Genomic DNA, 288,358 nt, shown 5'->3' with positions numbered 1-288,358 from the left:
TACAACATTCAATTTAAACCCTTTCAGACCCGGAATCCATTACAATGGACATCACATATTTTCTTTATTTTTAAATGTTTTGTTGCACATCACCTCATTTGAGAGCTGTTGTCTGTTAGAATAGACCATGAACCAGCTGAACAAGTTTATAAATCAATGAAACAATATGTTTTAAAAGAAACAGTAGACCTAGAGCCATTGAGGGAAAATAACATCTATTTTTTACTAATTTATTGTGATTTAGAACACTTTTTAATGACTTTTTTACTGTTTAGGGATGGTTTATGAAATATAAAGGTCAATATGAAATAAAATATTACACACACATGCTTCCAATGCAGTTAAAATAAATAAATAAAAAAAGATTTAATATTGCAGTTAATTGGATTTTTTTTCTATATAGATTTTAAAATAGAATATTACCTTTTCTGTGCATTACAGACAGCATTTGTACCTAAATGCTTTACAGTCAGGTCAAAAGGGTTAAGTTGATGTAACTTCGCAGTATATATCCAGTATAGATCTCAGTTATTCTCGCACAGCTGTACTTACTATCCTTACTGAAAGGAAAAAAATGACTGAGTGAATAACTGCTCACTCCCATCTTTCTGCACGTCATGTTCCTGTTTCCTATCTTGATACTTGTGGGATTTCTGTGTTGCTCTGTCAGAGTTAATAATTATAGCATGATAAAATGTTCAGATTGAGATACAATATCTTATTTCCCATTAAGAGGGCACATTGCTGCCAGTTGTAAAAAAAAAAAAAAAAAAAAAAGAAAATCTGATTTTCTCCTTTTTCTGAGCCTGTCCAAATTCCTTCTTCACTTAGTAAGACGTTGCCTCATCTTTTTTCTGTCTGATGTGGTCAGAGAATGGTGGTGAAATATGATTGGTGTGTATTAGCTTAAGCTAGCATTACTCTCTGTCTCTAAAGCTCTCTGCTTTAATCTTCATCATGTTGACAGTGGTAAAGTGATAAATGCGACTCGTTTGTACCTCATTAGACACTATGGCATTGTGCCATTCTGTCTGGCCTGAATGTCAAATTGTTGTAGTGAGGGATATGAGATTTAGCAACACAATACAGACACTGTAACTTGCCCTGGTCCTGTGAAAAGCTGCTGAAATAATATTACAGAATCTAACCATTTCCTCCCTGCGTTTTCAACCTCAATTGCCTACAGTCTTCTGAGGGAGAGGAATTTTATGGGGACAGAGCGGCCATTGAGGGCGTAAAGATCGCTATGAATAAATGTTTACCCAGAATAGTTGGAGAGGGTTAGCAAAACAGTCTTTTGGAGCAGTGAATGGGAAATTTGTACGATTGGGGACTGACAAGATGCTGAGCGTCAGGACGCCTCAGTTTAACACCTACAGTATCTTTATTTTGTGGGCGAGGCAAGAAGCCCATTTACAGATTCCTCTGTGCTCTTCTGCCCACTAGCAATTACTTTGGAAATGAAAGCTGATGAGGCATGCATCTCGTCAGCAGACCGTTACCATTATTACCCCCACACCAGTCTAAAGTTCTCAGAAAAAAACTAGTAAATCAGGGCTTTAAAATAAACAGCTTCCCATATGTGATGAAGTCTTCCACACTTGGCTTGGGTGTTTCTGCAGTTTTCTGTTTTCAGCAGTGAAAGATTCCTTCATTGTGTGAGTTTTTCCTTTAACTCATGAAGAGGTCATCCTGAGCTGCTTTTGTTTAATGGAATGACGCTTGCAGAGTCTCATGCTTTATGTTATTGTATTGCTCTTTTGCCCCTAAATGCTTTAGGTAAAGGTCTATTAAAGTCCCCGGAGCCATTAGTAAAGGCTATGGAGACACTGCAGACAGCTATTGACAGTCTGCTGGCGCACACATGCAACATTTAGGGTTTTCTGGAGTTTCCTGTTATGTGAGATGTTCCCCACACGTGACTGTCTGTCCCAGACATCCCACCCTGCAAAAACTCATTTCAGGGTTGTAGTACCAAGCAAGTACTTTTATACTTTTTGCCTATAAAGAGATGCATTTCTATGATGTTTTTTGGGTTTTTTTTGAGGGGGGGGGGGGTGCAGGGAACAGGGAACCCCACATTACCACCCTCTAAAGCAGGAACCAACAATCGGGCAAATGGACGACTATAATGCAGCACAAACTGACAGAGTTGCTTTCCAATGTGGCTGATCATAAAACCTTTTTTTTATTCTAAAAGTAATGCCACTTTTAAAACATCTGCAAACAGCATGGCATCGCTGTCCTATGAAAAACACTTGAATACATTTTTGTCAATTTATTTTAGTACGTAATTTGAACAGACAAACTCTCCCTTACACTGTGGCAAATTTTCTTGATGAACGGACCAATAGAAACTGTTCAAAATGACCAGAAATAAACTCTTTTTACATTGACTTCCTTTGAAAGTTTACAAGATTTTTTCTCTCTCCTGTAAAGTTGCTGTTTTGGAGATAAGTGTTTTTCATTGTACAGTGACGATATGTTATTTAGAATAAAAGTAATTAATAATAAAAAAAAAACACACCCTAGTCAGGTGAACAAGTTTCACCTTGGAGAAACATACCAACCGAAACATGCACATGAATGCATGAGTTCACAAGGACAGACCAATCAGGATGTAAATCCTGCCTACAAAGCACACTGATTGGTCTAAGCTTAAGGAGCAACCAATTAGGCAGCTCTCTGTTTCACACAGTTGCTCTGTTTCACTTAATTGTTCTCAAAATTTGTGCAAATGATAGGGATAATACGATTTCTTGATTTTCGGGATATTTAATCAATATGCGTTAGACTCACTGAAGTCACAGGAGAAGTGAGATGTCTGCTGTCCATTAATTGATATATTATGCTGCCCTTTCTATCAGAAAGTAAACACATCATGATTTTCTGTAGAACATTTTGAAGCTCAAGAGGAAGTTTTTTTGTAAACCTGGCATAGATATCCAACAGCACACCAAATTATTTGAATTACCGGTGTTGTGTTCTCAAAATGGATTGTGAAACTCATTGCCTGCGGGCCTTGATTAACCCTTCCATGGACAGTGAGTGGAGATATGTTTTTCTTGCTGGGCTCCACCTCATTCTCCAACATGCTCTTCATGAACACCACATTCCAATAGGACTTGAAGAGTAATTTCTTCTGATTGGTGCCGATGCAAACCTGCAGTGTGTCACGCTTGTGAAATTACACTAATGATCGCCAGGAGCATGAAAAAAAACTTGGACACGTTATCCTCACGGAGAACACACAATTACAGCACAGCAAAAGGGTGGAACAAACATCTGACAGGGTAACAAACACTTAAAGCAATTTTGAAACGCCTCAGAAAGAACTGCAGCAGACTGATACTATTAAAATGCGCAGGCCTCCTGCAAACACTGCCTGCTGACCTGCCAGCTTTTTATTAACCAACTGTAAATATGTGGTTCTTGTTAAAGCTTGTGCATAGTGCACACTGTGGAAAATAGAGAGATGCCATTTGGATGAGTATTCATCTTTTTCATATGGTTAACACTGCTGAGGGAGTCAGCAAAGAGCTATAATCTTTTATTTCACGTTGTTTTGGGGTGTGGTAGGGTAGTTTTTTCTTTATAGCTAGCTCTCCATTTGTTTCGTGGTTTGTTTTTGTTCACTTCTGAACATCAGTCAGGCTCTGGATTTAACTATTAGAGTATTTTCTGCTGTTGCAACTAATGCTGCCTTTAAGTCATGTTGATAAGATAAGAGCACATGAATGCCACCACAAACCCATATTTACCAGTGGAAAACATGGGGTTTTCAATAAGCTCTGACTTTATGAGTTGGGGGCGTGTCCATGAAACCTGCAGTCTATCTGTAATGGTTTACTCCCATCACCTAATGATAATATATTGCTCTTTGTTAGTTTGTGTTGTTTGCAGTTACTGCATATACAGCTCTGGAAGAAAAAAAAGAGACCACAATGATGTTTTCCTTGATTTTACCAAATTGAAAACCTCTGGAATATAATCAAGAGAAATATGGATGATCAAAAGTCATCAAACCAAGCTGAACTGCTTGATTTTTTGCACCAGGAGTAAAGGCATGAAGTTATCCAAAAGCAGTGTGTAAGACTGGTGGAGGAGAACATGCCAAGATACATTAAAACTGTGATTAAAAAACAGGGTTATTCCACCAAATATTAATTTCTGAATTCTTTAAACTTTATAAATATGAACTTGTTTTCTTTGCAGTATTTGAGGTCTGAATTTTTTTTTTTGTTATTTCAGCAATTTCTTATTTTATGCAAATAAATTCTCTAAATGACAATATTTTATTTGGAATTTGGGAGAAATATTTATAGTAATTCATAGAATAAAACAACAATGTTTATTTTACTCAAAAACGTACCTAGTGGTCTCTTAATCCTTCCCAGAGCTATATATAGAGAGAGCTATATATATATATATATATATATATATATATATATATATACAATGTTAGCAACAGAAAATCAGAAAGAACCAGGAAAAACTATTTTTTTTCATGGGTGTTTGTTTGGTTTCTGCCCAGAACCGCTTGAACAGAAATCATGTCATCATATGAGCTCCAAAAATGTAAGTATGAGGTTTCGAGGTGGAATTGAAGGCAGCATAAGTATGTAACCTATGTATACTGACCACAAAAATCTACATCTGTGTACATTTGGAGCGTTTGAGCAAGTTCCTTTGATTCTGCACTTGATTTGTTATCTGTCTTTTTGTTGTTGTTGCTGTTGTTGTTTCTGATGTGAGTAGCTTATCACTTTCTGTTTTCCATTGCATTGTTGTACAATAGTGTCCATTGAAACGTGACTGATTACGTATAGACTGTGGATATATGAGTGTACTGTGTAACAGCTCAAAATGAGTTAACATTAGTCATTTGTTTGCAGTTTAGGCACACCCTGCATCGTTGGTTTCTGAATCTGCATCTTTATGTTGTTTCTGCAACCAGTTCTTTGAAACCAATCACTTTGCCTTGTGCTGCTTGGAAGCTCAATCACACCAGTTGGTTTCTTTCCACACAGATAAGCTTTTTTGACTTAATTATTTAAAATAAGCAAGAGCTCTGTTAGGCACAACTACAGCTAGCTAGACTTAGGTCTTTGGCTATAAAGCTCAGTTAATAAATGTCCTCAGTACTTAAGTTCATTGCATATTTTAAAGCTGCATCTCTTTTAAAATGTAGGAATGTCACGTCTGGTGCTGTTAGCTCCTCTGTCCCTTCCACACCCAGCTCTAACGGAGGTTCTCAGGTCAACAACTACACTACCCAGAATGCACCACCCGCTGACATCACGCACTCACCTGATCACGTGACACCTCACCTGCTTCCTCCAGGAAGTCCCGAATACTGATTACTGGCACTATAAAAGAGCACTCCACACAAACACCCACGCCGCGTATTGTAGGTTCTCCTCAGTACAAAGTGTTTCTATATCTCTTGTCTCAGTTTATCTCGTGTATGACCTTGCCTTTGTTTTCTCGACGCCGATTATTGCCTTGCCTCTGATATTGGATTGCCTGTGTATTACCTGGACTGTGTTTTCACTACTGCCTCTTGGATTACCTCTGACATTGGATATCTCGTGTATGAACTCTGGACTGTCTCTCGTTTATGGTATGGTTTTGTCTACATTGCTCTGGTTATTGGTGATTACCCATTTTTCTGTATCGACCACGTCTTACATCTGTTTATTTTATAGTAAACAAACTTTTATCAGTATCTGCACGTGTCTGTATTCTGTGCTAGCCATGACAAGGAAAGTAAATGAGCTAATGTTAGGTAAATGGGCGAATCAGTTTACTAAGAGCATCATTTTATCATAACACAGATTAAAAATCTACAATATTAACAGTAAAAACCAAGATACATCCAGGTCAAATGTGGCAATACTGGATTAAATGATGAAATAATCTAAAAGTCAAATTCTCTTTTTTAATATATATTTCATATATTTTGTACTTTCACATAGACACAGTATTCCTGCATACTGTATGTCGGTGTATTCACACTCACATAGCCAATAAAATCTGCAGCACTCTACCAACTGCTGGACTTCAAAAGTCACATACTGCCAGACCAGTACAGACCCTGCCAAGCTCTTCATCAATATGCAGAACTGCATCTCCGGTGCTGATTTTAAAGTCTGAGCTCCCAGGCAAAGTTAACTGGGGCTTCCAGCACAGCTGCCAATGACCTACAGCACTCTATAGCGCCTTTCAGATCTAAAACTCAGCCTACTGCCAGATTTCCGCTTTACTGTAAATCTGACAAATTCTGCTTTTCACACTTGCAGCCTGTTGCAGGAACATTACTGAGTTCAATATTTCCATACATGTCAAGAAAACTTAGGAACTGTAATACCTGACATAGTAAGTAGATTATGGGGGTTTGAATAAAAAAGAGGGTTATCAGAACCTATTTAGTGTTGATCTGTGGATCATGATATACATTTATAAGCTGTTTTTATAGATAACTGATGCTCTTGCATTCAAAATTCAGCCATTACATATGTATGTAACATGATGTATGTTTGATGAAGACAGTAGCAACTATTTTACTATCTAACCCAACATGTCAGCTCCAGTTCATATTCAATTTTTAGATAATTCCAAACTTCAACAATTTACTATTGACTTTTGCAATTTCCAGTTGGAATAGGCACATTTTTTGCGGTTCTTTGGATATCTGATATGTGTGAGACATTGGAGAGAGAAAGACAGAAAGAAAGAGAGAGAGCAGACATCCTATTTCTCTCATAAGTTGTGTAATTTTCACCCATATTGATATTGGCTCTCTGACCCCCACAAATCATATAAAATCCTGGAAATCAGGTTAGCTTGCACGCTTGTTTAAGGTGCAAGCAAAAATAAGAGATCATTTAAAATGATGGGTTTCTTTGATTTTACCAAATTTAAAAACCTGGAATATAAAAAGGAGGAAGATGGATGATCACAAACCATCAAACCAAGCTGAACTGCTTGAAGTTTTGTACCAAGTGTGTAAGACTGGTGGAGGAGAACATGCCAAGAAGCATGAAAACTGTGATTAAAAACCAGGGTTATTCCACCAAATTGATTTCTGAACTCTTAAAACTTTATGAATATGAACTTGTTTTCTTTGCATTATTTGAGGTCTGAAAGCTCTACATATTTTTTTTATTTCAGCCATTTCTCATTTTCTGCTAATAAATGCTCTAAATGACAATATTTTTATTAGGAATTTGGGAGAAAAGTTGTCCGCAATTTATAGAACATAACAACAATGTTCATTTTTACTCAAACATATACCTATAAATAGTAAAATCAGACAAACTGGTTCAGAAACTCCATTGGGAGTGGTGGACCTGTTTCTTCCACAATGAACATCAGTTCAGCCCAAATCATTTAACCTCACCATAATTAAACTCCCTACAAGCCTGTGAAACAGTCTGTGAGACCTTAGCCTGTGCTGAGTCATCCACATCAGCTGAAAAGAAGCAAGACAGCACAGCTGGAAATTCCAGCCAACAACCACACCATAAAGACAGTCTTCTCCAGAAAAGAAAACACCACATTGGGGTGACTAAACCTGCAGATTGTCTGACACTCAGTAAAGTGTTGACTGTGATTGTGAAATAGGACTGTAGTTACAATGAGTGTCTTCTTTTATTGGGCAGAATTACCCCTGAACTTGCCTGAGGCAAAGGATGCTTTACCTCTTAATTCTAGATTAGTTTTATGCTTTATAATGTTACAATATTCTGTAGCATTGTGCTTTATAATAGCATATTTGAAATCAAGGTGATGCTCGGGATGCAAGACACTGCACTATGTAACTCTAGTAAAGCATAATTACACTTATAAGAATTGTGTGCTATTGCGTAATTATATTTGTCATATTTGTGTAACATCCTCTAATCTTACTCCACCACATCATATATGCTTCTGTCACTTCAGATCCTGGTTCTGTATCTTCCAACTTGTTCAGAAAAGCATGTAAGTAGAATTAGACTTCTTTAGTAAATGTAAGAAGTCTAATTCAAAGAAATGTGTGAGGAAATGTCAAAGAGCATACACTTGTTATGTTCGTAAAAGTTTAGACAGATGACCATACGTATTACAATATCAAAAGCATTTCATCAGTGTCTTTATTAGTCCAGATAAATTGACTGTGCATTACTTCAAAGACCAGTGCCAGTTCTTTTTCCTGAGCCAAGGGTTATTTTTTCATTCCTTGTTCTTAATTTTGTTCCAAAAGGCACTGGGTTTATTGGTCTTGCACTTTATTTATTTCCCAGAGTCTGTGATGCCCGAGGTGAGATTTGTAGATTATTCCTTTGCATGTTCACAGCTGTGGCATACTGAAGCTATTGGCCTAAGTGTTTTCCCTCTCTATTTCAGGCTCTAGTAGATGGGAGATCTCAATTCATCTGTGCAGTGGTGAGACTTGGCTGCGAGGAGAGATGCCAACACTTTTTCAAATTGCTCTAAGAAGATTTTGAAGAGGCATGCAATCCACAGTGGGTACCAACAACACAATGCATGGATTCCAACCTCTAGGTCAGACGTGCTTATGTACATGCTTGCTGCCAGAGATGGAAAATTTTTTGTGTTTTTTTTTTTGTGTTTTTAGGTATCCTGTTCAGTCCCATTGAAACAATCAAGACCCTGGCCATGCAGTTTGCCTTAACAGACATTAGTGAAAGAAGGCTGTATCAACAACATCAAATATTATCAGGCACCTGAAAAATCTCCCAGAGAGGTCTGTCACATTAGCACATGTCAACAGTTAGCAAACATGCTTACATCATTATCAACCATGTGAAGATAACTTAGTGTGCAACTAGCTTTGTAACTGAATATTTGAAAAGTTGAGTGAAATGTTAGTTTGCTTGTCTCACTTGTTTGCATTGAGTGGCATTGACATGACGTTAAAAAGTGTTGGACTTGGTGAGCAAAGACTTGAGACTTGACTTGGACTTATGACAAAACACTTAAGACTTGACCTGGATTCATGAGCAAAGACTTAAAACTTGGCCTTAAATTCATGACCAAAAACTTGACTTGGATGCATGAGCAAAGACTTGAAACTTGACTTGGACTCATTACAAAACACCTAAGACTTAACATGGAATCATGACCAAAGATTTGAGACTTGGCTTGGACTCGTGACCAAAGATTTGAAACTTGACATTGGACTTGCAATAAAAGACTTGTGAATATCTCTGATGAAAACTAGAAAACTCTAGAGTGGAAAGAGAATAAATAAACTGAAAATGGCTTTGGGACTTCTTGAAAGTGAGTTTGGTTATGTCACGTTGCCCGTGTAATGGTTTCTTAATATCGTGCAGCTGAAGATTCACAGTTCTCCTCAGTCTCCATAAGAGAGAAGACAGATGTCAGTGTGGTGTTCAGAGCAGCTGTCTAGGAATCAGTTGCAGTCCAGGTTCCATTCCTCTAGATTGAAATGATAAAACCCACTCCTCCCCAGTATAATCCTAGTAAAAGCTGCCCGGAGAATATCAGTGTAAGTAATGTACTTTTTTCATCTTCCTGAACATCATGAACTGCACTTGTGTTTTGGACCTGAGTGGAGTGACTGGATAAATACAGACAGACGTTCTTATGTGAAGGGATGTTCCTAACAGAGGCCCACTCTGTGGCTGGCTGTCGAACTGCAGCTCTTAGGGCTTTTCCACCGACACGCCGCGTGTGTCTCTACAGGTGCTCATCTGCGTATAAAATAAAGAATCGTCTGTGAGCTGCCTTCACCTCACACCCCCCACCCAACTCCCCTTAGCCCTCCCAAGCTTTTCATCATTAAGTCAGGTCTACGAAAAAATAAGCGACAGGGAAAATCTAGTGGGCTTCTAGGTTTACAAATTTTATGAAGCACCTTTCATAGGTAGAGGCCGCCTTCTTCTACTGTAACACTCAGCTGTCTGTTCACATCATGAACTGGCCATTTCTACATACAGGCTGTTTTCCCAGTGCCTTGGAGTCATCAGTTCAAGCTCATAATTCTATTTATGACCTTTTTATTGAAGATAGAAAGAAAAGACATTACTCTCTTCATGTTCTTTCTGAGAATTTTTTGGCCTTTTTTTCAATCCAGTGAAGTCAGTCATTTCCCACTCCTCGATCAATCTTTCTTCTACTGCACTCAAAAAAACAAACTACTGTCTGTTTGCCCTTCACATCCACATTCCTCTCAATTGGGTGGAGAAGAAAATATGCCCACCTTTTGACTTCATCTGAAGTGCTTCTGCAGTGTTTACATGCATGCCCACTGTCTCATACTTTCCATGGGTGTGGCCCGACCCTCCTCTGCACCCACAGAATGATGCTCTTGTATGAAAGACACACTTCCCCAAAGAAGGATAAACCTAAGACTGGGAGGTCTGAATCTGGGGGATGAGCAGGTATACAGTATACTTGGTATACTGGAATATTTTAAAATGGAATTAATGTATGAACATAAGCAGATACATTACTGGGAGGTTAGGTGTAGCTTAGATTAGAGAGCAAAAAATTTGGAATCTACATAATTATGTAATATGAATAAGTGGTATGTATTTCATTATTCATTACTTCAAGTATTGATTTTTTTTATTATTTCTGATTGAATCAAAATAGCAGGTGTGAATGGTGCCACAAACTATGACGTTCAAACTAAAGAGCCAAACTTTATCTCAGTCCAGATAAACTGAACCACTGTCTGGTTTGTTATAAGTTGTGAAAGCAGGTTTTTGGATGATTTGGACTTTAATTAGAGGGGGGGCTATAAAGAAAATTAATTTATAAATTTATACAAAAATTACGTTCTCTTCACATGCATGCACATTACACAGCAGTATGGGCACCAATGCTTAACTGTACATTAATCCTTATTAGGGCGCTCACAAGCTGGCAGGGAGACACCATTTTACATGGAAATGAAACACCATTCAAATTCAATACAGACACGTGGCCTAAAATACTCCCATGATATGTCACTATATATATATACAGATATTTACAAAACAGTCCAAATCACCTATATTAGAAAAGATTTACTGTATTTTTCTGGACTATAAGGCGCACCGGATTGTAAGGTGCTCTATCAGTATATGTCTATTTTCATACACAGGGGCGGATTTAGCCATTTTGGGGCCCTAGGCAAAATATAAACAAGGGGCCCTCATTCTTGAAACACACACATAAACCAAATAACTAGAGATGGAACGATCGATCAGCAGTGTATCGGTATCGGCCGATTTTCAGCCAAAATACGGTATCAGCGATCGGCAGATATTCTTCTGATTTTAGCCGATCTGATTCAGGAGTTTAGGGTTAAGCAAACTGGTGAAACTGCTCGCTTACAGGAAGCTGCAGTTCCTCATCCAACCACTAGTCGGAGCTGCAGCAGCAGCAGCACAAGCCCCGCCGTCTTTACTCAATCAGAGCTACAGGCTCAGCTGGAGCGTTTTTTTTATTTATTTATTTATTTATTTATTTTTTTATACAGTTTTCTGTGTAGAAAATAAATGTTTTAACCGGATAATACAGCTCTCTACAGTTCATCTTTCAGCCCAAGCAGCTAACAGCAGCAGTTTAGAGCATCCGTCACATAGTCACTGCTGGGATTACATTATAAACAGGTCAGTTAGCGCTGCTAACCTCAGCATGTTTATAACTACGGAGTTTAGTGGACACACCACGGCTGCAAGGTTAGACTGTTGAAGGCTACTGAAGACTACTAAAGGCTATTGGAGGTTATTGAAAGGGTTATTGGGGGCAGAAATCAGTAAAGGCTGGTTAGATAAGTGATTCACTTATTCATTATTCATTGTTTTGGTTTGAAGTCACGTTGTGTCGCACATTGCTTCATCATATTATGGACTAGTTCAATGCAAGCAACGGAGGGGGGTATGTGTGTTTGGACAATTAGTATTTAGACATTAATTTGTTATTCTACTGATATTTCTGTTGTTTTTTAATAGAAATATGTTTTTTCTTTACTTTACATAAGTAACACTTTAACATTTGTTTTTGGTGTATTTGCTGTAGCTGGGATGGTCAGATTTGGGGGCCCCTATGGAGGACAGATTTGGTCGAGGCCCTAGGCAAATGCCTAGGTTTGCTTAATTAAAGAACCGCCTCTGTTCATACATTAGGCGCACCAGATTAAAAGGCGCATTAATCGACACTAGTAAGGATGCCTACATCAAAGTGAATGTTAATCTAAACAGATTTCTCTCCTGAAAATTGTTATTTGAGTGAGTAAAGCGCTTCTGTTTATTTACAGTAAGCTTAGAATTCCAGTATTTTGTCCAAGGGTGAGCGCTAGCCGCGGTTAACAGTTTAGCCAGCAGCAGCTGTTCAGCAGCGCTACTCAGCCCCAGTTAGCAGTGCTAGCCAGCTCCGGTTATCAGTGCTAGCCAGTCCTGTTCAGCAGCGCTACCCAGCCCCAGTTAGCAGCAGTAGCCAGCCCTAGTTAGCAGTGCTACCCAGCCCCAGTTAGCAGCTGTACCCAGCCCCAGTTAGCAGCTGTACCCAGCCCTAGTTAGCAGCGCTACCCAGCCCCAGTTAGCAGCTGTAGCCAGCCCTAGTTAGCAGCGCTACCCAGCCCCAGTTAGCAGCAGTAGCCAGCCCTAGTTAGCAGTGCTACCCAGCCCCAGTTAGCAGCTGTAGCCAGCCCTAGTTAGCAGTGCTAGCCAGCTCTGGTTAGCAGCTGTAGCCAGCCCTGTTCAGCAGCGCTACCCAGCCCCAGTTAGCAGCAGTAGCCAGCCCTAGTTAGCAGTGCTACCCAGCCCCAGTTAGCAGCTGTAGCCAGCCCTAGTTAGCAGTGCTAGCCAGCTCTGGTTAGCAGCTGTAGCCAGCCCTGTTCAGCAGCGCTACCCAGCCCCAGTTAGCAGCAGTAGCCAGCCCTAGTTAGCAGTGCTACCCAGCCCCAGTTAGCAGCTGTACCCAGCCCCAATTAGCAGCGCTACCCAGCCCCAGTTAGCAGCTGTAGCCAGCCCTAGTTAGCAGTGCTAGCCAGCTCTGGTTAGCAGCTGTAGCCAGCCCTGTTCAGCAGCGCTACCCAGCCCCAGTTAGCAGCAGTAGCCAGCCCTAGTTAGCAGTGCTACCCAGCCCCAGTTAGCAGCTGTAGCCAGCCCTAGTTAGCAGTGCTAGCCAGCTCTGGTTAGCAGCTGTAGCCAGCCCTGTTCAGCAGCGCTACCCAGCCCCAGTTAGCAGCAGTAGCCAGCCCTAGTTAGCAGTGCTACCCAGCCCCAGTTAGCAGCTGTACCCAGCCCCAATTAGCAGCGCTACCCAGCCCCAGTTAGCAGCTGTAGCCAGCCCTAGTTAGCAGTGCTAGCCAGCTCTGGTTAGCAGCTGTAGCCAGCCCTGTTCAGCAGCGCTACCCAGCCCTGTTCAGCAGCGCTACCCAGCCCCAGTTAGCAGCAGTAGCCAGCCCTAGTTAGCAGTGCTACCCAGCCCCAGTTAGCAGCGGTAGCCAGCCCTAGTTAGCAGTGCTACCCAGCCCCAGTTAGCAGCGGTAGCCAGTCGTAGTTAGCAGCGCTAGCCAGCTCCAGTTAGCAGTGCTAGCCAGCCCTGTTCGGCAGTGCTACCCAGCCCCAGTTAGCAGCGGTTGCCAGCCCTGGTTAGTAGTGCTACTCAGCCGCGGTTAGCAGCATAGCCAGTCTTAGTTAGCAGCGCTAGCTAGCCTCGGTTAGCAGCGCTAGATAGCAGCGGTTAAAATGTAGTGTAACTAAAACCAACAGGACCGAATGTATACAATGTAACAAGTACATCAACCAAGGTTCAGACTCTGGTCCAGGTTTCGGGTGTGAAAACAGCCTTAGTTTTACACACTATGAAGGTGCAGAGATGACTTGTTGCAATCTAGTCTTTTAGGCTTTAGGCGCTGATAAACTTCTAAACGTCAAAAACCTTTTGATCTCATGTCATACAAATCTGTCTGAAACAACAGACAATCATCTGTTAACAAGGAATACCTCTTAAATAAGCTACAGCCATGGCTTTGCCTATTCTAGATCAAATTTCTAGAGTCGTCGAACTTAACTGAGTTATTGCAACTTTTCCTTTATTGCCTTTATTATAGTTTTATTTAAAGTGTTGTCAATCGGCACCACAGCTCGGTGCAGTAAAGTAAGTAATCTTATAGTTGGTAATACTAGTGGATTCTCTCTTGGAAACACAGTGGAATGTGTGCAGATGCAGTTAAGTCTAACTCCAGGGTCACAGCTGTGTGTTTATATGGTACACTCTGAGCCTCTTTCCTTACCTTAAGGGATGCCTGATGCCTCTTTAGTGATATATTGGGTCCAGATGCTAGTGCTCACTCCTTATGATCACAATACAGCAGTAGCATCCATGAGCTGTGGCAACTTCCAGGTAATTTCCTCACTACTTATAGAACATGTTACGCTTTCCTGAGATGTTACAGATGGTTGGGTGTTGGTTGGAGAGCCCTTCTGGTGGTCGTACAGGAAATTTGTAGGAAATCCAACTGTGTATTTACTATACATTACGCTTTGTTGTATAATCCTGTTGTTGTGGTTTGTAACATTTACCTTGACGAGAGAATGATAGGCTAGCCCTGAAGCAAAAGATGTGCTAGTAGCAGATCTGAGTGGTATGGAGACCATTTCGATGTTGTTGTTTGTTTACAAAGCCCATCTCACTCCAGTACTATTCAGCATCGCACAGAACACATGGCCTTGATTTGTAGCATCACTCTGAGCAGATAATAGGCATTTCTTCACCACTGCAAATGAGCACATCTTAGCGTTGGAACCGTTTGGGGAGATCTCTGTTGCATAACTCTGCCATCTCACCTGGTGGGCTTTCTGTTTGAGTCGTTAAATGTTATGAGTTCTAAAAAAGCTCCAGGGTAAAGCAGAGGTCTTGGGAGGCTTCACAGCCTCTGCCTGCTGGGCATGTTTTTACCACTAGCTGGAAGATGAGTCAGAGTTAGATAAGACACATGGTTAAATGAAGGAGGTTTCCAAAATAAGTCATGCACATTCTGGGCATGACTCCTATTGAAGGACGTCAGTGCTTTGAAGAAGAATTAGTGCGTTTTTATACTAGTCTTTTTCCAAGATCAAGGCTTGGTTGAACCTAGTACATTTTTCGCCGTTCCTTCCTTGTGAGTAAAGTCTTTACTTTGTCCTTAGTTAACATAAGTTAGTTTTAAACTATTTTGGTACGTCCGGTTGCATCACATGTCTGCATGTTGTGGCTTAACTAGAAATAACTAACTAGAGCAGATGTATGTATAACATTTCAATCAACATACTGCCACTGAACACAGTTGCCACCCAGCACAGATGTTTTTATAATTCACAAAAAAAATATTTAATAATAGTCACACCCTAACAGCAGCACCCTAACTTACTGTATAATTTATGGGTTTGATATATTACTATATCATATATACAGCTCTGTAAAAAAAGAGACCACTTAAAAAAATGATGAGCTTCTTTGATTTTACCAAATTGAAACCTCTGGAATATAATCATCTTATAATATAAGATGGATGATCACAAGTCATCAAACCAAACTGAACTGCCAGAGTTTTTGCACCAGGAGTGGCATAAAGTTATCCAAATGCAGTGTGTAAAAATGGTGGAGGAGATCATGCCAAGATGCAGGAAAACTGTGATTACAAACCAGGGTTATTCCACCAAATATTGATTTCTGAACTCTTAAAACTTTATGAATATGAACTTGTTTTCTTTGCATTATTTAAGGTCTGAAAGCTCTGCAACTTTTTTTTGTTATTTCAGACATTTCTCATTTTCTGCAAATAACTGCTCTAAATGACAATATTTTCATTTGGAATTTGGGAGAAATGTTGTCTGTAGTTTATAGAATAAAACAACAATGTTCATTTCACATATACCTATAAATAGCAAAATCAGAGAAACTGATTCAGAAACTGAAGTGGTCTCTTATTTTTTCCAGAGTTGTATACATGATATGTTTACATCAGTACTGGATCTGGGTTTTTCTGAGTAATTGGATATCAAGAAGCCACAATTTTCATAGGGGGGCCAAGTATTATTTCACCAGTCACACCATGTTCAAACATGTAATATCAAAAAGCTTACACAGTAAAAGCTATGGAGTTTATGTTGTTCCAACACAAAGAAATTTAAGAATTTTAAGAAAATGTGTATTTTGCAAATGAAAAACAGAAAAATCTATCATATATATATATATATATATATATATATATATATATATATATATATTTATTATTATTATTATTATTATTATTATTATTATTATTATTATTATTATTATTATTATTATTATTATTATTTTTATTATTATTATTATTATTTTTATTATTATTATTATTATAATTTTTTTTTTTAATATACTAGGTTACTTTATTATTCTCTGGAGTTATTAGAAAATTATTTAAAGGCAACGGTTGAATGTGAATATAATTAACTGTTACCCTGTTACACATAATATAACATGTAGTTTATCTACAAAATCTAACAAACCTGGTTCGAGCACACCCCAGTTCCTCAGAGCCTGGGAGAATTCAGTCACTCAGACACAGTTTTTTTTGTAAAAGATCTTCAGTTTAAAGATATATTACATGGGATTTCATATATCAAAGGTTTGTATAACTCATATCCTTTGCAAATTAGGTCAAATAAAGAAATCACTTTATTGATGTCATGAAAGCATTTCTGCTATGATCATTACATACTGGACAAAAAGCATCCAGATCTTTGTATTAGATAATTACAGAACTTTGACCCTCAGTTCTCAGTTATGTTAAAGGGCTTATAAGAACCATGGTGCTTTTCAGTGAACCAGTCCACGTTTCCTTCAAAACGTCACATCAAACATCATCAACAGAGGGCGTTGCACAATGGCGGAGCTTCTGTATAAACAGACTCGCCCATAGACGTTGTCATAGTTCATGCTAAAGAACCTAATATTATTCGGTTCCTGCTGCGAAACGAGCTTTCCTGGTTCTGGAACTTACTTTTGTTGTTGGAAACACAGCAAACCGGTTCAAAATTAGGTTTGCGAACCATAACGGTGCTGGTTCCCAGCGGGGGAAAAGCACTAACAGTAAATTTATGAAGGAAAAAAATTAAATAACTGACATGAGTAAGATTTCAATAATTAGAGTTTCTAACTACCAGTTTTGATAAATGTTTGATTAACTCCCCAGCTCTACAGTTTAGAAACCTTTAAGCTTCTTCCTAGAACATTTACATTACATGGATTTTTTTTTTTTTTTTTACTTCAAAAAGAGGTTCTTCACACTCAGGCATCCCATTTTCTCAAAGTTCACAACTTACAAACTGGCCATAGAGCAAAAATGTAAACTTGAGGAGCAGCTGTGGTATTGAGAAAAATATTCTTAGCTTTTTAGTAGGGCTGGACCCGAATATTCGGGTATTCGGATATTCGTTCGTTGAGTAGGTATTCGGTTTTTAATTTTGGTATTCGGATATTCGTTTTTTTTCTCCTTTCCAGAGTTCCACCTCACTCTAACCACTTCTGTTTTCGCGGGTCCCGTCAGAATATCTTGCGCGCGGGACAGAACTGAACTGTTATTGGCTGGAGCGGGAGTTTAATCCAGACGATGCGGGAGCAAATTAATAAATAGTTAAGAAAACTGTAATAATTGTAAAAAAAAAAAAAAACCTAAAGAAAACTCTCAACGCGCAGGATGGACCGACACACACACGCACACACCGATGGTGTTTGGACTGGGGTAAGGAACGGGACCGCACTATGTGGCGGGCGGGCGCGGGATTAAAAGAAGCAATTTTTTTGCGGAGCGGTAACGAGACAGAAACGCGGGAGCGTGGAAGAGTGGGTTTAAAAATCAGTCTCGCGCAGACCTCTATTATACATGAGAAAAAAAACGAAACTGATTTATATAATAAAACGTAAGGGGTAATGTGGCAACAGTAGGGGCTAAATCGGTTACAAAAGCCTGGCCTACAAAAATGATGTCTGAACGAATTTCCTCTTATCTAATATAATTTAAAATGGTTTAAAAATATAAAATAATTTCTAAGCAAACGAAATATTTAATATTGAGCTTATAGCCCAAGTGCAAAAATACAAAATCAGTAATACGGCTATGCCCTGCACAATCCTTAAACCGAAATAGACCAAGTACAATAACGTCATTAACAATGACTTTCCTCTACTCTAATATAATTTAACATGGTTTAAAATATAAAATAATTTCTAAACAAACGAAATATTTAATATTGAGCTTATAGCCCAAGTGCAAAAATACAAAATCAGTAATATGCCCTGCACAATCCTTTAACCGAAATAGACCAAGTACAGTTTACAATGACTGTCCTCTAATATAATTAAATATAAATATATAAATATAATGTTTAAGAATATAAAATACTTCCTGAACAAACGTTTTTTTTGTTTGTTTTTTTAAGCAAATAACCTAAGTGTGAAAACACAAACAGCAATTTACTGGGCTGGCTTGCGCAGCGGAGAAACCGTGCAGCAGCAGCCTCCTAGCCTGCTTACGCAGCGGATAAGCCGCGGTGTGGGGCAGCAGAAATTCCGGGATGAAAACACAAAGAAATCTGAGCTAAAAACACAGAAAAAATATGGGGGATAAAAACACCAAAAATCCGGGGTGAATATGTCTCGTCGGTCAGAGCAAATTGAACATTTTTCTTTTTTTTAATTTATTTTTTTTACCTCTTTTTTTAAAAACGAATATTCGAATATTCGCTTCGAATCAGTGCCGAATATCCGGAGCTCAAAAAACGCTATTCGGGCCAGCCCTACTTTTTAGGAGTGCCACAACTAATGCTGTGTTACATTTCCCTCGAATGCACGTAAACATGTCCACAGACAGAGGTGTTACTGTGTGTATGACTGAATTAATGAGACAAACAGATAAAAGTGATAATAAACTGTATAATAACAATTGCTTTAACTACTGTTGATGTGAGGGGCAGCCATCTTGGATTTTCTGTAGGAGCATTCCTGTTCAAATTTCCTACCAGGAACTTGAAAATTCCAAATTCCCTGTTCGAATGGAACACAGCATAAAGCCTGGAACACAGCAAACAAATATCAAACCAAGCTTTTTCAAGCTTTTAGTCTTTTTTTTTACATTTAATATGTTTTTCAAGATGGTCATCCAGGCCATTCGCACAGCAGCAGTGACTTGGTATATTGGTAGTGTTTTGGAATATCTCTGAGAGTAAACATGCCTTTGGACATTCTCCATGCCAACTCTCTCAGCCTGCAGCATAAGAGCTGGCGTCATTTGGTCAATCTCATCTTATTTTCAATCCACAAAAACACTTAAGCCTGTCTCAGATTTGATTAAGTTACTCCTTTCAAAACAGAGAAGTTAGCATTCCATTCTCACTGTTGTGTACACTGCAGTATTTCATGGAATGATAATATTTTAGTTAATGGAAAAATGCTTTCTTCATTAATTTTTGGTGCCTCAGTCTGGTTTTAAAATGGTTTACTTTGCTGTGGTGCCAGCTTGCCTGCCGAGTTATTTTGAGAAGAATATTAGTTCCTGTGATGCTAAAATAATTTGTTCAACCTGTTTTTACTCATCTATGGACCATAGTCTGCTTTTTTCATACATCCATGTGAGGCCTGTGTTTAAGCCCCAGTACAACACTTTAAGGGTTTTAATCCTACACTTTAAGTGGCTTCAAAGAGCGAATGTAGATATAGTTTTTGGTGTGTATGTTTGTCATTCCTGGTGTATTCCGCTGTATATTTGAACAGAACTTAAAAAGGAAGCCTGCGCTAAAAGGGTGGACAGTCCGATCAAAAGGTGTTTTTCTTTTGAAGGAACCAAACTGTTTTTCACACGTACGCTCCAGGGCCTGTTTATTCACTGTGGAGTTTCTTCCCTTTGCTTTCGCGTGGTGGGTTGGTGGTATGTCTACATACCTCAATTCCCCTGAACTCGCTGCCTCCGTACATAAAGGTATCTTTGTGATAGTGGGCAGCTGAAGGCATGCGAGGGGTTGATGCTTGCAGCCAGGTTCTTCTCCTGCGTGGCCTGTTTTTGCAGGTCCTCTGTGCACCCAGTGTTAACAGCGCAGTCAGCCCAGTTGTGCAAACATGCCTATCAAATCGTTCCACCACAGTAAAGAAGTCCACATTATATGCAGGCGAATGCCTCACTGTACGGATGCAGTAATACGAGGCTAAAAGTACCCTTCAGACATAAAGGGTCATAGAAGCAGTTTGGCAAATTATCAAATAATCCAATAAACCATAATCACCTCATAAATAAAAACTCCAAAAAACTGTGCTTTTTAATTTCTCCCAGATGAGGGCAATAAATGAAAACAGGTTTAGAGTCCGTTCATGCCTTTAATACATTTGAATTGGATTCAAAAGTTAATCAAAAAAGAACATAATAGCCTCCAGGTAGCATGCATAGTAGAAAATGACATCCTTTGTTTAGTAATAAAAGTTAATAATAAACACAGCAAAATAATGGCGAGATCTGATGTTTACAAGATTATTTTTTCCAGCCATGATAGCTATCTCGCTAAGCAAGTTTAATACAGGACAAATGTGCGATGCTTAATGGAATTATTAACATGCATGTTGAAAGTTGAAAGGCAACTTTCTAGATAAGTATTATGAAATGATTTTTGGACAAATAGGTTTTTTGTACTTACATTCATATCATGTAATATGAATAAAGTTCAATCCAATTTAGCTGTAAAGCAAGTAATATAAAACCTATGTAAGCTCTTTAAGAACATGTAATACATCATCATAAAAAAGAACAAAATAATGTAACAACACAAAAATGATGAAGTGAATTAAGCAATCGATCCACATGGAGTTCTTGTGTGTGAAAACAAACCAGCGATAATCAGCCCCTACCCCAAAGAAGTCCCGAATTAGCCATGTGTGCGACATAATTTATTCAAGACTAGTGTAAAAAAAAAAAAAAAAACCTTATTTAAAAGCAGCACCTTTCACAGCCTAAAGATATTCAGCTTACAGTTTAACCCATTGCATGCTGGTGTTCTCAGGCATATTCTAAGAGCTCAAAGCAGATGCTGCCTGAATTAAATTCAGTGAGTAACAACATACCTGAATCCCCTTTTTCTCTCAGCCTAACATTTCATAAATGACCAAATCTGTTTTCTTTGTCCCAAGGTTTTCACACCCAACAACCATCCTAGCTCCACCTAAATTTAATGCAGAAGGTAACACTCTTTCCACTTTCCTTCCACATTAACTAACAATCATATAGTCCAAATGAAATGTTAGTCTAGTGATCTAGATCCTTATTTTAGCGATTTATAGGCAAGCTGCCAAATATTCACCACACAGCTTGATTTAGGGCGTGTCAGTGTGTCTTAATTAATAATGGGTGTGTTTTGGACGTATCGTGCAATAAACTAATCAGCGTGTCACTAGCTATTAACTGCTTGTTGTTTATGCTGTGAAGGTGTGTGTGAGCAGGTCATTTAAGTATTTAAGTAATATAACAATTACCTATATTTTGTGTTCATGTAGAATAATGTTATTTTATTTTGTTTTGTGTTTATTATTGATGTAAAAGTTTAGATAGCTGCCAACAGGCACAAACTACGGGTGTCAAACTGAGCATGTGCAAAGTAGTTGGCTTGGCCCCAACTAGGGTTCAAATACAATTTGGAAATTTTGCCAACACAGATTATTTAGTTAATCTACTTTTAACAAGAAACTTAATAATGTTAGTTGAGATAATTACCTTACTTAAGTTTACAATGCAATTTAATATTTTTTGTTCAGCTGACCTAGTGCTGGGCGGTATACCGGTTCATACAGTATACCGGAGGAGAATTTTAAACCGGTATGCATTTTTCACATACTGCCATACCACTAGAGGTGCTGCAGAGCACTGTGCAGAACAGCACCACCAAAGAAGCTGATGCAGCTTGCTAGCCAGTTAGCATAACAAGCAAACACACTGGCTGTGACCGAAATGCCTCCCTATTTACTAGTTAGGGCACTATTGAGTATGTCAGCCATTTTTCTTTGAGTGTCCGAATCTTAAGGGGGGATTCGAACGTGATTTTGAGGGCACTAAAAACTCCCATAATGCATCATGATTTATAGTAAACTTCGCTGCTTACTAAGCGAGCTGAATGTGTCCCAAAATGCATTGCGGGTCTCGCTACTAAGCAACAGACAGCCGAAGAAACGGAGCGGACAGCGAGCGACCAGGGTGGCCAGATTGTTACAGAGGGATTCAGATAAAACCAATTTACAGGGTAAAACGTGTTTCAGATCCACAAATTTACTGAGAAAACCACCCAAACAGCTGATATTCGTCATATTAACAATATTACAGGGTTTATTCCAACATGATCTTAACTAATACCATAAATATCTTAAATATCACTGATTACAAAAAATGATATTTAAATGAGTTTATCTGCATATTTGTATTATGTGTTTTGTGCCTTGTATCATTGGACACACGAAACAAAAACGTAAAAACAGTACATAAAAACAACCTCGCAAGCAATGAAAGAAAGAAATAACTTACTCACATATAATCACAAACATAAACACAACTTCAAATTTCCATCAGCAGGACTAAAAAGCTCTGTCTCTGCAGGGTTAGATATCGAACTACAACACCGCCGAGTTAAATTTCCAAACTCTTTACACTTGGTAGTTTTGTTCACCTGTCAAATCACAGCGTTTCCTCCAGACAATTTCTGATTCAACTCGACTTGGCATGATACCACCCAATCTGGCAACAGTGCGAGCCGGTGTACGCTGCTATTTTTAAGAGTTTCTTCATGTAGTTCAGAAATGTGAGGATCATCTTTTAAACAGCGTAAATATAACAAACAGATAAATAACTTCATGACCAGCTCAGAGCTTCACTATCTTTAATTCAGAGGTCAGTTCAGTGTGTTTATGGAGTTTTAAACACGACTCAACCCCCCTTACCTGTGTGTGTTTATGCGACCGGTGCTGGCGCATGATAATGATGAGTTAGTGTCCGAATTCACTCCTGTTTCAACACTAATTAGTGAACTTATTAGTATCTCCCTACATAGCGCAACACTAATGAGGGAGTAGGGAGCCATTTCGGTCACAGCCACTGAAAGCTCAGCTCTGTGGAGCCAAACCCTCGTCTACTTCCTGCTGCTGTTCTTCACCAGAGTGTTTTTATCCAAGTAATTATAACCCTAAAAAGTAATAGCCCTTTTAAATATATTGATACTGTTGCTTAAAGGATAATATTAAAGCACACTGAACTAAATGTATTTGTTAACTGGAGAAAGAAGGGAATTGTGGCTGATTTTAATATTGTAATGCCTCTAATGGCTTCAATAATAACATTTAGTAAATGGATATTGAGTATTTTAGGTCTGTTTATAGTGTTTATAGAGCTATATAAAATATTTAGTTTTGTAAAGGAAGCCGTGTTAAAGATGTTGGCGTATCTCTTTTTTAAGTCTATTGTTTAAATTCGTCAGCTTTTTTTTTTTTTTTTTGATAATGAAGTCTGATTTCTTCATATATTGTGTTATTTTGTGGGACAAAATAAACCCAAGCCTTAATTTAAAGCCCTAGTGTTTTATAGTATATGTACTCCTAACAGTACAGTAAGTAACAAACCTATATAAAAGCCCATTTTAAATTTTTATTAAATATTTTTAAAAAAAACGGATAAACCGTAAAACCATCAGAATCTTGAAAAATACAGTGATACACATTTTTGGCCATACCGCCCAGCACTAAGCTGACCCAAAGATGACATTAACAAAAAAAAACTATTTTAAGTTTTGTTTTTTACAGTAAAGTTTTATTTAGCTTTCATTATTAAACTGACTACTCAATGGCACTTTTAAATAATTAGTTGACTACTGAACATTACTAGTCGTGCAACTTCTAATGTTTACACCCTGGCTGGAGCAGATTTGGCAGGAATGTTGCCTGGTCACATGAAGGTGTATGATCAGGATTGAGATGGCTCATGCTGTACTAGGATGCTCCTTTATGGTCCAGATTTGTTCCTGAAATGGAAGATGCAGGCTCTGCATGAGATTGCCCTTTGCTCTTCACACATGCTGTCACATTCCCAAGAGCTCTACATCCACACTCAGAAATACGGCCATGTTGTTAAACTGTCAGAAAGTGGAGGGATTTCCGGGTTCCTTAAAAGCTATGCGCTGTTATGCAGTGTACCAAACTGCCAGAGTCGTAAGCCATCTGTGGCCCCAGACTTGACATGTTAGAAATCTTTTAACAGCAGATATAAGTCTTTTTTTTCTGGACCTGCTGGAGCAGATATATTTTTATAGCCACCCCTGACATACCCCCCAACAAAGCTGGTAGAAATGGACCCTTAGCCTGTGTAAGAATATCTGCAGGACTGTTTTTAGTTTTAGCTTCTGAATCATGTTTCAAAAAGAAACCATATTACAGTTTGCCTCGCAAGATCAAACAGGTATTCTACCATATTCAAAGTAATGTTTAATAGGGTTGCTTAGACTAATACAAGAAATCCAGTAGGTGCTGCAGTGGGAAGTGTGTGTTGCCATTGGCTTTCATTAACTATGCCTTTAGTATTAGCATTGATAGAATTATTTGGATGCTGAATTGTCTAGTACATTGATTTAGATCCATAGGAAGCTATTATGAAGTAAACATAATTAGTAAGTACTTCTCCAGGAGATATATCTGTCTCTGGCAATGTTAAATTTTATTACCGAAAACGATGATGATAATTTTTAGTTAATGACCTATTTTTCATGACACAAATGAGACAAGATGTAAATAAAAAATAATACTTGAAAATAAAAACTATGACGAAATTGATTACACTTACATATACTATACAAAAATGTTAAAGACAATGGGGAAAGTGGGGAAGTGGTGACTTGTAGTGGGGGGGATGACGAATAGTGACTTTAAACACCAGCTAAACACTGTTGTTACAGTTTCAAAAATACAGCTGTTAAGTAATGGAAGGCTATGTTACAGAAAGCCAGTAATGTTAGTATAAATCTGTAGTGGAGTAGAAATGTATAATTTCAGATACTTGCTTTTTTTGTTAATTAATTAACAAAATAATTATCTTTATAGGCCAGTTGCTTTAAAACATTTTAATGTGACCATAATTTAAATATATGTAAACGTAAAGGCTATTGTTTTAATAATAATAATACTAATAATAATAATAATAATAATAATAATAATAATAATACACATCTAAATAATAATAATACACATCTAAAACAGTAAAAAGCATAAAAGTAAGTGATGCATACTTTTTATTTAACTAAAAGTTTTTCACACTAGTAGTTTGTTTCTCTGGTCCGAATAAAGTAATACGTTTGTTTACTTGGATTGTTTTCTCCCTTGGTTTGGTTTGGTTTCACACAGGCAAAAATCAAAATGCACCAAAATGTGCCCCAAAAAAACATGTCAGCACATTGTCTCTTTTGATTGGTCAGGGCCCCCTCTTGCCAGTCTCAGTAAAGTTGTTTTGGTCTGCACTTGAGTACAATTACTGTTTTCACACCTGCCCAAATGAAAAGCACCAAGAGTACAAGCGAATTAGAGTCCGTTTTAACCGGACCAAATAGTGCTGGTGTGAAACGCCCTAAAATTTATTTGACTAAAACTAGACTAAAATGTTGTCTGTTTTCTTCAACTAAACCTAGACTAAAGCTAATAATACCTACATAACTAAAATATGACTAAACTATTATACATTTTAGTCAAAAAACTAAAACTAAACCAAAAATCACCTCTTGAAATGAACAGTTCCCTAGTAGTTAATAGGTTGTATTTAAGAGTTAAAAGTTATAAAATGTTGGCAGAAAAACAGTAGAAAGGATGTAGACATACTGCAAACAATGCAGCCCTTCTGCATAGTCTGGAAATTATGAATGCATTTCTGTGAATTCAAATGTGAAACATCCGAAATCTTTTAGCAGCGGTTATAAATCTGTTTTCTGGACGTGTTAGACCCCCTGCTGGTCCCTCTTGTAGAAGTGCTTGTAGAAATGTTCCTTCACTTCTGTGTGTTTTCAGCTTTAGTTTCTGAATCACGTTTCACAGAGAAACCATATTATGCCTCGCAAGACCAAACAGTTGTTCCACCAGCACAGCTTTCTGTTATTTAAAGAAACATACAACCTGAAATAAAACCTCAAATCTCAAAGACATGCAGACACCGCATTCCTGCAAACATAGACACGACCGCACTAATTCATGTGAACATGTGAGCCTGTACCAGTGTGCTGCTGGAGCTGTTTTCACGTCTGCATCATGCGAGCCCTATGGCTGTTCTCTTATTGCTAGTATGTGGAATGCCTTTAATTTGCGACCTCTCCATGCACCTTGCAGAAAAGTTTTTTTCATCTCTCTCTTCCTTTCTGTCTGGGCACACTCCGACATGTCTCTGTGTGAATTTGAAGGTGAGAGCGCCGCAGCTGCTCTGCGGGCGAGAGGAGCGGATCCATGTTCACACATGCAGTAGCCAATGGATTCAAGATGAAGATGTAGAGTACTGTACTGGATTTGATAGCCCCACTGGGATGAATAAAATAAGGTGGGTAGACTCACTCTGCAGTCAGCCCCCTCTAACGCTTCCCACCATAATGATACAGCAGGGCCAGTCTGAGGCTTTGGTTAAACATGTCTGTAAAGGTCACTCTGAGTGCAAGAAAGAACATGGCACAGGTTCAGACAGTGAATCACACATCCAGGAAGAACAGTCAGTCATGAAAACTGATGTAAACTAACTAATGATGTCAAAGCAGTACTGACATGTAATGATGTTCCTGTTTGTGTAATTTTACAGCCTATTTTTCACACAGTCAGGCTCCCATCTCTTTCTTTGCTGTTTTGCATTCCCTGTTAACTGTGTTTCATATGGTTTAAAGTATTTAACTATTAATATCATTACTGATTCCTTATAGTACAGATCTTCAATATATACTTTATTAAATAAAGAACTATAAAGAGTTAAATGTGGCATAAACTAAAATTTTTGTGAATGTATTTAGTGGCTGAAAATGTATTGTACAGTATTTGACATTAATAGCATGAATGCAAAATATAAATTAGACAGCAAATTATCATATTATTATAGGTAGTCTTAAATTAAATACTGAACTGTTTTTAAAAATCTAATATTTTCTAACACCCCTATCTGGCAACAGATTCATTTTTGTGTGTATTTTACCTTTTTCAAATGTATTTCACTATAAAATGGGTTAAAATATGGGTTAAGATTCAATAGTCTGTGTTACATAGTGCACAGATTTTACTCATAATACAGTCTGTTCCCTTTTTAAGCAGCTAAAGAGTGCCAAATTCACAACAATGCACTTTACTGAGTGATTTTTTCCTTTATTGTAGTTTCTTTCTAAACCCTGGTACACACTACATAATTAAAAAAAAAGGTTTTAGAAAACTATACATTACGCTAGACATTATGCTGTCCATCTTTATATACAGTCACTGAGTTCAACAGATAATCAATAAACTTTCGCATATTGTCTCAGACTGGAACAGCTGCTGATCCACTAGAAATAGGTCCAATTGAGAACTATGCAACCAGTTTATGGAGGAGAGGAACGAAAGAGCCTAGAGTCATCACACCTGGGCCTTTGTGTGTTTTTTTTTTTAAGTGGTCCTTCATGTTCATGTCCTGCTTTTGTCTTTTCTCCAGCTTGTCTGTTTTCTTCCCAAGTGTTTAAAGCACATGGTCCTGTTTTGTTGTTGTCTTGTCTCCACCCTAGACCCATCCTGTCATTAGTGTTCCCACCTGTCTCGTTTGTAACCCCGCCCGCTTGTTACCTGTCCCAAGTGTTCCTAGTCACTCTGTGTATAGAGAGCCCATTTGTTTTAGTGTTGCTTGTCTGCTCTTTTGTATGCTTTGTATGTTTGTGTGTTTCTTGTGCTCCTATCATGGTTGTTCTTTTGTTTCTTGTTTTCTTAGTCTTGTTAATTTAGTCTAGTCCTGTCATCCTTGTCTTGTCTCTGTAGTTTAGTTTTCCTAAGTCTTCTTTTATTGTTTTGAGTTAACCCCACCCATGTTTGATTTCTGTTTTGCTTTTTGTTTGCTCCTTATTCTTAAAATAAATATAAAAAATAGCTAATTTTGTTTGCTTCTTATTGTTTGAATAAATATAAAAAATATCTAATTTTGTTTGCTCCTTATTGTTAAAATAAATATAAAAAATAAATAATTTTGTTTGTTCCTTATTGTAAAATAAATATATAACCGCATTTACATTCACCCACTTCAGCATCCGTGACAAGAGTAATCCTTACATGACAGGACAGTAGCTACATTGAGGTACCCAAATAAAATAAAAAAAGGGTATGCATCTTTTATTTGAAGATTTACATGCCAATATATTAATTAGCTTCACTGCCACTATTTTCTGTTTTATTCAACTATATGAATTGGTTAATATTCATACTTATCCTACTATCTTCTCACTATACTTTTTTCTCTAGATGTTTTGTACTTTTGTAAACTTTTACTGGGTTTTACACCAAAGTATCTGCTCCTTTTCCAGCCAAATCAGGATCCAGTTGTAAAAGTATCCGGTGAGATCCTCAGCTCCTGCCTCCTGCATACCAGTCACATTAACAGACGGTCAACAGGGCGGTTTTTCAAAGACATTCTGGACTCTCTGTGATTCCAGCTGATGCAGGCAGCTTCATGAAGCCAGTGATGGGTAGAGTAGAGTGATGGGGTGAATGCAGGGGCCTGACAGCATGCTTAGGAAAACCATTCAGGAGAGCGCAGCAGCAATCAAGTCTTGAGATGATAAGAGACTAGACAAGCACCTGGGTGGCCTCCCTGGACAGAAAGAATCCTTGAATCCCTCAGATGTTGTAGAGGAGAAACTTGCGTGGCCAAGAATGAGATGTTATTCTTGATGTTGGAAAAATTCCTTTGAGATTCTAGGTCATGTTGACATGATTATGTCATGCAATTCCTAAAAAAAAATTCAGGAGCACATTTATAATGTGACTCTCTCGTTCTACAACATTTTAAAGCTTCTCTACCAGATTCAGTTCTTCTGCTTTGTACGATGATGCCTTATCATTATCATGCTGCATGTAGCCAACAGAAGATCGGTTAAATTGTGGTCATGAAGGGATACGCATGGTCAGCAACAATACCTAAAAAATCTGTGAAATTCAAGTGCTGAATAATTGCTATCAATAAACACAAAGTGAACCAAGAAAACATTCTCCACACCATTACACCACTTCCAGCAGCCTGAACTATTGAAACAAGGAATGTTGACTCCATGTATTCATGCTGTTGGTGCCATATATTACAACATTTATTAGGCGAGACTACAATTTTTACAAATTAGTCTTTAACTGTCCAGTTTTGCCCATTGCATGGTCTTCTGTAGCAAATTTGCCTCAAGATTTGACATGAAATGTTCAGAACAGAATGTACAATTAAATAAGTTACTATAGTCTTTTTGTCAACTCGGACCAGTCTGACCAGCTGTCCATTGGATGTTTTTCTTTATCTAAAAGAAAATTTTAACTAGAGAGTGTTGATTAAATACGAATTTCTAGAAATAACAACATGACACCAACAATCATGCCATATGCAAAAAAAGACTAATATTCCTTAGTAACTTCTTTCAGATGGTTGATGTGATCATTTCCTGAAGTGGACTATTTAGCTAATCAGATAAGGTAAGTGTGCAGGTCTTTCTGCAAAAAAAATATACGATATAAACGATAAAGAAAAGTTTGACCTAAATTAGTACAGAATTATCAGCCTTTTTAGTGTACAAGACCACACAAGCCTTATAAATAGACTTCAGGGGATAATACAATTTAAAATAAAAAAAGTGTGACCCTTTAAAATAAAAATATGGACCCTTTAAAATAATCCAACAATTGCATGCAGTAAAAACGCAGTAAGACCTCAGTGATGTGAGCTTCAGGCTGGAGGTGGAGAATTCATTTTTGCCTGCCAAAATGAGCTTGTAAATTTCCAGCAATTACAATAATTGTGTTACGGTTGTTCATGAGCTGTTTTAAAAATCTGTCACTGATGAGCCTTTCCCTTAATACTGTTAAACAAATCTCAGCTAATGACTTGAATCCTAGGTTAAATGCAGTTGGAGCGCATCCAGTCAATTAATCGTACCACAGTTGCCTTTCATTAGCAGGGCGTTTCATGGTGGCCTATGTGTTCTCACAGAAGTTTTAGTTTTATGTAATTGGCTTTACCGGGCTGCAGCTGTTTTCTCTTTGTGTTAACTACATGATATTCCAAAGGTCTAACCTCCGTTTGCGTGCATCTCACTAACGTATAAAGTCAGTGAGCTTTTCTTCATTCTGTTGTCCAACTAGGTGCTCTGTGTCTGAGATGATTTGAGGTGGTATTTGTTTCACATAAAGTCCTCCTTGTTGAACCTTTGGCATTCTCTGGCTGCAGCTGAATGAGGTGTTAATGTAGCACTTGATTTGGTTGGACTCGGACTCCTGCTGCTGCTGCTGCTGGTGCAGCTCCATCAGCTGCTGTGTGTGGTGTTGACATTTTTACACGTGTGGAGTTTCATATGACATCCACTTCTGCAGTGCCTAGCAGTGTAATGTGCAGCGTGTGCTACTGTGCGTGGAGAATGCTCCACTTATTTCCATTCGGCCATAAACGTCTCGTTCATCCAATCATTTCATGTTTGTCAAAACTTAAGGAGCTTGTACGGTTGCAGCTGTATAAAGCACTGGGCTGTGCACTTCAGCGCAGTGTTTTTGTACCTTAGCGCACTGCATTGGTTGATGGCCATCTGTAATAACATGAAGCAACATGTATGAAACAGGTCTGAACCTACAGGTTGTTCTTTTCACTCGGTAATATATATGAGCTTTCACATATAACCAACATCAGCTATTAGAAAAAAAACAGTTAATGAAAAATATTTTGTATTATTGGTAGAGGAGAGGCTATCCTGTATTTCTACATCTCCCCAATAATCTTTCTCCTATGAACATGTTGACTAAGTCTCATTAGGTTCCTCTTGGGTGTTTGTGTGGGTTTATGCATAACAACAGTAGACTATGAAATTGTTATGGTTTTGTTACTTGACAAAAACAATGAAGACATTTTTGCACATTAGTTTCTACTGGATATGCAGCTCTGGAAAAAAATAAGACCACTTCAATTTGTAAATTAGTTTCTCTAAATTTGCTATTTATAGTTAAATGTTTCAGTAACATTTCAACATTTCTCCCAAATTTCAAATAAAAAAATATTGTCATTTAGAACATTTATTTGCAGAAAATGAGAAATGGCTGAAATAATAAAAAAGATGCAGAGCTCTCAGACATCAAATTATGCAAAGAAAACAAGTTCATACATTATGTCACCCCTGGTGCAAAAACTTGTGATCATACATCTTCCTCTTGATTATATTCCAGAATTTGTCAATTTGGTAAATTCAAAGAAACTCACAGTTTTTAAGTGCTCTCTTATTTTTTTTTCCCAGAGCTGTATATCACTGATGACACTCTGATATGATACTATGTTATACAGTATTTTGAACTATATGGTGTATAGTTCTACATATGTCATCTAATAATCTTAGGATTATGTTAACATTTTATTTCAGAAAAGCAAGAAGAATTCAACAATACACAATTATGTCTAACTGTATGGAGCAACACTTTAGCTCAATTAATTGAATCAACATTGAGTGTTATTATAATTTAAATTTCCTACAGATCAATATTTCTTTACTTCAAAAGCACCACGCCAGTTCTTCTTACTTAGCTGGAACATGCATATAACATTTATTTTGTTTTGTTCATGCCTTCAAAAGGAATCCCAGGCCATGTTAAATTAATTTTAATTTTATCAATAAAATCTTTGAGTGAAGCTTTGCCTCATTTACTTTAAGTAATAGCGTATTCACAAATTAATTAAAGTGGGGCTCTGAGTGGTCCAGCGGGCTAAGCGCTGACACTATGATCAGGAGATCCCCGGTTCAAATCCTGATCATGTAGTTTGCAATCAGCTACCGAAATCCAGAGAGAGCACAATTGGTCTTGCTCTCTCTGGATGGGTAGATGGCGCTCTCTCCCTACATCACTCTAAAGGGTGATGTTGATCAGCATGAGGCATCTGTGAGATGATGTACTGGAACCGAGTCGCAGCACTTTTCTCCAAGCGTGCAGCAATACTGCATCAGCAGCAGTTTGAAAAGAGACAGTGGCTGAATTCACATGTATTGGAGGAGGCATGTGCTAGTCTTTACCCTCCTGGTGTGTTGGGGCATCACTAGTGATAGGGGGAGTCCTAATGAGTGGGTTGGGTAATTGACTGTGTAAATTGGGAGAAAAAAAACAAAAAAAAAAACAATGGAAGTAATAAGTAAGTAAGTAAAGTGCACCGAGAAAGTCACTGTTGGTGATAAATTGTGCACATTATTTGAATTATCTCACTCATAGCAGTGGGTTTAGAAACAGGCTGATGAATATATGGACTAGTTGAATGAAGAGTTGGATTGAATTGTTGAAGCTGTCTCTAAAATAGCCATTAAATTAAGTTTAATGTATACATGAAAATTGTTACTGACATAAAAAGCCAGCTGACTTTTTTCTTTGCTCTCCATTCTCTCTTATGATGTTTCCCAATTGAGTACTATTAACTAATACTAATGCATTGTGGGACAACAGTGTCCCATACATTTGGTCTAAATTGTACCATTTGAAGTGTCTATTGCCACTGTTGTGTCTGATCTGTAGAGTATGTGTGTAAGCATTGAAATGTTCTTTACTCTTAATAAGGTTTCATGCTACATTATTTTAACTGCCCTTTATTTTAAACTCTGAAGTTGGTCAATTTGATCTGCAACACCATAGGTGAGTTAAAGAGCTTCATATTTCTGTAAAAAAAAAAAAAAAAAACTTTTTATTTTTGCCATAGTTGATTTTTTGTGACAAACTACACTTGATGTCGGTATCAAAGCTGAAGTTCTTGTAAAATGCCAGCTGCTGCCCAGAGACCTAAGCCAGTCTGCGGCTGATGTGAGATGCTTCTGTGTTAGCATCTAGGTCAGTGGTGTCTCCTATCTGCCGCAGTGTTTACCCGCTGGTAGTGTGCCAGCCCTTTTCAGTGCAGGTGTGTCCTCCGAGGTGCGGCGTGATGGTGGCTGGACGGCCCGTTGAGGGGAAGTAGTTACTTTCCCGCCGTTTATTCCTTTTACTCCTGGATACTCTCAATGACAGCCTGCCAAAAATCACCCAGCTCTGTTTGCAGCGCTTGTTATCGGAGAGGCCGCTGCTCGCTGGCCCTAAATGTGGCGTCTAACGGCAAATAAGTCCGATCCCAGACTAAAACCTTATGGCAGATTGCCTTAACTTGCTGCTGTATGACTGAACTACCTTATTCCTCTTCTCTTTCCTGTTTATTTTAACCACTTCAGACAGGCTGAGGTGCAGGGCTAGATCCTCACACTGCCTTTGACTGCTAGCTTCCATTTACAAATTTAAAATACATGAACACAGGGGGGCAGAGTGGGTGTGAGAATGCAGACAGGCCTAATCCTGATCGTCCTCAGACTCAATCCTGATATTAAGCCATCTCACTTTTATTAATGCAGCTTACAATGAACTTATAGTGAATATACTGTATTTCCATGCCATATGCTTTCAAGACACTGTGTCCTTTGTAGCTTAACATTCAGTTTGGGATGCATGTTTACTGTCAGGACTTTAACAGGTCCTGATGTACGTGACAGCACTGACATATCCAATTATAGAGAAATATTATCTTTATATTCAGGTACAAGACCATTTTTATGTGCGGGTGCACTGTGCACAGTATAGCCTTGTCAGTCTGCAGCCGGCTCAGACCAAAACCTAATTATATTTTACATAACTTGTGGCTGAAAGGATGCAAACTTTACAAATGCTTATACACTACCAGTCAAAAGTTTGGACACACCTTCTCATTCAAAGTTTTTCTTGATTTCTTCACAATTCCTTGACTGAAAACCCAACTGAGATTTTAGGTGATTTGGGATGAGCTGGAGATTCACAGAGTGAAGAAAAATCAGCAGCTGTTGTTCAGCACCTCCAGAAACTCCTTCAAGAGGCTACGAAAAGTATTCCAGGTGACGCTCCCTCATAAAGACACTGAGATTAAAATACCAAGAGTGTGCAGATCTGTCCTCAAAAATAAATTTGTCTATAAACGTAAAACATATTATGGTTTGTTTAGCAGTTTTAGCAAAACTAAGCAAAATAATTCCATGTGTTCCTGTATAAATGTAATGTCTTAAATAATAAATTTACACAGAAAAAAAATATGTAAAAAACACATTGAATAAGAAGAGTGGTTCCCAAAAATTTGGTACTATAAACATGAACTGGCTGGTTATATTTCTCTATCAAGTTTCCAGCATTTTTATGCAGCTCAATCAAGCTCCTGAGCTTGGTGTCAATGAAATCCATTTTTTCTATACCTTCAAGCTTTTCTTAGTGAAATTAAAACTAGTGCAACTATGGAAAACAAAACTGCTCATGTATTCATAAAGTGATGGTGATTTGCATTGAATCAATACAGTTATATTTTGTATAGTCCATTGTGAAGAGCCCTAATGAGTCAGCTGAGTGCAAGATTGTTTGACCTAAAAAAAAAAAAAAAAAAGCATAGGAAAGAAAACACTCAGTGGAACCAAGATGACACATGACACAAGATGAAAAGCAAAATTAATTGCAGCTTAAGTTACAAATAAAAACATTAAAATACAATTCTTATATGTTTTTAAGTATTTTGTATTAGCTACAATTAAAGAGCATTGTGTTGTTCAGTGTGTAACATCAGCAGTGGATCAGGATCCTGGCAGCTCTAGAGTCAAATACAGGCTACAATAATACCCCTTCTGGTCTTTCTTGCACCGAGGGGCCATCTGGACTGAGATTCACTCATCAGGCTGAAGAGACCCACCAGGCTGGCTGGGAATAGGAGATGTTTGGCTGGGGAGAAGATTATCAGGTAAGGTCAGTGGTATGTCTGTGGCCTGGTGCCATGGAGGGAAAGAGAAATATACAGTGTGTGTGGACTGTGGGCCCCGCTGCAGATCTTCTGGACAGGGCAGGTGTGGAGAGGGATTTGTTTTGAGCACAGCAGCCAACAGAGAGGGGCTTTGTACTGCAGACCCAGCCCTGCTAACCTTCAGGATCACCATTTCTCCACTACTAAACTGGGCTTTGCATTTACTGTTCATCAGTGTGTATATAAGACAACTGGGTCACATACAACTCTGGAAAAAATACCACTTAAAATTACGACTTTCTTTGACTTTACTAAATTGAAAACCTCTGCAATATAATTAAGAGGAACATGGATGATCACAAGCCATCAAACCAAACTGAACTGATTGAATTTTTGCACCAAGAGTGGCATAAAGTTATCCAAAAGCAGTGTGTAAGACTGGTGGAGAAGAACATGCCAACAAGCATGAAAAATAGGGTTATTCCAACAAATATTGATTTCTGAACTCTTAAAACTTTTTGAATATGAACTTGTTTTCTATTTGAGGTCTGAAAGCTCTGCATCTTTTTTGTTATTTCAGCCATTTCTCATTTTCTTCTAGTAAATGCTCTAAATGACAATATTTTAGTTGAAGTTTAGGAGAAATATTGTCCGTAGTTCAAACAAATACCTATAAATAGCAAAATCAGAAAAAACTGATTCAAAAACTGAAGGGGTTTCTTATTTTTTTCCAGAGCTGTGTATATATATATATATATATATATATATATATATATATATATATATATATATATATATATATATATATATATATATATATATATATATATATATATATACATATTTCTGGACATTTTTACTTGTATGTAATGAAACTTCATATATAATAATCTTGTCTGTTTTAAAAAAAATATACCAAAAATGGCAAAATACCAAGGAATGGCAAGAATTTTCAATATCTGACCATCAAAACACCTCTGTTCATTATTCTCATATCAAACATTTTCTGTCAAACATAATCTAGAGTGCCACTCTACTGCAGAGTTTAGCATTTAAATAAAACTATTTTTTGATTTAGTTAAAAAAATGCGATTCCAACATTTTAAACAGGGTCACCTTGATTTCTGTTGACCATTCATTAAAAGTTCACAAAATATATAGAACAACTAGTGTTTTCACAAGTGTAATTTCTTTTAGCAGTATGGCATTAATGCAATGGAAATATGTTTTCAGTAGATGTTGATTTCTTGAAGTCCTTTACTGGACTGGTTTCAGATTGAAAATCTATTCATTTTAGGGACAGCATGAAAAAATGCAAATGTTAAAACGTGCAGTGCTTTATTTAAGTTTGTCTTTTATATATATTTTATTCTGCTCAACTTCATTTAATTTATTAATAGACATCCAATTCCTGCGTTTCAAACCTGCAACACATTTCAAAAATATGAGATGGCAAAGCATTTACCATTATGTTGTTATTCCTTCTTAAACCCTGAGAGATGTGTATCAAATGATGAAGTGTTTCATGTGTTAATTTGCCCCATTCTTCCTCATAACCCTGTAAAAGATGTGGTGCTGAGGGAACCATATGTTGCTCTAAATGCTCAAAGCTTTTTTTTTTTTTTTTCCAGTATCACAGAAGTGCAATAACATAACTGTATGCAATGGGCCTGGATTTTGGACTGTTGCTGATAACAGTCTGGATGGGCCTTTTTGACTTTGGTCCGGAGACTATAGCATCTATTTCTTCCAAAAAAGATCTGTAATACTAATTTGTCTACCTATAATATATGTTTCCACTTTGTGATAGTCCAGCCCAGATGCCTTCAAGACCCTTCTGGACATGGTTATCCCATCCTTCTGTTTTTCTAAGTAAAGTTTTAATTGTTATTTGTGAATGTAGTACTGTACTGTCCATCTGGACAAAGGTGTGCCATGTAATGATAATGTGGTTCTATCAGTTATTGTTAAATGATGGATCTTAATGGAGTATCATCTGCTGAGCCATCAATTCCATCTGATTCCATGAACAGCTAAATTATATTATCACCTGTAGAGGGAGAAATGTGCAAATCTCTTCCAATCATAGTTTTTAAAGATTTCAATTATTTTCTCATACATGTTTTACAAACTGGAGATCCTCTGTCTATCTTTACTTGTCCTACACTCAGCTTTCGTGGTTACTGTTTTTGTAACAAATAAACAAATAATACTTTTTTTTAGCGTTTTTTTCCCATTCCAACCTGTTTTTAAATGTGTTGTAGGCCTGAAATACAGGAATGAAAGGTACTATATTAATAAATTACATTAAGTTGACCAAACAAAATGTGTTTTTTTGTCATGATTGTTTGGGGTTTATTCTGTCTGCAATAAAATAAGAGTCAAAAATAATAGAAGAAACACTTTTTTATTTTTTTATGTATTAGAATGTCAGAACCTTTTCTCATTTGAGATTGTAGATATTGGTTGTCATTAAATTCACAACAATAAAATTGAATTAAAATAGAACAAGCAGTATAAACATACAATGAGCATTTGATTTAGATTTATTTTGACATATTAGACTTTTTGTGAAATTCGTGAGCAGAGCTTGATGACTGTTTCAGGGTTATGAGAGTGGTCTCAGTTCAAAAGCTTCATGTCTTCTGTGATGCTCTTGTTTACTCCACATTCTGTAGTCCCCGCAGCCAGTGGGGCTTTATTAAAAGGATAACCCTGGAGCAAGGATTGCTGAGAACCTCCACGGACACCCGCAAGAACTCTTTGTAGTGGAATGAAGAAATGTCCCTCCCAGCACAGTAGCATTCAGAGAGAGGAGAGGAAGAGGGTGGCTGCATAGATTGATGGCATTCCAGCGCTGCACATCAAAGAGGACAATGATCGCATGCTACGCACAACTTCTCTCGCTGTGCTAACTCATTAAGACAGCCTGGCCTTCTCGGAAGCGCTAGTTTATGGGAGCCTGTTTGCTCTAAGATACACTGAGCTTGTGATACGTCTTTTCAGTGTGCAACATGCTTTGGTCAGCTCTCAGAGGATTTCCTTTTTTCCGCTGGTGAGAATTTGTTTGAGGAATCCAGTAGAGAATAAACATTGCAAATATATTCATTTCTCAATGACAAACCCATGGAATCTTGTTTTCATGTAGCACTCCAAGAATGTTTGTATGGAAGTGTTTATTTTTTCCCAGAAGAACTAAATGAATCTCCCTGCTGCATCTACACATATTCATTGTGTAGACTGTCATAAAGTGCCTGATTATAATCCACAAGATAGTTATCCATGCACGCCACCACATCACCACGTCACCATGTCATTCAGCTTCCTACTTAAAACCTATATTTCACGTGTCGTAATGTACTTTTGAATGAGAACAATGTCAAATTTGGGATCACTAACCTGATTAGAACAAACTGACTCAAAAATTAATAGTTGAGATACGCACTCACATTTGTTTGAGATCAACTCTCAGGCATATTTTAAGTTAAGGTGGATTCTGGTCAGGTTTTAAAATAAGATCATTTAATATAGATTCCAGTCCTGGACCCTGTTCTTGCTGTAAATTAAAGGAAGAGTTAATGTATTTGATTGGCCAGTTAGCACAATATCTACCAAATACTACAAGATTGTAGATTAAGAAAGGTCCAGGTGCAAAGAGATTTGTTTGAGTAACATCAACATAAATTAATTACAGTTAATTAAATTAATTAGTCTGTACTCAATTCAGTGTGTTATTTAAGCTCAAATCATTTAATCTGTTAATTTGGAAACTTTCAGAAATGTAGGTGGAGATGACTTAAAGTAACTGTGTTTACTAGTTAATTTGATTGAGAAAAATTTAACTGAATTATGTGTTAGCAACTAAAGTTTTTGTTTATTTCCTTTTTTTCAGTTTATTTAGTGGTCAGTGTATTTAATCTTTTCTGACCTAAGTAAGGAAAACTGTTATTCTTAAACCCTTTTCTACACAGATTTCTTGGGGCCACTGCCGACAAAATTATTTTTTTCCGTCCAACCGGTCCAAACTCGAATTTGACATGACCCGGCCCATCGGGAATCCTCCCGAATCTCCCGATTAGCCACTTCGGACCTGGTAAGCTTAGACTTCCAGTATTTTGTCCAAGGGTGAGCACTAGCCACAGTTAGCAAGCGCTTAGCCAGCCACGGTTAGCAGCACTAGCCAGTTGCAGTTAGCAGCAATATAGCACAGTCATGGTTAGCAGTGGTAAATGCCACCCGATAGCTGTAAACTGTGGAACCCTGAGTGTTCCAGTAAACCAGGGCGCTATCGGCTAGCACTTTATCCCATGTAGCTTGTTTAATACAGCACAGACTCCAGTCCGATATACTCACTTCTGAACGGCAAAAAAGCTGTTGCTTTAAAAATTTTGTGTAAAAATACACACTGATAAAGATTTCTATTGTATGATTTACACAACTGCAATGACAGTAGGGTGAGCAAACTGCTTACTGACTGTCTTAAATCTATTTTTTAACTCTGGAGTGGCGGTGTACAATTCTACTGTGTAGCAATGCTTGATAAACTTAACATTTAATGTTGTGCTCCAATTGAACAATTGAATTTTTGATTTCCAGAAGTAGGAATGTTGAGGATTTGAGTTTTTAGAAGTGGAAGTCCCCACAAGTTATAATTTCTATTTGGAAAGACAGGAGAGTCTCATTATCCCCGAGTTCAGAATCCAAGATGGCGACACCACAATCCGCAATAGTACAAGCAGTAGTATTATAGATCTGATTGTGTCCCATTAACTTAGTCATACATACAGTACTGTTCAACGTCTCACCGTGGACATGTATTCATTTGAGCCAGAATCAGGTCTAGATTCAAACTGACTGGGCCAATGCAACTTGGAGCAAGGTATTCTGCCCGATACTTTTGGTCATGAGATAATTAACATGAAATAAATTCAAAATTTTTGTAGTGAATAGTGAAGGACCCTCGATTGCTTTAGATTGAGAAAAAAGCAATACTTGTCTGTGTAAATCAGCTTTTTGAGTCCTTTCCAGTTATCTATGGTGCTGTTCTACTCCAGAGACCACCTCAAAGCAAAAATCTCACACAGAGCAGCACAATCAAATAAACAAGGAGTCTGAATTTAGAAAAGATCAGAACTCTGTGGCATGTAAAAAGCACCTCTGTGGCGTAGAGGCTCAGCAGCAATAAGTGTAAACAGTGTGCTATTTTGCACTGTATGTTGAGAGAGGAGCTACGTACAGTATTTTACAGTCAGACCTGGCTTAAATAGATATAGATTAATCTGCAATGCAAAAGAATGTGTAGTCATACCTGTGGTGAGGGGGGGAGACTGACAAACATATCTTTAAATAGTCCAGTACATGTTTTAATATACGGGCAGGTTTATTTTTGCCAGGCGTTACACATAAAAGGAACCTGTCTTGGTGAGACGTGAACATGCTAGACTAGATTAAAACAGGTATAATTTAAATTATATATAGGCACGGTCGTGTTATGCCTGGAGGACTTTCATTTTGATTTTGTAATCTTTGCTGTATCTCAGCTTAGGAGAAACTATAATAGAACAGAGACACAGCGCCTTGCAAATGTATTCAACCCACTTAAAAGTAATTAGATTTATTTGGATTAAAATGACACTTAGATGTTCTGAAAGTGTTGTTAGTCTAGTCAAAATGTTACTTATAGAAATGCACACTGCTAAAGATTTCTACTGTATATTTTACACAACTGCAATGACAGTAAAGGGAACAATCTGCTTACTAACTGTCCTAAATTGTTTTTTTGTTTTTTTATCTGAACATGTTTTAATTAGGGCCAGTATCAGGTCTAGATTCTGTAATCCCTCATATCTTATTTCAAAAGACTGATCCTGAAAAACAAACACATTTACAACAATAAATTTTACCTTACAATAACAGCATAAAGCATTTTGAAGGTACAGTTTAATAAGGACTAGCTAACATAATAAGAATAATGGTGTCACTATCATTGGTCCTCCAGGTCCGAAACCCTGAATACTGAACTAGATATTAAGATAGATAGTTTTAAATTTGGGTAAAATCCTGTGCTATAACTTGCCAAACTGTATGTATTAAATTTACATGTAATGGTCACACCAGCACACTGTTGCCTTTTATTATAATATTTTGACCCCTCCCAATTTTGGAATACTATACTAGTCAAAGTCAAGTCAAAGTCAAAGTCAAAGTGTTTTTTATTGTCATTTCAGCTGTATACAGAGTACACAGTGAAACGAAACAACGTTCCTCCAAGGACCATGGTGCACATAAACACAGTGTAGACAGAACAATAGTGCAACAGTACAAAAGTGCAGACAGACAATACAACACAATACAGACAAAGAATAATAAATAAGAAGACAGTGTGCAAATTATGCAGTGTGCAAAAAAGACCAGGTGAGGTAGTAATTACTCTATTACACAGTGTGCAATAGAGTCCAGTGAGGTAGTAGGGTTTTTAGTGCTTTCCATTTTCTGGGGTAAGTGGGGTAAGAGTGTGTGTGCATGTACAGAAAAACCATCAGTTCAGTCTCTGCAGTTAAGGAGTCTGATGGCTTGGGGGTAGAAGCTGTTGCAGAATCTGGTCGTGCTGGACCGGATGCTGCGGTACCTTCTTCCCGAAGGCAGGAGGGAGAACAGTTCGTGTGAGGGATGAGTGGGGTCATTCACAATGCTGGTTGCTTTGCGGATGCTGCGGGTGGTGTAAATGTCCGTGATGGAGGGGAGAGAGAGGCAGATGATCCTCTCAGCTGTCCTCACAATACGCTGGAGGGTCTTGCGGTCAGAGACGGTGCAGGTCCCAAACCAGGCAGTGATGCAGCTGCTCAAGATGCTCTCAATGGTCCCTCTATAGAAGAGTGTGAGGAAGTTTAGTGAATTTAAGTCCTAAGAAGACCTATATGGTCATTTTGTTAACATAAACACACATTCATTTGTTTTGAATGCGACATTTAGAGGAGGAATGGGCATACATGCAAGCATACAGTGCATCTGACAAATGTTTGCAATGGAAATTTTGGCTCGTCTCTTTAATTGCTAAATGCACTGTGGGAATTTCCTCAAACGACTCGTGTTTATAGTGGAGTTGAATCAATTTATTTATTTATTTATAAGCAGCTGAAGCATATTCTCTTCACAAGGAACACAAAATGACACACAAAAAATGGCAGGAACGTTCTCTCAACTAATCTTCTGTGAAGTTAAAAATCGTTTCCAGTGCCAGAAAATGAGACTTTAAAGTGGCTTTAGCATTGAAATCAGAATACTGTTGTAGAAGTATGTTCTACCCTCATGCGTTTGTCAGGACAATCAGGAAAAATTTAAATACAGCATAAAGAAATAATGTCTACATATCCATTATTTCCGACAGTATTGCAGGAAAATAGCAAAATACAACACTTAAAAAACACTTGTGTAAATAAATGTAAACAAAAGACCTTATCTCAAAACTGATTCAAGATTGACTTTAGATCATTTCACTCGCTAAAATACACAAATTAAGGTGTTTGTCCCTCTTTATCATAGGCCTGTGTCCTCTATATCACACCCAGTATAGGTGGGTCCGCCAAAGTGCTAACAGGGTACTGACATTTAGCTTTGCTCTACTGAAAAATCTATAAACATAGTTGTGTAGAATACTTTGTAAAAGCAGTGACAGCTGAACACTGAACACACTATTCTACATTTCTTTTCTCCTGCTTTAGCCCAATGCTGCCCCCATAATCCCACAGGTAAACTGTCTATGAATTCTAAACTATAGAAACTATTAACAGTCTCCAAACAGAAACGTTCTGTTACTGTTATGTTCTCGATGGGCATATTATACTCTACCATAAGTTTATTACTATTAATATTATTATTATAACATTATACTCTGCTTAATTGAGGGAGGAGACATGGCAGGTATGATGTTCTCATGCACCTGAGCTCAATTTTAAACTGATTGCGATTTAATTAGATAATGTATGTAGGATTCTGCCTATTCACGGTTTGATACAGCCGTATTTTTTTGTGCGTTTGGGGACCTTTTCAGCTTTGAGCACACAAAACATTTTAATAGGAAGTCCACACAAGTCTTAGCACATGAGGCCCTGGCACTGGTTTGTGTGTGTGTGTGTGTGTGTGTGTGTGTGTGTGAGTGTACATTTATTGCACTATGAGGAGGGGGAGTAAGGGTGGAATTTAACCTTGAGAGAGGTGAGTGAGGGTTACTGTTTCAGGCAGTCTGTCTGTGTTTCACTACAATGTCTTTATAACTAGTTCAGAACAGAACCTCCTTCCTAAGAGAATGTTAGTCTATCAGCCACAATCTATATTATAGCATACACTCACTTACCACTTACAATAGAAAATTAGAAAACCAAATTGTCCTACCTGCCAGGACTCTCCAGTCACAAAATAATAAAATGCCACCATGTTGGTGAAGGACAGCATTTGCCTCATGAGACAGCACAAAACTTCTTTTAGAATTGCTGAAAAAACTGGACACATGGACAGCTCAACATGTTTAAAGCAGAACTTCTAGTCAAGCTACATCAGCTAACAGACTCCAGCAAGAGTAATGCTCTTAAAAATACCAAAATATGTGTCCACAGAATTCAACCAAATGCTACAGAGCCACACAGCATAGCAAACCATCACATACCATATCATAGCTTTGTTTTTAGCACTAGATATTTTTCTAATAGTTTCCCAATTTTACCTGATAGTGCTGCTCTTCATGGTGTGCAGTTAGCTAGCTAAAGAAACTAGCCTAGATATTTTAGCTTAGCCTCCTGCTAAGCTTGCATCTCCTGGTTTGGTTTTCCGCTGTAACACTTCCTCTCTGATGTCAGAAATTTCAGAAAAACAAGTTTCCACCACCAGACAGCACCGTGTGAAGTGGGATCCTCAAGTCAGGCACATTGAAATTACCGATGCAGCACTAACTGGCAGAGTTGCGACGTAAACGCTTCCAAACTTTACCCCGCATGTAAACAAATGTAGTATTAAACATTAATTTGTTTTTATACGTTAATTTTTATAATAACAATTTATAGCCATCTACAAACAACATATATGTTGTTTCGGCATTAAAGAAATAAAAAATACACTTCCTACACAAACCACATGAGCATCTCGGAAAAACATACTGCCCGACAAGCAGGTAAAAGCAGAATTAGCACCAGTTTGGTTGTCATCTGAAAGAATCCACAGTGATGTCAGAAGAGGAGAGATGGTAAACTCTGGCTGGCTTGCATTAGCATTTAGCTGACCACAGATATTTGAAAAATCTAGAAAATTATGTGCTTCTTCCAAAGTGGCTCCTGTATCCCGCATCACCAGTATTGATCAGGACTTTTGCTAGTGAATATAATAATAGTAAATATAATTAGTTACAATAAATATGTTAGGGGTTAAGAATTAGCCCATATTACAGCTCTATTTTGTTAGTACCAATTTTATATATTTTTTAAGGATGTCATGTCATTTCACATAACAAACGTAAAACTGTTAAACATACTCAGGTCTGTCTGAGCAATGTAATGTAATGTAATGCATTTTTTTAAGGAATAAGGGATCAAATTTTTGTCATTGTTTTTATGAATAATAAAACATTATATCAAGCTGTATTCTTGAGCCATTCTCTAATGGGGAGTACATATTAGCAAGCTTGCAAATGTTGTATTGTCTGTAAAATGCCAGCAGGGCCCTTCATTTCCCCTAACGCCAAGAGGAAACCCCATTCCACACATACCTCGAATGACTCCATAATTTGCAGTGGTAATAGACAGAAACTGAGAGAAGGGTCAGAGGACAGTGATTATGCTTTGCAACTCAAGTTTGTGTTACTGCAACAACAGACCCAAGCAACCAATCAGCCCCTCTGGGAAAAAATGGTTCCTTACGCAATCAAAAGTGGAGTGTTTAATATACTTAGAATAATAAGAAAAACTATTACTAGAATTCTATGTTGAATATTAGAAATATTTTGGAATGAAACCTTGTGGATCTGTGTTTGGAGACTCCTCCACCCCTCTGCCCTTGGAGTGTCCAAGGTCAGGGTTTAAGAACAGGTTTGGGCGGTCTTCTTGGGGTCCCATAAGGTCTTCTCCTTTAGTTTGGCTGAGAAGAACAAAACTAAACAAAATACAAATGATGCAAAAGCTCCCAAAAGCTTTTCTGGGCGATGGTGGCTCAATAGTAGAGTCTTCAGAGTGTCAAAGGTTGCGGGTTAGAGACCAGGTTAGGCCGGTATTCTTGGATTCCCTCAATGGCTTCTCCTTTAGTTTGGCTGAGAAGAACAAAAATTAACTGAATACAAACAATGGAAATACTCCACAAAACTCTTGTGGGCCCTCCACCCTTGGAGTCTTCAGAGTGTCAAAGGTTGCAGGTTCGATACCGGGGTGGGACAGTCTTTCTGGAGACTCTTAAGGTCTTTTCATATACAAAACTTAACAATATACAAATGATGCAAAAGCTCCCCAAAACTGTGGGTCTTACTGACTCAGCAGTAGAGTCCTCAGGCCTTTTTGCCTTGGAGTGTTCGTAGCGTTGAAGGTCGTGGGTTCGAGACAGGGTTGAGGCGGTGTACTTGGGGTCCCTTAAGCTCTTCTTCTTTATATTGGCAGAAAAGAACATGACTGAACGAAATACAAATGATGCAAAAGCTCCCAAAAGCCCTTGTGGGCCGGTGTAGCTCAGTGGTAGAGTCCTCAGGCACCCTGCTCTTGGAGTCTTCATAGTATTGAAGGTTGCAGGGCTCTTCCTTTAGTTTGTCTGAGAAGAACAAAACTGAACGAAATACAAACAATTCAAAAGTTCCCTAAAACTATTGTGGTCTAAGGTGGTTCAGAGGTAGAACCCTTCGGCCCTCTGCATTAGGAGTTTTTGGATTGTCGAAGGTTGCAGGTTCAAGACTGGGTTGAGGCAGCCTTATCAGAGTCCCTCAAGGTCTTCTTTAGTTTAGCTTAAAAGAACAAAACTGAAGAAATACAAACGATGCAAAACCTCCCCAAATGTCTGGTGGTGCTAGGTGGCTTAGCGGTGGAGACTTCTGGCTCTCTGTGCTTGGAGTCTTCGAGTGTCAAAGGTCATGGCTTTAAGACCCTGTTGGGGTGGACTTCTAGGGATCTCTCAAGGTCTTCTTCTTTCGCTTCGCTGAAAAAAACAGACCTGAACAAAATACAAACAATGCAAAAGGTCTAGGTGGCCACCGGCTCTCTGCTTCTGGAGTCTTCAGAGTCCCTGAAGTCTTCTCCTATACCTTTACTGAGAAGAACTAAACTGAACAAAATACAAACGATGCAAAAGCTCCCCAAACTTTTGTGGCCCTAGGTGGCTCAGCTGTTGAGTCCTCCAACCCTCTGCCCTTGGAGTCTTTGAAGTGTCGAAGGTCGTGGGTTTGAGACAGGGTTTGAGCAGTCTTCTGAATGAAATACAAATGATGCAAAAGCTACAAAAAAAAAATTGTGGGCCTTGGTGTCTCAGCAGTCACTTCCTCCAGCACTCTGCCCTTGGAGTCTTCAGAGAGTTGAAAGTCGTGGGTTCCTGACCAGGTTGGCGAGGTCTTCTTGGGGTCCCTCAAGGCCTCCTCTTTCAGTTTGTCTGAGAAGAACAAAACTGAACGAAATACAAACGATGCAACTGCTCTCCCACTCTTGGGGCCCTAGGTGGCTCAGAGTCCTTCAACCCTCTGCCCTTGGAGTCTTCAGAGTGTCTAAGGTTGTGGGTTTGAGACAGGGTTTGGGCAGTCTTCTTGGAGTCTTGGGTGGTCTGTAAGGTCTTCGTCTTTAGTTTGGCTGAGAAGAACAAAACCGAACAAAATACAAAGATGCAAAAGCTCTGCAAAATGTTTCTCGGCCGAGATGACTCAGCGGTAAAGTCCTCCGGCCCTCTGCCCTTGGTGTCTTCGGGTTCAAGACTGGATTGGGGCCATCTTCTTGGGGCCTTGTCTTTTAGTTTGGCTAAGAAGAACAAAACTGAACGAAATAGAAACAATGCAAAAGCTCTCTACAGCTCTTGAGGGCCCAGGTGGCTCAGAGATTAAGTCTAATGGCAATTTGCCCTTGTAGTCTTCAGAGTATCGAAGGTGGTGGGTTTGAGACCCAGTTGGGGCGATCTTTTGGGGCCCCTTAGGGTCTTCTCCTTTAGTTTGTCTGAGAAGAACAAAACTGAATGGAATACAATGATGCAAAAGCTTCCTCTAATGCTTGTGGGCCTAGGTGGCTAAGCTGTAGAGTGCTCAGACACTCTCTCCTTAATAACACAGCTGCGTGGACGTTGTGCTACCCACTGAAAACATTTCTTGCTCCTTCACCTGACAGCTCGGACCAATCAAAGGAGACAAAGTGCTAATTGGTTTGTTGGGGCATAGAGACTTCTTTCCCTTTTAAACAGCTGGCAACACTGATACAGCCTCCTAACTGGTCGCACACTAGAGCCATGCCTAGGCTTTGTAACTCAGCTATAGTGTGTAATGGTTTAGTTATGCCAAGTGAACATTTAGATTTAGCAAGTTTCAGATTTTTCCTCTCTGCTGCCTCATACTGTTGAACAGCCACTGATCCTGAGTCTCCCGAGTCAGATATAGTAACTGTCACTCTGTAGGGCTTCAGGTTTGTTCTGCACTTGGAAGACAAAGATGTCTTTGATATTTGGCCATTAAGTGGAAGTGTACTGCAGGCTTTCCCACCACTAGCTGGGCAGTGTTTGTTCTTGGCTGTGTTTGTTTTGAGCCCCGCTTGACAGCCGTTCTGCATCATTTAGGGCCCTCTACTTTGAAGAGCAGACATAAACTATAAAAGCCCAGTTCAACGTAATTCAGAATAGCAGAATCTCGTGGAAACACACACAGCCCATTAAACCTAATGTGAGACTTATTCATCTGTGAGGAATCGAATGGCGTGGCACGAAGGTTCCTTCGTTTTGGCTAAAATGCACTGTAAGAGCTTCTGAAGGGCCAGTTCCCCCTCTTTCCTCGACAGGCATTTCCAGGTCTGTAATGGAGAAGTTTGGAAGGCTTTGTAAGAATGTGACTGTTACCACCATCCTTCTGCCATCTACAAACACCAGGGCTTACATACCATATCGGGCATCGGCCTTTCAGCTTGATTAACCCTTTGAACCCTAGGCTGTTTTGGTCTGTTTTTTCTTCGTTTTTGACAGTTCCTCTTTCAGGTCTTATAACACAGAAATTTTATCAGACAGCTACATGCTATGATCTTTTTTACTCCAGAAGCCACACGGCTGCTCAAAAATCGAATCATTTAAAATGCAAAAGGAAGCAGAATTGTTATATTTTCCTGGTACTGGCCATGTTTTGGTCAAAATTTTACCAAGCGCCTTTTTACTTATTTTTGAATGTATAGACTTATATATATTCACACCTAAAATATTTTTTTCAAAAATGGTTAGACTACAGTGTATATGAGATGAAAGCATAAGAATATTGATGATGGTTCATTACATGGTTTATTACTTTGACAAAACAGATGGGGAGCATCAGGTGGACTTTTTTTTTTTTTTTGAAAATTACACCTCTAGGATACATGTAGATTACTAAAAACCTGACACTCAGAGCAGCCTATGACTTTCAGTATTTTAATCAGGATACACAAAGAAAACTATATACAAACATGTAAACTTTTTAGTCTAAATAAATAAAAATGTTTAGTGCAAAATAACTGCTTAGTAAAAATGTGCAAGTAAAATGAAAACTATATAAAGTAGTGTGCAGCATATCTAGCTTAAGGTTGAGTAAAGCAGGTAGTTTCACACTTTTTCTGTGGACACTCTTGGATCATTTACTGATATTATTTGGTTTAAAACATCATAGAAATATGTTTAAAGCAAATAATATTGGTTAGGGAAGGTGATCTCACTTTTTTAGGTGTTACTCTCAATGGGTTTATTGCTTTATCACACTGGGATGTCTAATTACTATTTTTAGAAAGTTCTGCCCACTCTAACCATATATGGATTATGTTTATGTGTGAAGGGATTCCTGAGTAACTAAGCTGAGAACACAGGTGAGATTTTGGACAGAAAATCAGTCCGTAGGGTTCTAAGGGTTAATTTTGGATGTATCCTTATGGATGAAAGGAGCTTGGGTATTAAAAGTGCTGAAGCAGTCTTCAGACAGATAACATAACTGAAACTGATGGTAAATATTGTAATTACAGTTCATTATACATCATTTAAGTACATTATGTATCATTCAAGACTGTCTTAATGTTCTAAAGCATGTATGAAGAACAACATAAAATAAGTGTTGTCTGTAAACTAATGGAAAGTAATACGTATAAAGCTGTATTCTTTGTATTCGAAGCTTTTGATCAACTGTGGTAGAGCCACGTGCCGTATGGAATGCAGCTCTTTGTGGTTTAAGTGAACGTGTTTATGTGTGTGTGAGGGTGACGTTCCTTTTATATGTGTTTACATTGCTAAGGAGACCTTAAACATCCCCTCATTATGTCATGTCTCTGTCTGGGTAGCTGCCTTGCTGGCATTAGTTTTTGTCCCAGACGGAAATGGCTGGTCTTGATTGGACTGTTGGATCGGAGCATCCACTGAAATTGATTTGAAACAGTTTGAGTGGATTTGTCACACTGCTAAAAGAGGCATGGAGAGGCTGGCCCGGAAACATGCCCTGGACAGTATTTTGGACAGAATACAGAAGAAACATTTCCTGTCAGTGACTCCATGGAGAGTGCCACTGTTTCTTATTGAGTTTAGGACGTTTGCCCGTTGCCTGTTTTCAAGTGAAGGGCAGCAGTTTAAGTTTCAGGTTAATCTGCTTGAGTGTTTCAGGATTTGTGTAATCAGATGCACTAGAGTCAGTCACAACACACGCAAATCACATACCCATAGTGTAAAGAGACATTCAGATTCACATAAATAGAAAATCAAGTGTTTAATATTTAAAGGTCTTTTTCCATCGTCCAAATGTCTTGTTGTGGTCTCTAGTATGAATGAATGAATGCCATGTGAACTGTTTTTTGTGAAAAAGAAGTGCTCTGGTGATCTGGTATAATGGTGCATTAGTCCGGTGGACTGGGGGGGACAATAGGATTTTGGCTCTGGCTCATGAATATTCATATATGCAAACATACCACCTCAGATAGGATAACAGCACTACAACACCAGCGAGATGGACAGTAGTTAGGAACTTTTTAAAATAAAGACATTTTTACACTAATAACAGTCTTAGCAGTTCAGCCACTGACCTAGTCTTAGAGAGTCTGTAAAACGCCAAATCCACCGGAGATCCTATGTTAACCTATAGTTACACAAAGAAGTGGGTAGTCCAAATCCAGAAAGTAAAAATCCACCATCAGTTTCAGCTCTGCCTGTGGGTAGTCCAGAGTCAAGATGGGCCATGAATACTAATTCACAAGTTGATGTAGACACGGTGCTTTTCCTGATCGACTCGTTTTTCTGGCTATTTTTTACTAGCAACTGCAGACAATGGAGGTTGAGGAAGAGTTTCATGTGCAGCATCCATATACCACATCAAAATAATTGTAATTTGCTTTATAATGATTAAACATGGAATCGACATTATTCATATTGGGATGACATGGTGAGGGTTAGTGGTGTGACAAAAAAGGGGATATATAGCACCAGTCAAAGGTTTGGACACACCTCTTCTCGTTCCATAAACTTCAATTAAAATTCTAAAAACCCTGTTTTCGTTTCACTTCACAATTATGTGCTACTTTGCGCTGATCTATCACTTAAAATCTTAATAAAGTGTATTTAGGTTTGTGGTTGTAAGTGACAAAATGTAAAAAAGTTCTAGGGATATGAATGCTTTTGCAAACCACTATAGATGGTTTGAGGGCCAAAAGGCACTGTATAATGATAATGACCCCTTAAGTAAATCATTTATTTACTTTTTTTTTTTTTTACGATTTAGGTCTGTGAGCCAGAGTATGTAATAATTCTGACTGCAGCTGCAATCCATCGACTTGCTCTAAAGACTGTAGCACTAAGAAACGACTCAACTCACTTAATTGTCCAGAAGATGCTTTAAGACAGTGTTACTTATTGCACACTTACATAAAGCGTGAGTTGGCAGCACTTGTGGCTGTTCACAATTACCGAATAATAGCCTAGCCTAGAGCACAGTACACCCAATACCCAGAGTAATGCCAGTAGTATCCTGGCTCAATGTTAATTTTTTTAGACTTATTTTTAATAACAATCACAAACATCACGTATCTGAATATTAGCATGAGCTGTTGGTCTATACCTGCATGTTTTTATGCATGAAGTGAAATTAAGTTTCAGGATTTACAGAAAGCCCAGTGATTTTCATTGCTGCATTAACAGCGCTAAAGGGTCTATGCCGAAGAATCATGTAAATATATTTACATGGTCAAAATATATATTATAAAATAAATATTTCCATTCCGTCTTGCCATCAGCATAAGGGTTGTACACTTTATTAAAATCACCTGTCTGAATTGCTGAGCCACTTAGTCAGTCAGTGTCCTTGTATGACCTTGTGGCTTCTGCAGGATTTCTTCAGATCCATGTGACCAAAGCACACAAGAGGAATTCCTGACATTTTAATACACAGTTAACTCCGCCTGTGGAGGAATTCTACACATCTGTGTGTGTGTGTGTGTGTGTGTGTGTGTGTGTGTTCTTTTCTGTACTTACATCAAGACCATCATCCTGAGCAGGAAGGCCTTTTAGGTAAAGGTTCAAGATCAAGTCTAATAAAGAAGTTTCTAAGGAATGTTTGATAATATATTTCATATGTTTTCATAGTTGTATTTTTATTGTTTTGACCAGTTGCTATGACTTCTGCACTGATCTGTGTAAATCAAATATAATATTTTTGAGCTTAATTTTGTACTTTTGGTGATAACTGTGTTGACTTAATATAATTGTTTTTGTGCTTGAAATTCATTGTGGTGCTTTTAGTAAATCAGAGGGTGGACCATTCTAATTCCAGATGTTTCCACTAATATCTAAATACAGTTTGATGAAGAACGACAGCACAATGGAGACCAAATTGCAAATGATACTCAAGTTCAATCATAGACAATTTCCAGAGTAAACAAACTCGAACTCAGTTTATGCTGTACTAAACAATGTACAAATGTTTTTATTTTGTAAAGGTGTAAACAGTGTTACTAAAAATGAGCTTCTTTTCCTGTTTCTACTCATGGGTGTGGAATAATATTATCACTATCACTAACTTTTTTATTATTCGTAAGTCCTGGAAAGTGTTACTGTTCTCCTCTATCCAGCTGAAGAGTTAAGTCAGTTGTGGGTTTAGGCTTGCAGCCACTCACTTCTCCAGTTGTTTGAGCTCCCATTCTTTAGACACTTTCACAGTCCCAAGGCCTGGTTCCTGTAGCATCCTGTATTTCCATAGCTAGCAAATGTGATGTGCTGCTCTCTAATATTAACAACACCAAAACCATGTTTTTCAGTTTCCACAGCTTTAGCTAACAGGACTACTACAAGTATGTACATCTTTGGAGTGAATCTAATAAGTAAAGACTGTCATGCCCAGATCACACTACACAAATTCTGATTTTTACATGATTTTGTCAGAGCCGTCAAATTCCCTGCATCGGATAGTAGTTTGATGTAAGTAGTTTGATGTAAGTGTTGCTGCACAACGCTGCAACAAATAGAGTAGCATGTTAAATTAAAAAATATGTATTTTTGTCATCTGTAATTTTCTCTTTTTTTATTAAAATGATAAATGTTCTGATCATTTTCACAATTATGTGAAAATGTAATTCATTTTTAATTCAATTATGTAATTCAATTATGTAATTCATTTTTTTTTTATTATTGTGAGTCTAGGTGAGATTACTTGCTTAAAAAATTATTTTGCTTATAGCTCAATAATTAAAGTAGTTCCTCATTTGTTGCTTAGATAATTGGCCATGTAAATTGGGGAGAACATGGGACAAAAATTAAAAATATATATAATAATAATAATTAAAATCAAATCAAATTTATTTGTATAGCGCTTTTTACAACTGGTGTTGGCACAAAGCAGCTTTACAGAAACATGATTACAGGACAAAGAATCAGGCAAAAGATTAAACATAGAAAATACATAATACAGAACCCCCAGTGAGTGCGGAGGCAAGGAAAAACTCCCTCAGAGCTGCAGGAGGAGGAAGAAACCTTGGGAGGACCAAGACTCACATTTGAGGGGGGACCATCCTACCACTGGTCAAACGGCTTTTAATTTAAAATTTAAAAAGTCTTTTATACATCCACATAGGTTTTATATATTCAGGAGTATAGCAGCGCCACTAATGGCTTATAGAGTAAGATGGATGATGAGCAGCTGATCTGTGGTGGGTGGTGGATGGAGAAGAGCTGACTTCAGAAACTTCCAGTCTGGCCAGACAGGAGACGCGAGAGCCTGAGGGTCCAACATCCATCGGTATCAGGTCAGACAGGGGGGCAGTCAGTAACTCGGAGGAAGGCAGAGAGATGGAATTAGTTTTGACTGGATTTATGTAAAACAGAGAATATAAAATATTATCAGATTGTGGAGAAGGTAGAGAGCCAGAAGGTAACATAGACATAAAATAGCAAAATAGTACAAATATTTATTTTAATGGCACACAAACCAGCATGGCATTACTGAACAATTTTGGGGGGTTTAGAATAGATTTTTGTTTTCCAGCCTCTGTTTTAGATATATCTGATTTTATTTTAAAGTGGGACACAACAGTGTTTTAGGGTCATTGTTATTTCTTCCAAATAGGACATTGGAACCAGGCATTTACATAATTTGTCTAGAATGAAAGCTTGTTAAGCTTGAGAGATTTTTAGCTAGACTTTCTTTTGTACAAAGCAATGCAAGTTATGATTATGCTTTTCTTACAGCATTGCAGTTTATCCTAAAATACTAAAAGGCAAGCTCTGTATGGTGCCTGAGCTTATACTACTATGATGATGATGTCACTCTCTCCCAGCAGTCAGAGACTGTATAGGCCAGAATGTGACTCAGTGGCTGGAAAACTATAAAAAGGAAGAGGAGATCAGCTGGAAGGACTGTTGTTTTGACTGAGCAGCCGTAAATGCTGCGGCCTCCCCGTTTAGTAGTCTAGTCATTGGTATGTTGCCAATTTGATCAATTCCCTTTGGATTTATGATCAGTCTGCTCACTGAATTAAATCTGTCGGAGGTCATCCAGAGAGAGAGAGAGAGAGTTAAAAAAGAGATTCTGGATTCCAGTTGTAGATGGGACTGTGCCATATCACTGTGGGGACACTGTGTCTCTCTAAAGCCATGTGGTACTCATTGAACCTCCTGTTATATATCTTCTTTCTACCAATTCTCACACACATAGCAGAAGACTGATGCCAGTAATATGATCTAGCTCATAACTCTTCAGATTTCTCAGACTCCGGTCCATGCTATCTCTATGTGTCGTTATTCTGCTCCTCTGTTGAACTGAGTCTTCTGTGAGCTCTGAAATTATTCAGAGAGATAAACGCTCAGAGCCCATCTGGTATCACACTCCTCAGGCCGGGCTAAGCTGTCAGCCCAGTCACGTAACTAGGGATGTCCAGAGGAAGGCCAAATGGAAACTATTTTCTCTAAACTTTTAGCAAATGCAATTTGTTGTGAAAAAGCACACGCACACACACTCCTGAGCATATGGCAGTGCTTTTCGTGTCAGAGGAACCTCTGAGGGGGGTTGGCTTCACTAGGAAAACTATTTGTCCACCCCATGCTAAACAATTTTATTGTTCCAATTAATCAAATAATAATAAGCTATAATTACATTTACATTTTGTATACTCTTAATCAGGTGCTGTACAGTCAAAGTAAAACACATATGTTCACACCACTACATTAAGTCTTAATGCTCACAGAAAAATAAAACGTGGGTCATTATTACAATACTGTGCTGTTTGGCTCTCAAATATACAGTATACAGCTCTGGAAAAAAATAAGAGATCACTTAAAAATGATGAGTTTCCTTGATTTTACCAAATTAAAGGAGTGGCATAAAGATATCCAAAAGCAGTGTGTAAGACTGGTGGAGGAGAACATGCCAAGATGCATGAAAACTGTGATTAAAAACCAGGGTTATTCCAGCAAATATTGATTTCTGAACTCCTAAAACTTTATGAATATGAACTTGTTTCATCCCATTATTTGAGGCCTGAAAGCTCTGCATCTTTTTATTTCAGCCATTTCTCATTTTCTGCAAATAAATGCTCAAAATGACAATATTATTCCAAAGCTGTATATTAAAAAAATAACGTTTATCATATTTATTAGACTTCAGACTGCACACAAATCCTATTATCTCAGCTTAATTACTTTTTAATTTCACTTAGTAATTAGACAGTTTTTTGCACTAATACTGGCATTTTGATATTCTAAAATAATTTTAATGACTTCATATTAAGCTTTACCCCAACTAACTATGGAAACAGTATAGTAAAATATATTATGTAAAATAATACTATTAATTGGTGAGCATTCAGCTTGTATCTTCAGTCCCTTGGAAATAAAGCAGTATGAAGGTTACGATGTTATTGATGAAAGGTTGCCTTCTTAAAGAGGCAGGGTTATCACAAGATGACCCAGTTTACAGGGAATTATCCGAAAAATAGCTTGATATTTTAATCAAAATAATTCAGTGAATAATTGAAATGACAAAATTATTATTAAAAAAAACATTTTCAAATCATACTTTATGAAAAAAGCTCTTAAAAGAATAATTCAGCCTGGTTCCAATCTCATTCATGTCGCTTGCCATTAGCTACTGGTGTCACGGTCGAGAGGGATGGACATAAGTGCAAATATATATTTTACAATTTACAGCTGACAACTGGAGCCCTGAGAGAGCACAATTGGCTTTGCTCTCTCTGGGTGGGTAGCTGGCCCTCTCTCCCCACATCTCTACAAAGGGTGATGTTGATCAGCACTAGGTGTCTGTGAGCTGATGTACCGGAGCTACTGAACGCAATGTCATGTGACCGAAAAGTTAAAAAAAACTCACTTGTCCTCCCGTTTTTTCATTTGCACCCCATTGTTCTCCCTTTTGGCCAATTTGGAAGGTCAATTATCCAATGCCCATTTATATGAACTCCTCCTATCACTAGTAATGCCCCTAACACTAGGAGGGTTAAGACTAGCCTCATCTTGGACCCCATTTTGCTCTGTTATTTTTAATTACATTATGACATGAGGAAAGGAACACTATTCAACCTTCATTCTAAAGCTGTGAAATTTCCTAGTGAAGACTGTGAACAAGCCATACACTGAATGTGTGCATGTTGTGAGCATGTGCACCTTTGATAAACACTCCTGTGAAGCACTGGTCTATTACAGTTATTCTGGTAGGTTTACTAACCAAGTCAGTGACCTGTAAAGTTTCTGTGCAGCACAGGGATGGAAGTCTACATGGTGTTCAGCCACCATGGAATGCGTCCAGCCCTGGGCACGATGATGAATGGCCCCTCCAACTCCACTGTATCCTGTGCTGGCACATGAGAGGCAAGTCTGCAGTCAAGTTTCGTACGCCACCTCGGGTATCACCTTACCACCTGAATGAGCAGCCCGTCAGAGTCTGGAGACCCGGCACTGTCCCTGCCCCTGGCACACCCTATACACGGCAAAATGCTGGCTCACAAACAGCCAGCGACTGTTTCCCTACCTTCAGCATGTTTTCCATCTCTTCCTCTTCTAATTTGATCACACAGGGTTGCTTTGTCCACTCATAGCATGTATGCATTCAGTCAGGAAACATATACAGTATGGATTTATTCAAATGCAGCAGCCTGCAGTGTTGAGCTCATCCACTGAGCGAGCCTTTATTTTATTTTCTAAAAGAACACAATCCCAGCCTCCAAACGATTCTGTCAGAGAGCATTCCCATTAGCGAGTCAACATGACACAGACTAACACTTTAGTTTCTACAGCCCAAACTCTGAAGAGAGACGCCTCCTTGATTAAACACCAAATGTTCTGTACTTAAAATTAAATTAATTACTTGTTTTTTCATAAATACAATGGATAACACATTCAGTGTTCTTTGGCAGTAAACCTCCACAGCACGATCTTAAAATCCGCCCAAACATCTGTCATATGCTTTTCATTTAATTAAATTACAACTTGAAGGTTTTTAGCAAGTGAGATTTTTTAAAACGTTCTCATACACAGTTATAAAAAAGAGTTCTGTGATTTCATTAAATTATTGGTCTATCCCTATATGATAATTATGTCAGAGCAAAAAACTTGACCCTTAACATCCATCCTGAGTGATTACATTATAATTGTCTAGTAAAAAATTACAGGTGTGTACAATATACAGAGTGTATCAAGGATCATAACCAAAACTTCATAATCTGATCAATCAAACACCTTTCAGGGGTAGTCAGTTATGCATACGACCACAGTCTTAAGGTCAAATTACAGTGCTGTAAAAAGTATTTGCCCCCTACAGATTTCTGTTGTTTTTGATTTTTATCATATCATACTTACATACATCAGATTAACAAACACATTTTAATATCAGAGAAATATAACCTGATTTAATATATAAAAACAGTTTTTAAATGATAATTTAATTTAGTAAGGGAAATAATCTATCCAAACCAACCTGGCCCTGTATGAAAAATATTTTCCTAAACCTTCCTAAAAAAGTTGGTTGTGCCCCCTTTGGCAGCAACAACTGCAATCAAGCGTTTGTGATAACTGGCAATGAGTAACTGGTAATCTCTGTGTAGACATTTTGGGCCATTCATCTTTACAGAATTGTTTTAATTCAGCCACAATGGCTTTTCAAGCATGAACTGTCTGTTTAAGTTCATCCACAGCATCTCAATCAGATTTTGACTAGGCCACTCCAAAACCTTCATTTGTTTGTTTGTTTTTTAGCCTTTCCAAGGTGGACCTGCTGGTGTGCTTTAGATCATTGTCCTGCTACAGAACCCAAGTACGCCTGAACTTTAGGTCACAAACAGATTGTCGGACATTATCCTTTAGGAATTTCTGGTAGAGAGCAAAATTAATGGTTCCATCAATTACAGCAAGTTGTCCAGAGTTGTCCTTTCTCTGAAATTATGTGTTTGTTTGATGCCAGATGTAACGGGACACACACCTTCCAAAAGGTTCCACTTTTGAGTATGGCAAGTAAGTATGACCAAAAAGCAAAACAAAAAAAATCCCCACATCACACCAAAGGGTGATGTTGCTCAGCACAAGGCTTCAAACACAGAAGAATAAATGGGCACAACGGTGTAGGTTACTTAAGTGTGAGGCAGCCTGCAGTGTGACTGTCAAAGTGCCAAAAATTCTTCCAGACAGCAAATCACCAGCCATATTAACCTTTTTACTACCAGAACAGACGCTACGACCGCAAGACCACACTGTCTACCATTTACACAAGTTGGCAGAGCAGATTACAGTAACTGATGGCAAACTGGTAGCTGCTTTGCAGGTGAAACTTTGAACTGAGGACTCTCTTACCGAAACCGGCAGGAATTTAATAGAAGTAAAATATTGCATTTATTGACTGGAAGAATATGGACCCCTAGACACAGCTGGGTGGCCCTACACCTTTGAAACATGATCTACTCCAGTGTTCTCCAGTCAACTGTACCTTCATTTAATACTCACCAGGATGCTTCTCAACACGTGTTACATACCTGCGAATGAGGTCCTTCACTGTGTTGAGTTTAAGGTCTACAGGTAAGAGTCTTGTGTTTTTAGCGCACAGACTTCCTGAACCAGACCTGCTCACTCCAGACCCTGGGGACAGATACAGATCTCCTCTGAATACAACCACTCTTCATAAGTCCCCTCTGCGGCAACGTCCAAAACAAATGGCTGGGCTGCCTAAAATCAAAACACTACCTACTCGCCAGACAGGACACGAGGTGAAGCAAATAGCCTTGGTATTTCCTGTCAATTACATGTCCTAAGTTATTGACAAAAACTGCATTTGTGGGACCAAGGCATACAAAATAAATATATTTTATTGTATAATTTTGTATAACTTGATCTCTCGACTAGGAAGAAGTTAAGGCTCCTACTGTTAAGGACCTGGATTATTTTACACTAATGCACAGAGATGTCACATAGTTTAAAGAAATATTTTAACTATGGGACAAAATAGCAGAATATGACTGTAAACTGATTGGTTCAGTCTTTGGTTAATATTAGCTGAGACCACATTATTTTTAAGTTTAAACATTATGAGTTCCTGAGTAGATATCTAACAAAACAGTGACTAAGAGCTAAAAATGCAGGATGTCAGTTTGATTTGAGGATGTTTTACATCTACATTAACTGAACCATATGTGAACCAATTATCCAACCCACTTATAGGGGTGATGCCCCAACACCAGGAGGGTAAGGACTAGCTCATGCCTCCTCCGATACATGTGAATTCAGCCACCACCTCTGCTGATGCAGGATTGCTGAGTAGCATCACAGCACGCTCGGAGGAAAGCGCAACGACTCTGTCCCGATACATCAGCTCACAGACTCCTTGTGCTGCAGACATCACCCTTTAGAGTCCTGTGGGAAGAGAGAGAGCGCCATCTACCCACCCAGAGAGAGAGCAAGGACAATTATGCTCTCTCAGGGCTTCGGTAGCCGATGGCAAGCTACATGAACAGGATTCGAACAATCTGCCCTCTTTTTACAACTGAAAGTCTAGCTCAGTGAGTCTAAAGCAAGCTGTGATCGCTACTGTGACGTGAGGTGACGGGGGAACTGTGGGTCCACTCCATGCTAGGACACAGAACCGGTCCCAGCTGGGCCTCGTTGGACCCTTAACCCTCACTCAGGAGAGGCACTGGTAGTGAAAGGAAAGCTGAGGCAACCCAGACCCACAAACACTAGTAAAGTGAATTTATTTGAGTTTGCTTTGGGTGTGGTGGAGGGCGTTTTAGAAATAAACATACATTTCCCCAAAATTAAGGGTGTATGTATGTAAAGGAATCATATGTGTTTTATTTAATATAGATATGTTACCCTGAAGTTAAAATTCATTGAGGCACAATATCAAAAACAGGTTCACATAGGTTCAGAATTGCACTGATTATAGGTAGGTCTGCTTTTTAACATAGAGGTCAGAAGTTTTTGAAGACAAATATGGTCGGTGGTTAGGGTTAAAATGTTTATGTAACATATAATTAGTTGAACTCTTGATGCAATCCTTATTCATAACCCCTTCATATTGGATGAGGATTTTGAGGATACATTTTAATTTAAACAAATGTACTGAATGACCTGAGAGTGGATCATACAGAGAACATTGAATAAGACTGTGTAACCTAAGCACAGTTATATCTGTCTACAGGCTCCTAAACAGTAGCTATAATCCGTGGGGGAGGCTCTGGCAGTCTCACAGCTCAGTAAAAGCTCAGTGAAAGTTCAGTAAAAGCTCACAGTGGGAGCTGCAGAACTGCAGAGCTCCTTCATGGTCACAACAGACTCTACAGCTTTACACTACCATCTTGTGGTGAAGAACATTGTGGCCTGATCCAATACTAACATTTCCGGTTCTTATTTCTTTGTCTAATCCGTCTTAACAAACCTCAGAAAATATAAACATGTATATTGTGATCTGCACAACAAAGGGCTTAGGTTTCAAAGTGTCAGCAGGATGTTGTGTTTTTTTCCACATTGCCCAACACTGCAACACTACAACAAAGGATCAGCTGCTTGTACTAAATACCACCTACTTAGCCGAGTGACACCTCAAAATACATCACAGATGTTGTGTAAATTGTCTTATCCTGAGCTGAACTCCATCCATTTCATTCAACACTGCCTTATTGTTCCAAACACTGCTCCAGAAACATGGTGAGGAACAAAAGAAGAAACTGCAAGCAATGGTACACAAAAATGGCCATTTATAAAAAGCCATCAGAAATAACATCTGGCATTTGAAGCTGTTTACTATTCTGAATTGCATTCAAGCAGTTGGTTGACTGGTGCAACTGACAGCTGTGTACTAAAAGCTCTATTTAAATGGCCCCTCTTTCTAAACAAGTTTAAACAGTATAGTTTGTAGGCATTGAGAGCCCTGCTGCACAAGAGTAAGAGACGGGCAAGTTTCCCAGACATGGATTAAGTGTATTTTTGGGCTAAAGTGCAGTATCATTGGGGAATCTCCACTGGAAATTCTCCTCAGTCTGGGATTAGACTTAATCTGGGTCTTAATGTCCAAAAGACTGTAGACACCAGCATGTCCAACATTTTTTCTGAAAGCAAGGGTATCAATTGTTCCCTCTTTGCTGCAATAACAGCTGTATACATCTGATAAAGTCCTACATAGATGTTGGAAAGTTGCTGTAAGTATTTGCTTGTGTTCAGCCACAAAATGTTATTACTGAGGTCAGGTACTAATGTTGGATGATCAGTGATTCTGAATCACAAACACCACTTTGACACATCCCAAATTCATTGGACAGAAGTCCATCAATACTGAGGGCTTTTTATCCCTTTTAACATTGGGCATTATGACCTTGAACTTTAATAGTCATCATAATTCTAAATGAATAAAAATGGGCTTGTGTTTTGCATTTTAAAATACTGCATGCAAATGTCTGCCCTGCCAGCAAGACATTTCTAATGGGGATTATATAAAATGTGTGTGTGTATGTTTGTGTGTGCATTTGAGCTTCTTGTCATTTAAATAAACTTAAATGACTGATTAGAAGGGGTGCCTTGATACTTTTGTCATAGAGCGTATTTGTAAAAGCACAATAAATCACTGATAGAAAATGTTGTTTTTTTTTGTCTGCACTGTCTGTCCCAGTGATATAATTATTCTTAATTTCCCAGTAGTATTCAGTAGTGGGAAAAAGCAATGGTCCATGAAACTTGTGCCGAAGAGAAACACATGCACAAATCACTGTGCCCCTTTCATTTGTTTTTAATGGCAATAGTTGTTTCCCTTTGAATCCTCAGGCATTGCTGAAACGCTATGGTGCGACTAAACTCCTCTATGGCTTTGAGGCGTATCATAGGAGACCGCTCTGTGGTCAAAGGCGAAATAGAAGCTATGGCCCTAAGCCTCAGCAGTGGCAGCCTGCCCTCGAAAAGAACAGAGCAGCACTTGTGAGAAGAATCACTTCAAACAGTCTTACGTAATGCAAACACAATTACTGATATTAAGCTCTGATGTCTGGAAGTACAGCCAAGAGCAACATGCCTTTTCACTCTGTCCCCAGGACTGCAGCGTGCAAGCGGCCTCCGTAATCACCAGGGCAAAAAGCAGGATACGGGATTAAGGGGAAGAGATGACTGCTCTCAGTGAGTCCAGCACATTGTAGTAACATAATCTCTTCATCCATGTTAGCTAGCTGCTTCGCCTCTCAGAAGGTCCTGGTTCGATGGGTTATTAACATTTACATAAAGGTCATTTTCAGAATGCTGTGCCTTTTGGTCCTCAAAGCTTTCGCAATATGTTTTTATTTTTAATGTTTTGACTATTAATTATATTTCTCTTTTTTCCCCACATGGACATGAATCAGCTAAGAACACTGACAAACCACACAAATCTGAGAGAAAGGCCGGCACCTAACAGTAGAGTTAGAAACCGGTTGCTTCTGTCTGAAACACCAGTTGACTAATCCTGCTTTAGAGTGAGGATAGGACCGCCTACCTAATAAACACACAAACGAAATAAAGAAATAAATAAATGATGAAATGTGGGGGGAAAATAAATAAATAAATGTTAAAATGTTGAACTAAATAAATGAATTAATAAATAAAGAAATGCAGAAACAAATAAATGTAGAAAAACATCAATCAAAAATAGTATAAATAAATGCAGAAATGTAGAAACAGACCCAAATAAAGGTTCATGCATGAAAATATGGAAATAGATTCCTGTTATAACGAATTTTAGGTTTTAGGTGTGTACTTTTTCATGACAAAATGTGTGTTTTAATTAATGTATTTATCTATACAATTATTTGTGTATTTATTTATCTATTTTTTTTATTTATTCATTGATGTATAAATTTTCTTTAATACAATTTTATTTCTAATCCTTCCCCATTTTCTCCCCAATTTTGCTCAGTTAATTACCCAACCCACTCATTATGACTCCCCCTATCACTAGTGATGCCCCAGCACACCAGGAGGGTGAAGACTAGCACATGCTTCCTCCGATACATGTGAAGTCAGCTACCTATCCTCTTTTCGAGCTGCTGCTGATGCAGCATTGTGGAGTAGTATCACAGTGCACTCGGAGAAAAGTGCAGCGACTCGGTTCAGGTACATCAGTTTACAGATGCCTTGTGCTGCAGAAATTACCCTTTACTAATGTGGGGAGAGAGCACCATCTACCCACCCGGAGGGAGCAAGACCAATTGTTCTCTCTCAGGGCTCCAGCAGCTGATGGCAAGCTACATGAATAGGAGTATTGATTTATTAATTTAAATGTGCATTTATTTATTTATACTCATGTCAGTTCCTGTCCACCATAATACTTGAGAGTTTACATGTTCATAAAAATACTGCATGTTCATGAGATTAAATATGTTTGGTTGTTTTTTTTTGATTGAATTTATCTCTTACCAATCATTGTAAATGTAAAATTATTGTGGGACAAAGCCCCTTATTCTCACTAAGGATTTTAAGTGATTTGAACTTGCCATTCAGTCAAGTTATTCTGATTCCTGTGTCCAAATGTATGATATAAAAACAGGGAATATACTTGTCTTATTTTAAAGATTTTGAGATTGCTTATTTTAGGAAATCTTATTAATAAAAATGTGCTTATTCAACTGGGAGATTTTGTGTAATATAAGCATATACATCTTGAGTTTTATATACATTTTATATTTTTGCTTATTCATTTTTTGCTGTGTTGAAATACTGAGTTGCTCCCATCCTGCCACAAAATGCCAACCAGCACAGATAATAGAAATCCTCAGTTACGCATCATTTAAAAACTTTACCCACAGACTGTCAATCATTTAATACTGTTATTTAAAATAAAAAAAATATGTTTAGCATAAACATCAAATCTGCTATTAATCTTTCATGAAGTCAAACAGACCTAAAATGTCTAAAATTCAAATTAAATTCAAAGTCAGTTTCTGTTATATAACAGTGATCTAAACCACTACAATTTGAAAGCCTAGCATGTTTGTTCTGCAGCTGGATCTTTGTGATTAGGATCAAATTCTAATTCTCAGTAGGGTCTAGGCTATGGTTAAACAGCCCCACTGAACAGTGGTGAGTGAATTTTTGTGGCTGTCTGAATAGGAGGCCTAATGTAGGCTTTTTCATCCAGATTCCAGTGTCAGCTCACTTACTGTTAAATATTTTAAGGTTCTTAGCAATGTCAGATTTTATGAGCAATGACATTTAACAAAACAATTCATAATATAAAGAGCTTCAGTGTAAGGTTTGCCTTGGAGTAAAACATTCAAATGAAGTGTGTCCACAAAGTCTGTCTGTACAGAAAGTTTTAAATTAAATGATAATTTACTTGGGAGTATTCTATGTTATTTTGGACAAGACCAGCTGGTCGTTTAGTAAAAACATACCCTATGCTGATTGGCTAGCTAGTGTTTTTTTGGATGACCAAAGCTCTGGCACAGAGGACTGAGACTTATACAAACAGTCCTTAGGTTTCCTTAAGTCTCTGAGAAGATGAAGCAGAAGATAAGTGTAAATGGTAAGGTCATCTGGCCTGCATGTGTACAACTTTACGTTGTGTATACCTCTTCTGAGAAGAGGTTTCCAACACTTCACTTAGTGTCTGACTCACTTCAGATAGCTTGTTGTCTCCTAGTTCATATACACTGGTCCCAGAACAGCAGTGTAGCAGTGAAGCTTCTCTGACACTCAGGGTCATGTTCTCCTCATTACTCATTGTTAATGAGAACACTCTGACCTTCCTGATTCCTATAAAAGTACAAACCACCTCCAAGGCCAAGTTCATAAAGATTATATATATATATATATATATATATATATATATATATATATATATATATATATATATATATACATATGTAAAACAACAATAAGAATAAGTGTGAAGGTGTGAAGGTGTGGTCATTTCCACTCACCCAATTCAACCATTTCTAAGGTCATCTGATTCACCAGCAGTGATCTAAATGTCTATGATACCGTCTATGATACTGAAAAGAAGTTTGTCTTCAACAAGTTTCTTGTTCTTTCTCTATTCCACAAAAAAATTGAAATTGAAAACCTCTGGAATATATTCAAGAGGAAGATGGATGATCACAAACCATCAAACCAAGCTGAACTGCTTTGCACCAGGGGTGGCATAAAGTTATCCAAAAGCAGTGTGTAAGACTGGTGGAGGAGACCATGCCAAAATGCATGAAAACTGTGATTAAAAAACAGGGTTAATACACCAAATATTCATTTCTGGACTCTTAAAACTCATTTTAGCCATTCCTCATTTTCTGCAAATAAATGCTCTAAATGCCAATATTTTTATCTGAAATTTGGGAGAAATGTTGTCCGTAGTTTATAGAATAAAACAACAATGTTTGTTTTACTCAAACATATATCCTATAAATAGCAAATCAGAGAAACTAATTCAGAAACTGAAGTGGTCTGTTTATATTTTCCAGAGCTGTATAACCTTAAATGACACCTTTTCACCTTATTATTATTACTACAGTATTTTTTTCTTTTATTATTTTTTTGTGATTTTCAATACTTTTTCCATTGTATATTATCAAATAAAGACGAACAATAAATCTAGCAACAGGAAATGTCACATCAGAAATAGAATTTCTAGTCAAGTGCATGGAGATAAAGACGACGCTAAAATTTCAGGCTCTTCCACGTTTCGCCGGTGAAGGTCGCCAAACTCCAGCCTGCTCCTGGTTTTGAGTCCGCCAGAGACTCCCCTCAATCCCACAATCCCAGCAGCCAAAGTTTGTATTTATTTGAATGGTGCTGGCTTCGCCCAGTTCGTGAATGTGCATTAAAATCTAGCTGTCATCCTTTCTGGTGTTTCATCCACAGATTATCACCGTGTTATATTGCCGTAGGAAGCTGAAGAAACTGAGCTTAACTGACAAAAATGCCATGGTAAGGAGAACTTCGTTATGATCAGACTTGAAGGGACTAAGCAGCCATATGTTATTGTGTAACTACGGTACCACAGGTTAGTTAGTTAGCTGTTATCGTTGGCTAGCTGCATAGAGAAGTAGTGAAGAGTTGTTATTTAGTTGATTTCGTGGGTGTCTCGGCTGGGGTAGATTAAAATGAATTAGCTGAAATAATGCTGTGTCTTTTGTCTGTATGAGCTAGGTAGCTAGGTTAGGTTGGCTAACGCTAGCTAGCTAGCTAACTAACTACTTGGCTGACTCTGAACGTGATAGCTGCTAATTAGCAAGGTAGCTAAACTGGCTAGCTAGCTAGCGTTAGCTAATAGAACGGTGGGCGGCCGTCCACAAGTTTTAACTAACGTTACCGTAACAACGTTAAAGTGCCGGTTTTCACTCAATTACGTTCAGGTTACCTGTTATTAGCAGTTTTATATTCGGTCCAGACTGACAAAATCTGTTTGCTCATGGCGGCTAAACATGTAACGTTACCGCTAGGTTATTTAGCTGGGTTAGCACGCCGAGGAGCTAACGTTAGTTCTGTTTTAGACACAGGAGGAATCCACTCCAGAATTTCGTTCCAACTGCCTTGATTGGGTTCGCTGCAGTTTGCAGCCAGCCATGCAGTTGGGACTAAATCCTGGAGTGGATTTATACATTCGGGGCATGGATTTCCCATTTCTGAGTTTTGGAAACTCCTCCTTTAGGGATTGCTTAAACCTAGCTAGTTTAGCTAGCGTTAGCTACCTAGCTAAGCCATTGCTGCGTGCAGGATTTAACTGTCTTGCTAAAACGTATGGTTAGCTTACATTGACAAAGCTGATTCACAAAATTGGGTATTTTAACGTTAATTAGATACATTACATATTCCTGACGCGTATCCGTGTTGGCTAATTATAGCTAATACTTATGTAAGATACCGCTAGCTAACCTAACTTAAGTAAAGTGTATCTAGCTTTAGCATATACGTCTTAATCCGTTATTAATAAAGTGGTTTGTAAAGTCCTGGGCTGGTTTTCCCAAAAGGTTCTTAGCACTAAGATAATTCTTAGATGGACGAGCAAGCTTCACACTGAGCCCTCTCTCTCCATGTTAAGATTTTCTTAATGCAATAAGATGCTTTTGGAAGACTGGGCCCTTGCCGCTAGCTACATGTTGTCAAACTGATTGGGACTGCTTCCCGTACGTGACTTAAGATAAGTCAGATACTACCTAGTTTGTTGTGTTGGATCTCTGATGGAATACAGAATTGTTTAAAGTTGTAGTTATTGGAATAAATGTATTATATTGTCTTTAAAAAACAAATTACATTACCTCAAATGGTTATGGATATAAATTTATATGTCATACTTGGACCAAATTACAGTGCAATTTTCCAATTAAATTTGGGCTTGAAATGCGTTATTAAAGGCAGATAGTGCTAATAACACTTAATTAAAGGATAACTCGGGTGTAAAATTGACTTTTGATGTAGTAAAACATGATAAAGAGTACTAACCTTTGTTGAATAGCCCACCTCCGGTCTCCAACAGCTTCCTGAGATCCAGCAATTTTTATTCAGTTTGTCCACAAATGCTTTAGAATGGATTGTATGGGGCATATTTTGACCCGATAAATTGCTTTTTACACCGTTATCCAGGCTCAGATTAGCTCCACACCTCATTGGTAGAATCTAAGGAGCTTTGACATTTATATCGAGGCATTAATAACTTCAAAAGTGCACAAGAAACTTATTAAAACCACTGTTTAGAACCTGTAGCGTTAGCTACAACCTTGGGTGCCCAGAGATTAGGTTATGCTGTGAGATGTAAACAGGGGTTTTTAATAAGTTTCTGGTGCACTTTTGAAGTTATTAATGCCTCGATTTAAATGTCAAAGCTCCTTAGATTCTACCAATGAGGTGTGGAAACTGCTAAAAAATGACTGGATCTCAGAAAGCTGCGGGAGAACGAACATGGGCTAGTCAACAAAGGTTAGTACTCTATCATTTTTTACTACACCCAAAGTCAATTTTACACTAGAGGTATCCTTTAAATCTACAGCCCTTTTACCCTTATTAACATTACAGGTTGAAACAGAAGGCACACATCGGATCACTGACTGATTGTGATAGTAAATAAAAAACTCTTTGTAGCAGTCACAGCTGTTGTTCTCATCGTGAATAAGAAATGAATCTATGCTTATAGTATTAAAACCATCTTAAAGAAGAAATCTGGTGTGAAATTGACTAAGAGCATTCCAGTGCTCTTAGCTGATGCTCCCAACAGGTTTCCAAAGCTAGCGGGGGCATAGCATTTCACACTTCATTGGTTGAATTCTAAGGGCCCTGACATTTAAAATGAGGCACTAAGAAATTTGAAAGTGCACTGGCATTTTGTTTTAAAAATAATATATAAATAAAATAAAATAAATAAATAAAAAAGACACACAGTGTACACACAAGGTATACACACAGAACCTTGAGGTAGTTCTCCGGGTGCCACCATCTTGACATTACAAATACTAGAGTGTAGGCAACGTGCTCACTCGAAACAAAAGTATAAATCATTCTTTTTACATAAGATTGAGCCATAAAACTCATGGTATTTTTACTTCATGTCTGGACCACAATGCCTTATGAAAAAACTGTAGTTGCCATGCATTGAGTACATTTTTGTCATTGTTCTTTAGAATTCTTGATTATGGCCACTGGAAATCATGTTGGGAATGATGCAGAATTCCACAGGCTCATGCAGGCCCAGTCCTTTGATCTTTTCAAACACCAAAACTGTCTTGGAGATGGAAAGAACATGAGGGAGGTGAGTTCACACATTTTGACATCCCTGAACTGCAAGTTTTATGACGGGAAATGTTGGCTAAAAGCAGTGAAAGCTACTTTTGCCGACTCGAGGAATACTAGTATGCCTATCCTCTCTTTTTAGGTGGATTATTTAAATAAGGAAGAAATAAATAAAGAAAGGTGAGTTTTGAGCCATGGCAATAAGGGCATGATGATCTGTTTATCTCAATGTTGGGATGAATTGATGAGCCATAACCCAGTTTCTAAATTGAAAGAAGCAAAATGATGAAAACATTGTCACTAAGCATTAAAGAGGGTTCTGCTTTGTTGACAGATTTCCAGTGGGACGTTGTGCACACAACTACGGCAAAGCAAAGCGAGTGGTGAGCAAGAAGACACGTCTCTCAGCAGTGGGCTCTGGTGTACGCCGGAGAGCACCCTCAGCAGGCAGGTCCTCTGACATGGCAAACAAAGAAAATGAACTGACATGTGCCGAGGACATTGATGGCATTCACTATAAGGAAAACTGTGGGTTCCCTGTGAACTTGACAGAAGCCTCTAAAATGGCAGGAGCTGGCTCCAAGTATAGTGACTGCTTTACTGAGGTGAGTTCCTTTTGAATAAACTAAGGGAAGCTGCAGATCAACAAGTGATAAATTATAGTACTAAACTTTTTTTTTTTTTTTTTTTTTTTTTTGGAAACACAACATAACAGATAGCTTGCTTAAAATCTGTCTATCTAAAAGTATAAAAATCAATTTTTAATTACTCAGGAACATAGAAGTATTTAATTATAGAAAGTAGAGATGTGACAAGATCTCGTTCAGTGAAATACAATATTTTCATTTATACATTTCAGTTTTAAAATAAAGTGTATATAAAGATTTTTAAAATCTCATCTCATCTTATTCTCATGAACTCGTGTGAATATCGTGTCCCATCTTGTGAGATGAGTCTTATCACATCCCTAATAGAAAAATATTTAAATTGGTGATCTATTGTGCACTACAGATGCAGAAGAATGAGATTGAAAATTACTGCAGTATTCCTTTAGTAGGCTTGATCCTATTGACAGACATTAATGTTTTGATGTCTATGCTAATAACATTTTTCTTTCCCTTAAAGTTATCAAAGGATCATGATGCAGTGACTCATGTGCTGTTTGGAAGGAATCTCAGATTAAATGTTGCTTTAACTCTTTGGCGAAGAAATGCTAGTGAACTTGTGGCTTACTTGATCAGGTAAAGATTTTACAGACTGTTTAGTCATCTTTCACCTTTGATAAAAAAAAAAAAAAGGATTTTTGCATTTGTGTTGTATTAGGTGTATTTGCAATAGAATTTGTAAGTTGTTTTTTTATGTATTATTGTACAGAATACAAGACACTGGGGTCCTTGTTGATTGTCTACCTGTACTTACAAAAAGGTAAGTTAAACAAACTGTGAAAACCATAAAGTACCCCCCCCCCCCCCCCTCGCCCTCTGTGTGTATATATTTAGTATTACGCATTCAGAAATAAAATTAATAATTTTTGCTGCACTGCATTGAATAGTTAAGATAGTAGAATAACAGTTTACTTCTGAATCGTATTAACAGTATTCTATATTTTTCTTTTTTTTTTTTTTTTTTTTAGCCTTCAAGACGAACAGCAATGTATATCCATTGGTTGTTGTGTAGACCTTTTTCCACAAGTGAAGACAATTCTTCTCAGTAAATTTGAAGCGTAAGTTATTTTTTATTGTGAAAATCAGTTCCAAGTGGAAGTACCCATATTTAATTATTTTTTTGTTATAATTTGTTTATTTTCATGTAGGCACCTCATTGTGGCTTTACACTGGGTTCAGTCTGTCATTAAAAAATGGTGGCCTGAACTATACTCAGATGGCAAACGCTTGCAAGATGGCTGTTCAAGTGACAGGTATTATCTCTATTAACAAAATCTTTACAAAAGCAGTTTATTAGGAACAACTATGTATGTGCCAATTTGTGCAGTGATCTTGTCAGCCAAATTAATGGCAAAAGTGCATAATGCAGTTATGTTATAATAGATCAGAATCTCAAAGATGATTTTCCAAAATCTTGTGGAAACCGTGCCATTAAGAAATTAAGTTAAGTTAAATTAAGTCTTGAGAGACTTAAGGTGTTACCATGTGTACTTGTATAGTGTTCCTAAAAAAGTGCTCATACAATTCAGTACAGTACAATACTATGTTTTATTGTGTTTACAAATTTAAGTTTGTACAAAACATTTTGGATTTCAGAAATATTCAAGCTATGAGAAGGCAGCTGCTTGACTTATGGGATGAGGAGAGTCGATTGGCCTCAGTCCCTGGAACCGTGGGTGAAATAACCAAGGTTTGGTGCACCTTATTTATATTTTTAGCATATGTTATGGAAGTATTATTGGGTCTCTTATTCATGTTTTCCTTCTCTCTTTCTCTCTAGGCTATTGAATCATATCTGTCACAATTACGCTGAAGTAACAATGTAGCACACTGAGGAACCAACCACTACATGCACTTGCTGCAGTTTTCTGGGCTGCTCCTTGAGGAACTGCAGCCAAATGAACTGATGATTTCTATTACTCCAGAGGAGGAAGCTGTTGTGAATGGGATGATAGATGAACTAAACAATTCAGACACTCCCTACATCAAAACTGGAGACATTTCTTAAAAGGTGAAACCCTTCCTGCAAACTTTGAACGACTGCTTCACATTGAAGTGGACTTTATTAATTACTGGCACACTTTCAACTCCATGAGACTGTATGGAATCAGGCAACTCACAGAAGTGCCAATCGGAGGTTTTAGCTGACACACTGGTAGTGCCACGGTGTGCGTCTACTGAAGTGGATGTGATGATGTAATGTATCGTGTCTCTGAGCATATGGTGCACCGACTTTGATTGAAGAATTCCAAGTCCAGCAGTCTTAAGTTATTAGGTCTTTCACTCTCTTTTGCCTGTTCATGATTGAAATATTTGTATGTGTGCGTGCATAAGTAATGGTGATTTTTCTTTTAATCAGCTTTTAAATAAATTTACAAAATCTGCCAACAATGCTTATTATTATTATAAAACCTTACATTTTGAGAGAGGGAGTTTTTACAAGCCAAAACCGAACATTTGCCAAATTCCTTTCTTTACCTTCTTTATCCCTGGTTACATGGCTTTTTGCTTTAATAACAGCACCAGTTGTGTAAGGTCAGTCTCTAGAGGTCCTGTACATTTGACCCACTCTTCCTTTAACAGAGTGCTTCATCAAAGCTTGTTTCCAGCTAGAGAATAGTAGGTTTTTCAGCATGAACCCAGAACCAATGTTATTGTGGTCAATAAGCACTGTCAGTGACTGGTTCAGTATACATAATGAAAACAAGGCAGATTGGCTGACTGATAAAACCACCAGACCTCAATCTCAATTCTCAGACTGAACATAAGATGAAATGGAGAAAGGTAGCTGCAAATAAACCTTAGCTGAAATGTGTACCACATTTTACACTGGTTAAATGGCTAGGGTCTGAAACCACATACAATATTTTTTTCTGAGGAGATTGTACAACTATATGCTGCAGGTGTATTCTTGATGGAATAGAAGGTGGATTATAATATAATTAAATACCTTGGCTTACACTTTATATGCTGGTATGCATCTTCTAAACAAGGTAGAAAGTTATATTTAGAGAGCGAATCTGTTCTCTCAGTTAATCAATCTATTCCCTCAAATTGTTCCAGAAAATTAAGTTGTTTAAATTGCTCTGCATTCACAGCAGTAAGGATTTTATCTGGTCTCACAGTACACACCAAGTCCCAGCAGTGGCTGTACTTCTTTATAAGGCTGATGAAATTTGGCATGCTAGTAAAGTGTTACTTAGTTAACTTGTAGTGTGGATGTGTAGTCACCTAGGTGATGCAGTTCTCTCTCTCGCTCATTTTTGTTGTTTTAGCACGGCCACTTTTATTTTCATGTCATGACCAAGCTGGCTACAGTAAATGCCCAGTACTTTGCCCAGTAAATTTGGGTATTACCCCAGAACGGGTGGAAGGGGTAAGAGCTACGGTGGAAACTAGCTCTCCTGAGCATCACAACCATGGTCGAGAGGCAGTTATCAGAATAAAGGAACATGTCATTGCTTAATTGCTGGAATTTACAATGGTTGCTGTTGGCTGCAACCACACCAAAATAACAACAAGCTAAAACTAGTGCTACCTAGCTTCAAAAACACAACGTCAAATTTGTAGAAACATTTGAAGTCGCAGTGGCACACTTAAAAAACAAGTCCGAAAGGTGGAAAAAAGCTTCCAGTAAAGTGAGTTTTGGCAAAACTGCTTTGTTAAGGCAGCAGGTGTTTGTGCGTGAGGGTGGGGGGTGTTGTCAGTAGCTGTTCAAAGTCACTTTTAAAATTAAGTAATCCATAAAGTAACTTAGTGTTTTTTTTTTAAAGAAGTAATCAGTAAAGTTAATCAGATTACTTTTTAAAAGTAACTATGGCTACATTCACAAGCCTTATTGTTAAAATCCAATTTTTTGCTGTGATTGGATTTGGCCTTGACTGTTCACATTCACAAATGTAAGTATCTGTGTGTAATGTGAACGAATCTGTGCTTAAAACGCCTAACATGCGCACAGTGATCCGTGTATAAACGTCGCCTCCTTCACCAACAACAAAAAAACATGAGAGAGGACTCCTAGCTTTATAAAGGTGAGCAGCTGGTCTGAGGTACATGCACAGTTTAAGTTTAACAAATGCCATTCGGCTTGTTTTTGCAGCTATAGCTGCACAGCGAGATGTGTGGGTACAAGAGAGAAGCACGTAGCGCATACGTAAAAGCAAAAAGACGCATGAATTCTGATTTGACCGTTCACCTTCACATGTCCATGGATCGGATACATATCCGATTTAGGACCACATATGAAAATGGCTTCGATTTGAAATTAGATTTAAAAAATTGGATTTGCGTCACTTCAGCCTGGTAATGTAAACGCAGCGTAAGCCATCGCTGGACAATAGTGAACAGGTGAGAGAGGCACTTTCTACACCCTCACCCTCCACCTCCCAAGCTGACGCCCATCTGCCTCTGCTCCTGAGGGCCTCTGTGCCTCTCTCAACTGCGTGTGTATGTGTATTTATACACGCCTGTATATCAGTCGTGAGTGCGCTTCATACTGACAAAAATCTCTATTAGGGTGTTTTAGCATGGGGTTTTTGTGGATATGTAGCTGTGGTGTGATCTGTGCTGTGTGATTAAGTAGTATTGGCGTTATCTTTTTAGCGCTGGTGTCTCTTCAGGATCTGTATCTGTAGCTAAGCGAGTGTCGTCAGGGTGAACGCGGTCACGTGGTGTCTCCGCACTTCCGCTCTCCAGCCTGCCTGTTCTTGTGTCGCCGTATCGCTGAGACTCTCCGCTGAAGCGAGCGCAGCTCTCCACTCACCGTGTTGAAGGTCTAACAGCGGGTTTATCGTGTGCTGGTCGCGATGCAGCCGCTCAGTAGAGCTGTAGAAGTGTTTCTCCTGCTGCAGTCCCTGTCCGTGGTGTCGTGTACGTTCTCGGATCCGGACTCGGGGCCTAGTGCGGGGGCTGGGGCTGGCCCGGCCGGCGGAGACCGCTTCAAGATCGAGGGCAGAGCCATCGTCTCCGGAGTTAAATCGCAGGAGTGGGTGTCCTCAGCCCGGGTACTCGTAGAGGGAGGCGAGTATGTGGGTTTCTTAAGGTAAGTTTCGTTAAACCGGCGGCTAACATTCTGGAGACAAATTCTGGAGATAACCGTAGCTAACGTAAGCCAGCGTTAGTTATTACTGTTGTCAAGCTACGAGCTGAACGGTAATGCTAACCGGCTAGCGAGCTAGGTTAGCTAATTTGATAAACCTCTATTGGTGACATCCGTAGCCAAATACGTTATATCAACAACAGCCTTTTATAGCTAACTTACGGGGTCATCATGTAAAAAAAATAATAATAATAATTCGTGCCAGCCACTTATTAAAGCGAGGGAATTAGATAATTAAGTCCTCCATACGACGGCCACACATTATAATCTCGTTCCCACGCTACTACTTAATACTTCCATACGGCTTAATTATCTTGTTCTCACATTTTATTTAAATCCTTGTCACACTTTATGATCTCATTTCCACACTTCAATACGTCCATACGACTTAATTATCGTCTCACGTTTTATTTAAATCGTTGTCGCACTTTAGGATCTCGTTTCCACGCTTTAATACGTCCATACGACTTAATTATCTTGTTCTCTTGTTTTATTTAAATCTTTGTCACACATTAGGGTCTCGGGCCACTGCCTTAGTTTTTTACCCCTTATGTCGTGTTAGGGGCTCTGTATGAACTAGTTTAGTCTTATTCTTAGTATTCACATTGAGCTGCCAGCTTGTTCTAAGCTAAAATAAAACATATTTGTAAATCTTAAAGAATGTCATGACTTACCCTTCTTCAAAGGGTAATAAACAGGATATTAATTATCTTTAAACAGAAATATACCTATAAGTGATTTAGTGTTTATACATCTATTGCAAACGTTTGGTTATTACACTTTTCCATACCACACCAAACCTTATTATGTATTTATGAATTTATTTATTTAAAATATAATATTACAAGGCATGTCTACATTCAATGCACTGAGACAAACAAGTGGGTAATAAATAAAAATATTTATATGTGCAAGAATATGTAAAGTAGTTTTGCTTGTTTTATTCTTGTTGTAAACAAATGCAGTGTTGTTTCATTTATTGTCTTTGGACAGTGTTATGCGGGAAGAACACTCCTGCTTGTCTTGGGTGCTTCCTTGCTCTAAAACATCTGATCCAAATGACCAGTTTGTTATCAAAAGTCAAATTAGAGATTAATATTTGATATGTCCACAGGCCCTCCCAAGCTTATAAAAAAAAATTTTTTTCTTCTCAAAAATGTATTTCAGAGCAAAGAGGATTAAGACGCAAACAGGATACCTGAGTGGTTTGATTTGGGTATAACTCTGTGCCCAGCTAAAAATCATATGTAGAGACCTGAGCTAGCTAAATAATTCCCTCAATTCAATACACATTTTATTTTACATTTTGTTCTAGAAATATATAAAAATATATTGCATGTAAAACATTTATTTGAAGCATTTGAATTGTTAGTACACCTAACCTAAATACTTGGTACATTATTTTTTTTTTTTGTAAATAAGGTCAGATGTTTACACATTTACACACTGTCCTGTGATGCTCGCATGTTGTTCAATATGTCATTTAGGGATTCATGAGGTAAAATGTGGAATGAGTGCTGTAAGAAACTTTAAAACCAGCGTTTAAAGATGCTGTAACACCTTGGGTTCTTGTGGGTTAATAAGTTGCACACTCAGTTTTTCAAGTCATTGGTTTAACGTTTGAAGTCTTTTACATTATTACTTTACTCAGACCAGTCAGAACAGTATAGTTGGTCTTGATCAATGTATTTGTAACCGATTCAAAATATGTCTGGATTTTAGACATTCAACACTTCAGACATCTGTTTCCTACTGTTTTGTTAAACTAAAGCTAAAAAAAAACCTCTAAAACCCTTTTCATCCTGTCTACAGAACTGATGGAAGCTTTGCCGTGCATGATGTACCTTCAGGTTCCTATGTTGTTGAAGTCATATCACCATCTTACAGATTTGAGCCAGCACGTGTGGACATCACCTCTAAAGGCAAGATGAGGTAATTGGTCATTACACTTAAGACTCAACAAAGATTTTGTAATGCTACTGTTAAATTCATGAGTGGCTGAGCTGTACTCAGGTTGTTGCATTGCACTACAGAGCACGCTTGGTGAATTACATCAAAACCTCAGAGGTCCTCCGACAGCCATATCCTCTTCAGCTGCGATCTAGTGGACCACATACGTACTTCATGAAACGGGAGACCTGGGGCTGGACTGATTTCCTCATGAATCCCATGGTAACATTTGTTTGTTTCGTTTAAAACACAGTAGTATAGAAAGACCTGTGTTAAATAGTTTTTTGTAGGTCTGACTTTACTATGAATTAGTAAACAAAGATCAGTGTTCATCGAGATACTACTGGGAATGACACTTGAATTTGAATATGTTATCAAAGTTAGTCACAGAAATTATTTATGTATTTATTTATTTTAATGAAAACATTGAAGTATAGCAGTATAGTGTGCAACCCTATACAATTGCTATTGCTTCAGGGCAAGTTAATAAAATCCCTCAAATATGCAAATGTATAAAAGAGCTTTTCTCACTTAAATGATGAATATATGCTATTTAAATATATATTGTATGAGCTACATTTCCATATTGTTTAAACCTTTCTTTCTTGTACTCTGCACAGGTCATGATGATGGTTCTTCCCTTGCTTATCATTGTTTTGCTCCCGAAAGTGGTCAACACCAACGATCCTGAAATGAGAAAGGTAAATTTTTTTTGTATGTTTGTTTTTAAACAACTGCCACTGGTCGACCAGAGGTCTAGTGACACTAATTGCTACATTAAAGTAATTGTGTAAGGTACAGAGCATGTAGACATTGCAGAGCATTAAAATACAATTTTTAGCTTCACCAAAGCTAAGAGTACTAGTACTACGTGTTAGTACAGTTCTGTTGTGAAGTATGTTAAAGCTGCTTTCACTTTACAATTTTCAGAACAGACAAAAAAGGATGGGGTTACATAATTGTTTATGCCTTTAGTTAACCTATGCAAATTGCACAAGCCGTTTGCACAAGGCACACGTAGGCTAGTTACAAGGTAAGAGTTTAAGTACAAATGTTTTAAGTGTAGAGTCCACTTGGTGGTTTTAAACCGAACTGTAGCTAGTTTAAAGAGAACTGTTTTTTGTTTTCACTTTTTTTCACTGAATACAAACCAAAACAACAGGTTTCTGCATTGCTGAGGTCATATTGTCCTTGAATGATTGTGGTCTCAGTTCTCTGGAACTGTTTGTTTCTGGTTTCGAAATCAATACTAACTTACCTACGCAGAAGGTGCTTGTGAATATTAATATTTAAAGCGTTCCATTTTTATGTTTTATTTTGGTGAAGGCAGTGCCCTGTATCCTAAATAAGATATAATATTCGACACCGTTGCTTCACTAATTCCATTGTTGTTAAAAGGGCAGCACATACCAGCTTTCTGTGTGAAAGCAGCTTCCAGAAGGAAATGTATTACTCACAGTTTCATTTTTATCACATTTTTATTTATTTGTGGTAAGGCAGCTTACTCTCGATTTTCCTGTAGTCGGGATGATGATTGAGGTTATGAGTATATATATATAAGAGTTATATTATAATGTTATGCAACAGTCCATGAATTTTTTTTTATTTAAATATGTCTTTCTTTTTAATAATTCTACAGGAAATGGAACAGTCCATGAACATGCTAAACCCCAACCCAGAACTTCCAGATGTCTCTGAGTTTATGACCAAACTGTTCTCTAAAGGATCCAGCAAGACAGGAGGAGGAAGCAAAGGTAGCAGAAATGCTGCTCTGAAGCGGAGGTAGTGCCGTGAACTGAAGAACCCCTCCGCACTCTCAATTTTCCTGTAGCCTCATTTTGTGGTCCGTTCTGTAAATTGGTTACTTTTAATTTTATTTTTCATCTACAAAACCTTAAAAGCATAACAATAGACTAACTTTAATGGCTGACCAGCTTGATATGTCAGGGCTGTGTGTAATATTTGTATTGTCTCAATTTTTTCTTTTTTCTCTTTTTTTTTTAACTGGATAAAATGTCACCACATGTAACATTTAATATATTCGTGTTTCACTTCCTGGAAAGAATAGTTTAATAATAGAGCTTAATAATGTTTAAAACCATTGTAATAAGCAACAGTAAAATTACATCTTATTTCATTCTAATAAGGGTCGGTTGGACCAAGATTTCTATGTTCTGATGTCATTAGGATGGTAGTGTATGCTTTTATTGCTGCTGCAGCTGAGATTCCTAAAACAGATCCTCTTTAGGGTTGAGGCGGTTGCAGTTTCAGTCCTGTTGGAGCTGGAGCTCAGGGTAAGCTGGCTGAAATGTTGAACGGTTTGTGGACCCTCACGGTTCTTGCACTGTTGCACACTTCAGCCGAAGATGATTGTCAAGTTGACGCCAACCCAATTTCCACAACTACTTGAAGCAGAATTTTTACTTTAAAATATTCCTTGATATTTTGTTGAATTTGTACATGACTGTGAATGAAGATGATAAATGCATAAAAGTTTTAGCTATTAAATATGAACATATTTAAACCGAATGGTAATAAATTGTGATGGACATTTTTTGTCTGAAGTTTTTTTTAACCCCCTGTGCATACTGCCAAAAGAGCTCCTCCCACAAGTACTGGAAAGAGTTTCCATCAGAATTTACATCACAGTGCATGAGATAGGATTAAACAAAATTTTAGAGAACATTAAACAAACAACAACATGATTTAGTGTGGTCAGAACTCAAAATATGAGTTTTTTTTATTTGTTTATTTTTTAGTCATTCCTCTGAGAGGAAATTGATTTGCTTGATGCTTCTTACTAAGAAGGACTTCTTTCAGATTAAGATTTTTCTCATAAACGTTTAAATTGGATTAGCAGTAAAACCAATACAGAAAAAAATATATAATTTTTATATTATTGTTTATTACTAAAGTTTTCATAGTGCTATTTTGGAAAGAAGCAATCCATTTAAAATGTACATGTTCGCTAGTGATTACTAGATTACTAGAAGGTGCAGTATACATACAGGAAAATATTTGGGTGAAAAATGTAAATGTATGCTTTATATATTTAAAGGTATTTAAACACCACTTATGTTGCTAAATTAGTATTTGCCATTGACTACCATTTATTGTATAACAACAAAGAATTATAAACAGTTTTTTGGTTAAATCTTTTATTCTAACAACATTTATTAAATATACCTATTGAAAATTCACATTAAAAGCCACAGTTACAAAAACAAGTAACTCATAAAAGTACTTTTGTAACCAACATTAAAGAGGGCCATAATGGTTAACTTGAGGTGCTTTTGCCGCATTTGATTCAGTGTGTATTAAAATGCATACATATTTAAATTAAGATAATACATATTTAAATTAGAATAATAGTTTCATTGAGGACAAAGGCACAATATTGAAAAAAAAAGAATTAATTACCTTTCAAAACTTCAGCTTTTAAAAACAAGCATTTATAAACTTAAGTGAATAACACGTATAAATTCAGCTGTGTTTGTGTGAACAGGGCTGAATACCATTTAATAATGACTGAGAGAGCTGTGCAATTAAGGACAGAAATATAATCTAACTAATACTCAGACGGCCTTGAATTAATAAAGTGGTAACCACGTCTTGAGGAAAATCAGGGTAATACCGTAATACTGCAATTACTTATTTAAACACTGCCCCCTAAAGCCCACTTATAATGTTTATTGTATCTTTTATATGAATGAATTATAAATATTTTACCTGATGTCTGATCCCCTGTCTATGTTTTGGGATAAAGTTTTGACCTAAAAGGTATTATTAAACATTAATTGCCTGAAGGTACATAATACCTATTTTATTTTCATTATTATAAGTATTACATACAAAACTCAGAAAACATGATCAGACAGAAGTATGGTCACTGGTGATTTTGGATGGTAAATAAAACTGATGCGGTTATGTTGTGGATATTGTCACGTGGTTTCTGTCATTTTAGAATAAGGAAAATATGTCTGCAGATTTCAGTAAACCATTTTGCAAAACTATTGGAATTTTTAAGTCCCCTTTAAATTCATTGTTCATATATCCACTATACAGCTCTGGAAAAAAAATAAGAGACCACTTAAAAATTATTTTCTTTGCTTTTACCAAGTTGAAAACCTCTGGAATATAATCAAAAGGAAGATGAATGATCACAAGCCATTAAACTATGCTCAACTGCTTGAATTTTTACACCAGGAGTGGCATAAAGTTATCTAAAAGCAGTGTGTAAGACTGGTGGAGGAGAACATGTCAAGATGCATGAAGACTGTGATTAAAAACCAGTTATTCCACCAAATATTGATTTCTGAACTCTTTAAAACTTTATGAATATGAACTTTTATTTGCATTATTTGAGGTCTGAAAGCTCTGCATCTTTTTTGTTATTTCAGCTATTTCACATTTTCTGCAAATTAATGCTCTAAATGACAATATTTTTATTTGAAATTTTGGAAAAAATGTCTGTAGTTTATAGAATAAAACAATAAAGTTTGTTTTACTGAAACATATACCTATAAATAGTAAAATCAGAGAAACTGATCCAGAAACTATAGTGGTCTCTTATTTTTTTTCCAGAGCTGTATATTCAGTCATGCTTTGGTTTTATCTCTTATTTTTGGATCTGCCACAAAATTTAAAAGAACTTCATTTCAAAAGATAATACATTTATGCATTTTCTCATTCTATGCTTAAACCTAGTAAAATCAAATTGTCATGTGATCATGTAAACATTAGTTTACAAGCCCTTGCAGTTTGTTTCACATGCAGTTTAAAGACTATTTACACAACAGCTTAAGTTTTACTACAAATAACGTACACATATCTGGAAAGCTGTTACATTTACTGTACGTGGCTGGCACTTCATGTTATTTCCTCTGGCTGCTAGATCAGCTTGCTGGTCATTACTGGATTTTGAGCAGACCAGGGCAGCTTCTCTTCTCCATGCTTCTTCTTCCACTTGCAGAGGAGTAACATTCGAAAGGTCTTCTGAAAGGTCTTGTTGCACAAGGCGTAGCACATAGGATTGATGGTGCTGTTGACGTAGCAAAGCCAGTAGCCCAAGTGCCAGAGGGACAGGGGGATGCAGTCAGAGCAGAAGGTGGAAATGAGCACCATGATATTATACGGAGTCCAAGTAAGGATGAAGGCCAGCAGGATGGCGCTCAGGGTCTGAGCTGCTTTTTTCTCCTTGATGAGAACCATTCTCTTCCGTTTGGTGATCTGACTCTTCAGGTTGGGATCCATGGGCTTGTTGGAAGAGGAGGTTGATGAAAGGGCCAGCTGTTCTGAAGAAGAACAAGCATGTGATGTTTTCCTTTCTGACTCTGTGTTGGTTTTATGAGGATTGATGTTGGTCAGAGCTGGCTTAAACTTGTAGGAGATGCATTTCTTATGGTTCTTTTGGGAACAGTACTTAATAGAATTAGTGAAATAGTGACTTTCCTCATAACAAGCCAACAGCTCATTTGGTTCCGGCTCCTGGTTTCTGTAGGATCCTTGAGACGTTGCTTCAGAAGCAGGCCGCTCTTCGTCCTCAGATGATGTGTAGCTGTTGAGTGTGTTGGCCTGCTCTGACTTTACCCACATGTCATCAGACTGTGTTGTAGTCTTGGTTACATTGCTCTGATTGGATGAAGACCATGAGGCCTGTGTGGTATGTCCATCAGTGTTGAAGCCAAAGCAAGATCTTTGCTTTTGTGCTTTTGAGTTTTCGTATTTGTCCACAGAAGTGAGGCCCTGCAGCTCAGCTAAGTCTTTTGTTCGCTTCTCAGTCTCTTTGTAGATCCTGCAGTACAAAATGGTCATAACAGAGACAGGAATGTAAAATGCTGCTATAGCTGTACCAAACGTGATCACAGGTTCTGAGAAGAACTGAATCTGACACTGGTCAGGAGGAACTGTTCTCTCCCCCACAAAATACTGCCAACATATAATTGGAGGGGCCCACAAGACAAAGGACACCAGCCATGCCATGCCTATCATGATGCCTGCTCGTTTGGGTGTTCTTTTAGCCCTATAGGTAAGAGGTCTTGTGATGGAGAAATACCTATCAAAGCTTATCACCAGCAGATTCATTACTGATGCATTGCTTGCCACATAGTCCAGCGCTAACCACAGATCACATGCTAAGTTTCCCAGAGCCCAGTATCCCATCACAATATAAGACGTGTAAAGGTTCATGGAGAACACTCCGATAATGAGGTCTGCAAAAGCCAGACTGAGTAAGTAGTAGTTGTTGACTGTCTTCAGCTGGCTGTTAACCTTGAACGAGAGCATCACTAGAATGTTCCCCACTATTGTGATCAGGCTTACGACTGCTGAAACAGTAGCAATAGTAATAACCTCCCAAAGATCATGTGGAATGTTCTGGACAGCTGATGCGTTTCCACTTGCAGTGGAATTGTGAAATGTATCCTCCTCCATCCTGTGAGTGAAGTCCTACTGAAAGCAAACATCTGTTGAGTAGTCCTCTCTGTGCTTCATGTTGAGCTGCCAGTGGAAAAAAAAGTTTGGCATTAGACATTGTATTGTAACATATATATATATTTTTAATTTATGAATGAGCTCAGGTAAAATGTTATGGTAAATGCAACATATATCTCAACAGATGTCATTTGGATGTGGAATTTATACAACATTAAAAAAAAAAACAAATGCAAGTCTATGACCACCTCTTTATATATTTCTTGTTCTCCATATTGACCATATAGGAGCATTTTGCTGGCAAAGTGGATCAGACACAGCAGTGTTGCTGGAGTTTGTAAACATTGTTATAGTAACTAATTACATGTCCACAGTACCAGTCAAAAGTTTAGACACCCCTTCTCATTTATTGTTCTTTCGTATTTTTTAAATTTATTTTCTACATTGTAGAATAATATTAAAGATAAAAACAATTAAAGAACACACATGGAATTATGCAGTAAACGAAATTAGTGTGCTCCACAATCCCCTGTCCTAAACCCAACTGAGATGATTTGAGGTGATTTGGGAGGAGCTGCACAGCATGAAGGAAAAGCAGCAACTATTCTTCAGCTCCTCCAGGAACTCCTTCAAGACTCTGAGAAAACTATTCCAAGAGTGCTCAGATCTGTCCTCAAAGCTAAATGTGGCTTCTTAGAACAATCTAAAAAACCCATAAAACATATTCTGGTTTATTTAACACGTTTTTGTTTACAAAATAATTCAGCATGTGTTACTGTATAGCCTTAATGTCTTCAATAATAAAATTACTATGTAAAATAAACATAAAAAGGAAGAAAACACGTTGAATGAGAAGAAGCATGTCCTAACTTTTGACTTGAACTGCAATTAAGTAAAACTTCGATGTATTTATGTATTTTAAAATTATATGACTACTTGTGGCTAAATAATCTTCATTCATGACCGAAACTTTTATTATATAAATAACGATACTTTTTAATTCGATTTTTTATTGAAATAATCTTTGCCTATGCTTTTTCCAAGGCTGTTTTCGTTTACACAGTGTTTCTGGCTCTATTAGTTCCCAGAATAACAGAGTGGTTGTGTGAGTATGATATTTTGTGAACCGTGTTTTACATGTTTTATGAACTCTGGTCTGAGAGACAGACTCTTCAGGCGGAACTCTTCTTTGTTAGTGGGGGGACTGTTTTGGTAGACCGACAGCAGCATTCAGTGGTGTTTCACTGAAACCAGTCCGCCGTGCTGAGCGCTTCAGTGATGGAAGGCAGGGGCGGCAGAGCGCGCGGCGGGCAGTGGAGGAGAGGCGTCGGCGGCGGCGGCGGCGGAGGAGGGGCGCAGGACGCGGGGGTCCCGGGGGAGCGGAGAGGCCGCGGGAGAGGCGGCCATCACCGGGGGAGAGGGAAAAGAGACCATTACCGGGGGAGAGGACGAGGAGGAGCTGAGGGACCTGTCAGGTTCTTCTCTAACAGGGTGAGTGACTGAGAGAGAGACTCTAGACACACTTTAGTGCCACATATTGGTCATTTTTATTCTTATAGTAGATACCCCCTCTATTCTAAAACTCTGGGAAATAAGTAACTAAGTTACTTTTGAAAAGCATTTGTTGGCAGACCTCTTTTGCACTCTTGTACACTAGTTAACTAGCTAGCTAACTAGTTACACTCAGAAGGGGAGATAACAGTCTAAACTTAAACTCAAGTGTAAGTGTAATTATTATTAGTAAAAGTAAAAAAAAACACACAAAAAAAAAAAAAAAAAAAACCAAAAAAACGCTCTAATGTTCAGTTGAACCGCCTTGAGCTTTGATTGCAGCACACATTCGCAGTGGCTGTGTTTCTATAAACTTCTGCAATGTCACAAGATGCAGTGCAGTGCAGTGCAGTGTTTTTTCACCAAGATCTTGCAGCATTGATGATGGTAGAGTCTGACCTCTGCACAAAGTCTTCTCCAGCACATCCCAAAGATTCTCAATGAGGTTAAGGTCTGGACTCTGTGGTGGAGAATCCATGTGTGAAAATGATGATCTCATGCTCCCTGAATCACTCTTTCACAATTCCAGACTCATGAATCCTGACATTGTTATCTTGGAATATGTCCGTGTCATCAGGGAAGAAAAAAATCCATTGATGGAATAACCTGGTCTATATTAAGTATACTCAGGTAGTCATCTGACCTCATTCTTTCAGCACATACTGACCAACTGCAGCATTAATGCTACATCATTTACTTAGTTAAGTCCAGGTCCCGATTTTTTTTTCTGGCCAGGCAGTGTATATTTAACTAAAAAATCCTTATGATACACAGTATTTAGGCAATGTTATTACAATATGTTTACACATGCAGTACAAAATGCAGTAGATTTTAAAAAATGCCAATCAAAAACAACCCCATCACCAAACTCCAGTTCCTCGGTGTGGTTTAGACACTAGTAGTATCCACAGTATCCTCAGAAAAAGTTTATTATGTCTCACAGTAAAGTAAATATATTCTATCACTGGTCGCCACTAGCTCTGTTTCGGAACGTCATCTTAATTCCAGCATCTCTCAGCACAGCTACTGAAGGTGCTGTTGTTTTCTTTTGGATGCAATTAGTCAAAAAAAAAACCTAATAGATATTAGAAGAAGAGGTATTTTAATGTGACACTAATTTACCTGATCATGATAGATGTTCTTATTGTATCAACAATGTCAAGGACAGTGCAAATCGTCAAGTTGACTTGTAGTTTATCTGACTGATTTGTCACTACAGAAGCATTTTGACCATAAACGTGTATTGTGAAAATGTTTTAAAATATTGTGATACAATGTTTTACCATATTGCTCAGCCCTGAATAGAAACCGTAGAGGTGACAATAACATAGCAGTACATATGCTGTTTGCATAACAGAAATAAACAAAAAACACTAACCGTTATTGACTAAGTGTCTAAATTGCAAATAAGGGAAAAGAAGAATCCCTTTTACAGAATATTTCTTTTACAAATACTTCTTGATGGTAAAAAGTATTATAATTTGGAAGTACTCAAGATTCTTTCAAAATATTACTTGAGTATGTAAAAGTGTAGAAATTAAGGCAGTTAGTAGAGAGTGCAGAAATAGTTATTAATATTAGTAATAAAACCTTAAGTACAAACAGATTTAGATCCATCATTTTTTTAGTTTAATCGTTATTAACTGTAATATTATATAGTTATTCAACATCTTTTTGCCACTGTCACATATTAATGCCCTTTTCCCACCTTTGAAGGACCAAGAGGAACAGGATGATAAAGAAAACTTTGAAGAAGAGATGCCAAACTTTTACTCCAGGAGAAAACTGGAGTCTAACTGGGACCGTTATGAGGAAACGGAGAAAGAGGAAGCCAATGATGATATTCCAATATCCAGAGGAACAGACTACCATGTCCTCCTCAGTTCAGCTGGTAAGATTTATTGATCTTCACTTAAAAAAGTGTCCTCCTGCTGTGTGGCTGCATCTGAGCTCAGACTAGTGACTAGTGTATTTGTTGGATGTCTTATTTTTTATTCTAATGAGGAAAAAAAAACAACTCTAATTTGGCCACAGGTTTGCATAAGCCACTACACATATCCAAATATCAATGTGTTGCTCCTGTATAAAACTGAAAAGAAGTGAAAAAAAAATAAGAATTACATCCATGTTTCTAAAGATTGACTGTATACTATTAAACCTTATGGAGTAGCTATAGCATTCCTCAGGTTTCTATTTTAAGCATCTCCTCTCCTGTTTTACTGTAAAACAAGTTTCTGTGGTGCTTTTCTCTTCAGGGTTTTTTCTTTGCCTAATTTGCCTCTTATTTCCCTAATCTGCTTCTATGACAAGCATATGGATATTCATGAGGCCTATTTGTGTCATCTATTTTTAAGGTGATGGCTTTTCTAGGCAACACTGTGCTGTGCCTCCCTCACTCCCTCTTGTGGCTCTCTGGTGGTGGTTACCTGGCCATCTGCCCTTCGGCTTTGGCCAGGTCAGGATTTGTCTTCAGTTGTCTGTTCTGTCCTCAGCTGAACACCTTCTGAATGCAGGGAGAATAAGATGGAGCTAATGTAGTTTAGTTGTCTCATATTGCTACTGTGTAAAGTGTGTAATGCACTGTGAATATACGCTATATGTTCCTTTTCTATTTCTATGTTTAGACCTCTTGCATTTTAGTATCCAGCTGTTCTAAACCATTTTCTTCTGTCACTCGGAAAATCTAAAACTTTTGGTTTTACATTTTACCACATACTGGGAGTAGCCTTTTTCAACAGACCACATGCTGACACAAGCTGTTATTGAGGATTTGATATCCACCATTAGATTATTTTTTCTGTAATTTGTCTGTTTGTTTATCCCACACTCCTCCTGAAGTGTAAAACCACTACTCTCTTTTGTGCAATCTGTCTAATTGAATGTAGGCGTAATGTTTTGCCGCTATCTATGGCAATTTGCCTAACTATGAAATCTGTGATTGTACATATTATGAACTCAGAATATCCCTTTCCAGAAATGTTATTTATTTAATAAAAGAAAAAGCAATGTTTGGAGGATATTATTAAAATATTTATGTGTTGCTTTTTGTACATTGCAGAATGAAGTGGTTTTAGTGCTAACATATTTGCCAAAGAGGCTACATTGACATAAATGTGGAATAAGGGATAGGGATGCACTGTATCAACAATATGTCACATAGGGGCTGTTTTGATTCCACATGAAATTAATGTAAAAGTGATCAGTTGGAAAGGATCAGTGTGCACGTTTTGAGATAACTGGGGTTTTTTAAATTATTTTTCTGTATCTAATCTGTATAATATTTTCATTATAACTTTTGCTGGGCAAAATAATAAAATACATTTTATTTAAACATGATATGTATTTTAAAACATAATATCTTAAATTAAATCAAATCTTGATTTCAGAGACAAGTACAGTCTGTAAATATGGTCCTTTGTACAGTAGGCTGTGCTGCAGACAGAACGGAAGACAATCAGATGTGAAATGTCAATACATCCAGCCATCTATCCGAATCTCCTGATGACGTCTGAAATTTAATGAGGAACCTGATGAGGCCTAAATTAGTGTAATATAGGTTTCATCTGCAGATTGCCCTGGAATAACATTAACATTTCCACTTTACTGAGACCTGATGAACTAGCTTTCGTCAGTGTCTTTATTGTTCACTCTCTCTCTCTGTCCCTCTTTCAGTCTCAGATTATATTGTACAGTGGCATGCAAAGGTTTGGGGAAATGTTTTTTTATTGTGAAGAGTTAAGTGAGTAGAAGAAGAACAGATTTGCAAAAGGCATGCATGTAAAGATAAAACATTATTTTTAATATTGTAAAACAAGATTTAGTAAATTATTTTGTTTTGTACAAATTTAAGGAACACCATCCCAAAATTGAGACAGAGAAAGCTTTCCAAGAGAAAACATTAAGAGACCATGTCAGTTTCTAAATCAGTTTAAAATGAACATTGTTTTTTTTTATTCTATAAACGACGGACAATATTTCTTCCAAATTACAAATAAAAATATTTTCATTTAGAGCATTTATTTGCAGAAAATGAGAAATGGCTGATATAACAAAAAAGAGGCAGAGCTTTCAGACCTCAAATAATACAAAGAAAACAAGTTCATATTCATAAAGTTTTAAGAGTTCAGAAAACAGTATTTGGTGGAATAGCCTTTATATATATATATATATATATATATATATATATATATATATATATATATATATATATATATATATATATATACATTTTTCTTGCATCTTGGCATGTTCTTCTCCACCAGTTTTACACACTGCTTTTGGATACAAATTCAAGCGGTTCAGCTTGGTTTGATGGCTTGTGATCATCCATCTTCTTCTTGATTTTATTCCAGATGTTTTCGATTTGGTAAAATTATAGAAACTCACCATTTCTAAGTGGTCTCTTATTTTTTTCCAGAGTTGTTCTACTATAATTACTATAATACTATAATTCTACAATATTTCCCACTGAGCCATCAGTCCCTTTCTCTGTAATTAGGACTTGAAGAATGACTAGGCTTTAACATGAGCATTTCAGTTAAACTTTCTACTTCACTACATGAAAAAACAAAAAGCTTTATTTTGATGTATTAGTTTTTTTTTAATTTCCTCTGATTTTGTTCCCATCGTTTTTTGATTAGAGGTGTGTATGATATATCTGGCTATTCTCTTTAAAATTGGTAATTCTGTCAGATCGAGCAATGATGTGTATTTATGAAAACATTGAGGGATCAGATGAAGTTCGTGATTATTTTTACTTTTATTGTTGCAATGGAACCTTCTGTGTGGTCCAAGGATAATGAATTTGACTAAATTGCGATAATGTAAATGTGTGATGACATAACGTAAATAATTGCCCCACTTGGCCAGCTTGATCTTCAGCATAGTAACAAATTTCTTTACCTCACTTTTCATCATTTTTATCGGCATTGGGATTAAATCCAGAGGAAGTGAGGGTGGTGTGGAGCTCCTACAGAAAAGCTCAGGTGGACCTATATGTCTTATTGGGCATGCTTGTCTTGGGGAGACCTGAGGGTAGTCTGCTCGACTAAGGTGCTCTAGCTTACAACTTACGGAAGGTGCTTCTCAGTCTAGCGCTGTTGGACAGATTTAAGTTTGCAAAGCAGCAGTGGATCCCAGTCTTAATGTCCAGGGCCCACATTCAAATGTGTTCTATTGGTGGAGGTACTGTATGAGCGGTTGACACATGCTCTTTGTAAAACCAGGAGAAAAAGCATGACAAGTCAGTGTTACTGTGTCTGAGTGTGTTTAAATAGTCATAAAACAACATTCTCAAGATTTTGAAGACTGGAGTAAGGTCTTAAAAAAGAAAACTGATGAGGAGAGCTGGACTTTAGCACTTTAATTGTATTTCTTAGTGCATATATACCCTTAAGCCGCATTTTCTTAGATTTCTTAGTCACAGAGCATAAGGGCTGTGTATTGGCAAGAATCTTGGCAATACGATTCATTTAATGATAGAGTGGTTACCATTCAAAAATATTTTAGTATAATGTGATACTGTAAGCACAGCAATTTTTTTTTTTTTTTTCATTTTAGAAACTGGTATTTATACGACGCATTTTTAAATAAGTTAAGAAAAAAAATATTTAAAAAGAGCTTAAGTCTACCAACATCTTTTTTGTATGTACACAATTAAAAATTGGTAGTGTGTTTTTTGAGAATCAAAACAGTGGCAAGACATAATATCACAGTACTTTGATATATCAGTATATTCTTACACCATACTGTGCATGGATGTAAAAATAGACACAGGTTTAACTTTTTGAGACAAAACACTTTCAGAGCGACACAGAAACTGAAAGCTTTAAATTATCTTCATCTTCTAGCTGAAGTAAAGAATGTAGGTTCATATTGAGACTCGATGTGAAGATGTTAAGAAAATCTGTGACGTGTAGTTTGGGTTTTACTTCATATCTGTGCCACGTCTTTTTCTGTGATTACTGTCTTTTTGCAAACTCTGTTTTTTGATTATCTATTTTTATCTTGTTCTGTTACCTATATTTTCGATATACTGAAAAAACTCTGATGTTCTCTATTAATCAGGTGAATGTAAACACACTCTGTGAGACTGGCCTCAGCCATTCAGTCCCATGTCTTGGCTGATTCTAAGGTGCTCCTCATGGGTGTGCGGGCACTTTTCATCCACTGTTAAGCACCACCTCTACTGAGAATTAGCTGTGATTATGTGTGTGGTGGATGACTGCCAGGGTTCCTGGTTACTCTGAATTTGTGAGATGAATGTGAATGTGTCTTGAGGAAATATAGTCTTATTGTCATTGTGACCGTTGTGGTACTCTTGGTCTGAAGTTTACACAGCATAGATCCATCCATGTCCATTCAAGTCATCTACTGCCCTCATAACTACATTTACAACTGTAACTAGTGATGACATGTTTAAGCAGGTGTTAACATTTCTAGTGATTTATGAGAGTAACTGAGTTGCATCTTTTTCTTTCATTATTAACATTTAATAACATTTCATTTTTCGCAAAATAGTCAGTGGGTACCTGCAAATGGGGCTGAATGATATTACTAAAATTTACATTACATTTGTTTATGAATTTCGGTCAATACAATATCATAATGCCCACCTACCATCTTCTGAAACAGTGAGTTTTGCCAATTCATGTAATTGTGCTGTTCATCATGATTTGGGACAGTGAACATGCAGTTACTGAACTGGGTTGGATAAAAGAGGAGTTAAGAAAAGACAGAACTGACTGAAGGGGTGGAGAACTGAGGGGTTGAGAGGTGTGTACACTAGGGAAAAACTTTTGATTGGTCTTTAATACTATGAGCTTCTGAACAGAGCATATTGGTGAAGTGAAAAATGTACAACAGGCGAATGGAGGTATAGCTTTCATGATTTAGCTGATCTCAATTACTTTAAAGGTGTAATTTCATTAGACACCATTTAGTACTTGCTCTTTTTAAAGTAAAATAAGGACTCATGACTAAATATTTTTATAAAACAGTTTAAAGGTGCTATTATGCTCTCCTTAAGTTCTTCACAATAGAATAGTTAATCTTAATAATTCTGCAGGTTATAATTGCCTTAATTTAAATTATTGACCAAGCCTACAGTCATTGCCTTGCTGCTGTAATTGTTGCCTTGTTGCTAGGGGTAGTGTGTGCTGGACAATGGCCTGCTTAATGGCTGAGGCTGTTTGGTGCCTTTGAACAGACCTGACACCCACACAGCTTTGAAACCAGACTGTGGCTTACTAAGAGAAGACTCTCCCCCGATTATATACTGTCTCAGAATGTTGCTGTTGAATTGCCTTAGATTTAATGTAATTTAAAATCTGTAGCTGAACTATTGTCATTAATTAATACATTAATGAATCAGGACAGTATCAGATATACACTTTTTGTTGAAAAATCTGAATTGTTGCTTTTTTTTTAAATGTATGTAATATCAGTGAGAAACCTGAGGAAGTTTAGTGATTTGCTTAAGATGATCCTTAAAGTAGAAAACAAAGTCTAGACTGTTAATAGGTAAAAAAAAAAAAAACATTGATGGTGTAATTAATATATAAACCAAGAGACATAATTTGTGACTTTCCTTTTTGGTGAATTAGCTTGCAGTAATCAATCTTGTGGTTAATAGTGATACAAATCAAAGGGAAAAAACACCACATTTCTCTGGTTAGAAATAAAATGTTTACTCCTTTAGTGGCTATAATTGTTTAAATAGTCGTTCTCAATCCCGCTCTGTTTAGAAAATACTTTTTTGTGGCTTACAAATCTATTGATCTATGATAAGAATCTGTGGATCTCTATCAGATGCTTTATCAGAATCCCTGTGTCCACTCCTGATTGCCTTCTGTAAAAGGAAAGTGAAATACTCACTGTCATCACTGTCCACTCATGACCCCTATCAGCCAGTCTATTCATCGCTGTGGTGATGAGGACACTCCAGCTGGTCTTCTTCATCACACTCTTCAGTTCGCAGAGTCCACCAAAACCGCCTTTTCTTCCAGGTGGAGATCCTGACCACACTTCACTGCTTTAATCCTCATGGCAGAGCTGCTTTTTTGGTGTGCTGAGGCAGTAGGCATCGTGGTGCCTTAACTTCATGGTGATGAAGAACAAAGGTGATGTGCTCTCAGCAGACGCAGATGCTCCTTGGCAGTAGAAGATGATGATGACGATGATGATGATGAGGTGCTCAGCTGCTCCTGCTGCTGCTGTGCATTTGTGTGTGTGGCTGCGCTGCTATACACAGATGTAGCTCTGACTGGCAGGGAGGAGGTCATTCCCACGGGGGCTGGGCTGTTCGTCATGATTTGGGACAGTGAACATGCAGTTACTGAACTGGGTTGGAGAAAAGAGGAGATAAGAAAAGACAGAACAGACTGAAGGGGTGGAGAACTGATAGGTTGAGAGGTGTGTACGCTAGGGATGGACTGATAACTTTTGATTGTTTTTTAATACCATGTAGTAGCGCACAATACAAATGAAATTTCATATCTATGTTGGATATCACAATATCGCTAAAACATGATAAATTTTTTTTTTAATAATTTATTTCTGATTTTTTCCCCCATTTTCTCCCAATTTGGTTATCTATTTGTCCCACCCCTTTGTGCACCCCATTACCAGTGGCACCTGTGACCCTAGGAGGATGTGGACGAGCACACGCCTCCTCCGACACTTGTGAAGTCAATCACCCCTTTTTTTGGAGCTGCTGCTGATGAATCATTGCCTGAGTAGTTAAAGCAGTAAAGCACAGCGGTTATGTTCCGATGCATCAGCTCACAGACACTTCGTGCCACCAGGCGCCACCTTTAAGCGTGATTAAGCGCGATGTACCCACCCGAAGGGAGCAGGACCAGTTGTGCTCCCTCTGAGTGCCGGCTCATAGTGGCAGCACATTAGACCACTGGACCGCACGGTGATAAATTAAAACATAATAAATGAATATGATTTAGCTGGTTCCAAATATTTGAAAGATGGTGTTGGGTTAGAAACGATTTAGTACTTTCCTTTCTTTGAAATACACAAGGTTGTATATGCATGCTTCACATAAAGTTGTTCTTCTACCCTCATTGCCTGCATCAATCAATAGAAGAAAACAGACAAAAAAAGGAGTAAATTAGGAAAAGCCCCAGTATATTAGGATTCATGACTTGGCTTGTGACTTCCCACTGCTGAGCTGTGAAGGGAGCATCATGGTACTGTTAGCTTTTCAGAGATAAGACGTTTGCATGTCATGAATATTCATGAGTGAGAGCCGAAATCCTGTCGTTCTTTCCTGCTCACTCCTCCACTGAACTACAACAGCCTGAAACAGGAACACCAGGGCACTTTCTCACAAAAAAACAACTTGCAGGGCATTCATTCATACTAGAGACAACCTCAAAATTAATGAAAGAAAAAAAAGATTAAATGAGACCTTTTAACAGGCTTTTTATTTTTCAATTCCACACAATATCACTCCACAGGCGCCACATATGATGTTTCAAATGACACATATTTAGTGATATTTTGATCAGTTACATTATGACAACCCACACAGAGCTGGATGTGTGTATAAACACTATACTGTGGTCCCAAAAAAAAAAAATCCAAAAAAGCTTTATCATTTGTTTCCTCTTCTATTGTTCGTGGCCCTGGGACCGTTGGACAGCATTCGCCTGGAACCCCTGTAGGCTTCCCATAGCTACTGCTTTTACTTTCTTAATTTTTAGAAATGATCAAATGTGTGAAATATGTCAACCTTAATCTGTTAGAGTATTGGATTTATTTATTTATTTATAATATTTATATATTTTTTTATTTTATTGTTTGAACAAAACCTTTCAGCACTGTCCAGAGGGGAAGGTAAATAATGAATTTAAGACTTTCTTAGCCTGTTTATTAAAATCACTCTCAGCTGTGCAGATCTTGTGCAGAGATTGGTGTCAGTAAATATCTGGCCTTCTACTGCTGGAGATATTGTGCACAAGGTAAAGTAGTATTCAGGCTCTAAAAGACCACTGAAGACCACTCACACAGCTAGCATCTTAAATCAACTTGTAGCCAAGATGACAGGCTTATGTAAGGCATTGTCATACTGTCCAGAATTTCCAGGCCTCAAAGTTTATTGATCATAATGAGGTTGTAATGGAGGATATGAGGCATTTAAAGCACCCAGGAGAACTAATAATGAGGGACATAGATATACAGTGACAGCTTTTGCCGGCACTTTTTTTTTCTACTTCTTACGCTTGCGGTCACATACTATTCTCTGGATCTGAGCTGACACAACTTGGACCTTATCCTCTATATATAATGAACCTGGTGTTGATGTCATTAACTCAGTTTTCCTTATGTGCCGTGGCTGACCTTGTTTCACTGTCGGCAGGGGTTCGAGACAGCTGAGCTTCTGCATGTCCTGCGGTAGGGAAAAGGTAGTATGATTGATAGCCAGTGACAGCACATTTCTCCTCCTCTTGCTCAGCACTTCAGCCTTCCCGCCGCGGTCCGTGGCCCTGATTCTGTCTGCTCCACCAGCTGGGCCTTCCATCACATAACCTCAGCATGCTTTAAAGTGGCTGCTGCTCAGCAAGCTCAACTAAACCACAGTTTATTGGATTTGACAAAATAAGCATTTCACTGCATCTCCTGCTAAGGGCTGGGCAATATATTGTAAATATTGATAAATTACAATGTCTCCCAAAAGTACGGACACCTATTTTATATTTCATTTATTTTAATGGTAAAACACTGTAGAAATTAAACTTAATTTAGATATAATTTAGAGTTGTCAGTGCTTTGTCAAATTCATACTGCTTGTATAGCAGTATGAATTTACTGTCCTCTGTAAATAATTCAACACACAGCCATTAATGTCTGAATAGCTGGCAACTCAGTACACCTCAAAGTGAACAGGCCATAGGAAGGTTGCTAACACCCTGGGGCAGAATGATCGACCCTGGGGGAGCAGGCCTTCCCAGGGTCGATCAAAGAGTCCATGTGTTCAGCATCATATCCTGTGGTGCCAGAATTGTTGCAGAGGTTGAAGACAGCACAATAACGACCCCAAACACATTTCCAAGATGACAAGTGCTGAGGAAGCTCAAGATGGACTGGCCAAGCATGTCTCAGACCTGAACCCAAACCCAACTGAGCACCTGTAGGTTATCCTCTAGCAGAAGATGGGATGAGTCCAAGGCCTCTAACATCCACCAGGTCTGTGATGTCATGGAGTAGTGAAAGAGGATTCCAGTAGCAGCATATGCAGCTCTGGTGAATTTAATGCCCACGTAGGTTTAGGCAGTGCTAGATGAAAATGGTGGTAACACAAAATATAGACACTTTGGTCGCAATTTGGGCACGTTCACTGTGGGGTGTACTCACATTCTGTTGTGGTGTCAACTATGTAGACATTATGAATAAATTAAGAGCAAATCTATACTGCTCTGTTATATAAGCTGTACACTGACCGCTCTAAGTTTTATCCAAGTTTAATTTCCAAGTTTTGTCCCAAAAATATATATATAATAAAATATTTACAGAAATGTAAAGGGTGTACCACCCATATCTTAGTGTCACCCCTGCTACATAGGTAAGCATTGTGTGGAAATTATTTGGTTTCTGGAGGGATGATACTTAACAATGTAGACTTAACAATAAGTCATTAATGTAATGTAATATGTAACGTGGCAAAGTTACGACAAGATTCTACCACCTCAAACAGCATAATCCAGTGTAGTCACTAGTTTAAATTATATTTTGTATTGATTTTTCTTTCAAGCATATCCAGATGCATTTTTAGTCCATTTTCAGCCCTACTCTTTGTCCTTCTCTTAATCTTTTAATGCTCATAATGCTTTACTTATTTTTTATAAGACCTTTTACAACTAATACTTTCAAAAAGCAGCTTTACAGAGATCCATGTCCAAGCATATTTTTAGCAATCAATAGAAACAGTGGCAAGGATAAACTTTCCCAGATAAGGAAGAAGCTAGGGGCTGAATAATATGTCCGACATTTATATCACAATATATTTCGTAATTTCGATTGATGCGATAAAATTCCAATACCAGTGTGAACAGTATAAAAGCCACCACCCTTTGCCCTTTACCCAATGAAAGAGCTGTAAAATTATTTAAAAATAATTTTCTGATGCACAGTACATAAATACATATTAGCAGTGGCAAATTCTTTTTTAAAAATTCTATTCAAATACTCTTTAAATGCGTAGTACAGTGATGTACATAATTGTTTTTAAATCATTTAAAAATGATTAAAGAAAAATGATCTCGATACAATAAAATATCAATATATTGTACTGCTTTAGGATAAACCAAGACTCAAAGGGATAACAGAAGAACCCTAGCAGAGCGTAGCAGTCAAAGTTTCTGGTACACAACACCACTGCCAATCAAGGCAACAGTGACTGGCTGATTAAAAGCTGAGGTGCCAGATAATTTATTGAAACAGCCATCCAGCTTCTCTCAGTCCAATAATGCATGCGCTCTGAAAGTCTGTCCACTGAGCAGGATGTCTTTGGATATTGCATACAGTAATATCTAGCAGTCTGTGTTCTCTCACAAATAGGTATATTTTATCAGACCACACATATGGTGTTCTGTTTCGCAGCAATCCTGGGTGCACTATTGTTAATAAATCTATTTTTTTTGCCAAGGAATATACATCATATCTCAAAAGCCTGGTAATAATAGTTGCCGGATGGCTGCTTGTCTGGACTGGACTCTATCTCTACCACCCCTTAACCCACATGTTGCCAGAACTGTCTATTGTCTGTGTATTGCATATGTGCTGAGGTTTTTTTATGGTCCCATACTGTGCTTCCTTAGGAGCACAGTATGGGGTATGCTGTTTTTTTCTCCTCTCCTTTCCCATTGTACCCCTCTTAATTTCCTATTCTCTGTCTTCCTGTCATGTAACCCCCCCCCCCCTTTTGTGGACAGGTTGATGGTTAATTTGACCAGTCTCTGTACTTGTACTGTGGCTGTGTGACAATAAAGCTTGATTGATTGATTGATAATCTGTTTGTCATCTCTAGGCTCTGTTCTGATCGTTTTCAAAGGCGACGTCTCTAAAGAACGTCAGACATTCTTAGTTTCTCACAAAGTGATACTACATTTAAACATTTAAATAGATTTAATGTACACATGTATACATCATATGGGACATATACATGACCTGATCTTCTGATGTTGAATAAAAACAAGTGTTCATATTTGTGATGCGTGCCTGTGTTTATTTCTCATCCTCAACGGAGAAAATAATTGGTCCACATCTGTGTGTTTGTCCACCCACACAGTAGCAGAATGTCATTACTCTGATGATAGGTATGAGTTGTAACTGCAGCGTTAATGGGCCATTATGCTTCCGCTGTACTTAAGCCCTGTCTAGTGGAACAGTCATTTTAAAGGCAGTTTATTTACCCATCTGCATGTTGTCAGTTCCACTTGTTAGTTTTTATCTTGTAGACTTCAGGCACATTATCAGCTCTGTGAGAGCAGCAATTATGCCTCAAGTGTGATGCACTGCACACATTCTGTTGTTATGCTATTGTGTACTGAGGGAAGAAGTCACTTCCTGTAGATTGTCTTCACACTTTAATCTTTATATTTCCTAAATTTATACAAACAGACTCTGAAAAATTATAGGTTCTTTTCCTCTAAGTCTCTGTGGAATCGTTCTTTAGTGATGCACTGCTGATGTCCCTGCTCCTTGCCTGCTGTATTAACCTGAGCTTCACCTCCCTCTTAATCCATTTAAGATAGATTAGGACTTGATTTGCTCCTGGAAAAATACATGACTGTCAGTCAGAGTACACTCACTTGTCATATCCATTACACATGAGGATCACAGTGGTAAATGAGACGTGGACAGTCATTGTAAAGTAACAGATGGGCCTGTCACGGTCACATTTTTGGACAATACAGTGGCTCGAAACCTTTTCACATTTTGTCACCTTACAACCACAGATTTAATTGTATTTGTTTGAGATTTAATTGACGTAATAGACCAACACAAAGTAGCATATCATTTTCAAGTGAAACAAAAATGCTACATGTTTTCAAAATTTTAATAGAATAAAAATCATGAAAGTGTTACATGCAAAAGTATTTACCCCCACCCTATATTAGGGCTGCAGCGAATGGTTATTTTGGTAGTCGACTAATCTGATTGATTGTTATTTTTTCTTTTAGTTTATTAGTCACCGATTATTTCTGCCATGTCTTCCATCTCCGAAAACTACAGAAACAGCTGTGTATTTATCACCATCCATCTACTCTGACCAGCTTCCCTGTGTCTAGTGAAGAAAATTATCCCCACAGTATAAAGCTAAACCATGTTTTACAGTGGGGATTGGGGGGAACAGGGGGGAACTTTGGAACAGCACCTTCTTCCACATGTTTACTGTGTTTGTCTTCTTGCCACTTGCCATAAAGGCCAGATTTGTGAAGTACACGACTTTGTCCTGAGTTGTCCTGTGGGCAGATTTTCTTACCTGAGCTGTAGATTTCTGCAACTCCTCCGGAGTGACCATGGACCTCTGTGCTGCTTCTCTGACCAATTTTTTACAAGGATTTGTTTTTTCCAAAATTTAATATTTAGGCTTTTTTTTGGACATCAGCTTCTGATCCATTTCCAATCTTTTTTCGATTTGTTGTAGCGAAACTCCTCCTGTTCTCTAGTTGCCATCAACACAGATGAATCCCAAGAATGCAGGAAACTTTACTAGCTTTATTAGCTTCATTATTTATTGAAAGACAAAGATTGGATTAGATCAGATCGGCAGACAGTCAGAATTAAAATATTCAAATTAGATCTGAGGGCAAACATATGTGACAGAGACATTCCTATTAATTACAATCATTATGAGTCACAGTGTTCAGTAACCTCTTTCTAGGGCAGAGGCATTGTGGTGGTACGTCTGATGCATTCTGATGGAGATAATTGAGGCGAGTTGATGTTTAAATTGGGTGACAGACCACAGTGTACAGTTATTGTAGAAGCACAGTCGGGTGTACTATTGGTCCCAGTGGCTTTGTGAGCATTCACTGTTTGGAGAGTCTTCCATGTGTGTAGTCAGATAGGGAAAGCAGCTGGTCACTGCAGTGGGAAATTGACTGATATGTAAATTAGTTATCTGAAGCTGTAGAGCTGGGCATACTGCAGGCTGGAATCTTCGCCTTTACTGATTTTTATATTGTTGGCCTTTTTTTTGTATAAGTTTGGGCTTTAAACTCTGCTTGTTTTTGAATTCTCCCTTTTCTGACACACTCGAGGAGATGATGATTGTGCATATTTGTAGAACCAGCTATACTAGAGGGAGAAATGGTTATAGTATAGTTTCCCTGTGAGCTTCTGGTTTAGATAAAACACTGTATAGATTTAGTGCAATTAATGTATTTTTCCCACTATAAGGCGCACTTAAAATCCTTTAATTTTTCCAAAAAATTGACCGTACGCCTTATAATTCAGTACGTCTTATGTATAATTTTTACCAGTCAGGTTGTAAAGAGCAATAAATCCACGCCACTGAAGTACAGCGTTATACAGGAGTTTCAGTTTAGATTTCCAACACTGAGACTGGAGCAGGATTAGCATTAACCCCTAACCGTGATAAGCGCTAGCTCTTTCGCCATTCAGAGGCAAGCATATCTGACTGTAGCCTGCGTATTGACAGTGTTAAAACAAGCTACGTGGGATGAACCACTCGCTAATATCACAGTGGCTTACCAGAACACTTAGGGTTCCTCGGTGTAGCACTGTTTGTTAATGCTAGCGGTTAGCTGCTAATGCTAATGCAGCTCTACCCAGCCTTAGTGGAAACCTGGAAATCTAAGCTTCCTGTAAATAAACAGAAGCAATTTATTTACAATTAGTTTTCCGGAGAGAAATCAGTGTAGATTAACATCCAGTGCTCGTTTGTTTCTTTTAAGAATTACAGTTTTGTTAACTTAACGTAGCTTAGCTTTACAGGTTTTGCCACACAGCGATAAGATCTGCTGAATTAGAAGGAAAACATGCCGACACCCCAGTTTATTACTAGCAGTGAATAATGCACCTTACAACCGGTGCACCTTATGTATGAAAATAGACCAAAAAATAGACTATTATTGATGGTGCACTTTAAAATCAGCTGTAATTTGGAATACTGTTATACTGTTCCCAGACTCATTATACTCAAATGATAATGACTTTGCTACGTTTCTTGTTGCCAGTGTTCATAGTTTAACATACTGACGTGCAGTAGGCCTAAGCTCCTGCTGAATAGTGTTTTTAAATAGACAGAGTGACGTGGTGAGGTGTGTTGGGTCTGTGCTCCTGTACAGGCAATGTATGTCGACTGTGTGATTGAACCTGTCAGTCAAAGCTACACCCATGTAGGGTTAATGACATCTCTTGTTTATTCTACAGCTAATTGTTCTCTGAATGTTTGTTCGTGGTTGTCTCCTCCACCTCAGCTTTTGCCTTTTGAATAGAAATTTAGAGCAGTGAATCAATAAGCTCAGACAAAAAAAAATCTATGTTTAAACAGAGGTAGAAGACTTGAATTTGTGCTGCTGTTGATTCATCAGCACTTTTACAGCATGGAACATATGGAAATAGTGTTGTGTATTGGCAAAAATTTGGTTATCACAATACAGAGGGTACAATTTAATATTTAATAAGTGACTTTTTGTGGGATCTGAAGGTTACAGCACTGCTATCTAGTGGCTGGGGTTTAAACACAACATGACACAACAATAAATGAACCACTGTTTGACACCAGACTTTATATATAATAATATATTTAATATATATTATACATATAATATATAATATATTTATATTTATAGTAATAGTATCCATTGTTATATTTGTTGGACTTATCATACAATTTATGGAAATTAATGTAATAAATCTACTTAATGTGAATGAGCTCTTATTTCAACTCTGTTTCAAAACAGTGTTTTTATTATATTTCCTTTATTTTTATTTATTTTATATACTATGCTATTGTGTTATCATTATGTTACTGGCAAAATGGTCTTAAAATAACAATAATATTGTTTATCACAATTATATTATTTTGGGGACAGTATATTGTCCTACTATTATATAGACCTACTTTTTGTTAATATCACTGATTCATCTGTCTGATTTTCTTAATATAAGTGAGCAGAGAATGTCTGTTCATTGTCCTGCTTGGTGTAAAATCTGTAGAAACAGATGATTTTAAATTCCGAGAGCTCTGCGGAAAGCATGTTCACTGTCAGATACTCAAATTTCTTTGAATGTGTGGAATAAATAACTGTCGGCTGTTGTCATGCATGGTTGGCCTAAGATTTATTTATTTATATTTCTTTTTTCTAAATGCAATTAGCGCTGAGTGATTTATTTTGACGGCTCAGTCTGTTCCAGAGTTGCTCAGTGTTAATTGCTTCGGGCTTGACTTGTGTTCAAGAGCCGTGACAAAAGCAAATTAACTAGCTGTTTCCATCAGCAGCCTCTAGCCTCTCTCAATAGGGCTCTGTTTAATGACTGTGAGGGTAGCTTGGGGAAATGGTCAGCACCCTGTTTTAATGGCCTCGGATGTCTGTGGCCTCCATCATTCCATAGGTCATCTGTAGTTTGTATGTTTTACTGTTTCATGTGCCGGTGTCATCTCTGGCCCAGAAACAGACCTAAAGGAACTCTGAAGGGAGTTACTTAGGCTGCTTATTCCTAATCCTAATTTAAAGTAACATATTGTTGACAGTAGTTATTATTGTGATTACTCTGGTTGCTCTTCTTTTTCCAGTTCAGTCTTCTTTTGCTTTTTATGCTATATTCTCGCCTCATTTCATCTCGCAACTTTTAAAACACTATTTTATCTGCAGATAGTTCAGTTTGATTTGTAGGATGTTTCTTTTATATGTGGCGTTTCCAGGTAACAGCATGTTTTTGCAGGGTTTTTTTCCTGTAGGAAAAAATACAAAAAACCTGTATGGATTAAAAAGTAACAATGATACAAATACCCTTGTAACACCCAACCAACCTCATCGAGTACCACAGCAACATCTGAGCAACCATCTGTGATGCCATAGGAACAACCTAGCCACCGCTTAGCACTGTAGCACTATAGACCGTTTCAATGAGGAAAACAATAACAAAGCTAATGCGCATGTCTGTTCCTTCGGCGCTTCCCGTGGCACTATTTTCAAGTATACAGCTGTCAAAATGAGAGCGCATATTTCCCGAAAACAGAGCAAACATATGGTCAGAAATTAGTAAAAAGTGATCAAACCTCTTTTCCTGATCCTTTTGATAAGGTTTTAAGAGGGAAGTTTTTTCTCTGATTTAAAAAGCTTGACAGAGGTGACCCACCTAGATGTGAATCACTACCTTGTTGAAACGGAGGCAGTGAAAGTGCACCGCAGTTTGGGCGCATGTAATCACTTTCTCAGTGGAAAAGTTGGGAATATTTGTTCCTATGGTAGAGAAGGCATCACTATAGTGTATGGTGAGGTTGGAGCAAGTCAGACGCTGTCCAACACGTACTCTGCATGGTTGATAGCTAAGAAGGGGGGAGAAGTTGTGAGCGGACACAGTAACTGCATGGCAGGTCAGCAGTGTGAAAAACGAAAGCAGACGTGTTTACTATGGAGGACCAAAAATGACATAAGTATAAATAAATAAATGTTTAAATAAATAAATGAATAAATAAATAAATGTTGACATAAATAAATACACATATAAATGAATAAATAAATATATAAATAAGAAATGTATTTATTAATTAATTTATTTACCTATACAATTATTTGTGCATGTGTTTATTTATTTATATATTTATTTATTCATTTAAATGTGCATTTATTTATATATTTATTCATTTCAACATTCATTTATTTATTCATTTATTTATTTATATATTTATACATTTATATGTGTATTTATTTATACTTATGTAATTTTTGGTCCTCCATAGTTTACTGGTTTAAAGAACAATTCGACCTGATTTTCAATGTTTGTGACTCTCAGATTAGGTAAAGTTTGCATTCATGTTAAATTAAGTTACGTCCACTGTTTTGAACGCTGTTTACCGCTGAACGGAAGTGTCCTAGGAACAGCGACGTCACTTCCTACGCTCATGAATATTCCTCTGAAACGGTCTATAGCAACACTCGCAACCACCTATTTATAAAATGTTGGATAAAAAAAATTGAATAAAATGTAACAATTATACAGCACAGGTAACAAAAAACAAAAACAAAGACGAATAAGATGGAACACTATTAAAGATGAGAAGAAAAAAACAATAACACAAAGTGAATGAACTGGCTAATTATACTCATAAACTCATAATTTAATAAAGTGTTTAGTTAGCTGAGAAGACGTATGTTAATGTGTCTCAAAAACAGTTTAGGATGTAAGGAAATTTGAGAATAAATTACACAGCAGGCTTAAAAGACGCTGGCCCTCGTGGGTCAGTTTCCGTGGCTTTGTCGTTGCAGTGGATCATTTTAAGAAGCATCTGAATGTCATCTTCGGTCTCCTGTTGTCTCTCGCTGGGTGGCTGGACAGTAGTTTCCTCTGCAAATTCTGCCATTTATTCTTCTTTAGAAGTCCCGGTTATTGTAGACGATAGCAAAAGCATGATGTCATTATATATTAGTCACACCTCATCGATTATTCAAAACAAAGAGCGCAGAATGCAAATTTCTCAACCTTTCCTTTCTTAGCAGCATTGCTGTGAAGAGTTCATCCTATTCATCAACAAAAGTGTTACCGAGCTCATTCTTTAAAGTGACAGCCTACTACAAGTAAAAAGTTTCCTTACTGAAATTCTATTCAATTCATTTTAATTTTAGGTCATGTTATATGTTATTGATTTGTGTGGTATAGTTTTGGTGACATGTCTGAACTGAGATGGTGTTTCTAGTGTGCGTTCTTCAATATTCTGTATCTGTGTCTGAATTTTTTATCAAGAAAATCAGCTTCCTAACTAAAGCTGCAGTGTAGCTCCACCCAAAATTTGCCATTTCAGTTTGTTGATTAATAATCTCAGCATGTAAAAACATAATTCAATTATACTTTGACCACTTATATTAAAGATTATTATGGTTTCTTTCTGGAACATGTAGCATTAGGACTTGCAGTATTGTGAAGCAAAACAAAACAAACAAAAAAATACATATATATACATATATAGTTTATTAGTTTTTTTTTTTTTTTAATGTGCCAAAACAGAAGCAAAGCCCCATTTAGATCAATCAAAAATGCAATCTAATGTTTTGTTTTTTATTGAGAAGCCTTCTGGCAGGTTCTTCATGTAAATATTATCTTTTTAAAAACATTAAAACTGTAAATTGATTTATTGAATTAATCTATATAGTAGGGATGCACCAATGGGCCGATATCCCATATTACATGTGTATATATGCCGGTGCCGATTTACAGCTTTCGCACGTATTTAGCTAACTGGTCTTGCATAGACTTCTACCCATTCAGCTGCTACTTAGCTGTATATCTCACATCACTAGTGATGCCTCAACACAAGGAGGGTGAAGACTAGCACATGCCTCCTCCAATACTTCTGAAGTCAGCCACAGCCTCTTCTCCAATTGCCTCTCATGCATCATTGCCGAGTAGCATCACAGCGCACAGTTCTGTTACAATACATCAGCTCACAGACGCCTTGTGCTGATTAACCTCACCTTTTGGAGGGATGTGGGGACAGAACGCCATCTACCCACCCACAGAGAGCAAGGCCAATTGCGCTCTCTCAGGGCTCCGGCAGCTGATGGCAAGCTGCATGACCAGGATTCAAACAAACGATCTCCTGATCATAGTGGCAACGCTTTAGACCGCTGGACCACTCGGTGCCCGAACCCTGTTTTTTATTTTTTTTTATTAACAGGTTAAATAAAACAATATATATATATATATATATATATATATATATATATATATATATATATATATATATTGAAACTAATAAAAATGTATAAACGATAGGTTAAATTAATACATAGCATGGCCAGTGTCAGTCAATTCTAGTAGCTCAGCCAGCGTCACGTGGTCCTTTTCCAGCATATAATAAATATGCCAGCAAATATTGGTTTGAAATTTTGCCCAAATCAGCCAATTATTCTAAAAAAGCAATTATATGTTATAAACAATATAATTCTGCTATCACCGAGCATCCCTAATATATTGTGTGTTTGTGGCATTTTTTGTGTGACAATGACATCGATTCTGTTATGAATTGCTACATGCGTGTGAACGAAGGAGAGAAGTGACAAACAGTAAAACCCACAGGAAATCTTTATTAAGAATGCCCTAATGCGTAACTGCGACAGCGTTTACTTTTACTAATTCCTTACAAAAATGTTCAAAAGTAAGGAGGTGTAAGGTTTGTTGTTTGATTAATTGGTTGTCTTTTAGAAACATCCATCTAAAACCTAGTACATCAAGCTCCTCTCCCCCTGCTGTGAAATGAAGAAGAAACATTAGAAAGATAAAAGCGTTTGTGTCCACTTGACCCCCTGCTCCCACACTGTGCATCCATCAGCTACATAACCAACTGCAGTTGGCAAGTGAGCTTCAGCAGAAAGGCTGCTTTTGAGGCGAGGGAGACGAGTGTGTGCTCTGTGATCTGTCCTCGTCCTCTCTCGCACAGCTGCGCGTGACACACCAGCTGTGTCTTTCTCCTGCTGTCGTCTCGTGCTGCTGCCTTGTAGAGTTGATATGGCTTTCCACCGCAGGAGAAGAGGCTGCAGCAGCCACAGTAACTGCAGGCCTGTCCTTACAAATACTGATGTCAGATGGCTGTATTACTCTCATGGTGTTATGAACACTGTATTAAATAGTAGAAAACTACAGTAGGTGTGTTTTGTATCTGTGGGTGATGTATTATCATCAAGACATATTTATTAATGTCAGTTTCTGTTACTTTGTTTTTAGGAGACTCCTTCACACAGTTCAGGTTCTCTGAGGAGAAGGACTGGGAGATGGACTTACTAGTAGTCAATCAGGTAGATGCTCATCTACACACACACACATACATATATAAACTAGCATTTGCTACAGTTCAGTACCATCTACAATGATTGGAACCCACAGAGAGCAGGAAGGCTATTGAAAACATCTAGTCTGCTCCAGTGAAACTCACTTTGTCTTCTTACTCTAAAGAATACTTAATTTAAGATTTATCATGATATTTTTCTTGTAATCAAGTAGCATATTTTTTGCACTATAAGACGCGCTCTATCAATAAACATCTATTTTCATACATAAGTCGCACCGGATTATAAGGCTCATCATGCAACACTAGTAAGGCACAGGAGTGTCGCCATATTTTTCTTTTAATTTAGCAGAAGTAAAGCTAAGCTAAGTAAACAAAACTGTTTCTTAGGGAAAAAAGAGCTCTGGACGTGAATCTTCAGATTTCTCTCCTGAAAACTCTATTTGGATGAGTGAAGCGCTTCCGTTTATTTAAAGTGAGCTTAGGTTTCCAGATATTCACTATAGCTGGGTGCAGCAGCATAAGCAGGTAACCTCTAGCGCTGGCCACGGTTAGTGGCTAATGCCGCCAGATAGAGCTACACTAAGGAACCCTGAGTGTTGCTGTGAGCCAGGGTGATATTAGCTAGCCTTTTCTCCCACTTTGCTTGTTTTAACAAGATAAACACGCAGGTTACAGTCCGATATACTCATCTCTGAACGACGAAAGAGCTAGAGCTTAGCATGTTTAGCGGTTAATGATAATACTGCTCTAGCTTCTGTGCTGGAGAACTAAACTGAAACTCCTGTATAACGCTGCACTTCAGTGAAGTGCCTTTACTGCTCCTTACAACCTGACTGCTAAAATTCATACGTAAGGCGCACCAGATTAAAAAACGCACAGACATTTTTTGAAAAAATTAAAGGATTTTAAAGTGCAAAAAATACGGTATACATGGATAAATTCATGATTACATTTTTTAATGCTGATAACTTACTGTATTTTTGGAAGGGGACAGTAAAAATAATCTAGTGTGTTTTAAACCTGGCAGACTAGATTCTTTTTTACTGTATTATAATATTTCAGCGTAGTTCTGCTGCTTTTTAAAGTAGAATATTGTAATGTGCTGTGTTACTGAGCTTAACTGAGAGTTTTAATGTAGAAAATGAAGGCTATTCTAGCTCCATATTCCACATTCGAGAGAGAGAGAGAGAGAGAGATATGAGGGATGTGTGTGTGTGTGGGACAGCAGCATAAACATCAACTGTAAGTGTTGTTGTGTAATGGTGATAAATAAATAAAATGAATAAACAGTAAATGCGTCACCAGGTTCTGTTAGCGAGATTTTGTCACGTGACTACTTTGCATTGAAAAAAAATCAACATGCTAAAGTTTCCAGATGAACTGCATGTTGACTGACCTTCTACAGGTACCTGCTATGTTTGTGAATTTGGAAGCTTTAGCCCAGTCTCTTCAGGAACTGCCGCTGCACAAGAGACTCAACCTGGAGGCGGAGCTTACTCAGGTATTAATAATACCACAGATTTAATAGAAAAATATTTGTGTACCTGTTACATAACATGGGCTGCTTTTGTCTTTCAGGTAACAGCCCCTGTGGAACTCCCCTCAGTGGGCACTCTGCACAAATTAGATGCTAAAGTTGTAGGTGGGTTTAAGCCTCCTGCAGCTCCTTGTACGGGTCGAGAGCCGGCTTTGGGAGTTCCCTGCCCTGTTAAACCTGTTTCAGGCACCGGCTCTTTCTCCCAGGCCTCCACTGCTGTCATAGACCCTGAGAATGAAGAGGAGGAACTGGATATTCTTCTAGGTCTGCAGAAACCCGTCACAGAGCTTTCTTTATCAGAGCCCACAACATCAAATACAGCAGATGAGGAGTCAGCAAGTCCAGAGAAAGGTGAGAATAAAGTGAACAGGATAAGAGTAGAGAGAGGCCATTATGATGCGTATGGGATTGTGTGGATATGATCAGAACTTAAAGGACCTTGACCAACTGCATGTTTCATTTACAAAGACAGTATAATATTTTTGATCGCAGTTTTAAAATGTGCCAATACTGGTGCACTGTTTATTCCAATTTATCAAACCTTATAAAAAAAAAAACTTTAAAAACAATCCGTTTATACACCTGGTCACTTTGAGTCCTCAGTATCAGAATTATATCTGGATAAGACACATTCTAACAGATACAAATCTAATCACTAAAACCACTTCAGTAGGTGATCTGAGACGCATTTGAGACACGTGTAAATTCATTAATCTTTCCAAGAAGCATTCTACTTCCCATTACAACCAAAACACCAGTAATAATAGCTAAGCCATGAGCAAATTTTGCAAAGACTATATATTTTGGCTTATCTAGATCGTATCCAGTTTGATTTTTAATTTAACTCCTAGAAACCACAGGAAATCAGATTTCTGCAAATCAGCTCCAAGCCACATTTGAAGGTTGTTTGAAATGTGTTTACAATTGTATTTGTACAGATGCATCTCAGTCTGGATGCTCTCGCCATTTAAATCATTGTGTTGTTTGAGTTACCCACACATAAGACAAGAAATAACCACATCAAATCCACAGTAATGAAATTGCAGGGGCCCAAGAAGAGCAACAAGGTTGATTACTGATGAAATTTGACATGGAAAACCATCCAGAAAGTTTTAATGTCCGGACATGCAAATCTAATCTGATCTGATCAGAAATCAGATTTTCCAGCAGTCTGAACACATAACCTAACTGGAGATGCGTTTGTCTTTTAAGTGTGAATGTACATGGCTACAATCTTAACAGGATACAATCCAGATACTAATCACATGAAGTGACCAGGTATAAATTGGATCTTGTGAAGTGTTTTGTGAAGAAGTTAAGTGTTGTTGCTATATATTTACATTTATGTGCCACTCTGCATGAGTAGAAGGGATAAAATAAACTCATAAGTGTTTTTGCTGATTTTGCTTTCATCAGCATCAGCTGTTAAAGAAAAGGATGAAGATGTGGTTGACGTTGACGAGGCTGAGAGGAGTCAGCAGACAGCAGAAGAGTTAAAGCCCAAAAGTGACTCAGTAAAGAAGGAGATAACTGAAGAGGATCTGGAAGACTGGCTAGACAGCATGATCTCCTGAAGCAGCAGAGGTAGTGCTGAAATGGGATTGGCATTCTGGACAGCGACACTAATAGCTTTAAAGGTGTGCCAAATCCTGCTGGTAACGGCTCATCTCTGAGCTGCCAACAACTTTCAACTGTCTGGATAAACAACACCTAATGGCCTGCTACTGACTACTGGCTAAAGTTTATAATTTTAAACCAACAGGAGGAAAGTGTTCTTTAAAATGTTTGAACTGTTGTACAGCATGTTCCAAAACTGCTCCAACACGGATTATCAGTGCAGTAAATGAGGTGGGATTTATTGCATTGCTTACTTTATTGTTTTTCCCTTTCCCCAAATAAAATACATTTCAATTCACAAGTGGCCATACAATAGTGGTTGATGATTTTGTTTCATTTTCATCCAGTACATTTGTTACTGTAATATCCTTAGCATTGGATTCTCTTATGGAGATGTTCGGCCAAGCATGTTTCTGCTATTAAAAAGAAACTTAATGTAACAGCAGTTGTGTTCTGTACTTAAAACAACTCATTTCACAAAACTATACTAGGTTAAGACTGCCTGTCGTTCTAAACTAAAGTACAGGCTCTCTGCACATATGAGATTTGCATAGGTTTCATCATAAGGCACTTTGACTCTTGAGAAGTTCCTCTAATGCAGTGTTTCTCAATCCTGGTTCTGGAGGCACCCTACTCTGCACATTTTAGAGGTTTTCCTGCTTTAACACTCCCAGTGCTTTTTAATAAGCAATTGAATCAGGTATGTTGGGAACAGGGAAAGCACTAAAATGTGAGGACCAGGGTTGAGAAACACTGCTTTAGTGGACTCAAGGATCTATATTCTGTTCTGCATTCAGTTCCTCATCCTGCAGTTTGGTTAGCCATCTCAAAAGGCATTGTACATTCTACATCGTGTTCTTTGTCATAAGACGAGCTTAAGTCTTTAGTTCTGCATCAGTGAATACCAAGAAAGTCATTTTGTGCATATTTTGTGTCAAGACATTCACTAAAATAACTCACATTGAAGGAATACTTAACTCAAAAATACTAACGCTGCTTGTACTGAAAGGTTACTAGTAATTAAGACACTAAAAGGTCCAGACAAGCTTTCACACCATTGATAGCCATGCTCATTCACTGTCAGCGTTTTTGGATGAAGTGTTCCTGTAATGTCTGTTCACACGTCTCTTTGTGCAGCTTGTGAGATTCAGAAGATGAAAAAGGAAGCAAAACATCAAAAGAACTACTGTTCTTCAAAATATATCGTACATGATGTTTTGGCAGATTGGACGTTGTGTGTGTCCTTGTGTGTTTACATTATTTTGTGTTCACATTTTTCATATATATTCGTTTTTTTTGGCTTGATGTTTTTTCGCTTTATCCAAAGTGAAGTTCTTAGTCTCAAGTCTTGTAGTCGTGCTTTTGAATCAGTAAGGAAATGTAAGCAGCATGTGATTTGGAGCTAGTTTGAGGTTCTTGTTCAGGTTGGAGTTTTCTCTCGTTCTCTGGTGTTTGGGCTGAGGGCTGTAACGGTTCCCTTTAGCCCAGCTGGTCCTCATATTGCTTGCGGAAACAGTCTCCAGCAGGGAAGAAGTCCCAGCATCTCTCCTGATACATCTTCCAAACATAAGACTCCTGCACACAGACAGTAGGACAGTACAGTGGCGTGAATGGTAGTACTACCTTTGCATTGTTTTTATTGAAGCTTATAGATTAACAAGCGTTCTCACCTGACCCGTGTGTTCAGTCTCATCTTTGTTAATGAGATACATCAGGAAGAATCTGTCAGAAGAAAAACAATAAAATCAATTGTCAAAAAAGAATGGAGAATCTCATTTTTGCAGCATTCATCAACAGAAGCTGCAGATAGGATCGGCTTTGTATTTATTATAAACTGCATTACATTTAGAAGCAGGCTGTACTCACAGGTAGTTGGCAAGGTTGTGCTCTTGTAAGGTGTGAGTCTCAAAGCCGTGCGGTGTGGTGTCAAAGTAGTCATTCCCAATGCCGCAGATGAAGCATTTAGTCTGTGTTAAGACAAAAATATTCATTAGAATAAACCTTTGATATGTCATTAATCCAACACTTTTTTTTACCATATCATTTAACACGATTTTCCTCTTAAAAACATGTGATGTGACTGACAATAAAGTCTCCTTGAATCACCATCACTAACATAAACAGTTAAAACCTGCAGAACATTCTCACCTCCATGTCCTCCTTTACTTGCTCCTGCTGGTCTCTCAATTCGCCAAAGGCATCAATGATCAAACCTAGTTTTGAATACAAGAAGAATTTTTATACAGAGACTGTGACATTCTGAACTGCAGGTTTTTGTAAGGTATGTTATCTGTCAGTGGTTTGACTGTAGTGCGTGTACCCTGAATGATGGCCAGTAGGATGACGATGACGAAGAAGAAGAAGGTAATGTCGAACAGGATGCGGTAAAGCTCGTAAGGGTCTCCAGCTGGGTCCTCGATCTCGTCACCAATACCACCGCCAGCTCTCACGCCCACATACATGTGGAACAGGTAGCACTGAGGAAATATGAAGAGGGGGATAAGAGTGGGGAATGTTGTGCCAATTCTGCTCGCGAAGCTGAGCCCGGATTCTTCGGGGAGTCAGATTCGGCACAACAGCGGCAGCACGCAGCACTTTACGGTCCGTGGCATTAGTTTTTTTTATTTAGTTTTTTTTAGTGCTCGTGCTAGCCACAACGACAGAAAACAATGAGAAAGCTGCAGAATTCTGTATGGGATTAGAATATGAGCGCGAGGGAGATAAAAGCATGTGTTCTGTAGTGAAACAGGAGATACAGTATGAGGAATAAACTCTACACAGCTATTAACGTAGCTATTAAAGTAGCTTAATAGCTAACATAGCTATTAAGTGAAAACTTTTACCTGTGAGTAGCTCATACATCTGAACACCCCATGCGGGAGGATGAACTGATAAATATCTCTCTCTTCTTATAGTTGATAATTTTGTTGAAAATTAGTAAAACCTGTAGAGTTTATTGGGTTTCTGAGTTTGTTTATGTTTCTCAGATTAAAGTCTCTGATATGTGTGTTTTATGTTCATGTGTGTTCTATTTGCTATTTTAAGCAGCAGTATTACATATAATTTGCACTTAAGGCTGCTAGCTTGTGGACTTACAGTTTTTTGTGGACAGTTGGTTGTTTGACAGTAACTGAATATTAAATTATTTATTTTGTTCAGTTTTTGTTTTAAAATTTTGCATCTCACAAATAACCCAAAGTATGAAAAAAAAAAACTAATACTAGAATTAATAATAACTATCTAAAACTAAGCACTAATAAAACAAAAAAACTAATAAAAACTAGCAAACTCCCTCTAAAACTTATTAAAACTAACTGAATTGGGGGAGAAAAGTGTTGAGTCGGGCTCAGATTTCTTGGGCCTGATCTAAACTCTACTACGCAAATGGATGAAATGAATGGCTTCATTCACAATTTATTTGTTGCTATACAAGCAGAGGGCATTCAGTCAGTCACTGTTGTCTTCAGAAGCTGATTTAGAAGTGATTTTAGCTTTACTCACAGTCATCATATCATCACACTTCATGTCAGGCGCATCCTCATCCTCGCTTTTGTTGTAGAACTTGCGGAAAAAGTTGAAAGCCACCACAGTGTACAGGTAGACCACCACCGCCAGCAGACCCACAGTCAACACCAGCTATTCAAATCAAGGGCTCAGTTTAGATTAACACACAAACACAAACTCACTGTGCTGAAACTCAGAAAGACACATTCGCCCCCTGGTGGTGGATACCGGTACTTGCCTGTTTGCCGTTGTGAGTCACAGAGGACAGGATGGTCCTCAAGGTCTTGAAGCCCATGGCAATGTCCAGCAAGTGAGCAGCAAAGAAGAAGTTGTTGTAGTGTCCCAGAATAGACATGGTGGTGTACCAGATCAGGTAGAGGTAAGACTGCATTATGAGAAAACATTGGATGGTAAATACCAAGAGCATTCAAAGGCATTCATTTGAATCTAAATGATTTTTTTTTATATATCAATATGAAGGGCTTATTCTGAAGCTACACTCACGTTGTCAGTAAGGACAACTCCCATTTTCCAGATATGGTACTTGGTATCAATAGAGCTCAACCTGGTACAGGTAAAGGAACAGTTAAATAACAGTTAAATCTTTAAAGTTGTCAGCATGCCTTTTTAAACTGTGTGTTGTGAAACTCACCAGGACAGCAAAGACGCCTCCTTCACCACAGCCTCCTCAGTGGGATCAAAGTCAAGTGCACTCTTATCCAGACCGAGAAGCTCAGCGATGCGCTCAGCTCCATACAAATCCCCATATTTGTTGATTACCTGCAGAAAAATAATAGAATTCAATAAAGGCACAAATGAATTAAGTGATGAAGCATTTACTTACCTAACAAAGTATAAGTACATACCTTTCTCTTCACAAATTTGTCCCAGTAATTGTTGGGGAATGACCTAAAAGATACAAGAGTCGCTTGAGTGATAGAAAAAATACTTCAGTCAGGTCCTTGAAAATTTGTGTTGGGAAAAAACATTTTTTTTGTGTGTTTCTGTACATCACCTTCAATACATGTAAATGAAAGCAATCTGTATGTTACACTGTAAGAGTTTAGCTTTAGTTTAAGGGTTAAGCAAAAAAAAATGTGTTAACCATTAACAGCCATTTTACACAGTTACTGTATTTTCACATGCCTTAAAAATAGTTGGACAAAAGAACATAATTATAAATATTAGGATTAATATTTAATTATTAATGACTGCCTGAATAAGCCTTTTCTATTTGTTACTATTTGTTTGTGCATCTCTCTGCCTAGTTTTAGCTTCCTGTTGTCTCTGTGTTTTGTTTTGTTTTTCAGTCTAATGATAACCTCCTTCATTTGCATCAACACCTCTTTGGAACAGATAGGGAGATTTCCCATGAACAACAACCAAATGCAAATGTATCAACTCCTAACATGCATCAATTGTTTTTATTTTATTTTATTTTATTATGAGGACCCAGGGTTAAACCAATGGCAGCAGATCTACCAACGAATCAGGTGACCCCCTCCTTTTCCAAACATTTAAATCATTACAGTAATTTCAGAGACTGTAAATAGCCATTATCTGCTGGAAATAAGATGGCAGGTGGTTATGGGGTCAAAAATCTGTTTTTAAATGCAGTGAGGTCACAGACTGTTTTTTCAAGGGAGACCTGGCCAACCATGAAATCAACACACAGTTACAACAGATAATTTACATATTAACATATTTAAACAATTAATTGATTAATTACAATTATATCTGTGTTCTGTGTTACAAATAGCAATACATTAAGAAAACGAATACTGTTATTTCCATGCTTCACAGTAAGAGCTATTGAATCAAAGTTGAAAGTTTTAAAAAGCAACATATAAATAAATTTGTTCTGATGAAACCTTAATGGCTTTGTTTTAAATCCACTGTGTTGGTATACAGAGTAAAAATTTGTCCAAACAGTTATGGACCTGACTGTATATGATGTATGAATTTGACAGTGTTTAAAGGGGTCTTACGGAGTAGCAATCACCAAGCGATCCCACTGTCCTTTAATGTCATCATCAGAGGGCTGTTCAGTGATGTACAAGCCATCAAACTCCAGCGTTCTTGCAATCTCCTTCTCTCGCTTGAACACCACCAAGGGAACCTAGAACCATATTAAAATTTAGAGATATGAAGAATATATATGCATTATCTCCATTTATCATTATGTTCTTTGTCTTGATCTACAGTACATCAATGGTTTCCAACCCTGCTCCTACAGATCTACTGTCCTGTAATCTCACTGTGTAATTCGGGTGAAACATAAAGGGTGAAAGTTAGATCTCCAGGAGCAGCTTTGGTGAACACATATTATCACAAGAAATGCAGAAGTGATTTACCTTAAGGCAATAATACCCCACCACACACAGTAGTGAAATGATGGTGTGCAGTACAGCCAGGAACGTCAGAGTGGGTGCCATATAACCAGTGCTCTCCTGAAGTACAAAAAATTCCATACCGCCACCATCCTCATCCTCATCGTCACCACCCCATGGACTTTCATCTTCCTCCTCCTCTTCAGTTTCACCAGACACCTTTCACAAAAACAACTCATCAGTAATATACGGAATCCAATTAATAATGGATTCTGTCTGGCATCTTTCTTAATTGCACAGAAGAAGAACTGCGTTTCACTGCACAATGCGTTTCAGTGACTTCATGTCATTTCAGTTAATTTGCTGAATCAAATTTGGCACCTTGTAGAAGAGCAGGATGAAGTTGATCGCGAACGCCACTAACAAAGCCAGCATACGGAGGTTGTAGAAATTACGAGCCAAGTAGTTCTGAAAAGTGTAAATCAAATTCTTATTATAAAAACAATAGCTGTATGAACTGCCACACAAGCTGCAGATATTTGAAAATCTAACTTTAAATCTAATCACTGAATAAATGTACCAGCATCTTGGTCTTGTAGACCTCTAAGCCAGCGAAGAAGCTGGCCATGAAAGCAGGAGCTGCCTCTTTTGCTGTGCCATGGCGTTTTCTTGGGGCCGGCTTCTCCTCCACTACTGGCTCTTCAGGCTTTTCCTCCTTGGCCTTGTCCTCTTTTTCCTGGTGCTCGGTGCTGCAAATCAGAGACATGTCTATAGATATATATGCTGCTCAAGAGTAGTCTTGGGCAATTTTAACTTATGTTTATTACTATTGTCCAAGCTATTATTAATTTGTATAAATCAGAAAAACAGCTTAAACTACAGGCATGGTGTTTTACTTAGTTTTTCCACAGATGTACTACAGTCTGTAATTATAGAACTACAAAATGTTCGTATATGGCCAATAAGGCTATATAAATGATGTACTTTTGAATATGGGGTATCGCTTTATTTGGATCGTTCCATAAGGATGCCTCACAGATGCTCAACTAAATGTTTATTAAATGTAACTGAACTCTTGATTGATGATTCTCTACAGAACCTAACCAACATATTAACATATCCTAACGTTTAAAAAAAAAATTTATTGTGATCATTTCCGGCTCTGCAGCCCCCTCTCAGGTTCAACTGTGCTATAGGCGAGGATGATGAATCCCGGTACGCAGACACGCTATCAGACAAACACTGCTGCTGCTGCAGCTCAGCCAATCAGCACTCTCTCCGGCACTGCCTCTAAACCCATACATCACCCAGTGCCCCTCCCAAACTACCTCTCCCATTTTTTAGCCTCTTTCAAATTTGAGCTGAGGGTGGAGTCAGCAATAATGAGGGGATTCAATGACCCTTTAAAATGTAAAGATTAGAGTTGGGTGTTGGGATACATCATTTAAATCATTTAAATTCACCTTAGAGTTTAGTTGCATTTAATAGACATGCAGTTGAATGTTAGTTGAATGTTAGAAGAGCATCTATAACACAATCCAAATAAAGTGATACCGAATATGGTAATGCACATTATAATATAATATATGGAGAGTATTAAAATATCTAAATAACAAATAATGGAGGTCCCAAGACCTCAATTTGAGCTCCGAAGACTCAGAAAATGTTTGTTTATAGAAGGCAAAAGTTGGTTATAGTTACAGCTAGAATGTATATTTATAACTAAAATAGTTTAAACTAAATTTAAGTTTTTTTCTTTTCTGAACCACAAACCAAAACACCAGGCAGAAAGAGAATGTATAGTAAAATTGAACACAAGCTACAACATTGTTATACGTACTCTGCTTTCTCTGGTTCTGACTCCTCAGTAGCGGCTTTCTGTGTAAAACACAAAGCAATGGCTTGCTTCAATCCCATCATATAGAAAAGTCAACTTAACTTAAATAAAATTTCATATTTCCATATATGTACAGAAAGAATGCACACCTGGCTTTTCTTCTTTTCGACAGGTTGGCTGACTTCTGTCATGATCTCAGACACATCTCCCAGTCCAGTCTCAGGTCCATGCTTTCCCTCTCTCTTCGGCGCCGGATTTATTAGATCTATAATGGAATCGGGCTCCATTTTGTCCCCTGCACCAGCCATTTGGACCATTTCTGTAGACACTACAAAGTCACTACTCTCCATTTTTTCTGCCTCCAGTACATCCCCGTGTATTCCGAACTGTGTGGGATCTGGCATGTTGCCCAAGATGTCTGTGACCTTCATGTTTTTGGCCCCCTCAACGAGACCTCCTCCAAACATCGAGGACCATATAATATGGAAGAATCCAAAGATCAGGCCGAAAATGCCTTTGAAGAATCCAGTGAAGAGCATCCAGAAGAAAGAGAAGAAGCCGGTGATCATTTCTTTAATGGTCAATTTCTTGAACTTCTTGAACTGTTTACGCATGCTCTTAATGGTCAGCATCTGACGGAAATTGGACATTTTCTTCTTCACAGAGGTGCAGGCGAGTGTAAATGCTGAGGCTGACTCTTGGGAGCCATCTTCGCCTTCAGCCAGTTCCTCCAACAGACTCTGCAGCTCCTCCTCCTCTTCCTCGGGCCGCTCTGCAGCGTCTTGTTCAGATATCTGAGAAGCCAGCTGCATCTCAAAGATGGTGTCCTCGCAGAAGTTCACAAACATCTCCATTTTCTCGCTCTCGCCTCCCTCATTGACCACGTCGAAGATAAACTGTCGCTTGGACTCTTTGACCTGGGGCTTCTCCCACTGCTCCCTGCTGGACTCACTGATCTCAAAGTAGACTCGCTCAATCCGCTTGGCGCCACCCATGATCTCAATACGGCCCAAGTAAGGCTCAAAGTAGCTGAGCACGCTCTCAGCCAGGTCCAGGAAGGTGCCCAGACGTGAATCGTGTGGCATGTGCTCGGACAGGTTGGTGAGCAGCACGGCCACATTGAAGCCAATGTCCTTGGCAGGCTCATGGAAGCGTTCCACAAACTCAGCGTAGTTGAACATGTCATTTTCATCTGCTTCAGTGCAGGAGAGGAGAAACTCGATCTCGGACTGTGTGTATTGCTTTTGGCTTTCCATAGACTTCTGGAACTCCTTCTTAGAAATCATTCCTTTTCCTTCGGGGTCATACTCTTTGAAGTTGTCAGAGGTAGTAAGATCCTTCAATTTCAGGAACATGTCGAAGAATTTGAGGATCATTTCTACGTTGCTTGAGGACTCCACTAGAGTGTCGACCATCTGCTTGCCGATGGTTCCATTCACCACATTACCTAAAAGCAAACCATTCTATGTTTGTTATTTGCGGCTTGACGTTTTTTCATTTCATAGAAATTGCAGAAAATTTGTATACTTAAAAAAAACAGACTGCTTACCCTCTAGTAGAGATAACATCATAACCACCATATCCTTCTGCAAATCCATCAGTTCCTTTAGCAGCTCAATCTGGCTAGAGTCCTACACAAAGCCAAATTTAAAGATAAATTTAGGCAATTTTAGTTTAATATGAGTGGAGAAATCTCCATTGCTATCACAAAGCTGCTCACTCACAAAGTGAATGAAAGATTACCTGTGATAGTTTCATTTGCATGTTGGCAAAGACATGCAGGAATCCAACCACTGCATCCCACAATCTGCTGTGAGCAAGACTCTGCTGATTCCCAATACAAGGGCCCTGAGGACACAGTTAAGAGAGTAACTAAAGTGCTAAAACTGTTAATGCTGATGACCTTATGAAAACCTGTGATCGGTCAATCCTCCAAAATTTAATACACACATAACTTAGAACAAATAATATTATTATTGTGGACACTGAGATAACATCACTGCATTTTAGATACAGAAGGCAGATCTGATGTCACTGGGTCTAACTGTGAATGCGTATAAGTTACTGTTATTAATAAACAGAATTTATTATGATTAATTATATGTCAGTTTTCCAGACAGTGACTAAGCCTAATCATAGACTATATTTTTCTTTCAAAGAAAAATGTTCTTTCAAAATGCCATATAGTTCAAGATAATTATCATGAGAAAATCCACTTAAACTAAACTGATCTGAGTTAAAGGCAACCCATGCAACATTTATCAGTTATAAATGTATGATTAATTGGGTCATGCTCGCAAGTTTAGGAGCCCACAGCTCATGCCCATCGGCTCATAAAGAGTGAGAGGCAGGCTAGTTGCCAGCTGCTGTAAAATCACGATAGAGATTGTTGTAGACGTCTAGGTTTATCATGTAGGGGCAGCGAGAAAACTTTCTGTTTGGCCAAAAAACCTTCTCTGATTGGCCAAAGCTAAAAAGCTCATTTTTAGTAGCACTGGGATGATTCCTCTCTTTTTCACCTTTTTATTGGTTTGTTGCTGGATAGCTTAGTGGCAAGTGTGGATGTTCATTTATGTAGTTAGTTAGTTAGCTCACTAGCTAGACCGTTGTTTCGGACACAGCTAGATATCGGCATTTCTGTCGCTTGCTATTTGTCAAACTTGCTTCATAAGTGAAGTTCAGTCCAGGTATGGGTATTTACTTTTTTAATTAGCCTTATTTTGGCACAGATTTGTAAACCACACAAGAACTGCATATAGTGCCTTTAAAGTATCTGGGAGCAGAGTAAGCAATTTGTACCTCAGTGTGACACATTTCTGTGCTGCATTCTTCTAATTAGCTGGTATTACCTGAATGTACTCAGTCAGTGAGTTGAAGATCTGTTTGGCTACTGCCAAGGCTTTGGAGAAGTTACGCTGTCCTTGCTCATCAATGATATCTTTTCCAGAATAATACCAGTAAAAATCACTTATGGACTCCTAAAAACAACAACAAAAGAAACAGTATTAACAGTGATACACCAACGTGCATAAATGTAAGTGTTTAGGGTGTATTATGTAATTCTGCCCCAGGCGTTACCTGTAGACGTAGCAGGTAGTCCACTGTGCTGATAATGATATTAACTGTGGTTGTGTTTCCTGTCTGAGTTCGCAGGAAGTTTTGGAAATCTGTGGAGGATATCAAAAAACAATAAGTAAAAAAAAAACGTAATAAGTACATTATACACACATATGTAGAAAATGTGTGCCTTCACCAGTCTGAATCAGTCACTTGGTTAAAATGTGAAGGGCCTCAAATGAGACAAAGCACTTCTCAAGCATAAATCTCAAGCTTTTTCATACTTAGTCTGTTTTGTAAAGTTTGGATTAAAGTTGCAACAAATAATGCATATTCGGGACAGTAAAAATGATTTGAAAATGGTAAAGAATGTTCTCTAACAAATATACAATTCCCTTCATTATACTGAACAGACATAATTATGCTTAATGCTTGTATGCATCACATTCAGTTATTTACAATTGGCTGGTTTAATTATGCATCAGTTTGAACTTAATGGGATTGGATCATCCAACCAGTCATTAATAGGTTTCCATGTTTATGAGCTAATTTAATATCCTCTCTTTTTGCGTTCTGATAACTTAATTTATTAGTTGCAGCTCATGATACAATTAACATGTTAAACAAGTAGATTATGCAGACAGTATATGACTAACTGCAATGAGAAAATCAATCTCTAAAGTTATTGGTGGAAAAACATCATAAAAAAGCAGCAGCAACAAACTATACCAGGGTTTTTCAGGAAGCAGACCAAGACCTGTGATCTTGGCTGAACTTGTGTAGTGTGCACGTAAGTACACTACAAAAGAACCATGTTTTTTAAAGATGTGTAAATCTGAAGAACATTTAAAGTGGGAAACATTTTCCCAGACATACTTATTGTAGCATTGGTTAAAATATTTTAGTACCTTCTTGTTTTAAATAATTTTATATCAATATATTGCGCTTCTGTTATTGCAAACCTGGATAATGTGGTCTAAATCAGCTTTGCTGCTTCTGTAACTCCCTCTCAGTCAGTGATGAAAATCAGAGTGAATGTTTGCACAACCATGCACCTTATACACTCTGTGCCCATGTTGAAACTAAAGCAAGGCTGGGGGACTTTCTAAACCAGAAAGTCCAAGGCAGTGAAATGACAGAGCCTGTGTTGGACAACTAGCTTCACACACCTTCCTGAATTAACAGTAAAGCAGTCGAAAAATGGGCAGAAAATAAGTGCAAGATTTCCCAGGCTGTTTTACTAAAAGACTACAGCAACTGGATTGAGGGTTTATGTGCAGAACACGGAAGATAGCTAGGTAATAGTCTTTGTTTGCTGTACTGAAAACTTGCATGTTAACTAGCGTGCTAGCTAGTTAGATACTAACTTATTTAGTGACTTGGTGTAAAAATGCCTTGTAGTTCGCCTAACTACAGTCCTCTTTACAGGTTTCACTAAACTATCTGTCCAGGCAAATATCGTGAACAGCTTTCTTCTTCTAGTTTTTTTGTGACAACTAGTGTCTTAAAGAAACACTCTTTTGTAAAGTGTTCTCTGTAATATAAAATCAGACATTAAATTAAAGTTAAAACAACCGTTAAATGCCAAATACAGTTCAGCTAAGCATGCAAGTGTACTCTTGTAAGACCAGGCTCCCCACGGTAGGATAATAAATAGCTAGCTAGCTAAGCAGGCTACGCTAAAGAGCTACAGCTTAAAGTTACCCTCCACTCGTTTTGACATAAAAAATAACCAGTTCAGGGTTAATTAAGTAATATCCGGATAACTGGGTTTAGCTGGCTTGCTGTCTCTCTGCTAACATTTATCTGGCTAGATTAGCTGGCTAGGTAATATTAATATGGCTAGCCTTAGCTAGCTAGCACAGTAACATACATCTTAAACTGAAATGGCGATTTCTATTGATTGTGTGAATTCAGGGTGAACTACTTGATCTGTGGCGAAACTATGGAAGGTTTGAGCTTTATAAGATTTCTTTCTTTTTTAAAAAGTGCATTTGGGAACACAGCACTGAGGCACCATTGCTAGTACACAGCGGTCAAACACTATTTCCATAAGTCACAGCCTCTTTTTGGTAGGCAGTAGTGATGGTGACAGTAGTGACTAAAGTGTACTGGTCATCGCTGCAAATTATAAAAAAGAAAAGTCTCTGACTGCTTTTTACTCTGCCTAGCACTCACTAGGCTCTGTCACTGCACGCTCATTATCGACCCCTAGTGTGCATTTTTTAAACATGCTGAAAGGCCAGCAAGACATATGTAAAAAAGTGGTTCTTCTATGGCATCACTCAGAGTTATTTTATTTTATTTTATTTTATTAAGGTTTGCACAAGGTGTGAGTCTAAAGTGCGTGTTTAGATCTTACCATTGTTGTGGCCCTCACAGAGAAGCTGCAAAAACCTAAATAAATCCTTTGTAAAGTCATCGTTTTGTAGCACTTTGGAACCTTAAAAGGTGAAAGAAGATATAAATCATTATTTAATCATTTCAGGAGCTACCTCAAGACACAACTGATATCAAGCAAGCACAATAAATTGCTTCACTATGACCTCACAGCACTTAAGACGAACTTTAGATTGCAGACTTGCAACTGCATCCAAAGAACTGACTGGAGGAAGAAATGCTCGGAGATTAATATGCACGACTGACAGTTTTCAAGAAGCTGGGGTTAGCAAGGATCCTTTCACAAATATCACATAGTCATTGCATATAGCACTGAAATAGTGAAAGCAAACGCAAATGAGTCTTGCCTTAAATGAGACATTCTTTTTTTTTTAATGACAAAAAATGGGAAGGAATCTGTGTTACTACACAGTTACCTGGACTACATAATACTTGTGAAAGTCATACACAAAACCAGCTTTGTGAATAAGCCCCAGATTGACAACTTACAAATTTCACTGTTCGTTTTTGCAGCCTTAAACCAATTCTACCTGAAGTAATTCTCTGTTAACAGGTATTAATCTGGTATTGTACAGTGTGAGAATAGGCGGTTAGTAATGTTAATGTAGGAGCCAACCTAGTCTCATCCAATGAATTAGTTACAGTTAAGTTCCAGAATAAAAATAAGCTAGCCTGGCCCTTTATCTTGGTTCTGGGTGAAAGCATGCATGAATCCCTGCAGGAGAGTGAGGAAAGAAATGGCAACATGCCAAGTGACAGCATAGCGTAATGAGGAGTAGCTAAACTGTATTTACCCCGCTCACTCACGTTGACTGCCATCCAAGAGTATAAAATGATAGAAGACAAACAAAGAAGGCACACATAAGCAAGGGAGAAGACACTGGATTTCACACAAAATGAGAGAATGTGGTAAATTTTTTAATCATGGAACATTTACATGCGAGTAAAGTGAATGTAAGGTTGACTAGGGTCGAGATGAAAGGTGTGAAAGCAGCTAAAGTGTCCATAGCATCACTCAACAGTTCATTGCAAAGCAAATAATGAAACATAATTACAACATTAGAGTTAGTTCTGCGTGAGACTCGGTTTAGTTGTGATGAGTCAAGGAGTCATGCAACTGTGTAAGTTAATAAACTGCTGCATTTATAGCCCTATCTCAAAAATATTCTGTATTGTTTAAAAGCTGTATTACAGTATTTACATCTTGCTGTAATTATTACTACTGTTATTATCTTTTAAGCTTTATTATTTCTTACAAAAATTCTGCTCTTTATACTAACACTTAAGGCACCATCACATCATTAAACATGTCTGTGTTACTATGAAATGCTTATTAGATGAGTAATTATTACATAAATTAATGTAATCTATATAATCAATATAATTGTTTAAAAATTATAATTTGTTAGAGCTTCTAAGGAGCATTGACCTGTGCCCTGTGTTTCCAGATAAACACTAACTTTGGTGGTATTCAATGATAAATTTAATACTTTAACCACTTAAATTCCCAAGGCCTTATTACATCATTAAGCCAGTTCTAAACCAGGTGCACATAACCAGTTTATGTAACTCCGGCTGCAACTTCTTCTGTGCAGCCTTAGTGCAGTAAAGAGCATATTTCAGTCTCCATTTGTCTTTTTTCCCAAGTAATGGATAAGTTCACACAGCTTTTGGATAGACTGGAAGGTCTTGGGCATTTAAAGTGCTAAACAGAAACACCCAATTACGTAGCGACTGGACGTGTTAATGATGCCACACTGACTACATAAGCAAAAGCAGGGTAAGTGTGCATTTGAAAATTGCATCACCAATGCATTAATAATGACTTTATGCAGTAGTAATGCAATTGTAAAACTGCCACATTTAGTTACAAGAGTAAACTGCTTGTATCTGTAGACGGTACATTAACATGACAAAAGGACATAAATATGTAATGTTTTACCACCCAGACAGCATGTAGCTGTGGAATTTGGCTACACATTGAAGCCGGTCATTACAGTCTAGTGAGCAACCCAGACGACAAGTATTGCAACTGCTCAAACACAGTTTCTGTTCAAGCTGGAGAGTGCCACTCCATTCAATTCCAGCCTGAAATTGAATCATTTCCAGACACTGCAGTGCTGAGGACGGCTGGAAGAGAGACTAGTGACTGGTGAATGCTGAACACTGCTAGATTAAACACATTTGAATTGTGATACTTAAATTAATCCCATATTGAAATGAAAGGAGGAAATTAAGGTTCATTATGAAGTTTAGGATTCCTTAAATGCTTTAACTTACTTGACCCTTCTTCAGTTACCATGCCAAGGCTCTCTGCCTTATTTTGTCTCTCAAATGCATTCAAGTCCAGCACACTAAAGGAAAAGAGAAAATATAATGACTTTTTCATTGCTTCTACTCACAAAAGATCTGGAAAAAAATAAGATATCACTTCAGTTTCTGAATCAGTTTCTCTGATTTTGCTATTTATAGGTATATGTTTGAGTAAAATTATAATTGTTGTTTTATTCTATAAACTGCGGACAACATTTCTCCCAAATTCCAAATAAAAATATTGTCATGTAGAGCATTATTTGCAGGAAATGAGAAATGGCTGAAATAAAAAAAAAGATGCAAAGCTTTCAGACCTCAAATAATGCAAAGAAAACAAGTTCATATTCATAGTTTTAAGAGTTCAGAAATCAATATTTGGTGGAATAACATTGTTTTTTTTAATCACAGTTTTCATGCATCTTGGCATGTTCTCCTCCACTAGTCTTACATATGGCTTTTGGATAAATTTACGCCACTCCTGGTGCAAAGGAAGATCATCCATCTTCCTCTTGATTACATTCCAGAGGTTAAGGAAAGTCAAGGAAATCCCTCATCATTAAGTGGTCTCTTATTGTTTTCCAGAGCTTTATATGCTAATAAATAAAATCAACAAATACATACAATATATACGATATATATATATATATATATATATACAGTGAGTCCAAGAAGTATTTGATCCCTTGCTGATTTTCTTCGTTGGCCCACTAATAAAGACATGATCATTCTATACTTTTAATGGTAGATGTATTCTTACATGGAGAGACAGAATATTAAAAAGAAAATCCAGAAAATAAATCTAAGGAATATATATTAATTGATTTGTATTTCATGGAGTGAAATAAGTATTTGATCCCTTAGTATTCATTAGCAGTTCTGGCTTTTACAGACCAGTTAGACACTCCCAATCAACTTGTGGGGTGGCAATGATGCTGAGAACGGTCAGAAATCGTCCTGCAACCACTCGGCAGGAGTTAGCAAATGACCTGAAGGCAGCTGGGACCACAGTTTGCAAGGAAACAATTGGCAACACTTTGCGCAACAATGGATTCACATCCTGCAGTGCCCGAAAGGTACCCCTGCTGAAGAGAGCACATGTGGAGGCGCGCCTCAAGTATGCCAATGATCATTTGAAAGATGAACCAAGTTATTGGGAGAAGGTTTTGTGGTCAGACGAGACCAAAATTGAACCTTTTGGCCTCAACTCCACCCGCCATGTGTGGAGGAAGAAAAATGCTGCCTTTAATCCCAAGAACACTGTGCCCACCGTCAAGCATGGAGGTGGAAGCATAATGTTTTGGGGGTGTTTCTCTGCCAAGGGTACAGGGCTACTTCACCGCATCACTGGGAAGATGGATGGAGCCATGTACCGCACAATCCTGAGGGACAACATCCTCCCCTCTGCCAGGGATCTGAAAATGGGCCGTGGTTGGGTCTTCCAACATGATAACGACCCTAAACATACAGCAAAGGCAACAAAGGATTGGCTCAAGAAAAATCACATTAAGGTCATGGAGTGGCCCAGCCAGTCTCCAGACCTCAATCCGATCGAAAATCTATGGAGGGAGCTGAAGGTCAGAGTTGCCAAGCAACAGCCCACCAACCTTCATGATTTAGAGAGGATCTGCAAAGAAGAGTGGGCCAAAATTCCCCCTGGTGTGTGTGCTAAACTTGTGGTTAACTACAACAAACGTCTCACCGCTGTGCTTGCAAACAAAGGCTTTGCCACTAAGTATTGAGTGTGTTTGGCAAGAGGGATCAAATACTTATTTTCCTCATTGAAATACAAATTAATTAAAATATATTCTTTAAAATTATATTCTGGATTTTTGTCTTGATATTCTGTCTCTCCATGTTAGAATATATCTACCATTAAAAGTGCAGAAGGATAGTGTCTTTATTAGTGGGCAAACAAAGAAAATCAGCAAGGGATCAAATACTTCTTGGACTCACTGTATATATATATATATATATATATATATATATATATATATATATATATATATATATATATATATATATATACAATAACTCTTTCCTGATTTCCCATCTGTCGGTCTGTCTACTGTCTGTTGCACATATATAATAATTATTATCTGTTTACTGGTCATTGATAACAGTCCTTATCATCATAACTACAAAACATAATAAAACTGCATGTGTTCAGTACAGTGTTTATACAGTACAGTTTGTAATATAAAGTGTTTGAAGTGTTATGTGTTTAGGTTTAAGGTAACTTGCCAATGGAAACTAAGAATGTAATTAAGTTTATAATATCACCTACCTGCAAGACATCATGAGTCCAGATAAACTTTTGAAAAATCCAGCATCTCTTTTTTCTTTCAAGTAGTCCAGCATTTTCTAAAAACACAGCATACAAAGTTATGGTTTATAACAGCAATATCTTTCAGTCTCTCAACAATTAAAACATTTCTTTTTAAATAAATGTTGCTTCACACCTGTTGAACAACCACGTTGCCTCCATTAAGAATTGATATTCCAAGTTTTAGAGTACAAGTCACCATGGGTCCAAGCCGCCCTGAAATCAAAAAGAGGACCAGTCAGATCACAAACCTTTTCATCCAGTCTGAGTCTAGAAAAAAAAACTGCTCTGAATCAGTTCCAGTCACCTTTGCTGGCACTGATCATCTGGAGCACCATCTCAGCAGCTCCACGGGCGTGCAGCCTGGCCTGCTGGTACAGAGTTTTCTGCTTCTCCATTTCCTTCTCCTGTGATGGCAAACACACACAATGTATTATAAATTCATAGCAAATACACATGCTTACATTCAGCACTGTACATTTTACACAGACTGGAAAGCACTGTATGTTATAAGGTCTGACTTCATTACAAACTGAATTTTTGTGACGTCAGTCACAATACATTTAAGAACATATTTTTTTAGATTATACTTAATTTTTAAGTTAAAAGCCTTCATTTTAAACTGCTCTTCCTCTAAAAAGCAAATTTCTGTCTTAAGAATAAGTAAGGCCAAAAACAACAGACTACAGAGAGGTGCTACATAGAGTAAGATACTATTTTTTTGTCATATCTTGTTTCAGTCATGTTTTCAGATCATGTCAATCATGTTTTTTTTTCCACTGTTGACCGTAGACTATGGTTTTGAGTGAGGTGTCACTTTAGTGCTGCTTTAGCAACATAGGATCTTATAGAATTTAGTATCAGCATAAAAGCAGCTGCTATTTCATTACAGTGAAAAGCCATCAATGTTCTATAAAGTGCTAATCCTCTGCTTTGTTTTGAGGAAAAAAATCTGTTATATTTTTATATCAAAGCATGGGAATAGTGTATTTTGCAATGAATTGAAAATTGTGCAGCATTGTTTTTAATTAGTAGTTTGCATGTGAAGATTGATGCCCAATAGACAGCCCTAATGAAAATCAGCCGAATCATTAACTGTTTTGAGGATGTTAAAATGATGTGTACTTCTAGTGGTATGAACCAACACTTGCTTCAACATTTGCTTCCCTACATGCCCTTAGGCATCAACATAGTCCATAGTCCATAGTTGTATTATATAGTGTTCTTTCCATGAATGCCAGTTTCAATAATCTGAGAAAAATCTGCTCACAGACATACCTCAAATGTCTTTTCTTTACCCTCTTCCTCCTCCTCTTCATCTTCGGCACAGCTCTGAAAAGCAACCGATTCATTTCATCAGGGTCTTCTGTTGTATTTTTGTATACACGGTGAAAAAGTTATAAGCTGTTACTGTAGCAAAATCTAGGGAAACCTACCTTTGCCATCATATCAGCATATGCAATATACAAAGGATCTATTTCAAGGAAGCTAAAGATTAAGGGAATAAGAAAAAAACAAAGAACAAATTAGGGATTTGAATTCCTCTGGATTATTCATGATGTACACTACATGTCCAAAACCTTTACATATTAGATACTTTAAATGTGTGTCACATATTTTCCTTTAAACAGAAAATCTCAATTACAAATGCTGTGTAGTCCTAGACCTGGCTTAAACTGCCCCTTAGGGTTTATCGGGGCAAATTATGCTCTGTGTCACCCAGTCTGATGGGGATTTAGACAAACTGTTAAAATGTCTGGATCTCGGAACGCTGTGGGAGAACAGAGGTGTGCTATTCATCAAAGCTAAGTACTTTTTATCATGTTTTACTACACCAAAAGTCCATTTTACACCTGAATTCTCTTTTAATACACCGACAGTTCATTTTATACTGGAGTTCTCCTTTAAAAGGTCTTATTTACACATATGTATATTTGGAGCGGTATGTCACCTTCTCTCAGTGAGGGCATTGTGACTGAAGTGAAGGATGAGCTGGTTGAGAGGATCTGGCTGAACCTCAGCTTCTGCTTCCTCCTCCTCCTTTTCCACAACCATGGGTGTTTTCTGCAGGGAGAGCCGTACAAGTTACACTAGCCTGAGCTTCATTCATCATTCCAGATATTTACATTTTTAACTTCCCTAAAGACTCAACTGCCTCTCGCTTAACTTATTCAGAAACTCAACTCACTCCTTCTGCTACTACATACTGCATAAGTAGATCTGTTGTTTATACACATAAAACAAAAAAAGCACATTCACAGCAATAAGATTTAAACACTGACCTCCTCAAACAGCATTTAATCATCACTGTCTGCTCAGGGCATAAAAAGGTCTTCTTTTGAGTCTCCCAACAGATTAACTTAAACCACTCCTTAAAAAATGACTCTAAACTGTTTTCATTCTCGTGCTTCCAGTCTCTCTTCAGGCAAGACCAAGCGGTCCACACCTAAATCACATGCAGTTATATTTTCACTTTCATGTAATGGCACACAATGTTCATTAACGTAGTGACTCTCACCCCTGGTCCTAAGGGACCATAAGATGCACTTTGCTTATGGTAGAGCGTAAACACATCTGATTCACCTGTCTACACTTGATTCAGACATGCTGGCGTATAAATCCAGATTTTACACAGCCCTAGGACTGGAGATGAGAAGCACTGCTTTAGTTGACATGCTGGACAGAGCAAGGTCATTGTCTGATGTGATGCTCCAGGACTGTGTGTGTCCAAAGGATGGCGCCATTAGGGGTCAATGACCAGCTCATGGTAGACATGCATAATAGTTTGGTCATACAGCAATGAGAATGGCAGTGCAGTGCAGAGATGTATAGTGATAATCGCAAATTCGCTTTGTGTTTTCATAATGTTAAACCTTCTTCTGCTGATGTTAAATGTTAAATTAGTATCAAGCTGTACTTCAAAACACTGCACATGGAAGTGTAGCAGAACTGGGTAATGCTCCAGCTTTTAATGTTTTAGTATTTGTTATCAAACATTTCTAAAGATGCCCTAATGTTTATGTCCACGTGTAAAGGGCCCATATAATGAAATAAATATATATATATATATATATATTGATCTTGCTTCTATTAAAAATAAATAATCATTTCCCAATCATAGTCAACATGCAGCAATTGCCTGTTTTAAATTCATAATGGTTGTGTTGTCATTATTACTTTAGATGATACCCTCTCTTTAACCTACAGATGTTTGAAGTAAGAGTGTTGTTACTAAAAAAGAAGCTATTGGACTAGAAGATGTGGGGAAAATTATTATTTTAACAGTCTTTAGCTGTTGGAAAAGCTAATTGCATAGCTTTACAATGGGCTTGAATAAAGCTAAATACAAAGCTGCCAATCAGAAGATGCCTATTTAATTTTAAGTAAGAAGTTGGAAAGGTAATGAAGTGTAATGTAACTGTTTAAACAGTGATGTCAGGAAACAAAATTCTTTAAAGTATGTGTGTTGTGCACTTGTGTCCCTCTTTACACTGTAAAACCCGATAAGTTGACTAAACTCAAAACTTTTGTTGTAACCGATTACTTTATAAGTTTTAAGTTCATGTAATATAATTTTTAAGTACAGTGAACTTAACAAATACATATACATATATATTTAAAATTAATATTTTCCTGAACTTGTATTTAGTCTTCTTTCTGGTTTCATTCAACTATTTTTAAAATACTTTTACATTGTTTGGCATTTCATTTAAATGGCTTACCTCAGGACTTTGTTGTCCGTACTGTAAGACGCAGAGAAGAAAAACAACTTTCCTCTCTAGGGCAGCTCAGCTCTTGAATGCTAGAAAACTGATTGTTCAAAAAAACTGACGCTGCAATATTAATCTAATAGAGCATGTGTATCTGTGAATGTGTTTGTGTGAATTATTCCTCTGGAGGGAGTGGTGTGCCCTTTTCTTACCTACTCTCTATGCCCTTTGAATTGCCCCTTGGGCACAAATAAAGTTATCTAAAGCTGAATGGGTTTCATAAAGTATTTGAGCAATAGTAGTGCAAAAAGTGTTATTTATTACTTATTTACTTATTCTTTAAAGATTATCTCCATCTAGGAACGAACTGATGCTAGTAGTGTTATTTCTTTTGTGCTTATCAAATATCACCTAACATGTATCAAAACCTAACATGTTTCAAATTGACATTTTCCCCATATCATCCAGCCCTAATTATGGGCCCTGTAAGATTCATTCACATAACTTTAAAATCAACTGTACTGCCTGCACCTACACAAAGACATGATTTCTAGATGAAGTGAACATGCCACCAACTCTCACAAGTTACAGTACCAGACTTACGAAAGAAAGACGATACCCAAACAGAGAGGCAGAGGGTGGTGGGGCGTGGCCGCCCCTCTTACCACTGCTACGCTGAGATAGACTGCTCTAGAGAGGTGGCGAGGGCTGAGGCTCAGCCGAAACTCATGCAGGACCTGTCTGCTGTGCCTTTGTCTGTAGAATGCCACGCAACCGAGGGAGCCAAACGCGGGCCGGCAGGACAGCGCGAGGCGGGCGGGGGTGTGCTCCCGCTTTTCGGCAGGCAAGACGCTGGCCGCGGAGCAAACAGCAGGCACACACGGCACACAGGGCAGCGCTGAGGCCCGCCCGGTACTTACTGCCAGGTCCTGCACTAGCTTCTCCTCAAAGGAGTACTCCTCTGCTACTATCCAAAGTCTCTGATAGCCCGTGAGGAAGAGATTAATAGAGCGATGCCTGAAGAGTCGGAGGGGGGGAGAGGGGGGAGTTAGGATGGAAAAGAGGCAGGGAAGGAAGGAGGGCAAAAATGTGAAGGAAGGAAAGAAGGTGCATTCGGGTGGGGGTGGCAGGAATGTACGGGCCATGGCCTCATCTGACTGGCCACCTTGAAACCCAGGAAATCAGCACAGATACAGTATTAGTAGATGGTGAATTATTCAAAGTAGTTACACAATATTATGTTTTAATTGCTGTAATTTACTGTATACAGGTTAATTATATTAAAGTTAGTGTATATATTTGCATATCCAGTCCAAAATTTACTGGATTAAAATAGGTTCTTTCCACAGGTTGAAGTCATCATTAATGTATCAGTAATAAAGAGCACATGAAGCTGGAAGGTGACCATTCAGAAGCAGAAATTGAATGCTTGTGCTCAGTCCTTAGGTTGAAAAATGGTCTGGAGGAAGATGTTGGGAACATGAGGTCATTTAAGCTCACATTACCGTTAGCATGGAGAACAGACGGTCAAAGCTGGAGGTTTGGTACACCTTTTCCAGCCAAACGTACCCATAGCCATTCAGGAAGTAATTATTATTTTTGTATCTGAAGTGTATCGTGGAGACAACAAAGAGGAAGGGGTTTTAGGACTAGGAAAAAAGGTGTGTACAAAATATCAACTAGGTCATATTCCAAAAAAGTTACCCAAACTTTTATTTAATTCTGTCAGGTGGAGTATAAAAATAATTTAAAAAGTACTGTAAGGCTAAGTACTGTATAACAAATCAAATGTGCATACAGTGCAATTTGATATGTTTGACAGGTATTCTAAAGTAAATAACCGATAAAGGGTATGTCACATGAGAAGGACACTTAGTACTGATTAGGGGCAACACAAAACAAGGAAAGTGACTGCTTGAATGTACTCAATTTTTCTATATGTGCCTATAATATGATAAAGCACACATCTCTTAAAATTTCGCAGTTTCTATTCCAAAAGGGTTACCTAGGCAGGTTATACAGTGGGGCCATACGGAAGCAGGCGACCACAGCTCGCTTGCGTTGCTTGGACAGCAGCTTCTGCGCCACCAGTTTCTTGTTCCTAAGAGGCAGTTCCACCTGAGAAGAAAATCACTGAACTGAGTAACTTATCACTCAGCTTCATCTTTAACAAACAAGTGTTTTAAATGTTACATTAACAGCTTGTAAATACGGTTCTAGTAGCTTTTTTTAATGGTATACAAACTCTGTTGCACTGTTCTTATTTTCCATGACATATCTGCACAGAAAAATTGTATCTGTATTGTACAGCAACCTGCACCATACACATACAAGTGGCCACAGAGACCTATTACATAGACTGACATATTTGAAATGGCATTAAGTATTTTTTTTACATTTTAATTACAGAAAATGAGTATTCAGTTTAAAAATTACTTATAATATTATTAATAAATATAACAGAGCTCAGCAATTAGTCTACTAATTGCAGCTTGGTTCATCGCAGTACTAGTAAGTATCAGTACCCGTTCTCTGTGTTTGAGAAGCTTAAAAATTTAAGAAGGTTCTTTATGCTCTCTTAATCCCATTTACAAAAAACTATTGCCCAAAAAATGCAGAAATGTAGTGCAAGAGTGAGGGTTAAGTACTAAGTTCATTTTTTAGAGATTCACTGAAATGGGATAAAAGAGAAAAAAGTGAAAAGTCCCTGCCTGTATTTGTGGTTAGTGTATACAATAGAAAAGGAAGATGTGAATATAGAAAGGCATCAAACCTGCTCCAAATGGAACACAGCAGCCGAGATCCCTTGTATTCTTTCTACAGTGTGTTCAACATCTGAAGCCTCCTCACTCTTCATTTCCACATCCTTGTAGAGGTTCAGCTGCCACTGTACTCCTGGATCCTCTGACTACATCATCAACAGAAGAGTTTATTAACCTCTCTATTTTAACCATATTATCCCATTGTAAAAGGGATGTTTCAGCAACTTGTGTAGTAATTCAGCAATAATACACAAGAGGGAGTGCTAATATTACATGTTATAGCATAAACCTCAAATGTATTATTACGATTATACCACAGTTCCATTATCGCTGTTTATTAAAAGATTTTAAGTTAAAGAGGATGAGAAAATATTTGGTTTGGTTTTTTAAAACTCCGGCAGTTCAAATATTTCCATTGCTGCTCTGTTTGTAGCTGCGCTGTTTGGCTTGTAAGCACTGCATCGTTGCTAGGTTACCTGTATGTGGTGTAGTAATACATAGAGATCTTCGATTACAGTGCAGTACCGGCTGATAACAGCACTCATAAAACGCCTCTCAGCCAATCACAATGCAGGATCGGAACTAACTGTGGTACAATGATGTTTTACTTCTCCTTTATACTACTTTAAAAAATGTTGCTTCAACACTGACTATACCTTCTCTTGAAGATGGAGGTTCTGTTTCAGGTGATCCTTCACTTCATCATCTGTGTCTTTCTGTAAAAGGCGGTAAATAGGTAATCTAAAATGTAGTGGAGCCATTCTTCATGAAAGTTTATAAAAAGTATATAAACATGGAATGATGAGTGACCAGACTGACTTTAGTTTAAAGCTTGTTGCTCACCAGACAGTAACGAATCTTGGCCAGAGAGATAAGCATCTGATCTCCAGGGGTGCACATATTAAGACCAATGGGCAGCAACTTCTTATGAGCGGATACGATTAGGGACGTCTGAACAGAGTACAATTCCCTTTTCCTCTTCTTCCCTCTTCTCTCCTGATCCTGGCCTCCTGACTGTAAGAAAATCACACAATCATCATAGCACGATTATCATTACTATCTTTTTGTGTCAAATTAAACTGATATTTTTCCTAGTTTAGCTTTTGGTAATTAATGTTTTTCCCTTTAGATAAGGCTGCAGATTCAGGGGTTCATGGACAGAGGAAATTGTGGTAAACTGAGATGCTGGTGCTGTTGTTCTCCCACTGCACACGGTCACTCAGGTTTGTGGACGGTGGAGTGGGTGGATGCTGGTGTTTCAGGGTGCCTCCATGTCTATGTTACCTTCTGGCTCTCTGCCTTTAGTTAGGCTGTTTTATTCAGTTCTGCCGGAGTCATTTGCCACACTCTGATAATGTTTTAATATTCTCAGTTTTGCATAAATCCAGTCAAAACTAATTCCATCTCTCTGCCTTCCTCCGAGTTACTGACTGCCCACCTGTCTGACCCGATACCGATGTTGGACCCTCAGGCTCTCGCGTCTCCTGTCCGGCCAGACTGATGGAAGTTTCTGAAGTCAGCTCTTCTCCACCACCACCACAGATCAGCTGCTCATCGACCATCTTACTCTCCACTACAGATTACATCCAAGCCATTAGTGGCGCTATTACACTCCTGAGTACATAAAACCTATATAGATGTATAAAAGACTTTTTAAATTTCTATTTAAAAGCCGTTTGACCAGTGGTAGGATGGTCCCCCCTCAAATGTGAGTCTTGGTCCTCCCAAGGTTTCTTCCTCCTCCTGCAGCTCTGAGGGAGTTTTTCCTTGCCTCCGCGCTCACTGGGGGTTCTGTATTCTGTATTTTCTATGTGTAATGTTTTGCCTGATTCTTTGTCCTGTAATCATGTTTCTGTAAAGCTGCTTTGTGCCAACACCTGTTGTAAAAAGCGCTATACAAATAAATTTGATTTGATTTGATTTGATTAGTTCTTTTCTGTGTGTTTTCAAAATATGCTAAACAAGCAAATCACACACAGACAATGATGAACAGAGGAAGGATCGTGACATTATCATCACTTTAGGTAGAACATGTGTCTTGCTTGAATAACTGTATCTAGAAGAAGTGATAAAGCATGTTCATTTAATTTCTCAACCAGTCTTCACCCTTATGCACGAATCTAGATTAGATGTAGGTTTGTCATCAATGTCAATATGCTTACCTTTGACATCTTGCTCTTGCTATCTCCAGTAAGGAAGGCCAGGTTGTTGATTTCATTTTGAACCACAAAGTTTTGTTCCTCTCTTTTGAAATTCTAGGAGTGAAGATAATAATATAATAATGCAAATATTCTTGTAAGATTATGGAATTACACAGAACATTTTCTTTTACACAGAGAAGTTAATAAGGACTTACATGAGATTTACACCAGAGGATGAAAATCTCTGCCACCATTTTAAACAGCTCCGTTGAATCTGCATGAGGTTTCTTCAGCCATTTAGACCTAGTTAGTAATAAAATAGTTATTTTATTATTCTGATCACAAATGTTGAATGTTTATAATAATTAAATATTTCTTTTTTTTTTATTTTGGACTATTTTTTATTACAAAACAGTGTGGATGGTTTCCCCTAGTTCTAATTGCTAGACTATTTTCAAATAAACCGTGTTTTTTTAACAGTTACATGAAAAGAACAATTAATATGAGACTGAAGTACATGATTTTTTAATGACTTTTCCATGCCTTCGAAGCAAATTTTCATGACCATACGATTTTTAAAACATCAGTGCAGACATGGACACTAAAACCAAAAATCATCTAAAACTATAAACAAAATTGATTATAGTAGGCCTACTATGAATCTGAATCACAATCTTTAATAATAACAAGTGCGTCAGATCCTGAGAGCTCCATTGTGTAGGGCTGAATTACTAAATTAACTCTGAGCTGATGTATTTATTAGCTCAAATAGCTTTTCTCCATCGATAAACTGAAACACAAAGATTTGTAGACCAAATTTCCATGACTTTTCCAAAACTTTCTAGATATTTTTATTTTCCCAAAACTTATCCAGGCCTGGAAATTGCAATTTTCAAATTCCATGTTTTTCATGACCATACGAACCCTGGAAGTAAATCAGCTTTAACAGTATCATTTTAATCTGCAGAGTTTCCAAGTTCTAGACAACGGTCAAGATACCTGTTGTTGTCCACATAGCGGATGAGCATGGGGTAAAAGGCATACAGGTCTCTGCAGAGAACAGCAAATTCATCTAAAATCTGCAGTTCAGCCTCCTGAGTATCAGCCCTGCTCTCTGCCCTCAGCAGCTCCTCTTCAGACACCACCTTCACTGTCTTCTTCTTCAGCTTTTCCAGTGTGGGAAGGAAATGAGTTCGCAGGAGGTCTGCTCCTGCCTTGCTAATGATTGGCTGAGTGTACACTGAAAGGTACAAAGCAGAGACATTATGAGCATTATGAAAGGCTAATCCTAGTCTTTAACAATTTCATGTCTGTTAAATAATTAAAGTGAAAAAAGTCTTGTTCAGTTAGGCTGAGGACTAATATGGTTAATAAACTGAAGTAAATCAGTGGAGTTAACTAAAATTCCTCTTAAATGCAATTACTTTACAATGACAGAAATAACACAGCACCCACCCGCAAGCCTCTTCATCCAGGAGGCTTCTTCAATGCCCAGGTTGTTGTTGAGGATCCTTAGGATGTTCCCCAGGATAAGGCTGAGGTGCTCTGAGGTGACGGTGGTACAGCAGTCCATATCACTCGGTGAGTTCTCAGGGCCTTTTTCCCACCAGTATGAAAGATAGTTACACAACATGGGCAGGATGACCTCAATGACGTGTGGCATATCAGTGTAGCGCGCCCCAGACTCTGAGATATCATGGATGTCCTTCATGAGGCCGTCCAGACGAGGCATCTCAGGACACATTTCCTCCACTGTGTCAGGCATGCTCAGAACTGGAAGCAGACATTATTGTAAAATTTTATTACATTTTATCTGTCATGACCAATTTCTACATGCTAGAAAAGGGTCCATCTATAACACCAAGCTGTGAGAGTAAGGATAACAGGCTTTCTTTAAGACCACAGAAGCCACTGCATTTTTTTTAGAAAGGCTTGGAGAAGAGCATTATCTGTTTATCGTTGTTACAACAGCTAAGATACAGCAGCATTGGCTAGCAATGCACTGAACGAAGGGGCATTTTACCCAGACAAAAAGAGCAGAACAGATTTTGCTCTATTGCCCTGCTTTCACACTAGCAAGTAACACAGAGTAAAGCTTCTGCTTTCTGAACTTTTCCTTTTCCCTTAAAAAACAAACCTTGTGGATAGCTTGACAGGTAGCTAGCTAGATTAGCCAGCGTGCTAACCGGCCACACTGACACACAACGAGATAACAACGATAACAAATACATCCACAGGTGTTAATGCAGGGTTAGGCTACTAACCACAATAGCTGTGACAACAACAATTATCCATAATTAGTTCAGACCAGTTTGATTTGATACAGGCACTCACTTGCTCGCTCTCGAGGTGTTTTTGTGTTGAAGACAGAGCAGGGGTTGTGCATGTTCAGATCAGGCTCCAGGAAAGCCACTGGCATGGCACCCACAAGAGTGGCCAAACACTCCCCTAGTGCAGGGAGCTGTCTGTTTAGACATGAAAACAAAGCATTAGTTTAAGTCAAAGGAAAATACTCAGTCACTGAGGGGATCAAAAAAGTCCAATACTTCTCAACATAGCTGTTCTTGCCAGTGCCCAAGGAGTAGAGACTGGTCAGGATGCGATAGCAGGACAACTGAACATCATCCACTGCAACACAATGTGAGGTCACAAAATTAGAAGGTTACTGTCAGGAACACTCTTAAAACACTTACTACACTCGGTTTTATCCTGTGTAATACACCCCACAGTTAACTCTGTAACTGTCTATCATAATAAAATGAACAATTCTTTTAAGATTTCCCCCTCTAGACTGGGATCTGTGATGTTTACTTAACCATTCACTCACACAGCAAGTCCACTCCAAACTGGTGTTGAGTGACGTGCTGGAAAAGAGCAGTAAGAATGGGCAAAAGAGCCGTTGAGGTGTAGACGATGATCTGTGCAACTCCTTTCATCTGGGTTCGTGACTGGCCCAGCTTTCCCAGCTTCAGGTTCTCCATGGTTTTTTCCAGGTCTTCTGCTGCATTCTCAAAGAACGTCCTCACTCCTGCCTTCACCAGCTCTGAGCCAGACTTCATCACTGTCCTACACAGAGTAGCAGAGATTTACACCTACAAGCTGTTTTCCTATATGGGCTAATTTTCTAAAACAGAGACTAGACTCAGTCCTGGACTGCAGTGCATTCTGAATTGAAATTATTCATTAATAGTAAAATACAGTTGTTGAATACAGAAGCTTAATTCCTGTCTGGGTATTAACAGACCCTAGTAAATAAAAAATGACACCTTACTAAAAGGGTTGTACAAAAATCAAATCAGAATCAAACTGGGAATGACCCCTAAATAACCCATAGTTCAAGGTGTATTTAACTATGATGCTTCACAGTATATAGTACATATTATTACAACATGGATTTTATTCAGATATTACTGTGTGGAGCACAAATGAGCATTAAACACATACTCTACAAAACAGATCATTAACATTGCAATACCGTTCAAAATGTGGAAAGCTTCTAATTTCCCAAAATACCTTGCTTTATTTATTCAACGATGCTGCATCAATGACAAAACATTTAAGGAACTGTTGACCATAAGATGCATCAATGTTACCTTGTAAAATACTTTAACACATTTCATTTACCACAACATTGTTTAATTTGATTACTTTGAAATTAAGATATTGTCAATGATTTAACATAAGGGGAATGTTTACTTAATGTTAGTGTCTGTACTTCCATTTGGAAGAAAAATGTATGTTAGAAGTATCACATTCTCACTTCTTTCTCATTTATCTGTAGTGCAATGAATTTAAGTCCACATCCTGTGATTCATATCAATTAAACTCCCTGTAGGGTGGACTGAATTTAAATCCAAATTCAAATTCATTCACTAAATTGAATTAAATTCTAAAAATACTGAATTTGGCACAGCCCTGCTTAATAAAGCAACAACAGACTGACATGACAAATCATTCTATAGCAGTATGACGTAAAAAACATTCTGTGCAAATACCACGAATATTCCAAAAGAAAAATTGCCAAAACAGAATTAATTTTATATTTTTTTAATTATTATTATTATAATATTATTATTTAACTTATCTCCAGATATCTAGGCTAAATGCCACCAAGTCGAATGAGCATGAATTGGTAATGACATACAACAGAACCGTCAACTTCGTGTACATTTCTACCTACCTGAAGTCTAGTGAACATGCCAAGATGTGCAGACAGCTCACCATTGTGGCAGAGTCACTACCTAAAAGAGGGAAATGATAAAGTTAGATTACTTACCCAAAACAGTATAGATCCTCAAAGAGATCAAAATGTCAGTTTTCTTACCAAACAGAGAAATTCTGTGCCTGACAAGAGATGCCAGCTTGCAGAAGAGGCTGAAGAAAGACAAGAAGAAAGACAATTAAAAAGTTTCATGTTATTTATACATTATAATGCCATTACAGTATCTGTATGATTACATCATACAACCATTGTATTGCAATTACAAGCATGCGTGCCGTTAGAGACTGTAATAAGATGCTGAACCTGGTGATCATCTCCTTTTCTTTGTTAGAAGCGTAGCCACTGCTGCTTAAACTGATGCTGGGGGAGGACAGGAAGTAAAGGCAGTGGTTCTTAAAGTACTGATCAATCAGAGGCAGCAAGACCTGCAAGGGGGATCAGGAACATTAAATATTAAAGCATGTCAAAGATTTAGTTAATACTGTATAAAAATGTAGTGTAGCAATAAATTGTGCTACCAAAGGGTATTAAAGAACAGAAGAAGTACAAAGTACATCCTTACCTTTGCAAAGAACTTAATCTCTTGTTCGTGAGGAGATTTGTCTGTTTTTCCACTGCTGGCCATAGCCTCTGTAAAATCGTTAGTAAAGATATGTGATAATCTGTTCTGCATTTGTTATTTTTTCAATCTTTAAGAGCGTTTATACAACAGCACTATTTGGTCCAGTTAAAACAGACTTGGGTTTGTTTGTACCTTTAGTGCGGTTCGATTAAGCAGATGTGAAAACAGTAATCACACTCAGGTCCTGTTCCAAACGAACTCTGGAGCGGTTCGCTTGTAGTGAGAACGTGATTATTTTTATTTTATTTGAGCTGAACTGCTTATAAGGCACCGTTTAATCTGATGTATTAGAGCCGGATAATGCTAATTACCCCAGCTATGAACAAACGCTGCCTCTGCTCCATGTTGTTTACACACACGGTGTGTGCTGTTCACTACTCGTTGCGTTTACTATGCAGACATCTGTATTGTACGCCCTATTAAAAATACTGTGAACTGTAAAAAACACATAGTAAAGGGAGTTGTGCGGCTGCGAGTAGTGAACACAGCACAGACCACACGTGCATGAAACGGAGACACCGTTTGTTCATAGCTGTGGTTGTTAATTAGCATTAGTTTTAAAGCAGCTTCACACTGCACAGATATACGCACTGGAACGCAGAATCTTCTCACTATGTTCACTATTATTTATTTTTTGATCCCGCGCTAAACAGCTCTGACCAATCAGAGGAGACAATGTGCTCGCGTGGTTTATTGATGCATATTTTGCTGTGTTTAGGTTTGTGCCTGTGTGAAACCAAACCAAATAGAGGAAGAAACACTTTAAGTAAACAAACTTATCAACTGATTTGGACCAGAGAAACGAATTACAAGTGTGAAAATGCCCTACACTACCCTTTTTCTCACATTCTCCTTCTTTACAGGTTTAAATACACTACGTTTTATAAATTAACTCACCAAGATGTGCTATGAACTCCTGTGCAGAGTCCACGTAGCTTAGCAGCCTTTTAAGGAACTTGTAGGCAGTTCTCTTTTCCATCGAGGAAGAGTCCTGCTCCATATCTTTAAAACCTCTGTTAAAGAAAATCACCAGCAATGTTAAATACACTGCAGTAAAGGCAAATGTGTGACTGTTCTGAAAAAAAAAAAGCTTCAGCATTTAGACACACAGACCTGCTAAGTGCGTAGCCATTGAGTTGCAAAAATTTGAAGAGCTCCTGTGCCTTCTCTCGGTCTCTATACTTCTCCTTAGCTGTGAGGGTATCATATGGCACCAGCAGAGGATGAGTTCCACCTCCTGCAACAATAAAGCTTATGTTACTAACTGTGAAACATTAAATACAATAAAGTATCCACGAATATACTAGTACCTTTGCTGCTGAGTTCCATTTTCTTCTTCTTTGCCCAAATGTTGTGGTAATTCTCTGCTACGGTCTCCACCATACTCTGTGGAACATAGAGCATCCAGATGGAAAGACATACTTATATTTTAAATATATGAAGTACAGACTTTCTATTTAAAGGTTCCCAACAATGGAAAGTTGTAAGGCTAACAGCTACAAGCACCAATCAGAGGAAAGTTACATGTTACAAGGTAGCTAATAAAGCTAGCTAGATGTAGTTTGGTGCTACTGCCGGCTGAGCATGCAGGCACAAAAGTCAATGAGGGGCTAGCAGGGTGCTAGGATAAAGGCTACTAGACCCTAGCCAACTGTAACTTCTTGATACATGTTAAGCTATTCTATGTGACCACTGTTAAAAAAAAGCAGAGCTTAACCAGGCTAAAGCTAATTTAGCTACAATTTCTTCTCCAAGAAGACACTGTGAGAAAACCAGCCAATAAAAGCCTTCTGACAAAGAAAAAAGGCATATTCAGAAGTAAAATACCCAGGTTGTAAATAGTCTTGTAAAACTGCACCTGAACTTTTTCCTGCCCAATCAAAGTTAAACCAACCAAAGAACCAATAAAATAATTAATTAAATAAAGCAATATTTGACACCTTTAAAAAGTATATTTATGATTTTTACATAAAGCACTGAAAAAGTAAGTCCACTCATAGTGCTGGGTGGTGTACTGGTTCATATGGCATACTGAAGTGCAAATTAGAACCAGTATGCATTTTTCACATACCACCATACCACTAGAGGCGCTGCGGAGCACTGTGTGGAACAGTGCCACCAAATAAGCTGATACAGCTCACTAACTAACGCTAGCCAGTTAGCATAACAAGCTAACACACTGTAGTTCAGTTCAGTTCTGTGGAGTCTCACGCTGTCCTGCCTGGAGAAACATGAGAACAGAACTCCTGGAAATTCTGCTGCTTCTCCTTACAATATGAGTAACTATAGCTGTGTTTAAATATATTTACACCTTAATTTGAAGGATACTATTAATGCACACTGAACTGAAATGATTTGTAAACTGGAGAACCAAGGGACTTGTGATGAACTGATAAACAGCTGCTTAAATACTGTAATGTCTCTAATATTTTTATATATTGTGGGACATAGTTTTTAGATTTTGTGGGACACAATAGTAATAAAAGCTTTAATTTAAAGCCTTTATTTATTATTTGTATATTATATAATTTGATATTATAGGTTTTCCTAACAGTACACTAAGTCACAAAAGTATATAAAAGCCCAGTCGTGAAAAAAACCCTATAAATAAATAATAATAATAATAATTAATAAAATTGTGATACCGCCAGAATCTTGCAAAATACCGTGATTCACATTTTTGATCATATCGACTAGCACTATCCACTCAATCATGAAACAAGTAAACCTCACCTGTAACTCTCTGGATAGGATTACATTATCCAAATCCACAGGGGTTGGGTTAAATCCATCACCCTGTAAGAGCAGCACAAGAAACAAGTGCCAAAACACATTTCAGATAGAGGCACCAAAACCCCATCTTACCACCTGTTTAACATCCTTATTTTTCCTTAAATAAACACCTGAATACCTGGGAAGGCTCTGTTGTCTTGAGCTTCTCTGTCTCACGCTGCTGGAACATGGCCTCTCCCTCTTTGGTCCTCTCAATGTTCCAGCTCATAGCCAGCATGCTCTTCAGAGACTCCTTCACTGGGTAGCGGTAGGTTTCCCTATCCTGGTCAAATTTCAGTACAAGCATTAATGAAGATCAGTATGGTAGCAGCTCTGCTGATGAATGATCTGTAGCAGAAGTTACAGAAGCACACGGTACCTTCTCACTCAGTGCTTTATATGGTTTCAGCAGAGGATGAGTTTTAGCTTGTTCATTCACCTTCTCCCCTGCAGTCCAGCCTTGTGCAAACTGTCAGAAAACAGAATAATGGTCATGGAATACTAAAGAGCATAGAGAGAAAAAGGACAAATGCTAAGGAACAACTGTAAATTATAGGCTAGAATTATGTCAGCAAGCATTTTGTTTTTACATATATTGAACAACAGCTAATCGATTACAATAATAAGTGTCAATTAGCTAAGAAGGACAGCATGTTTACTGGCATTTTTTCAGTTTTCTTTTTTTGCCTTTTACTAATCAGTTATATGGTCTTAATATAATTTGCTCTTAAAATATTACATAGAAGAGACCATTACAGTCTCCGCTTCAATCAGCCACTTCAATTCACCAATTTTTTATTATTCACAAACTTCTAATTTAAAACTTTCACAATAATCAGGTCTTTAGGAGTAAATGAAACTGATTATGAGGTGGATTTATTATGACAATGTCTAGATAACACACAGTGTCACATGCACGTGCACATGCACATGCACCTTTAAGATCAGCGTCTCCGGAGTACTAATAAGCTGACTCCGCCCCTCCCAAACACCTGTGGGGCCTCAGCTTATTACTGGACTATTTATACTGGTTCTCTCCTGGTTTGAATGTTGCGAGATATTGCCACACCAGTGTCTGTTCAAGTGTTATTTACAGTGTTTGATGTTCCTTTTTTTTTTTTTATCCTTGCCTGATTTTTTGACTACGATTTGGCCCTGTGTTTTGGATTAATAAACCTGCCTGCATTCGCATCCAAACTACCTTAGCACCCAGGATGAAAATGTATTGGTGGGGATGTTTAGCCCACTATATATCATTTGTTTGTTGTAGCTAGTGATGCCTCAAAACTTTGGCCTTTAGTGTAACATTAACTCACCTTCTCAGAAGACCATTTCTCATGGCAGTGTTCAGCATACTTATTGGCAATGTATTCCAATTTTTCGGGCAAGGAGATACTGAAAAAATAAAAGATTTCATAGCATTCCGTTCAATTCTTCAGAGTCTTGGGAATTTAAGTCTTGACACAGAATTTCAGTCTTGACACAGAATTTAAGTTGATACAAATGATACAGCTTGAAGTTTGTATCGTCTAACTGGTGCTTACTTGGCAGTGTTGATGGGTTTGGGATCAAAGTTGCCCTGAGTATCCACAGAGACCTGTTTCACCAAAGTAGTGGTTGGGCTCGTATCTACGTAGTCTGGTGGAAGAGCTCCACCTATGGCACTCAGACACGGCATGGCCATTTTGAAAAGCTCTGAATCGTATTTCTGTAGGAGATGAAGTGGAAAAAGAGCAACTGTGAATAAAATGGCACTGTTAGGTTATATAATAAGAACTTTATATTCATATTTTATGTGTATGCTTTATGGGTTAATGCTGAGAACCTACACTTGCTGGATAATGGGTTGTCAGTGCATGAGAATGATTCATTACTCTTAAGTCCACCAAAGTCTCAAAATTCAGCTAGTAAAATTTAATCTTTGTATAATTTGAATTAAATGAAGCAAGGCTAGAGTGAGCAATTGTACATCATGTCTAAGACCTTGTATACAAGTAACTGACTTGACTTTATGATTTCACATTTATACAATTGTAAATCTATATAGATCTCTATTACACCTCTACCAGCAGGTGTGGATATCTGCAGTTACTCAGTCAGCAAAGCTTCATCTTATTTAATAACCACACTGAGAGAGTGTTTTGAACATCATTTTGAACACCTGTGAAAATTGAACTGAATAAAATGCCTGAATTCAATGATAAATAGGTGTGCTGCAGTAATCGTTATATATAATCAATAAATGCACATGTTTAAGTGGCAATGTGGTTTGATCAGTGGTAGATCTGCAGTACCTTCTGAGAAAGGGCATCAAAAAGACCCCAGAAGAGTTTCTTGGTGAGGTGGAGCTCCTCCTCGGAAGCCATGCCATAGCTCCCTAAGCCGGAAGGCAGGCAGTAATATTTCCAATTCTGCTCATAATGATTGGTCAAAAGCTGCAAACACATGAAACACATGGATTAACAGAAAAAAAAAAACTTTATAATCTGAAGAAAGGGTAATATATAAAAATGTTGTCTGTGAAAAACGTTGTCAGGCAATGTTCATAACTGTCTGGTTTGGGGAGAGACAAGGAGGTTACTGGGTCACTGTTACTCTATTACTAGCAGATTAGATGTCAAGAGCAAACTGATATTATATGTTTTCAACTACTGCACTAGAGATCATGACCACATCTAAAGTGACAAATCACAGATCCATGTTTGCCTCTAGTGATTTATCACCTGAAGTAATAGTTGTGTGTGTGGGTGTACTTGTATTTGTGTAGTGTTAAGTGTGAAGCGGTATCATTAACACTTTTTTCTGGCACTGAGCCATGCATTACTGTATACAGCTCTCTAGATCACTAAGTGACTAACAGCTCACTACTTCCACAAGGAATAAATAAAAAAAAAATGCTTATAAAAAGTCATATGATGTGTTAAACTATATATTAGCAGAAAATATTAGTACTTTATATAATATGTCTTAGATAAAAGCAATTTAAAGTGTTGGCGTTACGTTTTTCACACACAGGTTCAATTTTCTATTGAAACCCAATGTTTGATTTTTTTACCACTGAAAATCTTTAAGTTTAATGTGGGTTGAACAAACTGGCCCCTAATGTTTTACAGCATTATATATACATATATGTACAATCCGCAATAATAGAATTATCCCTATTTTACACTTTTTTTTTTTTATTGTTTTGTTGCACATAACACTAAATAAGACCTGGTGTTAATCAGAATAGACTATAAATGAACCAAAAAAAGTTTATAAGCCAATTTAATAATAGATTAGTCCTGCCCACTGCACTGGAAAAAAAGAGCACTAGAGCCAAAGTGATCAAAATAAAATAGTTCACTTTTTACTAATTGTTTGGGATTTAAAACACCTTTTTCATGTTTATTTTAGTGTTTAGGGATGGCTTGTGATGGCTTCCAATCCAATAGACATAAAAAAACTGTTACTTATTTTAGTTCATTGAATTTAATGTTAATATAGATTTACCCTTTCTTTGTGTGCATTACAGACAGAAAACAGCATTCTAATTAATATTTGTCCATTACTGGCATTATTTCCATTACATTACAGGTCTGAAAGGGTTAACAAATGTAGAATTCAGAAACCCTCACCTTTATAGGCATCTTGCAGTATTCTGTGAGTTGTGGCACATCAAAAACGAGGCGGCGCAGGAGCTGCTGCAGCATAGAAGGCCGCAGGTGCCTGAGGGGAAGGGCAATTAAAGAATATTGACTCGGGATCAGGAACAAACGGTTTCACTGATGAAGACTCACTGCAGAACATGGAACTGGAGTTCTTACTGGCAGATGGCAAGCAGGCACTCCTCTATGGAGTCTCTCTGGGCTTTGGTGAGTGAGCGGCCTTTAGATAGCCGGTAGATCGTGTGAAGTGTGGAGTCAACAAGCTGGGCGTAGTGCTCTGTATGAGCGAAGAGCGAGGCACAGCGGGTCAACAGTGGAAGAACGGCTGAACCTATATACCTGTTCATGGCCAAGGCTGTCTCTGTGGTACTCAGCACCTCCTAGTTTAAAAGAAACAATAGAACACTTATAGCACTAAAATGTATTAATATTTATTTAAGTTATTTTTATAAAAAAAAAATAATACAAGACCTCCTGCACCACATAGAGTCACTTACCGTGTCCAGAGAGGCAGAGGCACGCAGGTCAGGCAGGAAGCCCACCTCCACCAGGTTCAGAAGGAAGCTTTGGTCCTCGATACCATAGACACGGTCCAGGAAGAGCACCATTGGGGATTTGTGGTCTGGCCAGAAACTTGAATTCATGTCTGGCTCTGTCACAGTGCCATCTAGACAGAGAGGACAATATGATGCATGGACGTGAGAGGAAAAAAAACAAGACATATATTTGGATACAGATACATATAAATTATTTTCCATCACTGGAACATAGTTTAAGTTCAAAAAAGTTCAAACTATTTGGACTAAAGCTAGTTTAAAAAAAATTAACAACCCAAATCTGCTCGAGGCTGACATGAATCAATTTGTGGTTGGATATAATGCTACTTGCCTGCCCTCTGGACTAGTTTCTCCCAATGACTAAATATGCTTGTGTTTGTCACATTTCTCTCAACTCCTTTTCTTTTTATTTTATATTTTTTCTTCCTATCATATATATATATATATATATATATATATATATATATATATATATATATATATATATATATATATATATATATATATTTGTCAGCCGAATGATACTGTTCTGCTGTGCCTGTGTTCATCAGTTAATACCTTCACCACCAACATCAATCTTGAGCATGTGTCACATACATTCCCTGTTTTTTTTATGTAGTTCAAGGCTGTCATATTATCCACAGCCTTCCTTTTGCTTACAAGGTTTCTGTTGATTGAAATTTTTCATTGCCCCAGGTTTGCACACATGAGGCTTAGTCAAAGTCATTACTTATATAATTATATAACGTACTTAGAATTACACTTACCATGAACTAACAAGGTAAATGGTCAACTTTACTTTTTGGTTCACATTAATATAAAATCTTACTTCTTTAAAAAAATAGAGATATGCTCATTTATTTAAAATGTTTCCCCACATTTCTAACAGGCAATTTAATCAGAATCACACTGCCAAAAAAAGCTTATGAAATAATACAAACCTTTGTTGATGACAGGAACTTTGAGAGGTATGCTGATAATGCCCACTAAGTCTTTGGTAGGCACCAGTGAGCGCAAGATGGCACGAATACGCAAAGCTTCACCTTTGCCCTTGTTAATTAACTGTTAAAAGCAATAACATTTCATAAATAAGCAGAATACAATAGATATAATAAATGGTTCACACAGTTCATTGGTTCACGCAGTTCAGCACTTTTAGTGGTTCACCGCTATTTATCTTCTGTTATATAACAAGAAAAGGAAAGCACTCACATGCATCTCAGGGGCACAGCGTCCCAGCAGATCGATGAGGGCTGAGTAGAAGGACATGATGGAGTTGCCCATGTGCGCAACCTCTTCCTCCTCCCTGTCCTCCCCGATCCTGTCACAGACAAACAGTGTGAGCACTCAATCACAGATAACAAAGCACTATTGTGGCCTTCACTGGATTAAAGGTTAAAGATCGACAGAAAATAATTTGAATTAGAAACTCATAGGCTTATGTTAGTCTAAATTAGATTTTGTGGATGGATGAACTCAGCATCATACTAGCAGTGATTAATAAATACCTTATATTATACTATAGAATGTTTTTTAATGAAAAAAAAAATGTGAACTGTAATCAACTACACAAATTAATGTGTTTAATATTTAACTTCAAGACCTAACTGATCAGTCTAGGCTTTTGGACTCAGTTTATGACTCAATCTACTGCCAGTGTATATGTATGGACTTTATGACTAAATTTTTTCAGTAATGGACATCCCAGCTAACTAATTGTGGCTAGTAGGATGTTTTCTAAACTTTTCTAAACATTTTTAGAATGCTCAATAATTTATGGGCCTTACACAGGTCCTCCTCCTTCAGGCAGATTAGGCAGGTCTAGTGTGGGATCCTCCGAGATCTTAATGGCCTCCAACATGGCAGCCAGAAGACCCTGTCCACCCTCTCCCCTCAGAGCTGGCCCAAAGCACTCAGGATGCCTGATCAACAGCTTCACCACCACATTAGCATTCTCCTCCACACTTTCACCTGAAGTGACAACAGAACATATTTAAGGAGGCAGTTACATAATGGTTTATTATTGGCAACTTTGTATTTGGTGATTCTATAGATTCTATAAGATCCTACAGATAATGCAGAAGGTGTAAGGACTTACCGTTGACAAAGACAGCAAATCGGAGGAAGGACAGGTAGCGCTCTCCTTCTATGGGATTCCAGCCGATGTCAGGGTATCCCTTGGCTACAAGCATTGGGCAGCTCTGGAGCCCACAACCAGCCAAGTATGTCACCACCTGAACAGTGTAATATGGACAAACAATATTACGTTTTAAGGCTGTTTAGGGTTGTTTGGTTCCAGTTATTGACCTTGTTTGTCTCAAAGTTTACCAAATAATTTGTGATTTTTTTCTGCCCTGTTTTGTCAGCTATGGCTTAATTTCACAAAAGCCCCATAGAACAAAAAATATTAGTGCTAGGATCACATTTAATATTATTTCTACCATCTCAGAGAATCTTAATACTGCAAAGCTTTTGGGAAACTGAGCCTGGATCAGTATTCTTCCCTGCTTAGTGCTCTGAAGGCTGCAACTTTCAGCACAGTGATCACAGGTGTGTTAAGAGGTGATTCTACAGGAAGGCAGTTCACAGAAAGCAACAGAAATTGTCTCTAGTGACCTTTTTAAAGAAGCTTGCACAGCAAGCACAGTTGTATTTGTAGGAAGTCATTTGTAAGAAAGAAGCGTGGTGGTGCAAAAGGCCACCCTGCTAACTCAAGAGCGAGCTTTGGGAATTGCAGCAGTGCAGTGAAGTGGAAGGGTTTCCTCCTCTAGTCTAAAGCGCAATATATAATATATTCTGCTCTCACAGAAATAAAAATATGCATTGATGCTTTTTTCATGACCCAGTCAACCCCATCCTGCAGACCACAGTTTTAGGGTTTTCTGCAATATTGTACTTTGTGTCATTACACTTTATTTTTTCACTTATTTTTTATTGACAATATTAATTTACTGTCACCGTGAGATCAAGATCTTCATGTTAATAATCACATGCTGTTCACAGTCTAATCATTTAAAGTAAATTCTGTATTAAAGTATTAAAATGACTAACTATGTAATAAATTATAGATGTTGAAAATAATGTATACTAAATTACTAAATTCAATTACTTTTTTATCACATATATATATATATATATATATATATATATATATATATACATACATATATATTAATATTGAATTTGTGCCTAATTTACATTCAGTGCAGTTCATATCATGTAAGTTACCTTTTCCAGGTCTGGCTCTTCTAAAGCCAGAGCCAGACTGTTGTTGTCCATCACTGAGGATGCAGCCACATCCAGTGGAGTGGAGCCCCTCATGGCTGGACAGGCTGTGAAAAGGATAAAACAGTCAACGCTTTACACAAAAAAACTCTGTATAGTACTTTCACCAGCAGAGGGCAGCCTTTCCTCAGATATTTAAAACATAATTTTTAGGAATATTATTTTACTGGAACCAGAAATAAATAAAAAATGTAGCAGTACAAATTGGTAGGTTAATGTGAAAAAATCCTATTTTGTAAAAGTAACTGAAAAGTAAAGCTTGTGTGAAACATTATAAATAACCAAAATATAATTATTCAATCTTACATCATGAATATTACATCCTCATTATTACATACAGATTTTTGTGTGTTCTATACTGTCACGGGCAGTCCATTTGGTCCAATAATTAAAACAGAGTTTAATACACGGCAGAAATGCTGTATATGCCACCCTCCCCCCACCCCTTACTGGTATTGATCCTATGGCTCTCTTGTGTGTTGCTAGCTGATAAGAAAAGGTGACAAAGCTTGTAAAAGAAGCGTTCACTCTTCGCTGAGCATTAAAGTGCTGAAATGCGGAGAGAAGGGGAAAGTCTGCTGCAGAGTCAGGCAGTCTGAGCCGCCGGAGCCATTCCTCATAGTCACCACAGCACCCTGTGAGTCAGCTCATCCTGACCCGCATTCTAAAGTGCTCACTGTATGTGTGTGTGTGTGTGTGTGTGTGACCGTGCAATTACCCAGTCCTACGCTGCTGTTCTCCAGCAGGTAGCTCAGGTGGTCAAACATGGCTTTCTGATTCTCACGGCTGATGCGGCAGAAGTAACAGAGGAAGCGGCAGCAGCTGGCCACCATTTTGGGGAAAGCAATCTCCTGCAGACAGATAAAGACACTCCATTTACCTCTCGCTGTCTCTCCAAGCGTCCCTAAAAGATAACACTTTCTAGGCTTCACTATCAACACTGAAAGATGAGACAATATCACTCCCTAGGAACAAACCTTTCAGATCATTTTAAACTTGGATATAAAACGTGAGAACAGACGTAGGATAAAGACAAATTTAAAGAAATACGAATGCTGAATTCCATTTGCCTTATATATTGGAGTTGGATCATTATCCCAAGTTTGCACTGTTATCAGTTGATATTAGATGATTAAGTAGATTATACAGTATTTTACACATACACACACCACATAAACATGTCCACAGATAGAAGGAGGACAGTACTGTGGGTATGACTAATTTAATAAGACAAATAGATATTAGTCTATTTAATATACTGTATAATACTACTGTTTTTACCACTGTTGGTGTGCAGTGCAGCCATCTTGGATTCTGAAATTAAGTTTTGCTAGATTTCCCGAGTAGGAAATTCAGCCAGTTATTCATAACTAGTAAAGTACTGATATATCGATATATTTGACTTCAAGTGCTTGAAGTTTGTATGTAGCTTTTCACTAAACTACAAGGTAATAATGCTATGGCTAATGATTTACTTACAATTAACTACCCTATGAATGATGGCTGCCTTGGGTATTCTGCATCCGTTAAATTCAGATGTGCACGTTCTCATAAATTAATCTGACACTTATGCAAGGTGCAGTACATGATAAAATGGCACTCAGCTGCATCACAATGGCAAAAAGTTTTGTTTCCTATTTTAGCAATCTAAAGGCGAGTAATCAACCATGTTTGGTATCATGATGATGCACAAATTCCGCCTTGCCCAGCTCAAAACACACAAAAGGCATGTACTAATTATCTTAATTTATTATGGGTGTGCTTTGGGTGTAACATGAAATGAACCAATCAGTGTGTTATTTTCTATTCCCTTTAAGAGCCAGGTGTGCTCTAATTTAAAGGTGCAGTGCTTCAGAGCTTCTCAGCAGAGGAAACTAATCTGCATGTTCACGCTGTAAAGGTGCCCACGCAGGTCAATTACAGGAACAGCAATGTTTTTTTATTTAATATTCTGTTTATTGTTGAAATAAAAGTTGGGCTGTGCACTGCTGTGTGTCCTTGTGTGTGTGTGTAATGAGCAGGAGTGTGCATTAAGCAAGACAGCAATAAAAGACGGTTGACTGTTGTCAGGGTTCTAATCAGTCAGTGGCCCACCTTTGTTTTCCGCTGCCAAGATAGTAATACTCCAAAAATTTACCTGAACACACCACACTTCTAGACACACATGTCCATTAACTTGGATATTTTTGTGAGCTCCATCACTATGTTAATGCCACTGGTGCGAAAATAAACTGGTGGCGGGGTGTAAGTTGGCAATGAGCGTAAGTTTAAGATAGGGCGCATTATGACTAAATCAGCTATTACACACATTCTTATTGTGTCCTTGTTGCTCCACAGTGACAAATAACCTTGATAGAACAGTTGATGAAAAAGAAGTATTATTTTAAAGCAAAGCCAAAAACCATTAGGCAAAATAATGTAAATAATGTAATTTGGCTTGTTCTATAAATATTAAAATAACTTAGAATAAATGTCTTAAATGGCACCTTTAAATCCTGTAACTGTCTTGCATGGCATGCATCAGCATGTCTTGGCTGATGATTAAATTTGAGGCAGAGGACAAATTGCGCACTTTTTATTTTTTCATCAACTATTCTTCCAAGGATAAGCCCAGCCATGCTTACAAGTAATTTGTTTTGCATTTCGTATGGGCACTTCGAGTATCAGGTCTCAGCCCCAGTGTCTGGAATCTATGTTCCCCATGCAGAGGCCCCCTTAATGAGCCTGCCAAGGAGAAATGAGAAGTGGCAGAGTGATGCGGCGCCCCAGGTTCCCCACCCCCAAAAAGCAACCTTATGTTGGTTGCAGGCACTAAATCACAGACCTGTCACCCAGCGCTCCCCAAAAAGGACCTGCCTGAGAGCCCACCCTTAGGCCTGCTCAAACCTCTTCAGTCATTAAGGGTCTTAAGTTGTTAGGCGTGGGGAGGCTCTGTGTCTGCTGAAGCCTGTGACTTTAATGCATATGGACTGCTGACAGACTGGTCTTGTGTGAAAAAGAATGCCAATAATTCCAACTGCTTTCTTCAAGTGCAGCTTATTTTGACATTGGAATGACAGAAACAGTTTAAAGAGTTTAACTGTGGAAGTAATGGGCTATTCTAATTATAGTTTATTATGATTAAGGAACACTTACTGTAAAAGAACAGCTTTACAATCAGATGGTATACAAAGTTACAATAGGGAGAATGGTGTCTCTGTCAGTACCACACTGAAACACGGCTACTGATTTGTGTAACTTTGATGGAATGGGCACAAAACTACTCTTAAGAGCTCAGGGTCATTAGCTTATCAACAAATACATGTGTAAAGCTGAGGGAGTGGGCCTCAAAGCATGATTTGTGTTTACAGCAGCGGTGTACTCTTCCTTACTTACAGTAGGGGGAGCTCAGGAGCAAACAAGTCTCTCAAAATGCTGCTTTAGGTAAGCAATGGACTTAATTTCTTTAGTATAAAATAATTGATTGTATTGGTAATCAAAACTCAAAGTTTCTCTTTTTTTTTTTTTTTTGTTTTTTTTTTTTACATTTTGTTCCATTTTAATGCAGAACATGTTAGCATGTTAGCTAGCTTGATGCTAATGTTAGCTATCTCTCTGCCAACCCTAGTTCTCTCCCTGATAATGTAGCTAACTTGTCACTAACATTAGTAAGTAAGCGAGCTTGCTGCTAATGTTAGCTAGCTGTACATTAACCTTAGTTCTCTCCCCAGTAACATTAGCTAACCTGTGGCTAATGTTAGCTAGCTCTATTCTAACCTTAGTTATCTCCCCAGTAACATTAGTTAGCTCGCAGCTAATGTTAGCTAGCTCTATTTTAACCTTAGTTATCTCCCCAGTAACATTAGCTAGCTCACTGCTAACATTAGCTAGCTCTACGTTAGTTAGTTAACCTTAGTTCTCTCCCCGGAAACTCACCGCTAATGTTAGTAATGTTAGTTTTCCCACCAGCATTAAGCGCACCATCTAAAAATGTAATACCTACAGCTAATTTACAGTAATTTAAATAATCAAACAAGATACCTTAACAGAGGTGTTTGGGATCATGTTGTGTTAAATATAAAACAACACATAATAGATTGGGACTAAACTGTTCCCATTTTTCTGAGAACTGTGAGGGAAAGCAAACGCTCCAGGTTTTCTGTAAATATCATAAGAGACACTTGATACATTCACAAAATGAATGTATATGTTGTTTACGTTTTGGTTAACTCTCAAATAACCCCTACAATTGTTTGGTACTGTCTGATTTTTAGCTCAAACCTGTAATTAAAGACTGACCGATAATTCAGCCAATCCTCAGGGCTGGGCAGATCACATGATCCATATTTTGCAAGTTGCTGCAGCGTTGTGAAATGTCAAAAGACTGAAGTTCATTAATATGTCAGTATGGACCTCACTCACAACTGCTGAATTTAATCTACGCCATTGTAGAATGTTTTTACTGTATGTGACTTAAATTCATGTTCTATATATTTGTATAATATATAAAACTAGCATGCATCGTAGCAGAAGTAGAGTTTGACACTCTAAACTGCAAAAAGGACTTCTTCTTAGAGTATGACAGCATTTTATACCGAACAGCAGGTACATTTCAACTTTACAAAAGCCCTCTATAATGATTCATTACCAAGTTTGCCTGATAAGGTACTTGCTGTTTGGTATTAGGCCACAACCTTAATCGGTTGATCGGTCTCTCTAATTTTGATGAAGCACTGAGTTGCCCTTAATCAACTTTTCCAAATTTAACACTGTAAAATTTAACTATGAACTTTTATTTAGTCTCTAGAGGTTTGAAGGCATCTGCTTTAGGCTTGTTCAATATGCAGAGCTACTCTTCTTGCTGTATCACCCCTGACACTAAAGCCCTAAGCAGAGTCTGCTGCTACTGACAGACAGATCTTAATACTAGAGAAGATGGGGGTTGACTGCTAAAATGTACAACACCTGACTGTGCCAAACGATAAAACTGAGCTGTTAAAACTCAGAGCTTATACTGGCAGATGCAGTTCTCTTTTAGCAGCTCCTGACTCAACTTCACATTACAAAAACATATGTACCTTAGACTTGTCGCCTCCGAGCACGTTGACCATGACCTCCATGACTGTCTCATGCATGCCCAGAACACGCATCAGATTTGGATGCTGGTAAAACACTTTGTTGTTCATAATATCCCTGTTAAAAAATACATGTTTACAAAAATGTTTTATATAAATGATATCATATAATGTGTAAACCAAATAAGCACATGTATTTGATATTCCATGAAATTACCATCTTGCTATAGAAGCAAGAAAATTTCTTTACTCCATACCCAAAAACAGGATTTTTTTAGTGACTCCTTACCCCAAGCCATCGATCATAAGCTGACCCTCTTCTTCACCCATGCGGACGCTAAGCAGCGAGCGAATCTGGCCCAGGGATGCCAGCAGGTTGATGGCATCCTGCACAGACTTTTCGCTGATGGTGTAGCTCTTCCGCATGGCGCGCAGCAGCTCTCCAATGCCATCATACTGCCTCCTCAGCAGGCTGAACATGATGCGCACCAGCTCCGGGTCCTGGATGGTGCACTCTTGAGCCCAGCTCACCATCGTCTGAGAGATCAGCTCCTTCAGGTTAGCTGAGTAAACAGGAGATGGTCAGAAAAATGTATCTGGCTTGTTCCACTGTTTGTTTTTTGTCATAATTTTGCTTAATGGAACTGTAACAATATGAAAACCACCACCAAAATCATTGCGACTGTTGTCATTTGTCCACATTTTTTGTGAGCAGAAAAATATTATTAAAATAATAATATTAGATATTTTATTAATATTTAGAATACTTAAAGCTACTGTTGTCCATTAGGGGAGCACAATACACCCCTAAAATAACATCACAATATTTCAGGACATTTTTATTCATTTAAAGAATATATTACTGCAACAAATTACATATTTAATTTACATGGTAAAATTTCTTGTAAGCACAATAGCTGCAATCAGCAGAAACATTAAATTAGTACATTCTTCTCTATTTTAAACAACGGTAACTTACCAAGACTTACCAAGAAAATTTGCTATATAGACTACTTTTAATACTGATATTATCACAATATAGATTTGGATTATGTGGATCATACGGATCATGATATATTGTGTACAATACCGGCTTTCATATTTTGTATTCTTTTGTATTGAGTTCTTTTTTCAGTTTTTGTTCTTTCTCGGCAAGATGAGATTCTACAATTCATTAGCATTCCTCCTTTGTCAAGTCTACCATAAGGCACATGGTATAACTGCCAGAATATTAATATGATCCTCTTCAGTCTCTGCACCACAGCCTTTACGGGTGAGCTGAGAATCCATTAGTCAGTGCAAAATTGTTTAATTATGAGCATGAGCCTGGTGATACAGTACCTCAGTCAGCTGAATCAGTTATATCCCGACATGCTGCGTTATCTGAAGAGATCAATGTAGCAGAACTATCTCTCCACGTAACTTTGGAATTGCTTCTCTTCACTTCTGCTAGGTTATTACATTCACCTACAATATAGGTGCACTATGTGGATTAACAATCACTGACTGTAGCCCATCTGTTATTGCACAAATGAAACCACCTCACAGAATACAGTGGACAACCATAAGACCATATTAACCAGATATTACTTGGGTGTGGGAGAACACATCTGGCATCTGGGGATATTACAGCTGATAGCACTGCTCTGTCAGGGAAAAACACAAGCACAGCGACCTGTTTGTGAATTTCCACAATCAGTTTGAAGAAGATTAAATGCTGAGGGCAATAACTAAAATTTTGTGTGTTCCTAGTGGCCTCTAGATCTTTTTTTAATTGAAAAACATAGCCCAACCTTAGACTCTAAAAGAGGGAGCCGAGAGGTTGCAACGATTAGTCCATATAATCAACAATTATAAATTATAAATCGTCAATGTCGATTATAAAAATCTGTCGACTCCAAATGTTCTTTGTTTAATCGTTAATTTGCAGCACTACACAAAGTATTTGTTTTTTTTTGTTTTTTTATTATTCTTTATTTTGTCTGTATATTTATCTATTTTAACAACTGCTCTTTAGGTGTAAACTGGACCGTGGGAAAATAATTTAGTTCCACCTCATACAGGTTACCAAAAATGATGTGAAATGAGAGTAAAATCTCCCTGAATCCTGTTGAAAAACACAGCACACTGCACATCACTTTGTTGCTCTTATTCCTCAAGTGAAGCACGGTGGTGGCAGCATCATTCTATATGCTTCTCAGGGACCAAAATACTGGTAACCACTGAGGAACAGATAACTACAGTAAAATATAGGAAGGACCTTGAAGAAAAGCTCATTTTATAGAGCACACAAAATCATAAACATTCATCATGTTCAAAGCTTCACCATAACAACACTGGAGTGGCTTAAGGACAAGTCTCTGCATATATTTGAGTGGCTCAGCCAAAGCCAGAATTAAACCCAACCAAGCATCTGCAGAAAGACCTGAAGATGACAGTGCACAGACTCTTATTAACCAATCAATCAATCTGATGGAGCTTGAAAGAATCTGCCATGGAAACATTTTATAAACAGCCCAAATCTAAGCGTGCAATGCTAGTAGATACATATTCAAGAAGACATGCAGCTAAAACTGCTGCCAAATAAGACTCTACAAAACCTAAATAACTAAATGAAGTATTATATGATGTAAGAAGTCTGGGCCAATGCCGATATTAGCTATTACACATGTACATATCTTCAAATGCTGATGCCAATATACACATGCATAACTTACAGAGAGACAAAACACCCCAGTTTAACTTTACAACTTTAAAACAAAACAAAAAAAGTAGCACAGCTAGTACTGGCAATCTGTATTTGTAAAATAAGTATCAGTTTGAAATACTGTCCTAGCGACCTGATTCTAAAAAATCATCGGCTGATCACTGACTGATACTGATGTAATTCTGATATAATCATGCATCCCTTATTGTATTACAATAACTGTTTATAAAAATCTTTACACATAAGCTGTTCTAATATGTATGAATTGTTCCTAACTATATGTGCACACACACACACACGCACACACACTTATACACTTACTTATAGCCGCACTAATTAAACCCAATGAACCCAGTGAAGTTTAACATCCTGCAGAATAAGCTGCCCTTGCAGTAGCAGCAAGAGTCTGGTTAAAAGGGTCTTGTGAACATTTGTAGTCTATTGTAATCTGCTATAATCATCCAAGTTGTAGGTCACAGACCTTGTTCCATCACGGATGTCATGTATTTTTCTGATTAATTACACATAAAGCAATGCTGTTTTTAATTAGTATATGTTGAGGCATCAGTATGTTGTGGGCTTGACTGCCGTTTCGCTGTTATAAAAGGATATATGCTCAGCCAGCTGAAAATATTTTAAGCTTGCTTGCGTCTGAGAACAGGTTTAATTTTGGAAGCCATTAAAGCAAACACAGCAGAAAGGCTTCATATTGATCTGCTAACCTTTTGCTCAACACTTTTTCAATAACTAAAGGCATATATTTAGGTCAGCATTTTTGGCTCAGATTATAAAGTGTGCTAAAAAGAAGGGTACATTGCAGTTTGCACTTTCACAGGCTGTATTTCTGTTAATGTGGCCTACTTCTTTAGAGGCGCAGATGTGATTTAAAACCCACCATTCAGTTTATTATCAATCTGTTTAGTTAATAGATTCTTGTAATGGGATATTGGCTTACTTGGAGTTGCTTGTTCTTGCTCAGAAGGCTCCTCCTCAGTTTTCTGTGGGCGACCTTTGATTTTGTACAACAGGGAAAGCAGACGACCTTTGATAGAGGTATCCTGCTCTTCCTCTTCTTCTTCCATGGGAATGCCTGCAGAGGTAAACATATGCAGAATTGAATGTCTCCTTTTAAACTGCTGGTCCTGCAACACTGCACTTATTATTCTGGATGGGCTCTTGCATTTGTTTGTATATTTCTGTGCACAATTCCTAGGCAATCATAAAGAAGAAGTTACTTTTTTAATAACTTCTGAATATATACAAATAAACATAGATAAACATAGAAAAATAAGATTTGACATTTCTTTCTCCTGGGCTCCCCATACTGTTGAAAAGTGCTAAGCGCTATCCTGTATGCTTTACCAAAGTTACACAGAACACTTAACAATATGCCAAACACAACAACTGGGACGAAATTTTTAAGCTGTTATTTACTTTGACTTTGGCACGTTGATATCTTAACAGTGCAGCGCTTTTGTGCGTCTCAGTAGAGGAAATTTACTTGAACTGCAATTTTATTTTATTCTTTATTCTGTTTATTGTTGAGGCAAATGTGTTCCTCCGTAGTCTGAATAACTTCAGTAATCATTGTATTCATGTAGGAAAAAATGGAATAAAAACATTGACTAAGAAGATGTGTCCAAACTTATGACTGCTACTGTACATATCATGTTATTTTTTACATAATAGGTTTTACACACTTGATTCACAGATACCTTTTGCACACTGTACTGTATACAAGCCAAAGCAAAAAAAATAAACATTGGCCTTCGAAACCTACCGCAGTGCAGTCGCAGGTCATCATGGAAGTTCTGAAGCTCCTCTTGGATTTCCTCAGGGCAGGGGCAGTCCTCTCCAGCACTAAAGTTCAGTAGTATGTTAATCTGGTGGAAATACACAGTGAATGAGCACAAGAGCAGTGGGGTCACCAGCATATGGTTCGAGTACATATTTGTACACAGTTTAATGAAACTTATATCCATTAGGGTTTGGTATAAATCTGAATATGAGTAATTATGAAATTCAACGCATAGAACTCTATGAACTCGCTGACACGATTTCTAATGTTAATGCAAATCAAAAATCTAAAACAACTCTGTTGTTGTATCTATGCAGAGAAAGACCTCTCTGTTGCCCTGGATACAGAGTAATAGAAGTATATTTTCAACACCACAATACAATAATGTGTAGTATAGAACCTACGCATGGCGCATTTGTGAGAGATGAAGTTGTTAAGCTGTTCTGTTTTCGGTACCCAGAACCCTGTCTGAGAGAATAATGGAGGTGAAAGAGGTGATGAATCTGCTTTAGGGTACACGTAATTAAAAATCTGAACAACAAAGCTTCTGGGAATAGTTGACTCACATCCGCACCCTGAACCTGTGCTAAGCAAAAACCAGTGACTATAGAAATGGCCCTGAATCAACTTCAATAAAAACAGATGTGCCAAACCAATATTAGTGGTAGCTACTGTTGTAACACAAAACAGAACAGTTTCAATGGACTCTTTTATAAAAATTCCTCTTTTATAAAAAGATCTTTCTGATATCTACTGGGAAACCTGCAGCACATTATATGGACAAAAAAGCATTATGATTAAGCACCATCATTACAGAAAGAGATGGAAGGCTTTCTTAAAGATTCGTTGTAAGGAATTAATTGCATTCAGGTCAAGAAGTTGGATCAGCATCACCACAACAAATCATCCTAAAAGTACTGGGTGTTGCTCCATCATTTCGGAACGCAGTTTCCCTGCTTTACAACTCAATGCTAGGGGCGTTATATCCCTCCCTAGCCCACCCTAGCATGGCATTAGACATGGTGGGAATAGGTTCATGTTTATAAGCTCCAGAGAGTCATATTCTATTAGCAGTCCTCCTCTACAAGGACTAGACAACACACTGTGTATGTGACAAAGACACTTGAAGCTACATTTTATGTGACATGAGATTCTGATTTAAAATACAATTATAAAATAAGGGTTGGGAAGCACATTGATATATGCTGCAGATTTAATCAGAATTCCACCAGTAGTAATCTAACACGATATTAATAATGTAGTCTCTGTAGGAAAAATTTGTGTAAATATGTAATACTGGGCAGATACAATCAATCTCTGAAAGATAACACTGTATCATGGAAATTATATGATACATATTTTTTAAATAATAATAATAAAAATAATTTAAAAAATCACTTGTAGCATGATGTGTGTAATTCAGGTTCATACTGCATGCCCTGCAATGTGATTACTATATAAATATAAAAAAATCAAGAAGCCAACCAGTTTACATAAATAAATGATCTACCTGCTCTTGAGGAGGAGAGCGGAATTCCTTGGTCTTCTTTGCAGTGACTGCAGCAGACATGTTGAAGGCTTGCATGAGTTCATTGTAGCGGAATTTCTGGTTGTATTGTAGCTTGGCCACAAAGTGATCTGAGAAGGCCACAATGGCCTCAATACGCTGCTTCAGCTCACAGTCACAGAAATAATTCAGCAGTTCACACATCTGTAAAAAAAAAAAAAGAGAGAAGCATCTGGTTATTAAAAATATAATATAACACTTCTGGGTTCACATAATTTATAAGATTTGATATCTCTGATATTTTATCTATTATTTCAATTATATATATTATATTATATATTTTTTTGCATATAATAAAACTGTGCTTTCCACATCTTTCCTGAAAGCTGTTTAAGTACAGAACAAATCGTCGCTGTCCTATGAAAAACACTTATCTCCATTTTTGTCGATTTTTAGTTTACTATATAATTTGAACAGACCAAGTGTCTCTTACACTGTACCAAAATTTCTTGATGAACCGACCAATAGAAACTCTTCAAAATGACCTAAAATAAACTCTTTTTACATTGACTTACATTAAAAGTTTAAAAGGTTTTTCTCTGTCCTGTAAAGTTGCTGTTTTGGAGATAAGTGTTTTTCATTGGACAGCGACGAAATGTACACAAACAAATTAGTTGCCTTCAAGAAAAAGGTCCTGATAAAATTATTACACATAAATTTTATTCAACAGTAGGGGTGGGCAATATGGCACTAAAATAATATAGCAAAATGTCATGGTATTTTCGCAATAACAACATCTTGGCGATATGACAATGTAATTTTATTATTGCATACAATATGATATGGCACATCCCTAACTGAGATTTTAAAAAAAATACAATATTTTTTTCTGATTTGTAACAAAAGTCAATGTTCCAGAATGTCATGATACTAATAATAATGCACTCCAGATATTTCTATATATCCAGGATTAAAGTAAAACGAATGATACTGGACAGATATAATCTGTCTCTAGCAGATAAATAATGGGTAATGAGAACAGTGTGAACTTTTCTTTTGCTAAAAACAGCAAAAAAGTAGCACCCTGATGTGGTAATTAGGGTTGGGTAATATGGTACAGTATTTCAGGGTATAATATTATTCATGATATTCAAAAATTATATTATTATATTATTGCGGACGATATGATATGGCACACCCCTAATCAACACCATTAAACACTCAATTAAAACTTTACTACAGGTTTTACCTTGATTACAATTATTAAACTAATATTAAAATGAACAATGGACACTACATTTAATTGTCTTTTGTACAAGCTGATTTAGTTGCTCAGTCAGTTCGGGGCTTGAGTTCTCCTCCATGTTGCTACCATGTCAGAAACTAGACTTGTGTATCAACAACATACAGTATTATGTATTTAAGAAAGCAGTTCATGAACAAACACAGTTGGGAAACTATTCACATTTTTGCTTAAGTATAACCAGAACAGAAAAAACCCTAAATAACTGATTTGGTTAAGATTACATCAGATCATTTTGAATGTTAGTTTTGATTCATTTTCAATTATTTGCCCAACCTTGTGCAATCATTCATCCTTTAATTCATTTATACAAAGCATGTTATAAAATGTTTCCAGAGCTCTAAATAGACAGACACTCACTTGACGCTTGACTGGCTCAGGTAGACTCTTCTCCAGAAGTCCTTTAGGGGCCTGCTTGGAGTCCTTACTTTCCTCTTCTCCAGCCTCCACAGTTTTCTCCTCGTTGCTGCTGGCCTCCTCCTTCTCCACAGCCTCCTCTGCTGCAGGTTTCTCCTCCTCTTTGTTGTCTGCAAACACGTTGGGCTCGATAAGAAGCAGTATCAGCCTCACTTCTTCGCTGGTCAAAGCACCCATGATCAACAGAGTGCCAATCAGTTTAAGAATGGGCACAAACTGGTACTCCACACTGCCACCCACTGGGTCTCGGATATGGGTGCCACCGCCCTGCACCGCCTCCGTCAACATGCTGATAGCTTTCTCCTTCAGGATGCCCAGGGGGATCTGGGGGCTGTAGGTGTGCTCCCGCTTGGTGGTAATGAAGCACGGAGGGTTAAAGTTGAGGCGAGGGGTGAGCGAGGTGCTGAGACCCACGCCAGGCAAAGAGTGACGCTTGGATTCGTCAGGGAAGAGGCGAATGCTTCGGGTCTCGTCAGTTACGGGAATGATGAACTCGTTGTTCATCATGAGGCGAGCTTCTTTAGCCGTCTCCAGGCAGATGCTGATGAGAACATCGTAGAAACCCTCTCGCAGCTGCCCAGTCAAATACTGGTTATCGATAGTGTAGAGGAGCTGAGACTGATCAAGGTGACTGCAGAGGGCATGGGCTACACGAGTGTTTCCCAGAGCACAGAGAGCGCAGTAGAGCTTCAAAGTCTGGTAATGGAACATCCGCAGGTCCTCATTCTCAGAGAGCTCCATGATGTCAATGCACCTGGTGGTTTAAAGAGAAAGTTTAGGTCTTAACCCCTTAACAGACCATGATTTTTGGCAATTTTCTGCCTGATATTACACCAGTAAATTTTAAGGATTTCTATTTGAGCATTTTGAGCATCTATTTGAGCATCAGAAGCTTTCACGTTTGATAAGAAACATTACTGAAAATCATAACTGGAATTGTAAAAGTATAAAAAAAAGTAAATCTGCTAATGTGAAAATATAATGAATTAAATAAAAAAATCTGCTCTTTCCTGAACTTCATTTTAAAATCTATATTTTCCTAAATACAAATCAAACAGTTGATGTCCTCCAAATCTTTAGTTTTCGTTATGTTTGTCCAGTTTTTACGTCTATTTTTAAACATGCAGAATTTGGGTTGATTCCTGTTACTGATCTGTTATTATTAAGTGGAGTAGAGAGAAAACATGCAGCTTCTTCAAGTGTCCTGTAGGACATTTTAAAGCACTCCAATTTTCATGATGTAAATAAGTTATTTTACTGCAGAGAATAAGGGTTTTACATGACCTACACCTGTAGCCTGTATACGGGTTAAAGCATGTTAATAGGTTAACTCCTAAAATTAAAGATATATAAATCAGTTATTTATCCTTAATCAGTAATCGTCAGTAGTCTCTGATAACACTAGATGCTTATGATAGTATTATTATTCACACAAAACTTCACATGCCTGTTCTCCTCAGGAATGTGTACTGCCATCATCTGTAGAGGTTCCAGACACTGCACCACCCAGCCATGCCTCTCACTGACCCGCGCTGTCTCTACTGAGAGGAAGGAATTGGGCATTCTGCTCCACAGAACAGATACAATGGTCTGCACATCCAGCCGTGGAGGACACTGGGGCTCCGGGTTACGGTGTAAGCTCTTGAAAATGGCTGATGACAAGGGCATTGCATCCTGGGGGGGTAATTAATTAAACACATTGCTTTAAGACTGGTATACCGTTGTAACATGCAGTACATCAAACATCAAATCAAAGTTATAGTCAAGAAAGACACACCTGAATCTTTGGAAATTCAAACTGGAACAGGTTGGGGCTTGTGGGCTCAATAAATACAGCAGGGAACAGTTTTGTGTTGGGCTCAACCTGATAATACCGCCAGAGAGGCGAAGGAAGAAAAACAACAGACATTATTTTTAACTGCAAGGCACAGGAGACTTTGATCTCCTTTGATAGAGCAACATTCTGAACACTAGGCAGAATTAAAGTGGATCCAGCCTCAGACAGGGTACAGAATCCCTGGTGCCAATGTGTATCTGGCACCGGTTCAGCTTCAGGGATCAGAGCCCCAGGCAAACTGAGATCAGAGTCAGCAAAGAATTTATTAATGTTCAGTTGGTCTCCCTATTAAAGATAATGGAGGATCTCTGGAAGCTTTCCCTTACAAGACGATGTTAAATAACCTCATTTTTTATTGTTCACCGACACTTAGGAGTGAACATACATTTCTAGTGTTAAACCAGATTTTGCAGACAGGGTACCTGATAAGCAGTGGGCAGCTCATTGCCATTGGCAGTGAATGAGACGAGACCAGAGGCCAGGTCAATGTGGCAGCCGATTTCCAGGTCAGTATTACTGCGTCCAGAGGAGCTGTTGGAAATCTCTCCAGCACACACCATGTAGCAATTACTCCTCCTCACACTGGGCAAACAAGAAAGAACACAAAGAATTAAGCTGTGCCAAATAGGATGTTAAATATGATAATACACATTTAATCAGACGTTAAAATCTATTATTGTCAGGTTGCTTTACAGTTAGTCTAATTTTCACAAAAAAAATTGCATTTAATGTACCTATTTCTTCGAACATTACATTTTACAACTAAGGTTTAAAAGTAATTAGTTCAGTTTTATTTGTTCTGTTTTATAAGCTCAAAATCAGTAGTGATAAAACAAATAGAGCTCAAATGTCCATACATCTATAATATCAAACTTAAAGCTGATGTCTGTAAGTTTTGGGATTTAGGGCCCTCTTTGGTGAGAATAGGTAATTGCACTGAGCGTGCTAAAGAATTATTTTAAACTGGGCGGGAGTGATGCTTTCAAAGCAGATGAATACGATTCCAGGTTATGTTCAGTCAGAGAGAGAGAGAGAGAGCGCTTAGTCCGAAACGTCACTTCTTTATTTCTTTGTTTTTACTATGAGTGAATAAGCTACTGTGCTCTGAGTGTCCCCTTCTGAAGTCTCCATTGCTCCACCAGCCGCTCGTGTTCAGTAAAACAGAGCTGGATCTTCTTTTAGAGGATGTACATGTAACGTAACTACGTTAAGAAGCGTGACGTGGCCAGAAGAACTCCCGCGACCCAATGCCCCAGTTTTTAGAATTCATTTATTAGGCTTAGCAGGGATGGTCGTTCCAGCACACTGGTACACTTAAACACCATTAAAACCATGTTTTGTCCCTTCCTCAACTCAGAAATCCTTCTGCTTTCAGTTTAAAAACTAAATAATAAGGACTGCCACTTTAAGAAAACGGAGGAGAAATTTGCAGATCAGGATAACCACACTACTGTACATTTTAAAAACTGATATCAGATGTGATCAGAACGAGGCCAGGACTTATACCCAACTGTTGATAAATGTGTGTTTTGCCTACTTTAATGTACATTTCTTAACAGCAGAAAGAGAAGAACTAACCTTTCATGCACACGGCCTCGCTCGTCCCCGAGAGTTACTGTCACTGTTCGGACCTTGTTCAGGCTGAAGTGTTTGCTGTAGTAGTGATAGTCAGGGGTTACCCAGCCCACCCATACTGCAGCTGGATCCTGTCCTGCAAACACTCTCACAGAGTAGAAGTACTGCAAAAAAAAGGCAAAAAAATGAGCTTAGATACAATCATAAAATGAACAGATAATACATAGTACTCCCTCAGTGAAACAAAATATGAGGGTAGGCCTATTGACAAATTAACAACACTATCAATAAACGTCTATTTTCTGGTCTATTTCCTTTTATAAGGCGCATTCTTTTTTAAAGTCAAACGAGCACTGGATGTTAATCTACACAGACTTCTCTCCTGAAAACTGTTTATTTGGGTGAGTAAAGCATTTCCGTTTATCTACAGTAAGCTTAGACTTCCAGATTTTCATTTAGGTTAGCCAGACAGCTCTACACCTGAGGAACCCTGACTGTTTCGGTAACCCAGAGCAATATTAGCTAGCAGTTTGTTCCTCGTAGCTTGTAAACAGAAAGGTTACAGTCCGATATACTCCCCTCTGAACGACAAAAGAGCTATTTAGCACTAGGCACGGTTAGCAGGTAATGCTAATGCTGCTCCACCAGTGCTAGCCGGAGTTAGCAGCAGGCTACAAGCTGCTAATGCTAATACTGCTCCAGTCTTGGTGCTGGAGAACTAAACTGAAACTCCTGTAGAATTCTGCACTTCAGCAGAGTGGCTTTACTGCTCCTTACAACCTGACTGGTAAAATGTATACATAAGTCACCTTATAGTGTCAAAAATACAGTAAAATATTTTTTTGTATTCCGCTAAGTTGCTAACTGACTATAGTTTTGTGAACCTATTGTATACAAAAACAAGGAGAAATCATTTCTATTCGTGATGGCAAGTAAAGCAAAATATCAAGTTAGTACCTTTGTAATGCTTCCATAATCTGTTTTTCCGCTGTCGTCTTTCTTGACATTTTGGTCATCAGCGATTACCTCGTTAATGTTTGTGGTCTTCCTTGGACCTGGATAAAACTCAACTGGCATGCTCAGTCGGCAGTAGATCATGTCGTTATTGCTAGCCTGTGTCCCAAAGGTCCTGTGGGTTACTTTCAGACACGGTGGTGTGTCCACAGTCCCATCAATTCTAGTCACCTAAACAAACCAGAAAAGGTGTACAAAACTTAAAAGCTACGAGCACAAAAATCTGAAAGTTACATTTGGACAATGACTAACTTTCTGTATTAACTAACTGTACCTCAATGTGCTTGTGGTCCTCTGGCACATTGACAAACGTGGGAAGACGTTTGCTGAACCACATGGTGACGTCTCGGTTCATATTAACAGCAAAAGGTTCAAAACCTTCCTGCAGGCCACACATGGTGTAGTACTTAAAGGTGCTTGCATCCTTGCCCAGGTTCATGCGGCCTATCTGTGAGAGACCCAAGCTGCAGACTGGGATGAACCCTGAAGAAAGTACAAGCCATTAAGTCCTGGCACCAATTCAAAAATGCTTCTGACAATTTATTTATGATTAAACTCATTTCTATTGATTACTGGCAGATCTGTATTAGATCAAGGAACAAAAAAAAACATCTATTCCAATAATTACTGAAATATATATCAAATCAAGTATATTAAATTACAACAAAGAGAAGTTTGTGGCCTTTTCCCACAATATATTCACTTTGTGAATATCATTAGTGATATTACCTATGTTAATAGGGTATCTTTTTGTTAATTTCTAAATAATTGCCAAACTAAACTAAGCCAAAAAACGAAATTATTAACTCACCTCCTTCTGTGTCAAAGTCGGCAAAGCAGAGTTCAGAGCCCCTGTTGGTGATAAGGATCTCTCCATTGAGGGTGAAGATCATGGACTTGTCTTCCATGTTAATCATGCACCCCACCACGTCACCCTTGTTCCATGATCTTCCAAAAAAGTGACTGCCCATATGTACCCGCCGACCCTGGAAGGCAGTTTTTACATTGAGAATAAAAAACTCACACCCGGTTATCTTTTCTTCACATTAAAGCCCTCGAAAAGTCATAGCTCTGTTCGAAAATGAGTCCTAACTGACAAAGCTGAGAGTAACCCTGTGGCAACGAGCAGTCAAATCTATTATAATAAAGATGAAGAGACTGCAGGGAGCATGTGACACTTACTCGACAGCCATCAAAAACGAAGGCCTGGTCATCCAAGCCAAGTTCGATGTCGGGTCTACAGCCAGGACGAGCCCAGCCCACACACATTTCTCCTCCAGTCACAGCCTCAAACTCAAAATACCACTTCCCCGATGTCACTGCATACGTCTTCTCCACACGGAAGAAACGGATATTTTCAACATTCAGCTTCTCTATCACATTGGCAGCTGTGGGAAAAGCCGGAACACTGTAAGACTAGAATAATTAATTCTCATACATACAAAAAGTGATTAGCAGGACTTAGCAGTCCTGATAATCTTGCTAATAATTTATGAAAGTAAACAGCTGTCCATTAGTACTTCTCAGATGACATTATGCTAAATTATTAGATTAATAGCGTTCATTTTCCCGTTTGCAAAATTAGTATGTTTTATTATTCTTAAAAAAAGATGGTTTCACAGTCACAGCATATTTCTTCCATAATACAGATCAGAGTTCATGCTCACTCTCTTGGTCAGGGGGGTCGATGTTGTATCCATATCCAATTAGTGTTCGTATTGCCTCTCGAAGGCTGTCTCTGTTGGATTTCTTCGTGCGTTCGTCTAACAAAGCATATGGCACCAGCCGAGGATTGCGTCTGCTCTTCAAATCCTTCGAATAATAAAAGGCAAAAAAGTCTTTAGATGAAGTCTGACGGAGCCTAGGGCCATTTTAAAAGCCTTCTTAGGAGTGTGTGCCATTTTTTTCAAGTATTCGTTTTTGATTGAAAATCTGATAAAGAAAAAAATTACAGTCTACAGAAATTGCTCAAGAGTTCACTGTAATGCTTACTGATAATATATTTTTTATATAATATATTGCTTATATGTTCACTGCTGCCTACAGATATCATATAGCTTCTGCCTGTTCTTTTCTGTACTGTCCCATTAGTATTAAAAAAAATACTTAAATCTGATAACTGTGTTGCCATGACCTGAATGATTCTCAATCCTTAACTCACTTTTGATGAGCAATGTTTTACTGCATTGTCTTCTTATAAGATTAGAGTATATTGGTACTATTCCCTTCAAATACATCCATACATCCACACTGTTGAGCAAATACATCTAAGTAATTCTACTTGACCAATAATGAACATTTACCTGCTGAATACCATAGGTCCATCCTTGCTTGATGCGATCTTTGGCCCAAACGTTGTGAGCGTTTTCAGCCAGTTTATCAACCAGAACCTCCTGACCAGGTGTCAGTTTCACTTCAGAAAGCTCTAGTGGTGCGGGTTTATAACCATTCGACATCATGTAGCTATAAAACAAAGATAGAAAAATTCAAACTGTTAGTTGTGTCTACCTACTGTATTTACACTATGTGGACAAAAGTGTTCGGACTCATGCTCATTCTTGTTTCTTTTATTATCAAGGGTATTAAAAGGGAACTTATTCTGCTTTTGCTGGAGTAACTGTCTCTACTGTCCAGGGTGAACTGCTGTGAAAATCTGAATACGTTATGCAACAAAAGAAGTAGTGAGATCAGGATGCTGGATGATCAAAACCCAAAACCTCACCTCAATCAATCAATTAATCAACCTTTATTTAAACTCTGAGTACATTGAGTGTGGCCCTCATTTACAATGTAGCCGAGCAATTACATAGGGAAGGGATTGACAAAAAAAAAAATTAAATAGAATAAGTAAGTAAAGAAACAAACAAAAAAAAACAGCATTTTAATAAGATATATAAGATAATTATTTAAAAAAATGAATTTAAAAATATTATTAAGATTTAAAACAAATAAGAATTTAAGAGTATGAATCATAAAATCATAGGGAATAGAACAAAAAATTAAACTACAGATGAATGAATACATAAACACATAAAAGAGTAAAATATAAAAAAGCAATAACTAAAAAGAATAAAAGAAAAGAAAGAAACAAAAACATAAATGTGAATAAAACCGCTAAAACAAACCAAGATTAAAAACTAAAAAGTTAACTAAAAAAAAAAAAAACTAAAAACATATATATATATATATATTTTTATTTATTTATTAATCTCACCTCATCCTCAACTCCCCAACTCATCTTTTTAAAAATACTGAATGGAGCACCAGAATGGCAAAGAACACAGTTCCACTGCTTTACTGTTCAATGCTGGGGGCTTTATACACATCTAGCCCATGCCTGTTATTAGGCATGCTCCCAATAAGCTCAAAAGTGCCCCAATCTATTAGCAATACTTTTCTACAGTGAGAACTGTTGGCAACAATTGGTTTAACACATATTGAAGTATTCAAGTAGCTGAATGCATTTACTAGAATCAGTGTTCACAAACATTTGGACATACATATATGTAGACACATATACATGTGGAGACTCACTCTTTGGGAAGTTTAATTCTTTTTAGATCTTCCTCGGCATCAACTTGGACTTGTGCAACATGGCATCCCAAAGCTAGTAAGGTCCTGCAAGGAAATATTTCACTGTCAAAAACCTTCCACTATTACAGAAAGTGTGCCAATTAAATATATTAAATGGATCACAGATTGCACTTTAAGGGAACTCTACTACACTATCGATTTATTGAAGGCAAATGATCTGCCATAAACGCATCTTTACTGCTGACTCAAGAGACACTGAGTTAAATGAATAAGAAAGATACATAATATTAGCTCAGAGCCTTAGGCTCACCCAATCAATACTATCTGGGGTCCATTAAAGCCATCATTAGCATTTTAATCCAGGTTCAAACTCTGGCTGCTTTTAGATCATATGCTTGAATAAAAGAGCAGGCTGTGCTTACTTTAAGGTTTCAGTCGACATCTGCAGGTTATAATTCTTTTCTGTTTCAGGCAGCTTGGAGAAGTCAACCAGGCAGGGATGCTGTCTCTTGTTGTCATCTCGTATCTTGAAAATGACACACATTTGGAGGTATGTGGTTGATTAATACACACTATCACTGTCAACAGCTATAGAGGCCTGTATTATAAAGTGGAAAGAATTGTGGTTCTGCTGGGGAACTATTTTAGATGAACCTATTAGACCTGATGAAAATTCAACCTTTTCTTCTTTCAGTTCTTGTACTTTTGTGGGACATATCTGAATGTTTCATAGCAAAAAATGTTCTGAGGCAATAAATGTCAAATATAATGAAGTACTTAGATCACAGCAGTGATAAAAAGTCTTCATTTTCGAAGAATACTTCTCCAATTAGGAATGTACAAGCTATTTGGAGTTTTATGACTAAAGCATTTGAGAGATGAAAAATGAAGGCAGGTCATGAAAGCCATCTGGCTTGCCAAGTTTCTGCCACCTTGCTGGTAAGATCCCTATCTCCTGTTTAGGGACAATGTCACTTTGAGCAAATGAGGTCTAATTAAAGGTAAATTGAGCTATGAACATCTGGACCTGCAAAATATTGTTGCTAATAAATGGTAAGGTCTGATCTCTAGAGTAATGGGAGTTCTCACCCCTAATGAATTTCTCCTGCTATGCACTTGGACAGCGGGCTGCTCGTTAGTTCTGTCTTTAACAGTCACTGTGGTCTGCTACATAAACCACGGTTTGCTCCTACTGCACGAAGATATGGTCTTTTATGTGTGTGAGAGCGTGAGTCTGGTTGTCTATGTGAGCAGAATTTTTAGAGCTATGCTGGCTGCTGCAATGAGCGTGGACACACATTAAATTAGTCTCCTCTCATCTTTCCTGGCCCTGTTATCTGAAAACGAGATCTACATGCTCATCTGTGGTGAAGCTATCTGCGGTGCTTAACGAGAGCTAGTCCCTTTAAATTCAGGGTGACATTTTCAATTATCCTCTTACACTATTCTCCGGATGGTCAGTCCTTGAGGCAGTGATACCCGAAGTTCAGGTAATGAAGTACAGATAACAATCATTGTAGGGGCCTTTTTAAGGAGATGGTCTCATTACCTTCATTGCACACTGATTTTATTTGGGCATGTCTGTGTCTGTAGTGATATTCAACTGTGTATTATAATAAAAATGATTTAACAGGTTTCCTACCTTGCCATAAGTCCAGCCAAGCTCGATTTTGTTCATACCCCACAGTTCATGGATGTTCTCAGCTAGTTTGTCACGCACATTTTCAAGATGTGGAGGCAGAACAATCTGTCAGATATAAAAATTGTGTTTTAGTTTTTTCAAATAAATATATGTGGAAATTAAGCTAAAAATGTGAAATTTCAAAAATAGGAGATCAAGAAAGCAAAGCCAATATTATTTAAAAATAAATGAATATCAGGCAAAATGCCCTGATGTCTAAACAGTTAATTCTTACAGAATATACAGCTCTGGAAAAAAATCAGAGACCACCTAAAAAATAGAGGAAGATGGATGATCACAAGCCATCAAACAAAGCTGAACTGAACTTAAATCTTGAATACTTTGGTCCAACAAAGCAACAAGTGGTCCTATTACCCAGCCCCAGAATTTAAAGTAAAAGTTAATATTTCCACAAAACAAAGCAATATGAATGACAAACAGATACAAAAGATCAAAGGGGAAGAAAATAAACAAAACAAACAACTGGAGAAAATGTACAGTATAGAATAGAATGGAGGAACTTTGTCTTTAGTGACTGACCTCGGCGGTATTGACTGGTATGGGGATGAAGGAGGCTTGAGAAAGCAATTTGGTGGTGCCCAGCAAGTCTCTCACTCCCTCTAAATCTCTCTTATACTCCTTCACAGGCTCCACGCGCATTTTTTCCTTTGGAAGCAGAGCCTCATAACAAGGTGCATAGCCTGATGGGGGCATGAACTTAAAGTCACCATGGCGACCTCCCAACAGGAAACGAACCCTAAAGAAAAACATTGCAGAAATATCTTTTTTGTTCTAATCCATTATTCATATCAACAAGAATTTATTCAGTTATGGTAAGTTAGTCTAGAATTCTGCACTATGAAAAAGCTGCCATTTTTCATGCATTTGCAATTAATAAATAATCACCAATACATAGATAAAACACAAAACAAAGTCTCTGGGCCCCATTTTTGCGCTCTAAAGGCAAGCCATCAACTGCGTATCTCACAGCTTTATTTAGGGCGTAACAGTATGTCTTTGGTTTCATGAAAAAATATATAACTGGTGTGCTCGAAACGTGCAAAAGGCATGTACTTATTCTCTATGGCATGTACTAACACCAATTTTGGGTGTAACATCAAAAAAGAAACAATCAGTGTAACACTTGCCATTTTCTTTAAGAGCCAGATGCACTCAGACTTTGGCGGATTGGTATTTTAACACTGCAGCACTTCTGTGCTTTCTCAGCAGAGAAAACTCTTGTTTATTGTTGATGTACAATTTGGGTTTGCGCCATTGACTAATTTGAACCCTGACCACAGTCAAACGTCAGAGGTTTGCTGCTATCTTAGCAATATAGCTGCATCGTGCACGCTCAGTGTGCATACATCACTGATTGTTACACATGCACAGAAAGCACAGAAGTGTTGCAGTGTTAAAATACCAATCCGCCAAAGTCAGAGTGCATCTGGCTCTTAAAGAAAATGGCAAGTGATACACTGATTGTTTCTACACTGATTGTGTTTTCTGCTGCCAAGATAACAATGCGTCAGAAATTTACCTGAACACACCTCACTTCCAGACCAATGAGCATTATGATGGGCCTTGCACAGGGTGTAATAAAAGGGCCCTCTAAGTTCAATGCTGAACTAAAAATAGTTAAAAATTAACCTTTATAAACTTCTCCTGGATCTTGTCCTCTCAATAATTACAAATTACTGCAATTGTTCTCTGTCCTACTTGCTTAAACTTTTTAAGCAGACGTACTCAGGAGTAAAAGCTGAAAAATGATCCTGTTCCCTCAGGTCCTTGGTCATTTCCATAATTTCATACAGCAGTAGATAAATTGTCTCCATATTCTCACTGGTAATTCATGTAGGAATGTGATTATGCATGGCAGCTGAACAGTGTGTGGCGAGAGTGACTGCAGGACTCACTTGACCCCTGCTGAGAAGCTGACGACGGGGAAGAAGAAGCCGTCCGTGTTAAAGTCCTCAAACATTCCCTGCACAGGCTGGCCGTTGATGCGGAAGGACATACTGGGGGCGCCGAGGTCCAAACAGCAGCTTACCACATCATCCGAGGTCAGCAAGTGCTGGTTAATGGAGGCCACGGCTCGTGGGATTCGCCCTGTCACACACAAAATGGCGGGTAAGTAAGTGTTTTTTAATGTCTTAGTATGAATAGTTATAAGAGGTGCTCTGCTGTTCACTCGAATTTTGGTTTGAGAAGGGGGGGATTGAAATATTTATATATCTTACAAACCCTTAACAGCACATCTTACCATATATTCCACATAGTAATGTGTGGTATTATTCTGTTATACGACTTTAGACACATTTACATTGACCTATAACATTTTTCATTGACCTATAACATTTCTTCAATTTGTCATTAGTTTTACCTTTCGTTTGCTAGCTTCACGCTGCGTTCCATTTACCTCAGATATCAGAGCTCCAGTGTTCCAGTTAAACATTCAGATATCAGATATCACTGTTAGCATTGTACCAGATTAGCATCACTAGCAATACCAGTTGATAATGTATTATACATATACAGTATTTATATAGTGGTACAGTATTTTGTGTATTTAAACATGTTCACAGAGAGAAGTTGGACAGTACTGCGTGCACGACTGATTTAACGAGACACTAATAGATACTGTATAATAACACTGTTTTAATTTCTCTTGATTTGTGCTCCAAATCTGAATCTGGAGATGGTGAGGCTCTCCCCACTTTCCTAACAAGAAAATCTGACTTGTAGGAATATTCGAGTTAAAATTTCCTACTTGTTTATAGGAAATTCCAACATCCAAGTACAAAAGGAATGTGGCATCACTGCAGTGACTCACGTCCTTTTTACAGTCTGTCACTCACTCCAGAAGACTCCGTAGGTAAGCTTATTTAAAGGAGTAGGATAAGGATTATATCAGGATTATATGTTCAGTAGTAAATGATAAAATGATCAGGATGTGTCTGAAAATATGTAAAGTTAAAGTAGGCTTAGGCTTGGCTTAGGATAACACATGTAGCTGTGCACAAAGCTTGCTAGCTAACTGCAGACAAAGTTACATAAAATCCGCATGAGCTGATTTATAACAGTGGAAGGAGTTACTGAATTCGTCTTGCACTTGTTCGTGTAGGGTCAGTGCCCTGAGCTTAGCAACCTAAGTAAGCTTCTTGTCTTTGGAGGGGTGGGCGGAGTAGACAATTCGCTCTGGTGTTTAAAAATTGCTGTAGCCATTTCACACACACACTCACTCACTCTAATTTCCTACTGATTGCTCCTTTAATACAAATCACTCTCGTACTATTATTTTGAGTTCCTAAATTAGACATAATCAAGAATTCATAAATGCATGCTAACATTACCTAGTTTACATTGTTTTCCTAAAAGTACAGTCTAATGCAAGCTAGCTGTGGTGTAATTAGTATTTTGCTGTTTTAAACATATATTGTACCCCATTGCTTTCACTCTAGAAATCATAGGGTTTACATGGTGGAGAGCTGAACAATATTTAAATTCATGTTTGTTAGGGGCTGAGTAACTATGTTAGTATAGGTGCGTGACACACGGCGAGGACACTAAAAAAGAGAGAGCTAAAACTGGTCCCAGAATGAATAAGATCAATAAGTCTATAGTCTCAAAAACCTAAACTACAAACTCTTAGATTGTACTATTATATCAGATATGATATGAACAACTAGGTCCCATGAAAAAAAGTTACTTAGAATTTGCTCACAAATTTGAATAATCAGGTGGCCTAAACCTTTATCACTGTATGATAGTAAAACTTACCCTACCTTTGTGGTGTCTTTAGTTCTGGTACAGCAATGTGGCTCCGTGCTTTAATGAAGTCTGAATGGCTGACATTTTTGCTATAGAATATTTGGTGTTGGTGACCCGTGACTCCAAATGTTGTTGTTCGGTATGTGCCTCTAATTAGTTGAAGTTATGGATTTATCATCATCTGAACACTGCAGACATTACATTGAACAAGCAACATACTGTGAGAACTGAATCCTGTGTCTGTGCACTGCAGCATTATTTTTACACCCTGGAGAAAGATTTGTCATCCAATTGTTTTAAAATATAGATAGATAGATAGATAAGGATGTAAGGATGAGTGATGTTATTTATCCTGACCAGGATAACATACTCGTCATCAGAACTTTGCACGTACCTGACCACAGATGAAGACCATCAAAACTGTAGGAGTAGAGATCATCACCTACGCCATTCCCTCCCCAGCCCTCTCCACCTCCTGGGTACGGAGCGTAGCCTTTAGTGGTAGCCCAGCCGACGCGAAGATGTGTGGGTTCGCCGGTCACAAAGTGATCCACTTGATCGATTATCAGCTCGAAGTACCACTTTCTATACTGCGCCGAACCTTCACTCATGCCCAGGAAAATGTTGGGTCTCATACTGTCAAAATTCAATACATGGTTGTTATCTTATAGGCATGTTGCAAATATGAAAAATATGAATAATATGAATAAGCCATATTATACAAGTATTTGCTTTTTTGTATATGTCAAAGTCATGTGTTTACCTTTGCACATCATTGACCAATTTTGTCTGGAGAAGCACATCCCTCCTGGGAAGCAGGTGTTCAGAGATGAAGTTCTGATTGGTTCTTACTGCCACTCCATTGCAGACACAGAGAGAGCAGAGAATATCCAGAATCTACAGGTTTGTCATGAGAAGAAATCATGTTGGACAACAAAATTGTATTATAAGCAAAATTACAAGAACACAACTGAGCAAACACACAGTTCAACACATGAGCTGTACGCATTTAAACCATCTCAAAATGGTGTAACTGTGTAGCATGATTGGCATCTCCAATAATGAGTTTATGAGTGTACTTAAGCAAGATTTTACAAGGCAATAGAATGTCAAAGGTTAAATATCTGCCCTTGTTAAAGTGGAATGTAAACCCTTGGTTGGAATTCTTTTAAATAAAGTACTTTTTAATATACAGCTCTGGAAAAAATTAAAAGACCACCAGAATCAGTTTCTCCGATTTTGCTATTTATAGGTTTATGTTTGAGTAAAATGAACATTGTTGTTTTATTCTATAAACTACAGACAACATTTTTTCCAAATCCCCCCCCCCAAAAATTGTAATTTAAAGAACTTATTTGCAGAAAATGAGAAATGGCTGAAATAACAAAAAGGATGCAGAGCTTTCAGATCTAAAATAATGCAAAAAAAACTAGTTTATATTCACAAAATCAGAAATCAGTATATGGTGGAATACCCCTGCTTTTTAATCACAATTTTCATGCAACATGGCTTGTTCTCCTCCACCAGTCTTACAAACAGCTTTTGAATATCTTTATGCCATTTCTTCCATCTTCATTTTGATTATGTTTCAAAGGTTTTTAATTTGGTAAAATCAAAGAAACTCATCCTTTTTACATTGTCTCTTATTTTTTCCAGAGCTGTTTATATAAAATAAAATGTTCATGTATTGTTAATTGATTGAATTAATTTTAATACTTTTAAGATTTATTTTTATGTAGATCTGGATTGAGACAGGGAACACTTGTGTTTGTCTTCTACCCAATAGCTTGTCCAATTATACAAGGGACTGAAAAAACTTCTACATCTATTCTAATTTCTATTCAGAATAAATGTTCTTAGAGTCTCCACAAGGGAGGCATTTAATGTTTGGGGTTGAACCTGGGGCCCTGGTGCAGTGTGCCCTGGCAGATGGTGTGTTTTCTGCTTGTAAAATAAGGACTGCGGCTGACCTTGTGGTTACGCCCGTGCTTGTAGAGGAGAGAGATGATGGATTTGATGTGGACTTTCTGGATGATGTTCAGAGCCTCTGGACTCTCTGTTAGGATACAGTGCAGGGCCTCAAGAATGCCTGCAGAGATGACAATCTGTCAGCAGTTTGTTTTTAAGGCTGTGCAAGACCAAAATTTAAAATGCTGCTGCAAACACAGGATGCATATTAATTTGTACTAGGCTAAGATATAACAAAAAAGTGCATTAAATCACATTCAACACAATATTATATACCCTACATAGCAAATGCAGTACCGTACAAGTGTTTAAAAGGCTCATAATAACAAAGGAACCCTATTTGGTGCTATAAAATGGCTCTATTAAAATATCTTTAGGGCAAAAGTTAAGATACACCAGCTTACAGACATTTTAAATATGTTCCCCACTGGCTGTGAAACATTACAATTGTTTTATTGAAATCTATTGATGGTTTACCTAACAGGGCTATTAAGACCAAAACTGCAATATTAATGTAACATATAGTCAAAAGTATAAAACAAGGTAATTATGGCCTAAGGAATAACTTTGTTTTTCGATTTTAATCTATATTTTTTCCCGTTTTAAAAATTAAACTACAGATGACAAAGAAATGGTTCAAAACTAGGTTTACTAAGTTTACTAGAGGTTACTATAGGTACACATACACATTTATATAAAAGCCAGCAATTAAGGCATTTAAAAGTTGGGACAAATTTAAACTCTCATGTGATCTGTTTGGCGTTCATCCGGTTTGAGTTGAGTCAACTCATTGAGTGAATCACTGATTCAAGCCCATGCGGTCATATATACTTTAGAATGAGGGTTTGTGGACTAAACTAGTCACAGAAGAAACTTTGAAGGAGAGATTATAATTGTTTTCTACAATTAATCACAGATTCTCCCCCGAGAGCGATGACGCTGCAGTTTTTAGAAGCGGTAGGATTTATTTCTCGATAAATATATGCTTTATCCCACCAGGTGTTTGTGTCGAAAGTGCTGGAACTTTTTTCGGTACGAGCTCAGTCCTTGGCGAAACATTTAGAGAATATGTGCGTGATGGTCTGTGGGAGGCGCTGGTAACCAAATAAGTAGCGTTTTTTAGATTATTTATACATGTAAAATCTCCATTACCCTATTTTAAAATTGCATTAAAACTGTTATTCAAATTAACCAAATTAATTGTGAAAATCGCTCAGCACCTCCACACTTCCCCTGAACTGGTACTTTTTAATAACAGTCCATACTATAATATCCACTAACCATAAACTTAATCACTTACATTTGGACATTTACCTAGAGAATGCTACGGGTGATAAGTGTTGGTGCAAGGTTTAAAGCAACAAACTTATGCACGGGCCACATTGATGATTTATATTTGTTTTAATGCAATAAAAAGAGAGTAACTACATTTATTTTTTTATGTTTTATCTGCAAATGGCTTGCTTACTACTTCTCCATTTAAAACAACACAATGTTTTATATTGCAGCGTGTGTATTGAGAGGAAGTATACCTGAAGAGGACTCCAGTCGCTCCAGTTTGCTGATCAGCCAGTCCAGTTTGCGGGAGAACTGAGTGCAGTTGGGTCTGTTTCCTTGGATCAGGGCAGCTGGAGGACAACAATGAAAAGCAATAAATGTGCTGCCTCTTCTTCATTAATAATGCACTGCCCACTATCACTGTGTGTCCTTCATATCTTTCACGCATAGGTTGGTCCGCCTGACGGGTGATATTCCGAAAACAATTTACTGCTGTGTTTTAATGCAGACTGTGGACAAAATGCTAAATCAAAGTGTGTGTGCTAACAGATTCATTCCCCAGAGACTCATTCATCAAAGAGAGCAGCAGCAGCCAGAGAAACTCTGATTGGAATCAAACTCATGGCGTGTGTGGGAGCCAAAATACAGCGATCAGGGTAGCTTTGTGAAGCAGTAAAGGGATCTATTTAAGACAGTTAAGAGTGCATCATGCCTACTGTTTGAAGGCACAGGCAGTACCCAGAATTCCTTGGGGGTGACCTCCGTTCTACACAGAGAGATGTGAAATCTCATCTGGTTTCAGCAGGAGGGCCTGATAAATGTGAAGGCAGTCAAGGTGAACTGAGGCAGGTTTTTACAATCACAGCCTCTTATTTTCCATAGAAAAGTAAAAGGAGCAGCCTTTCTAGGAGCAGGTTAATGTATTTATATAGACAAACACAATGAACAGTGAACCTTTCTGTTAATTAGTAAAAGCATGTCTTACACAATGTAAAAAATGTTGGCCCCATCAAAAATGTCTTTGCCTCACCACAAAATGTGACTAAAATAAGTTAAAAATGAGTTGATCAGTGATCAGTAACCAATGTGAGTACTTTTGTTAATAATCAGCCTCAATTTGAGCCAATCTGCTCGAATATAAATATAAATTTGAGACTTTAAATCTCTGTGAAATTGGCAGCAGACAGGTTTTTCAATCAAGCACATCATGCCACAAGTCAGGTTTCCATTCAAGCTTTTTGTAAAAAGGGATGTGCAATAACAATATTTGGTTGTGTTTCCATCCACTACAGTTATACAAAAAATATAATTGTAACAACAATACTGTAATTAGGAGCAGAATCAAAACCAACAGAGTTAAGATGATTAACTGCTTCAGCTGAACAATCTTTACAGTCATTTGGAATTATTTTTATGGCTCTCAGCAGCTGTAGGACCAGCAATGTAAATGAAAGAATGAAGGTAACTTTTCTCCACATTAGAATATGGTGTTATTGTAAAATTGATATTATTACTACATCTTTGTCACACTGTTTTCCACCCTTGTGTTCTTTCATGCTATTTTAGGATTTAGACATTTTAGAATGTCATTTAGTGTTTGGTTTGTGCACAAGCTCAGAATTTAGAGAGGAGGCAAACCTTTTTCATTCAACTGTATCTTGAGAACCCCAACTACACTCTTCTAATCATAACTAAATCAAAATAAAACAGATGAAATGGATGCAGTATTAACATATAAAGAGCCATGATAGATTAAATTTATTTTATATCTTGTTTATCTTGTTACAGTCTGGATATCTCACATTCAGTGCAGTCTATTTGGTTTTGGCTCAACACAGCAGACTATTGGACTTTGAATAAAGCAATCAATACGATGTGAAAGTCCATCAGCTTTAATTCAGAGCTATATATATTAGTTGGTGAATCCATAGGATAGGAATCACAGTCCAATTACTTATGGACTAACCACAATAATGTATATTGATGTAAAAAAATAAAGTTTTGTACCTGCAGTCATGCTTACTGCCATGTTATAAACTCTTGTGACAAAAGAGATGTGTTTGTGTGTGTGTGTGTGTGTGTGTGTGTGTGTGTGTGTGTGTGTGTGTGTGTGTGTGTGTGTGTGTGAGAGAGAGACCACATTCTCACCAAGAAGCTCATAAAGGAGGTTAAGGATGTCTTTCCAGGCTTCTCCAGCTTCCTCGCCAGCGAACTCCTCAAACTCAGCTGCACTGCTGTAAACGTTGAGCCGGTCGATGCAGACTGAGACAAGTGTTAGCATCCCCTAAAACAGTCAAATGAGGAAACAAAACATCATTCATAACTGTGATCTGCTCCTCTCCACAAAATCACACTCTTTCCCAAACCCTAGGTGTCGTCTGAAGACTCTTACTGGTGCAAACTTCCCGGCCACCACTTGCATGTAGAATAATGTACAACACTTGGTGATAACTGAGTTGTACCCAAATCAATCTACAAACTGCCATGATAGAACAAAATTGAATGCATTTAGAGGTTAAAAAGAGACCCCGCTGCACTCTCTAATGTGCACTAAACAGACTAACCTCCTCTTTAAAGAGGTCCTGGCGTTTGATGAGTGAGCGCAGCTGTCTCTGTTTCTCCTCGTGCTCCAAGTCAGGGTCAGGCTGTTGGAAGTACGTGATGAGGTCGTCGAGTGTCTGCATCACTTCTCCCACAGGCAGGCTCACCTCCGAGGCCTTCTCACCCTTCAGCTCGTCCAGCCCACTGAAATGGAAAAAAAAATAAAATGTCAGCAACAGTGCATTATATAGCAGATAGGTTTCAGTAGCACTCCCTGTGTGAGATGAATATGTAAGCAGTCACAGGGACAGAAAGGCTGTACCTGATGAACTGTGTGAAGAGCTGTGTGGTGTTACGGATGATGCGGGCCGCTCTGGACTCCTCGTGCTGGCAGAGCTGCAGAATTAAACCGTCGTCCATATGGCCTTCTGGATAGAGGAAGGCCTGTGCACAACATAGAACGTCAGTACATTGAACAGTGAGCAGAATCATAACATCATAAAACAACATTATTATTTAACTTCAACTTCACAGAACCAGACTAACCAGTGAAACTATAAAGCTAACTTTCCTAGTGAATTAAAATATGTTAAATGTTAAAATTATTACCAAATGTATTTTTTGTCAGTAGTAAAAGTAAAAGAAAACATGGAAACTCAAAACTACCATGGAATTCCTTCAATTTTATTTTAGTATTTGTTTATTAAGCAGGAGTATAAATGCATTATTAACACTTTTTTATACATATCACAAAAACTAAACTAACAAAACAGCTCACAAATAAAGTAACACCCCCCACCCCGTTTGAAATACCTGCTCACTTACCGAGACTTCCAACTAACTTATTCAATCTGATTTCACTGCAATTGTTATTGGTACTTTCCAAGTATTGCAGAAGAGGATGCCACATTCTTTTCTTTTTAAATGTTCCTATTTTCCCCCCATCTCCCCAAGTTGTTCGAACTCAAATAAATAAAGTCTGTTTTACATAAAATTGGAGATTTCTAAACAATACTCAACTATTTTGAGTTAGATGAACATTTGTGGGCACATCCAATCAAACAAAGATCTTTGATTGAAACCAACTTATAATAACTGAGTTTAGTCTGTTGCCATTAACAGCTTCTTTTCTGTTGGCTTCTGTCACAATCTATTTGCATACTGGGTGTGTCCAACAGTTTCTGACAAACACCATCAGTGTGTAGTGATTCCCCCCAATTTTTTAGGCAATTGGTTACAACAAAAGTTTTGAGTTTGGTCAACTTAATGGGTTTTACAGTGCAACCCACTCCCCCTATCCCTAGTGATGCCCCAACACCAGGAAGATGAAGACTACAACATGCCTCTGATACATGTGAAGTCAGACTCTGCCTCTTTTTGAACTGCTGCTGATGCAGCATTGCCAAGTAGCATCACAGCGCACTCAGAAGAAAAAGCAGCAAATCGATCGATCAGATGAGCAACATCACCTTTTGGAGTGGTGAGGGGAGAGAGTGTCATCTACCCACCCAGAAAGAGCAAGGCCAATCGTGCTCTCTCAGGGCTCCAGCAGCTGATGGCAAGCTACATGAATGGAATTTGAGCCAGCGATCTCCTGATCATAGTGTTTGCACTTATTCTGCTGGTCTCCGCTGTCTGGAATATTTCAGTATGGAATCCCTTCTTGACCTCTGTCTTTAAAATCCATCCAGTTCTAATCTGTAGCCTTGTACCTTTGCCCCTGGTTCTTCCTAACAATTACTAAATTAATGCTTTTGTCTTGTTTGCCTGTTTACATCAGCATTCCTATTCTCTCTTGGCTTTTTTACAATGAAGGATGTTCCTGTGATTATCCAGCCTGCCCAACAAATCAGCTAATCAGCAAGTGGATGTGTTAAAACAGGGAAAACACCAACATCTACAGAGCTGAGTTGGGAGCCACTGTTTCAGTAAATGTGTTTGACTGAGAGATTAGTGAATAGTCAATGTGCTGGTGGTGCATGCTGTGTTACTGCGCCATCGAGGCGTTATACAGTGGCTGCACAGTGGGCTCAGAGGTGGCCGTGTTGTTTCTGGACCTTGTCCCAGAATCAAGCTGCATGCCACTGCGCTGGGGAGATGAGCTCTCTATCCGAACGCCTAATCCTGACCACTCTCACAAAACACACTGTCACCATGCCTCCCTCATTATCACGTTTAAAATATGGCCTCATGTGTCCCGCACTCTGACCAGAGTCTACTGCCGTTACGTTCATACCGACCTCGGCCTGTCTCACGACTTCTCTAATCTGGGCTCACCTCATAACTTACACTTGACAGATGTGGTCATTCAAAGCCCAGTGATGTAACTGTGTCAATGTGACTGGGAGATTAGGTTCAGGCACAGCTTCAGGCCCTGCTGAGATTACAGAGCGGGGTGTGTGCTGAGCGTTCGACTTTCCAACACATAAAGCACATCTGACCTTCACTATGTGAAACTTGTAGGGCCAGATTTGATTGAGACATAGCGTGAAGGATCTTTCTCACCTAGACGTATCAATGTATCTTTATTTCGGTCATTTCCATTATGTTGCAGTAAAGCATTACAGCCATTTTTTTGGTTCTCCAACAAAAATGGAGAAATGTCTCAAAAATGAATGATCAGTTGCTCAAAATGACTCTGATTGAGAAACCTACTTAATAATAATAATTTCTCTTTTTACAGAAAAATTATAAGAAAGGATCGTTTCACTATGTATCGGTATTGGTATTTTGTGTGAGCTCAAGATTCTGCAGTTTTTATTTACATGTTAGTTGGCAATAGGGACCTGACTCCCAATAATAGCCAGTGTAGCAATATCCACTGTTGGTGCTTAATGATTTAATTGTATCTTACTCAAAGTCACATATTTGTAGAATGTGTAAACGAAGCATCTTCTGGCAGAAGCAGAGCATAGACATTTATCAACACTAACTGGATACCCCACTCAGCCCAGTGCAGTCAGTGTCAAAACACAGCAGAGCTAATAAACACCACTATATACGATATTTTCACCCCCACAGTGAGGTTGTGCACACCAAATAACAGATTTGGTAAACAGGTGCTTAGAATAAATGTGATTGATTTCAAAAACTTAAGTATATTTAGCCTTGCTGGACAATGTAGATTACTACAGACACTCAGATTATGATTACAGATAATGATGAATTACAAAGTTTGCTTGGAAGTCCTAACATGGCTTCTGGCCCAGCCTTTGTATGGTATTGCTCTCAACAAACAGTTAGCAGTCAGTATTGGTTTTTAAAAAAATCTATATGGTCCATTTCTATTATTAGGTTAACTAAGATTGTCTTCATATACAATTTTAGACAGTGCAACATTAAATTGCTTAAATATAGTACTACTTCATTAGTTCAACAGGTGGTTACATCACATATTAGCACATCAAATATTTTTCACCCTTCTCTTTAGCAGCCCCAAGCGAGAGGATTTTGCATCCGGTGCCTGGTAGGAGAGCCACAAGCCTGTAGCCACGTGCATGATGAAGCAAACAGAATCTCCATACTTGATCTCCGCCACCCCCATGCCTTCAATATCCCGCTTTGAGCCAGAGTCCACTTTCTCCTGCCAGGAAGAAGACAAGGCAAATGAGTTCCGCACACTAATTAGAGAGGCAGCTGATTTGGCAATGCGCTCCCATTTCCAGCCGGAGCGGTCAGCATCAGTGACTTCAAAAAATATTTCAAGCTTTATTGAGATTGAATAGACAGCGATCTGCAATAGCGGGAGGCAGGCAGATGCTGCTCTCACTGAATAAATCAAAGACACAGAATTGCAGACTGGTGACCTTGCTGCACGACAACTTGTTACAGTCAAAGCATGACTAATAAATCACTAGGATTAAGCGTTGAGAAGGTACCAATTACAGATTTGGAACAGGTACAAACAGTTACAAACAAGGTCACATTATAAACATATAAGTCATTTAAAGTGTGGTATGGGGCAGTAAATCACAGATATTCTGCAAAGTTATTGAGCGAGTCTCATTCAGGGAATGTTCTATCATATTGAGTGACAATATGTTTAAAAAAACCCATATTCATTTGTTTCTGTGCATCAATCGAACCTTGCTTGGCCTGAAGCAGAAAGCTGTGGCAGTGGTATCAGACTTCTCTCTGTCCAGCAGCACTAGGCCACGGTCTTCTGTCTGACCCAGGTAGTGTCCAGTAGACAGATGCCGCAAGCGGAAGGGCTGACCCCATCGAATATGGCTTCCACTCCAACTGTGTAACAGAATAGAAAATACAAAATCTACATGCACGTCCCATTCTAAAGCTTGGTTTCCTAAATACAAAGGAATATACCATTAATAGGTCAAAAATAAATTACCATAACTAATGACTTGTTTCATATATACACTCAAAGATGTATAGCTATACTTACAATAATTCCCTATTTAATAAATGCCATACCCTTAGTATTGGCACCAAGCTAACTATTTTACTATCAAGACAGTCCTCCTTGTGACCCAGCTGTAGGTTGCAGAACTGCAGGAAAGAGATTGGCTCCCGCTCCAATAATAAACTCTGCAAACTGAACTAACTCTGAACTACTCTTTGGGAGTTTTCATCCATAATTCAGTGTGACAGCTCAAAGAGAGCTATGTCATCTAAAATTTAACCATCCCAGCCTCGCCCAGATGGATCTGTATGAGAGTTTTTCTGCCTGTGTGTCAGAAGAGAGCGTACCTGATCCGAAGTGGCTCCAACCTCCACAGAGACCTGGCCCTGGACCCTCCTTTCCCAGCCTCGTAGTTCGCCACCCTGTGGCAGCAGACAGCACTCAGAGACTGACCCATCCCATTCAACCCCACATATTTCAGCAACGCTTTACCTTACCAAACTTCCTCAGTATAAGGGACTGGTCAGCTACAGGTTTTAAATGAATATAATAAACCACCTTACAGATAATAGATCATTTCAAATTTGAAAAAAAAAAAATATCTTACGTTTTTCATCAACCAATACATTTTCAGTGTATTTAAACAATCCTCTCAGTCTAATCTAAACAAGAGGAATTTTGTCAAGTATACTTGGAAAATGTTACTCGTGTTGGCATAAGTAGCATAAGTAGACTGCATCCCACCTCTGCTGTTCCCCAGACTGATCAGATCCTGGTACAGTCAAACTCTCATCGTGCCCATGGAACAAACGTATCACATGCCCACCCAACAAATATCCTAAGAGTACACAAAGCGACAGTGTCATATTTAACAAAAAAAAATTTTAATACACATTCTGTTTTATGATGATTTAGCTGTTTTACTTTTACTGTGAATGTCCTGTGAAAATAGCACAAATCAAGAATGCATAATAAGTAATCATAAAAATATATATAAATGACAAGAGATGGTTCCAAACTTTTGAATGGTACAGTATACATAGATTTTTGGTTTGGAAAGCTTTGTATGTTTTTTTATCTGAAGTGAACTGACCCACTGCCACGTTGCTGCCAGAGCAGGTAGGCTGCACATTCCACAGTGTTTGCATAAAAGAAGCGTCCACTTGTATATTTCCATTGGACATGGACAGGTGCTGCATAAAAAACAAAAGAAGTTAAATTACTTATACCAGCTTTTTTGTGAACAAATGAAGTGTCTTTGAGTAGTTCTTACGACTAAACTAATAATTCAGTTACATTTTGTAAACAGGTAATCATATATGTGCTTGTATGTACATGTCAGAAAATCTTGAAATGTGAAAAATGAAAAATGCACTTCAAGGCACAATCCAACAGAATCCAAATGGCTTAACTGGACTTTTTACATAGAAAATGGCATTTTGTCTATGTGCACATTATAAGCCTCATAGACCAAATTACATGTTTTGCACAGTTCAGATTTGGCTTATTTTGAAAGTTCACAAAGGGAAGTTTGCACAGGTGCAAATTGTTTGTGCAATATCAAATTCAAAGTCAAACCCTATAAATTATTAATTTGTTTGTTAAGGGTTTGGTATTGGATTGTATCAGTGGTTTTAATATGTTTGACCTTAGGTTTTGAGTATCTCAGTGAAAGTAGTACAAACTAAGCCATAATAATAATCTCATTTAAGTAACTTAATACTTAGATGCTATTATCTACTTTTCAAAATACATCTCACTTAAGTCACTTCCACCTGATAATGTTAATGTAGCCTTTGATACTGTAGTACTGCAGATCGTGATTAAGAGGATAGTTTAGGCTATAAATAGAAAGAAATACAGACAGAGACGTCTATGCAAAGTGATACTCTTATTATGACAAAGAAGATGTCTTTGGCCTGTATGTGCAAAACCATACTCACCAGGAACCGCTCTGAAGACACACTGACTAAGATGAGATCATCACCAATTCTAACCTTTTCACCCTCAGATCTCTGCTTTGAGGCTGGGTGGATGGTCCACCAACAAGCCTCCCCTGTAAAGAGTAAACAAGTCAAGAAATGAAATGAAAATAAACAATTCAAATGCATCAAATGTTTACCACTGCCACTGCGAAAAACATTTCCTCAGACAAGTTTCAAAATATCACATATGGCACTCCAGTTGTGGCCTTCTCAAATAATCCTATCTGATTATCATATTCTGTTACTCTGGGCGGCCACAATACATAAAAATAGTAAGGCCTCCATGTTTCAGTGGGGATGTCAAGTGTCTGGAAGCGGCCCACTGAGTTGATAAATGAAGGTGCTTCTGGTTTTTGGTTTGAATATCATAAAGCACAGCCACCAGAATACAGCTGGTCTTTCATTTCAAAACAGACAAACTGGCTTATAGTTACTGAACAATGTCCTGTACTTTAGTCCAGCATACCTGTTGAATCCTCTTGCAAGCCTACATCAAATGACAACTTGTCAGTCAAAGACCTTGAAGTCTTGAGACAGGCCAGATACTATTAGAAGTACAGTTCAGAAAAAAAGGTGTGTTAAAAACATCTGCACACAACAATTACGGAGTCAAGACATTTGGACGAAAAAAATAATATTTAATGTACTTAATGTAAAACAAACATTTTTATCATTTGCCATACATACTTTAAATCAATCACATGCTGCATTACAGGGTTTTATTTTATTTAACACTTCAATTGATTTTTTTAAACAATAAAAAAAACTGTTCTGTACAATTATGACATTAACTAATCTACAGCAGTCACTTGTGGTGACAGAGCATTTCCGTTTAGCCGTGTCTTTCCTCATCATTTATAATTTATGGTGTTCATTGATAACAAGATTAAATCTGCAGTAGCACTAAGCAGCAAGAGCCTGGCTAATCCCTGTCTCAGTGGCTTTAATCAGTGTGGCGCATTCTCACCATTCCACTAAAGGAATGCCTCAGTAGGATGGCGTGACCGTACAGCAGTGTCCGATGTCCGCCCCCCTGCCCTGCCTGCAGAAAGGGATAGAAAGAGAGGGAGAGAGAAAGTTAGCAGGCGGAGGTATGAATTATGAGACAGGGAGCGAAAAGATATTATGTATCACAGCAAAAGATCTACAGGGAGGAGCTTTTTTTTAAATTCTTGAAAACAACCGAGAACATGCTGGGCTCCTCAGTTGCATGTGTTAGAAGATTTCCCGTTCATTTGATTGAACGAGAAAAAATTTCGTCATTGTACCGTAGATGAGGAAATGTAGACAAATAGTGTGCCTAGAAAGTGAAGGACAATGTCAACTTAAGAACTTAATAAAAACTATAAAAGATCATAAAAAAAAGACAATATATGACACTTATTTTAAATATAACAGAGATATACTCTGTGCAAATCAGGCATACTCACCCGCCGCATAACCGTCTGAAAGCATTAAGGAAACACATGCTTCTCTTTAACATTTGTAATTAACGCAGTGCAAAACAATCAACATTATGACTCAAATAACTTAAACACCAAATGATTCTCAGAGGACTCAGGACCTACTAGTGATTAATTACTAATGCCAAAAACACACCATGTGAATAGCACTTCTTCTCAGCTGTTCTTGCGAAGCTGCTGTTTGCTGATACATCAGATGTGCCTCAAAGGCTCTTGGCATCACTCTGACTCACTCATCACTCCTAATATATTTCCATCATTCATTAGCTATACTGCAAAGTATTAAAATAGATGTCTATTTTTATGAGGCTCAACCTCCTTATATATTTCCTGAAGTTTTAAGAAATTACATGTAGGCTGTGTGAAAACTGTTAAAACCAAAAATGCCAAAGACAGTCCTTTATTGTGTAAAAGGACAAAAGCAAAAACTTAGCAATCAAAAATAATTTATAATGATAAAAAAAAAGAAAAGAATATATACACATTAGTGTATCAAGACATATTCACCCTGGAATAAACATTCCAGAACATTTCCTCTGTCTTGGTACTCCTGAAATTTGAGTTAAGAGAATACATGACCTTAGACAATACAGTAACTCAAATACACCACAATACATGTTTCGACATGAGTATCTTACAGCACAGAAACTCAAAAAAAAAAAAAAAGATTCCATGTGTGAGAACTTTGCTAATAGTTGTGAGTTATTACAGCATGTAAATTATTGGTGTTATTTGTTATTGCTGTTTTATTAGGCTATCATAGTGTGATTATGTATTTATTAGTGTTGCATATGACATTGTTAGCTAGCAAGATAGTTGTACAGATCTGGGACAAAATGGATAAAGGAGAAACTCAACACTCTTTGTTCAGAATATTACTGTTAGGACACATGCACAAAAATATTTTGTGCAGTGGTTTTCATAATTGAAGTCACATGTAACTGACATGCTGACTTCATGAAAATGCTAAGGTATCACTGTAAACTTTGGTGCCAGTTAACTCTGGTTGATTGCTCCACAGTAGATGCCAAAAAGGCTGTACATTTACTGCAGTATATATAATATAGTACCTACTCTTTTCTTTAGGAAAAAAATAACCTTGTGTGTTTTTAAGCATGAAAAGAGAGTGTAAAGTTGTGATAAAAAGATAAGTTACATTCCATTGGTTAGTTACGTTAGTGTCTCAATAAGACCTTTCAGGTTAAAAAAATGAGTGAATCAGTATTAAATGGTACTGTTCTACACTGTACCATTTACCAGTCAGTAGCAGTCTGAAGTAGGAGGACAGTAAGTCAAAAAAGGTTAGTTTTATTTGGTTTTAAGAATCTTATTGCACACATGCATACTCTCCAAGTGGGGAATGAACTGTAAATATAACATACCCATCGGTCATGATCAGGAGTCTATCCGTGTTGAACAAAAAATACAGATGTACAGTTAACAAAAGTAAAATGCATTTACCAATTTGATCATCAAGGCTTATCTCACTTTTCCAGTCACAAACATGAGGTTCATTATTTCACCTATTATACCAATATTAACATATGTGAACACTTTTAACTCTTTTTCTTTTTACTCAGTGTAACTGATATTCTGAGCATCTAATTCCTATCATTCTCCATGCGGGGTAGGTTAATACCCCACATAACCATTCATTTGTACCACTCTGTCACAAACTGAAATTGGTATAATTATGTACAAAATGGACCTGATGTTGGTAACTGGTTAAACAGCATTTGATGAACAGAGATGATGAATTCTGATGCATAAGCACCAATGAATTAAGCAAGACTGCACACTGACAAGCCATTCTGGTAGTCTGTGGGCTTTGATTTGGATAAGAAGCTAGGTCAGGTACTCTACCATCATAACCAGCAGTCTGTTATTTATGATCATGAGTACCTGAATTGCATTGTTAGTGAGTGTATGTGGTGATGATCTAGTTGGGGTGGAAAACAAACATGAAGTGTGATTCCCCTAAAAACCTATACAGTCTCACAAACCGGCGAGCTGAACTGTTTGAAGATACATAGCTTTGTAAGTACCTTTAAACATCCTCTCTAATCCACTCTAAGAAACTGTCAGCATGAGCATTAGTAGAAATGAAGAGTGCTTGTGGAGACTTATTGGCAGTCAGTGCTACACAATGACTATGTCATGAAGAGTAATTACTTACCCAGAGCCATAAACAAGCAAGTAGCTCTACAGCTGAAAGGATATCGCTGCAATCTTTTCAATGCAACTACAAGACGTAAATCACATGTGCAGAGTGCTGGCAAACGACAGCTCTTAAAGGTGCTCTAATCACAAAAAAATTCCCTGCTCGTCATGCACCTGCCAACAACCTGTTATGTTTTCAACAGAGAAGATCTCTATCTATCTCTAAATGAAAGGAAAATTCTACCAATAACAATTACTACTGATTTAGTTTTGAAAATAGCTTCAATCAGTTATGACTTCTGAATGGATCTAGTTGTAAACAGGTAGATAACTTGACTGTTTCAGCACACATACATTAAGGCTGCTAATAATATATACTGTACATAAAGTACGGTAGGCTAAATTTCTATATGAGGTGACAGCTGGGACAGAAGAAGTGACTGATGTGACATATGGCTACTTACTCCTTCCCCATTTTGCCCTGTGTTAGCCAGCATCTCCTGCAGGGCCCGCACTGAGAGCGACTGCTCCAACACAAAGTTACATATGCACAGGTCAGGGGGAACATACTGCAGAGAGACAGAAAGAAGGAAAGAGACAGGGGGGGAAGACACGTTGCATTAATATGTATCCAGAGGTAAAATTTCGAAAATCATTTCCATAGGGCATAATGTAGGATTTACAATCTTAATTCTATAGAGATTATATCATATATACTCTTACATTTGTCTAAAAGCTTCTGAAAGTCTTAAGCACATTTTAGTGTTGAGAACATTTTAACACTGTGGTCAATGGGCAGATCAGCTCATCAACCAATCAGCACTCGTCAGAGATGCAAAGACAGCAACATTATTCAACATAGCAACACAATTACAATAAATTTGAAGAAAACAATTCAACATATTGCTGCATTAACCTGTTGCCTCAATTTCCAAAGTGCCAAAGCTGATCTGGAACCATTAAACATCTGTCAGCTACTTCTGTAAATATTTTAAAATATATTTAAGAATATATTTATTTATTTAAATGTTTAACTATTTGTTATACTGTGCGTCTTATTTTTACTATAGTATTACTTGTTTTATACCTCATTTTTATTATATTGTGCATTTTTTAATTAATACTCTTTTCCAGCTGCAGATTTTATTTCTTGCAATTTATGTTCTTTATGACTGTTTTAACTTTGTACTGACAAGCACATTAAGCTACATTTTATGATGACAGGTGCTAGGTAAATAAAGCTCATCATCATTATTATTATTATTTTTATTATTATTATTATATTATTATTATTATTATTATTGTTATTACAAATACACTGCCAGTCCAAAAAAAAGTTGCCAAAAAAGGTCACACACTCTAACATTTAACAATTATTGACCATCTTTAGCTGTTATTGGAGCCCGTATTCACTGTGGCATTGTTGATCTTGCAGCATTGGTGATAGTAGAGTCTGACCGCTGCACAAAGCACATCCAAGCACATCCCAAAGATTCTCAATGAGGTTAAGATCTGAACTCTGTGGTGAACAATCCATGTGTGAAAATGATGATCTCATGCTCCCTGAATCACTCTTTCACAATTCCAGCCTCATGAATCCTGACATTGTCATCTCGGAATATGCCCTTGTCATCAGGGAAGAACAAATCCATTGATGGAATAACCTGGTCTATATTCGGTATATTCAGGTAGTCAGCTGACCTCATTCTTTCAGCACATACTGTTGCTGAACCCAGACCTGACCAACAGCAGCAACACCACATCATTTACTTACTTAAATACAGATGGTGCCTTTTTTATGGCCAGTCAGTGTAGTCAACAACATGTTAAACATTTACAAAAGTAGGCAAATTTGCTTAAATGCAATCAATAAAGGCTTAATGCCACTATGCATCTGATATATGAAGTCATTCTGGAAAAATGTAGGAGTTGCAGGACTTATAATTGCACTACTCAGGAAACTACATTAACAGCCTATCCATCGATCTCCCACATGGCTTGGTGCTTGGCCCTCTTCTGATATCACTCTAGACATTCTCTTTTGAGGTAGTAACATGGTCTCACAGGATCTACTAGGATAACACTCACTCTTTCAATTCATTCTTTCTCGCTCACCTTCTGACAACCAGGGTTCCACATACACACTGACATGTCTCACTGATATTTCATCACGAATAGCAGCTCCTGAAGCTCAGTCCCAGCAACACTGAGCTGCTCTGAGTCACTGAAACAACAAGTCCTCATGGATATCTGCAATAGATCCAGAATGTGGCAGCACGAATTGCCTTTCTTCTTTCTGATCTTAGCCATCTCACTCTTTTACTGCATACTCTGCATGCACTCTACTCCTGAGGCTGCTTGTGACTGTTTCTATCAGATTTAAAACCCAGATATTGACATAAAAAGCCAAAAATTGACAAGCTGTTCCTTACCTTATCAACTATCAAAACCTGATCCATATGTAAAGCAATTTGAGCTTAAGGCTTTCGGTTGCACTTAACAGTCTAATTTCTTTTATATCTATGACTACGAAGTAGGGCTGTGTATTGGCAAAAAAATTGGCAATACTTTACATATGGCAATACAGAGGTTACAATTCAATGCATTGCTATATAATGCAATGCCGTATCCCAGGCAATATAATATATAATTATTAAATACTGTCACAGTATAAAAACACATTATTTTATTTACAGTACTGCCACTAACACTGCCAACTAGGGTTTAAACACAAAACTAAATGAACCACAGTGTGACACCTGTCTTTACATCAATACTGTGTTTTGAAAAATCAATATACTATTGCACGACAAATTATTGTGATATGACACAATATTGCTATTTTTTTTACACCCTTTCTATGATGGTTTTTCTTTTTTCCTAGAAATCAGGCACAGTGTACAGTGTCGTTTATATCTAGCTGTTGATTATTCTGCATCTTTTATATTAAGATATCAGCGCATTATTTATTTGACAGTATCTAAGCTACAAGGTATCTTTAAACAAGGATATTTTCTGCAAACTCAACTAAGCACTTCTTTAAGTCACTCTGGATAAAAGAGTTGGCTAGTTGCTATAAATGTTAATGTATAATAGATTTAATGTCCATAGGTTTAAATTAATCGTTTGATGTAGATTTTGTTTAATGATTTGATTTTGTGAATATTGAATGATAACCTTCTCTCCTAAGAGAAAAAAGTAGTAGTACTTTTCTGGCTACAGCTAATAGCAAATTAAATACTGTATACTGCAGAACTGAGGGTACACTTACTTTAAGCATACTTTAACATTACTGGAAAGTTTAAGTTTTAATGGTGAAAGGAACTTCTATATACAACAATGGCAGAACTGGAGTGGATTTACAGTGAGCCTGGGTAGCATCTACTTTACTTTTGCAGTAACTGAAGTTGCTTTTAAACCTATTTGACATTTGACCCAAAGCAAAATAGTGTGAAGAGAAACAGATTGAAATTTGGCCCAAACAAAAGAGGTGATCTAGGCATGCAAAAGCAACTCATCAATTTGGAAATTACACCCTCTAATGCAAGCCTTTCTATAAACCAACCAGTGTCAAGAATTAGGAGATATAGCCTAAATAGGTGATGATAACAGGATGTAGCAAAGTTCTGGACCAAATATATACAATGAAACAAACACATGAAACTGGGTTCAAACTCTGGTCCACACTTTTCGATGCATTATGCAAAAGACAATGGTTTTCAAAGTTTGGTGGTAAAAAAACAACTGGAGCAGTGTGTACTCACTATTGTTTTTTCATATGCTAGGATTTTCAGTTTCTTTTTTGAGCATGCAAAGGGTATTCTTTTGTTGATTTCTCCTCAAAAATTAGTAAAAACTAGTATATTATATGTAAGCAGATTACATACATAAAGTGTTATTTTAAGTCTTTGCATATTTATATATATTCAAATAATGCACATATCTTCTGATCTAAATTCTGCAGGCACCGCAGAGAGAAGCAAAGGGTTCAGTAGGTTCTGTTCCTGTTGCCATGGCTCTTCACTGCATGGACGTTTGTTCTATTTATGTGACATTTTTGTATGTATCTTTATAGAAAGTACACATGGTATTTTTGAACAGAGTTAAGCCTAACCCTCAGGGCTAGGGAAATATTTATGCATCCATTTATTAAGCCTGTTTGCCCATTTTATTCATATAGTGTGACCTAAAACGGTATTTCATTCTTTTACACACAGCACATTTTATGCTGCATTGTTACTATCAAATAAAAGTAAGTAACATAAGGATTTATTAGGGGAATAATACTAGTACTTTTTAAATGTGGACCACAAATGTTGTATGGTAATGAGCTGTCCCACGAGTGGACATCACGCTCTTTAGCACAGCACAGACAGAGACAATTAGGACATTACAACATAAATTATTATTGCTATTATTATTGTTATTTTTGCTGCTGTTGTTGTAGCTTAAGTGTTTCACCAACCTTAATGTGTTTCAGAAGAGAATTCCAGTCATATATCATTAGGTTGTGCATCAATTAGCTAATCAATAAAGTATAGACTTTTCATGATTAATTTGGTTCATCACTCATACCTTGGCTTCCGAGGTAGGCTCTAGGTAACACAGTCGATTTCCAAGTCCCTCTGCTGAGAGGCAAAACTTGCGGTTTTCCTTCTGAATGGTAGCGACACACTGGAGCACCACTTCATCATCCTGTCAGAAAACACAACACACAGTATTACAAAAGGGTAGCAGCATGGGATCCGGGGAAATTGTATCTAAGAAACAGCTGGTTAACAATAATAAAAGTCTGAAATGTTTGACAGACTTCACACATTAATTATTTAAATAATTGAAATAATGAACAGTGATCCCATCATCCCATCATTATTTAATCCTTAATTAAAAAAAATATATTTTGTTATTAATATAAGAGTGGACTATTTAAGTAAACGTCATCAGTATGTATTTATCACCTTCAGTAATTCTGTTGAATTATTTAATCAGGATCTAATATGATTTTCTATGTACCTGAACATAATCACACAAATTCCAAATGTAGTTTCTGATGATCTTGATGACATAGGAGCTGCAGTGACTGTAAGTTCAAACCAGTGGTTTTATTTATCATCATACAGCAGTCACTTGCTCTCATGCTTATTTAGAACCTTGTGGATTTTAGGTACAACAGAAGCTTTCAAGGGCAACTAAAATTTTCAGCCTCTGTGTATAGCTTCTGTTACTCCCACTTACACCCAGCTTTATTCACAAGAAGTAATTACAATTACAACATAAAATTAAATAGTTAATCCAGCTGTCTGAGATGTACACATGGACTGCATCTCCATAACAGGTTGCTGCTGCCTAAAACCAAATGAATTGAGAGATGTGTGAGAAATGTGACGAACTGGGAATATTATGTGTGCAATGTTGATACATGTGCCTGTTGAGAGTTTGCTGGAGTTGCCTGATTGAGGAAGAGGAAAGACCGCACTATGGCTCCATCCCTGCAGCTCCTGTGGTATGATCTCTCTCTCTCACTCGTTCTTTCTCTCTCTCTTAAGAGGGATTTATTGATTTGTGTCTCATTTGCTTTTCCTGACTGGCCTCGCTCTGTCCTGCCAGCCTGCAGACTACATTAATCTGAGCTGATGGTTGTGACTCACGTTATCAGAGTAATATCCATTTGTCAAACCCAGTCAGAGAAGTTCATCGTTGCAGCCCCATTCTCCTGAATGAGAGGCGTGTGAGGCATTATCGTTATGTGAATCAGGAAAAGGGAGGAAGGTACGCGATGTGGCTAAAGTAATTCTAATGTTTTTCTTTAATTGGGGTGAGAATTTATCAGTTAACTATTTTTACAGTTTTCTTATCAGTTAAACTAATTAAAGATTACTGAAATATTATAGTCATTGATCCATTTGGTTCCATAAGGTACCTACACACTGGTTGGCAATTCACAGAGACTGACAACTTGTGTCATCTGTCAGAACCAATGACTGTACAATTCAGTTAATATAAGTTCTACTAAGATGAAAAGAGATAAATAGAAAAGGGAATGTTGTGTTTTGGGCAGAGCTACAAATCATACTACAGATATTTAAAAGAGTCAATAAACCTTTAAACCTGTTTTAGTCTTACTTTTAAGATGTGCAGGCCTCGTTTACTACAGTTACTGCTTAGAACATATAAAATGCACTATTTATTTTGCCACATTATGGTTATTCTGTTATACTATTATACTATACTCCTGAAATGAATTAATTATTTTAGTTTTCCTATATCGCCAAGTATATCGTTATTGCAAAAATACCCTGAAATATCATGATATTATTTTAGAGCCATATCGCCCACCCCTAGTTCACCCTCTGTTGATCTATAACCTCTACGTAGAATTACTATTACTATTATATGCACTGTGGAGTATTTTCATGCCTGGTTAATACAGTCATGATTACTACAGCACAGCAGTCTAAAGCCATTTAACAGCTGATCTGCACTGTGTTCACTAGGAGTGACATGTTACCTGTCATGAATAATGTCTAATGAATAAGAATGAGTTCAGTTAATGTTACTGTTTCTGCAGACCACTAATATATATATTATTTTACAAAGCTATTAAGGTCCCTACTGAGAAAGCATACCAACACTGTATTTTTCTCTTTGCCTATTCAGCAGGACAATAACAAAACCCAACAAGATGGACATCCATTTTATAATCAGTTACAACCAGTTTCGATATTAATGGTTATAATTAACCTAATCCAAAAAATATTTTAAAGCAATTCAAAAATGTTACATACTTGTACAAAGCAAGCATAAGTCATAAAAAATGTAATTTTCTCTATATGAACAGAAGATGCAAAGCTCAGAGGGAGTTTCTAAAATCATCTACAGTGAGTCCAAGAAGTATTTGATCCCTTGCTGATTTTCTTCGTTGGCCCACTTATAAAGACATGATCATTCTATACTTTTAATGGTAGATGTATTCTTACATGGAGAGACAGAATATTAAAAAGAAAATCCAGAAAATAAATCTAAGGAATATATATTACCGGTAATTGATTTGTATTTCATGGAGTGAAATAAGTATTTGATCCCTTAGTATTCATTAGCAGTTCTGGCTTTTACAGACCAGTTAGACACTCCCAATCAACTTGTTACCTGACCTGAAGCCACCTGTTCTCACTAATCACTTGTGTGAAAAACACCTGTCCACAGAATCAGACAGATCACACAGATTTCAAGTCTCCAACATGGGTAAAACCAAAGAGCTGTCACAGGACCTCAGAGTCAGAATTGTTGACCTTCACAAAGCTGGAATGGGCTACAAAAAGATTAGTAAGGTGTTGGATGTGAAAGTAACAACTATTGGTGCAATTATCAGAACGTTTAAAGAGTATAACATGACAATCAACAGACCTCGGCCCGGGGCTCCAAAGAAGATTTCGCCTCGTGGGGTGGCAATGATGCTGAGAACGGTCAGAAATCGTCCTGCAACCACTCGGCAGGAGTTAGCAAATGACCTGAAGGCAGCTGGGACCACAGTTTGCAAGGAAACAATTGGCAACACTTTGCGCAACAATGGATTCACATCCTGCAGTGCCCGAAAGGTACCCCTGCTGAAGAGAGCACATGTGGAGGCGCGCCTCAAGTATGCCAATGATCATTTGAAAGATGAACCAAGTTATTGGGAGAAGGTTTTGTGGTCAGACGAGACCAAAATTGAACTTTTTGGCCTCAACTCCACCCGCCATGTGTGGAGGAAGAAAAATGCTGCCTATGACCCCAAGAACACTGTGCCCACCGTCAAGCATGGAGGTGGAAGCATAATGTTTTGGGGGTGTTTCTCTGCCAAGGGTACAGGGCTACTTCACCGCATCACTGGGAAGATGGATGGAGCCATGTACCGCACAATCCTGAGGGACAACCTCCTCCCCTCTGCCAGGGATCTGAAAATGGGCCGTGGTTGGGTCTTCCAACATGATAACGACCCTAAACATACAGCAAAGGCAACAAAGGATTGGCTCAAGAAAAATCACATTAAGGTCATGGAGTGGCCCAGCCAGTCGCCAGACCTCAATCCGATCGAAAATCTATGGAGGCAGCTGAAGGTCAGAGTTGCCAAGCGACAGCCCACCAACCTTCATGATTTAGAGAGGATCTGCAAAGAAGAGTGGGCCAAAATTCCCCCTGGTGTGTGTGCTAAACTTGTGGTTAACTACAACAAACGTCTCACCGCTGTGCTTGCAAACAAAGGCTTTGCCACTAAGTATTGAGTGTGTTTGGCAAGAGGGATCAAATACTTATTTTCCTCATTGAAATACAAATTAATTAAAATATATTCTTTAAAATTATATTCTGGATTTTTGTCTTGATATTCTGTCTCTCCATGTTAGAATATATCTACCATTAAAAGTGCAGAAGGATAGTGTCTTTATTAGTGGGCAAACAAAGAAAATCAGCAAGGGATCAAATACTTCTTGGACTCACTGTATTTACTAAAACTAAAATTCTGCATTGTAAGAAAAGACAAATAAATTATAGTTAAATATTTTTCATAGCCAAATAATTTCATGTCTTTCAGTTTTTTGAGCCTAAGCCTATGTTTTGTCTGCAATGTGTAAATCATACATTTATGTTAGTATATCTGACATATATAATATTTGTGAGAATAAAATCTAACAGTACAATACAAATCACAGTGCATACTGTTATTACAAAATGAGTAATAATATGTACATATTAAAACTCTACCTTCTAGGAGTGTAAGACCATATATAGATATATTAAATATGGGAATATTTTGTTTTGCTATTCTGTTACAATTCTCAAAAACAAAGTATAGGTTTTTAATAAATGGTAAATAATATATATAAATATAAAGAGCCAAGTGTTCTGCTAGATCTGTTGTATGCAGTCTGTATAAGCAGTAAACTTTTAATTTACTCAGATTTTAAAAATATGATAGTGTGTTTTTATACTATATGTTTTTCTAAACTAGGATAAAAAATACAGCAATATATATTCTTGCTCACAGTACTGCAAAATATTTTAAAATATTGAATCGTAAACCCTGTATTGTGATGCTTGCCAATACACAGCACTACTTCCTTCAGACTGTCAACTTTAACAGTGGATTATAAAAACCAACAAGAGTTTTAGCCTTCCAGCCAACTGTTTACTCCCCCTAGCTGCTGCTGTGTGTCTATAGTTTCAGCATTTGATAAACTCCAGAGAAGGCTAAAGTTGCTGGTGTCAGGGGCTTGTCACCTCTTTAAACCTAAGGAATCCCCCTCCTCTTCACCATTACAGCAGCTGCAGGAACTGGCATAACCTCACACCCTATAAGCTATGTTGGTTTGTTTTATGGTTGTTATATATACACAATATGTCTGTGTGTGAAAGCATACAATGTAGATGTTAAAAGCACATCATTCTCAAACTAAGACGAAACATAGATTGGAAAAGAGTGCTGCTTCTTAAGGCTCCACAGTGTTATTTATCTAAAAGAAGAGTCCAGGCCTCCTCCTCTCCTTGCTTAAACTGAGCCTGGGCCAAGGAATCTGGTGAATCTGCGGCAAAGTGATCCAGGGGACAGCAGTAGAGCCATCTGCTAGACAGCTAAGAAGCAGCATCACAGTCTATCTATAGGGCTGTGGGGTGGTGCGTGCGTAAGGTGGCTGGGGGAGGGTGGGAGTCCCGTCCCATCCTGCCCACAGGGGTGGGAACCTGACCCCAAGACTTCAGTCATACGCTGCCCTTATTCCAGACCCATAGCTGAAGAGACTGTGAACCTCCCAGATCCCGAAACATGCCCGCTAGGGGTGGGAATTACTGTAATACGACAGACTGAAAAATACAATGACGTTTTTCACGTATGACTCCTGTACATAAAATTTAGCTTGATTTATCAAGAAAAGTTTACAACCTCACTGACTTTAACCTTTTTACTGAAGCAAAAAGAACTGCAAAAGTACAAAAGCAATATTAAAAAAAGTCCTTCTACATTTGCACATCTAGCAGCTGCTCATATCGATTTCCTTTGGTAAGCAATGTTAATTATGGGACATGATCTGAAATAATTTTTGTCTTTTTCAGTAAAATGTAAATTAGTTTTTAGTAATAGTAAAACATTTAATTATTTAGTTATTGTTAGTTTTAGTCTAGCTGTAGTCTAATATTAGTAAAAACATTTTAGTCAAGTTTTGGTCAATTACAATATTCTAAAATATTAGGTCCATTTAAATTTTGAGGATTTAATTTTTACTAACTTTCTTAAACAACAGCAATAAAATTTGTAACACAATAACAAAATAACGTCTGTAAGAAAGGGAGGAAATAAATTTTGCATTAATAATTTCACTGACATGTACCTGGTCTTACTATTCCTTACTATTTTACATTAATAAATCAGCAGAGGATTATTTGAAATTCTTTTGCATCCCTACTTGCATAAGAAACTGAAACTTAATCCATTATCACCAAAATAGCAATTTTACATAAAAAGCAAAAGCGTTCAATGAAAGTCAAAGTAAAACGTTTTAGTCAATGAGTTAATTTGGAGCATTTCTATTGGTTCATTCATCATGAAATCCTGATACAATGTAATCAAATAATGTAAAAACAAAACAAAACTGAAAAAAGTGAGAATGGAGGTTTTTGCATAATAACAACAGTATATTGACACACTGAACCTAACATATATTATGCCCATCAATTAATGCCACAGAGACTATGAGAACACTTTACTCCCTCCTTCACTCTATAACTCTCCATAGTCTTTTCTATATATTTATATATATATTTCTTTTGCTCTGAGCTCCAACTCGTCCCAAAGCTTGTGGGTTGGGTTTTTATGGCAGGTGCTTGTGAAGGCCAAACACTTTTCATATGCACAGAAAAGTGCACATGTGTTCCTTCACAGTGTTTAAGTCTTCAAAATTATATAATGTAGTAAATAATACAAACAAAGAAGAAATATTATTGAAAATGTGTGTCTAAACTTTTGACTGGCTACATGCTGGTGTTCTAAACTCAGTACCTAAGACTCCAGTAAACTTTAGCCATAATCCACATATTACTACTATTATTATTAGATTTTTGTAATCACAAAATAATTGTGCCACGATATATTGTATACAATATGATATGAAACACCCCTAATTGGTAGTGTAATATAATATGATGTTGAGACCTTATTTATTTATTTATTTTATCCCACCCCTACTGGCCACCACCATTCCTGTGGCTTCATAAAAGCAGGTGCTACAGCAGGGGCTCCAACCTCAAACTGCCCACCCACCCCCTGTTCCTTCCTTCCATCTTAAGAGTCTGTCTTTACGGACGTGAACAGGTGCGTGTGTGTGGCCTGAAGCCTCCAGAGGCCGTAACCCGAGAGCTCCTGATGTGCTGCTGTACCAAATAAACGCTTGCAACTCACTCAGACATGCCACTGACATGAACTTGAGAAAAGGTGAATAGACTAAACCCACCCCAAGGCTGCTATTTTCACCTGCATGCTCTGCACATGCTCAGAGTGACAGAAGCTCCAACAGAAATGGCCAACCGGCCAAACTGCAAGGAGTTTTTTTTTGGGCCTCGAAAAAAGCTCTATTTTATGCTCTTCATCTCAGGAACACTTGAAAACACTCATAAATGTCAGACAGTGTGATAAGTAGTGTTTACACACAGATTTGCCACATCATAAAATGCCAAACATCTGCTTTTGTGAAGACTCTGGGACTACACCCATACATACATATTCAGAGCACTGTCTTCAGTGTTAAAGCAGGACTTGAGTTTTCAACAGGAGCAAGTATGCTCAAACCTACTACTGAAGATGAACCCTCCTTAAGGAGTTCAGTTTCAGCCTTAATGTGCCACACCTGGCTCCAGTATTCAGATGCCCTGTTTAGCTGGATCGGGTGTTTTAAGGTGGGGGGGTCTCCAAGGCATGTTTTAGAGCTAATCTGCCTTTCTCCTAATATCTCAAATACATCCCTAACTAGGGGTGGGTGATATGCCCCTAAAATAAGATCACGATATTTCATGGTATTTTCATGACAACGATACACTTGGCAAAATGACAAAACACTACATTTAAAAATTTATTTCAAGAATGCACTACTGCAACAAAATGAAAATACATTTTATTATTGAATATTCAACAATATTAACAGAATGTCATGGTACTAATAATGCACTCCATATATCGCTATATATCCAGGATTAAAGTAAAATAAATGATACAGACAGCTATAATCTGTCTCTAGTAGATCTACAATGGAAAATGAGAACAGAACAATTTTTCTTTTGCTAAAAACAGCAAAAAAGTAGTACCCTGAAATGATTATTAGAGGTGGGTGATATGGCACAATATCCCCCTATCGCTAACCATTAACAAGTACTCTGACAGGTTGCTTCCACCGACACTGACAGCTTTATGAGTACAAGCAGCTAACATCCCCAGTGCTTTTGTCTATAGCAAGTCAAGCAGGGGCTTTACTGCCATCCACATGTGAAATAGAGACCCCAGATACTTATAGACAAGCAGTTTAGTTGGCAGCCATCTTTGCAACGCAACCGGATGCTTACTTTCAGTCATGCTAGACCAATCTTCTTTGAATGAAAAGAGAGAAACATTTCAGAAACATTTATAAATAACTTATAAAATATGCTAAAAACTTAATTAATAGTTTATATTTTTTCACTCAAAAATGCACAAAAAACCTGTGCACCATCTCCAAAGCAAAGGTGAGATTCCATCTGATTATCCTCCGCTCTCAGCACAAGCGGCAATCTGATTGGGCAGGACTACACCCTTAAATGTGTGCCACGATTAGTGTTGCGAAAAACCCTATTCATACAGCAGTCCTTGGCCTAACTCCTCATTAATAAGGTCTTTGGAGACACTGGAATCAACTTTTGGTCATGGATAAATGTGGTCTGCTGTAGGAAGTGTTTGTTAGCTCTGTTGAGACCTGCACACAGCTGTTACAATCCTTAACTCCTAAATATATGAGAGCTGCTGCATAGAGTTGCTTGAGTTCACAAGACAATGTAGTTCCTTATTCAACCACTAAATGGCAATAGGTACCTTACAGAAAGCAGCAGAATCCAATCAAAAACCAGTGTAGAAATCTTAAATGATTTACAATATCTGATCAAGACCGGATACCCCTCTTGAGTACATTGATTTAGTACAGTGAGTATCAGACACAGTAGCACTACCAAAGCCAACTTCACTTCGACACAGATTGAAAGTGTTTCTGTGGCATCTTGCCCCACCCTGAATTGATACAGAAATCCAAATTGCAATTGGTATTGACCTCAAAAACACTGCTCCATCACAGATAGTCAAAATGGATCTCCATTTGCAGTTTTTCACTATTTTCCACAGTGGATCCCAAGCTCTGCATCATTAGCCAACAGACACCTGTGCTAGCCAGCATCATAGTAGAAGCAATGATGCAAGAGAGCATCATCTACCCATCCTTAGGGAGCAAGGCCAATTCTGCTCTCTCAGCACCTAGCAGCTGATGGAAAAGCAGCATGACCCGGGATATAAACTCACAAACTTTGCAACACAGTGTCAGCATCTTAATCCACCTAAGAGAGTTTTTAGGTTTAACAGGATTGAAATAATAAATTAAAGAGTTAAAAACATTCAGATGAATTATAATTAAAAAATACAATATAAAAGAGGACTAAAGTACTAAATAAGGAGTAAATGGACAAAATAAATTTAAATAAAAAAATTCACATTACAGTATAAGACAGATCTGTGTAACCTCACAATACACACTCTATGGACTTTGTATAAAATACAAAAATAAAAGTTTGTGCCAATGACAACTGTCTCTCAGACAGATTTACTAACAAAAAATCTTATCAGCTTATCTCTTACATCACATGTGTCAAACACAAGGCCCGCGGGCCAAATGTGGCCCGCCACGTCCTTTTATGTGGCCCGCGAGAGCTTGTAAGATCTTAGTGTCTATAATAAATGGATCAGAAGCGTGCTTTGACCAAAAACTACGTTTCCCACAATGCTTGTCGATTGTATTACCCGCGAAGTTACGGCTTACTGCCACTACACGGCAGTGTAGTCATTGATGTGGAAACCCTGCCGGAGGGAAGGCGTAACTTCGCGGGTGAAATGTTTATCCCATAATGTCCAGAAAAAGAGAAGCTGATTCAGACGGACGGCTGTGCTTCAAGGCGAAAGAATGGTATGCCTTTTGTGTTACGAAGAGTGTTACTGACCAAAATAAACGCTTTTTAGGAGAGATATAAGTTATGTGTAAATATTTATAAGACAATACCTGACAAAATCTGTTTTAATGATTTTAATAAACATCACTGTGTCAGCGCTATTCAGTTTCACCGCAGCGAAGGACGAAGACGTGAATCACTTATCTAACCAGCCTGTACTGATTTCTGCTCCAATAACCCTTTCAATAACCTCCAATAGCCTTTTATAGTCTTCAGTAGCCTTCAACAGTCTAACCCTGCAGCCGTGGTGTGTGCACTAAACTCCGTAGTTATAAACATTCTGAGGTTAGCAGCGCGCTAACTGACCTGTTTATAATGTAACGTTAATCCGAGCAGTGACTCCGTGACGCTGCTCTGAACTGCTGCTGTTAGCTGCTTGTGCTGAAAGATGAGCTGTAGAGAGCTGTATTATCCGGTTAGTGGGGTTAAAACCTTTATTTCCTACACAGAAGAACTTAAAATGTTTTAAAAACGCTCCAGACTGGCTGAGCTGAGCCTGTAGCCCGTGGCTGGGCTGTAGCTCTGACTCAGTGAAGACAGCGGGGGCTTGTGCTGCTGCTGCAGCTGCCACTAGTGGTTGGATGAGGAACTGCTAAATCTGAGGAACTGCTAAATCTATCACATATTCTTAACAGCTCACAATTTTTGATTTTATATTTATTAAGCCTTATTTCAGTATCAAACGTTTTGATCAAAGTTAATATAACTTGTATTTTATGTCATTTCTATTCACTTGAATAGTTTGGTTCTTGATTGATGGAGTTTTTGGATTTCATAACATGACAAATTAAAAGGATTTATGTTAATAGAGCAACAAGCAAACATTTTTTCCATTGAGAGTTATTTAACATTAAAGAGTAATTACATTCATTTTATATTACATTTGGTTACATTTTATTACATTTATAAGTTACATCTGGCCCTCAGAGGACAGCCAATATGCCAATGTGGCCCTCGGCCAAAATGAGTTTGACACCCCTGTCTTACATTTTGTATTTCTTGGAACATGCATGAATTGTGTGGGAAATTAGTCAAATTTGTGAAAAAAATGATTTTCATAAATTCACTACTGATTTTTGAGGTTGTTATATAGGTTTGTTTGTAATTTTAATAGAGTTTACCGTATATTGCTATAGCAGTATCAATAAGAAATCTACTAATGCATAAGCTCTTCTCTTCCCACAGCAATGGTGAGAGAGATAAATCAATTTTCACTGAGAGCTGGATTAAATCCAGAACACACTGCATTTCCACCACAGTAACTGACCCCTCTACATCCTGAAGTTGTTATCAACCCGTTTGCTTAACTGCTAATAAGGTGCTTGTGGGATCTTTTTGCTTGTATCCTGGATTGAGACCTATTTCAAAGATGTGACACACAGGAGGAAAACATGTTTTTAGAGAGAGGCAGCTATCCAGATAGATATCCAGAGAAAAAAGATAAAGAGTTTTACCTGTAAATATTACATCTTTTGCTCAAAAGTACAATAAATAGGATTTCCCCAGGCTTGCTTTCTAGGATATTGCTTTAAAACCTTCTCATGAAAAAGGAAAATGGCTTGCAAGCACGACTGAGTAACCTCCATCAACACTGACAAATGAAAGCAGCATGCACAAACCGGCTTAGAAAGGAGGGAGTTATCTCTGGATGTGCTTGAAATACAGATTAATCAGTCCTGCTTTGTATGGAGTAGATGAGCCACACTGCATGTATGGAACATTACAGTTAAATATACATATATAAAAAATGCACCAGGCAAAGAGGTTAATAATCTTAAATGGTGAATAATGATTACAAGTCAACAAGTAAAACACTGAAATATTTTTGAACAACCGGTTAAGGAGCTGATCACTGGAGTGTAGGGCAGTACTGTTACACTGTTGCACAAATTACCATGACACCCTAACAGCTTAATCCCCAGAGCTGTGGGGCTCACCAACTGTATCACATCCCTCACACTTTAAACACAACAAAACTCCCCCAGTCTGGGCCTCTTACTGTGATACTTTACTAATCCCCTTATTGTGGCCCAAAACTTTACAAACCCTCTCACTGTAAAACAGAACTTTACAAAGCGCCTTACAGTGGAACAGTGGTGCCGAACCATCCAACCCCCCTTATTTTACAAACCCACTTACTGTGGAACAGAACTTTACAAATCCGCTTACTGTAAAGCGGAACCTTACAAACCCCCCTACTGTGGTGCAAATCTTTACAAATCCCATTATTGTGGGCCAAAACACAGTGAAAATGAGCTTCACAAATGCCACTAACAGTGGAGCAAACTATACAACCACCTCCTACTTTGGAACAGAACTTTAGAAACACCACTTGCAAGAAACAAAACTTTACAAACCACACTTACATAGGTTTAGAACTTAAAAAAAACACTTAGATTGGAACAGAATTTTACAAATCCCCTTAGTGTAAAGATGAACTTTAAAAAACCCTCTACTGAGGTGTAATTCTTTACAACTCACCCTTATGCATAACTTTACAAACTCACTTTTTGGCCCAAAACGTTAAAAACAATCCTTACTCTGGAGAAGATCCCCATTTACTGAGGCCTACAACTTTGCAAACCTCCTGAATTCATGCCCCTCATTTTACAAACCTTCCTTACTGTGGCACAGAACTTTACAAGAGACAACTGAATTTTATATGTAACATCCTTGGCAAAATTAAATCATTTCAAGTGATTATTACAGCATTCCATTTTTAAAGTTTTATCTTAATGAAGACTATGTTGTGTGTCACAAATAATAATGAAAAAAAAAAAAATAGAATTTACAAGTTTATAGGTACTGATGCCATATGATTACATTTTGGACAATGCCCCATCACTCCAGATACCTCATTACTACTTGTCCACAGTCCAGTCATGAGGGGATTTATATGATGCCTGGCATAGGGCATTCTGATTGAGTGTGTCCAAGTGTGGCCATCCTATCTATCTGTAGTACTTTTCTAAGTAGATTATGCCACCTGTATGTGTACAACAAAAAAGGAGCTGAATACACTAAATAGAATGGGACCTGCATACTTTTGGACATGTACTAAATCTCTCCCTTAAGAGCATTAATAGGATAGAATTTCATTCAACTGCTTTATAAAACAGCACTCTGTACTGCTCTCAGCTTTTCAAATGCTTTCTCAGGTGGCCATGTCAAGTAAATTATGTTGTAATCAAGGCTTGAATCCACAAAGGCGAAGGTGATGGATGGGAGAAGGCATTCTGTCCTTCAGCACAGATTGCTCCAAGCCTTTTGGGACTGAACAAGTGCCAGAAAACACACCAAGGCAGTGACATCAGCCTCTCTAACCAATGCGAAGGCACCCAGTGAGCTTAGCTGGGCATAGGAAGTTAGTTCAGGTCAGAAGCCGCAGAGGAGCTTCAATATAATGACGCAAGGGGTCATAGTCTACTCACGTCCCGCAGGGATTCAGTACTGGCCCTCAGCCCAGCAGATAACCTGGACACCTCTCATAAGTCATATCCCCAGCATCTATCTGCTCTCAGCACCTTGTCTCTGAGAGAACGGATACACAGCATGCTGCACAATGACAAGCACAAAAAAGCTCTGAAATGAATTAGTCATTTAGCCTGTCTCCACCACAATCACTTATCGCAGACAGACTTGGCAAGAGCTTCATGTCACAGCAAAAGTACACTTCACCATTGGTAAAGGGTTCTTTGACTTAACTGTTTTTAAATGAGTGATACAGAGAACTATCTACAATAGGTATTTTCCCTGCTGTTAAGAACTTCTATAGGTCTTGATGCCTGTCATGTCTTCAAAAAACTCTTTCTTGAATCAGTTTTGAATAATAATACTAAATAGATATTTTTTTCACAATTAATGCTTGATGTATGTATTTTAATAACTAAATGACTTTTACACGTTTTTTTTTTTACGTATTTTCATTTTTTTTATATATATATAATTTTATTTCAAATTTTTCCCATTTTCTCCCCAATTTACACAGCCAAACCTATTACCCTATCCAACCACAACTAATTACCCTATCACTAGTAATGCCCCAACACACCAGGAGGGCGAAGACTAACACATGCTTCCTCCGATACCACTGCATAAAATCTGCATACAATGATAATAAATATGTAATAATAAAATAACGTCACCTGCTCCCATTGATGTTGCTTTGTATTCCAGGAAACATTAAAAAGGCAGTGAGAAAGGTCTTCAATAAATCACAAATAAATCATCAATAAAATATGTCAATTAACCATGTCTTGAAATTTAGCTGGCACACAATGGTGGGAAATGCCCATCAAACTCTCTGCTGCTGTAACTGTCTGCTCTGTCAATGGTTTTAATGGTTTAAACAGTTTAAGTATAACAGAGCTGCATGTTAAGTATTTTTTCATATTTTTCCATTCCAAGGAAAATAAATGTTTAATCTTTCAAAATATCCAAAAGGGGTCTAATAAGAACCCTTGAGGGGCTCCACCTTTATGTGTGTCCATCTTCATTCAATTAGTCTATAAAATAAAAAGATCATAATTACAACCAGATTTCTGTAAAGTTTATTGTGATAACAGCATAAATACTTCAGATAAATGCTTCAAACTTGATTTGATCTGATTAAAAAGGTGAAAACTATTACAGTAACAACCTGCTGAGCACCATCATGGTGTTATGGTGCTATGTTGATCTCTGCAGACCTAGACACATAGTAGACCCAATATAGTGTTTCCGCTCTAGGGGTGGGGACAAGTGAACTCTTTATAGATCACACTTCTAAAGACATCCATAAACCACATAAATAAATCTCATAATTAACTGCTTTTTTGCTAAGTCAGGTCTCCACTATTCCACATAACAATGTTAATGTTAAAAAGTAATCACACAGGTCAGGATAAATAAATTGCTTAGCTAAGTATTATATTATTTTATGATTATCACGTTCCCTACATTTGTGATAGCACAGTGACTTTTAACTATCATATAATCCCAATAAAAATGGTGTTAAAATGTTAGTGGCTAGCTGAGTTAGCTGAGCGAGCTGATGCAATTGCCATAGGTTGGTTGGTGCCAGAGAACTGTGTATGTATGTGCGGTGGAAGCATCAGCTTTTAGGGGGCTAAATTTAAACCCCAGAGTCTCCTTTTGGAATGTAAGAAGGCTTCCAGAACAACATAAACTCCAAATAAGCCCACTGCTACTGTACTGGCACTGCTGAGAGTACCTGGACTTAAAGGTGACATTTTATACCTCTTTTCCACAAGTTAACGCGGTTGTCTGAGATCTTAATGAAACGCCAGTGACATGTTTGGGTCCAAATACTTCGAGCACCACAGCACCCTTCTCACTCTTTATGAACAGCCCTATTCAGAACGGCCGGTATTAGTGACTGTTCCTTGAATGATAATAATAATAAGCAAGTGCTCACCCCCTCCTCGCTACTCACTACATATGCTACACCTGCATACAAAATTAATCTAATCATAAATAGATAAAATGTATTCCATTATAATTAGATTCTTTATATTTTTTTAGTGTCATTATTTGACCAGACTGAGTTTAACACAGTTAAAAAATTGGCAATACTAATATCTGAGCTGGTTTTTAAGTGAGGTGTCTATGTCCAGTTTAACAGCAGCACACAAAAATGAGTGACAGAAATTGCTGCAGCAGTTCAGGACTCAGTTTGCTCTGAGGCCAGGTCACACCAACACACACACACACTAACATACACACTAACATACACACCTACACACTGCAAAGCAAGCCTGTTCAAATTACTAATGAATATAAAGCATTTTCCCCTTCCCCTTCACAACTTTCAATAAATCTCTGTGAATCTCTACAAAGTCAGCAGCAAGACACACTCAAGGGATGTCAAACCCCATTTTACTCTCACATTATTCAATTAAATAGTTTTCTAGGGAAAAATAAAAAAAATTCAAAGGCTAAGCAAGCTTTCTCGGTACCAGACCCTAGGTTCTGGAACAGTCTACCTATTAGGAATGGATGCCCCTCCCTCCTTTTTACTATATATATATATTTAAAAAAAACTTGGTTGGCTTTTGAAAACAGAAGCTATAATATAATTTGCAGCTCTGTTTTTTATTGTGCTATAAGATGAAGTTTTAGACCTCAACCTGCTAGCTAACAATCTAACAGCTTTAGCCAACTGTAGCATTAAGATAGCTTAACTCAGCTATTTTGTGCTCTGGGGCTAAGCAGATGAAGTAGTTACTGATTTACGTTGGTCTTTAAAGACAAAAACAGAGTGGTGTCCGTGCTTAGTACTTAGCTTCCACATAAAGCTAGCTAACAGGTTTAGACCTTATAAAAAATATAACACCTTGCCAAAGATATTGGGTGGAAATATTCATATGGGGTGGTGTACTTCTACTGTTCTTGTGTGTGATGAAGGAGGGGGAAAATGACTGCGTTATAAATGAATACTCCAGATATGTAACTGTGTACACTAGCAGTGAAACTGAGAGTTTTTCATTAAATGCACCCTTTTCAGAAATGAGGTATTTTCTTTCCTGACTATTCTGTGGTTTCCATCATCAGAATCATAAAAGAAAGCTATGAGAAGAGGCTATCTATGATACGCACCACAGTCACTGCTGAAATTGAACAATACTGCAAAAGACGAAAATAATATTTTTATTTCTTCTTTCATCCTTATTTAATATTTTTGTTCTCAGTAAGGAAGTGGCATAGACAGAACTGTGGCAATATTTCACACCAGTCTGGCGGTTACTGGGGGAACAAGCTCTACTCACATCCCTTGGGTATTTCCATTCAGTGTGTGTTCGCCCTTCGCTGCCAGGTTTTCCACTTTAACACCTTAACGGCAAGGTGAGACTACATACACCTGCCTTCTGCAGAGTCCTGCGACATACTGGTACAATTTTCAACTGGTAGTGACAGGCTATTAGGCAGCAGAAACAACTTATTCAGAAATCAGATAAAGACTAGACCCTAAATTCACACCCACATATATCACAGAACAACAACAAGGACTAAATAATCTATGTAACACAGTGCACATTATGATAACTGTTAAAATATCTTAAGAAATCTTACCTTTTATGTAAAATATTTGGGTCAATTTCCCAGTTTAAGACACAAGCCAAAAGAAGAATTCAAAATAAATTGGATTTATACTGTAATTTAGATCCAGACTACACTTGATTAATGGCCAGAAAATGTATATATCTATATTAAACCTCAGATCTTCAGATTCACATGCTGACCAGGAGGTGTATAGCAAACTCACTGGTCGTAATTCACTCAATAACCCACTTACACTTTTCAGTGTCATCAGATTGTTAGCATGCCACCACCAACATATGGAATCTGAGTATTGTGGGTTATTACACTACAGGCATGCCAAGCACTTTGAGTTCACAATTATTAACCCTGGGGAATGTGCCAGCCTAAACAGCTACTTTGTAAGAATAAAATTTAGCTGAATAGTCTCCTCCTCTTCTATCCATTACAGCCACATCCATTACAAAAGCCAACCAAAGCTGTAGCACAAAATATAACTGACATATTCAGTAACTGCACTGCCATATACATTGACTGTTAGCAGTTATTTTATGACTGACCTAAGAACATGCATCCAATATTAAGTGTCTGTATACAGTCTATGGGTTTCAATACATTCACAGCTAACGAACAGTGGGGGTCATTTAAACCAGAAGAGCTCTCAATATTATCATATAGATTTCAACTCAGTGTGCAGTGGTAGGGCTTATGTAGCCACTGCAAGTAATCTGTGTCCAAACACAGAAATATAGGACACATCTGCATAAAGAATATAATGTATATATTTAGGATTTTTAAGCAAACTTCTTATATTTACTCTAGAGCCTAACCAATGTTACAGTTGGCCACTAAGACTGACTGATATTGACAACAGCAAACCTGTTGACAATAATATGTCAATAAACAAATGAGTCTAATGTCAGAGCTAGGAATGACAGCACACTGGAGTTGACAGCGTTTCAATTAAACATTCAGTTGGTTAAAGACTTTTTAAAACTGGTTTGACAATCATTTGCTGGTGTTTTAGGGTGAATGACAATATGCCCCACTGTATTGTACATCCGGTTAACTATGTGGTGCAGCCATCTTGAATTTTAAACTTGGGGTTGTAGAAGCACTCTTAACTTTCTGAGTGTGGGAATTGGATTTTTTTTGTTCATGGTATCACTGAAATTCAATACCATGGACATTCAACATTATGGTACAATGCCTGATTTTAGCTTTGTAACAGCAATACAATCTAACTTATTGAAATTCAACACAACCCTTCCCTGGTTAAAAATCAAGTATATAAGTATATTAAAAGAACATAACAGCCAATTACTAGCAAACTCAAAAAGATCCTGTATATTCACCTCCAGTGCTGCATTTTTATATTAGACTGTGTTCCAGTGAGTCTCGGTAGACATGATGCATCCAGCTTTGGATCAGCCTGTCCTGATTTAGACTGTACCATAAAAAGAGATATTGTAACTATATGACTTCAAGTGATAGAAATTAATTTCTATGGCTGTGACCGAAATACATCTCTACTTACATTTTATCATTATCATTTTTTCTCTAAATGTCCTAATCCAGGTCTTGTTATTAGTATATAACAGTGGAGAGGACTGGACCTGACAGTGTTTGCTTTTATAAATAGTGACAGTCCTTGGGCACTGTGAGTTTCACATATTTTCCCATGTAGTTTATTAATGGGAGGTTTTAAAATAACATAACAGTAAAACATTTCAGCACAGACTTTAACCGTATTTTAAAAATCTCTTGTGGTGTATACAGATATTTAAACAAGGCTCAGCCACTCACATATAAGTTAATAATAAAGATGTGTCCAAACTCACATGCGTTTCTATAGCTACTCAGTAAACTACATATACTTGCTGCATTCCCAATTCAGTCACGGTACAAGGGGTCCTCAGTCCTTTTACCCTCAGTAGCATGTTGATCACATACACTTTAATGACAAAAGTATTCGTTCACCTATCTAATCATTGAACTCAGGTTCCAATCACATCCATGGCCACAGGTGTATAAACCCAAGCACCTAGGCATGCAGACAGTTTCTACAAACATTAGTAAAAGAATGGGTCACTCTCAGGAGCTCAGTGAACAGCATGGTACCTGTGCAACAAGTCCAGTCATGGAATTTCCTCACTACTAAATATTCCACAGTCAACTGTCAGTTATATTATAACATGTGGCCTTTAATCAGCTCAAGAACAGTAGAGTATAGAGAGCTTCATGGAACAGGTACATCACCATACACAATACATCACCAAACACAATGCAGGCGAGCGAATACATTCAGAAGTATAGAGTATTTGGAACAGTGTAGAGAGGATTTTGAGTGACATCCTGTGCAAATGTGTAACGAAAAATGTAAGTGATTATTTCACAGAATAATGATTTATAAAAATTTTAAGCAAGAGTTTCCTGCCATTTTTGCCCAGATTTTGTAGTGTTGTTTTTCTATAAATTTCCCTTGCACAGTAAATTGTGGGCAACTGATGGCCACAAAGGATATATTAGCTGCATCCTGTAAAACACTCTGGACATCAGCTGAATTTCTCGGCTGTTTAAGAAGAATACCTTACTTTACTTTGGAACAGCCTACTATGAAGTAGCAGCTGAGAAATGAAGCCAACCTAGTATGCAGACTAGACTTTGGAAGGCTACTGTCTGTAGCTATATCCTCCTAGGACCTGGCAACACTAAATTTTGCTCTACAAGGGCCTGGTGTCCACTTATAAGGCCATTATACTGTCCTCGTACATACCTAGTGGTGGCAGAAGAGTTTATGTTTAGTTTTTTACTTTGTTAGGTCTGCGTGTTGAAGCAGCACTTCAAATAAGCTATATTGCTCAAAGGGTTCACAATTGTTGTTCCTACTTTTGTTTTGCACTCAGGCAAACAATGCTGCAATGTTTAGGCACAACGTAACACATAACTTGTTTCGCACATCATTACTAATTGTGACTTCACTGTGTTCTATCCTACTATGTGCACATCATCTTTCTCTTAAACTACATTATGTAAAAAGATAATTCTTTGTTTTTGCACTAATAAGGTGCCAATTAGCTCAAATAACAAAAAAATGCATATTATGCAAGATTTCTGGTCTTAGGAGGATATAGGGGAAAACTAATGAGGGATTACTGATCAATTTCAGTCACAGCCTAAAAATGAAGTGTAAAAAGGTAATAATAATAATTAAAAAAAACCTAAAAATTAGATGCCTGAATAATAAACTGAATAATGTATGTGCATCCTTTTTAGCTTAGGGAAAGTTTGAGTACAAAATGTAAATCTTGAAAATAGATATTGGTCAATATTTTAGATTATTGAAATATTTAACCTGTTAACTGGTATTGAGTATCGACCCCAAAATGTTCACATCAGTCGAGCCCTAGTTCATACATGGCAAACCACATCCAACCGCGAAGCAGCCAGTATTTGAGTAATTCCTAAAAGCTAAAAAAAAAAAAAAAAGAAAAAAAAAAGTTTTTTTTAAGGAAAGGCAGGGTGAAAGTGTGCCCTGCAGCTGCAGCTGGAGGAGGAGGAAGACTTAATCTGAATTCACATCCAAAACCGGTAACGACAGGTGATACGAGCCGAACTGTCCACCTGCATCAAGTTTCAGATAAAGGTAAAATCAGGGATAATCGACGACACGGCACGCCATTCCCACAGGTTCAAAATATCGAAGCAGGACACGAAGCAAGTTTGTGTTCTGCGCTGGAAATCGGCAGCACTAAAGCCTCCTCGACGGCTCTAAAAATCTGATGTCTCAGCACTGAGTGTTTGAACGAGCCCCTCTTCGCGCAGCCGCCGCGTTAACTGCCGCCGCAGCCGCAGTCTCCGCGCACCGAAACGCTATAGCCACCTTCGTTATGAATGAAGAACAGGTCTTTACTTACAGTTCGTAAGAACTGAATTTCGTCTTCTCCTTCTCCCCCTTCAGCCATGGCTGTAGAAGAGCCTGCCTGGACTCCCAGAAAGCCACCGCTGGCAGCGCCGCGTCGCTTCTCCTCTCCTCCTCACCACCACATTAGCATACAGCTAATCCACAGCCATATAGGGGAGAGCGGGCGGGCGGGCAGAGCCACCACACTGCCCTCCTCAGGGGTCACCCCCACACTCTCAACACGACCACAGCGGCTCCCGTCCTACTCCCCGTGATCCCCCCCGGTCTGACTTTTAGATAAGATAACTAAGATATAAAAAAATCCACATGATACTTAATTTATTGACTTTTATAAACGAACTAATGGCTGTAATAACCAGCTAGCTAACAGGTTGGACTGTTGACTGTTATTTTTTTAATTGGCGTCCGCACAACCTAACCTAACTGACTAACTATCAGTACTATTCAAGCAGTTGACATTAATAATGTTCACTGATGAGAAAGATGATACACTAACTGTGCTGTTATTGCCTTTATGTTGTGGGACATTAAAAAGTCCCACAACAACTTTGCCTTTATTTCATCTTATCAAATGTCGTCTGTCCAATAGTTATTAGTCTAAAGAAGACGTGTCCCCCATAAAACAGCTCAAGACCAGCTTTTGTAACATTAACTAGCTGGTTTCAAGTTGATCTTACATGGTTAAGAGGGTCGATAATTAACACAGTGTGTTATTAACACTGTCCATACACAGGAACTTTGGCAGTGTTAAATCAACACTGTTAGTGTTAAATCAACACTAATAAGTGTTGCCCCTGAAATGCAGGAATATATGCATATAAAAAAAATTATAAAGTTACCTAGGGAAAAAACAGGAAATATCATAGTGTCTGTGAAGAAATAAAAGTAAAATTAAATACTATTTCTATTTTGAAATTGAGTTAGGCCTTCCTACCACATTCAGCCCAACAACTGATCACAAGATGAGTAATAAGTCTCTAACAGTAAAATGTCAGTGCCTACAGGTAGTGATTGCCACAAATACTGCATCTATCCTCAGAAAGGGACTCAACAAGGGGGTTTGCAAAGAGAAAACCATTGTCAAAAACAAACATCTCATGTCCAAAGAACATGTCCCAAGCACATTATATCAGAAAATCTGGTTTCCATCTAGGCTTTCTCTTAGTCCAGTGTTTTTTGATAGCATGCTCCTTTTATTGTACTAGTTAATGGATTCATCGGAAAATTAAACCAAACACAATATTCTCATTTACTTCTTATGAGGCAAAGGGAAATTATTTTATTAAAACACATTTTTGTCTAAAAAGTTTATGCCAAGCACAGAATTGAAGTATAGTACAAATCTACAATAAATTAAATAAACTTTTTACAACTTTTTTCAGTAACATTTAATGGAGCATTTACACACTGTAAACGTGTGTAATTTAATGCAGTATAATATAGTGTTGGGACAGCTCACACTTCCTTCTCTAATGCAGACATGCCCCAAGCCGCTGTAATTGCCTTCATTCAAGAAGCAAGAAGGCCATCTGGTGGTTAGCTTCAGCCACAATCACTGTCGTTTACATTCAGCACAGCATGTGTTGGTATTTCTCACAGACACATTTGCATTGCTGGAGGCACTTCTCTGGTCCAGAGCTTAGTTGGTTACCCATGCATGTGCTAGATTGCAACCAAATGTAACAACGCTGATTTGAGGAGGTTTATGCTTCTCAAGCTAATTGACTTTTTTTTTCCTTTTGCCTTATGTGTGTGCATTCCATTCTACACTGATCTTCCATAGAGATTATACTTGTAATTTTATAGTGTAGTTCATTATGTTGTGTAGTTCATTGTCATGCCCACAGTCTGTTTTCAGTTAGTTGTAAAAAGTAAAGTGATGTACTATGTATCCATCTGTCCACAGGATGTTATCTCCTCAGGTACGTTTTGGCTTTTACATGTCTCAGCATTAACAATGTCCTGATTGAGAAAGTAAATAAAAGTTATTATTTTAGAAAATAAAAATACAGTGTAAAAATTGATCTCACTGTCGTCTAGGAGAAACTCCAGATATATTATTCAGACCATTTTTGATAGTTTTTCCTTTTGAAAATACATTTGTCTATGCTAACAGAAGAAAAACACATATTAGGGTAAAATGTGAACATTTTCTTGATACAAGGTTGAGTTCATTTTAAAACAGACTCACATGCCAAAAAGTTGAGCAGAAAAAGTTAAAGGCTTAATCTATTTTAATCACAGTCTTTTAAAAACAAATATATACAACCTTTTATTATTATTATTTTCTGAACTACTGTCCTTACTGAGTTAGTGTACATTTATAAATAATTGTTAAACACAAATGCCTTACATATCCAGTTCAAACTTTGGACTACTGAAGCCATCATAAAGTACCTACATCTTCCCGCATCTGCAGAAGTCTCTGCCTACATAATAATAATAATAATAATAATAATAATAATAATAATAATAATAATAAAAGACCACTGGCAGGAAGGTACATATGATTGCTTGAGAAATTGAGAGTGTGGTTAGTCATGGGATTAAGAAGGAGGGGCCACAAAAGACAAAATGTTAGGATCTTGGTGAGGTCAAAAGGAGGGTTCTAATAGAAAAAAATACACCGGCTAGAGGACCTGTTGGCTATGCAGGTTGCTAAGCCAGCGTTGCTATGGGCAATCATCAGGGCAAAAAGAATTCAAGTCTCCCTAACAACTGGAAAGACGAGAGTACCCGTCAAAGAAGAAAGTTGCAGAGTTGCTCCAGCAGATTGCAGCACACACTTCACATCTCTCTGCGGGCCTTAGGAACATCCTGTTCAGGACGGAGGTTGAAGGGATCACGGATGAAGAACACTCTGAACGTACAGAAGAATATTCAGAGACACTTTTTTGACAGAGAGAACGTGTCAGAGAACACTAAAGAAGTAAATGAGCACTGTTCTCAAATTCCAGAATTTTCAAGTGGATTTGCGATTTCTGGAAGATCACATTCCACAGAAGGTCAGACATCCAACCTTGTAAAGGACACTGCTACTAAAGAAGATGCTAGAAATTCAATGATGGAACAAGACCTGTCCAGTGAGTTATCAGAATACGACAATGAACTTTACATTGAAAACTGGACTTTAGGAGACTCTTCTGAAGATTTACAAGGGGAAAATGATTGCCAAAGCAATTTTAAGACGGGTCTTGCAGAGCTTGGTCTTCCAATAAAAAATGTTAAAAAACAGAACACCATGGTCAGTTCAGATCTGATCAATGATTACCATGTTTCACCAGAGCACACTTTAGCCTCAGGTGGACTAAAAGGTTTAGAAAGCAAATTACCTGTGTCTCAGATTCAGACCATCAATCTCCTCACAGACACTGGAATCACTCCATGTGGAGAAGTCCTTTACCAAAGCATCCAGAGAGCTCCCAAGGCAGATAGACTTGATAATCAGAAGAATCGATTGGATGCAGTCTTGATGCAAGATCTAGATGCTCCCAGCAAAGAACTTGTGTTGGTGTGTCAGCACAATCCAGTGGTTTTAACCCAAAACAGAGTTCAAATTAAATCAGGGAGGAAGACAACATCTAGCTTTTACTTACCTTGCTCTAGCAACAGCCTGGAAAATGTGCTTTCATTAGGTTGCCAATGCTCTGTGGGCCGCTTTACTCCCATGTTGCACCACCACATCCTGCCCTTACCCAGAGAGGACACAGAGGAATGCAATGGGCTGCACTCAATACGAGGAGAGAGTTCATTAGTGGATGCCGGCAGCTTAAGTGGATCTGTGTCTGCTCTGGATTTGAGCCTGAATGAGTCAAATGCCAGCTGGACTTTTCCTGCTTTTCAAGCCATGATCCCCTCCCTTCCAGTAGGTGGGTATATCCCTCTTTGTCTTTTTCTTGGCTTTTATTGGAGGTAAAGGTTTGGTTCTTGTTGATTCAGACTGAATTGTAATTACTAAATGATTTTGAGACACAATCATAGCATACACCATTCAATTGCATTTTTTATTTGAAAAAGCATTAAATCATTGTTGTTTTAAAAAAGGAGGATCATTTAGATCATTTAGGCTTGGGAATGGTTGAGTTTCTAAACTTTTGCATACCCCATGCTCACTGAGGTGAACAGGAACCCACGGCTTGAACCTTGTGATAGCTGTTATGACAAGGATTAGCACCAGTGGAAATCCGAAACATGATTCAGGTTTCTGTTGCATGCTGTGTCTGGTCAAGCAGATCTACATTTTTCACCTATCATGTGATGCAAGACATCAGAGGCCCCGTGGATAGAACTCTGAGACCTTAACCAGAGACATACCTTTCACAGCAGTTGTCTGGTGGTCTTGATAATGTTGAAGATTCTAATACCAATCTAGAAGACTCTGAAAGAATCTGATAAAGCCTGTTTTCTTCTAGTATCCAAGATGATCATGTACAGCTCTGGAAAAAAATGTAGAGACCATTTATGTTTCTAAATCGGTATTGATTTAGACTGATTTTGCTATTTATAGGTATATATTTGAGTAAAATGAACATTGTTGTTTTATTCTATAAACTACGGACATCATTTATTTGCAGAAAATGAGAAATATGCAGAGCTTTTAGACCTCAAATAATGCAAAGAAAACAAGTTCAGAAATCAATATTTGGTGGAATAACAATTGAATAAAATCAATATTTGGTTTTTAATCACAGTTTTATGCATCTTGGCATGTTCTCCTCCACCAGTCTTACACTTTGCTTTTGGATCATTTTATGCCACTCCTGGTGCAAAAAATCAAGTAGTTCAGCTTGGTTTAATTGCTTGTGATCCATCCATCTATTCCAGAGGTTTTTGAATTTTCTTTTGTAAAATCAAAGAAACTCATCATTTTTAAGTGGTCCTTTTTTTCAGAGCTGTATGTGTCATGTATGGTAGTTTGTATGTAATACAAATATCTCAAATTTCACTGTAATTTAACCCCTTTTATATAATTACATGAGTTTAAAAGGATTCAACTTCTAAAATCCTATCCTTTGTTAGCACAGTGGGATAAATGCACTTTTAGCACAGTGTTATTAATTGTCCTGTTGTCCTGTTCCACTATCTAGTAGTGGAAACTGCCTCTCTTAGGTTGACCTGTGTATTGACTGGGTCCTGATTTGCATGCTATGTGGGGAAAATCTAGTGACACTGGTTCATCTGAGTTCAGCTGTTTATATCATTGAGAGTATATTGATCGTCCCAGGCAGACAGCATGCTAAAAATGACCTACCTTCTATTTTATTAATTGTTCTTGTGGTGCACTATTTTTTCTTTGAACAGAATTTGTCTAGAATCAATGTGGTGACCCTTATATATGTAAAAAAGCTGATAAAAAATGATATAAATGTCATAGCCATGTGATATACTGTATTATGATGATGCTGCCTGAAGATTTGTTTTGTTTGCAGTACCTCTTTATATCCATTGAGTGGCGCTCTAGGTGTACTTAGTCTTGCACATCTGTAGCAAACAGTGAATACAGAATCACACATCATGTTCATAATTAGAATTAGCCAGTGGGTAACTGCTAAATGTGTTTTAAGGTAAGGAGATTGTCGGGTCAGTTCCAAAAACATATTTACAGAGCTATTATTTTTTAAATCCTTTAATCAGAAAATGATTTACACATACATACAATGTAAAAACTGTTGATATGATTCAGTGTGTCTCTACAGGGGAGGATCAGGATGAGCATGTGTCCCTCGGCAAGTCTGTGTCCCAGGACTCCAGTGGTTACAGCACTGACTTTCTAAGAATCACTCCTGCTGGACATGAGATCAGCAACCCACTGACCCGTCCTGAACTAGAAGTAACTGTAAGACCTTTGACATTACACTATTTGTAGTATAATTGCAAGTGTAAAGGGAGAATTGTGTTCACTGATTGAATAGTTACTGCAAATCAAGTTACATAATATAGCTTACCTGGTGATGTTTTTACATTAGCCTTTGATTCCTTTTATTAGTGCTTATTAATAAAAGTTAATCTACAGTTACAGTAGATACAGAGGTGAAAAGTGTAAGCTCTTGTGCCCATGCTGCTTTGTGATGTGTGTGCACCTGAAGAGAAGTAAGATCTTGTTTCTTTTTGTTCTTTTGTTGTTTAATGGGTGACAATAGCATGCATCATCTTCCTGTAATTGGCTTGAAATCTGAACACCTCCCTTGGTATTTATTTTTAAATATATTTAAAAAATAATAAATAAATGTTTAAATTGTTTAATAGACTATTAGTTTTATAAAATATTTTAAATAATCATTCCTCCACTTTAAGGATACATTAAGACATTATGTTGAGACATTATTAATCATTATATATTTTTTATTATTGTCTCTAATTACTATTTACAACATGCTTAAGCATAATAATTTAGTAAATGGTAATTCATTTATTTAATATTGTATTAATTTGTGTCTATTTAAGCAATAATACATGAGAGGGAGTGCTATAAGTTAGCGTCTAAAATCGGTCACAGACGGAGTGCCGATGATCAGCACAGCAGTGCCAATTTTACACGTTATAGCACGAACCTTGAGTGTATTGTTGCGATTATACCACAGTTCCATTATAAGTGTTTATTAAAAGTTTTTTTTGTTGTTGTTGTTCTTTATTTAAAAGTTATATAGCTGCTCTGCTTGCAGCTGCGCTGTAAGCTCTGCATTATCGGCCATTTCAGTCAAAATTGTGAAAATTTAAGAGTACTATAATAAACCGTAGCGCTTTACTCACCCAAACAAACAGTTTTCAGGGGAGAAATCTGTGTAGATTAAAGTCCAGTGCTGGTTTGACTTTTAAAGAATTTTTTAAAGAAGTTTTAAAGTTTTGTTTACTTCGGCGCCCCCCAGCTGCAAGACCTGCGGAATTACAAAGGTCCTCCTTATATTCAGCTTAAAATATACCATATTAACTGGAAAATTTATACACTTCAGCTATTATTTTAATAACAACAAGGCGCCTCCCGTTGGTGAATAATGACTTTTTTTTGTAAGCGCTGCATCGTTGCTAGGTTACCTGTATGTGGCGGAGTAATACATGGAGAGCTTTGGTTACAGCGCATAATCGCTAATATTGTCACTCATAAAACTCTCAGCCAATCACATGGCAGGGTCGGAACTAACTGTGGTATATTAATAATTATTTGAGACATTACTTAAATGGGAAGTCCGTATTATTTTGTTTCTAAACTCAAAGCAGAAGCATTCCTGAGTAGAGAAGGGACAAAATATTGTGTTTAATGGTACCAGTGTGCTGGAACAACCATTCCAAAAACTGGGGTCCCGGGTCGCTTTTTGCGGGAGCTCTTTACGTGCTTACGTCACACGTACAGCCTCTAAAAGAGGATCCAGCTTAATTTTACGGTTCACACTGCAGCGACATGAAGCTTTTTTTGCTCTGCTTAGCACTGTTTGCTCCTGCCGCTGTCTGTATGGCTCTGGGCAGCAGCGGCAAAAAGTTCAGATATTTTCAACTTAATGCAAATGAGAAGCGAGCTTTGCTAGGCGGTAGTTAATCAGCGCCACGCGGACCAAACAAACCACAGGCTGAACTAGAGTGAGAAAAGATGAGAAGCTGATTACAGCTATCACAGAATTTACTGTGCTCTACATTGTCTCTTTAAGTTATAATTTCCGAGACAGAGGACCAGCTGGTCCTGAACTGGATATTTTAGCAGGGTTCACCGGGTGCTAAAAGAATGGATTTTAATAAACTTGCTAATAAAAGTGGTGGAGAAAGCGATTGGCCGCGTCGCTGCAGTGTGAACCTACCGTTACTGAACGCGAGCGGCTGGTGGAGTAATGGAGATTTTTGTAGGGGAAACTCAGACTTCAGTAGCTAATTCAATCATAGGAGAAAAGAAAGCAGAGTCTACGCTATTCCAGGATTAATATTGGACTGGCGTTTGAACATTAGAGAGAGAGAGGGAGAGCTCCGTGACCTGAAAGGGTTTAAAAGGCAAGAGCTATTTCAGTTATTTGGCTTTTACTACTAACTTCTTGTAAAACGCTATGGATTTTGTTGATATTGTATGTATTGTATGTTGATATTGTGTGTGTGTGTGTATATATATATATATATATATATATATATATATATATATATATATATATATATATATATATATATATATATATAGCTACAGTCTAACTGACTGTTTGTGTGTATTATTCTCACATAATTGCCCATCAAAGAATGCCTTCAAACAGCATTTCGCCATATTTAGTTTTGTAGTTAACTGTTGGATATAATTGCGCTGTACACTGTGACCGTATTTCATCTAAACTGTATAAAATATGCTTTACAACATAGAATACTTATTCACACAGCAATTTATTTACATTAACCTGCATTACCAACGCTTTTACACTAAACTACAAATCACAGTATGTATCTGAATTAAAATATTTAAAACTAATATACAGTATTTACACTGATAAAACTGACAACTCTCTTACATCCTCTGAAGACATTTCCCTCTCACTCTCTCGCTCTCTCTGGCTCACTGCATCACACTCGCCGTTTAAAATGATTGCTCAGCATGCTCGGTGCAGTTACCCATTCTCACCAGAGAGGGCCCTCAGATCCCCCAAATCCCAAAACTAACAGACATCAGCTTTAACCATTTAACTGTTACTGTTGTAAGCTGTTATTCGTGCTCCCTGTTGTAAAGTGTCACCCAATCATCTTAAATACTCTTTTCATATTATAGTTTAACAAATGTAAAAAAAAAAAGAAACTTACATTTTTTTTCCTTCTTTTTCTTTGTGATTATTAGATACTATAAGCTTTTTTTTGGTCCATTCTACAACAATCTACATCAATTTTGTGTCATACTCCAAAAAGCATTAAACACAGCAATATACTTTAAATTGTGTTTCTTTAAAGGCATTTTAAAACATTTCAAACTTCTTTTGCTTTTTTTTGCAATACTTTGAAAAAGTGCTTTAGTGCATAACAGTTCTTACAGTATTAACAACAGTACTGTATTGTTAGAAGTGCCAGAAGGAAAAGCACAAGTCACCTTAGACGGCAATGAGCAGATTGACAGTGGAGTGCGTGTGGGTAGGTGGAGTGAGACAGGCTAATCTTAAAGACTTTACTTATGCGGAGGAGAAAAGACCTCCAGCAGAGCCATGCATGGTCCAAGGTGTGTGTATGTGTGTTTAAACCATCTGTGTATCAGGACGTCTGAGGGTGTAGTCAAACATTGTGACAACTAGCAATGTAGAGAAGGTGGAGCAGCCATTTCAGGGAAAGGACTGTGTATGTATGTGTGTGTAATCATAAGAATGAATGCAGGTTGGTGTGTGTGGTTGTTCCTGTTGTTACATTTGGATTCTGCTGATACTATGGGAATTTAAACCAGGAAATAAGAAGCTCAATGGAGGATTCAGGAAAGTATTGAATATCACTTCAGTTGGATTCTCAGCTAGTATTAAAGTAATTGTGGATTCTTTTACATGCTTGTATGGTCCTGTATTGTAACTCATTCGGGAGGAACACTCCTCAGCTTTCGCATGGCTCTTATAACTCAATTGTTCTGGCTTCAGTTTTCTGGAAACATCTGTGAAGTAATGACACCAAAGTGAGTGCAAGCATACTAGAAATGGATGTTCTGGTGAACCATTACAAGTACAAGAAGTATATTTGAAGATATGCTGTTAAAGAAATGATATTAAGAGAAGGATGCAAAAGTCAGACTTCACTTTCTTAATGAACTAATTATTTTTGCTGCACCAGAATAAAAATCGTTTGTTTTTCAAATTTTAAAAGCTTGTTTATGAACAAACCTCTCATCCAAAGTGCCTCAGACACAGCTAAAAACATGGAAAAAGACCCTGCTGCTTCATTTTTTAACAAATTGTTCACTCAAAAAGAAAAAACAGATCCTCAGATCCTAACTGAAGACACACCCGTTCTTGCATTTTTCCGTTCTCTTTCTGAGAAAGGCACTGCATTTGGAACCAGCAGTGTCCAAGAGCCTCAAAATGATGGAAGTCAGAATGATCCAGGCAAAGCAATTTTGAAAACTTTGAACCAAACTACAACTAAATCTGAGACTGAGGATTCAGAGGAGACAGTGGATAGATTGACAAAGACAGGTAAACCAGGGGAGCAGGACAGCACCCATAACAGTTCAGGACAGAGATCATCTCTCGATCTGTGGGAGGATAACAATGTTAAAACTGAGGTAAATGTTGCCACAGACCAGGTGGATGTAAAAACTAATGAAACATCAACATCTCATGCAGAAAGGGAGCGTTCAGATATGGACCTCCAAGTCAAAGTTCATCAGGAGAATTCCTGCAAAGACCCAGCGTCAGATTCCAAGGCTGACCAAGAGGTAGCAGATGGTCAAGCCAGGGCAGTGTCCAGAACACTTAGCCAAGAGTCATCAAATGGGGGCCTGAGCAATTCAGTGCTGGCAAACAACCAAAGCAGTATGAATTTCTCATACAAAGCCAGTATAGATGGCAATGAGGAACGTAGCAATGAAACATTGAGCAACCACATAGACAGTCAAACGTCTGAAGACAGTTCTTTAGTTCTTGGATTACTTGAGTCAACTAATGTCTCCAGTGTAGCGTTAATTTCTCCTGAGCAAGATGATGGTAAATACCAAGAGACTATACATGAGTGCCAACATGAACATGGCAAAAGTCTAGAAGCATCGAGTATTAATAAAAATGAATGTAAACTTGACAATCCAGGGTACTCTACTGAAGAGCATTGCAAGAATTCATCTACGAGCAGCAAAAATGAGCTTCAAAGAGGCACTACTGATCAGGCCATGTCTACTATTGACAGTAATCTGGTTATACTTAATGAAAATCTTGCCATCAGTGAGGCATCCAGAGGATTGAATAATCACAAGTTGTCTACTAACAAACTGGGTCAAAACACATTAACAGACACCCCTAATGTCCTAGATGGTGAAGACTTTCACATCATTGATCCACCTTCTCTGACTACAAGCCCACCAGCCAACGACAGGACTGTCGTTATCACCTGCAGCCGTGTTGATGTTGAGGACCTCAATAAACACACTGAACATGGCGATATAGGCAGTAGTGTCCAACCAACACTGTTGCAGCCAACCAATGTGGGTACACTTAATGTTCAACCAGCTTTGGAGCAAATAAATCAGGAACCCAACAATTCCACTCAGTACAGTTCTGTGGAACTCACCACCACTCAGGATATTGATGATCTTTCCGAACACCAGGTGTTACTCAAATTAGTTCCAGCAGATCCAGACAGTCGAAAGGAAACACACAAGGACATGGAAATGAAAGAAGATGTACAAGAGGCAGGAAAGCCAGAAATGAAAGAGAAAGAAGAGGGAAAGATGAAAGATAAAGAGAATAACCTGGCACAAACAGAGACATTGGTAGAATCTGTAGATGTACCTTTTGCTCCTGGAAATCCCCAACATCAACCTACCACTGAAAATGCTTCTGCCCCCACTCCAGATACCCCAAGCTTCTCCTTAGGTCCAGAGCTTGACAAACCTCACCAGTTGCCCTCCCTCTTTACTGAACTTAGAGGGCTAAAGAAAGAAACAGATGAGCAGCAGAAAGTCGAAGTAACTCCAAAGCAACCCAAATTTCCGGGTCTGATGAAACGAAGATCTGTTAAACGAGGACTTTTCTCTGACCAGCGTTCCAAAAGAGAAGCGAAGAGCAGCTTCCTTGAGCAGCTCTCTCAGCTCCTAAGCTTTGATGCCAGCAAATTGGAAATCAAAAGAGAACAGAAATCTCCAACAAGTCCTCCACTGTCTCCCATTCCCCAGAATTCAGCACCAGATGTATGTACTACAGATGGAACTGTAGAAGCACCTGATGTTGCTTCATCAGAGGAAAACAGTAAATCCCCCACTACAGAAACAGCCCTTGATGCTTTCAAGGCATTCTTTGCCCCCAAACCACCCAGGAGGGACAGGACTAACATGGACACAACTAAGAAGACCCTAAACACAGAGGCTATCCGGGCCATCTTTGATAGAAGCTCTAGCAAATCTCCAGACAGAAACATCACTGATTCCAAAGTATGCATCTACCAACTTTTTTATTTAGTACAGTTTTGTGTATCTGCATGCTGCTATATGGTGATGGGGATGGTAAAATTATGATTTCCGAGCTCGTTTTCACACCTGGTCCAAATCAATTACCAATTTTGTTAACTTACAGCAGTTAACCCTTGGTTTGGTAAATTCTTGGTGCACCAAAATGCTTCACACCAAACCATATGAGAATGTTCTCTTTGCTAATTGGTCAGACCTGTCTGGGGTGGAGGCAGAAAATAAATACAAGAGGAAGGTCCTGTGTTCTGTATTATTATATATTTCTATACAATTTAACACGAAGCAATATCAGAGATGGTGTTTGTTAATAGCTGTAGTAATTATCTGACCTGCTCAAACCTTTGGAGTACAACTGGGTTGTATCAAGGTAAGATCACATTCTCACCACAAAAAACTGCTACAGGGTTCATTTGGACCAGGCCGAGACCACCTCTCAATGTGTTTATTGTGGTGTGCATGGAACACATTTTAATTGGGCTAAAAGATACAGGTATGAAAACGCCTACAGTATTAAATTCCTCTCTGTAAAAGTATCTACTTTTGCTGTACCAACCATTTGGACCTCCAGATGAATGTGTCTCAGTCTGTTTGTAAGCAAATTCTGGTGTCACTCATTCAGAGTATGAACACAGTTCAAACAAGATGCATCTAAACAAATCGATGCAATATCACAAGATGTTTGTGAGATGAGATGTTCTTATAATACTTCTTAATAGTTCTTATTACACATTATGAATACATATTTTACTATTAATTATTGATTACTATTAATCCAATGATTTCGCATATACCATATACTTGCATTTGATTTGAACCTGCTTAGTGCACCAGTACATGTTTATAGTTCGTTTTAATTGGAATAAATTAAATTATTAAATGATTTAACTTTCCAGAAGTAAACATCACATATAAATGTCAAATACAGCTGATTTGTTCCTATTGATCTTTGGATTAATGTAAGCAGATAGATGTAGAGACAGGTTTTAAGCTTTAAACATCTGACATACTTCATCCTACCAGAACAGGTCTGTTGTTATACACTATGAATGTTTGCACTGAGAACTGTGTGAACACCACATTACTGTTTTCTGTACAGTACTGTCACAACTGTTTACTTGAAGTATGTTATACAACATATGTCCTATTTCATCTTCTCCTATAGTCATCTGAAAGTGAGGAGAGGACCCCAGGGCGGCTCCAGGCCATCTGGCCCCCACCAAAGCCCAAAGACGAGGAAGAGAAGATAGGATTAAAATACACGGAGGCTGGTAAGAGCTTATTGTGCATGCAAGAAAGGCTAAAGCAAATGTTTGCCCTGAGTCACATATTTGCCCTGTGTGTGATGGCACAGCTCTCTCCAAACAAGTGCTAATATGCCTCCACCCTCAATAAATCTTCTAAGGTTAGATAACATCCTTACAGTGTAATCATGTTGATTTATTTAGATACATCACAGATCTCAGATACATTTTTTGTGGTTCTGTATTCAACCTTTAAATCCATCAGCACTCAAAATGGCTAATTGTATAAAAGCTTAATTATTTCTGCTAGCTAGAGTTTCTGTGCTCTTCATCGAATGCTCCTAATGTTAACATACTGTGTGTAATCCTAAATCAACAGGGTGTGGAATGTACAAACACACCTTAAAGAATACTAAACACAGCACACTAAAATAATAGCCCTATCTCAGATAAACATAGTGAAGAAAATCACGTGTTAAAGGAAAGTCACATATTAAAGAGGGTGTATGTGCTGCCACCTTGTGGAAATGTGTAGCATGCTAGTTAAACATGTCTGGTATATTGGCACTGCTTTTAAGTTAAATAGTGTATTAAATGTGTTTGAGAACTTCAGTATGTGTAGTGTTCAGTATGTTTGTCCGTGCAGAGCATCAGGCAGCTCTTCTGCAACTGAAAAGGGAGTGCAAGGAAGAGGTGGAATCATTAGAGGCAAGTCAGTTCCTTACCATCAATCCCTGTTTATTTAGTAATTAGCTGATTAATATATTTGTCTTCATTATATTATAAAATAGATTACATAGTATTATTGTTGATTAAATTTTGTTGATTGACAATATGTCAAATAAAATTAGCATTATTATTATTTTTTAAGCAATAGAAGTTTGAGCATGTGATGTATTTGGATGGTCTGCTGAATAGCCATCCAGTCAGACCTCTATAAGCCTACAGATATATTTGATGTTCCTTTGTTTATGCAGTTACACTACTTTAAAAAAAAGCAAATAATAGGAAAAGTACAATTTTATGAAAACAATTGAGGTTGATGTAATTGTTTATGCACCCCTGGTCAAATGATCTGAATGAAAGTAAGTAAGCAAACACTTTTTCTATAGGAAATAAACGTGTGCTTGAGAGCACAATTCCTATTTTTTTTTTCAGAATTTGGAAATTAAGGCACAATGTATTTAATGTGCCCCAAATAAGAAAATCTATAAAACGCAGAGTGATGTCAGATAACAAATTGCTCAGCCTGTAATGTAAGTAAAAAATAGCATTTAACATGAAAAGTGGTGTTTAGGTAAAAAAAAAATTAAAAAGTCTTGCCTTGTTGGTAGAAAGGCTTACACCATACTCAGAATAACGTTATTGTTACTTTTGTAATTAATTACTTTATTAAAAAATTATCATTCTAATGCGTCATCTTCATTTTGTAGATCAGTTTATCTTCTACTTATTTACCTGAAGAGAAACTTTGATCAGTGGTGCTTAAATTATATTTATATTATATAATCTTTTATTTTTTGTAATTTTGGAGAATTTCAGTTATTTAAGCATTTTCTGTACGCACATCTTGCGCTTAATAGCTGTTGTTTCACACAGGCCGACTTTAAGCTCCAGGTGTTCCGCTTGCGAGAGGACCACACTGAGTCTGTGTCCAAACTGCAGGGGTTTATTGCAGAACTGAAGGAACAGTACAAGCATTCCCACCGTGACCTTCGAGACGTGGCTGTGTCCACAGAAGACAACGCCACACCCCGCTCCTTCCGCACTGTGTGCATTCAGACAGACAGAGAAACCTTTATTAAGCCTGTGGAGGATGCAGAGTCAAATAGTGCCCTTAGCCCTCAACCAACTGTCCCTAAAAAACTTGATATCGCCTACATTAATCTCAGCCTTTCTGGAAAAAAGCCTGTGGACAAGCAGGAGCAGCCACCTCTTCTAGACCAGCCTCCACCACCCCCACTACCACCACCACCTGTCCCTGATCAGTCAGAACCTGCTAGCAACATAGCCCCACCCCCTCCCCCATCATTACCTGGCACAAATTACACTAATGGGCCACCCCCTCCACCACCACCTGTCCCTGATCAGTCAGAACCTGCTAGCAACATAGCCCCACCCCCTCCCCCATCATTACCTGGCACAAATTACACTAATGGGCCACCCCCTCCACCACCACCTGTCCCTGATCAGTCAGAACCTGCTAGCAACATAGCCCCGCCCACTTTCCCATCATTACCTGGCACTAATGACATTAATGGGCCGCCCCCTCCACCACCACCTCCACCTATAACCGGATCTGGTCTTCCTCCTCCTCCACCTGCACCAAGCTCCTCCCTCTTACCTCCAACCGGTTCTGGGTGGTTTTCATCCAGAGCTGAGGGGTGGACGCAGCGAAAGCAGAGAGTGGAGCCAGTTTGCCCAATGAAGCCACTCTACTGGACTCGCATTCAGATCCAAAACAACAGGTAGTGCTGCACTATGACATTCATCTATACCGGGACCATATCAAAATACCAATGGGCTATACCAATGGGGTATTTTAGCACAATAACTGTAGCAGTATGTCAAATAAGTAAATAAATCTCTCTGTGATTTAGCTTTTTTCTGCCATCACTAAAAGCAACTAAAAGTGATAAAATTCATTTGCAGTCCAGGCAGAGAAACTAACGGCTCTTTTATTTGAATAAATTACTTCAATAACACAGTGGTGTAGCATATTGCTACAACTGTCAAGTAAAAGAAGAAACTGAAACCTACTCATGGCCCTCTAATGTTCCTAAAATATTCTTGAAAGTAATGCCACGGGTCAATTAATATCCCTCCATGGGTCACATTTGGCCCCAGGGCCAGACCTTGGACACCCCATATCGATAATTCTGATCACAAGTTTGAAATCACCATTATAAAATTTGCAGTCACTGTATTAACTGCAACTGTTTGCATTTTATATAATACGTTTTGTTGAAGAGACATGTATTTTGATATTATGATGATTTTAATATTTGTAGGGAGATATAAACAATTAGGAATTATGTTTAGAGCTAGAGATGACTTTATGATAACTGTGAAAATTGTGTTGTTTTGAAAACACAAATAACATTTGGAAATTAATTTATTCTCAATACCACAAGCAACCTGACTGCAACTGTTGCCAAACTATGTAAACACCACCAAAAATCTACTCTATAATATACAAATTTGATTTGATTAATCCATTAAACTTTAAATAGATGGAACACCACAGCCACAGTTAGTATGATGCTCTGAGATGTTCACTGACAGTATATATTTCATCTACTGATATGTTAAGTTTCTCTGACAGGATATGTTCATTTTATAAGACAAACTCAGACACTGCTCAGAACTGCTAAGAATGGCACTGATCACCAGAGCATACTAATACGCTTTTGAAGGGAAAAAGTGCCACAAATCTTATCTGTGAATAGAATTAATAGAATCGTGTCAAGAAACATAAAGGAAGTGGTGCTGTAAATGCTTTAACATTAGTAACCATATTATAGTATCATGATAACAATAAAGATGAGCCAATACAGTGTTTGGACAATATGACCGAAGTATATAAATATATATATAAATATTTAGCTTAGTTTTAAAATGGAAATATTTTACTGTAGATAATCATTGGTCAGTTATTAGCTGACCATTAGCAACATTAGCCTAGTACCACCTGAACAGAAGCAGAAAACTTATGATACTAAACATGGCTTGCCACATTGACTGCATCAGGGGTTAGTAATCATTTAAATTGTTATTATTTTTGTGCTAGTTAGGATTGTTTTAGAATCATTTTTTCCTCTTCAATTTCCAATCCATCAATTTTAAAACTGTCAGCCTAATACTTAAACCTATGAATATCGAAATACAATCTGTCTATCTAGTTTTAATATTCGTATGAGAAAAGCAGAACCAGTATCGTGCCATCTCTAATTCTTTCTCTTGCATATTTCTTTTGCAATAAAAAATCTCAGACGGCATATTTTAAACACCATCATAAAGTTCACTCATCACATCGATTTGTGAGTGAAAACAGGAAGCTGACATTTTGGAGTCTTCCCACTCAGGCCTCAGGGGAGGATTATGGACGGCCGCTGCAGACTGAGGTCTGTATGTGAGGCCAGCCATAGGCTAAGGCAGGCCTTTCTGGACCTCTAGTGGCGGTGTGGATTTCTGTGGGATCCTGTTCCCGGGCCACCGCTCTGCTGCTACGTGGTTATTTGACTCCTCATGAAAGCTTTCTCCCCTCTCTGAGCATCCAGCAAGCCAAAGCTGAACCCAGTCAAGCTTAACCTTGTAGCGTCTTGCTGGCTCTCTAATTGTTTTCATGGGAGCGAAAGTTTAGCAAGGCAGCGTACTCATACTGACCCCCTATTTATTTTATGTGCTTTTTGCCCAGTTGCCCAGCAACACAATCCCTGTGTGATTCCTTTAGTTCTGTGCATTTGCTTGTATTAGTTAGGCTTTTGGTAGGCTGCCTGTCTTTGTCTTTGAAGTGTGAAAACTGAATCTTGTTAGCTCTGAGCAATAAAGACCCCTCCATTATTCAGTATTATGTTAAACATAGAAAGGGAGGGAGCAGCTTGTAGAAAGTGAGACAAAGTGGTGTCTGGATGTCTGTCTTCATCTTCCCTCTGTCTCTTCTCTTAGAAATGATACGTTGTGGAGCTCACTGAAGGAGCCAGCCATAATAAACACAAACGAGTTCGCAGAGCTGTTCGCTAAAATGTCCACACCCGCCAAAAGGAAACCCCTCTCTGAGGCCTATGAGAAGAAAGTCAAAGCAAAAAAGGTACAAACCTCTTTATTCATCCTGGTCATGATGATAGATCTAATGACGATGATGACAGGGGTGACTGAGCGATTTTTCATATGGTTGGAGTCAGGCTTGTATAACACTCATCAGTTTTCGTACAAACCACTAAGTATTTACATTTCAGCTTTTTGTGAATAGCAGAGTTTTACAGTTGTACCACATCAGTCCGTTGTCACTGTCAGATTAACAAAGGTGGGCAGAAGGTCTAAACAGTACACAAGAAAGGTTACTGTTACTTTTGAAATTTAATGACTCATTGAAAAGGGTTTTTCCAAAGCAACCAACAGTAAGTGCTGGGCGACTATATGCAGTGAATCAGCATCTATCAGCTTAGGATCTAAAGGCTCTATTCACATTACCAGGCGAACATGAATCTGATTTATTGCCTTAATGTGACACAAGAAAAAATGTGTTACTTTATATATTTCTTTTCAGGCCTGTGTGAATGTGTCAAATCAGATATTTCAAATCAGATATCAGCCACTTTAACATGGGGCCCTGAATCAGATATGTATCTGATTTATTGTTGATATGTGACATAAGTGTAAATGTTCAAATTGTCATTTTGATTGTAGTCATGTGATTAGTGCTATTGGTAATAGTGCCCAAAGTCCTTATCGGAACAACTGTTTACTCTGTGGTCATCAAAAACATGAAATTTATTAATGGGACATTTAATATGTACATAGTTTACTCTTCATATAAAATACATTTCAGAGGCAGACATTCATTAAACAGTAACAATGCTGTCACACAATGTACTATTAAACACAAAAGAGGAATTATTAGTTAAATGCCATGACTAATTGCTTTAATTACTAATATATATTTCACTAATATTATTAAGTAGAAGTAAAAAATTGTTAAATTATTAAATAAGATAGAAATTTGCTTGAATATGCTGGTATATGACTTTCACCTCTGCATAAATCTGGTGACTCTTTATAACACTTGCCTTCCTAGTTAAGTTCATTTTTTCAATAACATCATTTTAATATGTGATTTTGTCATGACAGAAATGTTATATTATTATTTAAGTTGTCTTATCATCTTACCATTGCTGCATTGAGGCTAATCAGTTGGGATTGGCTATTGCAAACATTAGCAGTTACAAACAAGTACTAACCTACTAGTTCTGTGATACAGTTCCCCACTTCTGTCAAGCAGAAACTGAACAACATTTATATACATTTTTATACCTTTGAACTCTTCTCTGTTTATACGCCTCTCTGAGCTTAACATGGCTCTTCACCACTGCTTGATTTTAATGATGGTTTAGGGATTTTTAACTTTGTTACTATTGGGTCTGTGTTACTTCCGTTTCTATCATCACTGTTTGGGAATAAAGTCGGTCTTCACTGAAACTGCTTAGCTGGAGTTTTTCTGCTAGTGATGATGTTGCAGTTTCACTTGCCTGCTGTCTTGTTGTTGAATGTCTGACTCTTAATAGCTAAATTACTGGTTCCGCTTTAGCTTTGACTGAACAAATCATTTGAGTGGAGGGCATTTTTTATGTATAATTGAAGGATGCCACAAGTCCTTCTTCTGTTGTTTCTGAACTTGACATGTAATTACACTGGGTAAGAGAATAAAGGCAACTGGATGAAAAATCACTGTTTCTCTCCAGGACATTTAATATGGTTTATAAAACAATCATATTACTGTTACTTTTGGCCAGAAGTTGATTTTTCCAGACTTTTGTTGTCATTCAATGTTTCCCTCCTCGCCTAAGAGCGGAATTTTCTTTTGACCCATGAATATTTGTTTTAACTGTTTATTTTTTATTTTGTTTAACCTTTTCACAATTACAGATCATTAAGGTATTGGATGGCAAGCGCTCACAAGCAGTGGGCATTCTAATCTCAAGCCTCCATTTGGATATGAAGGACATACAGCAGGGTAAGAGACTACAAAACACACCCAAACATCATGCAGAGGCACAACTACATCATACTTTATCAAAAGACTACTCTGTTATTGAACACAGCAATAAGATTTAAAGGCACAGCAGAGGGCACCAACTACGTCTTTGATAATAGTGAACAGACCCATCTGAGTAGTTTCTTTTTTTTGTGTAAAATAATCCAATCTTTTTAAAATGAACCTCAGATGTAAGATTTGTCATTTAAATGTAAAATTGTACATCAGAGATTGTAATGTACAATACAATATTGTACAATAAGTGGTAACTATATGTTACTAAAACAACATATATGACTTAGTTGCATGAAATTTATCCAGAAACTTGCCTGGGTCAGTCTCTAAACAGAAGTCAATGGCAACAGACTAAATTTTCCTCTTGTACCTAACCTTTGGTCTCCTCTCCCTTATGTACATCCTGTTCCACATGTCAGATAGGACTGCCCCCTAGCTGTTTATTCAGGTGGTGCTAACAACCAAAATAAATATGTAAAGATTTGTTTGAATTTCAGTTAAAAATTTTGTTAAATACTCCAGAAAAGCTGATGCGAAAGAGTATTTTAGAAGAATTATTTAGAAGACCGTATTAAGACATCTATACTGCCCTATGGTCTATATGCCTGTTAGGTGTGACAGTAACAAATGGCACTGGCTGCCTTTTTCATTTCAGAATTTTTTATTCCAGCTCTCATTGTAGGGAACATGCTGTGCTGTAAAACAGTGTGCAACTCAAAAGATCAGCTTCAAAAGCACTGAACCTGTCATTCAACAGAATTTATAGTGAAAGAACACATCACAAATCAGTCTGCAGCCTTCACGCATGGCACCAACATCTGAACATCTGGTTTAAAAGAAATAATCCAATCTCTAGGAATAGTAATATAAGTTTTTTTTTTTTGTTTGTTTTTTTACCTATTCAGCTGTTTTGATGCTGGACAACTCTGTGGTCGACCTGGACGCTATTGAAGCCCTGTATGAAAATGTGAGCATATTTTTTTTATATCATTTTTTCCTTTGTTTATCAGTATAGTATAGTATATAGACATGCAAATATACCAATGCATATATTTGTCCCTCTGGTCAAAATTACTATTAGTCTGTCACTAAAATAGTTGACTGAGTTTGAAATTCTTTTATAGTATCATTGATTTCTAAAGAAATTAGTACGGGTTTCAATTCTTTAGTTCTTAAAATGTGTTCCTGGATATAAATGGTGCAGAATTTTATACAAGGAACTCTTCTCCAACTGTTAAGCATGGGGGTGGACAGATAATGCTGTGGGATTGTGTTGTAGCCACTGGTAATAAGTTCCTGACAGTGGGAAGAAAATCAATTAATAAAGAATTTAAATAAATACAAGTAAAAATCTGCATTTCACCATCGAAACAAACATCACATCTTCTGAAAAACCTTGAAATAAATTGGGAAAATGATCCCAAACACACCTCAAAAGTGTTACATTTTTAAGTAAGGGCAAAAATCTCCCGACTTCTTGTTACTGACATACCTACTACTGGGAAACTTAGGGCTTATCTAAAAATCCCACTGGTAAATATAAGTTTGTGTTGGCGTTCATGCACTCTCATCCCATAAATACGATATTTTCCATGCGACTTGAAGGCAGCATAATATTCAGTACTGACCGTGCAGGCGGCTAAAACCTTGGCTTTTGACACTTTTCCTTTTTTGCTATTTTGAAACTGTAAAATATGTTTTATAGTAACATAATATAAAATAGTAGCACATTCTCTTGCTTAACATATAAAATTAATATTTTACTTGCTGCGCTATCCACAGTAACAGAAATGTTGACCCAACATTTGTATGCTATTGTATGTAACAGACAGAGCTAATTAAATCACTGCTTTGAGCCTTATGGGTTTTGTACTTCATGGGAAGAACCAGTCTGCTCCAAAATGCAAACATAACATAATTATAGTCTCATAATTGTGTGAATGTCTTTGTTTTGAACATGTTATGCAGTTCTGTGTTCACTTTGTGAACTGGGTGTCTGTGCTATGTTATGGTCCTCAGAGAGCTCAGCCTGAAGAACTGGAAAGAATAAGAAAACACTATGAAACCTCAGATGAAGAGCACATCAAAATGTTGGACAAGCCTGAACAGTGAGATATTTACCAGATCTGTCACGTATTCATTCTTTTCACAGAAAGCGATGTTTGGAACGCCATGATAGCTTGAAGGCCTGGGATTTGACAATATTTTGTTGCATTTATTTTGTCACAAAATTATTTGAAAAGCTGTTTAAAATGTTAAAGTGGTTTAAAATGGTTACTCATTTTTGCCAAAAACCCAAACCTAATAGCTGGTTAATCTAGTTGTTTTGGTTTATTTTTTTAAGGTTCTTGTATGAACTCTCCCAGATTCCTGAGTTTTCCTTAAGAGCCCACAGTATCATTCTCCAATCAACATTTGCTGATACCATCGCCTCAATCAAGCGTAAAACAGAAATAGTCCTCCGTGTATGCCAGGTACAAAGCCACTTTCAGTGATAGTCTGGATATTTTCAGTGTTTATGTTTTCAAAAAAAATATTTTGTCTGTTGGACATTCAAACATCTAAACCATGTTATTTAAAGATGAGCTCTGAGCTCTAAGAGATTAGCTATATCTAAGCAATTATCTATTCTTATAAACCCAGGTAATGTAAATGTGATGGATGTTAACAGTGATGTACTAACTTGTGGCAGGAGCTGCTGGGGGACAGTGTGAGGGAGGTGCTGGGACTGGTGCTTGCCCTGGGGAACTACATGAATGGGGGCAGCAGAACCCGAGGCCAGGCAGACGGCTTCGATCTAGATATTCTTCCCAAGCTGAAAGATGTTAAAAGCAAGGTAAGATTTTCATGGTTGTTAATATTCTCTAATCCAGTGATGTCCAACTGGGTTCAGTTAGAGACGCTGCTCTGTAAAAATACGTGTTTTTCTCTTGTAAGGCTTTGAGTTTAGAGGAATTAGAAGATTTTAATATAGAAGAATGCTCACTGCCCTGCTCTCATAAACTAAGTTTATACAGTAGCTGCATTCCAAACCTTAGGCTGCAGGTCCTTGGTAGGACTGGTCTGTGAATACTGCTTGTACATAGCCTTTTGGTCACACATACTATAAAGCAGAAAACAAAGCTGCATGGTGACTTCAGCAGTAATCTTTTCATATTAACACGCTCCAACTTCAACATAAAGGGCCAGTTTCCCAGACATGGATTAATCCCAGTCTTGGACTACACTACATTTTCAATGAAAAAGGGATTTTCCATTGAAAGAAATATGACTAAACTGTTCCATTCCCTGTCTGGAAAACCAACTGTAGGTATTTAGCTTAAACTCGGATTAAAAATAAAATATCACTAAATAAAATGTATAAGAATTTTGGCTAACATTGGTTATGGTAGTTGTCTACATCAGCAAGCTTATGTAATACAATAAACTACACTACATATAACTATATTTTTCTGAGTAAAAAATTAAAAGGACGAGAAAATACAATCTGTTTGGTTATGAAAAGTCCGCAAGTTCAAATATTTCCATTGCTGCTCTGTAGCTGCGCTGTTTGCTGGTAAGCGCTGCATCGTTGCTATAGGTTACCTGTATGTGGCGGAGTAATACATGGAGAGTTTCGGTAAAAGTGCATTACTGGCTCATAATGGCACTCATAGAACACCTCTCAGCCAATCACATTGCAGGGTCTTAACTGTTGCACAGTTGCAGCTTTGAAATTGCTTATACAAACAAACTGCTGCCTAGGCTTTGGAATGCAGCTAAAAAGCCTTTTCTTAAATAGTAGCTTTCTATTATGGAATCGCAAGAGTAGTCTAAGTCAAGGGAAATCCAATTTCTTTATTTGCTTAAACTGTAATGATTTTTCCCATCATAAAACTACTGCAACAAACAAACATCATGTGTAATTTTGTATCTTTGTTTTAGAAGGCCACAAAATATTTGCGCAATGAACATGCTAAAGGTTTCTGGCTTTTGATTGTATTAATTTCCCCAGGATAATCGCATTAGTTTGTTGGATTATGTGGTGTCCTATTATCTACACAACCATGATGAGGTAGATACACATTTACCTTCTAATCATTTTCTCTATGGAATTTACGATAGATATGCCTGTTACTGTTCTAATCTTCTCACTGTACCTCCTTTCTGCTCTTGTTAGAATGCTGGGACAGAAGACTGTATCTGTCCATTGCCTGAGCCTCAAGATGTCTTCCTTGCTGCCCAAGTGAAGTTCGAAGACCTCAACAGGGAGCTCCGAAAGCTGGGGAGAGACCTGGCGGGTGAGAGCATGAGAGCAGAACCCTGATAGACAAAAAAACCTGCAGTGCTATGGCTTTCACAATTCTGTGGTATCACCGTAAGATCTGTCAGCCAAAGTAGAAAAAGATTTTCAGCCAGGACTGTTTGTATGCCTGTAATCAATCAGCTTCTATTCTGTTATTGTGTGGGTTTTCAGTTGTGTTTTGAGGTTTCAATCCTCTGATGACTGACTGTAACTCTGTCAGCGTCTCACAGTGGTCTACTTCTCTCAGACTGGAGAAGACAGAGTTACCACCGCCTGGCTTTACTTTAATCGGGACGGATTGAGAGGCATCGTATTGCAACAAGTTTGGTTTGCTGCCATTGCCCACAGCCATTACAAACTGCAGGATATGCTTTGATGATAATCGTTGAAATGCAAGGCACTTTTTTCTTGCATTAATTTCTCTTTCCTTCTAGTTTGTCTACAATACATTTTGTGTCAGACCTCAGCAAAGTATTTCCATATGACATCATTTATGACAGTGCTAGCAAAACCTTTGCTATCTCAGTTAAGCATGTATGTGTGTGTGTGTGTGTGTGTGTCTGCGATCACGCTCGCATGTTAGACGAAGCAGAGTCTCTCTGACTTTGCCATGGCGCCTTTTAGATATGTTTTTAATCCTGCCCATCAGATGCTTCTGGTATTGTACGATTCTGAGGCTTTGTTGCTCATGCGGCTGGAGAGGCTCACGGGCTTGCATGGCTGCCGTTCTTATGTAATCTGAGGGGAAAGGGGCTTATCGGCCGCGGGCCGCGCTCTATCTCCATGCAGATGCATCGCTGTTCTCCTGTTACACTGTATCAGCTGCAGTTCAGTGTGGCCCCGCAGATGTGTGTCAGAGATTCTTTTCTTTACCTCTCAACAAGCCATCCTTATCGGGCGACTGAGAGACTGCCAAATCTGGCCCATCGCTCTCTTCCCTTTGTCCCACTGTTTGAACTGCCCTCATGCTCAGGATGAACCGTGTCTTTCTTTCTTTTGTGAACCCTTTTTGTTCTGCTTTTGTTTTCTTTTACGGCATGGTTAGCTTGTTTGCCCTCAGCGCACAGTTTATGCTCTCCATTTGGCCTTGCTCAAGGTGACCGCATCTGTCTCCTGCATTATTCTGTGGCACGGGGAACTGCTGAGCTATTCACATGAGTCACTCTGGGAGCGTCTGCCTGATGTTATTGTCTGTGCAGTCAATTTCCAAAAACAGGAGTGACAGCACAGCAGACCAAATTCTTCATATTTAAATGTCTTAGTGCGTGGCAGTGGCCGGATGCACTATTACGCAGAATGAGAAGAGTCTTCTGAAAATAGCACCACGCGAACATAAATTGTAGCTCTCGAGATGCTTTCTCATCGTTCAATGAGAAACTTCTGTGTCACGAGTATTACACACTGGAAGATGACCATATTGTTGTAAACACATCAAAACCATGTTTCCTTTTTTTTTAAGAGATTCTGATCCTAATCTTTGTTCTGTGGTCACTGTTTCTGTGCTTTTTGTGCTTTTTTTCATATTGCCCAACTAATTCTGCTTTCATGTCCTGTAATAGGTCTAGTTGTTTTGGAGTGTTGGCATAGCATAATCACTTTTATATGTGTAATGGTGTTTTGCCTTGCCAGGACTTTAAAATCCTAACTTTACTGGCCCCTACACAAGAAAATCTATATACAGCACTATTAAAGAGAATAGAATAAAACAAGGTACTGAATGAAGGGCTTAGAGTGCATACACACTAGACAACACAAGGGCAAAGCAGTTGATGCAAATACATGCAGACCTTGTTCATATGAAGAGTATATTCCTCACTGGAGAAATGGAAACTATGATTTGGATTATTTGAAAAAAATCTGTACCACTGAAAGAAAATTTTGCAGACACCCAATGCTAAGGCTGCTGCACAACAAAGTAAATATAGAAAAGAATATTTTGCTTCTTGTTCTATATTTGCTCCATGTGCCCACCTAATTCACATTTCTACCTAAATAAAGATTGGATTATATTTACCCCAACAGAATAACCTAACAAAATTACTGTTTAACGTCACCCTGATATCGGGAGATTTTAAGACTTTTTTCTATCATGAAAAGCAAAAATCAGCCTAATTATCATAAAGCATGGGCTCGGCATAAACTTAGCAAGTTGTTTCATGCTTTTTTTGTATGGACTGTTTCAATCAGAACAGAGCTCACCTACAAATATCTATGTTAAATGCACAATAACCAAAACAGAACTTATTAGTTCTTAGTAGTAACGAATAAATTATATTTGGGGGGTTTTGGGGTGTCTTGTGTACCTAACTACTTCCATAGTTTACACAAATATTGGATGAAAACAGTGGCGTATGTAATCTTATCAGAGCAAGATGCAGATGGAGTGAATCCAGCAGCCCAAGGCTGCCATCAGGGTCTATTATGACTGGGGCTGGAGACTGGCCCCTCTTATCCTAGGATTGAATGGAGGACTGACGGTGAACAGACGGTGTGGCCTGGTGCCACAGGCGGAGTAGCAGCTATCTGCAGCCGCCATCAGAGGTGCCTCTAAACAGCCTTTATCCAAAGGAAAAAGACAGGAGATAACCTCTGACTCCTCCACAGGTGGAACTTCAGCCTCACTGCACATACATCCTCTGAGAACATCATTCTCATGCCCTGAAAACACCACACTCTGCCAAAGAAGCTTCTTTTCATACAATATTGGTGTACCTTAAATAAACTTTCAAATGTTGACTGTAGGGGTGAAATATGGCCCTAAAATAATATCACAATATTTTATTTTTGCAATAATGACATTCTTGGCAATACAGAAAAACAATTATCAAGACAACAGTAAATGTTAAAGTTCTATTTCATGTAATTATAACAGTTTCACACACTTATCACAAATAAAAAACTATAAACTTTTGTCTGTTTGTATACAACAGTAACCTACCAAGACTCTGATTCTGTATAAAATAATAATAATGTAACAAAAAAAATAATGTAACATAAAAACAATGTAATTTGGCAAATAAAGGAATGAAGTGCAGATTATTAAGTGTATGCATATAAACTGCAAACGTAAACAAATACACAAACAAAAAAATCACAATTACTAGCAAACCAAATACAAAAAATACTGCATTCAAGACAAACTTTTATTACAATCCTACACTGTGGAACACAGCTAATATTCCAAAGACGGTAATCTCTAAATGGAGGGGTGGCGAGTGGGCTTGACATGAATATTAAAATGATTAGAGAATAGTTGTATAAAAATAAATGATATCTGTTCTTTACATATAGAGAGTTGCTGTAAGTAAATTGTGGGGGGACAAAATAAAATATAGGAAATTATATACATGGGCCTTTAAAAACAATTGTAGTTGATGATACTATATTAGCTTTTTATCACTATGCTAGCTTTTTTTCCCAGAATTTTATCATGGATTGTGCAAGTCCCCATTCTCCTCACAGACACAGGGGCTGTGTTTACAACAGGTCACTTTATGAATCTTGAGTATCAGGATTATGTCTTGATAAGACCAAACCACATAAAGATACAAGTGTAAAAACACCAAAGATGCATGAAAAACAGATATAGATCTAATCACGTAAACCATATCAGGAAGTGGTCTGAGCAACATGTTAAAGCAGTGTGTATTGTACACACTAATCTCTTTTCAATACCCATAAAACACCAGTAATATTGCCTTTTACTGCCAAGTGTAAATGCATGTTATTAAAATCTTATCAGGATACAGTGCAGATACTAAGCACATGAAGTGACCAGGTGTTTGTTTCTCTACAGTTTGCGAGAAGGATGTCCAAACGGTGTGTTCCAAATCATCTCAAGAGTACATCCATCCCTTCAAGGAGAAAATGGAGGCTTTTATAGCCAAAGGTGAGTTACACACGAGAACACAAGAAGCTCTGTGAGTTAGTTTGCACAGGCAGCTCTGCAGGGGAGGTTGCAGGTAAGGGGTACAGATGTGTTTCTAGATTTCTTGTATGGGAGTTGTTTTGTTTTGCTGCCTGTTGAGCAAGATGAATGGACGTGCAAACATGCTCATATTTAACCCTTAAGCTTCTGCTCAACCAGTAGAGCACATTTGAGTCACTGTATCTCATTTAAAAAGGTGTTCAGTCTAACTCAACCTGATTGTGCCTTCTCTACCAACTGGCAGAGGTGTATTAGGCCAATGAAATGTTTTTTAGTTTTAAGCATTTTCAGTTATAATCTGTAAATCACTCCACAGTTTTGGGTGTTTTTTAAGGTAATCATAACATTTTCAACATATCATAGTGTTAGATATTTTGATTAAAGTAATTATTTAACTTTATACAACATACACATTTACTATTATTTATTTGTTTGTTTTATTGTATTTACTATGTTATCATAAACATTTGCTAGAGGAGTATATTTTAAAAACGGAGATCTTATTGTTTTTATTTGTTATTATTTTATAATTTTTTTGTTATAATTGCTCTAAACATCCTTGTTGAAGATGGTAAATGATTAAAACGGTGGTAGAAATGTTCCAGAGGGGTCTTCCTAGTGAGCAGCCAAATCCAGTGGACTTCTTGTGAGTGCATTAGAATATAGTTTATGTAGATATAGTAGTTATGTTTATAATGGCTTGCATTATGTTTATGTTATGTTTATGTTACTGAATAGAGTTCTTTCTATAATGCTGTCTACCATAATCACTGCATTCCCAGTATCTCTACTGCATAGTAAAATGTGCTCATTGTGTTTTTGTGGAGAATATCTCTGATTGGCTCTTTTGGGACCTGATAAGTGTCTGTGGTCTTCCTTAACTGAGGGAGATATCTTGCCATCAGGTTCAGTAGGCAGACAGACAGATAGAGATCAGGAAGGCTTTGGCAGAGAAGGAGAGTTCTGAGAGTCAAGACTCTAGTTTAGTCCAGCGCTGTTTCCAAGGCTTCTTAAACCAGTAAAAAGTGGAGCAAATGTGTGACTGAGTGAATTGAGAAAAGAGGAATTGTTGTTCTATTGTCTAAATATTAGGGGTGTAACGGTACAGAAAATTCATGGGTCGGTTCACACCTCGGTATGAACCCCACGGGTACATTTTCAGTATGTTTTCGGTTGGTGGAAAAATAATATAGCCTGTATAGCCTCACCTTTATTAACTTTATGATAACAATGAAACTTTATTATAACCATGTTTTGTTTTTTTGAGATGGAATGTTATAATGGGGCTCGGGCTCTTTTATTAAAATTTATTAAATGAGAGGTTCCAGCTTTTGGATCTTGTTGGAACAAACAAACAGTGAGCCTGATTGTATTGCTTTAATAAAAACAAAAACAACAGCATTAATTTAACTGAATAAACTACACATATTTTTTCCTAAACATATTGAGATTACACATTTTTGAATATAAAATATATTAAATAAAAGTAATATATAAGATAGAAATGAGACTAAATAAGCCTGTTTAAAACATACACTTTACATCCAATCAGATGAAAAGTGTATAGAAATAGATATCAACAAGAAAGAGCGTAAAATATGCAAGTAAATGCTTTTACTAATTTAATACTTTGAATTTCAGCTCAAAATGAACAAATAACCACAGATCACCATCTGCTTTTATCACTGAAAAGGTATGTCATTATTTTTTCATTGATAAAAAGAAATTGTAATAGAACATTTTATTTCAACAGTTTGTGGCATTGTGTGCTGAAATGATTTTGTAAATATTTGCAAATAAAAGCGCTGCCATAAAATAAGCTGAACCCTGCAGCTCATTTACTGTGGTTCCTCCCTTTCCTCTATCCTGAATTTCTGACTCCTCTCCTCAGCTTCCGTGACCTGGTGTCATACTTTGGGCTAAAGCCACGTTCTGGAGAACAGGATGTCCTGCCCGGCCATGTTTTTATGCTCTGGTATGAGTTCTGTAATGACTTCAAAACCAGATGGAAGAGAGAGAACAAGGCTATCTCGAAGGAAAGGTAAAAAAAGAAACGAAAGCTGAAATAAAGGGATACACATTATTATATTTAGTGTTATTTTCTTAGCAATTTAATTTGTCATTTAATCAGTACTGCAGTGAAAATGGCTGCAGAAGTAAAATAGTGACAGTGAGTTCTTATCACACCCCAGACTGAAAGAAGCCCAGCAATCAGTGCGTAACATCACAGCTGAGAAGAAAGTGGAGACCAGAAGGGTCCATGCAAACGGCCTGGTAAGAGTCATTTCTCATAAAAAGAATAAGAATGAAGGTATAAAACATAGAAGACCTCACAAAAAATATTAGGAACTACATGAACTAATGCAATTTCAGAGGGCCAAGAAGAACCTATCAAAATATTCTTATATCATTATTAAGATGTTTAATATTATTATCCTTATTTATTTACTTTTTTATTTATTATATATTGCATATATTATTTAGTAATATGTATCTCCTAGATGGCAAATTTACAGATAAAGAATTAATCCACTCTTAACCAACATAAAATGTTTAAAATAAAAGTTAAAATAATTATTTCCAAAAGTAAAAAAATCTCTTTTTGCAGAGCTTTCAGAAATCAAATAATGCAAAGAAAACAAGTTCATATTCATAAAGTTGGAATAACACTGGTTTTTCGTGCATCTTGGCATGTTCTCCCCCACCAGTCTTACACACTGCTTTTTGATAACTTTATGCCACTCCTGCTGCAAACATTCAAGCAGTTCAGCTTGGTTTAATGGCTTGTGATCATCCATCTTTCTCTTGATTATATTCCAAAGGTTTTTAATTTGGTAAAATCAAAGAAACTAATCATTTAAAAGTGATCTCTTATTTTTTCCAGAGCTATAATATGTTGTTATTAACTGGTATCACTAACAATGTTAATAATGCTTACAATGACAAACTGTAGAAAAAAGGACTATTAAACCAGTCAATTCCAAGGTCTTAGCTATCTGGTTTTGGAAATGTTTTGAAATAGTGTACTTTTGGGCCCTTTTGCATCTTCATGTCTTTTGTAAATCAGGTCATATTGTTTGTATTCTCAGCTATTTAACATTTAAAAATGATCAGGGATGACCAAATGTGTGCATGCCATTATGATCATGCAAGATGTTACATTATTAGATTGTTTTACATTTTGACTGTATTAAAGTGTTGAATTTCATTAAAGTTTTGGTTATTATAACTTTACTAGAAAAAAAAAATTAACGTAATTAACTGCAGATGTGTTCTATATTAACAATGCTGAACAGAACCAAACCTTCAAATAACCATGCCATTTTTCTTTTTCATTTTTCCCTCCTAACAGAAGGAAAGACTGCGTCTGAAAGAAGCAAGTCTGTCCAGCACCTGAGACACTACCACCACTCTTCACACTGATTAAAGGTTTACTGTACTTTTGAAATTAGAACAGGGCCGCTTTTACTGAGGGTGCTTTAGGTTCTTCCAGTTACAGAAGCCCATTATCTAATTTATTTATTCTCACCATATAATGCTAACCCAGCTTCAGCAGAGCAAGGACCTTTTTATTGATGCCCAAGCTTCAAGCTTTAACTTCTCTTATATATGTACTGGTATATGTAAAGAAAAACACTTGATGTCGTCATCATCATGAGGGTCCCTTTAGCCAGATGCTTCCAGCATCCTCAGTTGATTTGATCTTGAGAGTCAACACAGTTGTCAAAACAATTGGTATATTTATTTTATAAGATCAATATGTTTTATACAAGTCACAACAAAATGGTAAAAATCAAGATATGATATACATAGTAAACAAATCAATGTACAATTTCATGACATAAGTCCATTTACATTTAAGGGATTTTTGTTAAGGAATAATACTCAGTTTGCTCAGTTTGTACTCTTTTTTTACTTAATAAACAAGATTGAAGGCAATAAATATATATATATATATATATCTATATCAAAGATTGAAATATGTTTGATTTTTCATAATCATTAAAAATACATTATGTACATAAATTAATGTTTTGTAAAAAAAAAAAAAAAAAAGCACTGTCACACAAAGCTGAATTGCAGCATGTAGCACACATTACTTCCACATAGTGGAGACTGATATGCTTTTTCACTGACTAGCTTACATGATTTTTACATGTAATTGACATTAGCTGAACACTCCAATTACAGGAACAGGCAAAAGCAGCAGAGACTAGTTAAAAGCTTGCATTTGGTTTCGGATAAGGGTTCCCCAAACACTTTTAAACCAAGTTCTTATATCTCAACATATCTTAAGTTACTAGTGTGTGTGTGTATCTGAGATATACATCTTGGGGTATAGTGGGAAGACTGTAACACACTGTAGATGGGCTGTGATCCTTATATAAGGAGTCAGAAAACATTTTATGACTGTCTAAATTATAAAGTGAATTTGGAATGTGAATGTATGGGACACTACAATCTTTAACTATTCACTTTTCTCATATAAGGTTGAAGTGATATCTTCAACCATTGGTAATGAATAGTTTGTTTTACAGTTCAGTTCATGTCTCTATGTGTCTTTAACCATGGCACAGCCACTCACATTTATTTGACTGGTTAACTTCAATGAAAAAAGGTTTGCTTCCTGTAGCAATCAGTTCGTTGTTGTTTATTTCTGGTCAAGCAAACCTGATTCACTTTATCCACTGATTTCCAAGTTGGTGTGCTAGAGCAGGAAACCTGGTTAACCTGGCTTAACCTGGTTGTGCACTCTATTGTTTAAGCACTATCCTTTGTTGACAGAGTTATGCAAATGCACACAGCTTGTCTAGTATCTGTACAGATGTACTGCTAACAGAATAAAACTCTCTGGAGCAGATAAACATCTACAAGCTACATTATGTGATCAATGCCTAATGACAAGCGTAGGCTAGAGGCCAGCATTGAGCTGTGGAGCAGTGGAACTCCAGTTTTCTCTGAAATGATGGTGTTCCATCCAGGATGAGTTGAGGATTGGATTGGATTGGATGGGATGGGGTGATGACATTCCAACAACCTGAGCTCAATATCGCTGAGTGCAGTAAAAGCAATTAGAGAGCTTTCTCTGGACACTAGAGTACTACTGCACACTACTGCAGTGTCAAACCAAATGCAAAAAACAATGTAATACAAACAGATCAAGCACAGCATTATGACCACCTTCTTGTTTCTACACACATTATACATTTTGTTAGTGCCACTGAGCATAAAGAAACAATTTGTTGTTATTATTCTATTAGCCTGTTCTTCACTGGCCCCCAAATAGCTGTGATATTTGGATGTTTCGTCATTCTGATTGACACTAACATGGTGCTGGTATGAGTGGATCAGACACTGTTTTTTTTTTTAACGAGTTCACTTACTGTTCACACTCCTGAGCTGTGTTCAGAATCGCCCCCTTTTACAGAAACAGTGCACTATATGGTGCGTCAGCCAATTTGTTGTGCTGTTTGAAATCTCAACAGTACATTTAAGTCCCCATACAGTGTACCGATGAGGTATGCTACAATTTTTAATGTATACCATAATGCAGTGCTGATGTGTCAGATGTCCTTAGAGCGGCACAAACAAGATGGTTTGTTGTTTGGTCATCCCCTACTTATTTCAATATATAGCAAATATTTGGTGTAAATTGGACATGGGGTGTAGTGTTACATGATAATGAGTACAAACTTTTGTCAAATAGCCCACCTGCACTCCTGGGAGACTTGGGAAGTCTTTTTTGTAAAAAAAAAGAAAAAAAGAAAAAAAAAAGTGATTTCTTTGCATGGACAATGTTAGCCTCTATCACTAGCATTCTAAGTCTGTTGGGAGCGTCGGATAAAAGTGCTGTATTTTGGAATGCTGGGGGTGAATGGGGGTTTGACTTTTTACTCGTAATCATATTTAACTACTCCTTTAATGAGTGAACCATTCCGAACACAACTCTACATTCTTTAGAGTTATAGAACTGTAGAACTGCTATATACTTAGTCAAGCTGAAAAATGGATAATAGGTGTAGAAGCAAGGAGGTGGTTATTTTGATATGCTTGACCGGTGTACACCAGAATAAGAAAACGCCTGTATAAAACTAGGTAACACCTCTGATAAGATATAAAACCTGTGTTGTGGAGAGTGAAGGGTGTGCTGAAGCGCGTGTGTCCTGTGGAGGCGCTGTTGTACAGAGTCTGTGCTGAAGGCAGTTTTACAGGCAGTCTTTCTTCCACTGCGCTCTCCTCAGTCCAGGTCTATGGAGGTGCACCGGCACTGTTTGACGCGGAGCACGCGCTTTCTCCTGAGGCGGGGGATCTGTCCCGGGCACTGCAGCGTGTAGGAGACCGCGGTAAAGCTCTTGGGCTTGCAGAAGGAGCAGGACTGGAAGGCTCCGTCGCCCTGGTGCAGGTGTCGCGGGATGTAGAAGGAGTTGCACTGTCCGTAGCAGAAGCTGTTGATGATGTATCGCGTGAGGCAGCCCTCCTCGCGCAGCGCCTGCTTCAGCGGCTGCGTCTTACACCAGTCGCGCTTCAGGTAGTGGCGCTCCGTCACGTGCAGCGCCTCCTGGCTCGAGTCCAGCGGCTCCTCCACGGACTGACCGCTGCTGCTGCTGCTGCTGCTCGCGCTCTGCTGCCCCCAGCCGGGCACCGGGGGCTTGTTGGGGTGCGGGAAAGCGCCGTGGAAACCCGAAGAGACGACACACCTCAGCGGAGCGAAGAGCAGATACACCACCGCCAGAACAGCCGGAGCTCCGCCAGCCATGACTGATAAGAGGAGAGAAAAAAAATAATCAACAAATTCATAATAATAATTATTACTATTACTATAGCATCTTAATCATGATACTTAGCCAACACTGAACGTTTCAGTTCTCCTGTGGCTGTTTTTGGGGAACACAACGTTATGACAACTTTCTATTTACCTATATTGTTGTGGTCAAAACTGAGCCCAGTCAAGTCCAAGCCTTTTAGTAATCAAGTCTAAGTAAAGACTGAGACCGAGAATTATACAAGATTAAGACTAGAATAGGATTTTTACATCATATAAACATAACAAAAAGAAATTGGACAAACAGAAATAAGAGTGTATAAGTCATTGCACATTAATTATAATTTATTATACATGACATATATATTACTATTCATTTTCTACAGGACAAAATAACATTAACAAAAGTTTTGTTTCTAAGTAAAATTGCCTCAAGACAAGACCAATTCCAAGGCAAGACCAATTCTAAAAGAAGTCCGGCCAAGACGAGATCAAGATTTATTTATGGTCTTAAGACTAGTCTCAAGACCAAGACAGCTTGTTTATAGTCTTAAGACTGGTCTCGGGACCAAAACCGCTCACTTATGGTCTTAAAGCTGGTTTCGAGAACAAAATCACTCACTGTTGAGGCTGGTCTCGAGAGCAAGGTTGTCTGTTGATGGTCTTAAGATTGGCTTTGAGACCAAGATTGCTTGATTATGCTCTTAAGGCTAGTCTTGAAACCAAGAACGTGCTTGTGCATTTTCTCAAGACTGGTCTTGAGACCAAGATCGCTTGTTTATGGTCTTAAGATTGGCTTTGAGTCCAAAACTTGTCACTTATGATCCTAAGACTGCTCTCAAGACCAATACTGCTCACTTATGGTCTTAAAACAGGTTTTGAGATCAAGACTGCTCATTTATGGTCTTAATGTGCATTTTCTTAATACCACTAATGATCTTAAGACTCAGGGACTACAATACTATTTCATAAACATTTTTATTGGAAAGTGGGAACTATGAAACATAACAGTTATGGTTTCATTAGAACAAATACATTTTGCCCTATTGTTTTGTTTTCCATGTGTGTAATCTAACATTCCAGTAAAATTTCCAAAAGGTTTCCTCAAGCTCTCAGTGTGAGAGAAAAGTGTAGAACAAGCTAATGTCATAATATAATAATATTATAATCTAATATGGTGTTTTTAGTCTTACTACAAGATAATGTTTCCAGACCATTTAACGGTTCATTACATTAACATAATTTTTATGTTTTAATTTATGTACATCGTCACTGACACACCGAAATCTTAAATTTCAAAAATCTTAATAGGAGAAGAATTAAACGTATTAACTTTCATGGAAGTCAATGTAAAAATATTTTATTTAAAGTGGCTTTGGAGCATTTTTTCAATCACCAAAATATTGCATCCTAAAAAAAAAGTTTTCACATCATAAAAAATATATGTATATAGTTTTTTTTGCACAACAGAAGCTGTAACATCAGTCATAAAGAAAGTGGACTTTACTTTGCAGCTATCTCACTCATTCACTGTGCATTATGTTCAGTATCATCATTTAGCAATTTTAGGCATCAGTTCTAATGATTCACTCTTAATAAGGCAGAAAGCTGCCCTTCATGAGTAAAATAAAAAGCTGTGGCATTCTCCAAAATGAGATACATACAGCTATTCTCTCCAAAAGCAAATTATAACCATTATCTTACCTTCTGAATGTCTTGGAGTGGAATCCCAGATAAACTGTAATATGATGGCTTGATCAGCTCACATGAACTGAAAGACAGGCTAATCCTTTCAAAATCCAGAGCTCGAGACAGAGACCAGACCAGACTGACAGGAGTGTGTGTGGTGTGGGACATCCTCCCAACATTTAAGTGAATGGGCAGGATGATGGCAGACTACCACGCCTCCAACTCATAACATCAAATCATAGGGGGATTTCAGGGTTTTAAAGTGATCATTTTTGTGGCTAAATTTCCCAACACACTGAAACTGAAGGAAGTGGTTTTCAGAATGTCGTTCTTCTATGGGAACTGTAGCTCATTGCATTATAAACTGTACTGTCTGAAACTGTAAGAAAATGCATTGTTTGTGAGTTATGCCATTGTGCTGCTAAGCATTAATCGGGGCAGAATAAATGTGTCTGGAAACTTTTAAGTTATTGGAAAGTAGACTAAATAAAATAAATACCAGTAGTTGAAATCTGAGCAGTATGATGTGGATAAAATTGTCATACAGATCATTGTCCAGTTCAATACAAGTACATGTGAATTGTGCAGCATTGAAAAAAGACACACATTATAAACTTGCACATGAACATATAGTTTTTATTAATCTTCTCAAAGCAAAAACTCTGATAAACCACTGTAAATAAACCATTTTAAATAATCATCTTTATTTTCCATCAGGTTTAATGATTCTAAATGGGATATGACACATGGTAAGTATCTCAATCAACATCATACAGTTGTTAATAAAATATAAAGCTCAGGGCATGATATTGCTTGTAGCTGTTTCCATTTCCTCCTCTTCTGGGAAATGTGGCACAGACTTCTTGGCCACTACATTGTCCAGTCTCTGTCCCATTAAATATGGGTTGGTGCTCTAAAACAAAAGACAGAGAGAGTGTCCATAACAACAGAGTGAACCACAAACTGTTTTGTATTTCACATTCCACATACTGGCACAGAAATATAGTCAAAGCTCACGTCCCAACATACCCTTTTTCGTCTTTTGGGTCCTCCCTTCATTTTCTGATACAACATTTCCTTATTCTGCAAGCAAAGAAATCAGAGGAATTTATTTTCTTTTAAATTCTATTTTGTACCAGAAATAAATATAAAATGTAATCACTGTTCAATGTGTAGCTCATATGGTGTTTATATACTGTTTTTTGTGATTTGGAAAAACACAGGACCATGATCCTGTTCAGATATTAACACTTACCCACTTGGCCAGTGTGGGGTAATCATGCTCTGGGTCGAAGAGGTGCTGGTGTTTCTGAAACTCGCGGCTGAACTCAGCTGTGTCGCGTGAATTCTCCAAGCAGCCATCAGCAGCTGAACACACAGAATTATCCACACTGAATGCATGGTGTTAGACAATATATTCACTATAGAATTTGTCTTAAAACAGAGTTGAAGTAAAACTCTGCTAAGACCAGGACATTCTCACTACGTGATGTCTGGATCTTAAAGCTCTGCAGAATAGATGACTACTGTTTTTTTCTCAATGGTTTATCTTTGCTTTCCATGTAGTTATGAAATTGTAATTCTTAGAGTGTAATAAAAGTCACAAAGCACAAGGGGTTAATACTGGCACTCACCCTGACAAAGCTGAATTATGCTTATTACACATACAAATGATTTCCATTGCTATTGCTATGGTGTATGGCCATTTAAGAAAAAGAGAGAAATAGCAGTCTAATATAATTAAAACAGTCCTGTGTGGTTCACACGGACAAATCTGTTTCTTGTACCTGTTTTTCCCAGTGGGCAGGGGTTGGGAGGGTCAGGATAGCCATGGTCTTCACTGAAGTCTTTTGGAACATTGTCCCCAGTCAGTTCTGCCACTATATTTGGGATGTTCCCGTATGGTCCAAGATGCTGCAGCCCCTCATGAGCTCCACCTAGTGGGATTAAACTTGTATAACATCATGCAGACCAAATCATGTGTGATATTTTTAATCAATCAAAAAACAGTTACTCTGTCCTTTTTAAAAACTATATTTCTATATTTCTAGAGTTACCGTCTAACTATATGTTTACTACCTGTTCAAAAGTTTGCAGACACCTTCCTAAATAAAGGTTTCTTCTCAAGGATTATAATAGGGAGTCTGTGCCTGTTTTTAGTAACAGCCTCTACTGTTCTGGCAACGGCAAGGATTTATTCCACCTTTTGGAACATAGCTGTAAGATATGTCTGAATTTAGCTACAATTATTAGTAACCAATAATAGTAATAACTATTAGAAACATATTTTACATAATATAATATAATAACATAAAGCAATTATACCCTTTCACTTTTAAAGACAACATAATTCACTGTTCACTGGTATATATGTTAACAAACATACAAATAAACACAATAGACCAGTTTTTCTCAAACTGTGATAAATGTACCACTGGTGGTATGCAGAGCCGTTTCAAGGCACCTGAGGTCCCCAAGCAAAATGCGCACCTGCATTTTCCTTATCTTGTTAATATTACGAGAACGATGGGTGCCATATCACCCATCCCTAACTATCACAACAGGGTTCTATTTTTTTAGCAAAATAAAAATTCACACTGTTCTCAGTTTCCATTATATACATACTAGAGACAGATTATATCCAGTATCATCTATTTTACTTTAATTCTGGATATATGGATAGATTTGGAGTGTATTATTAGTATCATGACATTCTGGATTATTGACTTCTTTTACAAATCTGATAAAATATCTCAGTTAGGGGTGTGCCATATCATATCCCAATAATAAAATGTAACTTTCATTTTGCTGCAGTAGTGTATTCTTTCTTTTTTTTTTAATTCAGTGTTTTCTCATATTGGCAAGAGTTTCGCTATCACTAAAACACTATGAAATATTGTAAAATATTGTGATATTTTTGAACTATATATTATTGTGAACTATTTAGGGCCATGTCGCCCAGCCCTAAAGGAAACAGTAGAATATGAGTGGATAATATTATTAAACAAACTGTCTATTTTGTATCCATGAATTCTGCCTCTCTGTTTCTTCTCACCCTGAATGCTGAGAGGGCCCACTATGTTGGTGGCCTGGTGAGCAGGATACTCCACTCGGGGTCGAGCGATGCCCAGCTCCTCCATCACGCCGTGCAGGAGGCGCTGTATGTCGGCCTCAGACACCTGGTCGGCCTTGTGGGGGCTTCGGCCGAACACGACGGAGATCAGACCGACCAAGAAACCGAGAGCGACCGAGCGCGACATCCTGACAGCCAGAGCCATCGCCGGGGCTCACTTTACACAGCATCGGTGGAGAAAACAGCAGAAAACACCATTAAAACATGTTTTTATTTATTACCTTTCACTCTGTTCTGTGATTTTTCTCAAACCTGCTGCTACCTGCAGTCAGAAACACGACCTGCTGCTGTCAGCTTCAGGACTGGACTGTCTACTACACTTTACTTTTACCTGAAATACGAGGCGGATGGCAAATAAACGGAATTAAATTAAAATAAAAAGGCCTGAATCGATATTTTCACCACAACACGACACCCACCGTCACATCCAGCTAATGTGCGCCATTAGTAAACACACACAAACACAGCGCCGTGTCCGCTCACATCCCCCTCTTTTCTCTTATAAAGTAAAAACGGTGATAATACGGACCCTGTTTACTATAAACCCCATCTAATACAGTATTAATAAGAGGAATAAGGTCTCACCTCGGGTTCCGCTGTGGTGAGAGGAGGAGATGCTGGCGGGCTCAGGATGCTGATCCTCAAGCACGGTTCCTCTACAGCAGCAGCAGCACCCTGCTGATCTCACCTCCTCCAACCGGGATTGGCTGCTGTACCACCCCCCTCCCCCCCACACACACAGTCAGTCTTTGGTTAGGTTGCAGTACTGTGCCTAACATCAACAATACACCAGAAGACTCTCAAAATACATTTCTTTTAAATGTCATTTCACTAGAAGCCATTTAGCACCTGCTCTCTTTTTTTAAATAAAACATGTGATGAGTTATACATGCATGCTGCACGTAAAACTGTTCTACCCTCATTTTCTGCATCAGCAAAAAGAAAATAGGCAGAAAAACACAAATACCACTTGCTGCAAACGCACAAGTCCAGGGAGTGGGGCTTCATCTGATCCAACTCCTCCCATAAGCGCAAGGTTTAGGGATAGGGTTAGGATGCGAACTGCTTCAGACCAATGAAAACACGACGTAGGAGGAGTTGGATCAGATCCAGCCCCACACCCTAGACATAAGGTTCTGCTGCAATAAACAAATGGCATCCGGAAAAGGACACAGACTGACATAAACCCTTAAATTAGGATTCGTGGCCCCACCTTGGCTTGCGACCGTCCACTGAAGAGCCGTTTCACAGCGCTGTTAGCTAATCAGAGGCGAGACGTTTGCATGTCTAGAATATTTAAGAGTAAGAGCCGAAATGATGCAGTTTTTCCGCACCCACTTCTCCAGCTAACTAAAACAGGGCTTTAATTCATAGAGAGACCCCCTTAAAATTAATGAAAAAATAAAAAAACGATTAAATGAGACATTTAATACACTGAAGTTTAACAATCTTACAGCATAGATAAACAGACAGTAGAAGTAAATAAAAACATAATATCACAATTTTCCTTCTTCAGGGCACTCCTGCAATAATGATTTAATTTGTGATATGAAAAAGAAACACAGGAAAATACAAATTTGAATAACATACCACTAAAACAAAATAACTGTAAACATTTGTTTATTTTGTAAAGAACAGTAACTTACACAAATATAATAAATGTAAATAATGTAACACAAAAACACTGTAATGTAGCAAAGAAAATCTACAAAAATACTAAAGTGCAGAACAAGTACTGCATGCATATTAACTGCAAACACAGTTATACAAAAACACCCTCAAAGCTTCACAGTAAATAGCAAATACCAAATACAGCATAGACTACTTTCAAGACACATTACTGCTGTCCTATGGATTTCTTTTAATCACAATATTCCTGTCACTATATATGGTTTACAATAAGGTATGGCAGAACCCTATGAGAGAAATGGAGGGATGAATGAATATTAAGAGATCCAGTAGCTTAAAAACAATACAATTAAAAGCAATAAAAAAGGGAAAATAGGTAGCTATAGATGTTTAGGCGATGGAGAAGTCATCAATAAACTACAAGGCAAAAAAGATGCAAGATGCAAATGCTATTGGTTACAAGATAAACTAGTGAATCTATATACAGTACAGTGCAAATAACACACAAACTTAAATGTTTTTTATTGGAATTGTACATGATAGACCAACATAATTAACTGGGAAGTAAAAAAGGAAATGTTGCATCAATTTTAATTGTTCTAATGAATATAATCATATGCATGTGCACATGGATGCAAACCCTAAAGACAATTGGTCATTAATTGACGATGACTAAATGTGCTGGTTCTCTATGAACTCACTACTACATAGATCTGTTTGAACAGCAGCTTTCTCTGATTTACTCTAAAGAACACCTACATCTTACATTTTTCTTTTGTTGCATTTTCATTATTTGATGATGTTTATGTGCTAATTTCTATAAATAAAACAAATAAAATGAAAAAGTTCAGGCCCTGATTAGCAGCACAAATTGCACACATTCAATAATATTGGTTAATTTTTATTTTTTTAAGAAATTCTTTAAACAAAAAGTGAATGTACATTTTACACATTACACAGCATATCAACATGACTTAAAATGACCGTTATTCCTTATTTTTCACACCATACATAACCATAGCCTAATCGTTCATTCTCTTCAATAAAAACTAAATTCAAACATCAATTACAATGATAAACTGAACTGTTCAGAGTAGACTGTACATTTCATCTGAGAACAGACTCTTAAGGTCTTATTCATATAATAAAGTAAAAACTATTTTCACCATTTAGCTAGAGAAATGTTGCTCACTTTAAGATCGGTCCACATTTCAAATGAGAATTAATCCGCTTCACATACTGGTAAACAGGGGTGCGATGAAATTTTAAGGGAGAACGAATCACTTTGGCCACTTTAGGCACCGCTGGCTTTAACTGGAGTTTGTTATACTTTTCAACAGGATGCACTGCCCTCAGTTTGGAAGTTCCTGATGTTTTTGTAGTACATGGATGAGATTCACTCACTTCCATCAGATCATCTTTACAAGCATCAGTATCTGTGCCACCATCAAGTGCAATCAGTGGACCTGATGAAGGGGATAAATCCAAATTGCTGGTCAGTCTGCTCAACAGTTTAGATTTTGAGCGCTTCACAGAAAGAATAAACTCCTTCTCTTTATTCACTTGTCTTTGGTCAGCATCAACAACCTGTCGACCTTGACAGTCCAGGCCTGAAATGGCACTACTGTCCTTCAAAGGGGGAACACCCAAGCATACAGAGGCATTGTCTGAATGACTCACTGAAAGCGTAATCTCATCCTGAGTGAGACACTTCTGGTCTTCTGGACTGTCTGTGGCCGAGGCACAGAACAGATTTTTAAATACACTTCTGATTTCTGTTTTTTTAGAGACAGACTCAGCAACAGAAATTTGCTTCTTTAGGCAAAGGCCAACAGGTGTATCCTGGTAGGGCTGAAGCCAGCATGATGCCACAGGAGAGTCAGGGAGGCTCTTTTCTATAGGACTTGATGCACCACAGCAAAAGGTGTTGGACATAACTCTGGAAAGATAAGATACAATACATATAAGAGTTTTCCACATAAATTTATTTTGGTTTCCTTTTAATATTGCAGATTTAGATAACAGAAATAGTCCTCAATGAACATGCCTACCTTTTTACACTCCTGCGCAGCTTTGAACAGCCTTTTCTTTCCAATTTGCTACAGTGCCGTACAACTGAAGGACTAGAATCCTCTTGCCCTTCAAAATAAATCAAATTTAAAACATACTGTACCAGTAATATGTTCTCTTAATAAACCGCAATAGGTCAAGAATTACTTGTACTTACTTGAAGAGGAATCATAACAGCAGCCAAACAACACACTTGGCACCATTCCTAAACTTCTCCTTAAAGATTTCCGTTTCTTGCTGGGAAATTTCTCACCAGCACCATCAGACAGAATCTTCTCCTGGAGATTTGGAGTCTCAGCTTTGCTTAAAGACAAAACTGAAGATATATAAACATACTATAATGATGGTACAGCTGTAAAGGTATCTACATGCCTCTCAAAGCAACAATTAAGTGAACAACCTCTAATGACAAGTCTTGAAGGTGTGAGATGGTTTTGGAAAAACAATAACTGCGGGGAAATTTTGTGGGGAAAGATGTTGGCGACAAAATGTTGATAAAGAAATTGCATGTCTATTCTTGTGATCCTATTGGCTTTATCAATGTATACATTTATATAATTTAATACAGCATTATTTCTTAAATTAAGTACAACATTCCGATTTAAATTTTCCAAGACAATATTACTTAAATCTGTTTAAAAAAGGTATACACAAAATGTAGTTCTTATAATATTCTTATAACTTACAATGAAAAATTGTCCTACCTTTTGAACTTCTCCGTTCTTTGCTCTTCCGTGAAAAGCCAGCAACCACCTTATATGACAGATGGGAGTCCACTACAGCAGCATCATTTGCAATCATAATGTCTGGAACCACCCCTGTAGACAAAATATATTTTTTTTACAATCTTACATACACAAATTAATTTAGGTAAACTTTAATTTAAAACATAAAACAATTAACACAAACATACCAAAAGTCATCAGATAGCAGTACGTAAACAGATAAGGTAACACTCATTTGAGAACTGGAAATTTGATTTGATACTATCATAACTGTTAGCATGTCACAGTAATTGTTTTTAAATTGCAAATAATATTGTTCTTAGTTTAAACACAGTCACAATAATGCAAGCTTCCAATCACTAAATGAATTTTGGCTGATCAACATCAGTCGGAGTATGAAAGTGAAATAAATTGTGTAACAGTTTTCAGTATCACTGTAGATTTATCCCTGTTTTAGTGCTGACTCGTCTGAGAAACCTTTGGACCTACCAAAAGCGTATGCATTGTCTATAAGGGTGCAGATGACAGCAATATGGAGTCTGTGGAACTCATCATTCCATTCAGGAGTACTTTGCAACTGAAAGAGGTTTGGGGTAAAAACTACGGACAGGTTGTAGCTGTCCATTTTATTCTCAGATGCCCTAAGAGATACAGAAAACACATTAATCACAGTTTCCTAGATGGCACAGCATTCTGAGCGTAAAATTTACATAAAAAATATAAGGTGGCCAACTCTATTAATAGAGTAAAAAAAATATTTTAAAACCATCAAAAGTAGTTGATTGATTAAGTGATTTTACAACATGTTGCATTCTGTAGCTTTACAGGTACAGCATATTTGTTGTTCCATACCTCAGAGAGACTTGCTTCAGAAAACTGAAGAAAAAGCGGAGAGTAGACAAGTTCGTCTCAGGCACAAGGCAGGACACAAGCAGGGTGGCTGCACTCCGTTCTTCATCAGTGGCCAGACGCTGCGCTTTTGTGAAAGCCTGCAGTAAAACTGCAGGGAAAACTGGAGACGGAAGCTCATAGAAGAACTGCTTGACCAGGTTGGCCGCATCACACGGCAGGGAGGTGGATAAGCAGTCTTCCCCTTTGTCAAGTCTTGCCTGCAGAAAGGTTAAAATCCCGTTTAATTCCCTAGACTACTTTAGCTTTGGCTGCAATATAAAAAAAATGAACCGTTACTTACTCTTAAGGCCTTCAGACGCACAACAGAGCCAGATTTCCTAAACAAGCCCTCAGAACCAGCATGTTTCAACAGAAGCTTACAACAGTTTACTAAAAAACTAGTGTCAAACAGAGAAACAGATTAAAACAAAAATTGATCAGATGTAACTGGTTAAGTGCGACAGCAACTATGACAACACTACACACAGAATTTTCACTGAACATTAAAATGAAATTATAATTATTAGCATTGGCATAGCATTACGCTGCTCACTTTTACATATTTTGCACAATGATATACATTATATATATTATTCTTTTCCATATTGTGCAAATCTAGTCTATATATACACACACTAGTGCATCTAAAAAATATCATTAAAAAGTTTATTTTAGTAATTCAGTTCAAAATGTGAAACTCATATTATATAGCATTATATATATATGGTGCACACAGAGTGATCTATTTTAAGCGTTTAATTGTTTTATCATTGATGATTATGATAATGAAAACCCAAAAGTCAGTGTCTCAGAAAATTTGAGCATTAAAATTAGAATAGGACCAATTGGTCCTTCAGGCAGTGTGCCAAGTCCTGCTGGAAAATAAAATCTACCAGGAAAGTTGTCAACAGAGAAGTATTGTAAAATCTCCTGGTAGAAGCTGTGCTGACTTTGGACTTGATATAACACAGTGGACCAGAACACCAGCAGATGACATGTCTCTCCAAACCATCACTGATCATCAGTAAATTTTGTGTTATTATCTTTCTATTTTAGATTACATTTATAACTGTTTAATCTAAGCACGTAGTTATAAAGGTAAACACATTATAACACTACCTGTTACTAAGCCATTTTTCTTAAACATCACATGAACTTACCAGAAAATGCTACATTCATTGCTTAAGGCTAAACAAATGACAAATTACCCGTGTTGTGGTTGGAAAGTAATGTGTTATTTTTTGTGTTTCTTTTTATTGTATTCGCTTTATACAACTAAAATGTAATAATTGTTATATCTGAATAGTGATTTACTACTTGACTGTGGTGGATACTATCATTGATTTTCACTTTCAGTCATTAACCTACCATGGAACCAACCCATAATGATCTACGTTCCTCATCTGCAGATGCTGAAGGGGCACACCAAACAGCTTACTCTGTGAAAAGAGCAGATTTAGAGACTGTACTGAGAACCCATATGACTGTGTTGGGAAAAACTTAACCACTACAGGATGTGTGTGGACAGCAGTGGAGAATGTGTGAAAAGTAGTTAAGAGAAGGATCCAGGTCAATATCATGCCGTTTGAGTTGTTCAAATTTCATACAAACACTGCAACAATACATTTTTTACTTCACTGTAAATGATATTCAAATATAGAGGAACGTTATTCTTCATTTTAAAGTCTTTTTCTACATTTCAAACAGTTTTCTTTGCTGTGGTGGTATGCTTTTTTCCATTTCTGCAGTGCTGCCTGGTTATACTGCATATTTGTTTGTTAGTTTTGGCATTTTGAATTTAGCTTTTTCCATTAAAACAAAGTTATTTATGCATGTGTCTTAGAATTCTTTGTCCATCTCGTTATCTTATGACATGCAGCATGTCCAGAGATTAATATTCATATCACTTAATACGTATTATAATGTCTCAATAATTAGATCAGGTGAAGCGTAAGCTGTACACTGTAAAATATATAGGACAATGAAATAATTTTAGAAACTCGTAGTTTTAATACAGAAGAGGGTCACCAAGTACAGACCCATCATGCAGCTTGCAATGAGAAGGTGAAAAATGCATGCAAATAAAATAATGTATATTAAAGCTACAATGCTGTGTAGTCTGAAGTCTTATAAATGTGATAAACAGCTAAAAGAATAAAAAATAAATAACAAAAAACAAACTTTTTTTTTTAGAAGTCGAAAATTGACAGTATTTTAACAATTACCCAGATAAATACTTCTGGTTATTTGTTTCAGAATTTTGTTGACTATCAGTGTTCGTATGACTAAAAACTACATTAGTGAAATGATGTTACTTTAATATTTAATGTATTATTTTCATGTCATGTCTTTACTCGTGGCTGTGTGCGGTGTGGAGGAGTTACCTGAGGGCATGTTGGTGCACGGCTGCTCTCAGTCCTCTCTAAACTCGTCAGTTTCAGGTGAATTCCGTGCTCTGAACGAAGCTGTCTCAACACAGCACCTCTCAACACCTTCCTGTCGTCCGGCTTCATGTTTCGTACTCTTTATTTAGCTTTAAGTCTTATAGAAAATGAATGAAACACTCCTACACGGAGAGTTTACCATGTTTCTCTCGCGTATTACCTCATCCTAAACCTGCTCGAACTAGCGTAGCTCCTAGCTGACCAGCTAATTAACGAAGCGTTAACGTGATAATGAGGGCGTGGTTTCTCCACCTGTATGGGTGTGTCACAAATGTGTCACTCGTGTCCTCGTTCCCTACGCCCTCTCTAGAAAAAACTTGGAGTTACAGGTTCATGTTACCTCCATAGGCTCCCTAAATAGTTCCATTGAATTCAATAAACACTGAGATTGGAGAGCGGTTAAGGTCGAGTAAATAGGGTGCCTTCATTAGGAGCTGCTCCACAAACAATTTAAAGATCCTTCCAGCTCAGCGTTTTCCCTTTCTGTGATTTTAAATTACACTTGAAAAGTACATATAATCTAAGAATACTAAATTTACTGTTTTAATTTTAGTACTGATTCACAAAAAGTGGTAAGTATTTGTTCTTACACATTTAAAAGAATCTCTGAAACTGGAGAAACTGATACAGGAAGAGTCAGGTCTGGCTGACCCACATGGCAACACCTTTAGCTCAGCTTAATATTAGACTAAGCCTGAGTTTTAGCACTGAAGAGAAGAATTAGAAGCCTGACAGGGGGAGTGCAGTAATAAAATGAGAAAAAGAAACAGCTTGTCTGGGCCATACAGAACTGCTACTGGACTTATATAATTAGGGGTGTATATAAAAAATATTATTGCTGATAATCCAAATATACAGCTGTCTTTTATTGTGTTGTTTACTTCTATTATTACATTGATAGTCTTATTACTGTTGTTTTGTGTTCTTTTCCAAATCACAGCAACTATAATGGTTCTGATACACAGCATGTATTCCTATGCATTATGAATTATTTTAAAGGTAAACACTGCAGTCTATTATAGATAACTCTTTTGGTTATTTTCATGAACAAAAGTTATTTCACAGCTCCTTCAGCTTAAGTTATTTCACAGCTGAAGGAGTTTGTCACTTGACAAATGACAGCAGGCTTCTGACTCAGCTGTCCACACATAGTAACTTGTCTCTGAGCAGCATGTGTTGTATGTACTACTGCTGCCATTGATAAATTTCTTCGCTTGAACCCTCAATAGTGAACATGCGATTCAAACTTGAGTTGAACTGGAGTTTAGATCCTCTATAACAATTGACTGGCAGAACATCTCGTCAATAAGAACTAGCCAAGAATTCTCTAGTGATTCTACAGAGTCACCGTGTGCTTGTTGATCTTTTAGTTGGTTCTGAATACTTTTCCTTGAAAGAGAAAATTTGTTTCTCACAGAACTGTACCCTAATAAAAGGGTTTCTTCAAAGTGCTTAGAAATAATGATGATAGTTCAATGAAGTATTGAACAACTGAATGCTTCAAATGTTTTTTTTGGCTGGTTAAATGCTTATTTATATACAAAGAACAGATTCTTTATAGGTTCTTTAAAAATATGGTCACAGCAACTGTAAAGGTGGCAATGTTTCTGTATTTATTTGCACTATGAATTCTTCTAAAGGTAAGTATTAAAGTTTTTATGGTTAATTTGTTTGGGGGTGTTTTCATGATCAAAAGACAAGGATATACATAAATATTGTGACAGGGAATTCTTTTATTACAACAGTACATGTATATACAGTAAACGGAACAGTACAAATGCAGACAGAAATGTAGTTGGATTGGTGTGATTGGATGTTTAGAAGCACTTCCTGTGGACAATGGAGGGACCTGCCTCATCGTATTCCTGCTTGCTGATCCACATCTGCTGGAAGGTGGACAGGGAAGCCAAGATGGAGCCACCGATCCAGACGGAATACTTACGCTCAGGAGGAGCAATGATCTAGATAGAGGAAGAGAAATGGTCAGTACATTTGTATGTAATGAGGTAATATTCGTTCTCCTTTTCTAAAATATGGCTTCATTCATCTGTTTGGCCTCTCACCTTGATCTTCATGGTGCTGGGGGCCAGAGCAGTGATTTCCTTCTGCATACGGTCAGCAATACCAGGGTACATGGTGGTACCACCAGACAGGACGTTGTTGGCATACAGGTCCTTGCGGATGTCAATGTCACACTTCATGATGCTGTTGTATGCGGTCTCATGGATACCAGCAGACTCCATACCTGTGAGGGCAGAGCAGCAGACAAAGGCACATCAGTTAAGACCTCATATGTCTGAGAATTTTAGGTTTTCTTGACTAATGTAACATTGAGCATGGCCAACAGTGTGGAAAAAGACGTACCAATAAAGGATGGCTGGAAGAGGGTCTCAGGGCAACGGAAACGCTCATTGCCAATGGTGATGACCTGACCGTCGGGCAACTCGTAGGACTTCTCCAGGGAGGAGGAAGAGGCGGCGGTGGCCATCTCATTCTCAAAGTCCAGAGCGACGTAGCACAGCTTCTCCTTGATGTCACGGACAATCTCACGCTCAGCTGTTAAAGGGAAGTTTTAGTGAGTCACTGTATAAGATGTATTCACACCTCACAAGTCTCGCACATTGGGTGTGAAAATGGCACATTTGTGAGTTACTCAAAGGTGTTTAAACAGGCATAAGTTCTAGGTATTAATACTACACTTAAAGAGTCAGTTTCCTGGACATGGATTAAGCTATGTTTTCCTTTAAATGGAAAATCTACTGTTGTGGAAACTTAATCCCTGTCTGGGAAGCTATCCCAAAGTGTTTATAAGTGTTAAACTGTCTGTTACACAAGGTCTGATCTAATCAGAGGTCAGCTTCACGGATACATTAAAGACTCACCAGTGGTCACGAAAGAGTAGCCACGCTCAGTCAGGATCTTCATCAGGTAGTCGGTCAAATCACGACCGGCCAGATCCAGACGCATGATGGCGTGGGGGAGAGCATAACCCTCATAGATGGGGACGTTGTGGGTCACACCATCACCAGAGTCCAGCACAATACCTGCGAAGCAGCAGCACGGGAGTGTGTAAGGTTCATACACTCATATGCACAGAATAGACAAGCGTTGTTTAAAGCAAAGTACAGTAAAGTGGTACTGACCAGTGGTACGACCAGAAGCGTACAGGGAGAGCACAGCCTGGATGGCCACATACATGGCGGGGACGTTGAAGGTCTCAAACATGATCTACAAGAGAGAGAAAGCCGGTCACTTTTAGTGCAGTCAACACTAAAGCATAAAACTATTGCAATTATAAAGGTGAAAATAAGCTTGAAAGTTTAATAATGTTTTTGCCAATGTTGTTTTTACCACCCTTTAGTAGATTCTGAAGGTACATGCTCACCTGGGTCATCTTCTCCCTGTTGGCCTTGGGGTTGAGGGGGGCCTCAGTGAGCAGGGTGGGGTGCTCCTCAGGGGCCACACGCAGCTCATTGTAGAAGGTGTGGTGCCAGATCTGAATCATAAAGACCAAAGAAAAGAAATAGTCAATAACCTCTTGTCACTGATGTAGCTCACTCTTGACGGACAGATTGGTTCACTTTGTTTGTTTGCAGATGCCCTTCCTTGTCTTCTTTTTAGATAATGTCAAATAAATATGATTATCTGTCTTTGCTCTTGTGTGTTATGGAGGCCTTTGAGTCACTGGTGCCCACCTTCTCCATATCGTCCCAGTTGGTGATGATGCCGTGCTCAATGGGGTATTTCAGAGTGAGGATACCTCTCTTGCTCTGAGCCTCATCTCCAACGTAGCTGTCCTTCTGACCCATACCCACCATCACACCCTGTCGGACAAAAGTTCAACAGAGAAAATTAGAAAACTTAGAAATTAAAATTGTTCAGATGCTTAATGCAGGCAAATTCATGTCCAAACGAATCTGCTCAATTAAATTGCAGTATTATGTTGCTGCATTTTGTTGTAAATTTGTCCCAAATGAATTGGCATACCTGGTGGCGGGGTCTTCCAACGATGGAAGGAAAGACAGCACGGGGAGCATCATCACCGGCAAATCCAGCCTTGACCAAGCCAGAGCCGTTGTCGCACACGAGGGCGGTGGTCTCGTCGTCGTCACACATGATTGGTCTTCTCTGGGATGGTCTTCAAGAGGAAAAGAAGATAATGTATTAAAACCGTGGAATATATAAAGAAAATGGAAAAAGTGTTAAACTTTAAACATGAGCTGAATAAAGTGGATTATAAAGGATTATAAATTGGGAAAAAAGCTGTAAATGTTACAAAATGTAAATTTAGGCAGCTATTGTCCAAACACCACAATGCCACAATGGCAGTCTGCTGTAGGTGGTGGGCTTGACTCCAGCACAATAAGGCCAAAAAGGGGCATATAACAGTGCCCCAGAGGAGGATGCTATTTCTGGCACCAGCTCCTGTAATTCCCCCACTGAGCCCCCCTATCTGAAGTTATTTCACAGCTGAAGGAGTTTGTCGCTTGACAAATGACAGCAGGCTCCTGGCTCAGCTGTCCACACATAGTAACTTGTCTCTGAGCAGCATGTGTTGTATGTACTACTGCTGCCATTGATAAATTTCTTCACCTGAACCCTCAATAGTGAACACCCGATTCAAACTTTAGTTGAACTGGAGTTTAGATCCTAAAGATCCTAAAGAACAATTGACTGGCAGAACGTCTCGTCTCAGAACTAGACAAGAATTCTCTAGTGATTCTACAGAGTCACCTTGTGCTTCTGAATACTACTCCCTGAAAGAGAAAGTGTATTTCTCACAGAACTGTACCACAATAAAATGGTTTCTTAAAAGCTTTCATAAATAATGATGATAGTACAAAAAAATGTAAACAACTGAATGCTTCACATGTTTTTTGAATGCTTCTTCATATAAAAAGAACAGATTCTTTAAAGGTTCTTTAAAAATATGGTCCTAAATAGGATAAAAAAGCATCCACTCTTTTTACATGTCAAAGACTTGTTTATCTGTATTTAATATGCAGTACTCTTTTGTTTAGAGTGTATCAGTCACTCTCTTTGTACACACAGTCAATTTATACTATGTTTGAGTGGTTCTTAACTTAAATGTATAGTTCTTTGGAAGAGCTGTTAATTATCGTGGAACCCTTTTATGCAGATATTCTTTAAACTGTAAAAAAACACAATTCCACATTTGTGCATCTCATTTACAAAAATGGTTTCTTTAAAAAAACAATTGAAAGCATCTTAATGCAAGAAAGTCCTTTTTACTATTTTTAGTTGTGAGTCCTGGTCTTGGAATACCACTACTCTGCACATTTTAGGTTTTCTCCTGCTCACAACTTAGTAGTGATATTCACAAACTAATTAACAAGCTTTTCCTCATTAGAAAAGGATGTTAGAGCCCTTCAATCATATCGCTATATGGAATCCCCTCAGAGAACCCTCCTAATTTTAAAGATTGTATATAGAGAACAACGAAAGGCCTAACTCACTCAACTCAAATCAGTAAATCAGTGTATAGCTGGTTAAACACCCCACAACCATCCAAAACCCTGCTCATCTCCCTCTTGGAAATGAAGTTAATAGAAGGCACTCACCAAGTTGAACCGCAAGACTGGAGATTCCACTGGGACAAAGGGTGAGGGTTAGGGATGCCCTTTAAATATGACTGTAGTCAGAGGGGGCTGGGGGCGAGGGGCGGGCTCAGGAGTTCACACAAGCCCAAATAAGAACTGCTGAAAAATGTCCTGCTAGTAAGAGAATCCATACTAGATCTTCTGTGACAGGATGCCACAGACATGGTGTGATGTTTTTCAGGCGACAGATGGCCTTCCCTGTAGTATTAAACAAGCAGTGGGGAGCTGTATTCTTATGGCATATGCATATAAAGGACTATTGTCTATTGTACTTAACAATTAAAGTGGCTACAGCTGGTGTTACCTGCTTTTTAATAGTGAAATGATTAAATCATGATTATTTAGAAAACTAGTATATTTATAAACTACTATAGACGAGTTGTTATAAACAACTGCGTGATGTAATAAACAAATACCATTCCTCATATTTTCTAGCACTACTCATCCTTTAATTTTGGTAATTTTCTACCTATAGATGTTGAAAGAAAGGCTGGTTTCATAAAAAAACATGTGCATGCTTTAGATAAATAACACTTTTCTGAAGCATTTTTATATATGTCAGATTATGTAGTTGAGCTATGATGAAAAGCTTCTCTGATTTTGCTATTTATAGGTATATGTTTGAGTAAAATAAACATTGATGTTTTATTCTATAAACTACAGACAACATTTCTCCGAAATTCCAAATATAAAAATTATTGTCATGTAGAGCAAGTATTTGCAGAAAATGAGAAATGGATGAAATAACAAAAAAGATGCAGAGCTTTCAGACCTCAAATAATGCAAAGAAAACAAGTTCATATTCATAAGGTTTTAAGAGTTTAGAAATTAATATATTTTTTTTCGTGCATCTTGGCATGTTCTCCTCCACCACTCTTACACACTGCTTTTGGATAACTTTATTCCATTTCTGGTGCAAAACTTCAAGCAGTTCAGCTTGGTTTAATGACTTGTGATCATCCATCTTCCTCTTGATTATATTCCAGAGGTTTTCAATTTGGTAAAATCAAAGAAACTCATCTCGTTTTTATGTGGTCTCTTTCTTCCAGAGCTGTATAAAATATGCATAAATCCTCTACTAGCAAAGATATTTCTTTGGGATTACAGTCACACCTTCTCAATTTGTTTGTAAATATGAAAATAGCTTTGTCTAAGACTGTGATGGCTTCAAAAAGCGTTACAGTAATCAGTTCACAGGTCTGACAGTGCAGATTGTGTTCATGACGGACTGTCATGAGGGCTTTTTATTTGAGTTATGATAAGTATGAGGAAGGAGATGTCTCACTTTGCATGTTGCACTTGGGCCAGTGGAGATGTAACGTAATCACATATCTCATAATGTGATCTGGAAAACATTGTGGTCACTGTTCAGCCCAGGCTTTGAAAATGACGCTGGCATACGGGCGGTCTGGGGAGCCTCTGACGAGAGGGAGGACACTCCTGTAACTTTAGATGGTCTGAGACAGTTCCTAGTTAAGGAACCAGTTGAGGCAAAGGGGGGCATCCATACAAGTGCTGTGCAATGCTGCCTGTGTCAGTTGGCCAGGGTGCTGGTATGCATGATGGGACTCAAAACATGCCAGACAGCTGAGGTGGGGTTTAGGTGGGTGACGGGAGGGAGCATTATGGATAAGGCTCTGTCCCTCCTCCGCAAACAGCTCTCTCGATACTCTGTAGCTGCCGCGTTCTGATTGGCTCAAGTGTCTCCTTTTAGGGTCATGGTGAAGAACAGGTGTCCCTTGGCGCCCGTTAGCATAGCTCCTCAACACTGGCCACTCTGCTCAAGCGCCTTATTCGTCAGCCTTGTTCAACCTTGGCTTGTCCAGTGAGGAGACGTTTTGTATGTTGACCTTCTTCCAGGCTTCATTGAAGATTTCTCAAATATTGGGAGGAGTCATGAGAAGAACAATATGTTTGAGGATATGTTGAGATTGTCCACTTAATAAAAAACTTTTAAAGCTTGTAAAATGCTGTATATAAAAGAAAATGTCATATCATAAAGTAATTAGCATTAGTGGTTAAGATGTTTGTTGTCAGTATGCTGAAGAAGGCCTTGTGCTGGCTGGAGTGTTTCTTGATTTGCTCAAAGAACCATAAAAATGTTAATATATGTTAACACTCCAAATGACATTTTCCTTAATCATTTATCTGGCAAACAACAGCTTCTTCCTCAGTAATGCTGCAGCCCTGTGATGTCTGTATCGGAAGTAATATTAGAAGATTTATGTTCCCTGTCATTATTTCATTAATGTCTGATAGCCTGATAAAAAGTAACGACCTCTGATAAGCTTATCTATTTGATAGTATATTTTGCTACCATACAGATACCGTTCTACATTCCCTTCTCAACACAAATGCCTTTCTTATCTCTCATTAGTTCATCTGGTTCACTCAGAGCCGTGCCACAATCCAACACTGTTCAAAATGATCAGTTCTTCATCAACAGACCTGTGCTCCACTGGATCGTGCCACACTCGGATTATGTGTGAGCATTTTTGTGCAGCACAAAGGCCAGGCCTGAGGGTTAGAGGAACTATGTTTAGAACATTTTCACACCAAACACATAGTTAGTTAGCAGTCACAATCCTCGAGGATTCCCTTGAATGCTCATGTACTCAGGCTGATAATGGCAGCTCAGAATAGCTGTGATAAGGCTCTGTGTGGCCCGTGATATTTACAGAGGTGCCACAGTCAGAGGGGTCATTTCAAAATGGCAGCTCTGTAAACATGTCATGTCAATAAAAAATGCTGCCTTTTGGATTTTTAAAGCTTATATGTAAGACCAAAGCATGCGTTGGCATCCTCTGTATGTTTTATAACATCACATGTGTGCACTTCACATTAGGGATGGGCAGATTCATACTGACGTATTGTTGTTTCATATTCTTATCAATATTTTTGAGAATTGATCCACATTTGAAAATTCAGTGGCCAGGCACCAGATTTTAACCATATACATTTGGTAGCCAAATGCATTTCTGGCTAGTCAGACTGAAGCCTGCTTGCTGTGTGGGAAAAAATATGAAAATTTGCTTGTTGCACAACAATTATTATAGGTGTTTTTGTGGTGCTGGGAGACGTTTTGGTCTAGGAAAAGTTAATGCATCTTAAACCACATCCTAAAGTGGATTGAGTGATCAGATCTGCATTTGTTTTAAATGGTTAAGGTGTGTTTACACTCAAATTTTCATGTGGTTTGGTCCAGATATCCAGATATAATCCTGATACTTAAGACGCATAAAGTGACCAGATGTAAGCAAGATCAAATAATCTCTGTTTCGTCTTATTGAAATGATGATTGCTGTTTTGTACAAAATATGCAAATCCACTTGTTGCACAACAGCAGTTTTAGTTGTTAGAAGCCTCTTGGGGAAACAGATGTGTTTACACTTCTAAACGTGTCTCAGATCACCTCCTGAAGAGGTTTGAGTGATCAGATTTGTATCTGTTTTAATTGATACAATACGTGTGTTTTGGATGTGTTTACACTGGGTGCATTTTTATGTGGCTTATTCTTATCCAGATATAGTCCTATTACTTAAGATGCATAGTGACCAGGTGTAAACTGCATTTAAGTGTTAATGTTAATTCATTCATTAATTCATTTTCCCATTTCTACCCCCTATTTAGTCCTTCTACTATCACATCACACTATGCTGGGAAGATGAAAGCATGTGCTGTCATGAATTTGAGCCACATGAATATTACCAAACACTTATGCAATGTCAAGGGACAGCTGAACACACTACAGAGTAGAACACTAACTGTCGATTGTTACATCAGCTGACAGTTGCCCTCGCTGGTTAGCATCTCAGTGTGGGATGGGGGAAGAAAGAGGGCAATCCTTGTGCAGCCCACTATGTGTTTAAATAGTTAACAGAATATTTGTATTTATATGAAGCTGAGTCACTGAAAAGAATTGTGTAGGATATAAACTACTTTTTTTAGGAGATTCCAAATGTTTGTATATTGAGTGTGAAGAACATTTAAATTGTCCAATTTCTTTAGCCAATTTCTTTATAACTCTTTAAAGCATCTATATAAAAAATAGAAATATAGCTTTACCTCTCATACATATATATTACAAAGAATGAGTGTTTTTTATGTCAGATCAAATTAAGCAATGTTCTGAGTGTCCCCAGTCAGGTTAGCTTGTAACATTACAGAAATAATGTTCCAGGGATGTTTTGAAAACACACGCATCACAAAGGTGTGAATACCAACATTACAAAAATGTTAAAGGCAATATTCGCTAAACTAAGAATTGTAATAATGACTCAAATAAAGTTGCAGGGACATTACCAAAATGTTTTTAAAAATGATTTAAAAAAAAGTACATCCAGAAAACTTGAAAGATTGAACATGCTAGAAATGTTAAGTGTAACATTCAGAAAATGTTTTACTAACCAAAAGTTATTAACTGTATAAACATTCATATTCTTTTATACTTATACAAAAGCATACACAATGCTGAATCACAATAATGTTTAGGCACACTCACACTCAGCATGTTTTTGGGTTGGTTTGCAGTAACTTATAGAACTGAGAAGAAAGCTTGATCTTTAGATCTTGCAATTTTATGCTGCAAACAACTGCAAGACATCAGAGTAGAAACAGTGGACCAAGTACTTGGAAATGCTGCCAAATTTCACACATTTAATTCCTTTGTTGTGACTCCAGCAGTGGTTAAACTGAAAAAAAGTTTAAAGGAGGGGGGCTGCTATACTTCCTTATGTTTTAGTGCAAAGAAAGCAATTTTTTTTTATCTCTGATATTAAACTGTGATTAGATTGCCTATTTATTTATGCCCTTCAAAATAAAAGTGCTACAAGAGTTTTTTCCAGCACTGTCATGGATGAACCATTTTTAGTTTGGTACTCGTTTAAAGTTTCTTCACAGTCTTCATCTCTATTCTAACATGATGGTTTATGGAACTAAAAGTAATTAATAAAACTTTTCAGGGCTTCAAACATCTTTTGGGACTAAATATTTTCAGTATCTGCTTTTAACAGTAACACTTAAAAGGGCAGTTTCCAAGAAAAGTATTAAGCTTAGTCTTGGACTACACGGTATTTTAAATAAAGATTTTCAATGAAAGGGAAACACTAGTTTAGGACTAGTCTGCACATTTCTCAGTGTGAGGAACTTGTGTTACTGTGCGGCATTGTTCACTAGGTGTTCAGCTATTAATATCACAGCTGAGCTGTTGTCCTGCAGACTGAGTGGTCAGTGGAGTGGAGTGGGTCAGATGAAGCAAATAATCTACAGTAGTGCTTTTGAGGGGAACCTATGTCCTTACAAGGGCACACAGAGGCGCTGGCCTGGCCTCACAGCTGCTCTTCCTGCTGGAGCAGACGCTAATCTGCAGTGTGGCAGCTGCTGGACACAAATGTTTTTTTAAACATTCACGCTATCAGAGACAAGGGTTTGTTGACCAACCTGTTTGAGACTTTGCTGTAAGTGAGGATAGCGAGTGAGTGAAGTATTCACAGCAAATAAAGAAAAAAATAAAAGCCTTTGTGTTTCCCAGGCTCTTGGCACCACAAACTAATCTAAACCCAAAAATAATCCACATCTGGCACCTTGTTTTATAGACATACTTTAAAAAAATATTTGCATTGCTTTTGTATTTATTTAGTCATTATTTAGAAAATGTAATTTTATTATCATTACACAGTAATGATAACAGAATTTCAGAAAAAAAATGAATTTTTTTCTATGTATATTGCTACTAATAAAGCGTAGGTGTCTGATTTTATACAAACAGTGTAACAATTCATTTTTCAAGACTCAAGCCCTATCTGACAAAACAGGAGGACGAGTGAGTTTTTTTAGGCTTTCTTGGTCACAATATCACGTTCAGTAGCTCCTCAATTTTCCCTCGCTGTTGTGTTTACACGGATCTCCGTGGAAACGCGTGCCCAAAGTGTTATTTACGTGCGTGGACAAATAGCTATTTCATTAAACGTGAGGTGACAAAAAGATGTCCATCCGGACGGGAATAAAATTACCAGACGACCATGGAGTTCAGTGAAAAACAGTAGATGATTTAGCCTGTAATTTTTTCATAGGACGTCTGAGAAAAACACATATATGGTCGTTCCAGATGGGAATAAAATCACAAAGGATCCCACATAAAAGAGATAATTACGCCAGGAACCCCTGAGAAACTAATTCCGTCTGTATAGGGCTTTACAGTGATGTCACTCCAAAATCCTTAAAAGTCTACTTTGGTGTATCCTCCGCTAAAAGAAGAAGCCTGGAGGAGAATTTTAATCGGCTTCTTTTGTCTTCTCCAATATTCGAACATGTGGCAAGATAGCGTTATGAAATCAGTTTCTGTATCATGGAGAATAGGAAGAGAATCAGTAGGAAAAAGGTGTATTTGTGAAACAGAACAGGGTCACCATATGTCCCACAACTAATGATCATAGATCAACCATGCTTTAACCAAATGCCAATTTTCACTAAAATTTGTGATGCTTGCCATTACACGGTGGACACATGAATGAGAAGAAATGAAGGTGAAAATAAAAAGTGTTTAATCTGGAAAAATATAATTGTGTGTAGTCTGAAGCCTAACTATTTTTATTTTGATAATCAACTTAATAATAACACCTTAATTGTAAATTGTAAAATAACATTTGTTATCCAAACTAATCAATGTTTTCCATTGGAATTCTGGTGAAATTGGTAAAGTTTCCCCCCCAACTTATTTCCTTGCAATATCATCACTCATCACTCACCCCCCCCCCCCCCCCCTTTTTTAGCTTTGATTAAATCTGGCAGTTGTTCTTTACACTGTTTCAACATTTAATGATAAATGAACCAAGAAAAATGCTTCAAAATGACTTGGAATAGGATCTATTTAGATTGGCTTTTAATGAAAGTGAAGACATTTTTGTCATGTAAAGTTTGGACATAAAGTATGTTGTATCCACTGTTATTCTGCATGATCCTGTTGTCCCAGTATTTGTTTTGAAACAGTGGTGGGTCATTTTTCGATATTCCCTGTGGGTTGCTTGTAACAGCTGCCTCATGCCATGCTGTACATTAACAAGATCTATTATATGAGTGTCAATGAGGTAGTTAAAGCAGCTCCTGTCAGCAGCATACCCTTCAGGATGGCCCGATGATGACATGGATGGCATTTCATACATAAATATTTCTGCTATTAATGACCATGTCACAGTCAATAACTACACATTAAATCTGTCACGTGCAATCTGTTACCATGACCAGTATTCACTAGAGCTGTACATTCGAGTAAAGCAAAACCAAAAACACTTTCTTACATTTGTTATATAGACAATAGTATTGGGACACCTGTTCATTTATAATAAAATATTTTATCCTGTTTGGTTGATGTAACTATTACTACTCTCCAGGGAAGGCTCTCTACAAGATTGATTGCAGAGATTTTGATTGCAACAAATGTGTTAGTGAGGTCAGAATAATGGATAACACCATAAACATTAGGACACAGCGTATATACAAAATGAAAAAACATGTAATTTGATCTAGAGTGCACACAAGCATTATCTGTATTACTTAAAGTGATTTATTACAATTTACAGCAATTAAGAATAATATGTTTCAACTAGTTTCACCATTATCCATTTTAGGATCCAATGAGCATATAGAAGCATGAGGAGTCATTCTTAGCTTTGAAGTGACACTGACATGGTGGTGGTGTTCTGGTATGAGATCAGACAGCAGTGCTGCTGGGGGGTTTTAAACACTTCAGTGTCACTGCTAGATTGAAAATACACCACAAACACAAGAAATAAGCATTTGTCTCTGAATTTTTACAATCTACAAGATGAAGCAGCTAGGAAGAAGTGTCTTAGAGAGGACAGTATGTAAAAACCACAGTGTTAGTCACTACAGTGCTAAGAAAGACTCTACCCAGATACTACCTGATCTGTGTTGGTCCTGATCATAGAAAAGGATGAAAGAAGGATTAAAATACAAACAGAAAGAAAGTGTTCTAACGAGCCTGGATAGCTCTCGCTGTGAGTTTAGTATGCATGTGGTACATAGATCTATAAATCTATAGCTTAGAAGAAAATGTATTCTGAAAAATGTTTTTCAATTTGAAGCTTTCAAATGTGTAGTACATTTAGAACCAAGATACTGAAGGATGGTTGGCTCATTCAGTCCATGCCAGAAGTGCTCCAGATAATTACAGCTATAAATATATGGAGCACTAAGTTTCCATGTTTGCAATCTGCTGTTCTTTTTTAATGGGTGTACAAAAAAAAACAAAAAACAAAAAAAAACAAACACACACACACACTAATGCACCATGGACCTGTAATAGATCACCACACCCCAGACTTGGCACACTGCCAGTTTTGGCATGTGTAAAACCCAGTAAAATAAATGCAATACAATACCACTTGCTTCCCATCCACTCTTTAAATGAGTCTCAGCTTATCCAGAAATGCATGTCTTTTAGGGGTAGCTCAAAGTGTGAATTACACACCCTGGCAGTAGGGGGAGCCCAAGCATTAGAAATTTTACAATGCTGCCTTTAAATCTTCAAGTCTTCAAATCAAGCAACACCTATTTACCTTCATAAACATGTACTAAAATGCTTGACCAGAACAGTTGAAGGCATATATAGCATGAAAGTGACCAATTATTTAATACAAAATGTTACACTACAAAATAAATGGCTCAGGAGAGCTTACATTTTATCAAAAATTTATTTACACATTTAAATGCATTAAGACATTCACCAGGGTAAAGCAATAACAGGAAAGCAAGAAACGCAGTTTGTACAAGCTATAAATAAAACCAGCACCAATTGCAGAAACTTATACAATAAAACACAAAACTAAAACCTTTACTGCACTTGGGATTAGCATATTCCAAAACATTTCTTAAAAAAAAAAAAAAAAAAAACCTAACCACATATGCCCAAATGAATGAATACTGCAGAGTGAATTTGCGGTTACAATGTTCCTCAGTGCCTATCCAGCAGTCCTGATGAGTGACTACGTTGCGGGCGAAATACGGAGGCGGGCCACAGACCATCACCTCTTCAAGTGTTAAATGTTTCAAGTGTCCATTCACTGTCAAAACTTTAGAAGTCAGCATCAAGCCTGAAAGTGTTATCTGTGGGTCCAGACATGACACCCATTCTTTGGTACTCGCCAACTCGCTTTTCAAAGAAGTTGGTCTTCCCCTCCAAGGAAATGTTCTCCATGAAGTCAAAGGGATTCTCTACTTTATAGATCTACAAGAAAGGAAAAAGGGATCAAATGAAGGACAATGTAGGAATGAGGATAGCGAGCACTGGCCACACATCCAACAATAAACAATTCTCACCTTGCTGAAGCCCAACTCCAACATCAGCCTGTCGGCCACAAATTCAATATACTGCTTCATCAAGTCACAGTTCATACCAATCAGTTTAACTGGCAAAGCCTGGGTCAGGAACTCCTGAAAAACAGAAAACAGTGGCGTTTAAAATATTGTTTTTAAATTCATTCAAAAGACAGATACATTGAAGTAGTGTGACCTGGCATTACTGCTTTATTTTAAACAGAATGCACTAGTCTTTTTAATAAAAAAAAAAAAAAAAAAAGCCATTCATTGTAACGTGTTAACCCCGACCACTAGCTAGAAGTGTTTGAAAGATCCCACTGTTAAGACCGCATAAAAAGTTACTTTGGGATCATTTAAAATGTTTATGAAAAGCAAATGCAATTTAATTGCTGCTCAATTAAATACACAATAGATCGCAAGGTACAAAGTGTTATTTACTTTCAATATATAGAGCTGAAACATACCTGCTCAATCTGAACAGCATTCATAATGATTTTCTTGACCGTTGATTCAGAGGGTTTGTTCATCAGGTGCTTGAACATCAAACAGGCAAAGTCACAGTGAAGACCCTGGAAACAAGAAACACATTTAAAAAAAAAACAAAAAAAAAAATAAAGACAGACAAAAAAAAAAAACCCTGAAAATCTTAATGACACAGCCTGTTAACTGGTGCAAGATAGTTACCTCATCTCTGCTGATGAGCTCATTGGAGAAGGTAAGGCCAGGCATGAGTCCTCTCTTTTTGAGCCAGAAGATGGCAGCAAAAGAACCTGAGAAGAAGATTCCTTCCACAGCAGCAAAGGCCACCACTCTTTCACCTGTAGACCATATAACAAGTTACATTAGAATCGCATTGCAATCCATATTTAAAACATAAGACAATCATGTACATTAGATAAGTAATTTGTGTACAACTGATTGTACAAAAAGAATATCAGGGGGCACACTAGATAACTAAACTGGAAGGTAAACTAATACAAACCAGTTCAATACTTTTTGCACTAGGATCAACAAATTTGTTTATGGTCATTCTATGTAGAATTAAAGTTCTCTATACTCTTGCTGCATTTATTCTATATTAAAGCAGAATAGGCAATATAGGCATGTGTATGTGGTATTTGGAAAATTTGAAATGTTTGAAAAATGTTTTAGAATCTGAAGTAGAGGGAAAAGTAGGTTCTGAAAAATACCATATTTAGCATTTTTGTTGCCAATCCAGTTGAGTGCCCAGTCAGCCTTCTTCTTTACACATGGAAGAGTCTCTACAGCATTGAAGAGGTACTCCCTGAGGAAACAGCGCAAGAATCTTAGTGACAACTCAGAAAGGCAAGCGGCAATCAATAAACTAAACTTTTTTTTCCTCAGGGCTCAGGAAAGCGACTGTTTCATGTTGGTGCCCTCCAGACAGTTGACCACATGCCTACTGATCTGGGATGAGACACCAACACTCAGCTCCCATTATCAGCTGAGGTCCGTACCCCTGCGCTTCTCATCACTGCCCTCACAACAGAAACTGAAAGGTTCAGCTAACCTCTCCTTGGAGTCTTTGATATAGGTGTCAATAAGCAAGCTGTACATCTCAGAGTGAATGTTCTCCATGGCAATTTGGAAGCCATAGAAACAGCGTGCTTCAGTCACTTGCACTTCCTGCATGAAGCGCTCCACCTAGTGTTGAAAAATAATATCCAATAAGAATAAAACAAGTGACTTAAAGTGTAAGATGTAAAGTGCAAGCTGTTTACAAGTGAATAGGTTTCTTAACCTACCAAATTTTCATTGACGATACCATCACTTGCAGCAAAGAAAGCCAACACATGAGAGATGAAGTAGCGCTCCTCATCCTTCAGGGACTCCCAGTGCTGAAGGTCCTTGGACAGGTCAACCTGCAGAGGGAGACAGCAAAATTTAAGAACAGATATCTTACATGCAAATAATGAAATCTAAACGGCTGCAGACTTTCACCAGAAGTGCCAGAAGCATACCTCCTCAGCTGTCCAGAAAGAAGCTTCTGCTTTCTTGTACATTTGCCAGATGTCATGGTACTGAATGGGGAAAATGACAAAGCGGCGTGGGTTCTCTTTCAGAAGGGGCTCTTCCTCCACAGTTGCTTTGTTTGTTTTTTGCCTGTCCTATACAAAATCAGAAAAAAGGAAATATTAAACACTCATTTTTCTGTGCAGCTACAGACAGCAAAAATACAAAGTAGTTTAATAAAATATCTAGCCTTGCAGCAGTCCGAACCTTTAGTAGACCATGTTCTATATGCACAGCCTTTTTGTTAGTACAAATGATTGCATAATTTGCATCAAGGATCCATCATTTTAAGTAACAATTAGTTACTAATCCTGATCATGAAACAGTTACCACCATACATACTGTAGTGCACTACAGTTTCCAAATTAAGGTATTTAATGCGATACCCATAATAGTTGGTTACTATTTTTTTTTATCATCATTTAAAACCACACAACAGCTTGCAGTTTACAGCCATCTAGCTACAGATCATCTGTATAGTCATACAATCAGAACTATTTGGAAAGTCTCCAAATCAGGTACTTCAGAGCCAGAACCACTTGCATGCACTAAAAGTTGTATAACCAAATAATTCAAGGTAAAAGTTACACTTAGTCACAGATAAAACTACTTTAATATATATTTGAGCAAATGTATCAAACACCTCTTAACTAACAAAGCAAATAGCTAGTTACTGATTAAGTTGCTCTGCTACCATCATCAAAAACTGATGCTTGTTAATTTAAATGAAAAACCGAACTAAAAAAAGGTTTGAGAAAGGCCACTCTTTGACTTACTAACCTACCATAGATGACTAGAAAGGTAAAATTATGGTAGTCACGCTATGGAATTAACACTAACTTAGAAGGTAATGATGGTGTTAAAAAGGCGATGTCTTCAGTACTTTTTTTTTTAAATAACGTGTGGTTTGGCTGAACAAAGTAAAAAAAGAGGACTGCCTGAACAGGTTTACACAATAGGCTAACTAAGCTAACTAGCGGGTTAGCTTTCTGCCGCCAAAGGACGTCGTCAGCTGTTTGGCGGGGGTGATGAGGAGGGGGAGGTTAGCCTTGCTGGAGCTTTTGTTAAAACAGTTTTTGTGCAAATGAAACTAACTATAAATCAGCGGTGCACAACAAGATAATTATTTTAAACCTTTAACCAACAAGTGAATTGTGTAATATTGCTGCTGGGTCACAATACACACAGAAGCTAGTTAACTGTAGGTTAACTGTTGCGTGCTAGCGTTAGCTAAAAATGCCTCAGGTTGGAAAGTTTACTCACCTCAGAGTCATCGAAGATTTTACGCGCCGTTTTGGAAGCCAGGATTCTGGTCGTGTTCAGACTTGGTGGCTATAGAGCAAAGACAGGTAACTTATATTAGATTAAAATTAACTGCATTAGTTGATATTTACTGCATCAATAACAGGTCTTTTAGAACACTCTAACTGTACGCACACACACAGCCCGGTGTATCCCCAGCGTGCCATTAACAAAAATATTAACACATGAACTGAAAACATAAAAAAAAGGGGGAAAAAAATAAATAAATAGTATTAGCTCAATAATTAAACCCGTTCTTACCGTGTTCTCTTTGTCAACCAGCCCCATGGAGCCCATTTTAGCAGAAACAGCGTTTTCATGCTTGGATTTGAGAGGAGAGCGAGTGGACAGCATTGTGTAGTTCTGAGATAAAAAAAAGGGGGGGAAAAGAAGAAAACGTTGTTCTAGCAGTAAAATAAGGAAAACTAAAAACGTAAAAAGTGATCTAAGTAAAATAAAAGCAGAGACTAAGCAAGCGACAGCCTAAAGCGCAGAGAAGAAACTAAAATGAGGAGAGTCTCTCGCTGCTCCCTTTTTATTCAGTTCTTGGCGCTCGATCCGGCTCAGCCAATAGGAGCAGAGCTCCCGGAGGTCATTTAATTTTTTTTGTTGTCACCAGCCAATCAGCAGCGGAGGCGTCAGCTGCAGATCGCGGGAACTTTCAAACGCGCCGGGTGTGTGTTCCTTTTCACAAACACGGCAGTAAAATTTGATTGTGTAAAAAAGGCGCGCTTTCGGATAAAAAATATAACCTTAATATAACCTTAAACTGACATTAAACGCGCTCACATCGACAAATAAACACATATAAATACGCTAGAAATTTATAATGCAACACCATAACCTAGCTTACATCTTAACGCTACATATATATGTATTTTAAAAATCATGCTGCAACTCCCTGTCATTGTTCTACGCGAAAAGCGCATTATAGGTTAAATATCTAAACTATCCAGTTTATCTACCGATCAGTAATAAACACACGTGTGCAAAACAGCATATAGTTAATAGCATTTCGTAAACGTACTTATTTATACGTTTTACAACGTGGATGCGGAAGTAAAAGTATGGCTGTATAAACACAGGAAGAATCACACACTGGGTTATGGACTTAAGTTACTTAATACATAAATAGAGACATGTATGCACCTTAAACATAACTTAACATAACATTTGGGGAAATCTGTGTTTTATTTTGTGTTTTAATCTTGGTACACGTTTAAAACCCCCACATAAGGAAGTTCACTGTACGGATGTAGTTAGTTAGCTGGGTTATAACAAGCGGACGAATCACGCTCACTGGGTTATGAAATAATATAGACACACATAAATCAGCAGCTAGAGAGACATGCACCTTAAATATACAGAGTTACATTTTTAATCGTAAATGTGCTTATACGTTAAAAAAAAAACGTAAAGGAAATCCAAGTATGGATGCAGGCTATAAATGTAGGTCACACATACACTGGGTTATGAAGTGATATAGTACTAAATATATATAACAAAAACGATCAGTAGCTGCAGACATGCACTGTAATCATAAATGAGGGGAAATAGGATAATTCAGTGTATTGTCTTTTTTTTATAAATTGCTTTTCTTATGTGATGACAAAACATTCCTGGTTCGCGAATTCCCGCCAGATTGGTAAGAAAAACATAATACAGCAGATCTAACACAACACACAGTACTGATTAGAACAGTTCAGTGAAAACAGGTTAACTCGCTATTTATTAACTCTTAGTGTTTAGTAGTTGCCGGACTAAGTTATTTACGCGAGATAAGATAGAAATGTCCGAAGAATAATAATGTTATTTGGCGCGGACGCGAAGCTAGCCTTCCTGCAGTAGCTAGTTTAACCTAATTATAGAGCGTTTATAAAATGTGATTCTGCGCTGTCACTGTACATTAAAGCCGCACTATTGAACAGAAGAGTTTTAATCTTTATAGTGTTACAGGAGCTGGCCCTATATTTAAAAAAAACAAGATAAAACAAGCCAACGACTACACAACTACCCTGAGCTAAGCTTTAGCCGGGTTAGCTAAAGCCCGCGATTCACCAACACAGAGCCACTGCTCCTGTTTACAAGTTAACACAGCGCCACTGACAACCTTACACAACAGTCACAGCGGAGACACTCATTGAGCTGAAGGTACCGTAGCTACACGATTTCTTCATAAATCCCCTAAAAACACACATTCTTTGTTTAATCCAAACATCACCACAGCTGTTCCCCAGCCCAGCAACACAAACAAAAGGATAAAGTGCGCTGTGTACCGAGTACCGCCCTCTGCAGGGAGGAGGTTTCACACGCAGCAGAGCAAAAAAGAGCCAAACAGAGGAAGAGTTACACATGAAGTTGTGTTTAAACAGGTGTGGAGAGTACACTAACCCTTACACTGAAAAATACAGCTCTGGAAAAGTAAGAGACCACATCGGTTTCTCTGATATTGCTATTTATTTATAGGTATATATTTGAATTATTTTTTTTTTCTAAAAACTACAGACAAAAGTTCCCAAATCCCAAATAAAAATGGAGCATTTATTTACAGAAAATGAGAAATGGCTGAAATAACAAAAATATGCAGATCTTTCAGACCTCAAATAATGCAAAGAAAACAAGTTCAGAAATCAATATTTGGCAGAATAACCCTTTTTTTTTTTTTTTTTTTTTCAGTTTTCTTGCATCTTGGCCTGTTCTCCAACACCAGTCCTACACACTGCTTTTAGACAACTTTGTGCCACTCTTGGTAGAAAAAATTCAAGCAGTTCAGTTTGGTTTGATGACTTGTGCTCATCCATCTTACTCTTGATTATATTCCAGAGGTTTTCAATTTGGTAAAATCAAAGAAGCTCATCATTAATAAGTGGTCTCTTAAAATTTTCCAGAGCTGTATTTTGATGTGTAATGCCACCTCAGTAAAATAATGTCTCGACTGTATGTGGAATTCAAGCAAAAAAAGAGTAAAACCACAAAATCAGCTGGTCAAAACTACAAGTACTGAGACAACAAACTGAACTGCAGTAGTATCAGAAAAATATTCGTACTAAAATAAAGAACTAGAGACCCAGACTTAGGTAACACTACAAGTTCTATATCAAAAAACAGACTTGAGTATAAATGTTCTTTAAGCTCCACACTTAAGTAGAAGTACTAAAGTAATTTTTGCAAGTAGTTAAAAGTACAGTACTGTGTTATGTAATTCTTACAGAAAGCTGTGAACTTTGCTAAGCGAAAAGCAGAACGGGAGAAGCACAGTCTTTGAATAAGATTTCCTTGATTGCTTGATACCCAGTAACATTACCATCTACCCCTGTAGCTTTAGTGATAGTGTGGGTTTGGAACAATTTGTAACATTTTTAGAACTGTAACGAGTAACAGTGCAGCACATAAAAATGTATCAGAGTAAAAGTATTAAAGTCTCTCTGAGTAAAACTAGCATATGTTAGCATATGATCATCTCTTCCTGGGATCAGTTGCTTTAAATAAAATCTCAAGAAACCTAGAGAGATGGGGTCAGACACAAAGCAGCAAATATTTAGAGAGCATGCAACAGTGAAAATAGTAGTTTATGTACCACACACATTTCTGTGTGTAGAAATAAATTTATTATGCTTTGAAAAAATACAGTCTTTTAACTTGAATTGTAAAAATGTTCAGGGCCCACTTCTGGTAATTTATTAGTATTAAAAGCAAAAAGACTTTTTTATTTTAGAGCTTAAGATCATTCTATTTAGAAAAGATGATTGCTGTATCGGAAATATAAAATAATGAGAACAACAACTACAGTCTAGCAAAATCACAGTGAAATTTACAGTAACTGCTTTTCCAGGGCTGGGCACTACCGAAAAAATTTCATATTTTAATATTTTAAAGACACCACATGTTAAGATGTCTATAAGGGTGTTAATAGCCGATTTGTTCTCTTCACTTCAGTAAGAACATATACTCTTTTAAGAAGGCTTTATGTTAGATTTTTTGGTTGTAAGGATCTGATTGCATTTAGCCATAGAACATCCTTAAGGTCA

General features: G+C 37.8%; 11 protein-coding genes, 1 long non-coding RNA gene and 1 other non-coding gene across 19 annotated transcripts; 5 read left to right on the top strand and 8 right to left on the bottom strand.

Annotated features, from left to right (window-relative positions):
- The first annotated feature begins 7,672 nt into the window (after window positions 1-7,672).
- Window positions 7,673-9,267, top strand: LOC111191935 (uncharacterized). Its single transcript, XR_002649732.2, has 5 exons — window positions 7,673-7,828; window positions 7,945-7,983; window positions 8,246-8,302; window positions 8,389-8,507; window positions 8,621-9,267. It is a non-coding gene; the product is annotated as an uncharacterized LOC111191935 (long non-coding RNA).
- A 56,605-nt stretch (window positions 9,268-65,872) lies between these two features.
- On the top strand, window positions 65,873-72,500 carry katnbl1 (katanin p80 subunit B-like 1). 2 transcript variants are annotated; one of them, XM_049483397.1, is made up of 10 exons: window positions 65,873-66,073; window positions 68,761-68,888; window positions 69,012-69,049; window positions 69,204-69,474; window positions 69,995-70,110; window positions 70,244-70,294; window positions 70,503-70,592; window positions 70,683-70,787; window positions 71,131-71,224; window positions 71,315-72,500. In XM_049483397.1, the coding sequence occupies exons 2-10, from the start codon at window positions 68,772-68,774 to the stop codon at window positions 71,345-71,347; spliced, it is 915 nt and encodes a 304-aa protein (XP_049339354.1). In that variant the 5' UTR covers window positions 65,873-66,073; window positions 68,761-68,771; the 3' UTR covers window positions 71,348-72,500. The 2 variants fall into 2 exon arrangements, with proteins under 2 accessions (XP_049339354.1, XP_049339356.1); XM_049483399.1 differs by lacking the exon at window positions 65,873-66,073 and adding an exon at window positions 67,991-68,062.
- A 1,683-nt stretch (window positions 72,501-74,183) lies between these two features.
- emc7b (ER membrane protein complex subunit 7b) lies at window positions 74,184-79,133 on the top strand. The gene is made up of 5 exons (XM_007235264.4): window positions 74,184-74,575; window positions 76,445-76,564; window positions 76,666-76,804; window positions 77,203-77,283; window positions 78,222-79,133. Exons 1-5 carry the CDS (start codon window positions 74,340-74,342, stop codon window positions 78,366-78,368), a joined length of 723 nt encoding a protein of 240 aa, XP_007235326.2. The 5' UTR covers window positions 74,184-74,339; the 3' UTR covers window positions 78,369-79,133.
- Window positions 79,134-81,070: 1,937 nt separating this feature from the next.
- On the bottom strand, window positions 81,071-92,821 carry chrm5b (cholinergic receptor, muscarinic 5b). Its single transcript, XM_022685674.2, has 2 exons — window positions 92,441-92,821; window positions 81,071-83,080 (listed from the first exon to the last, which is right to left on the bottom strand). Exon 2 carries the CDS (start codon window positions 83,012-83,014, stop codon window positions 81,473-81,475), a length of 1,542 nt encoding a protein of 513 aa, XP_022541395.2. The 5' UTR covers window positions 83,015-83,080; window positions 92,441-92,821; the 3' UTR covers window positions 81,071-81,472.
- On the top strand, window positions 84,278-110,011 carry aven (apoptosis, caspase activation inhibitor). 2 transcript variants are annotated; one of them, XM_022685682.2, is made up of 6 exons: window positions 84,278-84,505; window positions 86,282-86,456; window positions 106,493-106,563; window positions 107,962-108,057; window positions 108,135-108,444; window positions 109,510-110,011. In XM_022685682.2, the coding sequence occupies exons 1-6, from the start codon at window positions 84,293-84,295 to the stop codon at window positions 109,665-109,667; spliced, it is 1,023 nt and encodes a 340-aa protein (XP_022541403.2). In that variant the 5' UTR covers window positions 84,278-84,292; the 3' UTR covers window positions 109,668-110,011. The 2 variants fall into 2 exon arrangements, with proteins under 2 accessions (XP_022541403.2, XP_049339339.1); XM_049483382.1 differs by lacking the exon at window positions 107,962-108,057.
- Window positions 109,922-218,718, bottom strand: ryr3 (ryanodine receptor 3). Of its 4 annotated transcripts, XM_049483365.1 has the most exons (103): window positions 218,360-218,718; window positions 197,721-197,840; window positions 193,610-193,714; window positions 192,368-192,388; window positions 190,490-190,564; window positions 189,989-190,067; window positions 189,481-189,593; window positions 188,631-188,730; window positions 188,282-188,375; window positions 187,885-187,959; window positions 187,263-187,419; window positions 186,596-186,760; window positions 183,500-183,621; window positions 183,201-183,381; window positions 182,785-182,920; window positions 180,891-180,986; window positions 179,361-179,479; window positions 178,154-178,287; window positions 177,785-178,026; window positions 175,536-175,728; window positions 174,160-174,376; window positions 173,581-173,685; window positions 172,361-172,464; window positions 171,939-172,022; window positions 170,708-170,867; window positions 170,072-170,216; window positions 169,587-169,792; window positions 169,216-169,390; window positions 168,679-168,887; window positions 168,348-168,575; window positions 167,394-167,554; window positions 166,238-166,397; window positions 165,756-165,842; window positions 165,426-165,652; window positions 163,922-164,732; window positions 162,262-162,462; window positions 160,734-160,836; window positions 159,909-160,043; window positions 156,536-156,809; window positions 156,250-156,364; window positions 151,911-152,043; window positions 151,136-151,239; window positions 150,006-150,141; window positions 149,695-149,878; window positions 149,120-149,228; window positions 148,849-148,969; window positions 147,848-148,017; window positions 147,510-147,730; window positions 147,321-147,411; window positions 145,998-146,138; window positions 145,248-145,411; window positions 145,020-145,098; window positions 144,083-144,172; window positions 143,843-143,986; window positions 143,665-143,727; window positions 142,242-142,317; window positions 142,045-142,168; window positions 141,829-141,944; window positions 140,872-140,939; window positions 140,613-140,734; window positions 140,412-140,461; window positions 140,268-140,328; window positions 138,915-139,153; window positions 138,634-138,715; window positions 138,422-138,552; window positions 137,543-137,860; window positions 137,087-137,327; window positions 136,303-136,390; window positions 136,109-136,201; window positions 134,790-134,960; window positions 134,603-134,662; window positions 133,958-134,092; window positions 133,190-133,302; window positions 132,105-132,201; window positions 129,426-129,538; window positions 128,911-128,962; window positions 128,753-128,806; window positions 127,782-127,881; window positions 127,611-127,690; window positions 127,436-127,512; window positions 125,119-125,192; window positions 123,633-123,650; window positions 122,801-122,881; window positions 120,460-120,548; window positions 120,231-120,359; window positions 119,125-119,229; window positions 118,931-119,012; window positions 117,531-118,828; window positions 117,385-117,422; window positions 116,125-116,293; window positions 115,926-116,012; window positions 115,569-115,763; window positions 115,203-115,333; window positions 114,081-114,123; window positions 113,867-113,994; window positions 113,719-113,779; window positions 113,453-113,599; window positions 113,212-113,346; window positions 112,031-112,187; window positions 111,859-111,923; window positions 111,577-111,677; window positions 111,381-111,432; window positions 109,922-111,285 (listed from the first exon to the last, which is right to left on the bottom strand). In XM_049483365.1, exons 1-103 carry the CDS (start codon window positions 218,405-218,407, stop codon window positions 111,190-111,192), a joined length of 14,574 nt encoding a protein of 4,857 aa, XP_049339322.1. In that variant the 5' UTR covers window positions 218,408-218,718; the 3' UTR covers window positions 109,922-111,189. The 4 variants fall into 4 exon arrangements, with proteins under 4 accessions (XP_049339322.1, XP_022541391.2, XP_049339332.1 ...); XM_022685670.2 differs by lacking the exon at window positions 123,633-123,650; XM_049483375.1 differs by lacking the exon at window positions 192,368-192,388.
- Window positions 218,719-227,632: 8,914 nt separating this feature from the next.
- On the top strand, window positions 227,633-250,934 carry fmn1 (formin 1). The gene is made up of 17 exons (XM_022685688.2): window positions 227,633-230,434; window positions 231,633-231,738; window positions 232,358-232,419; window positions 233,311-234,179; window positions 236,380-236,521; window positions 238,357-238,444; window positions 239,386-239,447; window positions 240,500-240,588; window positions 240,825-240,954; window positions 241,173-241,316; window positions 242,475-242,534; window positions 242,640-242,760; window positions 246,562-246,654; window positions 248,335-248,386; window positions 248,585-248,734; window positions 248,886-248,967; window positions 250,046-250,934. The coding sequence occupies exons 1-17, from the start codon at window positions 228,167-228,169 to the stop codon at window positions 250,088-250,090; spliced, it is 4,563 nt and encodes a 1,520-aa protein (XP_022541409.2). The 5' UTR covers window positions 227,633-228,166; the 3' UTR covers window positions 250,091-250,934.
- An 873-nt stretch (window positions 250,935-251,807) lies between these two features.
- grem1a (gremlin 1a, DAN family BMP antagonist) lies at window positions 251,808-255,347 on the bottom strand. The gene is made up of 2 exons (XM_049483362.1): window positions 255,161-255,347; window positions 251,808-253,452 (listed from the first exon to the last, which is right to left on the bottom strand). Exon 2 carries the CDS (start codon window positions 253,448-253,450, stop codon window positions 252,932-252,934), a length of 519 nt encoding a protein of 172 aa, XP_049339319.1. The 5' UTR covers window positions 253,451-253,452; window positions 255,161-255,347; the 3' UTR covers window positions 251,808-252,931.
- Window positions 255,348-255,760: 413 nt separating this feature from the next.
- LOC103044075 (neuroendocrine protein 7B2) lies at window positions 255,761-258,973 on the bottom strand. Its single transcript, XM_007235259.4, has 6 exons — window positions 258,864-258,973; window positions 258,201-258,435; window positions 256,933-257,082; window positions 256,401-256,513; window positions 256,175-256,228; window positions 255,761-256,058 (listed from the first exon to the last, which is right to left on the bottom strand). Exons 2-6 carry the CDS (start codon window positions 258,421-258,423, stop codon window positions 255,942-255,944), a joined length of 657 nt encoding a protein of 218 aa, XP_007235321.1. The 5' UTR covers window positions 258,424-258,435; window positions 258,864-258,973; the 3' UTR covers window positions 255,761-255,941.
- A 983-nt stretch (window positions 258,974-259,956) lies between these two features.
- LOC103043759 (rho GTPase-activating protein 11A) lies at window positions 259,957-266,235 on the bottom strand. Of its 2 annotated transcripts, XM_007235258.4 has the most exons (9): window positions 265,978-266,235; window positions 264,962-265,032; window positions 263,895-263,991; window positions 263,555-263,811; window positions 263,192-263,343; window positions 262,682-262,795; window positions 262,135-262,293; window positions 261,959-262,046; window positions 259,957-261,846 (listed from the first exon to the last, which is right to left on the bottom strand). In XM_007235258.4, exons 1-9 carry the CDS (start codon window positions 266,104-266,106, stop codon window positions 261,096-261,098), a joined length of 1,818 nt encoding a protein of 605 aa, XP_007235320.3. In that variant the 5' UTR covers window positions 266,107-266,235; the 3' UTR covers window positions 259,957-261,095. The 2 variants fall into 2 exon arrangements, 1 of the variants encoding a protein (XP_007235320.3); XR_002652122.2 differs by lacking the exon at window positions 259,957-261,846 and having other exon boundaries at window positions 262,135-262,280.
- A 1,515-nt stretch (window positions 266,236-267,750) lies between these two features.
- actc1a (actin alpha cardiac muscle 1a) lies at window positions 267,751-271,758 on the bottom strand. Its single transcript, XM_007235255.4, has 9 exons — window positions 271,620-271,758; window positions 270,025-270,175; window positions 269,733-269,861; window positions 269,423-269,533; window positions 269,181-269,265; window positions 268,920-269,081; window positions 268,402-268,593; window positions 268,101-268,282; window positions 267,751-267,998 (listed from the first exon to the last, which is right to left on the bottom strand). The coding sequence occupies exons 2-9, from the start codon at window positions 270,151-270,153 to the stop codon at window positions 267,855-267,857; spliced, it is 1,134 nt and encodes a 377-aa protein (XP_007235317.1). The 5' UTR covers window positions 270,154-270,175; window positions 271,620-271,758; the 3' UTR covers window positions 267,751-267,854.
- Window positions 271,759-280,355: 8,597 nt separating this feature from the next.
- Window positions 280,356-286,504, bottom strand: LOC103024314 (ribonucleoside-diphosphate reductase subunit M2). The gene is made up of 11 exons (XM_022685745.2): window positions 286,486-286,504; window positions 284,592-284,693; window positions 284,292-284,360; window positions 282,977-283,123; window positions 282,761-282,877; window positions 282,526-282,659; window positions 282,185-282,279; window positions 281,679-281,812; window positions 281,459-281,563; window positions 280,995-281,108; window positions 280,356-280,902 (listed from the first exon to the last, which is right to left on the bottom strand). Exons 2-11 carry the CDS (start codon window positions 284,682-284,684, stop codon window positions 280,750-280,752), a joined length of 1,161 nt encoding a protein of 386 aa, XP_022541466.2. The 5' UTR covers window positions 284,685-284,693; window positions 286,486-286,504; the 3' UTR covers window positions 280,356-280,749.
- On the bottom strand, window positions 282,358-282,496 carry LOC125785843 (small nucleolar RNA SNORD94). The gene has a single exon (XR_007428188.1). It is a non-coding gene; the product is annotated as a small nucleolar RNA SNORD94 (small nucleolar RNA).
- Window positions 286,505-288,358: the final 1,854 nt, after the last annotated feature.

Source organism: Astyanax mexicanus, chromosome 1 (assembly GCF_023375975.1).
Source record: "Astyanax mexicanus isolate ESR-SI-001 chromosome 1, AstMex3_surface, whole genome shotgun sequence".
Lineage (NCBI taxonomy): Eukaryota > Metazoa > Chordata > Actinopteri > Characiformes > Acestrorhamphidae > Astyanax > Astyanax mexicanus.
This window is presented reverse-complemented; position numbering and strand designations above follow the sequence as displayed.

Bases quoted from the DNA above. Each gene is read 5' to 3' on its own strand.
- LOC103043759 (XM_007235258.4), bottom strand. From the start codon at position 266,106: ATGAAGCCGGACGACAGGAAGGTGTTGAGAGGTGCTGTGTTGAGACAG. The intron at 263,812-263,894 runs GTAAGTAACGGT...ACCTTTCTGCAG, and splicing joins TGCGTCTGAAGGCCTTAAGA to GCAAGACTTGACAAAGGGGA. The intron at 262,294-262,681 runs GTAGGACAATTT...ATATATCTTCAG, and splicing joins AGAACGGAGAAGTTCAAAAG to TTTTGTCTTTAAGCAAAGCT.
- chrm5b (XM_022685674.2), bottom strand. From the start codon at position 83,014: ATGGAGGAGGATACATTTCACAATTCCACTGCAAGTGGAAACGCATCA.
- fmn1 (XM_022685688.2), top strand. From the start codon at position 228,167: ATGAACAAACCTCTCATCCAAAGTGCCTCAGACACAGCTAAAAACATG. The intron at 242,761-246,561 runs GTGAGAGCATGA...GTTTCTCTACAG, and splicing joins GCTGGGGAGAGACCTGGCGG to TTTGCGAGAAGGATGTCCAA. The intron at 248,735-248,885 runs GTAAAAAAAGAA...ATCACACCCCAG, and splicing joins AAGGCTATCTCGAAGGAAAG to ACTGAAAGAAGCCCAGCAAT.
- actc1a (XM_007235255.4), bottom strand. From the start codon at position 270,153: ATGTGTGACGACGACGAGACCACCGCCCTCGTGTGCGACAACGGCTCT. The intron at 269,862-270,024 runs GTATGCCAATTC...TTTGTCCGACAG, and splicing joins TTGGAAGACCCCGCCACCAG to GGTGTGATGGTGGGTATGGG. The intron at 268,594-268,919 runs GTGAGTCTTTAA...TCCCTTTAACAG, and splicing joins CTACTCTTTCGTGACCACTG to CTGAGCGTGAGATTGTCCGT.
- emc7b (XM_007235264.4), top strand. From the start codon at position 74,340: ATGCAGCCGCTCAGTAGAGCTGTAGAAGTGTTTCTCCTGCTGCAGTCC. The intron at 76,805-77,202 runs GTAACATTTGTT...TACTCTGCACAG, and splicing joins ATTTCCTCATGAATCCCATG to GTCATGATGATGGTTCTTCC. The intron at 77,284-78,221 runs GTAAATTTTTTT...ATAATTCTACAG, and splicing joins ACGATCCTGAAATGAGAAAG to GAAATGGAACAGTCCATGAA.
- LOC103024314 (XM_022685745.2), bottom strand. From the start codon at position 284,684: ATGCTGTCCACTCGCTCTCCTCTCAAATCCAAGCATGAAAACGCTGTT. The intron at 284,361-284,591 runs GTAAGAACGGGT...TTTGCTCTATAG, and splicing joins TGGTTGACAAAGAGAACACG to CCACCAAGTCTGAACACGAC. The intron at 281,564-281,678 runs GTAACTATCTTG...TCTTGTTTCCAG, and splicing joins AGCTCATCAGCAGAGATGAG to GGTCTTCACTGTGACTTTGC.
- grem1a (XM_049483362.1), bottom strand. From the start codon at position 253,450: ATGGCTGGCGGAGCTCCGGCTGTTCTGGCGGTGGTGTATCTGCTCTTC.
- katnbl1 (XM_049483397.1), top strand. From the start codon at position 68,772: ATGGCCACTGGAAATCATGTTGGGAATGATGCAGAATTCCACAGGCTC. The intron at 69,050-69,203 runs GTGAGTTTTGAG...CTTTGTTGACAG, and splicing joins GAAGAAATAAATAAAGAAAG to ATTTCCAGTGGGACGTTGTG. The intron at 69,475-69,994 runs GTGAGTTCCTTT...TTTCCCTTAAAG, and splicing joins ATAGTGACTGCTTTACTGAG to TTATCAAAGGATCATGATGC.
- aven (XM_022685682.2), top strand. From the start codon at position 84,293: ATGGAAGGCAGGGGCGGCAGAGCGCGCGGCGGGCAGTGGAGGAGAGGC. The intron at 84,506-86,281 runs GTGAGTGACTGA...CCACCTTTGAAG, and splicing joins TCAGGTTCTTCTCTAACAGG to GACCAAGAGGAACAGGATGA. The intron at 108,445-109,509 runs GTGAGAATAAAG...TGCTTTCATCAG, and splicing joins GTCAGCAAGTCCAGAGAAAG to CATCAGCTGTTAAAGAAAAG.
- ryr3 (XM_049483365.1), bottom strand. From the start codon at position 218,407: ATGGCTGAAGGGGGAGAAGGAGAAGACGAAATTCAGTTCTTACGAACT. The intron at 160,837-162,261 runs GTAGATCATTTA...TATTTCCACCAG, and splicing joins GCTCTCCTCCTCAAGAGCAG to ATTAACATACTACTGAACTT. The intron at 139,154-140,267 runs GTAGGTAGAAAT...TACTCTGTGTAG, and splicing joins GCATGTTCACTAGACTTCAG to GACAGTGATGAAGTCTGGCT.
- LOC103044075 (XM_007235259.4), bottom strand. From the start codon at position 258,423: ATGGCTCTGGCTGTCAGGATGTCGCGCTCGGTCGCTCTCGGTTTCTTG. The intron at 257,083-258,200 runs GTGAGAAGAAAC...TAATCCCACTAG, and splicing joins GGGCCCTCTCAGCATTCAGG to GTGGAGCTCATGAGGGGCTG. The intron at 256,229-256,400 runs GTAAGTGTTAAT...CTTTGCTTGCAG, and splicing joins ACCCCACACTGGCCAAGTGG to AATAAGGAAATGTTGTATCA.